This window comes from Phoenix dactylifera, unplaced genomic scaffold (assembly GCF_009389715.1).
Source record: "Phoenix dactylifera cultivar Barhee BC4 unplaced genomic scaffold, palm_55x_up_171113_PBpolish2nd_filt_p 000275F, whole genome shotgun sequence".
Classification (NCBI taxonomy): Eukaryota; Viridiplantae; Streptophyta; class Magnoliopsida; order Arecales; family Arecaceae; genus Phoenix; species Phoenix dactylifera.
This window is the reverse complement of record NW_024067760.1, coordinates 110865-383963: the sequence shown is the minus strand read 5'-3', so window position 1 is coordinate 383963 and position 273099 is coordinate 110865. Positions and strand designations below refer to the sequence as shown.

At 40.0% G+C, this 273099-nt stretch overlaps 16 protein-coding genes, 3 non-coding genes and 2 pseudogenes across 41 annotated transcripts; 14 read left to right on the top strand and 7 right to left on the bottom strand.

The window, feature by feature from the left end:
* The first annotated feature begins 5270 nt into the window (after positions 1 to 5270).
* Positions 5271 to 12178, top strand: LOC103706578 (germin-like protein 9-3). 3 transcript variants are annotated; one of them, XM_017842637.3, is made up of 3 exons: positions 5271 to 6004; positions 8059 to 8521; positions 11151 to 12178. In XM_017842637.3, exon 3 carries the CDS (start codon positions 11329 to 11331, stop codon positions 12004 to 12006), a length of 678 nt encoding a protein of 225 aa, XP_017698126.2. In that variant the 5' UTR covers positions 5271 to 6004; positions 8059 to 8521; positions 11151 to 11328; the 3' UTR covers positions 12007 to 12178. The 3 variants fall into 3 exon arrangements, with proteins under 3 accessions (XP_017698126.2, XP_038973721.1, XP_008788947.3); XM_039117793.1 differs by having other exon boundaries at positions 7574 to 8521; XM_008790725.4 differs by having other exon boundaries at positions 5271 to 8521; positions 11155 to 12178.
* Positions 12179 to 13731: 1553 nt separating this feature from the next.
* LOC103706576 (germin-like protein 9-3) lies at positions 13732 to 16879 on the top strand. The gene has a single exon (XM_008790724.4). The coding sequence runs from the start codon at positions 14308 to 14310 to the stop codon at positions 14935 to 14937; it is 630 nt and encodes a 209-aa protein (XP_008788946.2). The 5' UTR covers positions 13732 to 14307; the 3' UTR covers positions 14938 to 16879.
* Positions 16880 to 17091: 212 nt separating this feature from the next.
* LOC103706575 (ubiquitin-60S ribosomal protein L40) lies at positions 17092 to 23145 on the bottom strand. Its single transcript, XM_008790722.3, has 5 exons — positions 22889 to 23145; positions 22688 to 22774; positions 22463 to 22565; positions 19321 to 19387; positions 17092 to 17373 (listed from the first exon to the last, which is right to left on the bottom strand). The coding sequence occupies exons 1-5, from the start codon at positions 22989 to 22991 to the stop codon at positions 17347 to 17349; spliced, it is 387 nt and encodes a 128-aa protein (XP_008788944.1). The 5' UTR covers positions 22992 to 23145; the 3' UTR covers positions 17092 to 17346.
* Positions 20474 to 20562, bottom strand: LOC113462692. The gene has a single exon (XR_003385636.1). It is a non-coding gene; the product is annotated as a small nucleolar RNA Z266 (small nucleolar RNA).
* LOC113462693 lies at positions 20701 to 20788 on the bottom strand. The gene has a single exon (XR_003385637.1). It is a non-coding gene; the product is annotated as a small nucleolar RNA Z266 (small nucleolar RNA).
* On the bottom strand, positions 20943 to 21031 carry LOC113462698. Its single transcript, XR_003385642.2, has one exon. It is a non-coding gene; the product is annotated as a small nucleolar RNA Z266 (small nucleolar RNA).
* LOC103706574 (protein ABHD11) lies at positions 22918 to 34400 on the bottom strand. Its single transcript, XM_008790721.3, has 6 exons — positions 34053 to 34400; positions 33453 to 33691; positions 28210 to 28322; positions 26277 to 26417; positions 25538 to 26158; positions 22918 to 23169 (listed from the first exon to the last, which is right to left on the bottom strand). Exons 1-5 carry the CDS (start codon positions 34318 to 34320, stop codon positions 25906 to 25908), a joined length of 1014 nt encoding a protein of 337 aa, XP_008788943.1. The 5' UTR covers positions 34321 to 34400; the 3' UTR covers positions 22918 to 23169; positions 25538 to 25905.
* Positions 34401 to 60002: 25602 nt separating this feature from the next.
* LOC103720748 lies at positions 60003 to 82366 on the top strand. 19 transcript variants are annotated; one of them, XR_005507767.1, is made up of 7 exons: positions 60128 to 60304; positions 60388 to 60615; positions 74581 to 77971; positions 80568 to 80687; positions 81108 to 81170; positions 81833 to 81889; positions 81992 to 82366. XR_005507767.1 is itself a non-coding variant. In XM_039117792.1 (6 exons), exons 1-4 carry the CDS (start codon positions 60004 to 60006, stop codon positions 71889 to 71891), a joined length of 606 nt encoding a protein of 201 aa, XP_038973720.1. In that variant the 5' UTR covers position 60003; the 3' UTR covers positions 71892 to 71991; positions 74581 to 74709; positions 78755 to 79390. The 19 variants fall into 19 exon arrangements, 1 of the variants encoding a protein (XP_038973720.1); XM_039117792.1 differs by lacking the exons at positions 80568 to 80687; positions 81108 to 81170; positions 81833 to 81889; positions 81992 to 82366 and adding exons at positions 60003 to 60120; positions 71727 to 71991; positions 78755 to 79390 and having other exon boundaries at positions 60209 to 60304; positions 74581 to 74709; XR_005507765.1 differs by having other exon boundaries at positions 81108 to 81889.
* A 17725-nt stretch (positions 82367 to 100091) lies between these two features.
* On the top strand, positions 100092 to 101011 carry LOC103720752 (annotated as a pseudogene).
* Positions 101012 to 106741: 5730 nt separating this feature from the next.
* Positions 106742 to 108168, top strand: LOC103720751 (transcription factor DIVARICATA-like). The gene is made up of 2 exons (XM_008810617.3): positions 106742 to 107142; positions 107310 to 108168. The coding sequence occupies exons 1-2, from the start codon at positions 106757 to 106759 to the stop codon at positions 107494 to 107496; spliced, it is 573 nt and encodes a 190-aa protein (XP_008808839.1). The 5' UTR covers positions 106742 to 106756; the 3' UTR covers positions 107497 to 108168.
* An 8991-nt stretch (positions 108169 to 117159) lies between these two features.
* On the top strand, positions 117160 to 138780 carry LOC103720747 (probable UDP-N-acetylglucosamine--peptide N-acetylglucosaminyltransferase SPINDLY). The gene is made up of 18 exons (XM_008810600.4): positions 117160 to 117535; positions 118221 to 118659; positions 120195 to 120356; positions 120469 to 120644; positions 120762 to 120837; positions 125656 to 125784; positions 126281 to 126400; positions 126516 to 126584; positions 126665 to 126746; positions 128094 to 128188; positions 131193 to 131257; positions 133841 to 134039; positions 134291 to 134485; positions 135104 to 135198; positions 135301 to 135436; positions 135524 to 135741; positions 136909 to 137036; positions 137868 to 138780. The coding sequence occupies exons 2-18, from the start codon at positions 118246 to 118248 to the stop codon at positions 138260 to 138262; spliced, it is 2754 nt and encodes a 917-aa protein (XP_008808822.1). The 5' UTR covers positions 117160 to 117535; positions 118221 to 118245; the 3' UTR covers positions 138263 to 138780.
* A 1058-nt stretch (positions 138781 to 139838) lies between these two features.
* Positions 139839 to 157187, top strand: LOC103720746 (vesicle-associated membrane protein 714). Its single transcript, XM_039117790.1, is given in 5 exon segments — positions 139839 to 140270; positions 147433 to 147477; positions 147480 to 147625; positions 148914 to 149079; positions 156205 to 157187. Coding segments are annotated over 5 exon segments (639 nt in total). The 5' UTR covers positions 139839 to 140053; the 3' UTR covers positions 156270 to 157187.
* A 26-nt stretch (positions 157188 to 157213) lies between these two features.
* Positions 157214 to 160296, top strand: LOC103720750 (casparian strip membrane protein 1-like). Its single transcript, XM_039117782.1, has 3 exons — positions 157214 to 159081; positions 159216 to 159378; positions 159553 to 160296. The coding sequence occupies exons 1-3, from the start codon at positions 158980 to 158982 to the stop codon at positions 159735 to 159737; spliced, it is 450 nt and encodes a 149-aa protein (XP_038973710.1). The 5' UTR covers positions 157214 to 158979; the 3' UTR covers positions 159738 to 160296.
* A 3189-nt stretch (positions 160297 to 163485) lies between these two features.
* On the top strand, positions 163486 to 164761 carry LOC120105389. The gene is made up of 3 exons (XM_039117781.1): positions 163486 to 163908; positions 163980 to 164368; positions 164551 to 164761. The coding sequence occupies exons 1-3, from the start codon at positions 163486 to 163488 to the stop codon at positions 164759 to 164761; spliced, it is 1023 nt and encodes a 340-aa protein (XP_038973709.1).
* A 10309-nt stretch (positions 164762 to 175070) lies between these two features.
* Positions 175071 to 194680, top strand: LOC103720745 (SWR1 complex subunit 2). Its single transcript, XM_008810597.4, has 12 exons — positions 175071 to 175256; positions 177547 to 177616; positions 178141 to 178212; positions 178393 to 178436; positions 178516 to 178771; positions 180410 to 180485; positions 180592 to 180711; positions 180900 to 180968; positions 183140 to 183182; positions 191448 to 191513; positions 192270 to 192482; positions 194002 to 194680. Exons 1-11 carry the CDS (start codon positions 175192 to 175194, stop codon positions 192463 to 192465), a joined length of 1077 nt encoding a protein of 358 aa, XP_008808819.1. The 5' UTR covers positions 175071 to 175191; the 3' UTR covers positions 192466 to 192482; positions 194002 to 194680.
* A 4154-nt stretch (positions 194681 to 198834) lies between these two features.
* Positions 198835 to 209217, top strand: LOC103720744 (mRNA-decapping enzyme-like protein). 2 transcript variants are annotated; one of them, XM_008810595.3, is made up of 8 exons: positions 198835 to 199233; positions 199346 to 199386; positions 199626 to 199675; positions 201332 to 201476; positions 201899 to 201955; positions 205730 to 205856; positions 206081 to 206542; positions 208885 to 209217. In XM_008810595.3, the coding sequence occupies exons 1-8, from the start codon at positions 199075 to 199077 to the stop codon at positions 208939 to 208941; spliced, it is 1098 nt and encodes a 365-aa protein (XP_008808817.2). In that variant the 5' UTR covers positions 198835 to 199074; the 3' UTR covers positions 208942 to 209217. The 2 variants fall into 2 exon arrangements, with proteins under 2 accessions (XP_008808817.2, XP_008808816.2); XM_008810594.3 differs by having other exon boundaries at positions 205727 to 205856.
* Positions 209218 to 215433: 6216 nt separating this feature from the next.
* On the bottom strand, positions 215434 to 227140 carry LOC103720743 (annotated as a pseudogene).
* A 7072-nt stretch (positions 227141 to 234212) lies between these two features.
* Positions 234213 to 240701, bottom strand: LOC103720742. Of its 2 annotated transcripts, none has more exons than XM_008810592.4 (5): positions 240543 to 240701; positions 237442 to 238298; positions 236543 to 236701; positions 234602 to 234863; positions 234213 to 234484 (listed from the first exon to the last, which is right to left on the bottom strand). In XM_008810592.4, exons 1-5 carry the CDS (start codon positions 240664 to 240666, stop codon positions 234339 to 234341), a joined length of 1548 nt encoding a protein of 515 aa, XP_008808814.3. In that variant the 5' UTR covers positions 240667 to 240701; the 3' UTR covers positions 234213 to 234338. The 2 variants fall into 2 exon arrangements, with proteins under 2 accessions (XP_008808814.3, XP_008808813.2); XM_008810591.4 differs by lacking the exon at positions 240543 to 240701 and adding an exon at positions 240340 to 240502.
* Positions 240702 to 249608: 8907 nt separating this feature from the next.
* Positions 249609 to 251383, top strand: LOC120105391 (chalcone synthase 3). Its single transcript, XM_039117788.1, has 2 exons — positions 249609 to 249893; positions 250150 to 251383. The coding sequence occupies exons 1-2, from the start codon at positions 249713 to 249715 to the stop codon at positions 251148 to 251150; spliced, it is 1182 nt and encodes a 393-aa protein (XP_038973716.1). The 5' UTR covers positions 249609 to 249712; the 3' UTR covers positions 251151 to 251383.
* A 6748-nt stretch (positions 251384 to 258131) lies between these two features.
* On the top strand, positions 258132 to 259878 carry LOC103720741 (chalcone synthase 3). The gene is made up of 2 exons (XM_008810589.4): positions 258132 to 258399; positions 258656 to 259878. Exons 1-2 carry the CDS (start codon positions 258219 to 258221, stop codon positions 259654 to 259656), a joined length of 1182 nt encoding a protein of 393 aa, XP_008808811.3. The 5' UTR covers positions 258132 to 258218; the 3' UTR covers positions 259657 to 259878.
* A 6088-nt stretch (positions 259879 to 265966) lies between these two features.
* Positions 265967 to 267529, top strand: LOC103720740 (chalcone synthase 3). Its single transcript, XM_008810587.4, is given in 8 exon segments — positions 265967 to 266137; positions 266139 to 266217; positions 266476 to 266655; positions 266658 to 266785; positions 266787 to 267059; positions 267061 to 267250; positions 267253 to 267428; positions 267430 to 267529. Coding segments are annotated over 8 exon segments (1176 nt in total). The 5' UTR covers positions 265967 to 266035; the 3' UTR covers positions 267478 to 267529.
* The last annotated feature ends 5570 nt before the right edge of the window (positions 267530 to 273099 follow it).

The following is a 273099-nucleotide window of genomic DNA, read 5'->3' as shown; positions in this document are numbered from 1 at the left end:
GGTGTGCACCCATCTCCTGATCTATCCCTAAATCCAACCAATCACCGTAGTATAATCGCCCTCAAATAGGATGGAGTCAGCTCTTAGAGCTCATCGTACATAGCTGATGCCAGCTCAAGCAACCCTCAACTCCACTTCTGGAACCGAGGTGTCAAAAATCGGACTCCTGCTAGCTACTATGAGGCTAAAGTCTGGGCCTCTAATCATAAATCCAGCTCCGCCTGTCTTTGCTGCCACCGTCCAATACACAGCCATCGAAGTTAACCTTGAAGAAACTCAAGAATGGGAGCTCCCAAGAGTGGAACACCATTTGGGACGCTGCAAGAGCTAGTGAGGAGTTTTAGATACCCTGAGATGTTAAAGGTTCTCCAACGACATATGATGGGTGATCTCAACAGTCTATACTAGGGCCCTCTTCAATATGAATCTCGGTGGCTGACTACCAGCCACATAAGCAGTTGTAACGATAGAGCTTCTCCTTGGATGTAATGATAGAGCCACATAAGTGACATATCTAAATGATGTCTTGGTAGATCTTCTCTTTAGGTGCTCCAAAAAGGTAACAATCAGGATTATTGATTGAAGCACCTCTTGAGGGATGTCATCTATTCTCTACACTTGGACCGCTCTCTCATACTAAAATAGGACATGGTCAACATACTCTATCCACCTCGTAGCCGGGGTAGGTTGGTGGAATGCTCATCCTCCGTCTACATAGAACACCCCTAGTCAGAAGGCACCCCAGGTTAGCTTCCAGATAAATAGGGCAATCTTCGATGGACACCAAACCTCCAAATCCAAGCGCAGTCCTACTCCTATGCAGGCTCTCTCCTAAAGAGATAATAAAGATCCTTGGCCTTTGCTCTTGGGCTACAAGTAGATCTCCAAACCCTCATGTCGGAAATATTGTTCCCAGGGATCGTGAGGGACCGCACCATCTCAGCTATCTGCTCTCCAAATAGTTGGGAAACCAAACTAGTGTTCCACCTCTTCTCCCTAGTCAGAAATAGATCGCAAACTCGCATGATGTCTGCCATCTCGTTATGGACTATAGTCGGCCATTGCCTCAGAGGGAGATCATCCACCCAAGTATCCCTCATAATATCCAAACTCTGCCCATCCCTAATCATCCATCTTGTGTTGGCCATCCCCGTCCGGGCATGCATGCAAATCTCTCTCCAGATGAAGGAGCTACTCCGACTAGCCAGAATCTTAGCAACTGAAGTCTACGAGCCATGCTTAACACTCATCAGAGAACTTCAGAGACTATTGGGCTCAAGCAAATACCTTGCAGCACGCCTAGCGATCATGGCCTCTCTCTTGACCAGCAAGGACTAGATGCCAAGTCCACCATCTTGCATTGGCTGACAGATTAAGCCCTAAACAACCAGGTGCACCTCGCGCACACCACCATGCGAACCCTACAGGAAGTTTTGAAGCATCTGCTCAAGCTTTGTAAGAAAGGCTTTTTACATGACGGTGTTAGACATCAGGTAGACTGGCATAGAGCTAAGGACTGACTCATTAGAATCAGTATGTGCATAATGGATAAAAATGTAGCCTGCCAACCCTCAAGACGCTCCTGAATGCTTTGCTCCATACTAGCGTAGTCAGTCCTATGGTGCCTCTGCTCAGTGATAGGCACATCTTGGTATCACCATGGCCCCTCCTACTCTCTGATCCCAAGGCATTCTATGATAGATTGCTTCACCTGCAGCTTTGTCTTCAGATTGAAGCAGATGATATATTTGAGTAGGTTTGGCATGAGGCAGAGCGGTAATCCTCTAAGATTTTTGAAAGCCACCGCGTTCCTCATGGAGGCCTAGGTTAGCAAGATACTATCATCCGCAAAAGGCAAATGCGAAATCGGATGAGCTTTTGAGGTTGGCATATGGGCATCTATTGACTATTGTGAGCATGCCTCCTATAGAGCTTGAGATAAGGCATCAGCATAAATAATGAAGAAGTATGGGGATAGAGGGCAACCTTGGCAAAGACCAACTGAAGAGTGGAAAAAAGTCGTTAGTGTGCTGTTAATCAAGATAGAGAAGGATGGGCTCGTACACAACTCAGAAACCATGAGATCCACACCTTATGAAAGCCAAAGCTGTCTAGAAAGCCACAACTCTAGCAAACTCGGTCATAAGTTCTCTTTATGTCGAGCTTGATAGCCATGAGGCTCTGGCAGTAAGGGGATCTCTAGAGGTCATACATAAACTCCTAAGTTAAAAGAGTGTTACTCGTAATGCTCCGTTCACCTACAAAGGCCCCCTGCTTAGGGCCGATGAGGCTGGGGAGAATTGGCTTCAATCTATCCACCATAATCTTAGCAACAACCATGTACAGGGTGGTACAAAGACTAATCGACCTATGGTGGTACAAAGACTAATCGATCTGTGGTTGTTGGGCTCCGAGGCATCTTATCTCTTCAAGATCAGAGTAATGTAGGTCTCCTCCAAACCTCAAGTATTACGGTAGTGTTGAAGAACTATTGAATAACTAACTGCCACAACCTCATGGCAGACGATGACTAGAAAGCATCGTGTGCAAATAAGAATGCCCCCCCCCCCAACCAAGTCTTTCAACAATCTGACCAATGTCGTCCTTTATGGAACGGATCTGATTCCTCTGTCTCCGGATGCTAGTGGACTGGTGAAAGAATATGGTCTTTTTGTCCTTCTATTTGATCTACTAAATTCTTGACTTCTGCTGCTAGAGGACCTACTTTTGCCATAACAAGGAGTGATGCATGGAAAGCTTTGCTCTAAGGTCTGTCAACTCCTCCGCAAATAGTCCACTACCCTGGTCCTCTTTCACCTGGAGGTCAACAATAGAAGCTTCCACCTCTTCAAGGTGCCTGAAAATGTTGCCTACTACCTCACGGTTCCATCGCTGCAATCTCCGCTTCGTTAGCTCTAGCTTGCAGGTGACACCATACATGACATCCCCTTGCATCGGCACCCCCTAGGCACCTTGCACAATATCTCAAGATTGAGGGTAAGCAAGCCACATCTTTTTAAACTGAAAGAGATAGTAATAATTGACCCTCAGATTAGTACTGACTAAGATCGAGCAGTAGTCAGATGCAATCCGAGAGAAATAACGTACTTGATAATTGAGAAACTGTTGGATCCAGGTAGCACTGGCAAAGGCCCTGTTAATCCTCTCGCAAACTCTAGCACCGCCTAATCGGTTGTTTTGCCATGTAAATTTAGGCTCGGAGAAACTAAGATCAACCAACCCATTCGCCGAGATGAATCCTCGCAATTTTTTGATCTTGATCTTATCAGCATAAGACTTACCCTCTTTCTTTTCATGAGGCCCATAAATATAATTGAAATCCTCCGCAATTCTAAATGGTATAGCTTGCTCAATCAAATTAGAGTCCTTATCGAATTAGATTCGCCAGTATTTATAGTCGGTGTTCCCATACCCATCCGACAAAAACTAAAGAGATCCATTAGGCTCCGAAGCCACCTTTCCAACCTATTGGGTGCAGTTGTCGGAAATCTCTACAGTAGCCACACCAAGCTTCAATACAACCATGATACCCCCCGCAAGACGTCAGGATTCAATAGCGTAAAAATCCCAAGACACGAGGAACCGGCGCTGAATCTAGAGCAAACTCCTTTCCGACAGTGCGTTTCAAATAGTAAGCAAATTTCTGGATTACGTAGACGCACGAGTCTTCTGAAAGAAGAGAGAAAGGAGGCCCTGCCCCCTAGTTCCAAAATAGAATCGTCATTTAGGTTGTTCCTAAGTCCGCCCAGCAATGGACCCCAACCAACGGCCCCCCTCCTTGACCTGGGTTTTCCCCTCTCCCTGCTCGCTGGCGGGCCAGCCTGTGGAGCCGACAGCACCGGGAAATTGGTTTCGGCCGGATCACAGAGAAGGATCTAAGATGCAGGCGTGGGATCGGCACCGTCTGCGGGAGTTCTCAAAGCCCCTTGATCAGTAATCCGGAGCAGCTAGGTAACCTTCCATGGCCAGACTTCCCACCGGAGGAGGCGGCGGCCCCTCTGGCGGAGCCACCACCGCCAGCATCGGGGGCTCAACTAGGAAAGGGGTGCCGAACGAAGGTGGTGCCTGGTTTTCCGCCGCCCGTCCGCTTCAGAGAAGCAGTGGCCGGCCCTTTGAAAGGGTCCTTCGATGAGCCCTCTCCCAACGGCGGCCCAGGAGTCGCGCCGGGCCATCAATCCCGCCCGCGCTCGAGCCAAGGTGGATCGGGCTTTCGCGCTTCGAGGCCGCAGCTGGGCTTCTGAGCTGCTTGAAATTGGAAAGGCCGGGGCCCGCATCCACCATACAATCCTCCGGCCCACCCGACGGCTCTAATGGGCTGCCCCCATCTGCCTCCTAAGCTTGGCCCAGGTCTGGCCCCAAACATGCTTGTTCCCAGGACTCCATTGCCGACAGTTGGCCAGCTATCAGCCAAGGCGGGGGTGGCAATCGGATCGGGTCGAGACATAAACAGGTCGGGTCACATGCAGGTCAGATCAGAAAATCATAAATCTGAACCCGACCTGTTTATTAAACAGGTCAGAAATTACAATCTGAACCTGACCTGTTTATTAAAGAGGTGACCCGACCCGATCCGTTTAACCTGTTTAATAAACAGGTAACCTGTTTACCTAACCCGATCCGACCTGTTTAACCTGTTTGCCCAACCTGACCCGTTTAACCTGTTTAAATCTGTTTAACCTGTCCAGCCCAACCTGTTTAACCTGCCCAGCCCGACCTGTTTAGACCTGTTTAGACCCGTTTAATCTGTTTAGACCTGTTTAAACTGTTTAACCCGTTTAACCTGTTTAACCTGTTTAGACCAGTTTAACCTGCCCAACAGTTAAACGGGTTAAACGGTTTAAACGGGTCAGAAAATCATAAATCTAAACCCGACCTGTTTATTAAACAGGTCAGAAATTACAATCTAGGTGATCCGACCCGATCCGTTTAACCTGTTTAATAAACAGGTAACCTGTTTACTTAACCCGATCCGACCTGTTTAACCTGTTTGCCCATCCTGACCCGTTTAACCTGTTTAAATCTGTTTAACCTGTCCAGCCCAACCTGTTTAACCTGCCCAGCCCGACCTGTTTAGACCTGTTTAGACCCATTTAATCTATTTAGACCTGTTTAAACTGTTTAACCCGTTTAACCTGTTTAGACCAGTTTAACCTGCCCAACAGTTAAACGGTTTTAAACGGGTCAGACATCTAAAATCCGTATCCAACCCAATTAATAAACAGGTTAAACGGATCGACCTGTTTACGACCCGAATCTGTTTAGGCCAAACCCAAACCTGTTTATGGCGGGTCGAACACGGATCGGGTTGGCGAGTCGGATCATATTTTGTCACCCCTAGCCAAGGGCCGCCGGCTAGGGCTCCCTTGCGATCGTCCTCCGATTTGAAATGGAAGACGAGATGAACCTCGGCAAGGGGAGATGCCTCCACCTCGTATTGGAGCTTCCCCCTCACCTTCATTTCTCAAGCAATCTAGTTGGCCGGGACCCTCTGTCCCAGGCTTCGAGTGACGAATGCCAACTTCTCCTGCGCCTTCTCTTGAGGCTTCGATCCGTTCCTCCAGCCGCTCAAGAATATCCATAAAATACCTCCGGAGGTTCTCCAACTCCCCGTCGGAGATCATGTGGCTTGTCCACCACACCTGCCTCAGCCGGCTTTGCGCCGCCTTGAGTCCTGGGTTCCCATCGCTTGTTGTAGGCGGCGTACGGCTCCCGCTGCCGGAGGAGCAACCCGTTGTATCACCACCCCGATCCCCCATTCGTCAATTGCATAGAAGGTGTTCGATGGAGTGTCCAAAAAAAAAAAAAAGGAAGCACGAAGATCAAAGCAACTGTTCATACACGGCGCGTACACTACTCTTCGAACCCTGTGTTAGATTCTCCACTGCTTAAAAAGTAGCCGTTGTAGTCCCCGCGGTAACCCAAGCCAGCCTCACCACGGTGGCCCTTTACATAAGTTCCCATGGTGGGAGCCTCTCCTCCCCTGGTAATGGCTAGTAATCCCATGCTCAAATTTAGATTTTTACGCCTCTCCCTCCAGCCTCATGAAGCCAGAAATCTCTTCTTTTCCTCTTCCTTTGCTGTGGCGGCGACACCCATAGTTTTAGACTCCGTCTTAGAGCAACAAAGGTTCATCTCATATCCTGAAGCTGGAATCCCGGAAACCCACTTCTTCCCCCATTTCCCTTGATCCCAGGTCCTGTATGTCAGTCCTGGTGCAATAACGGAACTCGTCCCAACTCATCCCAGTTCAAACAAACTCGTATGCATCTATGCGCAGCATGCCGTTGGCCGATGCGCATGCTCTTTTGCCGGATGCAAGAGTGGGAAAATGTGTCATCCAGTGCGATGGTTAGTGGGTTTGTGAAGACTGGAAATTACGAGAATTGTTTGAGAATTTTTGAGGGAGGACATTCGTTCTGGCTCTCGGATTCGTAGCTACAAATTTACCTTTTGCTTTCAGTGTTATAGATGCAATACCAATCCAATTAGGTATGGAAATCCACTATCTTGTTTGGAAGTCTGGGTTGTTGGCGGCGCTAGTTGACTTGTATGCTTGATGCGGCATGTTGAAGATGCTTGCAAGGTGTTTGATAAGATGTCGAATAAGGATATGGTGACTTGGACTTTCATGATTTCTGGGTGTGCTTAGTAAGGGAACCCTGAGGAGTCTCTAACCTTTCTTGATAGAATAAAGGAAGAAGGCATTGCTCCTGATAAGGTCACCATGGTGACCATTGCTTTTGCTTTTGTACAAGCTTGGGAACATGATAAGGCTATAAGATGGACCATGATTACATATCGAGGAAGAAAATCTCATTTCATGTGATTTTGGGGATGGCGATAATTGATATGCAGCTCAACTCAACTAAGCCTTAACCATAAACTAGTTTAGGTTGGCTACATGAATCCTTTCCTCCATTCCTCTCCATTTAGGACTACACTTTTTGAAACATACGGAACATCCTACATAATTTTTGGTCTACCTCTACCTCTCTTTCCTTCTACTTATATGAAATCACTCCTTCGTACTGGTGCATCCCTCAGTCTACATCGTACATGTCCAAACCATCTAAGTTGACCTTATCAAAATTTATCCTTAATTGATGCTACCTCTATTTTTTATGAATGACTTAATTTCTTATTCTATCTTTTCATGTATTATCACACATTCATCTTAATATTCTCATTTCGGCCACATTCATTATGTGCATATATTGTTTTTTAACTACCCAATATTATGTACTATAAAGCATAGCTGGTCGTATATGTATCCTATAAAATTTTCTTTCCAACTTGGTAGGTATCCCACAATCACATGATATCCTAGTTGTACTTTTTCATTTATCCACCCTGCTTTAATCCTATGGATATCATTCTTTTCAATCTCTGATTCCTTATGAATAATCATTTTTAAATACCAAAAATTATCACAGAACTTCATGATCATCATTTTTCACTCCATCTTTATCTCTATTTCTTACTAAAACCATATTCCATATATTCCATCTTGGAGCATAGATGATTGATATGTATGCCAAATGTGACAGCACAGATGCTGCCAGGGAGATCTTTAATCAGATGAAGGAAAACAATGTCATTTCCTCAGCTTATAGAATTCCTGTGCATGGCAAAACAGCTCCGGAGTTGTTCTCTTCAGATGTTGCAGAGTGGAATGCAACCAAATGGAATTACCTTCTTTTCCATCTTGTCTGCTTGTAGTCATGCAAGTTTGGTTGATGAAGGTTGGTAGTTGTTCCATGCAATGGAGAGAGATGACTCGATTGAACTTGATGCAAAGCACTACACTTGCATGGTGGTTCTTCTTGGCTGAGCAGGAAGACTTGATGTTGCAATGGAATTGTCCAAGAGGATGACATTTTAGAAAGATGAGAGCTTTTGAGGGTCTTTGTTAGGTTCTTGTAGGATCCATGGGAGTATAAAGTTGGCAGAGAAGGCTGAAAAAAGCCTTCTTGAACTGGACCTAAGTACTTTTGAGAATTATGTTTTGCTTTCTAATATATGTGCCAATGCATGTAGGTGGGAAGATGTGGCCAAGGTGACACATTTGATGTCCAGCAGGAGATTGAAGAAGGCACCTGGTTGGACATGGATTGAGAGTAACAACTAGACACATCAGTTTAGGGTGGGTGACAAGAGCTATACATAATTAAAGGAGATCTATGAAATGTTGAAGGTCCTGAGTGAGAAGTTGGAGTTGGCTAGCTATGCTCCTGATACTAATTTTGTGCTGCATGATGTGGATGAGGAACTTAAACCAGGGTTCTTATACAATCACAGCAAGAAGCTGGCAATTGTGGTTGGTCTAATTGCAACAACTGTGAATCAGGATAACTAGGAATCTTAGAGTATGTGGGGACTGCCACACCTTTACTAAGATGGTATCGGCTATTGTACAGAGGGGATGCAAACAGATTTCACCACTTTAAAGAAGGGCCCTATTCTTGTGGGGGCTTTGGTGATAAACTGCATTTGCAATGAGGTGTTTCTGTTTTCCCACAATGTTGTATAATAATTGAGCAGCTTTTTATATTGTAAAACAGATATTATATATGCCAATGGGAAAAATTAATCTTTTTAATCATGATTATGGCCATATATTTGTTTTGCTAGTAATAGAAATCATTAGTATTGCCATGTTATGCTATGGGGATGTAAATCTTTGTTCATCTGGTGTAGCTTATATGATATGGATTCATTTTGTTTCTTTTGTTTATCTTTTTTCAAAGCAACAAAATTTTCAATCGTCAACATGAAAAAAGGCTTAGCTTATTGTAAAAAATCATGAGTTGGTGGCTGAAATTGACTGTTAGATGTAGTTTTGGGTCTTTTGCTAATTTGACTTCATGGGTACCAGTGGCTGTTGCTTGTATGACTTTTTTTCTTAGTAGTTTGATAAATTTTATCAGAAACTAAACATTACCTGGAAAGCATGTAATGGCCAAACCTTATGTTTAACCATGACATCAGTCAAAACCTTCAAAAATTATGCATCTGGCAACTTCATCAAAACATTTCCTAAATCAGACAAGAAATTAAGGACAGGCACTACATCATTTTGCAGTTATTTTCAGTTGGACCATCTGGCATATAATGGGTCTTGGAGACAAATGGATATCTGCTTCTCAACCTTACATTCTTTCGTTTCTTAATAGAATCTATTCATACCTTTGGACTCATTAAAGATTGCTGGTCACATGCACGGCCTTACTCTTAATTGGTCTTTCTAAAAATTTGAATTTTATTCATGAATTCCAATTCTTTCAACATATTCAGTTCATGTTGTCAGCAATGAGTTGTGACTATATTTTTTCTGCGGTAGGATCATGATACCGCACATTATTTTGTGACAAAGTCCTTCAAGACTGTGTATCTGCTTGCGGTATGCCGTGCATCTTCTTGCGGCATAACCTTCCGGGCTAATCAAGTGCTAATGTATTAGCCCCCCATTGGTGAGGTCCTTAACATAGGCAGATCGAAAGTTCAAAATAATTATAGTGTTTCATATTCCAATTCGATAAAAATATCAAAAATCATGCGGTATCAAAATTGATTAAGAATAATTCATAACATAATCATACATCATCATAATATTCCAAAATAAAATATATTCAATAATAAAATATTATTGATCAAATTCATGCGTCATGAACAATACTATTCAAAATGTTGATATAATAATTTTATGATTTATCGATAAATTTAGAAAAAGTGAAACATCACTTACCTTGTGGACGAAACCAATTATAGATCCAATCAATTCTGAAAATTCCTCTCGGAGCCTGATATTTAAAAATTATATTTTCATTAAATTTTTGCCATGATTATTTTAAGAATAAAGATTCTAAATTCCAACACCCTTACAGGGCTAACCAAGCGGGAGTGCCTGACATCCCGATTGGTTCGATCAAAGTGATTTCATCTAATCATGGTTGAATCAAGGTACAGATGGTTCGGTAGAAATAGCAGGTGATCCAAATTAACAGTGTTTGGCAAGGGTCAAAGTAGGGTCGGCACACTGCCTGACGTCTATAAATCAGGATACTTCACTAGGATTGATTCAAAATCACTGAGAAGAGTTCTTACTGAACTTAACAACCCTACAGAGAGAGTAAATAGAGAAAGTCTAGGTAGAGAGAAATAGGAGAGAAAGAATAGGGAAGAGAGAGAAGAACATAGAGAGAATGAAGCTTCTCTCTCTAACCAAGGAAGAGGATGAGAGAGGGTGGCTGCTGGTGGGGAAACTGAGGTTCACCAAACCGACGGCTGGCGGCTGTCCACGGCGGCTAGCGGCAAGAAATCAACCGCAACAACTGACCAAAATAGGGGTTTCAACCTTTTAAGCCAACAAATTCATAGCATCTTGATGACCGGAACTCTGGCCAAAGCTTCAAGCTACTGCGAGGGACCGAAGGAAGACCACAGCGACAAACATCGGTGATGAAGGACAACTGAAAAGGAAGAAGAAGGGCCAATCTCTTGAAAATAGAGGAAACAGGGTGTCACCCTTTTTCGCCAAAAATCCGATGATCACCGGCCGGAAATTGGGCTCTAAGGTCAACGGAAAAAAAGTTAGTTTTGGTTTTGATAACTATTAATCCAAAGACAGCATAATCATATACAGATACAGAGAAAAAGTTAGTTTAGGAATAAAATGATTAACAATTAACTGTGCAGTCCTCTCCTGCATTGAACAAAAGTTTCTTTATGAGAAATCGGATATCTTTTATCTAACTTCTCATTCATTTCATCAGCATGTAGATATAACCAGTTAGTTGGCAGAGGAACAACTGTACAATATTCTGCTTCTTGATTCTATCATTCTGCAATCAATCTGGATTTCAAGGTGTTAGTTTAAAGCTAAATATTCCTATTTCATCATAATAGTGCAGGCCATCAAATATAGTTTTTGAGGCTTCTTTTTAGAAGTATTTTGAGGTGAACTTAAACTACTATTTTCCCCTGTATTTTGGTTATCTATTTAGATGATCAACCTGTGATTGAGATATCCAGGATTTCAGCTTATGGTATTTCCAAAGATGAGATGCTATTCACATTCTCATATTCCATTTAATTTTCCCCCTTGTGGTCCATATTGGTGGTTTCATCAGGAAGGTCCCTTCTTTGGTCATAAGTTCACATGAAGCCATAGGAGGAATGACAAACTGGCATAGTTATTTCCTTCAGGCGGCCACAAGGTTAACAACATGGCCGTGCCATGGATGAGGCTTACAAATCTGTCCACCCAAGCATATATAAATACATGGGTTGCGCAAAGCTCTGGAGAACATGCCCAACGCAACACCACATCCAATAGCCCAGAAGAACTTTAAGTTGGGAACCATGGCCCTGAATGCTCTCAGCCATGTCTTGTTCCTCCTACTGCTCGCCTTTGCCATGTCTCATGTGGCCTCTGCAGGTGATCCTGACATCACCTCAGACTTTGTCCTACCACCAAACGCCACTGTTGTTGATGGCAGCTTCTTTACCTTCACCGGATTGCGCATGGCCGTCAATGCAGCGCCGCCAAAAGCCTTCACTGCCTTCAAAGCTACAATGGCAGAATTCCCAGCTCTCAATGGGCAGAGTGTCTCTTATGCTATACTGATGTTCCCTGCTGGTACTGTCAATCCCCCTCACACTCATCCCCGTGCTGCGGAGCTCCTATTCCTTGTCGATGGCTTTCTTGAAGTCGGGTTTGTGGACACTACAAACAAGCTATATACTCAGAGACTCCAACCAGGGGACATGTTTGTATTCCCCAAGGGACTTGTTCACTTCCAGTATTGCAGCAGTCAAGGCCCAGCGGTTGCAATTTCTGCATTTGGCAGTGCGAGCGCTGGGACTGTATCGGTTCCTGGAAGTGTCTTTACAACAGGAATTGATGATGACATCCTTGCAAAATCCTTCAAGACTGATGTCGCCACCATTCAGATGATCAAGTCTGGTCTTGCACCGAAGGCCTAAACTTGAAGCTCTTTTGTGATCTCAATCATCTTACATTGCAAGTTCCTTTAATCAGCTGTCCTACCACCTTTCCTAGGAAAATGTTGCCTTTGAATTGTTTTTGTGGAGAGCATTGACATCCATGTCTGTCACCGACTTATTCATTAATAAATTGTTTTCTACGATTAAATTATCTCTCTCTCTCTCTCTCTCTCTCTCTCTCCCTCCCTTTTTCAATGATTTGAGTTATGAGGAATGGCATCCTTTTTCTTAACACAGAGGAGACTCCAGGGGCAATCTTCTTACAACTATGGAAGTTCTATGTAATATTGTGCATGACACCAGACGTGGATTACATAGTATGTTAATTCGGAGCAATCAACAAAACGTTTATATTTGTCTACAACATATGGGCTAGAAAGCCTGAGATATAAGATAAGAAAATATATCTATTTGTCAACATGAAGATCAGTAACTAACATATCATTGGAAATTTAGAAACGATTTGGAAAGAATTTTACAATTCTTCAAAGCAGACAGGTTATGGAAACTAAGAGCAGGCTGTGATTGAATTGCTTTCTTGTCTTGATCTAATAAGGATCTAGTCTTATTTACATCAATTTCATCTGTAGGAAAAAACTAAAACACCTTTATTTCATTTATGGTCATGGAATTGAAAGAACGGCTCCAAATGCTGTTTTTGGCACCACCATCACTCTTATGAGGGTTGTAGGGAATGAAACAAGATCTTGGAAATGCATAGTTTGAGAACATTCATCAATTACAAAGAATGGAAGACAAGTGGTGTTAAAATATGATGAAAACAAGGTTTTGCTAATGAGGGTAAAATGAAAATTTTGTTATGTTGTGTTAAAATTTCCCAACGAAAATGCTTGTCCTTTACCCAAGCATAGCAGTGGACGAAATAATCATAATTATTTGAGTCTCATACTCAAAATGGAGCATAATGTTCCAAAAAGGTTAAGGAACTATTATTTTCATAATAAGGTTTACCTGGGGGAGAAAAATCCACCAAGGTAGCTTCAATTTAGTGAAACAATTAAAAAGTATGTAGATGAAATATTGTTGTATCATGCAAAAAATTCCAAAGGTCCTCAAGTAATCGGTCTCAATTGCGCAAAACAATTTAGTTCTTTCTTGAAGCAAGCGCGGCAGTGGTTACGGCTGACAATCGAACTGGTAGAAAGTTTCTTTCACAAAGAAATTTGAAAATTCATCCAGCTTTACAATCAATCGATCACAGATCCATGAACTTCTCTTATTGAGTTCTAATGAAATGACAGTAAACCTCCATTCCTTCATTTATGAAAGCAAACGAATGGTCTAATCATTTAGCTAGAGCTAATAATTAAATCATATAATGTCATGTTTGTATCATTTGAACCGTTTCTCAAGTTACAGTATATTCACACATTTCTTCAATAAATTTTTAGTAGGCATGCTTATACTTATTCCATTTATACATAGTTTCTAGAATATATGAATTAATACCATGTTTCATCTTATATGTTGCCAGAATTAGAATTTAAATCACCTAGTTCACTAAATTAGTTTCTGCAGAAAAGGATTCAATTCTTTTTAAAACAGTGCTTAGAAGCACCAATAGAATATATTCCTACTTCCCTAGACCATGAAGAAGCTGAATTGAAATTACCACATAATTGTGAGGGTATGAAGTTGGTAAACCTCTTGTGTTGATATAAGAAACCTAGGTTCTAATTTTTGGCCGGCTTCTCTACTTCTCGAAGAAGAAAAAGAGGAGGAGGAAGAATTTATTGCACATTTGCATATGTACATTCAAAAGTTGGCCTCAAGGAAAAGCCTAACCAATTTTTTTAAAAGCACTTTTAATTGGTTGGTAATTTGATTTCATTAGCACCAAACTCCACAATTGGCCAGGGGTTACTCTTAAATCAAAATGCAAGCTACTTGTTTAACAATTTGTACTCTTAGGTGTCAGTTCCTGACTCGACTTGGAAATTCAGTTCTTGCTATTCAAATTACATGAGATCTTCCCTCAGTTTAAAACAACACAGCATCAGCACAAAGTGGAGAAGATGCCTCGTGAAACCTAAAGCTTTAGCTGCTTCCACGGAGCCTCTTTCCTCCATTCATTACTTCCTAGGGAACCACTGGTACTATGTAAGAATAAAGAAACACAAGCCATCCTTGTGAACTCCGAACTACCCTCAGCCGGCCACACAACTCTCTATACAAATCCATGGCCTCCTCTTGGAGATCCGCACCACTTTGCTCACTACCTCTTCTAGCCATTAAAACCAGACCCAGCTGTTATCAACAATGGCCGCTACCACTCTCAGCCATGCCTTGCTCTTCCTACTAGTCTCCATTGCAATTCCACTCATCGCTCAGTGCAGCGACCCTGACATCCTCGCAGACTTCATCCTCCCACAGAACCTCACCTCGAACCTTATCGATGGGAGATTCTTCACCTTCAGCGGCATGCGGAATCCACTAAATGGCGAAGAGCCGAAGAACTTTACGGTGCTCAAAGCGTCCATGGCCGAGTTCCCGGCCCTCAATGGGCAGAGCGTATCCTACGCCGTCCTCCTCTATCCTCCGGGCGCGGTCAACCCCCCTCACACCCATCCTCGCGCTTCTGAGCTCTTGTTCCTCGCTGGGGGCTATCTCGACGTTGGCTTTGTCGACACCGCAAACAAGCTCTACGTTCAGACTCTTCAGCCTGGGGACATGTTTGTGTTCCCCAAGGGACTGGTGCACTACCAGTATAACGGTGGAGAAGGCCAGGCAATCGCCATCTCCGCCTTCGGCAGTGCCAGTGCTGGGACTGTATCAATCCCTGGGAGTGTGTTTGCCACCGGCATCGACGACGGGATCCTCGCAAACTCCTTCAAGACCGATGTAGCCACGGTTCAGAAGATCAAGGCTGGGTTTGCACCGAAGGCCTGAGCTTGAAGCGTCCAGTTATTTGACATAAAATGAATATTTGATGGCTTTACTCAGGAATTTGCTTCCTGTTTCTTTCTTCCATAATTCTTGCTTCGTGTTCTCTTTCTAATAATCCTGTTGGCTGCCCATTATTATTTATGTTCAATTACCCCCGTTATTTTTCTATATGGCAGAAAGCCATGCAAGCTTCTGATCTATTTTTCTTGAGTTCCAACGGTGGGAACTGAAGTTCTTGCGAAGGGAAACCATCAGTCAGAAATCAACCATCTGCATGAAGTTTAGATACAACCGAGCTGGCTAGCGCCATCATGCTGCTGCTCCAAGTTGCAATCACTTTCAGACTAGAATATTTCTCCTAAGTAGGTTGTAATTAATTAATAACGTTTTTAAAAGATTTTTCTGTGATGAGCAGAGCTCAGAAATGCCCAGTTTTCAGAGGAGGTCATTAATGTCCTTAAATTGGGATGGTCATTGTATATTTATTTCCAGCCTAGCAGACATCTATGCATAACTATGGGCAAAATAGATATGATAAACATCATGCATGCTGGTGATAAACATAAAATGCTAATTATGGGCTAAACATCAAATGGAAGTCAAGCAAAGCATTGGGTGTAAGTTTAATCGAAACCAAACAAAGATCGCAGTACCTAGCATTGCCAATGAAGTTGCATGTAACATATTCCACGGCCATTTAGGGGCAACTAGCTACATCAAAAGCATAAATATACCAAAACAACTGTTAAATTCACAAGATGATTGGTATGATAAGAAAAGGTAATTTAACTGGGGATCTGATGATATAGGTTTATTCAATTAGTTACGCACTATAAAATACCTTGTTGTAATCCTCTGGTAGGGGGAAAACCAATGTAAGCTGCACAAATATGTGGATTCTATAAATGCTCGAGCCCTTATGAATCGCATCGATCTCTTAATACCATGTTGAACAAGTGATTGAGCGGACACTATAGGAGCATTGCATTGCTTCAATTATTTAAGTAAGTCTCTAACTAGAACCTCTATTTGTTAGGAATGGAGATTGTTTCGTAGAACAATTGCCCTTATGAACAAAAAAAAAAAAATCCAAGCAGATCATTTTATATTAAAAAAATTCATAAAATAAATAAATTATTTACGTATTAAAAAAGAGAGATTAATTTCTTGCCGCTATTTTGACTACCCAAAAGTATTGTTTCTAAACCCCTTGTCAGATGTCATTCAACTAAAGGTGGATACATTGAGGAAAAGTCTCATAGAATAGTTGATGTGATGCGTTTTCATTAAATCATTTGAACCCACCTATAATATTTAAATATTTTTATGGCACATAAAAAAAAGTTGTTTAATCCCCATGTTCCTCAATTCTCCATTCTAATGTTCCTCAATTCTCCATTTTATGGCACAAATATTATTTTTTTGTTTTAATCCCCATGTACCATGTGGCATATAACAGTAGTTTTAAGTAGCCTGCTTAGCAAAGCTTCGTCCAACTTAGATGCCGAATAGCTAACCAGAGAAAGATAGATTTAACTATTGGTAACCACTACTGAATTAACTAGCTACTGGTTGAACTCATCCGTGAAATAAGGTAACCAGGTTAGCCTACCATATGGGGTGTTAACTAATTAAAATTATCCTGGCATCTTGGATTCTTACATGGCTGGCTAAAATGCTAACCATCCCTAACCAGCAGATAGCCAAAATTCAGATGGGGTATATTATTTAGAACGTTTGGCGTATGAAAAAGGATGAAGTAGAAATCAGATATTGAGAGACACCCTAGAGTTCCCACTCGTGCATCAATAATGTATAGTAGATTTTACATGATCTTAGAATTTTTTATAGAATATTTTACAAATTATTTGATTAATTTTATGGTAAAAAAATAAGATTTCATTCAAATTTTTAATTGGTTAATTTTGCCAGTTCCCCAATATAAAGATTGGGGATACAAGCAGAAATTGATTGGCTATGGCAAACTTAAGTACTTGAGATTGTTGTAGCTTATTTTGCAATACCGTACACTGATTAGTAGACCTAGGGGTACAGTTCGCCTTCATTTGCCAAGGGCTTCTGCAGTCTTCGAATATGTGATGGATGTCCCTATACGAGAGAGATCCATCCGCTAATAGAAAGCTTGCAAATATTATTTGCATCACCATATAAATATTCAGTAACTGAAGTAATAAGCAACCTGTACGAACAATCACAAAAGAGTATGGATGCAACAAAATGTTTAGATTCTTCATCTTCATCTTCATCGGTCAACAACTGCATGGTTCAAACAACAAGCTCAAGGTAGTCTGACATTCATATTACCAGGGAAAATTAAAGTCTAGATTCCAAGCTAATTCTGTTAAAAGTTCAGAGTTCCAAGGGCAAAATAAACTTCATCCATGCAAGCATTTACTTGATCTTCTTCTTAGGCCTCAGCTGCAAAGCAGTAAAATTCATTTGTGAGACAATGATTCCAGAGGCTGAGATGGTTGTCAGGTTTTACCAAAACAGGTTCTATAGAATATAACCCAACATAAATGAGAGCTCAACTCATATTGCTTTTGTTTTCTGTTTTTTGTTTTCAAAAACTTTTGTTTTCAAAAATTAAAAAAACAAAACGAGACTGAACAATGCATGACAAAATCCTTGGATGGTTTCAAAAAACACAAGCAAAACTGATGCTGAACTGTGCTTCATTTCTGAAATGCTTGGATGGTTTCAAAAAAAACTAGAATTTTTTTGCATGACCCAACATAAATGAGAGCACAACTCATATTGCTTTTGTTTTCTGTTTTTTGTTTTCAAAAACTTTTGTTTTCAAAGACTAAAAAAACAAAACGAGACTGAACAATGCATGACAAAATCCTTGGATGGTTTCAAAAAACACAAGTAAAACTGATGCTGAACTGTGCTTCATTTCTGAAATGCTTGGATGGTTTCAAAAAAAAACTAGAATTTTTTTGCATGAATACCCTTCTAAAAATTCAAATTTACGTGAAAATCCTCTTAGAATTTATATTTATTTCAGTACCCTCATAAAACAGTGTTTTTGCACAAATAACACTGATATAACGGTTCTTCTAACACCGCTAATAAAAACCATATTTATTTTAAGTAAAAAATATATAAAATTTTAAAATTACTTTTTCTCCCATCGTGATCGCTTTATTAATGTTTCTTTTTGTATATCTACCTGTTGCGGGGACGGCGCTTTGGCCGGAGCCTCGCGCAACAGCATAGCCCACATTAAGCTAGCAGAGAAAGAGGACCACGTTCCTCCCGAGATATTGTTCGCTTCGGGCGCTCCGGCCCGCGCGTCCAGCGCTGACGGGGGGAGACTGGTGCCCTCACGGGTTTGCCCTTCAAAAGGCGCCTCGAGAGGAAAGGATTTCCACCCCCCATTTAAGGCATGGAACCTTTCCGCTACTAGCTGATGTGGGACTAAATTCAAGGCCCCCTCCCCTCCCCACAACATAGCTCCCCCAGCGGGAAGGTTCCTTGCCGGTTTTTAACGCCGGGGGCCCCCACAGTCCTGAATGGTAGTCAATGGAGGGAGGAGGCGCCCCTACCTGGCGCGCCATCTGTTGCGGGGACGGCGCTTTGGCCGGAGCCTCGCGCAACAGCATAGCCCACATTAAGCTAGCAGAGAAAGAGGACCACGTTCCTCCCGAGGTATTGTCCGCTTTGGGCGCTCCGGCCCGCGCGTCCAGCGCTGACGGGGGGAGACTGGTGCCCTCACGGGTTTGCCCTTCAAAAGGCGCCTCGAGAGGAAAGGATTTCCACCCCCCATTTAAGGCATGGAACCTTTCCGCTACTAGCCGATGTGGGACTAAATTCAAGGCCCCCTCCCCTCCCCACAACACTACCCATTAAAGGTATTTTAGTCATTTTAATTTGAAACCATTCATTTTTTAATGGCGTTGGCTGGCGTAGCTACATATGCAAAAACAAGAATAAAAAAAAGAATAGAATAGCAAAACAAGTGTTTTATGAGGGTATATATGCAAATATCAATTTTGGGAGGATATTCATGCAAAATTTGATATTTAGAAGAGTATTCATGCAAAAACCCCAAAAAACTATATTGAAAAATTGGACAGGTTATGAAAATCCTCTATGAAAAAGCAGGTTCTCCCATGTTTTTCACAAAACCTATTTTACATGAGCAGGTTTTACAGTTATTTAATTACTAATAGACAAAAAAACAGGTGCCTAATGTAGAGATGAAATTGACAATAGAAATTAAATTGAGGGCCTAAGATTAAAATGAAATATTATCGACATTAGTACTCACTGATAACCAAAACAGTGATAAAGCCGTGCAACTCACACATGAAATCAACAACTACAGATTGCAAGGACAGAATGACAGAGGGCATTTACCTGGTTGCTGTGGCCACACTTCTTTTTGCGGCAGTTCACAGCCCTTGGATGCAACCTTGCATAGCACCTATACAATGAGAAAAAGTTTCAGTGAATTTTCTTTTCTATTTTTCAACATGACTCAAAATTAACAACATAAGCAAATTGTGTTCGAAAACTAATGTTCTCCTAGCCATAAATTTAGGTGAAATACAAGGGGCAGGTTAATGGGCAGCTCAGGTTGCAGCAGACCGTGAATGGGAGGAAGCCTGTTAAGTGTTCAAATAATATTTTAATTGGGTTATATTTCCTTGATCAAGTTATATATAAGTTAAGTGTTCAAATAATATTTTAATTGGGTTATATTTCCTTGATCAAGAACTCCGGCAACAATATTGGGGTGAGATTCATTTGTCATAGTGGAAAATGAAGGTAACCCTAAGAATTACACAAAAGATGTTCAAGAAACAAATTAGAGTAGGCTTAACAGAGATTCGAGTCTCACAGAAATGCATGCCAGTGTTGACTCTAATAAGCTAGGATAAGATATTTGTTTGTCATGGAAAAAACTTAATCTGTGCAATTAATCCAAAAATGTCTTTCAATAACAATGAAGGATTGAACTATAACCAAAATATATTGAGTACTATTTTGGAGAAAACCATTGACAAGTACAGTGTTGACAAAGTAACATTTGAAATCTACCATGTTCGATGAGTGTTTGTACAATATACATCCAAAAACTAACAAACCCTTTAGGGTTGGACTGAACAGTCTCAAGCTCTTGAAATAAATATTGAGATGTAACTAGAAAGACCAACATAACTAGGTCTGCAAATAGTGATAGGGATCAATCGTTTCACCTCATATATAATTCTACAAAGCAGTTTGTACAATATATAGTCTCAAGTTCCATGTATATTCCTACCCCACATCCCTAAAACATGCATCTGAAAACTATTCCTAGCCAAGGTATCCAGGACCTAACAGATCCTTTGTTTTAAATTTAAACCATTTTATCATGAATAACAAATTCACAGACCTTTTGCAGATAAGCCAACTAGACACTATACAATAAAAATAATTGCAAGAAAGGCCAAAAACGAACCAGTGAATCTACAACTATAACAACACAAAACTATCATTTAAATATCAAAGTTTACTTTTGGTGTACAAATGGCAGGTCAGAATATCAATAAGCCTCATAATTTGTGCTCACAAGAGAACTTCACACATCTAATTGATGCATCACTCCTGCCACGAATTATCTTACATATTTGGCTGCTAGAACATATTTGTTACCCATTGATGCATCAAAAAAATACAAAATCAAATGGATGATAAATAGGATAGTCATATGCGAACAATTTAAATTATTATATATTTAAAGTTTGATTGGATATATAATTGGCAGGATGTCAATAAGCATCAAAAGTTGAGTTCATCAGTGCACTTCACACATCTAATTGATACATCACTCCTGTCATACATTCTCTTACATGCTTGGCTGTTAAAAGATATGCTACTTGTCCTTTTGATGCATTAGAACATATACAATCAACTACTTAATAACTAGAATGTGAAGAGTACCTTGATCATAGATTAAAAATATCTATAACTCATTAAAATATATAGATCATGTAGAATTGCAGGCCAGAATATCAATAAGCCTCAAAAGTTCAGCTCATTAGAGAACTTCACACATCTAATTAATTCATCACTCCTGCCAGATATTTCCTCATATTTATGGTCGTTAAAAAGGTGCACTGGTTATCCATGAATGCATCAAAACATTTGAAATCAGTTATAATTGGTTACCAACCAGAATATCAAAAGAATAGAAACACGAAAAATTGAAAATATTTCCCAGTTTTTACCTAATGGGAGATCCCGTAAACACAGACAAAAGCGGGGCAGCACAAACCTACTTACTCATCCTAAGGATTTACATTTAAGGGTAAACCAAATGCCAAAATGAAACCTCCCAAACAAAATGAAAAAAGAAAGGTACCAAAAAGGTATACTTTGGAACCTATGCATCAATATTGCACAGCACTGACTAGAAATGCTTCCACATGGTACATAAAAAGATCTTAAGGGCCATGTTTAATTGCTTGAGAGCAGATTTTCATAATCCCTAGTATGACATGCCACTGTACCCCCAGATATAATGGCGTGCACCGACAAGACTTAAGCCAAAAACACCAGGGATCCCTTGAACTTCTCAGGTCGCTGCAGGAAGCCTAGTAGAGAAGACCAAAAATAACAGGCCCTTCATAATATGCACTTATCTAACGAAAAAGGGAAAAATTAAAGCAATCTTTCTTCTTTTTTTTTTGGGGGGGGGGGGGGGGGCAGATAGAAAATTTTATCTGAGCTTCAAAACTGCATTTCTGATGTATAAAAATAATGAACAAAAATAAAATCCATTGGCATATCTATATAAAAAGGAGCAAGCAGGCCATGTGACTAGTGAGAAGCATGGCAGCCAGATAAAGGCAAACAACCATAAAAGGAGGACATTTAAGTTTCAAACTAGATTTCACTACTTTACCATGCATTATCAAACCAAATATTATATTCATGGTTTCAAACAACTAATAATTTAACTGAGGACAACAAGAAGCAATGGCTCATTTGGATGACTAGAAACATGAATGATCATCAATATGTAACATAAAACAACTTGAAGCCACAAAGATATAGCATTTTTTATAAAACAAGTGTGAATGAATAACATTTGATGCTCCTCTGTTATGTAAGCATCAAAACTGCCACAAAACATTTCAATCACGTTTGGATACTCCTGGGTTTATCGCATAAACTGGCTGCATGTTCCGCCCGTGAAAATCAACTGCTGTTAGACCCAAAGCAGATGACAAAGTTTGGGCGATACATGATATTTGGACCCATGGTGACCTTCATAGCACATATAAAGCATGCAGGCAACAGCCCATAGTTCCAATAACAAGTTAGATTTTTTTCCAACAAAGAACATCACATACCAACTAACATGCCTACAAACCTAACTAGAAAACAAGAACAGTTCAATATAGACATATAAGATACGTAGATAATAGTCTTTATACACTTTAATTGGCCAAAACAAGTTCAAAGATGAAAAATTTGGTACATAAAGAGGTTGAGGGACAAAGAAGCATACTTTCGGCAGATCATTTTGTCCTGGTTGTACTTCCTAGCAAGAGCCATAAGAGAGGGCTCTATGATCCCTCCCCTCAGCCTCAGCACCAGATGAAGAGTCGACTCTGCATTACCACATCAGTCAAAATAGTCGTCAATAGAAAAACCCATAAAAGAAAACCCTATGAATCTGGAACCAGTACAAAGAAGAAACTAAAAGAAACAAACTGAGGTCGAAAAATGGAACCTTTCTGGATGTTATAGTCCGCGAGGGTTCGTCCATCCTCGAGCTGCTTCCCGGCAAAGATCAGACGTTGCTGGTCCGGCGGAATCCCTAAAGTTCGGAGAAAAATAGTCGCAGATCGTCAAAAAGAATAGACTAGAGATTCCTCACATCAAAGAAGATCGGATCGAAGCAAGGAGAAGTGAAGGAGCGGGAGAAAGAGACCTTCCTTGTCCTGGATCTTGGCCTTGACATTGTCGATGGTGTCGCTGCTCTCGACCTCGAGGGTTATGGTCTTCCCTGTTAGGGTTTTGACGAAGATCTGCATCGTTACCAGAATTCCCTTGCTCTCGCCCTCCCTTCCCGTCTCAGAAAAATCCGGCGTTCCCCTTATATAGGCGCGCCCGACTTCGCTCTCTAGGGTTTCATTTCGTGGTAATAGAATGACGAGATTGCCCCTCTGCGGTTCCCCATCCAGACCACCGTGATAGAATCTCGTGATAGGGCTGCAATCGTGTGCCGTGGCTGAAGGCTTTAGCTCAATTAAGTTCAAAAAATACTCCCTAAATTTGATCCGAAATCGATTGACATCGAAGCTCAAACTCAATTTAATTATTATTAAATAATAATATTTGAGATCAATTCGATTCGAACATAAATCAAGCCATATTCAAGCTCGAGTGCGCGCTCGAACTTTGGTCATAATTAAAAATATGATTAAAACAAAATATAACATAATAATTATATTTTAAATTAATCATATATATTATAAATAAAATATAATAAATTAAAAATAAAAATATTTGACTAGGCTTGCCGCCTTTGAGCCTACTATTTTATTACTCGAGCTAGAATCGAAAAACTGTTCGAGCCATTCGAGCTCAACTCAAGCTTAGTAATAGTTAAGTCAAGTCAAACTCAAGAAGCTTCGAAATTGCTCGGTTTATTTGCACCCTAATAATATCACAAATAATTTTCAATATTATTTATAAATTATATAATATATATTTATAATATATGAATATGGATACAAATATCAGGCCAAGCTAAAGTAGGCTATTGTCCCTCCAACCTATATATCGGTCCTATCCATTTAAAATCAAGCTAGGTTGAGAGCATCATATGCTAGCCTAGACCAGTTGCATCTCTAAGGTCCATGGATAGAATGGTCAGATCTAATAATTTCAAAGTTGATACAAACATCTACATCAAAATCTAGCTAGACATGAACTAGATGAAACTTATTCTACCCATTACAATGTATCATAACAACTTATAAGGCTTGCCTATATTTTGGTAGTTTTATCTTGCCTTTGTCTATAATTATAGGAGATTATGCATTCAAGACATATTATGCATGATTTGTTGGTAATTTAAATGTGAAGGTTTGTGTAAAGTGCAATGTGTGGATAAGATGCGCTTGAGACAAAAGAGAGCTTAAGCCATCATAATGGCTTTGCAAAGTCCGATGCTATGGTAGTGTTAAGCAGGACCAGAAGAGCCGAATGCACATGTGAATTTGAATGTAAATTTTATAATAGAACATATGAGTTGTATTTATATTTATTAATTATAATTAATTTATAGTGATGCAATAGTTAATTAACAAAACTACTAAATTGGTTTGAAGTATGAGAAAATTTACTAGGTTCTAAAATAATATGCAATTTATATGTAATTTAATATAGTTCTAAAGTTGCTAATCTATATGTTGATACTTCCCCTTAAAAAAAAAACATGGTTCTTGTAAAACTAAAGTTTTGCAACAACAATTAAACAAATCATCTAATCTAAGAATAACATATTCTCAAAGAAAAATCAATAAATTATTTTAGAAAGTAAAACAGCTAAAGAATTTCTTTATAAGAGATTGAGGGGGTGGGACAGCTAAGAGAATTTAGAGTTTTTTGCCTCTCCCTCTACTTTTCCAATCCATCCAAAAATATATTTACAATAAGGCCAATGTTGGTTTTTTAGAAGAATAATCTTCTTCTCTTTCACTTGGCAACTCTTCTCATATGGAAAATGGTCTAGATTGAACTTGAGACTTATTCAACCTTTATACTAGTCCACAATTTCGTATAAAATGACTGATTGTGATGAAGATATATATATATATATATATAGTATTTATTTCAATTTCTACTTCATTATTTGAATCTTATGGATCATGGAGTGCAATCATTTTTTTTTAATGCTCCCCTACATATACATTCATTGTAAAGGGAAAAAAACTGAGAACTAATAAATTTGTTAATTTAATTAATGCAAGAATTATTGTATTAGAAATTAATGCATTGTATTTTATATTTTTAAAAGATAATTGGTTAAACTGGCATAAGATGACTTGTGCTCTTTTTGGAAACAACACAAATAGTATATGATCCATTCAATCATATACCATGAATCAAACTATAAACATAAGGAAACCATCATTTATTTATAAGTTCAACATAGAAGATGTAAAATACTCAAAAGTATGAAATGCTAAGAATTGCCAATATATAACATGTTACTTTAAGTAAAAGCTTGTATATACTTTGATGCCGACTTAGAGTTATTCAGAATGCAGTAAGATATTTAAATCATTTGATTTTAAAAAAAAACATTTGGTACCTTATGTGACGAACAACAATGAGTATGATAAGTTATTTTAACATTCTTCCTTTAAATTTTGTTTGCTATCTTATTCAAATTTGCCATTTCATACTTTTTTTTGTAAATAAATGGCACCCATTATCAACATCAATATCCAAGTGATAGTATTGTCATCTTTTTTATTTTAGTTTCTTCGCGCTGCGTGAGGACTTCCTCACACAGATCACTGGCACAATTGGTAACTGAAAATAAATCTGATCTAAATGTAAAAATTACCCATATCAGTGAAAGAGTTAGCTGCGAAATTATCCTGAGATCACACTACAGGTCAGAAGGCAACCATACAGCTTATACTGCAAACCCAGCTGAATCTCTTCTCCCACAGGAACCATCTCCAGCAGCCACTGCCATGAATGCGTAACACTTGCTCCATAGTTGGTTCCAAATCCAAAGTGATAGGAACACCAAACACATCCCATAACTGCCAAAATATAAATTGCCAGATGCCACGGTTCCAAATCTTAAAAGAAACAGAAAATTATAAAAATTTACTGAGCACATCTCAGCAATCACTTTCACTACTTCATATATATGGAAATGGGAAAAGTAAAAAAAAAAAAATGGTGGTCCATGACACTGGAATTTCAAGCCTTTGATATGAAATTAGGTGCCATTATCTCAAGTAATCCCTTAGGGTTGTCAACATGGACCCAGTGACCAGACTTCGGAAGAACGTGAACTGAAATCTTCCCCTCTTCAGGTGTCTCTCCCTTTCTGCACAGCCCCTCAAGCTTCTGAAGCACATCTCCTTGCCATCTATCACTGTTTTCAGCTCGCACCATTGCAATCTCCAAGCCCTTTGGCGGGTGCTCCAGTAGAGACCAATAACTTGTTTCCCTGGAGTTATCAACATCTTTAGCTTCCAAACCAATGCAATAAACAGGAGGTGACTGGGACATATTTCCGACATTAAGGAAGTTAAAATGGAAGCTTGCAATGCTATGAATTCTTATACCTGTAGGAATTGAACATATCAATAGCAGCATGAAGATTAAAAGTCCACGTCACATGTTCACCTGCCTTCTTTAGATTGCTGCCAATCCATTCTGAAAGTGACTTGGAAAACCCAAGGCTGAGCATGTGGTCCACCACCCACCTGAACTCCAAAACAACAGACCAAATGAAACAATGAAATGGACTGTAACAGTAAGTGGCACAGATTTATTTCACATGCATCTCTGGGGAGTTGCACATTTAAATCAATATTAAGGGACATGATACCCCTAGACCAATTAATAAGTCCATAACAAGGAACGGGAATATGAAAGTTGGGCAGTATGGACCATTTATGTGTCAGTGATCCTTTACTTTCTCACTATGGATAGAAGTGCATGGAATGCCTATCAACTGGTTCTCTGATAACAAATTTGAGAAAGAAAATTGGAAGACCTTCAACAGTAAAGATACTTCTAAACCAAGTAAAAAAATATATGCACTTGATGGTAGCATCATGACTTATGACAACACAATTTTTTAAAATGTGGTCTTCCAAAAATGACAGAGGACCATAATTAAGTTCTCTACTTGGCCACACTGTCCGGAATTAAAATAGAAATATTCATATGATGAAATTCTGTTGATAGATAATAGTAAAGCTATTTTTCGGGTAGGAGTATATAATTATTAACAACACATGTAAAGGAATATGAAAGAATCTCACAAAAATTTTCTAATAACAGATAATAAATATAAAAATGATTGATATGAAGGTATATTCATGCCACCAGCAACTAAACTGCAATGATAAAGGATCTTGATAGTTGCATCCCTCTTTTGGTGCCTAAACAGCTTTAGTCCCCGTTATTCCACCAAATACATCACCCACAGGACCCATACCATTAAATGACTAGGACAAGGTACCCCATGTTGTCTCACTATTGCCCAGAAAGATTTTCATATCTGACAAAATAGACCCCAATCCTTTTGCATAATATCTAATTTAGTACTGTTCTCCTTTTTATTGTATGTCCTGTCACCTGACTGCCTTCTACTTGCCCAAAATAAACACTTAGTCCTCTCTGGTCCTCCACCTGCAACCCTGCACCAGAACTCTGTTCTTTTCATGCCATTTCAACCCAGCCAGTTCTCTGTTGTTGGATCGAGGCACCCAAAAAATATTCAGAATGGATTTGCAGAATGCAAATATATTTAAGTCTTTGAGTGGTTTTTAGTAGATGGAGATGTTTGTTCTCAGTTTAAGAAATTAGAAGAAGGAATTATTTAAACCACAACAAAGGCCTGTCTCCAAAGATTGCAATGATAAAAATAATGTTTTCATTGTATTAATATTATCATTGAACTATGTTCTAAGATCCATCTAAATAAAGTTCAGATTGTAAGCCAAAAATTACAATTCCATTAAATTTCCCTGAATCTATTGTTTGATTGCTGTCTCCCTGGAACCTCTGAGCAACAGATCAGCTTAACAGGCATAAATACAAGGAAGAGACTGGCAATGAGTTCATCGCACAGTTGATTTCAGGGTTGCCAGCACTAAAGCCATCAAAGGTCAAAGATATGTGGCTTCCCTAGAAGCTGGAAAGGAGAAGTACGGCTGGCTGTCAGGGTAGCTAGGAATGAAGCAGCATGTGATGGGCTCGAAAGACCCTCATGGGGTAGCAGAAAACAGGGATTGGATGGAAGATGAAGTGAACCTATAGGGGCATAACAATCAAATAATATAAAAATATGATACCAATTAGAAGAGAAGGGGATTACTTGTTTCATTGTTTAAAGAAGTCAGGACTAACTAATTTCTTTTTAAAGAATGGGAAAGGGAATAAAATGGATTTAAGCACTAACAAATAGGTTCACCAGCCATAACAATATGACTGACTCACGCATACAAGACAATGAAAGAGAGATAGAGAGAGAGAGAGAGAGCATACTGTCGTGATGGGAGAGATGAAGGCAGACTGTTTAGAGTATGCAAAACCTTTTCCACTTCACCATCACTGGCATCTGACTTTACTTCTCCAGGGACAGAATCCAACACCCAAAGCTGTTCTGCATGAAGAAAGAAGATCAAGCAACTCAGATGTAAATAAAGTGGAGAAAGTCAAATTACAGGACATTTTCAAGAAGAGGAATATTATTAAAGTCTAACATAAATATGAAAAATCTACTTATTGGAAATTAGCTTTATGTGAATAATAGGGCTCACTGAAAACTAAACTTATAGATAAGATACAAACATGGAGGCCACTCTGCCAAGAAAATCTAGTGAAGCCTGGATTCTACCCAAGGCTGATGAATATAAAATCTACTTTTAATTAAAATTGTAAAAAAAACAACCATAGTCTATTGAATTTTAGCTTCTATGAGGTATTATAACTATTATTCTGCTTTACATAAAGGACAGTAGTTCCATTAAATGGATCCTTTTTATCTTCCATTGCAAATTCCTTGATCTTTATAGAGCATATCTGGCCACAACAGCAAGAATAGATATACTGGCTAGACTTCTTTTGAAAGTTATAATGATTAATAGAACTTTTCTTACATAAAATTCTTATTTAAGCTGCTTCTTTTTGGTTTTGTATAATTTTGAATCTTTTTCTGGCTTTTATCCCTGTCTTTCTCCGCCTTCTAATCTTTCTCCTTTCAAATCAAAATCAATATAAACAAATTATAATCCTCTCACAGCGCAAGGCAAAAGCAATCCCATAGATTATGACTGCAGTGGAGAGAATCAAGGTGTACAAGGATACTGCTTCATAGATGCAGACAGTTAAAGAGAAGAATCAAGAACATTTCTTAAGGACAAGATTATAAGTGTACTTGTTCATATCTGATGGGTCCCACATCCTTGTGAAGATCTGTTGTTTCTGAAAAGCAGTCACCTTCGGATGGAGTGCAAATGGATTGGTAGCAATGGGATTTTCATATGTTATCTAGTATGTGTGGTAAACAAGCCAAACCCGAGCAAGATACGCGAGCTCAAGTTTGGCTTGAAATTCTCCATGACCAGCTTAAGCTTGGTAGAATCCAGGAAAGGTAAAATCAAGCTCGGCCTACTAATTACCAAGCTAGCTTGAGCTCGACATGGCTGGGATCCTTAGGAGCTGAGGAAAGAGAAAGTGTTTAGCAAAGCAAAGATCTACATGATGACACCAAAATCTTAAATTTTCATTCAATCTGTAATTTTTAAATTTAAAAATATATTTTTAGATAAAAAAATTAAAAAATAATAAAATTCAAAAAAATCACTGTAAAATCAAAAATATGTTTAGGGACATGAATACTACTCTTCATAAAAATTTTGTAACATTTTGTTCAAGTTGGACATGAACATGTGACTAGTGACATAGGTCCAAATTGAATACAATTGAAAAATAAGTGGCTTTCTGTGCATACCAACAGGCTAAGAAAAATATATGTAGCATCCGAGGTGAGATGCTACATAGATGTAAGCTCAAAATAATTTTTTGAATTATTTATATTTAATAATTATTTTTTAAAAAAAAGAATACAAAAAGTGAAAAATTAGTGCTATGTATAGGTAAATCAGAAATATTTTTTCGAAGTAGAAAACATCTTTTTTGCAGCATATTGAAATTTCACTATTTTCCAAAAAATAACAAAATAACTATAAGCTAAGATAATAATAATGCAGCATCCATGTTATGGTTCTCCATTTTTCTAAATTAATATACATATTTTTAGTTAAATATTGAATTAACTAAAAATTAATTAAAATTAGTTAATTAAGTGGAAAACTTAGTATTACATGGAGTTAATTACCTAAATATTAGTTAAAGTAAAAAATGTTTGACATGTGTTCTATTCACTTGCAGAAATGAATCTATCAAGGACAAAGCAGCCATAGCATGTCATTGGCTAGGATCATAGTATCATACTCTCTGGTCCCTCACCATTGGAGCTATAAGTGGTGCGACATTGAGTTCAGAGGGGGCAGGGTAACCTGATTGAAGCAGCATCTTGCTGGCAGTTATCCTGATGTGTCGATGTATCGAAAATGCTTTCAAGAGATCTGGTTGCTGACAAAAAAGCACTTTACTGATTTCAAAGCAGTAAAGGAAAGGGTTGCCCAAAAGAGGGTAGAGGTGGATCGTCGAGTAGCAGAGCCACCTTCCTACCATTCCAAGATGTTAGAGGAGGGCTCTATTTCAAATGATAAGGCATAGATCGAGGCTAACATCCAAGCAAGTTTGAATGTCCGGTGGTTGTAGGAGGAGGTGGACAGACATAGGGCTCAATTTGGGCCCTCACAGTATGAATCGGGCTCTGGTTTCGAGGCCAACAGGTCAAAGCCAGAGTTCAGGAGGGCCTATTCAGCCAAGAAGACCATCAACAAAGGTGGGAGGGGCATAGCATCTATGTTGGGAGTGTTCGGCAGCAGGTGCAAGAAGTCCTCCTCTAGAGAGATACCACTAGGGGTCACTATCTACGATTTTGATTCACATGCCTTCCCCAACAAGGATGCAAAGCAGTAGAGGATTGATACTACACAGGTGAAGGATAAGAAGAAAGATATATGGAGAGCTATCGCATCTTAGTTCCAATTTAGCCACATTCCAATGAACTCGGTAACACATAATATTGGTCTGCCATCACCTCGATACAAAGAGCAGGACGGGGTGTGGATCCTCCAAGGCCGAAGGATATTTATGGTGAGCTCCTTGACAACAACAAAGAGGAGTTCGAGAACTAAATAGCTTCATATCAGAGCAAGTGGGGTACCTATGGAAAGACAACTATGTGTAATGGGTGGACAAATCTCGGCAGGCGAAGCATCATAAACTTTCTAACTTATTGTGACATGAGGACCTTCTTCCACAAGTCAACTAATGCTTCAGATAAGGTACATGACGACAGTACATTCTTAAACTAATGGAAGAAGTGATAGATCATGTGGGAGAGCGAAACGTCATGTAGGTGGTCACTGATAATGGGCCACAGTATAAAGTTGCTATTGAGTTATTGATATAGAGGTGGCTCCACATTTTTGGACATCATGTGCTGCACACTACATTGACCTTGTATTGATGGACATCAAGAAGATTCACAGGATCGGGCAAGTCATAGAGATGGCGGCCTATCACCAGATTCATCTACAACCATACATGGGTCCTAACTTTGATGAAGTTCACTGGAGGACAAATATTGAGACCAGATGTTATACAATTTGCGAAAATTATATTGCACTTGATAACCTTCTTTAGAAAAAGGCAGGTCTGTGTCAGATGTTTGTCAGTGTTTAGTGACAGGATAGCAGATATGCAAGGGTTGATAATGAGGGGAACCACATTGAGGGCGGGGTGACGAGCCAGCAGTTCTAAACATGGAACGAGAGAGTTGTAAAGACTATCAATCTTTTATACGTCGTGCTTCGAGCCGTGGGTTATAAGAGGTACCCACAAATGGACTTCCTTTATCATATGAGGATGGTTGCTAAGAAGCATATCAAGCAGGTAGATCCAACGAATGCCTACCAGTACATAGGCATCTTGAACAAAGGTGAGACTACTAGAAGGGTAGGGAGCTGCATCTAGTAGGTAAGAATATGCATTAAAATAGTTGTTTATTGTCTAGTCTTCTAGTTGGTCATATCGTACTAAAACAATAGATAATTGTATTGGCAGCAAGGTCGGTGGAACCGCCCCGAACCATCCGGTTCGGAGCATCCCGAGCCGTACCGGCTGCGGACCGGGATGGTTTCAGCAACGAAAACGAGACCGCACCGGAGGGAGAGAAGACGAAGAAAAAGGAGGAAAAGAGAAAGTAGAGGAGGGAGGAAGAAAGAAAAAGGAAGGTCAAGGCCGGCCTCCGCGGTCGGCCGGCGGAGGCCGAAGAGCCGCTGCACAGAGGAGGGAGCTGCGGAAGAGAGGCTCGCTCTAATCTCCTATTTTGTTTGAAACAGGGGCCTATGGAGCCCCTTTTATTTTTAAAGTTTTAAAGTGGAAGTCGGCAATTGGCATTCATAAAGCATCAATAGTTATCATAATGTTAAAATCCATATCTCCATACTCCTGAGAATAAATTTAACACATGCAACCTCCATTATTTAGTCATCATTCCATAGACCATAGACCATGCTCCATATGATAATACAAAAATCAGACTCTAAGCTAATCATTCATCATATCCATCATTAAAAGTTCAACAATCATCAAAAGAATTAGAATAGCCCTCTCAACCTCATAGATCTCCAAGAAGTGTATAGAGCTTTTTTTAATTTAAAAAATAATACTTACAATAAGCATTTGGCATGTATCCTATCTCCATCCGACAAGCACTAGTATCTGTTACATATCAAATGTAGATACTACATGAAATTTGAAATTTTGAATAATTTGTGCATCTTAGAAATTGTGTTGTCTAGGAGCTTTTGGGGTAAGAGCTCGAAGGCTTCTTGCCAAAATGGTATGAATTTACTTAAAATAAAAGGCATATATATATATATATATATATATGAGGCAATCTAACATGACAACTAACGGGTTCGAGCACTAGAATAGAGTAACCTGTTTTTTTTGAAAAAAAAAAGAAGAAAATCTATAAAAATTGTTGGACCCCACTATCATTCAAAACTCCTGAGAACATAGAAAATAAAAATCTAATCTTCACAAAATGCTTCTATAAATTCAAAGATGCGAGTGACTTACAAGAATAAGCATAAATAGCTCACATATAGGTTTATGTGGCTCATGAGTCAATTATGGCCGACACTTCAAAAGTAATGTTGGTTTTGGATAAGTTTAGACTGAAACTGATAAATTCTGAGTTAAGCTTTGATGTGCCAGATGAAATTTAAAACCATGGAATCATGATCAGGAACATCTTACAACAATAAAAAGGTAATCTATGCAATAAAATTCAATAATCTTTATTTTTTACCAATTCTAGCATCTAGAAAACAATCAATAGGATTAGAAAACCATCATGGTATTCCGCATTTATTCCACGAGGTCTCATCCACAATGAGACATTGATAATAAAATAAAACAAGTACACCTTAGAATGCTTCAATATTTTACCTTTATATAGATGTTTCACATGGTTAATAACTTGAGTTTTGAATTATGAGCAACTATTTTCTATTGTTTCATATTAGCAACAAAAATAAAATGTTAGAAGTTATAGCAGCATAGACAATGATGTAAATTACCTGCTTGGGCAAGACAGCAGATTCACCATAGTCCCCACGAGCACAACTTGCCACAAATTCTAAGGCAACCTTTCCACCCATTGAGTGCCCTATGATGACTTCAGGCCATGCCAACTCATGAGATTTCACCAAATTAGCCAAATCTCTCGCTGCATTCCCCATGTCATGCGGAGGATCCAGCCCCTTTATTCCAGCTGATCTCCCATGATTCCTCAAATCCACAAGAACCATCCTCCATACTGCATATAAAAAAGCCGATATTGGTGAGGCAAAAAACCATTGTCTAGAATCAAAAAATTAAAAATTCAATCTTTTATTGAAAAAAGAAAACAAGATATTTTAAAAGAAATTGTAGACGAAAATACTGAACAAATTAAAGCAAAAGACCAATCATCCAAATGGGAAAAGGAAGAAAAACACAGATTTTTCCAACGACGCCGAAAATCTAACTACTATAACGCAGAAAAAAACACGAGATATCATTATAGAGTACAAAACTAAAATTAGAACAGAGGAAACAATCATATCCCTAAAAGATAGCACTTTGAACAAGTGTAGGAATTAGGCATAGCCAAAGAAATAAAACGCTAATCTTGGTACCGGAAGAACGCTTCTGGAGCTCCGAGGCGAGATTCCGGGAGAAAGTCTTCCAGTTCCGGCCGGATCCAAGGAGGCCGTGGAGAACGAAAACCGTGGAATTGGAGGGACCATCGGAGGCACGGACCTCCTCGTAAGCTAGGGTTTCGATCGACCTCGGGCCCTCATAAAGAGGCGATGGCGGAGACCTCGACAGGAGAAGCCATGGAGCCCAGCAATGAGTAGAGAAGAGGAGTCGAGATCGGAAAGAAGCCCTGAAAGTCCTCTCCATTCTATCTTTCGTGCGTCTTCTCGCGCAGAACGAAGAGAAGGCAATCGGATCAAATTTGAGACAGGCTGGCAAACGTTAATCCTGACCGAACCAAATTTTATGGGGCAACTGGATCAAGAAAATGTAAAACCCAAAGCTAATTTTTTTTATTAAAAAAAAAAGGTAAATTAAACGATCTTAACTCATAGCATCAGATCAACCAAAGTAAATTGCAATGGATAAAAATGTATTTACATAATTTTATTTACAAGATTAATTACCAAACAAAATCATTCGATATACCAATTTCACAAAATCAATTATTTTTATATAGTGTTATATTTTATCAATTTATCACCTAACCCACTAACCTGGCTGTAACGTTTCTATATTTGACATAAACAAGCCTAGGTTGTTAACGGACTGATCTAAGCTAATCTATTATTAAACGAGTTAAGTTGAGGTTTAGGGCTCCTGTGTTTAACCCATTTTAACATATTTAATAGTCGGCTCAGGAGATCACCAAATTCATTTAAGGCCCATTTAACTTGTTTATGCTCATTTGACATAGTTAACCTGATTCAATCCATTTCTTAAATGCATTATGTAAGCTGAGATCTAGTTATCTATTTAATAAAAATTTGGTTGAGATTTATATATTTGACTTATTTAATAAACAGATCGATTTAAATTAATGAATATTTTACCCAACTTGTATCGTCCCTAATTTTAGATGAGCATACCAAACTAAAAGTCCTTTTAGTCCTATAGGCCCATCAGAAACCACAAAATTAACACTACATCATTACTTTTATTTGATATTAAGTATATTTTTCCACTCTATATCTCATGTGGGTATAGTTCGATAAAATGAAAAGTGATTGCATAGTTTTTGAATAGCTAAATTAATATGAAATAATATATGGGATCAAAAATATGCTTCAAAGATGGGTTATATTATTTATAGAGAAACAATCGATTTATAATTAATAATTAATTTTATAAGTTAATAAATAGTCACATTTAGTTAGCCAAAACTCTGGTTGTATCTTCAATCGGCCTTCTTTATATTGGTGCCCACTCGATCATTCTTATGTATTTGGCCTCTAGTGTGATTCCTCAGCGAACTTCCATATAGTATCCATTCGATCTTAGCTCTTAGGATAATCCTTCTAAGATTCATTATATCAATTCTCACTCTATCATTCAGCTAATTAGGCACGTGTCTCCTACACGTCGGTTTGAGCCAGAATGTAGTGTAAACAATGCCTTCGAGTATCTAAATTAAAGTGTCGGCATTCGGCTTTTCAAATAATTACACCTATAATCGTGCAATGGTGCTTTTTCTTCCCTTATAGTAGCCACATGCTGGTATAGTATAACATTGATGCTCTTCCTATCCTATTCAGACATATTGCAGGGCTTGCTGGCAGAGTCCCATTCAGATGCAACGGAGAGGAGTGGTGACAAGCTAAATAGTGAGATTTGGTGTGAGCAAGCATACCACAAGCATCGGACTAATGAAAACATGATCAAAGAGAGGATAGCGAGTAGCATAGATTCATGAGCCTTGAGCTTCAAGGGCTTTTGCCACTAGCACACCACCATTCGAAGGAGATAGATAAGATATGTAGAGCTGGGCCATAGCAGAGAGGTGTAGCATTGGACTATGGTAAGGATGTAGCATTGGGCTATGGTAAAGAAAGCTAAGTTGGTCCTCTCATGAGGTAGAAACTACAGTAGACTAAGATAAAATAAAATTCATTGAAATGATTGTTGAAGGGTCAAAGATCCTCATAGAGTACAATTCCATTATTTATACTAAAACATAGTAACTGCCACTTTGACGATTGCCATCTATGCCCGCTCTCTACTCTTAGTGGTTTTAGTAACTAACACCGATTGATTTTCCACTACTATATGATAATCACAATGGCCACTTAGCATGCACCAACTATTAGACCGACATTCATACTCTATTGAACTTAGCCTATCATAAGACTTTCTTAGGCCTACCTCTTCATGATGTTGGGTTGTCTCTCCTTAACCATCTTGCAACATGATCTTATTTTTGAAGATCTCATTGAGACCGATTCATTTAACTTCATATAATACTCACCCATTTTGGCTATTCAGACAATCACATTGATGTTGGGTCTTGATCTCATGCCTGGGAGTCCTTTCTGATTCTACTTCAAGGTGACCACTTGTGCAGTGATCCTTGGATGTTTAGATATGATGTAAACAATGCCCCCACATCCTACTAGCTATCAATCAATTAGACAACAGAATATACCATACATCACATATGCTATCATGAGTATGGCATTCAAAAATTCAAAGTTCTCAGGCCTTTTCGAATTTTTGTGCTTCCATCATAAACCCCGTCAATATATATCTTTTTTTTTTAAGTATGGTCTACGTGTCTTAACAAGATAGCTTGCCCTTCGAAGCAAACCACTTCCTAATGCATTGTAATCAATTAGAATCCTTTCAGGACATAATCTTATATAGTGCTAGAACCTTTTTAAAGAACTCAAGAAGTCCATCTTCCATTGCCGTTTCTAGTGGTTCTTGCTCCCTTCAGCTTCTTTAAGCTTTTCAAATCTCGATGACAAGATGAGCTAAGATCCTTCCACCCTTCATGCTCTCGCTTGCAAAAGATGAGAAGAATTAAAACACTCTAGGATTCTGCAATTGATATATCCTCAAGTACTAATTTAAAAACCTTCTGGCTTTTGTTTCTTAGGTCCCATCTTCCAATTTTCGATCCCTTAGTTTATTTCTTCCATTTTCCTGCACCATCCTAAGGAAACTTTCTTTACAAGAGGTTGGGGTTTAGAACTTCAGTCTAGAAAAATCCCTATCACCATTGGCCATGGTCTCCCTGGCGTGACCTTTGGAACCAATGACTTGACCATGTCTCATAGCAGAAATTATCTATTTGGAAGAAGAATGGTCTCTCTGACATCTCGACTATTTTTTTTTATTTCCATCCTAGAGCCAACCGATCGTTACTTTTTTCCACTTTGTATTTTTCGTCTTGCTCAACCAACACTTTTCCTCAAAGCATGGGTGGTTCACCCAAGATTTAGTGTGGTTCTCTAGATGGTTCAATCAAATAACCAGATTATTGTGAAGAAAGACAAATACTTCACCAGTAACAATACAAGTAAATGCAAATGAAGGTAGTAATTATTATATGAGTCTTTAGAAACATCAAATTAATGCAACAATCATCATCCAATTAGAAAACTAACACCACATCAAAATCTGATCTAAAAATGATAAGAGAGACAAGCTGCAGCTATTGGACAAGGATCAATTGACCATGGTCAACAAGCACATGCCCCCTTCAATATGATATAATTTTTTGCAACATCTCCTAATTCATGATGATATCCAAAGAATAAATGCATACCCAGCCACGTGGCAACATCGGGATAAAAAAATGATGAAGGGGTTTAGAACCAAATGCCTGAAATTGATGAAATAAGATGATAATTCAGATGCTAGAGCCATGACACCCTCAAATTCTATCTAAAGGAGATAGGCCGAGTAAGTTGAGGCATGGCTTGACATAAGAAGCACATGAAGCCTTACAGGCCAAGTAGTGCATCTACAATATCTCTGCCTTTGCCCTAAGCTCTAATTCTAATTAATATAACCCCATCAAAAAAATAATAGAGAATGTAGCAGGCACAATACACCAAAATTTAGCGTGGTTTGCCCAAAAGCTGGCTATGTCCACTATATAAGCGAGTGATCCACCATACTGAATTATAGGGCAATTGACAAGGGAGTGCATTGCTTAACTAGCTTTAACACCCTTCTAGATAGACTCATACAAGAAAGACTATACTAGTAGAAAGCTAAGGGCTCGTTTGGTTCGCGGGAAGTATTTTTCCTCATAGGAATATGATTCCTGAAAAATAAATTTCTAGAAAGAGGATGTCTATGAAAATACTTTTGGCATGTTTGGTTGACTGTGGGAAAGTAATAAATTTTCAAAGTGTTTATGTTTGGTTGGCCATCCACTTTTCTAGAAAAGTTATGTATAATTCCTATTATGCCCTTAATAAAAATTAGGTCTTTAATGCCTCTTTAATGCTTTTTTAATGCTGAAGGGTCTTTTTGGGGAAAAATAAAAATAGAGTGATTTCCGTCTCATGGGAAAGACTTTTTTATGAAATGTGGAAATCATATTCCCATGGGAATACAACTTTTCCATCTCTCTCTTTTGAAAACTCCAACCAAACAAGTGGCATCTCATTACTTTTCCGTTGACCACACTTTCTCCCCTTCTTTTTCCGCAAACCAAACGAGCCCCAAGAGATATAACTAAAACCTGTATAATAACAAAGGGAGCACAAAAAATGAGACACCCTTCTAGCTGTGCTATCCATGGTTCAAGTGCTCATGGGTCACTCATCATTAGACTCAATTATTACACTTATTATCAATTGGAATGTTAAATGCACCAGAAACATGAATTTTGTTTCCGTTATTGAGATGTTTTTTATTAAAGGGCGACACATTGTTTGCAATTGCTCATCATCATCAGAAAATAATTGCCAAGCATGTGATTGAAACATATTTATGTTATCTAAGCTTCAATCAAAGTGATCATGCTATCAACTGATGTGTTGCTGGTGGTCCAAACCGAGAACGATTGGCACAGCGGTGTGAACGGGGTTCCGTTTGAGTTGCCTTGGTTGGTGTTGATTGCCCTCCACCTTCCACCGAAAAACCTGCAAGCAAGCCTCGCACCACCACTGGGGTAGTGGGGGCCCTCCGACGATCAAGTCAGAGGAGATTGGAGAGAGATAATAGTAGCAAGTAAGAGAATGCTCTGGAAGTTCTTGCTTACCCCCCCTCCTCCTCCCAGCCGCATATATACCAGGCTGGGGGGTCTTTCAGGGGGGTTCGTCATCGTGGGGCACGATGGAGCTGCCACTGACACGGCCGTTACAGGGCGTCGTGGGGCAGCGCTGGGTACGGCCATGACAGGGCGTAGTGGAGCTCCGCCTTGTACGGCTGTTACAGGGGATCGTGGAGCAACGCCAGATACAACCGTTGCAGGGAGTAGTGGAGCAGGAGGCTGCGGCGTGCCTCTGGGGAATAGCCTGTCGTTGTCGAGAGATGTCCGACTCGGGGTCGGGCTGCGGAGACGAAGATGTCCGACTCGGGGTCGGATTGCTGGATCAAGGGGCTGCCGACTCGGGGTCGGGCTGCGGAGCCGAAGATGTCCGACTCGGGGTCGGATTGCTGGATCAAGGGGCTGCCGACTCGGGGTCGGGCTGCGGAGCCGAAGATGTCCGACTCGGGGTCGGATTGCTGGATCAAGGGGCAGCCGACTCGGGGTCGGGCTGCGGAGCCGAAGATGTCCGACTCGGGGTCGGATTGCTGGATCAAGGGGCTGCCGTAGTCTTCCTGGGCGCGCGTGCCGGTCACGTGGGGCATGGTGGCTAAGTTCCCCCGTAACAGTAGCCCCCCACTTCCGAGCCTGGAACCAGAAGGAGAACGGGTGAAGGGAGTGATGCTTCGAGATTGCCGCCATCCCTCGGAGAGGCGCGCGCGCTTCGAGCTCCCCGCCTTCTTTATGGCGTATGGCGGTTGTTGCTGACCTGGCAGTCTGAGGATTTCGGCGGACATCCTTCCTTAATGGCGTCGATTCGCCTTTGGGGCGCGAGCGACCCTTCGGCAGCCAGGCGTCCTCTGGCGTCACCGAGGCGTCACCCACCTTTCCGCCTATTTAACCGGGGGCCCTCCTCCGTCCGCCTTTCTCTTTACAGACATCTTCGAGTTTCTCCTTTGCGCTGCCGTCATTGCCGTCGGACTGTTCGCTTGCTCCTTCTTTGACGCTCTCGGAGCCGTTCTTCCTTCTCTTCCGGTGAGTTGCCCCATTTTTCAATTTAAGGCTCTCCACACTTTCTCCTTTTGTATTAGTGTACTCCAGTCGTTCCGGTCCTTTCCCCCTTCTTGACCCCGTCCTGACCGTAGATTCACTGGCCATTAGGGATGGGCGAAGTGAGAGCAGACCGCATTAAGTCGAAGCTGGTCGCCGAAGACCTAGATAGGTTCGTGGCTCGATACCACCTTCCCGAGGCCTGCAATGTTACGCTCCCGGGGCCTGAGGAGAGGATGTCCCATCCTCCTCCAGGGAAGGTTGCCATCAATGAGGGCATTCTTCAGGCCGGGTTCCGCTTTCCCCCCTCGGACTTAGTCGTTCAGGTGCTTCGGGGTTTAAGAGTTGCGCCGACGCAACTGGTGCCGAACTCATGGCGCGCCCTGACGGCCTTTCAGGTTCTCTGCCGCATGCACGAGGTTCCCGCCACCCTAAATGTCTTTTGGGAATGCTACGGCCTGAGCGGCCACCCCCAGGACAAAGGGTGGTGGTGCTTTGCGGTGCGGCGAGGGTGCGGCCTCGTCAAGGAGGCTCCTACCTCCATTCACGGCTGGAAGGGGCGCTTCTTTTTCGTTGACGCAGATCCCTCTTGGGGAATCAGGACAACCTGGGAGACGCCGATGAAGTCCCCGATTGGCCTATCGAGGTTGTCGAGGGAGGAATCCGATGGCGTCGCCGTCTTGAAGGGGTTGGTTGCCGAGGGCCGGCTCCCCTCGGTGGCTCGCCTTATTTCCGAGGATACCTTGGTGAACGTCGGTCTGAGCTCGGTCCCCGCTGACCGTGAGCCCGCCACCATTTCTTTTTTAGCTCTTTTCTCCTCTTTTGTCTCGTTCTTTCCTTCAGTTTCTCAACCTCCGACCACCTCGTCCTTTTTGCAGAGATCGACGACGTCATGCGGTCGGACAAGGCAACGGCTGTTGGTAGGACGTCCCTACTGAAAGCAGTCCGGAGGAAGAAACGAGCTCCTCCGAGCGGAGCCCCACCGGCGAAGAAGTCCCGCCGACAGGCGACTCCGACGCCGACAGACGGGTCCGGACCCACCGATCAGGGGGACGCCGCGGGCGCGGACCGGTAGTTGACGCTGTATCAGCCCTCCGATGCCGAGACTACCGTTTCTCCGGAGGCATCTGATGAGAGCACAAAAGTGCGACCTACATGTTACTAAAATTAGTGTTATTGTTAACCGATAATGATAAATTTACTGGATTAATATTATATTTGGGTTTAACATAGATTAGTATAAATTAAGGATAAAATGCACATTGAGTACAAATTTGACTTCAAATCGGGCCCGAGTCGGGTTCGGATCCGAGTCGGGTTTGGGTCCGAATCAGGTCCATTTCTTTTGTGTTTTTAAAAAATAATTTTGGGCAAATCTAAATTGGCTATGTCGCAACTATAAGGTGCTGGGTGACCCATGACTTGAAAGAATTGCACTTGACCTCCAGCCAGGATAGATGACCCATCTACAAGCCAAATTTCATATCATACTATTTTTTTATCTATATGACTAATTGGACTCCCAGCTCCCATCTTACGAGGGAAAGGAAAATCCAAGCCGCATCACCGCCCTTCCCTTGCTCCCGATCCAAGCGCGCCTCTCATCCGTGATCCCGTGCGAAAGAAGGGGAGAAGGAATTCACCAGCCCGCGTCCCCGTCGATCCCGCTCCCAAGCCGACACCCAAAGAAGGAAAGAACACCACCGCATGCCAGCGATCCCGCCACTGCAGCCTTCACCGCGTCCTCACCGCGTCTCCCCCGTATCCATCTTCCACGGCATCCTCCAGGTCACCCAGTGCGAAGAAGAGGGGAGAAGAGGGAATCCCTCGCCCGTCCGCCTCTTGCGCGTCCCCACCTTCCATCCGCGTCGTGCCAGCCACCGTGCCAGCGAGCAGCCGCGTCCAAGCCACAGCATCCCGCGGCAGCCTCCAAATGATCCGCAGCGCCCCAGCCACGGATCACCATCCCGTGATCGGCTCCTCCGCAATTCCTCCCAGCTCCAGCCAGGATCCAAGCCGTGAATGCTTCCTCCCGTCTTCAACGCTGCTCTCAGCGGCTCACAGCCACTCATCCCGTTCGGCCTCCTCCACATCGAGAGCTCCCGAGCCAGCTCTTCCCTCCCGTGATGCTAGCAGTGGTCCCGCGGCGCTTTCCAAGTGAGCTCCAGCCCCTCTCCCGTGATCCAAGCCCTTCCGTCGATCCCGTGATGCATTGTCAAGGAACGGCAGGCCAGCTCTCTTCCGGTTTAGCACCTCGATTCAGCCCCAGCATCCCGGATGACACGCATTCCTCCCCTAATTTCAGCACCCCGCGATCTATAAGAAGGGGGAGAACGAGAGGAGGAGGGAGGAGGGCAGGGTGGTGGCCGGCGGGTCCAAAGGAGAAGAAGAAGCTCGGCTGGTTCAAGAAGGAACAGGGAGAGGGATTGTTTTGAAGGAAATGCTCTGTTTTCTCTTTCGAAAACAGAGCATGTTCTAATATTTTCTTTTTCTTTTTGTTTTTTTTAAGAGTTTTATTTTAAGAGCATGTGTTTTGGGGTTTTTAGTTTTATTTATGCTGAAGTTGTAATTTCTGTTGTTTTTAATTTCCGTTCTTCAAATTCTGTAATCTTTCTTCTTTTTTTTTAATGCAATATATGAAATTTTCTTTTATGCAATTTATGTTCCAGGTTTCAATCTTCTTAGCACTTGCTTTCATCCATTTCAATTCATGCCAAAATTTTCCTTTGAATAGTTAAACATTTCATAAATTTATAAATGCTCTTTGATTTCTAAATACTTGTCTTTTTATTATTTTTAAATAAAGAAAATTCTCCGGTAGACTAGAGAATCCATCAACATCCTCATAATAATGTTTTTCTTTAGTTATTCGAAGCTCGATTTTGAATCCGAGTGAACGTTTTAATTTTTATGCAACTCCAATCGCCTCCCTGTGGATCGACCTCTTACAACCACTATTCTTCGAGTAGAAAAGGTAAGAGTAAAATTAAATTTAAACTTTGTTCGTCGGTTCTAACAACGATCTGTCTAGCATATTTTTAGGTAGACAGAAAAGGACGAACAGAATTTTGGCGCCGTTGCCGGGGAGGCAAATCGAGAAGCAAGAACGATCACGAAGATCAAATTGGATTTTGGATGCCCGGAGTGAACGCACTCCGGTAGTAAGTTTTTATTTTTATTATTTTGATTATTTTCAGTTAATAATTTCGTAGTTATTAAATTCTGAAATTTGAAATTTGAAAAAAAAATTCAAAAAAAAATAAAAAAATAATAATAAAAAAATAAAAAAATAAAATATAAAAAAATATTTCAAAATTCAAAAATTCAAAAATTTAAATTCAAAATTTGAATTCTGAAATTCGAAATTTGAAATTTAAATTTAAATTTAAAAAATATATTAAAAAAATTCAAAAAAAAATTAAAAAAAATAAAAAAAATCTATATTATTTTTGCTAGTAATTGATAAGGCGCAATCCCCCCGAGGTGATCATACCTCTATTGGGACTCCTCACGGAGTAATCTCCAGAGCTTATTCAACGGGCATTCGGAGATTGACTGACGCATAAGAATTGTGTTTAGTTTATATTCAAGTTATTGCTATATATAAAAAATAATAATAAAAAAATAATAAATAAAAATAAAAAATTATATAAAAAAATGAAAAAAAAATTGCTTGCTCATTTAATCAGTACAACCTAATGACATTGCATAAACTTTAAAAAAATATTGATTATTTGCTGCATTTAGTATTAAGCATTTGCATAAAGTAATTAAGGGCAAAACCCATTAAAAAGATAAGGTCGGGAAGTCATTACCTGTCCTTAGCCCAAAAATCACCACCTTGCATGCTTATCCTAAGCCAAATTAAATTAAAATCCAATTAGACGTTGGCCTTAGGGTTTTCGAGCTCAATTAGGCTCTTGGAAAGAAGCGCCTGAAAGCCACTCCAGTGAGGATTTAGTAATTGGTGATGTCTAGGAAAGTTTTACAACAGTGAGAACTGTTACGGGTATTGTGGTATCGGTGTATCCCTTCTGGCACCACTGCACACCCCGGGACTTTCCTGGTCACTGGTTACTGGATCACTTAACTGGTAAGCTCAAGCTTAATCTGAAAGGGAGATTAGGAGCTGTCTAATCTAGAGAGAATTTCAGGAACTTTTTTAACCTGAGAAGTCTCTATGCAACTAGATATAAGAAGCTACTAAACCTCACTTAGCTCTAAAATTAATAAGGTCAAATTATTGTGTGGTGTTGATTGTGGTCATCTTGGTCTAGCCCTTCTTCTTATCTTTTAGGATTTCGTTTAAAAAAAAAAAAAAATTGAGTCTAATTAAGTTGTGGAAAATGTATGCATGGTAGAAGGTCATTAAGGGATAAGTTAACCCCATTTGATCCTGAGATTGACAGAACTTTTCATCATAACCTGCGAACTGTAAACCAACCGTCGATCTCTACAATGGGTGAACATATTAGAACCCTGAATGAATTATTCGCTCCTGCATCCGCTAGTCCACCTACATGCATAGTATTGCCAATAAATAATGCAGCCCAATTTGAAATTCGGGCTGCAACAATAAACATGTTACCCAAGTTTCATGGGTTCGAGAGTGAACAACCCTATATTCATCTAAACAAGTTTTTGACAATCTGTCAAACATTTAGAAATCAAAACTTAGATGAAGAGGGTATTAAATTAAGATTGTTTCCCATGACTTTAGAAGATCGTGCTGCTGCATGGCTGTATTCCCTTGCTTCAAATTCCATCACATCATGGGAACAGTTGTCTAGGAAGTTCATGGCTAAGTTCTATCCCATGGTAAAAACTGAAAAAATTAAGGATGCCATCAGAACTTTTAGAGGAAAATCTGAGGAGGAATTTTCCCAACTTTGGGAAAGATTCCATGATCTGTTAGTCAAGTGCCCGCACCATGGGCTTGACAAGGCTGATCTAGTACATTTCTTTTATAAAGGACTAACTCCGGCACATAGAAACATGATTGAGTCCATGCACAAGGGTAGGTTCATGAACCAAACCCCGGATCAAGCCTATGAATTTCTTGTTGACTTAGCCGAGAATGCCCAAAATTGGAGTAGCTATGGTGAGGAAGTAAATAGAGATGAGTTCGGGTCTAGAAAACCAGGTAATTATGAAATGAAAACAGACCCAGAACTCAAAAATGTTATGTCCAACCTAGTGAATGGGATGAACAATTTAAGTAAAAAGTTTGATGCTTTTACTGTTTCCACTAGTTCGAGTTCATACAAAGAGTCAAATCCCATCATGAAAGTGGAATACGAGTCATATAGTTTGTGTGTCTTGTGTAACAGTCCGGAGCATCTAGTGGAGTGCTGCCCTAATCTGCCCATCATAAAGGCCGAGCAAGCAAATGCTCTAAATTCATATAGTGCCTTTAAGAAGCCCACTCCCAACTCGTTCAGCCCAGTTTACCACCCTGATAATAGGTTCCACCCAAATTTCTCATACAAGCAAAATGAACCTATTCAGCATCAAAGTGGTCCACCAGGTTTTCAAAACAACTTCCCCAGGATAGGTCCACCACAAATGAACCAACCTTTGGTTCCATCTGTACCGCCTTATAATGCCCCTATCCCACAGCAACCTTCACAATTAGAAACCATGATGGCTAATATGATGAAACAACAACAAGATTTTATCAAACAACAACAACAGACCAATACAGCCCAAGCCCAGACTAACCAATTCCATGCGCAAGCAATTGCAAAACTTGAGGTTAGTCTGAGCCAAATAGCTAACTCTCTAGGGGATAGGAAGAAAGGTGAACTACCTAGTCAACCAGTGCCTAACCCTAGTAGACAACAAAATCAAGGTCAGATAGGTCAATATCAAATCAATTCTAATGGAAATCCGACCTATGAAGTCCAGGCAATTACCACTTTAAGGTCTGGCAAGCAAGTGGACAATAAAGTCCAACTTCCTGAAAATGAAAAAGAAAATAAATCTGAATCCGATAAGAACCCTATTCAGAAGAGGGGTCAAGAACAGGACAAACCGGAAAAAAGGGAAGAACCCATAGAAACATACAAACCCAAGGTTCCCTTTTCCAGTAGACTTCAGGACTCCAAGAAACAATCTAACTTTGATGAAATCATGGAAGTCTTTAAAACTGTTCAAATAAATATACCTTTTCTCGATGCCATAAGACAAATTCCCTCCTATACAAAATTCTTGAAAGACCTCACCACGGTCAAAAGAAAAACCAGCATTCCTAGGCAAGCTGTTATGGCTGCACAAGCCTCATCTCTCATTCAACAACAGATTGCCCCGAAATTCAAAGACCCTGGTTGCCCAACTATTGAAATAAAAATAGGAGAAACGATCATCCAGAGAGCTCTATTAGATTTAGGAGCCAGTGTAAACCTACTTCCCTACTATGTGTACCAAAAATTAGGTTGGGGGAATTAAAGCCTACAAATATTACACTTTCCTTAGCAGATAGGACAGTGAAGTACCCCAAGGGGATTGTAGAGGATGTAATAGTGAAAGTAAATGAGTTTTACTATCCTGTGGACTTCGTTATCCTTGAGACTGAACCTGCAATACATCCAGACAGTCACACACCTATAATTTTAGGTAGACCTTTCTTAGCTACAGCAAATGCTGTGATCAACTGTCGAAATGGGATGCTGAAGTTATCTTTTGGCAACATGAAAGTCGAGCTTAATGTCTTCAACCTAAGTAAACAACCACTAGACGACAAAGAAATTGAAGTTGACATGATTGAAAGTCTGGTTCAGGAGACTTTCTTACAAACTTATAATAAGGACCCTTTAGAAGCTTACTTTGCCCATTCCGAGGAAGGGGTCAAGCATGCGCCTCTTAGTTCTGTTCCCCTTATGAGCATAGATCGTCATCAGCCGACTGTTCTTCATCGGACTCTTCCAAAACCATTCTTAGATAATGGTTGAAAAAAAAGGAGATTTACATTTTTGTCTGGCTGAAGACATAAAACTTAGCGCTCTTGGGAGGCAACCCAACATATAAATATTCTCAAAAAAAAAAAAAATGCAGGTTTGGGGGTATTTTGCCCCAATTTATCCGCCCATATCAGGTACCTTCTCCTCTGTCCTCTTACTGCTTTAAATTTTCTTTAACATTGAGGACAATGTTAGATTTAGGTATGGGGGTTGAGAATATTTTTGATTTTTCTTCAAAAAAAAAAAGGAGAGAATATTTTTGATTAAAAAAAATTATTAAAAAAATTATTAAAATTTCAAAAAAAAAATAATAAAAAAAGGGGGATTTCAAATTTTTAACTCAAACTCTAATCTTTTTGGCTGTACAAACTAGGAATTGCTCTGACAATAGCTTTGAGTTAAGAAATATGATAGCAGTTCTAGCTTAAGTTTTCATCCCACATATCTTCTGCTAACATGGTACAAGATGAGTTAGCACCTACACGTAAGCACATGAATAGTGGGGTATGTAAACTTACGACTAATATGAATACTTTTAATTTTTGGGATAATTTAGAGTTATATGTGTGATGAACACCCTAGCCTAACCAAAAAAAAAAAAAGAAAAAAAAAAGAAAAAGAGATAAAATAAAATAAAATAATGAGTTTAATTTAAGTCTTCTCACTGAGTAACCGGGCCTCCTGCCTGGCAAGCAGCGAGTGTTCGCGTAAAAAGGTGAGGATGATTGAGATTAAACTCTGAGTGACTAATTTGGCCTTGAAGCCTAGTTAACCTGAGTTATTAAGCCTGTTAGGGTGTCTCTACACCTAGTGCCCTGAGCCATCTGGATCGGAAGTCATTGGTCTAACACTCGCTACATGGGTTAGCTAGAAAGCTTAATAAGGCTAGATATTGCACAAGTCATTCTTCTTAGCACTCAGTCTGGAAAAAAAAAATGAATAAATAAATCCGGGGTGTTCATTACCATTTAACTCTAGAAAGTCTTGAAAACTAAAGTAATCATGTTGGAAGTAAAGTAAAAGCCACTCATTTATATGATACTATCTTGCACCTCACTACATTCTTAACTTGTTAGCAGATAGATGGGGTATAATGAAATTTGAGTTAGAGTCTGTTTAAATATGATAACAACAAGTCTCTATTGTCCTTGCAATCCTAGTTTCATACAGTAATACTTGTTCAAATTTCGAGTTAAAATTTGGAAATCCCTAACTAATGAAGTTTGTGGGTAACTTCACTGCAAACCCTCACGAGACAACACTCGTCCACTAGGGTAACCTAGGGGTTTAACGGCTTATTGCACATGCTAAGTGCAATCGTAATGCTCTACGAAAGTGAGTATTTATCTTAGGATATTTATATAATAAATAACACTTTTGCTCTCTCATTTTATCATTTTCGCACTGAATTGCTAGAGACTAGCAATAAGCTAGTTGGGGGTTGTGATGAGAGCACAAAAGTGCGACCTACATGTTACTAAAATTAGTGTTATTGTTAACCGATAATGATAAATTTACTGGATTAATATTATATTTGGGTTTAACACAGATTAGTATAAATTAAGGATAAAATGCACATTGAGTACAAATTTGACTTCAAATCGGGCCCGAGTCGGGTTCGGATCCGAGTCGGGTTTGGGTCCGAATCAGGTCCATTTCTTTTGTGTTTTTAAAAAATAATTTTGGGCAAATCTAAATTGGCTATGTCGCAACTATAAGGTGCTGGGTGACCCATGACTTGAAAGAATTGCACTTGACCTCCAGCCAGGATAGATGACCCATCTACAAGCCAAATTTCATATCATACTATTTTTTTATCTATATGACTAATTGGACTCCCAGCTCCCATCTTACGAGGGAAAGGAAAATCCAAGCCGCATCACCGCCCTTCCCTTGCTCCCGATCCAAGCGCGCCTCTCATCCGTGATCCCGTGCGAAAGAAGGGGAGAAGGAATTCACCAGCCCGCGTCCCCGTCGATCCCGCTCCCAAGCCGACACCCAAAGAAGGAAAGAACACCACCGCATGCCAGCGATCCCGCCACTGCAGCCTTCACCGCGTCCTCACCGCGTCTCCCCCGTATCCATCTTCCACGGCATCCTCCAGGTCACCCAGTGCGAAGAAGAGGGGAGAAGAGGGAATCCCTCGCCCGTCCGCCTCTTGCGCGTCCCCACCTTCCATCCGCGTCGTGCCAGCCACCGTGCCAGCGAGCAGCCGCGTCCAAGCCACAGCATCCCGCGGCAGCCTCCAAATGATCCGCAGCGCCCCAGCCACGGATCACCATCCCGTGATCGGCTCCTCCGCAATTCCTCCCAGCTCCAGCCAGGATCCAAGCCGTGAATGCTTCCTCCCGTCTTCAACGCTGCTCTCAACGGCTCACAGCCACTCATCCCGTTCGGCCTCCTCCACATCGAGAGCTCCCGAGCCAGCTCTTCCCTCCCGTGATGCTAGCAGTGGTCCCGCGGCGCTTTCCAAGTGAGCTCCAGCCCCTCTCCCGTGATCCAAGCCCTTCCGTCGATCCCGTGATGCATTGTCAAGGAACGGCAGGCCAGCTCTCTTCCGGTTTAGCACCTCGATTCAGCCCCAGCATCCCGGATGACACGCATTCCTCCCCTAATTTCAGCACCCCGCGATCTATAAGAAGGGGGAGAACGAGAGGAGGAGGGAGGAGGGCAGGGTGGTGGCCGGCGGGTCCAAAGGAGAAGAAGAAGCTCGGCTGGTTCAAGAAGGAACAGGGAGAGGGATTGTTTTGAAGGAAATGCTCTGTTTTCTCTTTCGAAAACAGAGCATGTTCTAATATTTTCTTTTTCTTTTTGTTTTTTTTAAGAGTTTTATTTTAAGAGCATGTGTTTTGGGGTTTTTAGTTTTATTTATGCTGAAGTTGTAATTTCTGTTGTTTTTAATTTCCGTTCTTCAAATTCTGTAATCTTTCTTCTTTTTTTTTAATGCAATATATGAAATTTTCTTTTATGCAATTTATGTTGCAGGTTTCAATCTTCTTAGCACTTGCTTTCATCCATTTCAATTCATGCCAAAATTTTCCTTTGAATAGTTAAACATTTCATAAATTTATAAATGCTCTTTGATTTCTAAATACTTGTCTTTTTATTATTTTTAAATAAAGAAAATTTTCCGGTAGACTAGAGAATCCATCAACATCCTCATAATAATGTTTTTCTTTAGTTATTCGAAGCTCGATTTTGAATCCGAGTGAACGTTTTAATTTTTATGCAACTCCAATCGCCTCCCTGTGGATCGACCTCTTACAACCACTATTCTTCGAGTAGAAAAGGTAAGAGTAAAATTAAATTTAAACTTTGTTCGTCGGTTCTAACAACGATCTGTCTAGCATATTTTTAGGTAGACAGGAAAGGACGAACAGCATCACCCGGGCGCGCCCGAGATGGACGGGTCGGACGTGATCGGTCCCCAGCCCAGCCTTCGACTCGGTCGGCTCCGGATGATACGAGGAGGGACGTGCCGAGGCCCCGGCCGAGCGGGACCCTGTCAATTCCAGGGGCGGTCCCCGCCCCGAGCATGGTCAGCATGACTCTTCCCCAAGCGATGGGTAAGGGTAAGGCTGCAGAACCACCGTCCGACTCCGGGGAGAAGTCGGGGTCGGCCTTCACTTTCGCCGGCGCCCGAAACCTCATCGAGACGGTGCTGCTGGAGAAGGACCGCAGGCAGGTCCGGGAGATGAGGGTCCCTGACGTTGGGGCTGCCAGCTGCGTCTGTCTCATGTCGGTGAGTGTTCTTTTGGTCGCTTTCATCATTTATAGGCTCTGTTAATCCCCGCCTGACGCCCTCGTTTTTCCTATCTCTTAGCTCGCCCAGTACATGATCCGCCTGGAGGAGTGCTACGAGGAACAGGCGAGGCTTCTGGCGAGGGCCGAGAGCCAACTGAAGGCAGTAGAGGAGGGAGGTCAGGCTGCGGCGGGGAGGACGACCAGGGACCTCGAGATGAGGCTCCAGGTGGCCGAAGAGCGGGCACTCGGCTTCGTCACCCTCGAGAAGCAACTGTTGGAGGCTTAGAAGCAACTCAAGGTTGCCTCGGGTCTCGAGGGCGAGATCAAGAAGGCGGAGGAGCGGGCCGAGAAGCAGTCCCGGAAGGCTGCCGACTACCGGGAGAGGTGGGAGAAGGCCCAGCGGTCAGCCGACAACGCCCGCAACCGAACCCGGTCTCTTGAAGCCAAGCTGGGCGAATTGGAGTCGGCCTTGGAGAAGTCCCGCGCGAGCGACCAGGAGCTTCAGTCGCGCCTGGAGAAGGCTGAGGCTGCTCGCATTGCTGCCGAGGCGAAGCACAAGGAGGCTCAGGCTGATCTGCTGAGGATCTCCTCCGAGGCGGACGACCGGATTGTGGCGAAGGTCTTGGAGGCGAAAGCTCAGATTATGGAGCGGGCAGAGGCGGCGCTGGCCGAGAAGAGTGCGGAAATCGGGCGTCAGGCGGTACAGGCTTATCGTCAGTCCGCCGAGTTCACCCGTGATATGTCGGAGGCGGTACAGGCCTATCGTCAGTCTGACGAGTTCGTCCGTGACATGTCGGACGCGGGGTCCGACTCCTTTATCTTAGGCTTCGAGGAAGGCCTGACAAGGGTGTCGGCTAAGTACCCCGAAATTGACCTGAGTGGGATCTCTCTTCTAGACTCCTCTCCGGCGCCGTTGCCTGCTGATTCTCCAACCGCCTCCCTACCCCCTGCGGACGTGCCCGGCGTTCCCGACCTGGAGGTTCCTCCAAGCTGACCTTCTGTATTTTTGTTCTTTTCTTTGTGTGTTGGCGTTTTGCCAAGTTGTATGGGTCTCGGCCCTGAAACAATGAAAGTTAATGCAAATAGAGTTTCTTCATTTCACTTTCGTCCTTCTTCTTTTTAACTCTTGGTAGCGTCTCGCTGACTCCCGACTCTTGAAATTCTTCTGGCGCTAGGCCAGGTATCTGAGGGTTAGGCCTCAGGGAATTCTTCCGGCTCTAAGCCAGGCATCCGAGGGTTAGGCCTCAGGAACTTCTTCCGGCGCTAAGCCGGGCATCCGAGGGTTAGGCCTCAGAAAATTCTTCCGGCACTAAGCCAGGCATCCGAGGGTTAGGCCTCGGGAAATTCTTCCGGCGCTAAGCCAGGCATCCGAGGGTTGGGCCTCAGGAAATTCTTCCGGCACTAGGCCAGGCATCCGAGGGTTAGGCCTCAGGAAATTCTTCCGGCACTAGGCCAGGCATCCGAGGGTTAGGCCTCAGGAAATTCTTCCGGCACTAGGCCAGGCATCCGAGGGTTAGGCCTCAGGAACTTCTTCCGGCGCTAAGCCAGGCATCCGAGGGTTAGGCCTCAGGAAATTCTTCCGGCGCTAAGCCAGGCATCCGAGGGTTAGGCCTCAGGAACTTCTTCCGGCGCTAAGCCAGGCATCCGAGGGTTAGGCCTCAGGAACTTCTTCCGACGCTAAGCCAGGCATCCGAGGGTTAGGCCTCAGGAACTTCTTCCGGCGCTAAGCCAGGCATCCGAGGGTTAGGCCTCAGGAAATTCTTCCGGCACTAGGCCAGGCATCCGAGGGTTAGGCCTCAGGAAATTCTTCCGGCACTAAGCCAGGCATCCGAGGGTTAGGCCTCAGGAAATTCTTCCGGCGCTAGGCCAGGCATCCGAGGGTTAGGCCTCAGGAACTTCTTCCGGCGCTAAGCCAGGCATCCGAGGGTTAGGCCTCAGGAACTTCTTCCGGCGCTAAGCCAGGCATCCGAGGGTTAGGCCTCAGGAAATTCCGCTCGTTGGTCGGCCAAGGCTGGCGCAAGCCGAGGTGACCGGTCGGAGCTTCAGGCTAGTTTGCTCCCGGGATGATCATCGGGTTAGCCTGGCATCCGAGGGCCGAGCCTCGGGAGATTCCGCTCGTTGGTCGGCCAAGGCTGGCGCAAGCCGAGGCGACCGGTCGGGGCTTCAGGCTAGTCTGCTCCCGGGATGATCATCGGGTTAGCCTGGCATCTGAGGGCCGAGCCTCGGGAGATTCCGCTCGTTGGTCGGCCAAGGCTGGCGCAAGCCGAGGCGACCGGTCGGGGCTTCAGGCTAGTCTGCTCCCGGGATGATCATCGGGTTAGCCTGGCATCTGAGGGTTGTCAGGCCTCAGGAAATTCCGCTCGTTGGTCGGCCAAGGCTGGCGCAAGCCGAGGCGACCGGTCGGGGCTTCAGGCTAGTCTGCTCCCGGGATGATCATCGGGTTAGCCTGGCATCCGAGGGTTGTCAGGCCTCAGAAAATTCCGCTCGTTGGTCGGCCAAGGCTGGCGCAAGCTGAGGCGACCGGTCGGGGCTTCAGGCTAGTCTGCTCCCGGGATGATCATCGGGTTAGCCTGGCATCCGAGGGCCGAGCCTCGGAAAATTCCGCTCGTTGGTCGGCCAAGGCTGGCGCAAGCCGAGGCGACCGGTCGGGGCTTCAGGCTAGTCTGCTCCCGGGATGATCATCGGGTTAGCCTGGCATCCGAGGGTCGAGCCTCGGGAAATTCCGCTCGTTGGTCGGCCAAGGCTGGCGCAGGCCGAGGCGACCGGTCGAGGCTTCAGGCTAGTCTGCTCCCGGGATGATCATCGGGTTAGCCTGGCATCCGAGGGCCGAGCCTCGGAAAATTCCGCTCGTTGGTCGGCCAAGGCTGGCGCAAGCCGAGGCGACCGGTCGGGGCTTCAGGCTAGTCTGCTCCCGGGATGATCATCGGGTTAGCCTGGCATCCGAGGGCCGAGCCTCGGGAAATTCCGCTCGCTGGTCGTGCGCCTGTCGCTTGCCGCCCGACGGGATTTTTCCGTGGCCAGCTGCGATCGTGTTTCTCCTCCTCTCCAAGCGTCGCCTGGGGAACACCAGATGGGCATTAAATGCTAATTGAGGGGTTACCTGGGAAATCGGATCGCCAGTTGCTGCTTGCGAGGAGTGTCAGTTAAGTGGCCGCGATACGCGCGTTCTTCGAGGCGGATGCGGCCTGGGCGCGAGCGGAGATATGTGGACCTAGGGGTACAGGCCACCCGGAGTGTCCTGCACAAAGAATGCGATTAAGGAGAATAACGCTTAGGAAATCGCGGGAAGATACGCCTCGAGAGCCGGATCGGCTCCGGATTCAATGCGCCCGCATTTATTGGAGCCACTCGCATCGGAACGACCGGGGGGCCGCAGTTTGGCTATAAATATAGGTGCAGGTGCGATGGAGCCTGCCAAGCCGGAGCTGTTCAGGTTGCCATGGATCGTGGGCCTCCTCTCCGGCGCATGGTTGAGAGACCCCTACCGAAGGAACGGGAGGCGCGCCCTTCGCGACTTCCGCCAACTAGCCGTTTCATCTGGGATCAACAAGGAGGTTCTCCCCGGCGGAACTCCGCTCTAGGCGTTTCATCCGGGATCACGTCTCCCCTCCTTGAAGTTCAGCCTCCCGATTGAGCTCCGCACCAGACGCTTGATCCGGGACCGCGCCTCCATATGCTCTTCTCCCTTGTATCCCTTCTCTCCCCTAACACTGGGGAGGACCGGAATATCCCTTGGAGGTGGCGTTCCCCTGGAGGCAGCGGGAGCTTCTTCTGCGGCGGCTCCTCGTCTTTTTCGTGAGGCGTGGATGGCGCCTCTGGGTAGGAGCAGTGTGGACTTCTCCTTCGTCCACTTCTTCTTCATCCGCGCCGGCTCTTCGTCTTTTTCGTGAGACGTCGATGGCGCCTTCGGTTGGAAGCACCCACTTCCGGTGGGATTGCAGCCGCTTCGGATGGAGGTTTCGGGATCCCAGATCTTCAGCTCCTCGGAGTCTCCACCTCTTCTTTACTTTCTTTACACCCTAATTCCCCTCTGGGAATTCCTTGTAATCACACGAGCACGCCATTGTAACCAGAAATTATTGAAATGAAAAGTGTTATACATTTTTGAACTGTCTTTCTGGCATTGTTGTTCTACTGGTAATACATCCGCAGGTTAGCGGAATTCCAGCTCCTTGGAATTTCTCGATCATCTAGGGCCTCCAACTGGTAGGAGCCAGGTCGGTTTACCCAGCGAACCCTATACGAGCCTTCCCAATTTGGCGCTAGCTTCCCACCTTCCGCAGGTTGAGATGCTTTAGCTCGCCTTAGCACCAGATCTCCGATTCTGAAAAGCTTCAGTCGGACCTTGGAGTTGTAATATCGGGCCACCCTCCGCTGATACATCGTCATCCGAACCTGCGCCATTTTCCTCGCCTCTTCCAGGAGATCCAGGTTCCCTCGGAGTTGCTCCGAATTGGCCTCGGGTCGGTGCGCGGCCACCCGAGGTGAGGGGAGTCCGAGCTCCACGGGGACAACGGCTTCCGTGTCATAGGTTAGGCTGAAAGGCGTTTCCCCGGTAGGGGTCCGATGCGTGGTCCGATACGCCCAAAGGACATTCTCGAGTTCTTCGACCCAAGCTTGCCCCGTCCGACCGATTCGCGCTTTGATTCCTTGGAGGATTGTCCGATTTGTGACCTCGGCCTCGCCGTTGGTTTGGGGATGCGACACAGATGTGAACCGATGCTCGATCCCGAACTCCTCGCAGAAGTCACGGAAATGCTTGTTGTCGAACTGTCGACCATTATCCGAGATGAGGACCCGAGGTATCCCAAATCGGACAATGATGTTCTTCTTCACGAACTTCCGGACTTGCGCCTCCGTGATAGTGGCCAGCGGCTCTGCTTCCACCCACTTGGTGAAGTAATCGATTGCAACAATCAAAAATATCAGCTGAGCTTCCACTATCCACAAGAACACGCCTTACATCATAGTTTGCCATAGTGAGGGAGATCACCATGGCGTCATCGTGGGGGGTCTGAACCCCCTTTACATCTTCATCACAAAAAGTGATTACATTACCGACCCTCTGCCTCTTTGCGACGGCTGCCCCTGACGCTTCAGTCGAGCCCCCTGCGTTCCTCTCGGGCCGGGGGCAGCCCCCAGTGATAGTGTGGATCACGCCCGCGACGGGTCGATTCTGCTCCCGAGGCTCCTGAGGGGCCGGGTCGGCCGGACGCGGGTCTGCGGGGGGACGTCGGTCGTTCACATATCGACCGAGACGCCCTCGGCGGATGAGAGCCTCGATCTCGTCCCGAAGCTGGAAGCAGTCTTCGGTGTCGTGGCCGTGGTCCCGGTGGTACTCACAGTACGCCCGAGAGGGCCTCCTCCCAGGAATCTTCTTCATCTGTCTCGGGACCGGGAGGTCCTCCCGCCCCTTGATTTCCATGAGGATCTGGGCCCGGGGAGTCAGGAGAGGAGTGTACCGGTTGAAATGTTGGGGCGGAGAACGAGGGCGTAGGGCGCCGTGGTTCCTCGCCGGCGACAGGCTTCTGCGCCGACGTTGAGGCGTCGGGCTCCTCCTCTGGCGTGCCTCTTTTCGCCTTTTCTTCCCGAGCTTTGGAGGGATCTCGGCGGCCTCCTTGCTCCGGTGGGCGGCCGCCTCCTCGGCGTCCGCATACTGGTTCGCCCGGGACAACAGCTCCGGAAAGCTCCGCGGCAGGCGTTTGTCCAGGGAGAAGGTGAGTCTGCCCTTTCGGAAGCCACGCTTCAGGGCTGAAAGAGCCACCTCCTGGCTCAGGTTCCGGACTTCCAGCGTAGCCTTGTTGAAGCGGGTAAGATAATCCCGCAAGCTTTCTCCCTCGTTTTGTCGGACATCAAAGAGGGAGTCGGAGACCAGTCGCCGCCGGCTACTGACGGCGAAATGGGTGATGAAGAGGCGAGTAAACTGGTCGAAGGACTGGATTGAGTTAGCCTCTAAGCCGGCGAACCACGCCCTTGCCGGGCCACGGAGGGTCGCCGGGAAGGCCTTGCAGAGGAGAGGATCTGATGCTCCGTGGAGGAGCATAAGGGTCCTGAAACTCTCGACGTGATCCCACGGGTCCGCCGCCCCGTCATAGGGCTCGATCGCCGGCATTTTAAACCCCGGCGGATTCGGGGTCCGCAGGATCCTCGAGGCAAGCGCCGGCTGGGAGGAGATCTCCAAGTCGGCGAAGGGATCTTTGGAGTGGCCCTTCAGGACCTGGAGTTGCCGGTGGAGATCGTCCACCCGCCGGTCCAGGGAGCGCGACCGATGGGTGGGAGACAAGGAGCACCGAGAGGGGGACCGACTGGAGCGCGGGTTCCTTGAGAATTGGGGGATCTGGGAACGCGCCCGGGCCCGCCTCTCGTACCCCGCGCAGCTCCGATGGGAAGGTTCCGGCAGAATGGACCGTGCTCGAGAATCTTCCTCGCGCCGGCGCTCCTCCCCATGGGAGAGGAAGGAGCGCGGGTTGAGGTGGACAGGTGAGCGCTCAGGGAGCAGCGGCTCCTGGGCCCGCTGCGGCGCCCGAGACATCACACCCTGCAGGTTCTGCACTGCCTCCGCGAGGGTGCGAACCTGCTGGGCTAACTGGTCGAACTGAGCGGTTTCGACCATCTGAATGGGAGGTGGAGCGGTGGAGTGTTGCTGAGAATGTGTTGGAGACGCAACGGCCTCCCGGCCGGAGGCGCGAGAGGCCCCGCGACCGGAGGCATTGGAAGCTCCACGACCACCTCGCCGTGCCATTACGATCGCTCTGAGATTCGGTGCCCTTCCTCTAGCGCCAACTGTTGCTGGTGGTCCAAACCGAGAACGATTGGCACAGCGGTGTGAACGGGGTTCCGTTTGAGTTGCCTTGGTTGGTGTTGATTGCGCTCCACCTTCCACCGGAAAACCTGCAAGCAAGCCTCGCACCACCACTGGGGTAGTGGGGGCCCTCCGACGATCAAGTCAGAGGAGATTGGAGAGAGATAATAGTAGCAAGTAAGAGAATGCTCTGGAAGTTCTTGCTTACCCCCCCTCCTCCTCCCAGCCGCATATATACCAGGCTGGGGGGTCTTTCAGGGGGGTTCGTCATCGTGGGGCACGATGGAGCTGCCACTGACACGGCCGTTACAGGGCGTCGTGGGGCAGCGCTGGGTACGGCCATGACAGGGCGTAGTGGAGCTCCGCCTTGTACGGCTGTTACAGGGGATCGTGGAGCAGCGCCAGATACAACCGTTGCAGGGAGTAGTGGAGCAGGAGGCTGCGGCGTGCCTCTGGGGAATAGCCTGTCGTTGTCGAGAGATGTCCGACTCGGGGTCGGGCTGCGGAGACGAAGATGTCCGACTCGGGGTCGGATTGCTGGATCAAGGGGCTGCCGACTCGGGGTCGGGCTGCGGAGCCGAAGATGTCCGACTCGGGGTCGGATTGCTGGATCAAGGGGCTGCCGACTCGGGGTCGGGCTGCGGAGCCGAAGATGTCCGACTCGGGGTCGGATTGCTGGATCAAGGGGCTGCCGTAGTCTTCCTGGGCGCGCGTGCCGGTCACGTGGGGCATGGTGGCTAAGTTCCCCCGTAACATGATGCATTACAAACCATGATGATGGTTAGGTGTGTAATGCAAGCATTCGATCTCATGCTATATGAGATGAGAAACCTATGGCAAAGCTCACAAAGTTCAAGTGCTTCCTTTATAACAACAAGACATTGTTGGAATGGTTCAAGTGTTCATGGGTCACTCATCTTATTATAACCAATTATGACACTTGCTGTCAATTAGAACTGAATGCTCAAAGCAATAGAAGCATGAATTTTCTTTCCATCATTAAGATGCTTTTTAGTAAAAATTGTTTACAAGTGGTCATCATCATCCGAAAACAATTGCTAAGCATGAATTTTCTTTTCACCATTAAGATGCTTTTTTGGGTTCGACTCGAGTCTGGGTTGGATCTGGGTCGGGTTCGATTTGGGTCAACCCATTTATGGCTTCAGAACTTATATTTGCACCCTCACGGGCTGCTGCGCCCACCAAATAATTTTATAAATTTGAATTAGGTCATATGATTGAAAATCCAAAATCATCTAAATTTCAAATGAGTCAGGGTTGGGTTGGGTCGGGTTTGAATTTATTGAATTCAGATCCGACCCAGAAAATGGAACGAGTCCAATTTTAGAATCCGACCCGGCCCTACGGGTCCTCTAAAATAGGTTGGATCCGGTCACCAGTCAACCCGACCTATTTGCAGCCTTACATATATGTAAGATGCACATATATATATATATATATATATATATATATATATATATATATATATATATATATATAGTTATGTATTCTGAGAATTGGACTACTTATTCTATACTAACTCATTGAGAAAGGAGTTAACAATACAAAAGCAATGATGGATTCAAAATGGAACATGATTTGCGCTATAAAAATTTTTTATAAATCAAATTAAATGTTAAGTTGGACGGTTTCAATAACTTATACTATATTTTGCTATGATCTAATTACAAAGCCAAGTGAACTTAAATTCACCTCTATTTTAAGGCATGTAGATCACAACACATTAAATAGTTTTTTTAATTTATTGCCTTATTATACATTTTACCACATTAGTGGAATTAATACATTTATTTTTATATTGGTTTGATGCATAGATTATCATTTTTATCAACCACCAAAATATATAAATCCTAATTATTAGGCATTTTTTTATCAGTCATATTCAATAGTTCCGATCTTCAATTTGGTTGATTGAGTTAATTACATTTTCCCACATGAAACTTTTACCCCGGTGACTTGCAATTAAATTTTCCCACTATGCAATGACACTTTTACCCCCAAGAATTGCACTATAAAATCAAATTTATATGGGAATACTTTTTTCCTTCTGAAAAATAATAAAGTGCCATCTTGAACTTCAGTCATCAACCGCTACATTCACGTTGAAATGGCCGCGTCTCTCTCTTTTTTTTCCTGTTCTTCCTGTCAGTTTTGTTTTATTTTGTTGGCTGCGCTCACGTGTAAGTCATGTGAGGCGCCCGGGTAAAAAAAAAAAAAAAAATAAAAAAAAACGATTTCAGAAGAAATAAAAGCCCGGGCATGCAAGGTTGATGATAAGACAAAAAAAAAAAAAAAAAATCGTTGATTCCGAGCCCCTAGCCTCTTCATTCACCCAGACCTTGAAACCAGCGTTGATGCCTCCGATAAGAAGAGAACGATCGAAGAAGGCACCTCCAGCTCCACCGATGCCTCCAATACCTGTTTCTCTCTAAAGCCCTTTTCCTCTTCTCAAGTTTTTCTCAACTTTTGGTGCAGGTGGGATTGAGGCGGATCGATGCCGCCTACGATGCACTGGTCCCGCTAGGGTTCTCGAAGGACATCGTCCGTAGAACTATAAGTAAACTTTTGAAGGTGAACTCCTCTGTTTTTACTATTTTTTTTTTCGTGAAAGATTCTTGTGAGTTTGTAACGATACTTGGGGTTTGGGGTTTTAGGTATATGGTGGAGAGAATGGATGGGTTGTTGTCGAAGAAGCGTCGTATAAGATGGTCATTGAGACTATCCTGGACGAACAAGAGAGGGAGAGGACAGTTTGTGAAGAGGGCACGACCAATGGTCAAGGGAGAGAGGCGACTGATGACCAGGCGGACACCATAAATGGTCGAGGAATGGAATCTCCCATTGTCAATGATGGCGATGAGGAGGAGACGGAGACAAGAGAGGTGATCGCTTTAATCCCCTATAGTTTCCACCCTGCCTTATTTTCTGCTGGTTCTTGTAGTTTTTTCTTACTGCATTCTGTCTGTCTAAAGCTCTGATCCTCTTTGTTCACATGCTATAAAGTCGTGCAATTAAATGCTTTATTGCTACGCTATAATTGTTAGGAGCCCTTTGATGCCATATAATGTGGGTACTGATTTACCAGTTTTAAGTCTGTAATAGCAGAATTTGGAGACTTTTTATGCTTTGATTAGAACATACGTTGCATGTTCTAGTTTTAGTTTTTTTGATTGTTGTGTTCAATTTATGTCCTTGAAGCCTTGTATTTATGTAACTTGAGTGGGTCGTTTGCATCTCATGATACCTAATAAGACTAGATACAGGAAATTTGATGCTTAAGCCAGAGGTTCTTGAGACATTAAAGCAAATGGAGGTTTTTTGGTAGTTATTTAGGTATATTTGGACTGTGGTATATGCATGTTCTGCCATTGTATGTATTATGTGCTCTTTTAGGGTTTCTTTTCTTGTGTTCCACAATCATTTTATTCGCATATCCTAATAACTGGGATGCAACACCTTGAAAGTGATAAATATTGCTCGAAAAGATGTATGCCTTGGAATTCTCCAAGTTTGGGTTTTTGTAGTTCCATACACTTGGACAGTTGTTGTTATGAAACACAAGTTACATTAGAACCACTACTTCAAAAGGTCTAGTTAACTTGTTCTGTTCTGACGCAACTGGTCCAATTGATAATTATGTAAAAGACTTAACATATCATTACATGGACATACATGTAATAGATGAATGCCTGTGAAACATCCAATAATTGTTTTACCATCCAATAGTTTTTTTTTATAATTTCTTTGCAATATACTTCTCGGTAGTGCGAATAGTGTAAATACAAACTATGGCCGGTTCACATTGTGAAGGGCAATAGGACTGATGAAAACCCAGTAAAGCCTGAAGTTTTACTCATTTCGTAGTCCAATAGGCAAAATAGTAGAAACGAGAAATATCTGAAAATATCTTGAAAGCTTGAGCTAATATCTTCTAGAAGCTCTTGGAATGAGATTTCAAATGTCAAGATGCAATAAATATCGAAGATCAGAGAACAGAGTTAATGGCAGCTGTATCTAGCTATTTGGCTAGACATTGGATCTGGTTTACAACATAGCTTTTAGTTGTGTGTGTTCTGCTTGTGTGTGTCTATATATACATATTGTGTGTGTGTCTTTATATATATATATATATATATATATATATATATATATATATATATATATATATATTATATTTGGACTTATAATCTTTGGACTTGACCTGTGGGCGCTCCTGCTTGGGCACCCACCTACTGCCTAAGCGCTAGGCAGTTCCTTGGCCACCTGTTTGCTGCCGGTAGTCCGTTAGAACATCAAAAATTCCTATCTAGTCCCTCAAATATTTGCCTTAATTAAATCTGAATTTATATTTAAGTGAAAAAATAAGTACACCTAAAATTCCTGAATTTTTTCCTCATCAATTCTGACATCTAAGATTGAACATTATAGGCTGCGGGAAAGAAATAGAGGATAAGGGGTAAATTTCAGGGGAATCATATCAGTTTTTAGTATACATCGTTGTATCACCGATTGGTTACCCAAACCAATGATCCTATTATGTGCCTGCTCATGAATCAGTTGACTTTCGTCAACTATCTTCTTTATAGGAAAGGAGAAATCTATTCTTTTGTATAGTTCGGCATAAGTTTGCACAGCACATCAGAATAACCTCCCTTATATCCCATAAACCTGATCATAAAAACTTATGTCAAGTCAAACTAGATTTTGCAACTAGCAAAATGCTAAATAAGTTAAACTAAGAAATTCTTATTTCCACTCATACTTTTCCACAGTTCTTTTTCCAGCAGATATAAATAAAAAGAGATAAAAAAGGTCAATCAAAACTGAGCTGTGCAGTCTCCGGGAAGTGATGAGAGGAAAAGTCTGATAAAAGAGATCCACATTTTTTAGGGAACACTCTTTTTTAATTCCTCGCATACTTTCTCCAACAGAGACTGACCTTTGTTCCATTATACCTTGTAGAAATCTGATGTGCTACAAGACTAGCTTGTTCCTTTTTTTTAACCCTCAACTTGCTTTTCGATGCATTGGAAGGGGTCAGGTCATTGAGTACCTGTAGATTTAGTTTAATCAAAGTTCATCATCTAAGTTGCGGACCCCATACCCGTAGCATGTTGGTACAATGTCGATATGCCCAGTATAGGGGTCGATTTAGTGTACCGAGACTTAGTAAGCCCCCTATAATTGAGTCTTGATTCACTACCATATGGTACGGTACACCTAGTGTGTGGGGCAGTATGCATCGGTACGGTGAAATTTTGATCCTCATTTTGTTGTTTTCTTCTCCTTATTGATATGTGGGTGTTTTAAGTCATGGAAGGGTTTTGTTGGGTCAATGGCTGAAAGTAGAGGATATCTGACCTTATTTGATAGATTGAAGAGCCTTGGTTCTGTAATGCAGTGTCTGTGGAACTGTTCACACTCCAGAAATGGTCAAGGATGGCTCTTGCTTATAAGGGGTTACTTTTGAGTTAAAATTAGACTAAGTTTGTACCTATATAAAGGGACCTCTTAGTTTATCTCTTAGTTTTTGAGCAAGTAGAAATACTGAGTGCTTCTTCTCCAATGGCCATACGCACCAGTCATAGGAAGGTTTTATGGAGACGAGCTGAGATTAGAAGATATCAGATCTTATTTGATAGGCTGACGAGCCTTATTGCTGTAGTGCACTGTTCATGGAACTGTTCACACTATAGTAATACATGGTAAACCTTACTTATTAGGAGTTATTTTGGAGTAAAAAAATTAGATCATAGTTTTACCTGTATAAAGGAATCTCTAAATTTATGTAACTCAATCTTCTAAGAGTTGGAAATAAATAGTGCTTCATCGTCTCTGACAGCCATCCTTGGCTTCTTGCATTCGTTTCTCTTCTCTCTCCTCTTCCTCTCATTTATTTCTCTTCTTTTCTTTTCTTGATTGTTATTTTCATTGTTTATGTTGACCTTTAATCAAGTCTGTTGCTTTCCCAGTTTAATCTCATTACTGACATGCAGAGTTGATGTTCTTTGTGCTGTCATCATTTGGATTACTTTTTATCCACGAATGCCTCCATTGAAATTTGTGCATTTCATTGCTTGATTTCTGTGTGCTAAAATTTTTTGACAGCAGTAGTTACCCTTTCTCTTCATAGAATTGTGCAACAGAGCCTTAATAAACCTAAATTTATGGTTTTGGGTAGTGTGTGAGCACTTTACACTTTCTGCTGGAATTTCAGATAGTGCCTAGAAATCTATTTGGAGTGCCAATATCTTCATCCAATGGGCTTCCTAACCCTGTTTTGTGCAGACCCAACCTTAGGGCTGTGTCATCTCCTTTGTCAAGCATGTTTTGGAAGAAGAGGTTGTTTCTTCTTTGTCAAACATGTTTTCGAAGAAGAGGATGTTGGCTATTGCTTGACCTTCTTCTTAGTTGCAGCTACTAAAATATAGATGATTTTAAGATACAAATAAACTGTAAGTTTTTTGGCTTATTCGTTCATGCATATAGCCTCTTTTATATTAACGTTGTTGGTGCATCCAAATTTGTTTTATTTTCAAATTATTAGGAGGTGTTTTTAATGCCTTTTTTCTGGTCATTATTTTCTTTTTTAGTGAGTCAACGTATTGTTATGTACTGTTCTTGCTAACAGTAACCATGGTATATAAGGAAACATGGAAGGTATCTGACTAGTCTTTATATTAGGGGAATTTAATCTCTTTTTGTTCCTGATTCATTTCTAAATTTGAGTCCTAATTGACGTAGGAAAACTAGCTAACTAAAGCTCTCTATTAGGTGCTTTAGCTAGCTGCTTAGAGTCAGTTTATTTCAAGGGTCGCGTATCTGTTGGTGGGTGGTACGATAAGATGCTTGTAGTGTACCAACACATGTTACACTATGGCATACCGCTTCGGTACCTGCACACCTTTTTTTTTTTGTTTTTCAATTTTTGTTTTGAGGAATTATTTTATTGCTATTTTGTTTTTTTAAATGTTATTTTAACTCTATTTTGATGTTTTTAGGGATTATTTTAATGATCATGTGTGTTTGAATTATCAAATTGATTTAAAGTACAAAATGCGCACCAACATCTGGTTCCTTGTAAAGTGTTTATGTTGCTCTTATATGGGATCCTGATTATAATATGGGCCTGGGAACTAACTCCATCCCAGCTAATGTGCCCTCCCAACATCCCATAATCTGACCTTTATGTATAGCCACCCTGATATTGATCCAATGTCTAGCATTGGGCTGGCCCTCCCATTGGAGGAAAGAACTAGGTAGCGAAATCTAATATATAATCTAGCCGAGATTTTATTGAGAATAGTAGTCGCTTGAATATGATATCTCAGACAGCATATCTATGCAAGTCATACCTTGATAGTGCAAAATAGGACCCGGTTTACAATTCGGATCTAGATCTGTGCAGGAACACTACTCCGCATGCTAGATCATTTGTAGTAGCAACATTGTATCTTGAACCACCTCAAGGTGCTCGCCTCTTATATGAAATCGTATCCTCATGGGCTCTAGGTCATACACCAGTGAATCAACCAAGACCATAAGTCTGTGAGTCATTCACCCATGCCATATTCTTTGCTACCTCCTTGGCCACCATATGCATCATCATTCGAACTGTCATTATCATCATTGTTCGCATTGTGAGATGATTTGGGCAACCAGTCATTTGAGAGCTCATTGGTCTCAAAATCCGAGTGAACAGGCTCTTCATTCACTCTCTCCAAAAGATCATTAGTTCTCTTTCGTTTCCCTTTCTTGTTGACCTAAGAAATTGTTTTCTTTTCCTGGATGTCCCTACATATCTAGATTTGGTAGGTGGCTTGACTAGGCCTACCACCTTGACTAGCTCAACCTTCTGACTAGATTGGGTACCATGTGACCCCTTTTTAGTATTGCTATGTCAAATCTCTAGAAGGATGTCTTCGACATAGAGCCTTGCAATGGTGATTGGCCCCCCTGATTTCTATGATTGCTTGGCTGGTTGTGAGCATGACATGTATAGTTCTACATATTGTTCTGCATCCACTCAATCTCCCTTGCTATGAAACTGGTTGACCCAGAAGGTGAAAATCTGAAGTTTCCCTCCACTTCTCCTTGAAAACTTTAAAAAACAAGAGATAGAGAGGAGGCAGAGAAGGCATGGGAGGCCTTCTTTGCCCCCCCACTAATTATTGGCGCGGTATAGGCCCCGAAGCATCTTGAACCAATCAGAACTGGGCGGTTCTGCTCAGTTTGGATAGATTTAGACCTCTTCAAGGCTTGTACTTAACTGACCATCCATCCTGCTTTGGTAACGAGCTGGTATGTGGGTCGGTGCTTTTTGAACCGGGCGGTTCAGGATGGTTTGGTTATCCCTAGTTTATTTCCTATTTGAAAGGGTGGGGTGTGTTGTGGAGTGGTGTAAACTTTGTAAGAAAGTGATTATTAAGAAAATAAGAAGGCTGAAGGACCCATTTCCTTTTCCTATCTTTTTGTTATTCTTCTTCTACTTCTCTAATTCTTTCATATTTTTCCTTGTTTCTTCTACAACTGAGCGAGTTATGCCCCTAGTATAATAAAATCCATCAGATCTGCCACTGTTTCAAATCTGATTTTAGATCAAAATCAACATCTGCTATTGTCTTTTTCTTGACAGTAGATCAATGTTTTAGTTGGACACTTATTGCCGTATAGCTGATTGAAAGAGGTTGAAATTTCTATGTAATTGAGTTCAAATCAGATCTGAACCAATACTTGCAGCATATTTGCATCTTGTAGCCTTTAAATCTCAATGAGGCTCCATGAAATTTGGTAGCAGAACATCACTGATACTTCATCAAGCATGTGGAGTCAAATTCATTCATCATCATGACCAATCTGGACCGCAATGAGCTCCTCCGACATCATGAAGAACTGATGAAGCAATAGTCTAGTTGCAATGCAATATTGGTAATGTTGCACATAACTTTGGTGGTATGAAACAACACTTGGAGACCCATACAAAGCAATTTAGCGAGATTATCATGCCATTGAAGCAATTAGAGAAGTGCAAATCTTTTTTATTTAAATCTTCACCAAATATAGAAGTTAAGCATGCACAAAAACGTCTGGGAAGAAGTCAAGCATGCACAAAAATTTTTGAAAGAAGTGAACTTTCATGCAAGAGTGATGGAAACCATGTTTGGCCAGCCCATTTTGGAGAAGCCCATTTTGGAGTAGCCCATAATTTAGTCTAAGTCAAAAGTCTAGCCAAATAGTATTTATTAGCTATTAACAATAGTGATTGTTATGCCTTAATTATATGTTCATGAATGTAGAATATGCCTTTAGGGTTTCTAGGCTTATTAATTATACTTCATGCTTCTGTCTCCTAGAGTTTTTGACAGTAATTATTATCTTTCTTTGGAATGTTGTGATGCATTTATATGAGTTATACAAACGTCATGTGGAAATGTTTGGATGTCGGATTCTACCATCTGGCAATAACAATACCTTGTGGGAAAGAGTTAAGAAAGAACCAATTGGTTAGGAAGATTTTTAACATTCCCAAGAGTCCATCGAATCTCTTATTCCTAAAATATCCTTGTATGATAAAACACCTTTTTAGCTGAATAGATTATCGGAAAATAATGGAACCTGACTCCCATTGGCCACCTATGATCTCTATAATCTCCTCCATGTGGCCATCCTTCACTCCAGAATTTTTTATATATGGGAGGCCACAAGCGCATATTGTCGCTGGATAAAATAAAATCATGGAATAGAGAATGTATGGAAAATAAAGAATTGGTTATATAAATTTATTTCTCTTTGAACATAGTGGTGGATTCCACTTGATTTCTCCCTTCGTCTACCTCCTTTTTCATTATATCAATCTCTTGTTCCTTTTTTGCTTAACGCCTTATTTTTAGTTTTTGGCATTAGTGTATCAATTCAATCTTTTATCCTTTATCTTCTCCTGTTCAAGAACGCAGTTTATTTCTAGAATCATGATTCTAATGAAAGTGAGTTCGATGAACTTCAACGTTGAGTTACTTTCTATATGAAGAACGCTTGGCTAGAATAGGAGGAAAGATCAATGAAGGATTCTAAGAACAAGCAAAAGGTTTTCAAGATTTGTCTCGAGAAAATTTGAGGCAGGCTATCTCCATTCAGGACAACTGAAGTTTCTTCAAATAACATCATATGTGGTTCATTCCATGCAAAGTTAAGATCAACTTAAGGGCAAAGAACCGATTAAGGAGTGGCTGAAGTTAGAAATCCACCTCCAAGGCCTCTTATTACGTAACATCTTGTCCTTCAAATTCTCTTCCAAGGGCTTTTCCACCTCCCTCTTTAGTTCTTGAAGTTGAAAGAGCTAATAATGCTTACGAAAATCCTTTGAAGCCTCAATGTTTAGATGCTAACATACAGGATTGAAATTTGATATTCTAGATTTCGATGGAAAAATGGAACATGAAGTTTTTTAAGATTGGATTTCATGTCTTGAATATTTCTTTGATTGGCATCAATTGTTTGGGATGCAATGTTTAATTTGCTTCAGCTAAACTCATGGTTTCAACTCAAATTTGGTGGCAATGCCAAAGGGAGATAAATATACAATCTGGTAGAGGAAATACTACCAAGTGGTTGGAGATGAAACAACTAAACTCATGGTTTCAACTCAAATTTGGCGGCAATGCCAAAGGGAGCTAAATATACAATCTGGTAGAGGAAATACTACCAAGTGGTTGGAGATGAAACAATTACTTCAAATCCATTTCATATCTATAGGTTATGTTTAATCTCCAGACGTGTCTTTACGATCTTGCTAAATAAGAATATCAATTGGTCGATTGCAATTACTTGCAGCTCGATTTATTCCTACAGATTCTATTTAATCATGCGACGTTACTATCTTGTTCAATATAAGTATGACTTGGCTGGTTCCTACATTGGGAAGTTCGACTTAGTTTCCTATACCGAGACAATAGTTTTTGAAGAAATCTTTTGTGCTTGTTATTAGTATCAAGCTAGATGGTGATTGCTATATAGTTGGTGGCAAACCATGCCCTACCTTCTTGTTTCCAAGGCTCTTCAATTCTATACAGTTGGTGGCAAACCCTGTCATACCAGGCCATGGCAACTTACCCTGACCTCAGCTGTCTTAGCATGCATTGATGTTTGTCGATGTTTCTAGATATGGCATGCCCAATCTCATCCACCAATGGCAGTCGGGGCAAGTCACCAATATCCTTAAAGGATGAGGTATTTGCAATATGCTGGACAGAGGGTCTAGAATAGTTGTCTTCTCGTCTTCATCAACTCCTTGCAGGAAGTTAGATAGGATTTACGGAAGATTGAAGAAAATTTGAACTAGTATAAGAAATGTTTGGTGTTGTAGAAGAGAAGATGAAGTCATGTTAAATGGATATACATGGTACCCTGGTCTGAGTAAGCTTTACGTCAGGGGAGGGATTTTACTATTTGCATAAGGCTAGAAAGGATGCACAGAAGAAAACTTTGACAAAAATTATAAGCTTTTGAAGCCACTTCTAAATTGGGAGGTATAATCTTTGCTAGAAAGAAATGTTTAAGGATTATGTGGCTAACTTTAGAGTGGCTTCTTTATCATGCTTGTCTAATTTATACGTTAGACAAACACAGCAAAGAAGCCACTCCAGGGTTAGCCAAGTAATCAAACATTGGCTGGAATGCTTTCAGAGCATTTGGCTTGAAATTGGCAGTACGATATTGTGTTTTAGTTTGATCTATAGTCTGGAGGCATCCAAGTTAGCTGAAATTTCATCTATACACATTTTAAGATATTTAGTTTAATTTTAATGATTTGGATTTGCTAATTGCCTAGTGTATGATAAACTTTCCTCACTACTTATATTGCTCACATTCATTTTGTACTTGCTTGATGCATGGACAAGAGACCTCTAAAATAAATGAGTTTTAGTTCTTAGAAATTTTAAAATCAATAGTGTGGATTTTTAGTTTGGAGGTCCATCATTGAGTTTCATTGGGAAGTATTTAGGGCGAAATGCTCTCAAGTGCATTCTGGCCTAACTCTGCATGTACGCACGCACATTTTGAATAATACTATTCTTTGTTACTTGTATATATATATACTTACTATTTTTCATTAGTTTTCATGGGAAATTAAGTTTTGGAAAGCATTTAGGCTCTTATGTTTGATCTTGCTGAGATTCCTCTTAGTCCAAGCCACTAAATTCTTTAAAACCTTACATCATCTTTCTTAGTGTTTTTGGCCATCTCAAGAAGCAGCCATGAGTTAACCTTTTCTCTACCTTCATGCATTGAGCGATAAGGGTCTTGTTCTCGCTAAATGCGTTGTTATGTTTGAAACAAGGTTCGTCGTCGCAGTACCGGACCATGTATTGGTAACATCTTGGTACAATGTCAATATGTCTGGTATGGGGGGTTGTTTGGTGTATCGATACTCGGTACACCCCTTGTACCATGTACTAGTTTAGTATTGGTATGGTACGGTATGCACACTATGCATTGATATGGAGTGGTACGATGCTACCATGGTTTGGAAAGTAATGTTTTCATAGACAACAAAAGCATAGCCCAAATTGCGGCTATGATGGAACATGGCATCCCCTAAAGTGGCATAAGGATGGTTTTTTCAGCCCTACCAAATAGACACTTGAAGAACATCAATCATATAACTTGTTTGGAAGGTATGGGTGTCTTCGTGGAAATGAAAGATCCTCATTGTTTTGTATATTTCAATATAGTCACATTATTTTCAACGTCCAGATATGCTTATTCAATTTCACCAACCTAATGCATGTAGTGACACTCCAAATTTCAATACATATATTATTTGAACCTTATCTCTCACCCGTAATCCATCTGTCAGCATCATATAACCCCTTTCTTAAAGAAATTCTCTTTGAGAAACTTCTAATTAACATGCATACATTTTGGTGTCATGAAGTATGATGATTTGCTTTATGCTTTCATTCCTGCACATATATATCAGCAATAATGCATGTTAATATATGCATGCCTACTTCTATGGTTCATTTTCCTAGTGACTATAGCCTATTATTGGGTCCATTCGGAGCATTACAAGCGGGCATTAAGGAGGGAGACACCACGAAACTGCAGCTGACATCATGGATTTCCACCAGTAAATGAAGAGAATGGTACCGTTATAAAAGTTGGTGTTTCCAAATTGGTGAATTTTCTGGCATGGATGGCTTAATCTATTCACTTTGAATTTGCATAGTGAGGCTTAACATCTAGGTACTCATGGTCTCACATAACATGTAGAACTGCATGCTCTTAGATCAATTGCGGTTAATACAGTACCACTCAATTAAGAATTTCTTTTCAGCGGTGAATCCCCATCATAACCTTGCCTCTGCATCATACTATGTACTTCTCAGCTCTACTGAATGCTTATAAAAATTGGGTTTATGCATTTTGCCAAGATATGATACTGGATGAAATCATTGTACTTTCTGCTTCAATAAGCACATGGTGGTGAATGCATGGTATTAAATCGTAACAACCTTGTAGAAGCAGGGTCTTCAATGTCACTAGATGGCAAGGTACAAAAATGAGGTTGTGAAAAATGAATTAGCGAAATGGAAAACCAAGTGTACACGCTAATCTGAATAATAAACCAGCATATTTCTCCTTTTTGAGTATATTTTACAGCTTAAGATGATAGACTAGTCTAATGAGACATAAGTGCAGGATCCTTTTAACTCATCCTCTTTTAACAAGCTTATATTTATATGAGAGATGGTAGCATGATAGTTGTGCAATATTGCAATCTTTTGCATCCTTTGTCACTTGTGAGTCATAATCTTCTGGAGGTTTAGAATGTGTCCTAAATTTTTTACATGAATCTGCAAAATGAATTTTTTTATTTAAATTTTCTTTCAATTGTCAGTCTGCATAATGGTTCTGTCATTAATTACTTTTGTGATTTCAAGTGGAGATGCTTCTTTTTAATTGCAAAATATTTCATGATGAACTTTGTTAGGAGCAAGAAAAAGCTGAAAGAAGCATGAGGGATCAAAATGTTGGTGAACAATTTGTTGAGATTGGGCAGACAAGTTCACGTAACGATGCTGTGCCCCGTATGGAGGACAGGCCTAGGCCCAGAAGGCCTCCCTGTTATGGGTGGCTGAGTGAGGAGGAGGACTGAGTGGCTGAGCTCTCTCAACTAACAAGATACATATCCTGTGGAGGACTTGAGAATTGAGAGAAAGAAGGAGCAGGCATAATGAGCAATCATAGTAGAACATGTATACCTATCTAAATATCGAATCTGCTGACATCCTAGAATAGGGACATTGTGCTTTTATTTTTTTGTCATACATGAAGTAGAATTCAAAAGGCTTTGGAATTTAATGTGAAACTTCAGGATGTGCTGATACCAGGAACCAATTTGAAATGTCTAAGGCTAGAAATTTGTATGCTATAGCTAAGTCCAATACAGATCATATAGGTCCATTACTTGTTTATTAGATTTGAATAATCAACATGAAAAAGAAGTTACATCGAATGTTAAAGGAGTAACATCTGTTTTGGGGCACTCCTATTCTTTACAATATACTAGTTTAGGGGCACTTGCATTGCACATGGAGTCATTGTTTTATTTATTGATTGTCTATGTGAGTTGTTGTACAAAAGAAATCTGTACAAAGCATGGTATGCCGTACCGTACCGAACCGGATGGTATTGAGCGTACCATACCAGTTCGGTACTAGTGGCATACTGACAGTCGGTATGCCCAAAAAAATCGTGTACCGTACTATACTGATACTATGTTAGTGTAGCACCGGTACGGGATCCGGTACCGAGACGGGATCCTTGGTATAGAGGATTTCAATTTATATAGCAGTATAGTTTAATGCTATTAATCAAATTAGGTAATTGATCAATCATAATATTGTATAAGTTGTTCTTATTTACTGCAAACCTAGGGCATGAGCTTATTTTTCTAAGAGACTGAAATATCAAGTTAGTAACTTGATAATATACAATAAATCAAATTAAATACACTTCTTATATGGTATAATCTTTGGAGCAATGAAACATAATTACATTTTAATTTGGGCTGATTTGAGAGACATGTGAGATATAAACTAATGCTTCCAATAATTCGACTGATTAGGAAAGATTGGGTAAGATTGAGAAAGTGATCTATAGTTCTCTTTTCACATTAAGTGTGATGGGAGAGCTGTATACAGAATGGTGTGTTGTTTAGTAGATTGGTCTCGAATCAATTAATCTTAAGAGAGAGTAAGCTAAATAGGTAACTTATCACATATATAACTAAGATTAAGGGGATAAATGTAAGTAATTTTGAGCAAACTTCATCCAAGATTAGCATTAGGAGGTCGGGGCTTTTATGGGAAAAAAACTGCCGGAAATAAGGGTTTATTATGGTACTCCAGTGAATTCCATATGCCTGTTTTGCTTATTATCATTCAATATAAAATGGATGCACTTAGGATGACGGGCCATTGCCGGTATTTAGCGGAGGTTGATATGTCATCTTCCTCTCATGTCTCTGCCCTAGATTAGAGTACATCAAAGTCCTCTCTCGCATCTGCAGTTGTGATTGCTTCTCTGTTGCCACTGCCTCTTTGTTGAGCTAGTTGTTTTGGAGTGACACCACCCACTACTAAGCAAACTTAATGGAGCGGGTGACCTTGAAGTTGTACCCAAGGTTGACGCTATTTAATGCCATTGGCTAAATAGACTCCTTAGTGTATCAACACTTGGTCGCTCTCCATATTGAGTAGCTGTTCATTATTGTACAATATGTGCCCAGTATGGGGCATACGTACTGATACTGCACCTTGGGAAAGATCTTCCATAGCGAGAGAACATGATAGGACCAAGAGGAGAACTGATATCTGCCATTTTTTCAATATTCTTATCAAGGAATCTCCTCATCCAACGGTCCAAATGAAGGATCCCACTAATCCAACTAATAAAATTATTTCTTTCCTCTCTCTTCTTAGTTTGATGACTTTGATCATCATTTATAGTTTATGCATAAAAGATGCAAAGCAACTGTTTGGAATTCGGTTGCTTACTAATTTCCTTTTGATACCCGTTTTATAGGGATGAGTAGGATTTCTGTAACTTTTTTCTAAAGATAACATAAGAAAGGTACCATAGCATAACTTAGGTCTTGAAAATGCCTTGACAAAGCCAGTTGGTGGACCCTTACGTGGCCTAGACGGGCATCTAGGTGCCTAGGTGACTGCTTCAAAAGGAAAGTACTCCAATAATTAAACAGGCATACCTATTCCTATATATATTATAGGCATGTGTACACATCGTGTGGAGATGGCTGTACTGGACCTATTTTTAAGACTAAAATAATGTCCAGATGTTGTCAAATTTCACAAGATCCTACAAAATACATTGATCAGATCATGATAGTATGACATAGGCAAATGAATTTTTTTAACTAGAAATTGTCAACCAAACAACTAGTAAGATGATAATATTACCATTGGTCCAACACAAAATGAATACATATCATATTTATTGGCCTCCCAGTGTTGAAAATGTGTTGGTACATGATTGACTGTTGTAGAGTTTATGTGAGGCATCCATACTTGCTCTCAATTTCTATTCAACGGTCTACTTGTTAAATTTTTTTGGATTTGTTGCTTGTTCCCATCTTTCGTTTAATTGCTTTCTTATTCCCATCTTTGAATAATAAAAATTGTTTTCTGAATTTATTTTTCAGAACATGCTATTTTGGATTTTATGTAAAATGCTTATAAACTTTTAGCTGTCCTTTTTTGTTGCCTTATCCTCATAGCTTATTAAACTTTCTCTTTGTTTTTTGTTTTGTGTTATCATTATAGTTTTTAAGGATGATTCTACAGTTACCAAAAGGGAATAAACACAGAAGGCAGTTGTTCCATTTAGCTCGAAAAATGATTTTGTTCTCCCGCTGGAAAGAGAAGAAAAATTGAAGACAATTGATGTTTTTGGTGATGATCTTCCACTACCCCTAATGTAATTTTTTAAATTTCGTCAGACGTGAATATTTTATGGCATGAAGTGTATTACTATGTTTTAATTCAAGCTTGACTTCACGCAAGAAGACTATATTGTAAACTAAATACATCAAATGGCTTATGATTACTTAGCAAATGTACAATTTTTAGCAAATACTTCATGTCATTTATTTAATTTTGTTTTGTTTTATTTTTTAAAGAACTAGAGTGGTTGGAAGCTTGGTAAAAAAATTAGGATGGGGCTGCGACTGAACCTAGGTCTTTTAAATCCAACAAAAGATTTTACCAATTCAAGTAGTTGCCATCCTCCATCTTAGATGTATTGTTGGTTCTTACATTTTTTTTGTTATTCTTAATGCGATCGTAAGTGTGCATGCGTACTAGCCTGAATTGGGCAGTACGAGATGCACTGTACCGTATCAGTTCGGTACTCGGTATGGATAGCGTACCAACACTCGGTATGCCAAAAAAACTCCGTAACATACCGTACCGACCCTGTGCTAGTGTAGTACTGATACGGGGTTTAGTATCGAGACAGCGAACTTTGTGTGCATGAAATGTCTTGCTGATATTGCTAGTCTTAATTTGATGGTAAATGATCTATATTTGTTTGACTTCTTAACTTTTTCATTTTTGGACATCCTAATGGCAAGTATCACATGTTATAGATGCTGCTAAATGTTTTATGTAACTTATTTAGTTTGTCTGTTAAATAGAGGGGAGAAACTGAATCTTGCTTCACATTGCCTGATCTATTAATTTTCTATTTTTTATGAATATAGTATATTATCCAATTTCTTTGGTGCATTTATGGCAAGGTTGTGAAATATCGAGGATTAATACTATATCGACCAAGGTGGGTACGACATGCATTATATTGATAATTGTACTAACAAAGGGTATTGATTACGCATAGAAACACCTTAAACACCCTTGCTATGTTCTTTTTGGCCTCCAAACTCATATTTTTGTTTTTTTAACCATTTATTCTTGTCTAAATGCCATGTTTTTGCAATAAGTTAGATAGGAGTATTGAATTAAGTGCCCTAATTAAGGATTATTATGTATGTGCTAAAATCATTAACTTGTAGAAATACCACATTACATTGCATGTGTTAAAATCAGCAATTAAATGAAACTAAACAAAGAAAGAATCTATTCATAACATCATTTAATAATAGTGGCACCTGCAACAAAAATCGCTACTATATCAATGATCACGTACTAGGCACCAGCATACTTATCCATGCTTTTATCATTTTTTAAATTTTCAAACTTTTATGGCATGTCTTGAAGTGCAAGTTTGTCGCATTCGCTTGAAGTATTCACCTTGTTTCTTTTGGTGCATTAATATATCTTCTCTTCTCTTTGATGGTTTAGCAATATTCTTTAAATATGTATATATATATACACATATTTGCCAATTAAAAATGGATAATTAATGTGAAATTTATTATACTTTCAAGCGATGGCTTAGGTGGAATCTGAGCATTCCAACTCACACCTATTGTGGATCAAATTTTGGCAGGATGTGCATATCATTAGTACAAAATGGTCGTAGATTGAGCGTTCTGGTGTGAAAACCTTGTAGCAATTATCCTTCATCTCATTTCCACCTTCAAATGGTGAAAAAAAGAGAGAATCACCCTTTAACTCACTTCTCAAGTGGTACCTGGTCATATTGCTTAGATGAGAGCTGTTTGGGTCAATTCACTCTGAACCAACCACAATCTGCCCTCGAACCACTTGATCTGACCCCATACCACTCGATCTATCATTGGTTCAGGTGGTTCATACTACTTTCATTCAAACTGATCTTCACTGTATAGTAGCAGCTTTGGTACAGTATGTACCCATGTTTGCTGTACTGGCACCAGGCCCCGGATCGGTTGCTCGGCGGCACGGATCGGTACGGGCTTGCGCCGTGCCGGGCCGTACCAACACAAGAGAAGAGGTGGGGGAGGGAGAACGAAATAGAGGAAAAGAGAGAAGGGGGAGGCTAAGGGAGGCCGGCCAAGAGCCAGCGGAAGGCCGAGGAGCCGCTGTGCGGAGGGGGTGGAGGCCGGAGAGCTGCTACGCGGAGAAGGCCGGGGAGCTGCCGCGGAACATAGGCCCAGAGGGGGCCTTGTTTCGAACGAAACATAGGACCGGAGGAGGAGCCTCTTTTCCGCAGCTCCTCGGCCTTCGCCTCCTCCCCACAACGGCTCCCCGGCCTCCACTTTCCTCTCTCTTCCTTTCACTCCCTCTCCCTCCCCCTCCCTCCCCCGCTCTCTCTCTCTTTTCCTCTTTTTTCTTTCTCCTTCTCCGTCGTCGGTCTCGTTTTCGTTGCCGGAACCGTTTTGGTCCGCCATTGGTAGGGCTCAGGACGCCCCAAATCGGGCGGTTCAGGATGGCTCCAACCATGGTATGTACTAAAGGTATGCGCCGAACTATCCGATACCTTGATTTATTGACAAATGCACTATCCATGTAGTTACATGATGTTTGTTCTCTCATACTCATTATGATCGAAAAGTGGCAGCTGCGTAATAAAAATGTAAGAGCCTAACATTTTATATGTTAGTACCTGAAATCAATAGCTGCCATTAATTTAAAGTTGCTTATACATGCCCAGCTCTAGTGACCTTGACTGGGATGTGCCAGCAGGAAGAAAAAAGCACAAGACAGGTTGTTCAGATATTCAGACTACTTCAGAGATAAATAGTTCAGCTAAAAAGTGGTTTTTCAAAGCTATAATCACAAAACTCCTCAATATCACGGACACCAATAAACAGTACAACATTAAGATAGGGGTAACCAAAGATTGGTATGGGACACCTTAAGCAAATGGAGTGCTTGCATGCCAAACATTTGATGACATATAAATTGATTTGTTTTTCGCTTTTATTTGACCAGCAGTGTTACTTCTCTCAGCATGTCTAAAATCTGCAATAATAATGCTTTCAACATTATTGGGTATGGAACTTAAAATTTTTATTACCAGCACAATTTCTGAAAAGTGGAAATAGGATATTGAAGAGATCAAAGAATATGTTATAGCAAGCTTGAGCGTTGGCATTTCAATTAAGCAACAAAATCCTTCATAAATGACCAGCAGTTATTCTGATAAAGCAGCTATTCTTTAATTTTCATACTGAGAGCTGTAAAATGCATGGATGACACTTCTATTTTTTGGCAAAGTTACAGAATTTGCAGAAGCCATCAAGTAGAAAGCAGCGTATACAGCGAATAATAGGTCGGTCTTACTAACTGGAATTCTAAATATTAATTTTATGCTTCTTTTTTTGCACATGTTTATTTTTCAGTTTACAGTGCTTGGTTATTTGTTCTGTGGATTCCTTGATGGCATTTGATCTTTAGTGTTTGCACTTGCAACTGTTTGGTCGTGAACTTTAAAGTTTCCTTTTGTTTATCAGGCAGTTTTTTTGCGATACTTCTTTTATGCTATATGATGATAATTGCTTGCTGTTATGTAAATGTTTTGTGTTCTAAACAAGTGTCATAATATTTGTTTTCTTGGTGATTGTTACGTGTCAAACCTTGCATTTTGTCTCTCCTTCTGAGTTTTTTCCCATCATAATATCTACATTATCCTCTTTCTTAAAAAAAAGGGAAAAACCGGTCTGATGGTGATTGTTCTTGAGAAACGTTACATTCTTTTTTCCTTTGCTTGCTGTCAAAAGATTTTAGATTGTTCTAGCTACTTTGCGTCTTGGTTGTCTAGAAACTGTTGTCAAAACGAAAAATCTTCGTTGTCTGTTTAGAAACTATATCCTACTCTATAGGATTTTGAGAATCTTAATTTCTAACATGTTGCCAGAGAATATTATACTCCATTACCTAGTGCCACATTTATGAGGCAAAGAATAAATAAACAGTTTGGTTAGCTTTCTGCAAAATATAAAAACTGGGCTAAATTGTTAGTCTCTTGAACATGAACTTGCTTTCTCACTGATTTATAGCTTTGACCAGAAATTAAGAAATAAAGCTGTTTTTTTTTCTTCTTCCTTTTCACCAGGAAACTGGAGAGGCACATGCAGAAGTCATGGATGTTGGGTTTTCTCTTTCGAAATCCATATGTTTCAAGACCTTGAGAGGGCACTTTCTAGACCCTTGTCTCTTAGATTTCTCTTTGCAGTATATTTGATGTTTGATGGGTTGGAAAAGAAACAAATAGTGCACAAAATTTCTATTTGCAAAATTCTGTCTCTTTCTTAGTCGAAAAATGCGTTCTTAGGGGTTTTTTCTTTTTTAATTTGTTTTTCCAGGTTTGAGAGTACTTCATCAAGCATGGAAAAATGAAATAGTTGTGGCATGATTTTGATTGTTATCACGTCATTTGGTTAAGTACTCTTCAATTCATTGATTTGGATGAATGTGCTTTTTTTCTCAGTTACAGCGAGATGCAGCGCGGATCTCCAGTCTGGAAGCTGCACCTTTTGTTTTGAAGCTAGTATTTAATTGTCAAATAAAACTGGCATAACTAACCAACAGTGGTTTGAATCTTGCTGACACCTGTTTGTTCCTGAATCCTGACGTTGTGCTTTTAATAATTTGAAAAGGGCAAGAGGAAATCAAGATCTCCTACTAAACATAATGTATAGACTTTCAGATAAAGTGGTTTTTTTCATTAATGAAATTCTTGGCTGATCTTTGTCAAGCAACCCTCTAGGTTCTCTTTACCTATTGAGTTCTCTTGCTATGTTTCTCCTAATCGTCGTTGTGGGGTTCCACTCTTATTTCTGGTGCATGTTAAGGTAGGCCAAACTGTTAGGAGGATTGCTTAGAATTTCTGTGACTTGTGGAACATTGTAAACTTAGATATATGTCATTTTATATTAACATATTTTCTTGATTTTGTTTCTAGGAACACTGGACTTTGCAGTTTGCCTTTTCTTACAGTTAACGTTATTTATGTAGAGTTTTGTGCTTGACATATCAGCTCAAATATAAGCTTATTTTTGATTTTTGCTACTTCCTGTTTAAGGATACATCGCATCTGTTTGTTTCCTATTATCCTTTCTTGCCTTTTATTTGCTCCTGTCTTCCTATGACTCTTTTCTATGTTGCATTGTATCTTGTAAGAACTTTCCCCTCATCTGCTTTCAATTTTAATTCACCTTGTTATTCTTCTCTTCTTATCCTCACTAATACGATTCTGCGACTTATATTCAAATATATATGTATTGTATGTATGTTTGTTCTAACTGGCTTTTAAATTTGAAAATGACTATATGCATTGAAGGCAACAAAAAGCAACAACATTATGAAAACTGATATTTTTTTCTTTTCCATATTTGTTTTGTTTCCGATGTTGCTTAACTGCTCTAGTTTTTTCTTTGTTTTTCCGTATAAAATTACAGAACTTTCTTATTTGATTTAAAATTAAGTTTGTGTTCGTTAGGTGATGATTATGGCTAAAACACCAGTTGGATGCTTAAACTTGACAATATAACTATGTGCGTCATAATATTTGCTTACTTGATCTATTTATTTACTTGTGTAAACTGGACTGCCCTTTTCCATTCTCATCTAAATATTATCCAATTTTGGAAATGAAAATATGGATTCTGACATATGTTCACTCCAATGGTACTTCTACTATTTCTAAATATACAGTAATAAATGTTTACCAGTGATTGATAGCAAACATCAATTAATCCAAGGCTTTTACCTGCACGTTCCTCTACATCCTTTGACTTGTAAAATAGGTATTCCTAAATAATGGCTTAAGTTATAGTTCGTATTTTAATAAAATTTTCAGGTCTTGTCTCTAGTTCCTTCTACTGACTCTCACATCTTCCATTTTTCACCTTTACAATTCCTTTTAGTTACTTGAAGCAGGGCCAGATTCTGGTGTGGGTGCAACAAATCAGATCTCTCAAAAGATTTAGAATAGCAAAAATGCTTGGGGAGCGGGTGCAAGGACAGAACCTATCTCAACATCTAAAGTAAATGTTTTACAAGGTCGTAGGCAGCAAACTGGTGGCCAAGTACAGTCCTATGTAGGATCCCATAGGTCGAGGCAGTCCAAAGATCGTAAATTTAAGAAAATAATAAATGTACTGAAAAAGCTTAAGAAGTAACTATAATCCAACAAATGAAATATAATCAAATAAGATGTAGTTTGTAATGAAAAGCATAAACTTTCCAACACTCAACACCAACCTGGAGATCAACTTCACCTCTATATACATGCATACATATGTGTTGGCATGCGCGCACATGTTTGTATTGTGTGTGTACGTATAAATAGATGGCTGGATGGAACTCAGGCAACCCTAATGACTTTACCAACATGATGCGAAACATCCAGGGAGATGCCATCTTTTAAAATGATGCTTGGTGCACAACTCTGGTTTCTTCTATAGGTGTCAGAGGATCTTTGTTGAGGACGCTAAGGGTAGATTGTTTTTCAGGCAACATCAGACAAGGTAATGATTTACCTATATTTTTTTATGTATTGGAAAGTACTTTCAGAATTGGTTACCCATCTTTTTTTTGCATTACTACTTTTTTTTTTTGGATAAGTTGCTAAGATCTATCCATATTTCCTATAATTAATACTCTTTATCTATATATATTATAAATAATATAATATAATATAATATTATATTTATAAGTTACATAATATGCCATATATAATATGATATAATAATATATATATTATTATATGATATAATAATAGTATAATATTAGAGTTAGAGATATTGTAGAAATAAAATAAAAAATCTATTTTACCTACTAAGGGAAAATGACTTACCCACTTTTCTGGTGGGCAGGACTTCCACTCCCTCCCCCCACCCAATTCCATGGTAAATGTTATCCATGGAAATTAACTTACCTACCTAGAGAAGCATAAGAGTAAGTCAGTTAATAAAAAATTTAGTTTCCCACGATATTTACCCACCACCCTGAAGGTAGTTCATGGTGAGAGATGTATTGAAATAGCACATGCATGCTTGTTAAACAAACGCGGTCAAATATGGTTTTGGTTGCAAGTGGGTTGCGATTTACTATATCCAGAGGTAACAACACTTATCGCATGACATATAAATCACGGATATTTTTACTAACCTGTTACAATGTTATATAGGCAGGTTATCTAGCAAGCATAGCTCACAGCAGACTTAGCAGCCCTAACACCTTTAAGGTAGGATAAAATGTTACTGTACAAAAATAATGTCCAGACATACAAATGAATTTTTTAAATTTCAAATTATTTCCAGATAATAACATTATGCTTGTCATATAGAATGGAAGATGATTTTCCTTCAAAGTATAAAAGCAGTAGTTCAATCCATACAAGCTACAAGTTCGATGGCTGCTTGAATTGGTGGAAAAATTCAAGAATCAAGGAGCTCAGGAGTGGAACCCAGACTTGCCCTGAAATTCCTATTGGACGCCCTCTGCTTAGTTATATGGTTAATACTTTCTTTTTTTTATGGTAGGATTTGCACTGCTTAATTGATCCAACCAGCCTATAAATTTCAGTTGATGAACCATTATGATATAATTGTTGTTTGGTACAAGATGTAAGTGCAAAGAAATTTATTTGCTGCTCCTGCAAGGATTAAGAAAGCAATTCTGACAACTGACTAGTAAAGACTTATTATACTGATTTTGTCAACTGATATAGGTGCACACATTTACTTATATTTATATTGAATTTACAAAACATGGTTTCATCATTCATATTATTCTTTCTCGCAATTAACTATTCTGTTAGTATGATTTGTCAAAATGGAAATATTGTAGGGCAAGCATCATGATTCATGATCGCATGAATCCAATAAAGGTTACGGTACTTGATAAGCGACAACATGTTTTATGTGAACCAGTGGAAGTTAGAAATGACAGCAGAGCTTGATAGGTTTTTTTTTAGTAAAATGGTCGTTCACGTTAATCTGGTGTGATGTGAGTGCAACCAACTGAGTCAAGATATAATACGAAAGATAGGTGCAAGCACGGTGGATTGTGCAGTTCAACTAGGCTTTCCACTTCCTACAGCCTAGAGGATCCCAAAAGACCTCATCTGGAGTGTGATCAATTTGCTAGGAGAACTCGGGAGAGAGTATTTATTAGCCATGCATTCCAACCTAAGCTAAAGAGAATAGGCCTCGAAATTACTATATAGCTATTCGAAGGACTTATGCTTTAACCTTTGTCCAATTGATTGGCGAGACTAATTTTAAATCATAATAAGGAATTTGCATCTAGATTCTGTTTTGGTCTAAGAAACTGCAGTAATTTCCATGAAACATGGATTTGAGAGGGCCTGTTGGTCATAAGCACCATCATTAAGAAACTTTGCTAGCAGGTTGGATGATAAACCACATCCTTTATACTAGTGTTAAGCACATGCTATGCAGATGCTTGGGGACCGCAATGGACATCAAGGGAAGATGATGGGATGGACTTTTCTCGAAGTTAAAGATAGTTATAAATGTAGTCCAAGCATGGTGGGTCCCGTAATGGAGAGAACTCAAGGTAGAGATGCACCCCTTTAGTTTCTTATTGTTGAGTATTATAGTTTTAACAAACCTTTGCTAATTCACATATTATATAATTCAATCAACTACAGATATTCAAGACAGAGCCAACTTCATATTTCCAATAAATTGAGCTCGTAAAATATCATCGTTTACATTATGGTAGATAGCCCTCCCTAATAGCTAACAACATCAAGTAGATAGCAAGTTACTTCCGCTCCATTGACATGCAATTCTTTGCAGATGGCTTCTCACTGTCCGCATCCATTACATGGGTTTGGGTTGTATGTTTTGTGTGAAAAAATAATTGATCTTCTTATGCCACATCGACCATCGGATCGCACCATGCATAAATCTCGAAGCACTCTGAACTCCATCCATTCTCTTGTATTGATCTTGAAGTGAATGTTGTGTGATTCGCCGGTGGATTCGGACAAAGAAAGGTGAATCCTTCTTTCGCAAGAAAGATACACCTCCAACCCTTGTTACATTAGTAGCATGTTGAATAGGCCTTTGGGCCAACGGTTGCATCCTTGTTGTATCATTCGCTCTTGAGATGTCTTGGTTTTAATCCCTAATATTGTTGACACAATGTTACCTTATCACTCAAAAATGTAAAAAATATCTCAAACCCATCCAATAAATAAATAAGCTTTAAAATATTATGCACTAAGCAAAGCCAGTGGATTATTGAATTGATGCTTAACTTTAGTTTGACATTTGTTTTGCTTGATTTGTTTTTTAATATTATTTAATTTTATGAAAATACAAAAGGAAAGTTACTTGATGGATCAAAGGGGATAAGGAAAAAATATTATATTATGAATGCAAGCCAATGTAAGTGCTGATTGAGTGTTTTTCTCCTTAAATAATGTCAATATTTTGGAGCATCTCCCACCCCTCCAATCTCTCCAGTGATGGATGTTAACCCCTTGGCAATTGCTCAAGTTTGTAAATATTTTCATTAAATACAAGGCAGATTATTTGTTAAATTCTCACTCCTTTTAGCAAGAAAAATATAAAATTGCAATATCTAAAATAAGAATATATACATATCAAATTATATACATAATAGAAATATGTTGTAATTCATCCAAACGAAAGACTGTAGTCATCCATGCATCTATTATGTCTGCGGTATATGCCGAGCATCAGTGGCATAGTGAAATAGTTGCTAATATGGCTTATTTCTTAGTAATGCCTAAACATTATAAAGCGCTAATTTAAGAAAGCAAAGACGTCGTTCTAATTGTAGGAACGAGGGCAATGATAGGAAATACAAATGTATACCTGATTGAACAACCATCAAGGCATTCATCATGGTAGACTATTAACTTGATTTGGTATATATTAAATAATAAATTTTAAAATAAATGAAACAGGCATATAAAATATTAATAAAAAAGAAAAGTTGATTCATTTGATTGAAATAGGTCAATTGAATTTGAAAGAAAGAAGAAGCCATTCTGATTGCTAATTTGAGGGCAATAAGAGAAAAATATATGTAATTGGAGTATATCTAGAGTATTTATTAGGTGTATAGTAAATTACAAAATTATGAATTTGGTGTGCCTTTGCAGACATTGATTTTATATCTATTTTAAATATCATAACAAAATATTAATTAATATGATTTGTTATGTATTAATATTATATAAATAATATATTATAATATCACTTGATGTGCTCCTTAGCGTAGTACAAGATCTATTTGGTCTCTATTTTAAATATCATAATTAGAAAAATAAATTGATTTGGTATGTATTAAACAACCATCAAGGTATACTTGATTCGGTCCGTGTTAAATATTAAAGGACAAAAGTTGATTCCTTATATAGGAATAGGTCAACTAAATTCAACAAAAAGAAAAAGTCATTTTAACAGCACTGTTATTTTTTAATCTATTTTTTGTGCCATAGAAAATTATTTGCATGAACAGTTGAAGGCTATATTTGGTTTAGAAGGATCTAAGTGAAAGCATGGCTGACAAAATTTATAAAAAAGAGCATATTAAACCTTGTATTATTTTGAATTCCTTTCAAATAATTGAACTTTAAAAATCAAAGATAATCTGCTCTTAATATGTCTACTTTCCACTTAATATTATTATATACTAATTATTGTTTTTGTTGATTTGTTTTTGTCTATTTTCTTCCAAAAAAAGAGAAGGGTAACCCGGCACAGCTTTGATGGAAGTATACAAGAAAGGCCAAAAAGAGTAAGAAAGAATAGTGAAGGATAATTAGGAAAAAAAAGGAGGCAAGAAGATAGGGGAGTTCAATTATTGCAAATTTGTTTGGATAGGCATTGCTCTCAGGCCCCAGGGAGTAGCACATTAGTTTGAGAAAATTTTTATTATTTTTAAGTCAAAGCTTCCAATAAGTAGTGATGACAAGTTGGTCCGAAGTATACCTCAGACTTTCATTAATCCTTTATTTTATCAAATTGGTCTAGAGTGACCGCACAATTGGGATGGTTATTGATTTCTAAGCATTATAGCATGCAATTGGGTTGCTCCCGGATCTCTAAGTGTTATTTGAAGAGTTGCAAAATAGGTTTAGAGAAGAAATAGTTGAAAAATAGACAAAAATTGATTCCAAAGAGGAACATCAAGTGGAGAGAATTAGTTATGCCTTTTGAGATTCTCCTCTATGAGAATCTTGTTGTCAATGGCCAGCTGCATGATTAATTTGACCATAAGAGGCATACATATTTTCAAAGTAGAGTGACCGAGACAACTGTTAACCCACTTAGTGAAGAAAGTTATAGTTGGAGGTATTAATAAAAGAATGGGATGTTTCTCGGTGTTGAAGATATTTGTTAGGGTCCTTAAAAAGTTTGAATCGGGAGAAACACTTTATAAGCTGAGACTAATCTTCAAGGTTATTTTTGAAAAAGTGGTTGCATACATTAATCAACGTGTGTGAGAAAGTAATATCCATTATGTAGTTCTTATTTCTGCAAATAATATATAATAGCAAGGGAGCTTGAAGGGAGAGTTTTTTTAAGTTAGTCATCCTTCCAAAGAGTATTCCCCTCCATCCCATCCCTAAATAGATTTATGTGTGTGTACTTCAATTCATTCCAAACGGGTATTCTTTGATGGTAGTATGTGCTAAAGATCAATTTTTTTAAGGTTGGATTGCATCCATCATAGGCCTTTGAGAATGATAGTGTTATTTTGATGATTAACAAGCAATTATCTAGAGTATGTTATAAGTTAAATCGATACTTTATTTATAAGTCTATTACTCTCAGTATATTTGTATAAATTGATATAGATACATTTCATTATTTATATTAATGAATCTAACCTTGAGATGCAGCAAAGTGTGGATTGAGTCGACCCAAAGGATGATTGGGTCGATCCCGGCACATCAAGAAAGCATTTGGCACACTTCTGCAAAAATGGCACAGATGAACAGTGAGTTGGGTCGACCCAAGGAAAGCATGAGTCGACCCAAACATCAAGATACTCAAACAACTCAGAAAATGGTTCTCTGGATTTACTGAGAAGGTTGACCCAAGATAAAGTTGAGTCGACCCAAGCTTGAGTCGACCCAAACTCTGAGTGGGGCGACCCAAAGGCAAGACAGAACAGAAGACAGAAAAGGTTCTCTGGAAACCCTGTTAGGGTCGACCCAAGAAGAAGTTGAGTCGACCCAACTGAACCTTGAGTCGACCCAAAGAAAGGTTGGGTCGACCCAAGTGAAGGAAGGCTGAATTGCAAGTTTCTGTGTTTCTGAGAGGGTCGACCCAAGGAATGTTTGAGTCGACCCAAATGAAAGTTGGGTCGACCCAAGGACAGGTTGAGCCGACCCAAACACGGGCAGAAGCATAACGGCTAGTTCTGCAGAAGTACTTTTTGTCCTTCCAACAGTGAGTAACGGCTAGTTTTTGAATTCTAACCATTGGGGCTTGTCCAATGGATGTAGGAAACTATTTAAAGTGGCACTATTCATCAGATAGAACATCTTTTCCAAAGAATATCAAAGAGTACACAAGAAAGAGAAAGTGCCCTAATCTTCTTCATCCAAGTGCTTCATTCAAAAATCAAAGAAAAGTGGTTGAGCAGATTCAAAGAGTCATCAAAAGCTCCATCCACCCTTAAAGAGAGAAGCATCCTTGACAAAGAAGAGAGAAGTCACATCAAGCGATAAATACTTTCTAAACTCTTCTTTGTTGATTATATTGTTTCATTTGCTCATCTAGGAGTTTAAATCTTCTTCCTTTATTTGTTAAACTACTTGTAAGGGTTGGTTGGTTAGCCCGCAAAACCAACGGAATAGGTTGATTGGTGAACCCGGAAAATCAATTGTAAAGGTTCGTTGGTGAGCCCAAAAAACCAACATAGGTTCGTTGGTGAGCCCGTAAAACCAACATAGGTTTTTGGTGAACCCGGAAAACCAAAGTGTAAAGGTTTTTGGATTGTGAGCCCGGAAAACAATCCAACTGTAATCCACGGAATTATAGTGAATTCCCAAGGGGTCGCTTGGGGAGCGGACGTAGGTGCTAAGGAGAGCACCGAACCACTATACTTCTTGTTGTTTGTATTGTGATTTGTTTAAGTTTACTAACTCATCATTTAACACAAGTAAGATAGTTAAAGGTAAAAGAAACCAATTCACCCCCCCTCTTGGCTTGTCACCTTGGGCAACAACCTTCATTCCAATTTTCCAAGAAATGTGAGAATCATATTTTGTAATTTTTTTTGCCAATTAACATAGGTTGTGATGAACCTAAACAAAGACTAGAGCTAAAATTGTCAAATTTTGACTTGACAACAAGAATCTTGGTGTGGAAATCTTTCTACAGTATGAAAGACACCATCAGAAGAAGATATATCATCCGATGGCAAAAGCTCATTGTTAAATGGATTTGATAGCAAAAAACATCAGAAGCACTAGATACAAAAATGCCTATTTGGAGCCAACTATTCCAAGTCCAAATCTATCAAATCCAATAACAATTAAATATTTTGACAGCATGGGCATTCACCATCCACAAAATAAGCACTTAGCTTTGATCAAATCTAGGAAGCTAAGGAATTGGACTTTGCCCAAGTTACTATCAAGACCAAACTAATGGTAGACTAGTTGCTATTTGAACCAATCCAACAATAGATTCTATCTGTCCAAAGGATTTTTTTTTGAAAAATACCCTCAAGGCAAGAATTACTTGTTTTAATTGTTTTAGAACTTTGTTTTCGGATTTTATTTGAGCTTTAACGGCATCTGCTTGGCTCTATCAATATATCGGGCCTCTAGGGCATACAAATACCTCCCTATGTACCTAATTGTTCTATCAGTCAATCAATAAAAGTTTCTCTGAAGTATGCATTAACTCGTGGTTGCTCTTAGATTTTCTTCGCATGGTGATTTCTACATAATTATTGTGGATTCTGAGGATTGGTAGTGCCAAGTTGAGAGATTTCCATTGTACTATTTTTAACTCTATAGAGTAGATTTTCTATTATCAGGTTCTAGAACGACCGAAGTGCCAATGTAAAACCCTATCAGTAGAATTGGTTATGTAGTTTGGTAGCGAGTACAAAGAAAGTATACAAAATCCACTTGTTTTACCAATATCATTTTATTTCCAATCTACAGATATAGCTCCATAACTCATAAAATTCTCACTCATACACGAGTATCAAAGAATTTCAAGAATTTGGTATGCATGTATGATTTTCCAAAGAAGTATTTACCACTTTTAAAAATGTAAGTTTGAAGTTATGCAACAGTTTCATAGGATTCTAATATTTTTGGCAAATATAATGATAGTCTACAGATGCATAGATACATGAGTTTGAAAGATGTGTTAAAGTTTCAACAGTAGGATAATATCTTGCTTAATCCAATTTAAGCGTAAATTAAGAATATAAAGTAAATTATGAATTATAAGTATATATATTTATGGATATATAATTAAAAATTCTCCAGTTAGGTTGAGTAATTACCTTACAAACAACAAATTTAACTGTTTCGTAGAAATCCCTTTAGTACCTCAATCATAGTGCCTTGCAAAAGAAGGATTTTCTAGCTCAATCTCGCCGGTCCTTGTCTCGAGCATTAGCATTGCTATTAGAGAATTTGGAAGTTGGTCTCTCATGAAGGCCTCCTAGATTTGCCTCTTGCAAGGCAACCTTTTTAGAAGCCCGTTGATTAGTTTTTAGCACTATTACTTTGGAGAAGCATGAAAGGCTAAGGGTATTATCTTCTCAATGTATGAAATTTAAAGAGGGCCTTCTCTATTTTGCCTGGATGGTAATCCAACATGAATAATAACCCAAGAGCTTTACTGCACCACCAAGCCTGTACTTATGCTTAACCTAGATAACTAAGGATCTGAGCTCCTAGACAAACTCGTAGTGAAACAAAGTAAGCACCTAACTCCCTACTAGGGGAGTAGATCTCTCTCTTCCTTCCTCCTAATTTAATACACTTCTAAGGCATCAGGTTGCCCACCACAATTAGGCCTGTTTTTGTAACAACAATCTAGAGAGAGAAAGAGATAGAGATCATGAAAGTGTAAATGAGTGGAGAGAGAAGGGGAGAGAGATAGAGCAACTGAGTGAAAATGTGTGGCAAACATTGGCAAGGAGTCGGTACGTAAGGGCGGGACACATGAGGCTATGTGGAGAATGGTGTGAAGTGAAAGAAGGGCACAATGCAATTGGCAGCCAAGGCTTGCAAGGGGAAGGGATGACCGGCATGGTCAAAAAAGAGAAACTTAGAGAGATGGGAGGTCAAGAGGGGTGTGAGGCAATGGGCATCTTAGAGAGAAAATAGAGGCACAATCTTTGTTTTAACAAAGGTGCAACCTCTATTTTTTGAAGAAGAGGGCACACCTTATAAATGGACCCTAATAGAGGTTTGGGCCATAGGTAGATGTATTATATGCTCTCCCTCTTAATTAAATTTCAGCATCAAAATTATTATATATATTGAATTCTCAAATATTTAGAATTTAGGAAGTGCTTTGCCTCCTTTAATCCTTTAACTCCCATATGGTTTTCTTCTCAGAATGTTACTCCACAATATCTTGATCTAGAAAAGATACATAGTCTACCCTGAGTGCTTATGGTATATGACTACAAGATGCAAGTTTTTTACCCAACATAGCTAGGATCTAACCCATGCCTTCTTACCATTGATAGTGAAAGTCATTGTGAATAGGTGACAACTAACTTTATAGCTTCTTAACTAACCACTTTTCCAATAATTCAATTGAATCAACAATATAAGACTCAAGTTATCCCAAATCCTGGACTGCATAAATTCAGAAATACAAGATCACTCAAGACTCTGGTTCAGAAGCACATGATCTCCAATAATTCAATCAACTACTCATAGAACTATTAAATCTTTTCTACTATTTAATGCAAATTCGAGACCCCAAGAATTTTCTTTTACAATTATTAATTTAGTAGATAAGAAATTTAGAATTATTGTCATATAATGCCATATGAGGTGCACTCTGAAGGGTATTATGTGATCATTACTTTAGGCAAATTTCATGAAGATATATGCTAATTCCCTAAACATTTGCAATTATTCCTCCACTTAATGATGGATGGCAATACAATTATTTTGTTTAGCTCCAAAGACTTTATGCAGTGTTGCCCAAAATTTAAGAAATAACCTAATCATTAGGTACACAAAACCTTATCCCAAATATTAAGAGTCCATCCCTATGGTCATGAAAATCTATTTATGGACAAACTAGCCTTGATCACTCCTTAGATCTTTTGCAATTTGGGTGAAGCTTTAGATCACTTAGAATGATTATTGTATGACATCTTCACAAGATGTACAAGTTATTAAAAGCAATGGACCTTGTTCATAGTGTCATTCATAAAATTATGTAACTTAAATGCTAGAGTCATGTTTTAGATCTAAAAGGATCATCATAAAATTTAAGTACTACTTTCAAACTTTTTGTTAATTCTTAACTATGACAACCAAGAGGCCGGTTTAATATGTGACCCTTTTTAAGATGAGACAAGCCAGAAAAAATATATGGAAAGAAATATGTAAACTAGATCTCTCAACTTATTCAATTCACTACAGTAACAATTCAAGAAAAGATTTCTTTTGTATATGTATATATGAGTGTGTCTATATATATATATCGGTCATGTAAAAACATAATATCTCATCTTGAATTCCATATCTCCAAATTCTAACTTCTTCCTATAGTTATTACTTTTTTAACACCTAATATTCTTTTTGCTTAATACATTTTAGAAAGCATCATTCTAATGATGACACATTCAATTTCTTTTTTAAGAAAAACATAATTCAATCTTTATAGATTAGTACATATGTTAGGAAGCATCTTGTGACTAATGGTCCTCATGTTTCCAAATTCAAATAAAAGCGGGTAGATATAACTCTAATTTCAATTTCCTTTAATAGATATTACTCTTGTCTATGAATAAATAATACCTAATAAACTTCCAACTTAATTACTTGTCTGAACATTTGCTTTGTTCCTATATTAACAAACTTACTATCCTAGTCCATTAAAATCTGGCCATCTCATATGTCACATGTTGAGTTCCCATCAAGAAAAACTTTGATCATTTATATCCATGTGTACATTTTGCTCCTTATGCAAAGACTTATCAAAATTTTTAGAATTTAAATAAAATTTGATTGATCAATTCTAACTCAAGAATCTAATAAGAACTTTTAATTTTATCCAGTAATCCATGAAATATTCTTGCTGTTAACCTTAGTCTTCACAAATTCAATAAATAAGCCCTCTTTAAAAATTATGTGGACGAAATATAGCTTTCTTCAAAATTTCATATTGATATAAACTAGCTTGTATCTTATTCTTCCATCATCATTGAATATTAATTCTAAATTTTGTTTATACCTATCTTGGAATTGATCACCAAATCCTCAACCCCATTATAGAGATATAATCAACAAAAAAATCTCACTCTTCACATTAGACTCCATCAACCCCTACTTGAAAATTCTTACAATTATTCATTAATGCTTTTAAAGCTTGAACTTTGCTACTCCAACATCTAAACATGTTTAAATAAACTTTGCAGAAGTCTATATCAACTCGATTCCGCAACTCTTTTGATGTGCCACTTTGAGTCATTTAATCTACTAAAAAATAGATACTTCCTTCCTAAAAAGTTATCTGTGTATGAAATACACATAACCATTTGATCTCAAATTCTAAATTCGACTTATTCTCTCTCCTAAAAACTCCAAATCTTAACCTCACATTATCTATGCCCTCCATTTTCCTAATTGACTAAATTTTTACTATTAATCATTGTAACCTATCTTTTTTTTGCATCCTTAATCTTAATAATTTGTTTCATACATCCACTACTACTAAATCATAACTTTCTTTAATCCCAATGCAACATATTGCAGACATTCCAATTTACTTAAATAATAAAAGAATAACTAAATATAGTGTATATATAATGCACTCGTATGACACAAGAATTGCATTCTCACATATTAATTATTTAAGTCCACTTACACTTATTCTAAACCAAGTTTTAGAGATCCCACTGAAACTTTTAATTGTCTAAACCTTCTATACTCATCCTAAGATAATTATAGGAATTATAACCCTGAGCTCTAATATCCCTATAATTGTCACATCATTAACCTAAAAATACATATTGAAGGATGTGGCAACCTGTGGGATACACATGGGGCTAGACCTGACGAGCAAACAAGAAGACAGCTTGTTAATCATTGAATACAAATCAATCTAGCATTAATAAGATTAGATTTTGCATAACTTACTAAATTTTTTCAAAATATGAATTGATCACGAGCTAATCTCTAAGCAACCACAACTAACAATGCCACAACTACTCAGTAAGGCAATTTAGAAATAAATCTAGCTAATGTTTTAAATCTCTTAAGTTTTGACAATTTTACAAACCACAACATCAAAATGTTACACATGAAACTAAGATGGCAAGATTGGTCCAACTAAATTCAAAATCTTATTGTATGCTTATTTTTCAATCGCAACTCGTTACTTTCTAAACCTTGAGCTTTTAAAAAGAAAGAAAAAGAGTGAGTTGTAAGCAACTAGAAACAATAACTAGAAAGATTAGACAAGTACGATATTAAATGGATTTTAACAATCTATTGATGCAGAAAACAAATAATATTGTTAACAAAGTTAGAATTTTATAACTGATACTTCCCATAATTATTTGAAATAGCAATATACAAACTAGTTTTTGAAAATCATTATTCTACATAAAATTTCAATAGCAGTTTATAAATCAGTTTCCAAAATCGACATAACATTTATGCTACAAATATTATTAATGAATAATAGACTATGTTTTATAAAATTTCAATAAGAAATTTGTAAAATATTTTTCAAAGCTATTTAATAGCTCATCAATTTATAAAACTATGTCTATATTATCCTGGAGGTAGGATCCACTGTACCACAATTAACCCCTACAAAGTAGGTTCAATGTTCCACATTTAATTCTTGCAAAGTAGGATGACTATATATACAACATTTAACCACTATAGAGTAGGTCCACTGTATAGCGTTTAATCTTTGCAGAGTAGGTTCATTGTACCATAGTTAACCACTATAGAGTGGGTCCATTGTATTGCATTTAACCTCGGTAGAGTAGGTACACTATAATCAAGTCTTACAATGATCATAGTATGTTTGCACCATATCCCACGTACATACCACATAATTGGGTTGATGGAGTCCAGTCAGCAAAATTTTCTAAGCAATAGGTGAGTTGCTTAATGAGCCCAAAAAATTGATTTGATTCAGTGATATATCGACCCTAGTTTAAGCTAATGAATATATTTGTGATGAGGAGGAAAATCCAAGTATTATGAGTTCAAAAGCCTAGGCAGTTGGAATTGAGGCAAAATGGGTAGGTGAGGTGTAACCACCCACAATGTGTAATTGTTAGAATTAGAAGAGAAGAGTGTGGTGATATAAAAGAAAGCTTGTAGAAGAGAAGAAAAGCTTTTCCACAATAATGAAATTTGTCTTCATTTTTTATCCTTGTTGCTTTACTTTAGTTTTATAGTAGTTTTAGACAACATTTTATTCTCCTCAAAAGTCCTTGAAGCTACAAGGCACATGAACCTTATTCCATCTTCCTCGAGCTTCGGCCTCAAGATGGTGGCTAGCCGTGCATGCTCTTCATTTTGCCATCAACTTGGTATCCCATTTTTGGCCTAAAATCAAGTAAAACATGGTGCCAATATATCAATCGCATTAGGGGGTCCATTATATAGCTAAACAAAGAGTCCAAAGCAAGTAAGTACACAAAATCCAATTGTTTTACCAATATTCTTGCATTTCCAGTTCACCTTAACAATTTATAAAATTCTTAATCATACATGGGTATAAAAGAATTTCAAGTATTTAACATACATGAATGGTTTTCCAAAGAAGTATTCAAACACTTTCAAAAATCCAAATTTAATGTTATGCAAGGTTTCACAAGATTCAAATATTTTCTGCAAACATGAAAATAGTCCATAGATACATATGCACATGAGTTTCAAAGATGTCTAAGGGCTCGTTTGGTTCGCGGGAAAAGAAGGGAGGAAAGTGTGGTTCACAGGAAAGTAATGAGATGCCTCTTGTTTGGTTGGAGTTTTCAAAGGAGAGAGATGAAAAAATTGTATTCCCATGGGAATATGATTCCCACTTTCCCATGAGGCAGGAATCACTTTATTTTTATTTTTTTCCAAAAACACCGTTCAACATTAAAGAGGCATTAAAGACCTAATTTTTATTAAGGGCATAATAGAAATTATACATAATTTTTTCAGGAAAGTGGATGGCTAACTAAACATAAGCACTTTGGAAATTTGTCACTTTCCCATGGTCAACCAAACATGCTCTTCCTAGGAATTTGTTTCCCAGGAATCATATTTCTGCGAGGAAAAATGCTTCTTGCGAACCAAACGAGCCCTAAGAGTTTGAATAACAACATAATCTCTTGCTTGATCTGGTTTATGTTAAATAATGAGCACAAAGTAATACACAATTTTCAAAGCATTTGCAATAGTTATAACAAATATATATTATAATTAAAATACTCTAATTAAGTTGAGGTTACTTACCTAACAAACATTAATAATTGGATAGATTTAACTACTTCATAAAAATTACTCTGGAACCTCAATCATGGTGCCCTACAAAAGAAGGGTTTTGTAGCTCAATTATGCTAACCCATGTATCTAGTGATAGCTGACTGGATCCGTCTTTTAGAGGGTAAGCTTTTTAGAAGCCCATTAATTGGCTTTCAGTGTTGTTAGCTTGGAGAAACTTGAGCATTTCTAATAAATAATATCTAAAGTGGGCCTTCTCATTTTGCCTAGGTATTTATCCAACAATAGTAGGAGACCCAGAGGTTGCTGCAATTGGGCCTACTCTCATGCTTAGCCTCCACAAGAACCAAAATCTTGATATCCTAGACAACCCCTCAAAGTAACAAAGTAAGCACATGAACCCCAACCAAGAGTGTGGACCCGTCTCTTCCTCCCTTGGCCTAATTTGATGCACATCCAAGGCATCAAGTTCTTCACCAAAAGCAGGCCCATACTCTTAACAACAACCTAGAGAGAGAAAAAGAGAGATCGTGAAAGTGAGAGTGAGGGAGAGAGAAAGAAAAAGGGAGAGAGTGAGAGGGATAGTGTAGCAAATGTTAGGGGGGAGACAATACGTGCAAGATGGAGGACATCTGAAGTAGTGAGGTAAGCAAGGAGAAGAGAAATTGTGACGACTTGTTCAAGCATGTATTAATTTAGTTCCACATCAGCTATGTATTGAGCCGATATTGGGTACTTATATAGGGCCAAAGATTTCTTCCAACTAGCCTTTTGTTAAGGTCTTTGAGGACCTATGTGGACATATGTTTAGTCCCATATTAGCTATGCATTGGATAGATTTTGGGTACTTATAGAGTCAAAAAATCTAATTAGACTTTAAATTAGTCTTTTTGGGTGAGGTCACGAATCATTACAAATGACATTAAAGTGGACCTAGCCAATGGTTAATGTGGACTAAGGGACACTATAGCAGGGACTCCTGTGAGACACTATAGCCAATGATTATATTTGATTGATGAATTTAGCTTGGCGAGGACACCAAGGCTTAAATAGAAAAGTATGTGAGAAACAATGCGGGCTTATATATATTCCCATATCGATTACATGCTCGGAAAGATTTTTGATACGTATACAGCCAAGAAACCCAAAAATCTTCCATCTAACCTTTTTAGGCAAGATCTTGGGTTATTACAAATAGTTGTATTAGGGCAGATATAAATTCATAGCCTATATGGACTAAGGGACACCGTTAGATAGGCTCATTTAGATAAATGATGAGCTGATGTGGTATTTATAATTGGATTTGAATAAATTTGAACTCTCACCCGATGAGGTGTCTGGGCTAAAATAGGAAGAGTATGTGAGGAGTTGTCGGAGTCCAACATCGGCTATGCATTACATAAAACTTGGATATTTATACAAGGGGAAAAAAACCCAAATAATACCTTTCACTTAGCTTTTTTGCATAGGGTCTTGGGTTGTTATAGAAACATATGCATGTTTTAGTTGGTGGTGAAGACTGAAAAGGAAAGGGGATGACCAATGAGATCGAAAATGATGAAGTTAGAGAAACAAGATGCGAACATAAGGTTGTGGGCATGTCAGGAAGAAAATAAGGGTGCAGTTTCTGTTTACTATAGAAGAGGGTGTGGGCCTTGATAGAGGCTTGGGTCATGGGACGAGATATCACTCAGCTGAAAAAGGTGAACAACTCAGATGATAGTATCTGGACTGGTATGAGCAGTTCTATGGTGCATCTCTTTAGTAGTAGTTCACATCAGTTTTTGCATCTCTTTATCTCTATAGTTAGCGAGATGTAGAAGGCTAGAGTGAGATTCTAATAGTTTGTTGCTTTTCTATTATCAGAATGATAGTCAGTGCTCTCTCTCTATGGCATCCCTTTCTTACCAGCTCAGCACCATAAAAATGTAAGCTTTCTCACTTTGTCACCTTTTCTTTATTTTTGTTAGTTTTTTAGCTTTTGAATGTCTCTTTATTTTTCTATTTAGAATGTACATTTTCCTTAACAATGTTTTACTTGCTTGCGGACTTTGTAAGATTTATGATGCTAGATAGTTAAACCTTGATTCTCGCTTGAATTCTCTACCATTCCGTTCTTTAAGAGTTTGCTTGTTAGTATAATTCTTGTTTCTCGATATTTACTTGGTGTTCTTGCAAGATATGCATTGGGTTTGCATACAAGTTTTCCTATCGTGTGTATGTGATTTGAAGAATATATATGATTCTCATATTCCTAGAGAGATAGGTTTTTCAATAACAAAGTAATGGTTTCTTTAATCAATTAGGATCCTCTACGATACACTTTGCATACATAGAGTGCTATGTAGCCTTAGATGGCCGCTATCTAGAGATCAATGGCCATCAAATAAAATAGTCTACAAATTGCCTATGCTTTTAAGCTGCTATCTAGAGATCGATGGCCATCAAATAAAATAGTATACAAATTGCCGACGCTCATTAAAAGCGTCGGTAAAATTTGGCGCGGGAGCAAAACTTACCGATGCTTCTTCTTAGCGTCGGCATTTAAGCATTGGCTTTTTCCTCCTTTCCTGTAGTGAACATGTACTGTGTCATACATGGTGCATATTATTTGGTGGCTATCCATCTCCTAATAGTGGCGATCAAGGGCTGCACAACACTCTAAGGTGTAGTCAACACACCGTAGAGGATCAATTAATGCTCTTCTATAATTCCTCCTATGAGGATGAATAAATCAGATTATGCTTTGGAAGCGCCTAAACCCGTTGGATGAAATGCAGTTATTGTGCATTGTTAAAGGTTACAGAAACCTCAGAGAAATAGGAACTCCCTTAAGCATTCCAGAAATCATTCCACTATAGGAAAACTCACCTTTTTCGGTATTTTACAACCTTTAGCGACGCTTATAAGTGTCGGCTAAAGTTCCGCCGATGTTACTCAAAGCGTTGCCGAAGCGTCGGCGATACTAAAGTGGCAAAACTTTTTGCTGACGCTACACGAAAGCATTAGCAAAAACAAAAATTTGCCGACGCTTAAAAAGTGTCAGTGAATACCTAATAGATAAATTTCTTACAATTTTTCTCAGGGTTTTCGTCGACACTTTTGAGCGTCGGCAAATCTCGATGCTTTAAAGCATCGGTAAATCCCGTTTTTGCCAACGCTACGTGAAAGCATCGGTATAACCCTAAATTTCAGAGACGCTTTAAAGCGTCAGCATAGGCGTGCCAGGCCTGTGCCATGATGTTTTTTACCGACATTTAAAAACGTTGAAAATTATTTTTTTTTAAAAAAATAAAAATAATAATTTATATCATAAAACACACATTGTACTAAACCACAAGCCCTTTTTCCCCCTAAAACTAGGGTCTACGAAGGAGACCTTAAAAAATTAGGGTTGCAGAGTCCCTGATTAGGCAAGGAGCCCTTCGTCCTTAAACAGATCCTTTACATTTTTTTCTTAATTTTTTGTCAAAAATGCCTCTAAAACATGGCAAGCCTAATCTTCTTTGCCTGGCATTGGTTCTATGGACCAATCCACGAGCTACTAATATTTGGTTAATTCTAAAATTTGAAATTATAGGAGAGGGACGGAGTTGGGAAAAAAACTCACCTGCAATAAAATGCTGGAGAGGAGGGAGAAGGAGCGGAGCTTGCCATCGGACGTCGCTCGGCGCCGGAGAGGACAAGGGAAGGCCGCTCGTGATCGGAGAGGAGGAAGAATGAGAGGACCTTGCTGTTGGATGTCGCTCGGCGTTGAAGAGGACATAGGTGGGCCGTTCATCGCCAGAGAGGAGGGAGGAGGAGAGAAGCTAGGGCCTGAGATCGGGATGCAGAATGGGGAGGGGAACGGCCGCTTATTTTTTGTTGTGAATTTGACTTCTGACGACGCGTATTCGCATCGTCTTAGGCCACAATCTACCACGACGTGAATTAGCATCGTCTATGGCCGACGCTTTCTAAAAGCGTCAGCAAATGTTGGTGTTGGACTGAAAATCGCCGACGCTTGTAAAAAGTGTCGGCAAAAAAGAGTCGATAAAACCCGATTTTCTTGTAGTGTTCACATCTTGGTTCATTGCAGTCTACTCTTAGAGAAGTGTAGGGATTTTTAATTCCGGAAGCCAGAACACTATTCTTAATTAAGTGACTCCTTTGTGGAGACATGGGGAGACAAAGCTATGGAAACGAACTTGTTGCTCGTTGCAGTGAAGCTATATTGGGAGGCCCTAATTACAAGTAGTTCTAGTTTATACGCCTGACTTGATTGAAGTGCTATTGATGCCATACACTTTCACCTTTAAAATGTGACATGTCAAATCTAAAGTTGTTCCATGACCATCGCAAGGCTTAATCCATTAAGCTAGCGGCACCATGTTGCATCAGTTATTGAACGTAAAGAGGCTAATTGAAATTTTTCAATAACAAAAGGATAAAAAAATTTGGGTAACTTTGAGGGGTTAATAGATAATTTTTTTCGTTTAATTTAAATCAAAGGCTGAAGCATATCTCCGAGACCTTCGACCGTATCCATCCCTGAATCCGAATAAATCCCCCCTAGATACACTCCCAACCTTTCCGATGGAAAGAAACACTATCCTCTTATATTCTGTACACGTGTGCAGTCCAACATGTGAGGAAAGGTCTGGAATGCGGTACGAGAGGGGACATAGCTCAGCAATTACGCTGCAGCTTTAAATATCTCATTCTCCCAGCCGGACCCAGGCCTAAAAGGATAGGCTCTGGTTTTGGCTAAGGTGGGATGAAGTTCTTCTCTGTCGAGGGCTTGGACGAGCCGAGACGGGCTTGGATGCGGGTGGAGGATAAGGCGCTCGAGAGGGCGCTCGTGGTGATCCCGGAGGGAACCCCAAATCGGTGGTCGCTGATTGCGGCGCAGGTGCCTGGGAGGACCCTGAGAGAGCTGTGAAAACACTACCAGGAGCTGGTACAGGATCTTGCAGTGATCGAGCGCGGGATGGTGGACACGCCTGCCGAGTGGGACGACGACGACGACGAAGAGGTGGACGGTAGCTCCGATGGAAGTTCTAACCACCGCGGACCTGGCGGCCTCCAGATCTCCTTCGGCTGGGGCCGCAGAGGGGAGCGCCGATGGGGGATCCCGTGGACGGAAGAGGAGCACCGGTGAGGGTTTCCAGTCTTCATCTCTCTTCATCCTGAGTGCACTCGTACGCGGGACGGAAACTGTACGTTGGTGGCGTCGTACGGGAGTCCAACATGCATGCCTCGGTTGGGATCACGTCGCATGGGGGTTTTCTTGATTTATGAGTCGTCTTTTTTTTCTGTGTAGGTTGTTTCTAGATGGGCTGGCAAAGTATGGGAGGGGAGATTGGAGGAACATTTCGAAATGGGTGGTGAAAACAAGGACACCGACTTAGGTTGCCAGCCATGCTCAAAAGTACTTCATCCGTCAGAGCCAGAACGCTAGCAATAGAGAGCCCAAGAGAAAAAGTATCCATGATATCAGCAATCCTTGAACTTGTACGCACAAGTTTTGAAATGATGACAAGTGACTAGGTTATGCTCTTTAATAATTTGGCTTTGGTAGCTGCTTAGCTACACAAGCTTTCTTGTTCTCTTACTCGGTTTAAGCTTTTGTGACACTGTTCACCATCGTACTACATGTTTTCTTCTATTATGAAATGCTTACACATCTCACGTCCATGGAGAGATGTATGTGGCCTTATATGGGGGAGTTTGTCACTGGTGAAATGCTTGGGTGATGTGTTTTAACACCAACTCCACTTTTTGATTTGTCCTTTCCAGTATTATCCGACTAACAGTTAAAAACCACCCTTTATTTTGTTGACACCCTTCCAAAAGAGAGATCTCCTAATACAAACCATCCTTCTAATGACCTAACCTAAGCACCTAGAAACTAGAAAGGAGGTAAAACTGGGAGATTGGAGCGAACCGATGTGAAAAGAGTTAATCTACCACTAATTGGAAAGTGATTTAGGAAACCAAAACCTTCCAATCTTCTTTCAAAAATCTCAACCGGAGGTCTTCAATGACTTCCTTTTAATCCTATCAGGTCTCAAAGAAGGACCCAAATACTTAATTTTAAAATTATGAGTCCTCTTATATTCTTGATATATATAAGCAATTAATATATCCTCAACATTCAAAATTTTTCCAAAATGCACCATGCAGAATCAATTAATTCTCGAACTCAGAACAACAAAAATAGGTAGGGAAATACTCATCCTAAAGCAATATATTCAATAAAATGTAGAGAAAATTGTAGCATTCTTATATAAATCAAGACCCTTCACAAAACCATTAATAGTTACTATAAAAAGCATCCATGGCAATGATTTCCTACCAAAACAAATAATAAAATATATATAGGAAACAAATTCAATCTGGGTGAAAGGAAACAAATTAATTTCTTCAATTCGTTTAACTCAGATCCCTCACAAAAATAATATAGGAGGATAACCAAACCTGTCATGAACTAGGCTCCCTACTCTGGGCCGGACTTAATGCATAACACTCGAAGAGCATAAAAGAGGCATTTTAAAAAAAGGATAAATTTTCAAGATTTATGATGTGGCAATTTGTTAGTATGCTATCCATCACCGAACAACCCCATTTTAAGAATGTTTGGGCTTCCAAAACTTTTATATACTATTCTTAAAACTTTTTGTTCAGTTGCATCTTCCAATCATAGAGGTATTTGATACTCTTTGGAATCGACTGCAGTTGATATGGCAGGCCAACTAATAGAATCTCGTCATGTAGCTACATGCCGACCAATAAAAATCCGCTAGACGGCCGACCTCAGAGGCATGTGAAGAATCCTTCAAATTTCGAACTTTCTCTTTAGCTCGCAATAGCTCGGCCACGATCGTGAATAGTTTTCTTAACTGCACAACATGTGAGCGATCGCATAGGCGAGATACATGGGCGAAACGCATTAGGACGTGCGGTTTGTCACCAAAATAGTTGGCAAACGTGCCTGATTTGCTCGGTGATGGGTGCCAGTCCTTACCTATATAAACTACACTCGGAGGGCTCTCTAGATAAATTCTCTAAGTGTTCTTTCGACTCTATTACGTTGTCATTCTACCACTCTTAAAATACCTTTACTATTTTCTAAGAACTGATGACTTAGGCATCGGAGAGTTCTCTGCCGGACATTCTTCAGCAAGTGAACTTTCTTTACCTATATTGTTTCAGGTCGGATTCGGCATCAAAGCCACCATCCGAGCATGACCTTCTCCATTATTTTCATCAGTGACCATCAAGTCGACTTCTCGGATCGGAAGAGCAGGTAGGTCGACCTCTCCATTGACCTCATCAACTTAGTGCTTAGGTCGAACCAGATCTTAGTGGGAATAGATTGACTCTAGAGGAAGGATCGTAATCCCACTTTTGGAGATTCAATTGATCGATAGATGACTTGCAGCCATGTAGTTAAGTAGCTCACAACTGCCCAGTAGGATATACCCTTGGAGTCTGATGGCTCTCTGTAGAGTCATCTAAGAGCTCCATCTCCACAGGAATCATAAGCAGCACGATAGTTACCATAGAGTAATTTCATCTGCTCGTACAGCAAGTTTAGGTGCTGACCATAACTATCCAAAATTTGCAATAGATGTCTGTTAACTAGCAGCAACAATAGGCTTATGCACCGAGTGACCACGAGGACTTGATGCGGTCGAGCCACTATTCCCATCCTTAGAGCTCTGGCAGGCTTAGTCGAGCCATCCCTCTCATCCTGAGAGTCTAGGATGAAACCAATGTAGTCATCACTTTCGTCCATGGAGCCCAAAATAAGACAAGAGGCATTAATCGTCGAGCTCATAGTCTTGAGAAAGATCAACACCGGGCTATTAATTCCCCTATCGATCAAAGAGAATCTTCAGAAGGAAGGTTGAGTTTTATTGCAAGATTAAAAAGATGGACTGTCGCCTCAAATCTTTGAGGTATCGCAATACTGAGCTTAGGAACGATTATGGAGGAGCGTTGGTTCAAGTGCCACAATTGGAAACATACGATAGAACTTCAGATCCTCTAGTTTGGAGAGCTTCAATACACTCATGATGCTCCAAGGGGCCACCGATGCATTGTTGTACGGATCTTTTCTAGCCATCCTTTGAGAAGCAACTCAGTTGACACAATGGGCTCAAGCTAAACTACATCTACTCTTTCCAGCAATTCGGTTGGTTGTTTGTAGCCCACATCATTAGCAGTCGGAGGTAAAATAGAGGTTCGAAAAGTCTTTTTGTCATTAAGCAGTAGGGGGTGAGTCCCTCAGCGACTATATTAGCCACTTTAATGCGAAAATTTTGAAGATCTACGACCTAAACTGCTTGATCGTGTGGCCACTCCAAGGAGTGGATTAAAGTCAACTCGGTTCCTCTTCTTAGAGAAGAGGTTTTCAAAAGATCGTCGTGATGTATATCAATTAAAATTCTACAAGAGGTAGATCATGATTTCTATATCCACTTTACCTTCTGTTGCTTCATCTAATTCTTCTCAAATTAAGATATATGCTCGGTCAAAATTTTTTCCAAAAATAAAACTTACGATTTGACCAACCTATTTTAGAGCCTAAATGTGGCCTGTTTAACCCCTTAAGGGGTTAGCACTAAGTCGTAGATTGAAAAGTTATCTAATTTTTTTTTAAAAAAAATCATCTCAATCGGGTGTTGTATGACTAAATTATATTTTTTTTGAAAGTTTGACATATAATTCAACTTTCTGATACGGTAGATCTCGCTCCTGAACTCTATCCAACCCTATCCATAGTAGACACAACAGTCCGTATTAAATCTAGTAATCCTTCTAGATCAGAGCTCTCCTTATTTAGTAGATTTAACTCCTGCTGGACCGCATAGCTTTGCTCGAAGGTGGTTTCTAACTTGCCCCTTTGCCAAATCTCCAAGTACCACTTGCCCCTATTCTACATCCTGACTTCACGATCAGGACACTCCTAGCCATCTTTCCTCATTGTCGACAATGATGGTGACTCCTCCTCAATCCTGATCTTGGTTGATCGATCGGTGGAAACAAGGAACGAGTGCTTGACTTCTTGTGAGTGGTATTAGCTTCTTGTACCATCGACATAAACTTCTTGTAAGTATTAATAAGTCTCTTTGCCAAGGCTATAGTTGCGTTATCTATGTTACTTTGTATTTTGGAGGCATTGATCATAATTTTTTTTTTCATTCTTTATAAGATAATATTTTCTCTATCATCTATCGAAAACTATAGCTCGATCATAAGGGTATAAACTCCTAAAGATGATGCGGCAAAAATCCAAAAAAACTATTTCTCATGTTACCCAATGTGAGAAAAGAAGATCATCTCAATCCAGCAGCATATGACCAAGATATGGCATCAAAAAGTTTGGTGTGCGATTGGGCTTTCTGATGTGGCGGATGTCATTTCTGGATCCTATCTAGTCCTACTCGCAGAGGCTACGATAGTCTACATCAAGTCTGGTGATCTTTTCGAATCAATTTCAATTACAACCTCAATATCGGGGGCAGATGTTTGCTGCTTTGACATTCGGAGGAGCTCATGAGGGGATCTGGCATGAACTAGTTGATTAGTTTGTTGAGTTGGTACATAGAAAGGATTATCTAATTGCTTTGTACGCTTAGTAGGGTCCTGCAATGATTTGGCCCAAGGGGATGCAATTATTTTTTAACTTCTCACTGATTCCGACCACTATTATAGAGTTAGATGGTGCAGCCTCATTTTTACCCATCAGGTATTTCCTCTTGCTCCTTAGCCATAATTATGGAAGGGTGGCAGGCTTCAATTTGTGAGCTAGCACTTTTCTTCTCTTTGGAGCAAGAAGCTCTGCCTTTGTTGGAGCTGTCCAAACTAGGAAAGACTCTAGCAGCGCTATAACAAAAAGAAAATAGTGAGTGCAAAAATTGATCAAGTATCAAAGTAGTGCAATCTCACCCCTGTAATCAAGAGCTATAGAGAATTTCCTATTGTAGGCTCACCATTTCCAGTTTGAGCAGTACAACCCGGTAAAGGTGACTAGTCGTACTTCCTAATGTATTATAGAGTTCCTATAACAAACTATTATCCTCAGAGAAGACCAAAACTGCTCTACCCATAGATTACAATGGTGGAGTCTTATCTTTTGGTTGTAAGGCAATGGAAGAAAGATCTTTACCTGTTGAGTCGAAGGGTGAGTCGACATCAGTTCGGGCTAGGATGGCGATTGCTTTCTCTAAGTGGAACTTGATCATATGATAATCCTATCTAAGGGCTGCCGAACTAGTACCGGCACCCTTACCGGTTGGCGATGAGTTTGGTACGGTACCAGTTTAGTACCCTACCAACACACGGTATGGGTAGTGTGCCGGTTCCGAACCCATATATGCACCACACCTATCTAACCTTTTTCATGCTCCTCTCTCTTCCATCTGTCACCTTTCATTGATGAAATTACTTCTAGCCTCATGTGAAAAAATAAACCTTTATTTGGCTTTAATTTTTTGAATTATTTATAATCCTTCCTTCTAAGATAATAATGGCTTGAGCTCTATATTGACTCCAATGACAAAAGTATGGATGTAAGATTCTTTTTGTAACTTTAACTTGCATTTTCGGTTCTAGATAAACTGCTTTGTATATTGATATTTTGTTGTTTGATTTTGAGCAAAGCATTTATAGGAAATTTTGGGTGAGCAAACTAATACTTTTAGCTATTTCAACTATGGTAATAATTGATGGTTTTGGTTTATTTTACTTCTTTTTCCTGGTTATGAGGTCCTAGAGGTCTGTTGCTATAAAGGAGTAAAGGCTTAATTATAATCTTGCATTACCATTGAGACTTTATTTTTTGGATAGCAACAAAAAATCTTTAAAAAGCTTAAATGAGATTAAGCCTATAGATGTAATATCAAGAAGTTTACAGTCCTTTCAATGAAAAGAAAATTATGGTCCCTACGACAGATAAAAACTAAAAAAAAAATATTACTAGTAAAGTTAAATTAATTTTATCGACCCTCCATAAAATTGATGATGACTAAATTGCATCAAATTTTGCATGAATACATCAAGCCAAAATTTTGAGGAATAATATTACTCATGTTTTGCTCGTTTTGCTTGGGAATACTTGTTCGTTGTAGGGAGATTCTCTGTTTAAAAGAGATTAATTTAAACCAAAGGCCGAAGCATATCTCTGCGACCTTCGACCATATCCATCCCCGAATCCGAAAAAATCCCCCCTAGATACACTCCCAACCGTTTCGATGAAAAGATACGCTCTCCTTTTATGTTCTGTACACGTGTGCAGTCCAATGTATCCGGAAAGGTCTGGAATGTGGTACGAGAGGGGGCACAGCTCAGCAATTATGCTGCGGCTTTAAATATCTCATTCTCCTAGCCGGACCCAGGCCTAAAAGGATAGGCTCCGGTTTTGGCTTAGGTGGGATGGAGTTCTTCTCTGTCGGGGGCTTGGACGAGGTGAGACGGGCTTGGACGCGGGTGGAGGACAAGGCGTTCGAGAGGGCGCTCGTGGTGATCCCGGAGGGAACCCCGAATCGGTGGTCGCTGATCGCGGCGCAGGTGCCCGGGAGGACCCCGAGAGAGCTGTGGCAGCACTACCAGGAGCTGGTACAGGATCTTGCGGTGATCGAGCGCGGGATGGTGGACACGCCCGCCGAGTGGGACGACGATGACGACGACGACGAAGAGGTGGACGGTAGCTCCGATGGAAGTTCCAACCACCGCGGACCGGGTGGCCTCCAGATCTCCTTCGATCGGCGCCGCAGAGGGGAGCGCCGGCGGGGGATCCCGTGGACGGAAGAGGAGCACCGGTGAGGGTTTCTAGTCTTCATCTCTCTTCATCTTGAACGCACTCGTACGCGGGACGGGAACCGTACGTTGGTGGCGTCGTACGGGAGTCCAACATGCATGCCTCGGTTAGGATCACATCGCATGGGGTTTTTTTTGATTTATGAGTCGTCCCTTTTTTTCTGTGTAGGTTGTTCCTGGATGGGCTGGCAAAGTATGGGAGGGGAGATTGGAGGAACATTTCGAGGTGGGCGGTGAAAACAAGGACACCGACTCAGGTTGCCAGCCATGCTCAAAAGTACTTCATCCGTCAGAGCCAGAACGCTGGCAATAGAGAGCCCAAGAGAAAAAGTATCCATGATATCAGCAATCCTTGAACTTGTACGCACAAGTTCTGAAATGATGACAAGTGACTAGGTTATGCTCTTTAATAATTTGGCTTTGTAGCTGCTTAGCTACACAAACTTTCTTGTTCTCTTAATCGGTTGAAGCTTTTGTGACACTGTTCACCATCGTACTACATGTTTTTTTCTATTATGAAATGCTTACGCATCTCACGTCCATGGTGAGATGTATGTGGCCTTATATGGGGGAGTTTGTCGCTGGTGAAATGCTTAGGTATTATGTTTTAACACCGACTCCACTTTTTGATTTGTCCTTTCTAGTATTATCTGACTAACAGTTAAAAACCACCCTTTATTTTGTTGACACCCTTCCGAAAGAGAGATCTCCTAATACAAACCATCCTTCTAATGACCTAACCTAAGCACCTAGAAACTAGAAAGGAGGTAAAACTGGGAGATTGGAGCGAACCGATGTGAAAAGAGTTAATCTACCACTAATTGGAAAGTGATTTAGGAAACCAAAACCTTCCAATCTTCTTTCAAAAATCTCAACAGGAGGTCTTCAATGACTTCCTTTTAATCCTATCAGGTCTCAAAGAAGAACCCAAATACTTAATTTTAAAATTATGAGTCCTCTTATATTCTGGATATATATAAGCAATTAATATATCCTCAACATTCATAGTTTTTCCAAAATACACCATGCAGAATCAGTTAATTCTCGAACTTAGAACAACAAAAATAGGTAGGGAAATACTCATCCTAAAGCAATATATTCAATAAAATGTAGAGATAATTGTAGCATTATTATATAAATCAAGACCCTTCACAAAACCATTAATAGTTACTAAAAAAACCATCCATGGCAATGATTTCCTACCAAAACAAATAATAAAATAGAGATAGGAAACAAATTCAATCTGGGTGAAAGGAAACAAATTTCTTCAATTTGTTTAACTCAGATCCCTCACAAAAATAATGTAGGAGGATGACCAAACTTGTCATGAACTATATATGCTGGCTACTCTGGGCCGGACTTAGAGGATAACACTCGAAGAGCATAAAAGAGGCATTTTAAAAAAAGGTTAAATTTTCAAGATTTATGATGTGGCAATCTGTTAGTATGCTATCCATTACCGAGCAACCCCATTTTAAGAATGTTTAGGCTTCCAAAACTTTCATATACTATTTTTAAAATTTTTTGTTCAGTTGCATCTTCCAATCCTAGAGGTATTTGCTACTTTTTGGAATCGGCCATAGTTGATGGGGCATACCAACTAATAGAAGCTCGTCATGTAGCTACATGCCAACCAACAAAAACCTGCCGGGCGGCTGACCTCAAAGGCATGCGAAGAATCCTTCAAATTTCAAACTTTCTCTTTAGCTCGCAATAGCTCGGCCACGATCATGAAAAGTTTTCTTAACTGCACAATGTGTGAGGGATCGCTTAGGCGAGATGCATGGGCGAAATGCACCAGGACGTGCAATTTGTTGCCAAAATAGCCGACAAACGTGCCTGATTTGCTCGGTGATGGGTGCCAGTCCTTGCCTACATAAACTACACTCAGAGGGCTCTTTAGATAAGTTCTCTAAGTGCTCTTTTGACTCTATCATTCTACCACTCTCAAAATACCTCTCCTATTTTTTAAGAGTTGATGACTTAAGCATCTGAGGGTCCTTTGCTGGACATTATTCGACAAGTGAACTTTCTTTGTCTGTATTGTTTCAGGTCGAATCCGGCATCAAAGCCACCATCCGAGCATGACCTTCTCTATTATTTTCATTAGTGACCCTCAAGCCGACTTCTCCGATCGGAAGAGTAGGTAGGCCGACCTATCCATTAACCTCATCAACTTGGTGCTTAGGTTGGACCAGATCTTAGCGGGAATAGATTGGCTCTAGATGAAGGATCGTAATCCCACTTTTGGAGGTTCAATTGATCAATAGATAACTTGCAACCATGAAGTTGAGAAGAGCATAAGTAGCTCACAACTGCCCAGCAGGATATATCCTCTAAGTCCGATGGATTTCTGTAGAGCCATCTAAGAGCTCCATCTCCATAGGAATTATAAGCAGCATAATAGTTACCATAGAGTAATTTCATCTGCTCGTGCAACAAGTTCAGGTGCTGACCATAATCATCCAAAATTTGCAATAGATGGTTGTTAACTAGCAGCAACAATAGGCTCATGAACCGAGCGACCACAAGGACTTGATGAAGTCGAGCCACTATTCCCATCTTTAAAGCTCAGGCAGGCTTAAACGAGCCATCCCTCTCATCCTGAGAGTCTAGGATGAAACCAACGTAGTCATCACTCTCATCCATGGAGCCCAAGACAAGACAAGAAGCATTAGTCGCCGAGCTTACAGTCTTGAGAAAGATCGACGCCGGGCTATTTATTCCCCTATCGATCAAAGAGGATCTTCAGAAGAAAGGCCGAGTTTGATCGCAAGATCGAGAAGATGGACCACCACCTCGAATCTTTGAGGTATCGCAACACTGAGCTTAGGAACGATTATGGAGGAGCCTTAGTTCAAGTGCCACAGTTAGAAACATATGATAGAACTTCAGATCCTCTAGTTTGGAGAGCTTCAAAGCTCTCATGATGCTCTAAGGGGCCACCGATGCATTGTTGTACGGATCTTTTCTAGCCATCCTTTGAGAAGCAACTCGGTTGTGGCACAATGGGCTCCGATCAAACTACATCTACTCTTTCCAGCAATTCGGTTGGTTATTTGTAGCCCACTTCATCGGCAATCGGAGGTAAAAGAGAGGTTCGAAAAGCTTTTTTGTCATTAAGCAGTAGGGGGTGAGTCCCTCAGCGGCTATATTAGCCACTTTAATGCGGAAATTTTGGAGATCTACGACCTAAACTACTCGATCATGATGGCCACTCCAAGGAGTGGATTGAAGTCATCTCGGTTCCTCTTCTTAGAGAAGAGGTTTTCAAAAGATCTTGTCGTGATGTATATCAATTAAAATTCTACAAGAGATAGATCATGATTTTTATATCAACTTTATCTTCTATTGCTTCATCTAATTCTTCTCAAACTAAGATATATGCTCGGTCAAAATGTTTTCCAAAAATAAATCTTACAATTTGACCGATCTATTTTAGGACCTAAATGTGACATGTTTAACCACTTAAGGGGTTAACACTAAGTCGTAGATATTGAAAAGTTATCTAATTTTTTTAAAAAAAGAGATCATCTCAATCGAGTGTTTTATGACCAAGTTATATTTTTTTGAAAGTTTGATATATAATTCAACTTTCTGATATGGTAGATCTCGCTCTTGAACTCTATCTAGCCCTATCCATAGTAGACACAATAGTCCGTATTAAAACTAGTAATCCTTCTAGATCAGAGCTCTCTTTATTTAGTAGATTTAACTCCTGCTGGACCGCATAGCTTTGCTTGAAGGTGGTTTCTGACTTGCCCCTCCGCCAGATCTCTGTGTACCACTTGCCCCTATTCTACATCCTGACTTCACGATCAGGACACTCCTAGCCATCTTTCCTCATTGTCGACAATGATGGTGACTCCTCCTCAATCCTGATCTTGGTTGATCGATCGGTGGAACCAAGGAACGAGTGCTTGACTTCTTGTGAGTGGTATTAGCTTCTTGTACCATCGACATAAACTTCTTGTAGGTATTAATAAGTCTCTTTGCCAAGGCTATAGTTGCGTTATCTATGTTACTTTGTATTTTGGAGGCATTGATCATAATTTTTTTTTCATTCTTTATGAGATAATATTTTCTCTATCATCTATCGAAACTATAGCTCGATCATAAGGGTATAAACTCCTAAAGATGATGCGGCAAAAATCCAAAAAAACTATTTCTCATGTTACCCAATGTGAGAAAAGAAGATCATCTCAATCCAGCAGCATATGACCAAGATATGGCATCAAAAAGTTTGGTGTGCGATTGGGCTTTCTGATGTGGCGGATGTCATTTCTGGATCCTATCTAGTCCTACTCGCAGAGGCTACGATAGTCTACATCAAGTCTGGTGATCTTTTCGAATCAATTTCAATTACAACCTCAATATCGGGGGCAGATGTTTGCTGCTTTGACATTCGGAGGAGCTCATGAGGGGATCTGGCATGAACTAGTTGATTAGTTTGTTGAGTTGGTACATAGAAAGGATTATCTAATTGCTTTGTACGCTTAGTAGGGTCCTGCAGTGATTTGGCCCAAGGGGATGCAATTATTTTTTAACTCCTCACTGATTCCGACCACTATTATAGAGTTAGATGGTGCAGCCTCATTTTTACCCATCAGGTATTTCCTTTTGCTCCTTAGCCATAATTATGGAAGGGTGGCAGGCTTCAATTTGTGAGCTAGCACTTTTCTTCTCTTTGGAGCAAGAAGCTCTGCCTTTGTTGGAGCTGTCCAAACTAGGAAAGACTCTAGCAGCGCTATAACAAAAAGAAAATAGTGAGTGCAAAAATTGATCAAGTATCAAAGTAGTGCAATCTCACCTCTGTAATCAAGAGCTATAGAGAATTTCCTATTGTAGGCTCACCATTTCCAGTTTGAGCAGTACAACCCGGTAAAGGTGACTAGTCGTACTTCCTAATGTATTATAGAGTTCCTATAACAAACTATTATCCTCAGAGAAGACCAAAACTGCTCTACCCATAGATTACAATGGTGGAGTCTTATCTTTTGGTTGTAAGGCAATGGAAGAAAGATCTTTACCTGTTGAGTCGGAGGGTGAGTCGGCATCAGATCGGGCTAGGATGGCGATTGCTTTCTCTAAGTGGAACTTGATCATATGATAATCCCATCTAAGGGCTGTCGAACTAGTACCGACACCCTTACCGGTCGGCGATCAGTTTGGTACGGTACCAGTTCAGTACCCTACCAACACACGGTATGGGTGATGTGCCGGTTCCGAACCCATATATGTACCACACCTATCTAACCTTTCTCATGCTCCCCTCTCTTCCATCCGTCACCTTTCATTGATGAAATTACTTCTAGCCTCATGTGAAAAAATAAACCTTTATTTGGCTTTAATTTTTTGAATTATTTATAATGGCTTGAGCTCTATATTGACTCCAATGACAAAAGTATGGATATAAGATTCTTTTTGTAACTTTATCTTGCATTTCCGGTTCTAGATAAACTGCTTTGTATATTGATATTTTGTTGTTTGATTTTGAGCAAAGCATTTATAGGAAATTTTTGGTGAGCAAACTAATAATTTTAGCTATTTCAACTATGATAATAATTAGTGGTTTTGGTTTATTTGACTTCTTTTTCCTGGTTATGAGGTCCCAGGGGTCTGTTGCTATAAAGGAGTAAAGGCTTATATATAATCTTGCATTACCATTGAGACTTCATTTTTTGGATAGAAACAAAAAATCTTTAAAAATCTTAAATGAGATTAAGCCTATAGATGTAATATCAAGAAGTTTACAGTTCTTTCAACGAAAAGAAGATTACGGTCCCTACAACAGATAAAAACTAAAAAAAAATATTACTAGTAAAGTTAAATTAATTTTATCGACCTTCCATAAAATTGATGATGACTAAGTTGCATCAAATTTTGCAGGAATACATCAAGCCAAAATTTTGAGGAATAATACTACTCATGTTTTGCTCGTTCTGCTTGGGAATACTTGTTCGTTGTAGGAAGATTCTCTGTTTAAAAGAGATTAATAAACCATTCTCATACGTTACTAGTAATTTCTTGAGAAATGCTTGATCGACTATTTTAATTATAGAATCTTTTATCTAATAATAGTTTCACCCCCTTGCATGAATTTAAAATATTATTTTGTGAATCTTCATGATGACGGTAAAGAAAATTGTGCTATGAATGTATTAGAACGTTATTGAGCCTGGCCAAATTTTGCTCAATTTGAAATTTATGTAAATATAAAATTTTGGCTTGAGCATGTTTTGTTGGTTCAAATTTGATTTTTTTTTACTTTGAGTCAAGCTTGATTCGAGCTTTTGTCAAGCCGAGATCAAGCTAAACTCGAGCCATTCAGTTCATTTGATAGCCCTTGTGTATATAGTTTAATGCAAACTAATTTGCTAATTCCTTTTCAATTTTTTTCATTTTATAATTTCTTGAGTGAGAATGGCAGGTTTGATTGTGTAAGCATGACGTTTTCCTTTTCTTTTAGAACTAGGATGAGAGGAACTAAAGCCGAAATCAAATGAGGGCAGAATTCCATTCAAGGTCACCACTATTCCGCATAATTAATGTCATAGTTATATGTAAATATAATGTCTTAATCTTAGTAGAGTTCTGATCACAGTTAAATTCATGCTTATTTTAAGTGGTTATCTTTAGTGAGCCAAGCTTGATCTCTTTAATAGGTACTCAATAAAGCTTGAGAGGAGGAATTGAATAGAGTGTTAATTTATAGTTATTGCCTCATGTTACTTATAGTTCTAGTAAAAAATGAGTTCATCACTTGAATATTTCGGATCTTAGTTTATATTTGTCTGAGCTGTAAGAAGATTTTCAAAACGTCATATTTCTTTACATTACTATAAGAAAAAAGGTGACAAATTGGAACATGAACTACCAAACTGCATGAGTTTTTGGGTGTGGTGGAAATAGGTAAGACCTGAATGGAAACAATACTTGTTCAAGACCCTTGATCTTAAACAACAAACATAACCATGGTTTCTTAGCCTTCTTTTTCATGAAAAGAATAGCTTTATTTTTATTTAAAATAAAAAATTGGAAGCAAGCTTTATTGCTTTACATTTTGTTATTGTTTTGGAATGCGGCCATTTATGGGCACGCCATGCAAAAGATTAACTTTCAAAATGTATGAAATAAAAAAATAAGATATAAGATAAAGGAATTAGTTGTTGTAGAAGTACTAAGTGAAATAATGGTTAGGCAAGCACGGATTTTAATCACAATGTTATAGTTGTCTGAAAGAAACTAAATTTAGAAATCAAAAGACCTAGATTGTATCGGCACAACATAACCTAATTTTCGCAAAGATGAACTCTTTGAATTGGAATTGCAAGAAATATCTTTCTTTTTATTGATTGTGACACTATATAAAAATTTATGGTTGTTTATTTCTGAAATACTTTTTTAATTCATAAAAGAAAACTAAATGTAAGAAGACTTGCACTTTAAGAAATCCAATAGCTCAAGGCCTAGTTGGGCTTTCTAGTCATGTGCTGGAGACTACATTTCTGCACTCTCTTGCTCAACTCAGTTACCCATGCCATGTATGTGGCTTGGCATGCATGACACGAGTGTGTGCATGGCTAACACTTTTAGGCATGCTTCCCTTAAATTTAAATTTCAAAAATTTAATTGAGGCTTGGGTTGAGTCTCATTCATTGTATGTACCTTAATTGGAGATAATTTCACCACATACCTACATGCTGGGGCAAATTATGTCCTTGGCATAGTGTTCCTACATGCCATGTTCCAAGCATATCTTTCTTATTTCTTTTATATTTTATTTTTTAATTATTTTAATTATTTGCAAATATTAGCAAGTTATTAGCATATCATTTTCCAGTTATTTTCCAACATCATTATGAACACATTATTTAACACTAGGATATATATGAAAGCAAAATAGCTAGCAATTATATGAGTTCATTCTTTATGTCTTGGAATATGAGATGGTCATATTGCTACCCTTTCCTCCTTTATTTTTATAAACAGTAATTTAGAACATGTGTTACATGGTCTTTTATTAGAAAAAAAATAAAAGAAATGGTATTTTAGAACATGTATTACATGGTTATGCTGCTTTAGAATGTACATTATATTTTATATTTAATTCATTCTAATTTACCTTTTGGACTTCTCATAGATTATCAATTAACTTCAAGTTCTAAGTATGCGCCTTGGATACGTTAAATTATATCAATATGACTTTTCTTTAGTAATATGGTAGTAACATGCCATCACCAAGGTTTAAACCTTGGCCATCCTCCGAGGACCAATCCTTAGAAAGTGGGATCTTAACTAATTGAGCCAACAACTATTGGCAAAACATAACAATATGACATAAGAAACAATTTAATTCTTTCCAAAATAAGTTTAAATAAATATTGGTGATTGCCAATAAAAATGTGGAAGTGTTATGCAATTTGATGGATTGGACAATTCATATGGTTGGCCTATTTGCCAAATTTTCATGAATATGCTATATGCTTGTATTGTTTAAATATTTTAAGAAAAGTTGGAGAGATGGTGAAGTTTTCATTATATGCGATCTTCAATTTTTGTCATTCCATTCTATAATGCCTGAACTGATTTTCATTGATTTCTTTATACTTACTATTCTTAGCAAGTCTTATACCTTCCTAATTCCTAATTTGCATGTTAGATGTGAGATAATTAATTACTCATGAAATATATGGTATCAAAACCCTACTCAAAATGTTGGTTTCTAATTTATTATTTTTAGTAATTATACATTAATAATTCAAAAAATTTGAAAGAAAGTAAATACCAAGAAAAACAAAAACTATGTGTTCATTATAAACATTCCAAAAAGAGTACTTCCATACTTGTGTACATGACTATATAGTAATATGATAACATGCTGTTCGATACCTACGGGGCTAATGCTAGTTGTTCAACCTGAGCAATAGTCCTTTGCAGCTTGTCAATGCATGGCAATATCAAGGGCATATCTTTACCTTCCAATAACAAGTCCCCCTAGACCACTTGTTACTTAGTGTGATCATAAAAACATGATAAATATACCAAAAAGACCTACAAAATAATATATCAAAGAGTACTGTCTAACACAAATCACTATATTTCTAAACTTGAGTTTAATTTTAACTAACCTATATAAGAAGAATATGTTTAATTTTCTTAAACACTAAATGGATATATACCTGTGGAGGAGGGAGCACGGTGAGAAAGATTTACCTCTCTCTAGCCACAATTTTTGCTTGATTCAAGATATTAATTTGAACCAATTTTGGCCAATACAGTAGCATCATATCATCATATTAGGAGGGTTTGGTCGAGGGATGCAGAAATAGTGCGGCCAATATTTTCAACCGGTTATTATATCTCATTACATAATCTTTGTATAATATATAAAAAGATTGACATGCAAATATTTGACGATCTTATTTTTGCTCTCCCTACTGCCACAATGACAGCTGCTCCCCCGTTATCCCAACGGAGCATCCCAAGATACTAAGGAGCATTACGATCTTGGTTAGATTGGATGCGCATCCCATATGCATGAGGCTCGTGTGTTATTTATATTTCAATGTACCTCTTCGACATATTGGTCTAGGGTTACCTAAAGATGAAAAAAATATTTATCCTGCAGTCATTGCGTATCTTTGTACGACGTTATAATATCTTATCAAAATATCGGCATCCGCTGCGAATCTTTGTATAGTATTAGGATATCTTCACCAAATCAAAATTTTTAAATTTTATATTTGGCAAAATAAACCAATATATCTCTGTTCATATCCAGCTGAAAATATAAAATTTCACTTCAATTACGACTGCTATACATGATAGATTTTGAGATTCGGAAACGCCATCACATATCCAGCCGTGCATGGCATGTACACTTTCAGAATCTCAAAATCCACCGGACCAAAAGCGCCCTCGGCGAGAGTGGCAAAACCATAATTGCAGTGAACGAGAGGGCCATTTCACGAAGGAGTTGGTATTTATATATTGGCATCGGGGTTAACGGACGGGCGGAGAGGGGGGCCGGGGTCGGAGACAATTGAAGGCTGAAGAGTGGCGTCGACGGGCACAAGAGAGAGCGAGAGAAGAGAAGCGACTCGGACACGCCGCCCCCACACTCCCCGTTATTAGGAGCCAAAATATAGGAGAGCGGCCGCAGTAGAAAGGGAGGGAGAAAGAAATGGAGTAAGATAAGAAAATTAAAAAAAAAAAGAAAGGCAAAGAAAATAAGAAGAGCTCCTCTCTCTCTTTCTCTCCCCTATTTCCCCCAATCCCTCTACTCGCGCCCAAAACCCTCGGTTCCCGTCCTTGGAAAGCCCTCTACTTGAGCCTCTCGAAGCGCCGTCTCCATGGCTTCTCTACCCCAACTCGCTGCACTCCTCCTCCAATGTGAGCTTCGAATCCCTAGGCCCTCTTTTTTCCTCTTTCTCTTTCTCTCTCTATTTTGTTGTCTTTCCTCGTTGGTTTTGAGGAATTATTTTTGATTTTTGGATTTCTACACTGTCTCTAGCGCTCTGGGACCAATCTTTCGGCTCTTTTTGGAGTTTCCATCTGTTTTTCTGATATTTTTGTCCTTTTTGCTTGTTGGTTTTATTTAGCGTTGAATGGAAGCCGTTCGATGGTTTTCTTGTGGGGAAGCGCGGGTATTAGCGTTTTATTTTCTTACCTTTGTGATGGAGGTGTTAGAGATTGTATGTTGGTAGGATCGGATGCTACTAGGAGTGCTAAATTCTGCATTCGTGTTCTAACTCAATTGTTTGCTTTGTTTTTTTAAAACTCTGGTAGTATTACTAAAATCATTAGTGTTATGATTTGAATTCAAAGTTTAAGATTTGGGAAAGTACAATATGAAATTTTTGTTTTTTTTGTTAATCAACTATGGAAACGCTTAAGTTACTTGAGTACGATCGTTGAGTTATTCTTTTGATCATGATGCCACAGAATGTAGTTATTTATCTGCTTGGTTTCCAGATTTTGGATCCAGTTCCGACTACAAAGTCTTGATTTTGGTGCTATTTCCTGGTAGAGGAATTGCTTGTTGCTATCACCTTTTTTTGTTCCATGTTGTTTCCAGAAACGGAATAGGGAGTGCTTATCTAATGGCATGGACAGAGATGAGTGTTGGTAACGAGAGAGAAAGCGTTAGTGCGGCATCGGAGAATGAGTGCTTAAAAGGGCTAAGGTCTTCCTCGGATGCAGGTGTACCTCCAACCCAGGATACTCCCCCCAAGAAGAGGTTCGAAGGGAAAGATGCGCTTTCATATGCCAATATCCTTCGGTCACGAAACAAATTTCCGGATGCACTGGTGTTGTATGACAGTGTTCTTGAGAAGGACAGTACCAATGTGGAGGCCCTGATAGGCAAGGGGATATGCCTCCAGATGCAAAATATGACACGGCAAGCATTTGATAGCTTCATGGAAGCCATTAGGCTGGATCCACAGAATGCATGTGCCTTCACTCACTGTGGAGTTATATACAAGGATGAAGGTCACCTGATAGAGGCTGCTGAGGTAAAGCGCCTATCACATGCTGTTGTTCCCATGCTATGAATGACTGGTGTAGACATGATTCCTCATGACCCTGCAGATGAATTTTATGTTATTTCTTTGTTTATTCTTTAAGTTTTTAAGATGCACTCTAGATTTACTCTTTACAACTCGGGTGCTCGACAAAATCCGCATTACGGTTAGTTGAACCATTGCATCATTGTTCTTTATTTTGCCCCTCTAATTCAATATATGATGAGCTTAAAACACTAATCAAGAATTTACATGTTGAATTGTTAGAAAAAAAATTCTCGTGGCAATTTCAAAACATGTTTTCAGTAGAATTCATTTATCATTGCCAGATTCAAGGGTGATTTGTTTTTTTTTTTTAATAGATATGTGAATAGGATAACAATCTCAAAGCTCAATGTGCAAGCCAAGACCATTTGTCCAGAGTAGCATGTGCCTGTAAACTCTTGGTGTGGCTGAGACGTGGGTTTATGACTAATCTTTTTCTTATCTGCGAAGGGTAGGACTTGTTAGTGCTTTTACTGAGAATATGTGAATGCAGAATGTTGAATATTTGAAGTTTTGAGCACAAATGGACATATGTTCAAGTTCTTTAGTGGCATCGATTCCATGTCTTTTTAGATACCTTATACTTAACTTTAATGGGCATAGGTGTTCTCTCATGGTTGATCTGCTAGGCTTCTACTCAGAGTTTGAGGAATCCCTGCATTAAACTATAAACATTTCCATGCTGATTTGATGGACAAACACTGGCCCAAGCCTTTGTTGTGGTGTGTATCCTATTGCATGTCTGCTCTGTATCCTTGTTATAGAGATACATACATCAAGCATGCAAGTTAGTATCCAGTCTAAGCTTGTTGTCATGGAGATATCTTCTTACAAAAAATACTATCCTGTGAAAATATGGTAGTTGAAGTAGCATGGCTGGAATTCTTACTGTTGTTAGCTATTATAATCCTCAGCTTTTACTGCTTGAGTTGCCATTGTGCTGATCATGATTTTGATTCTAATCTGGTTCTACTTATGAGCTGATTTGCTATTGCGCAAGGATGCTTGATTTTGCTGAATAATACCTGATTCTTGTTTAAAGGTGCACGTTGCTTATTTAGCAAACGCTAGTCTTACCTGGCATGTGATTGAGTAGACTGCTTCTACACATCTCTTTATGTGCGTGCTTGTGTGCACACCTCTTTAGACTTATGTATTTATATTACCTTTATAAGAGGGAAGCTTCTAGCTTGGGTGACATACCTGCTTCAGAAAAGTCCCCAGAAACATAATCAGGCACCCACTTCTAGGCACTTTATTTGTCCACTTCCCCTACACCCACGCCTATACCTGCTCCTGCACTCATACCAATTCTGGCAACTAGGATATTGCCATACTTTTTTTTTCACCCTTGTTCTGTTCTTATGCTTTGGCGTGTTTACTTTCTGGAAATGTTCTCTATAAGTCTGTCATCTGTGTTTCATGAAGATGGTGTTATGTTTTCCTTTACTCATAAAGCTTACATAACAAATTCAATGCAGTCATATCAGAAGGCTCTAAAGGCTGATCCTTCATACAAACCTGCTGCAGAATGCCTTGCCATTGTGTTAACAGATATTGGTACCAGCTTAAAACTTGCTGGTAACACTGAGGAAGGCATTCAGAAATATTGCGAAGCTCTAAAAGTAGACAGCCACTATGCGGTAAATTCATGATCGCCACCTTTGTCCTTTTTCTTTTTTCCCTTTCTAAATTTACAATTGTAACCTCCAATGTATCATACTTATTGTTATCATATATGCCAATCATTTGTAGCCTGCATATTATAATCTCGGAGTGGTTTACTCTGAGATGATGCAATATGATATGGCTCTTAGTTGCTATGAGAAGGCTGCACTAGAGAGGCCCTTATATGCAGAAGCATACTGCAACATGGGAGTTATATATAAGAACCGTGGGGACTTGGAAGCAGCCATTGCTTGCTATGAAAGGTACTTTTGGCAGTTCCTGTCATGTGTTAGCATTTGTTCTTGTTATGACTACTTGGTGCAACTGGTAGTTGCTGCCTGTACTGATGCTCCAGTTTCCTGGATTTTGTGCTGCATCAGATGTTTGACTGTTTCTCCAAACTTTGAGATTGCTAAAAACAACATGGCAATAGCTTTGACGGATTTGGGAACAAAGGTGGGTACACATTGATGACTTTGCTAATATATTATCATGCTCATACTCAATTATTTATTACTTGGGAGGATACAAATCCTCTTCACAGTTTAAATGGTTTAATGATGCCATGAGTTTTTCCTGTGCCAGTTTAGTTGCTTAATTTTTAATAATTTGTGAACATATTTGTGATAATATCAATTTTCAGTAACAAACTGAAGCACACTTATACTGTTGTATACACATCCTATGTGTGGTGTGAAAAATATTAAAATATTTATTTCTTACAATTAAATAACATTAAATTTTGCTGGGAAATGTTCTCACTTCTAACAATCTTAGCAATCATCATAGTTGTTTGTCACATGCTTGAAGGACAGACTTCTTATCCAGCTAATTTGAGTTGTGAGCCTTTCTTTCGTGAAATAAAACCTAGAAATATTATGAGGAAGATTGATGGTCAGGTTCCTACTTCATGAATTTCTCTTCCAATATTTAAATTATGGGATTTTTTTTTTTAAAATTCTTGCTCAACTACTTCATAGAGTTGTGGATTCTTCAGTTTATTATTTGTGTCAAACTTATGATCTTAATTTCTATATTAAGAAACATTGTCTTATTCCCATTCATTTAAGATCTTTCCAAATCTAATGGAATTTTCAAGGTTTGTTTCCTTGTTGCTTAAGCTTAAATGTGCAACCAATGAGCAAGATCTCCCTACCACCAGCTGGTGTTATCGATCTCATGCCAGGCTCACTTTCATGAAACCTTCTCAACTTAAGATGTTGCTGCATGGCTAATCCCTATTTGATAAAAAATGACTGCATTAATACTATTAGACTTTGCTACACCTAGGTGATAGAGTCATATGCCAAGTACACACATCTTAATTAGTCAAACTTCAACCTCTTTAAAATATGGGATGCAAAGAAGATTTATGAACAATACAAATATTTAAAAGCGTATGCAGATGAAGATATTAAACTATATTGACTACTCAGTGATATTTCTTGTCAAAACTTGCACTTTCTCTATATTGCACTGAAGAAAATAAGAGGTTTGACACTTACTTGCCTTAGTCTTGCTAATATTGTTTAGCACTCTAAACATTAGTCTAGCTAATTATTGTTTTGCACTCTATTTCAGTGTCATGCATTTTCTCTGGTCAAAACACACCAAGAGATTTTGCTTAGTTTTGACCCTTTTAGCACATGCAAGCAAGACTTGTTATTGTTAGATGCCATGTGGTGTCATTCTGTGTCATGTCATGTCCATATATCTAGAGTGGCTACCGGTCACCATCTTACCACCCATTATTTGATGCTTGCTATATGCTGCCAACCATTTATTCCCCATGCCTCCACTTTAGCTTTATCATCTTCTCTCTTAGTTTGGGGTTGAGGGCTCAAAATTCAGAGCTTGACCTGCCTAGTTTGGGTTTATAAAAACACAAGCCCGTCTACTCCATGATAGTCTTGCTTGACCCATACAAACTTCCAGCTCTTGCTTGGTTCTTATATACAGGCCAAAGGGTCTTAGTAAGTGTTTGGGTGCCTGTTTTGTTACTAGTGCCATTTGTGGGAGAGCTAGGAACATATAGAGCTATCAAGAATGCCTTTTACAATATTGATATTTCTAACACCCAATCCCCTACTCCTTTATCTTATTGCGCCCCTCATTTCTCTCCCTCCTTCACTCCCATTGCTCCCCCTACCCCATCTCTTTCTCTCACTTCCTCTTCGTCATTCCAAACCACACTTGCTCTTCCTAGCGCACTCTTCCTCCTGTTTATCCATTTCTTTCTCCCTCCCTTATCTCTTTAGTCTCATTCTTAGCCTCTGACTCCTAGTTCTCATTGCCCCACTGATCCATCCCTCGTGCTTCATCTTCAAGGATTTTGCCACTTATTTGCTTCATGAATTAGGAGATAGCACACCAGCAATAACGAGGGTGGCAATTCTTGACCCAACTTGTTTACCCAACCCGACAAGTTCAGGACCCGACTCACCTAACGTAACCTATTGCCGCTCGCGGGTCGGAATGGGTTATCCAATGCCGACTTGTCAATGGGGTGGTCAGATTTGGCTCAGGGCCCTGCAACTCGTTAGGTCGGGGGATATATATATACACATATAAGCATTGGATTTGTGGGGTGAACGTGAGCCATTAGGTTAATGATTTATATTGTTATTTCATTTACTTTGTTATGTCATGATTTAATCCAAAAACTATGAAAAATAGCCCTTTCATAAATATGAAGCCTGAAATTAGTGGGCTTGTGCCAAGTAAAACGGGTTAGTGATTGGCTGAGTCAGTGGGTTGGCTGTTGGTCGGTTCGGGTCAGGCATACTTGACTCGTTGGGAGGCCGGGTCCAGTTGGGCTCAAGCCCTATAGGCGTCGGTATACAATCTCAACCCAATCCGACCCATAGATTGCCACCTTTGGGTGATAGTCATGAATGAGAAGGAAGGCCATGGTTCCTTCACTAACCCAACCAATGTAGGTCGTCAACCCTAACCCCTTCATACCATTGTAAGAATTAGGTTCATGTTGATTTGAATTTGAAGAGGGCGAGCCTTGGCGCAATGATAAGGTTGCTCCATTGTGACCTTCGTGTCATGGAGTTGAAATGTAGAAATAGCCTTTCTGCTTGCGGGGGTAAGGCTATGTATGTCTAACCCTCCACAAACCCTGAAATGGTGAGAGCTCCGTGCACTAGGATGCCTTTGTTTTATTTGAATTTGTTTGTGTTAGAAATTTGACTCAAAAGTGGTACTATGTAGTTGGGTTTGGGCAAGTTCATGAGGGGAATTTGGAGCTCTACATCTAACATTTTCCTTATCTTCTTTTAGCAACAAAATATGTTCTTGATAATATTCTTTAGTCAAAATCTATTGGTGAGCTTTTCTTTTCGCCTGGAGACGAGCATGCCAGGAAGTCTGTGACAAGTCTTGTGGCTAGATGTAGATGCTTGAGCGTGCTACTGGCGTTAGATTAGTTGAAAATAGGATCATGAAAGGATGGTGATGACAATAGCATGGGTCTAGGTGCTTTAAGCTCCAAGGACTTTTGCTACCGTTACACTGTCCGTTCAAAAGAAGATGGACGGAGTATGACAGGGTGTAGCCGAGTTTATGATTGAAGTAATCTATTGTTATTGCTACTCCTAAGGGTTGATTTAGACTCCTACTGGTAAACTACGATCGAGGAAAAGTAAAGATAAAGTAAAGAATAAAGATAATTAAAGATTAATTGGATTCTTTGATGAGTCAAAAAATCCTTCTAGGATTACAATCCACTTATTTATACTAAAAGACAAGCAGTAAGTAACTGCTCACTTTTTACTTCAAAAAATGAAAAGTAATTGCTCGCTTTGAAGATGGCAGTCCACATCTGGCCTCCACTTTCTTGACAGTTTTGATAATTAGTGCCAACTATCCTCCATTACTCATGTCTATCTTAATGGCTAGATCTGGTATCTTTTGTCAAACTGATAACCGTACTTGATTAGCCTCGATCCTGTTACTAGTTTTCCTTCAACTTGCTCCATTGTAGTTTATTTGGGCTATCTTTTCCGTTTAACCTATGCCATAACCTCTTATAGTCGACTCGGCCAGCTTTTCTATGATGCTTGTCACTCTGGTCTTAGTACTTATCGAGACCTTTAATGGAAGTCTTATTGCACTCATCATGTTCTAACCTCACCGCTGAATGTGAATGAGCATGTGTCTCTCAAGTGCCACCTTGAGTGAAGATGTGGTGTAAACACAATCCTTCCATGTGAAAGTTGAGCATTGATCAACTTTTTGTACCTTCATCAAGCTCTCATTTGGTATTCTATAATATGTATTACCCAATTAATTGCGTGATTTTCCTAAATGCATCCCAAGGCCTATGCATCTAATGTTATTGTGATTGGAGCACTCTTCACTTTGGCATGAGCACCTTGGTTATAAGATACTTTTGATGTTAATTGTTTATTTCAATGTTTGTTGCTTGTCCTTATAATAGTTAGTTTTTACATTCTTATTGTTTTTGGGAAGAAGATTATCTTTTGTCTACATAACTAAAAGTGAATTTTCGTGACTCTTGTAAGAGTGTCTTTGGCTTGTAATGTGTGACAATAGTTGGCATCATGGTATGCCATACCGGCCCGAACCGGGCAGTACAGAGCATACGGTACTGGTTCGGTACTGTTACTAGGTACGGATAGTGTATCGACATTCGGTATGTCAAAAAATTTCGTACTGTACTGACACTGGTACGAGGTCCGGTACCGAGACAGAGAACCTTGGTTGGCATATTTATTCATTTATCTATGTAAACTGTTATTATAATCTAGAAGTGTTATTCTTGATTGTTTTATTTCCAGAATTGGTATAAATATCTTATGCTACTCAGTGTACTGTTATACTTTCTTCAAAAGACATGTAGGTTCTAGTTTTCCTATTATCACCCCTCTTAGGTTAACTAATTCCACACCCCCCCCACCTTGTTAATATTAGTTTAGTGTGCTACTCAGTGTACTGTTATACTTTCTTCAAAAGACACGTAGGTTCTAGTTTTCCTATTATCACCCCTCTTAGGTTAACCAATTCCACACCCCCCCCACCTTGTTAATATTAGTTTAGTGTGGTCTTGCTATGCATGTATGATTAATTATCATATTGAATTTGTTCAAGCTGACACATTATAGTTGTATTAGATATTCACTGCTTTCTTATTCTCTTCAATTTCAAAGTGAATTTCTTTGTGAAGTTTTATAATAAAATAAAAAAGGTACAATCTTTTTTTTCTTCTGTAGCACATGTACCTACAATGTTGTAGCATGTCTTCAGGTAAAACTGGAGGGTGATATCAACCAAGGGGTGGCATACTACAAGAAAGCATTATATTACAATTGGCACTATGCTGATGCGATGTATAATCTTGGTGTTGCATATGGCGAAATGCTGAAATTTGACATGGTCAGTCAAAGAGAAACCTTATTAACTTGTCTTTCTCAATGCATATTTTTGTCATCTAATTATCTTAACCAAGGCATTCAATTAAGTGTGCACTTACTAGTTATATAGTTTTACTTTTATCCAAGGTTTGCCGTACTGATTGGTATTGTACTGTACCGAGCATACCATACCGTACCAATATTAAACCGGTATGCAATCTCATACTGAGCATACAATTGGCACTCACATGCTTCGCCGTTTCGTACCGTACCGACACTCATACGCCTCGCCGTTTCGTACCGTACCGCATACCAACACTGTAATAGGATGGTACTAGTACAAGATCTAGTACCGAGACGACGGATCTTATTTTACCTATTCTCCCAATCTGTAACTCCAGATTTAGTGTTCTCTTCTTGATTATATTTGCAGGATTGATATTTTTAATCTTGAGTTCTGTTGAATTCTTTAAATTATTTTCACCTGTAGCTAAAATGTTGAAAATTTATCTATGAAGGCAATCGTATTTTACGAACTGGCATTACATTTCAATCCACATTGTGCGGAGGCATGCAACAATTTAGGAGTAATTTACAAGGATAGAGATAATCTCGACAAAGCTGTGGATTGTTATCAGGTGAATTTAATCACATCTAATTTGCAAGTCAGTTACTCCGATGTATTCTCTGTGTGGTGCTGTTTGTAATCATTTTTATTGGATTTGACATTTTTACTTCTTGATATTTGTGTAGATGGCTTTATCAATTCGACCTAACTTCTCACAGTCGCTAAACAACCTTGGAGTTGTTTATACTGTTCAGGTGTTATTCCAAACTCACTTCCTATGCGCATAATTGAAACTATTGTTTTTTGGAGATATTTGATCTATCTATAATTATAGGGTAAAATGGATGCTGCAGCAAGTATGATTGAGAAAGCTATTGTAGCCAACCCCACATATGCAGAAGCATATAATAACTTAGGTAGTTGGTGAATTCCATTTCTTCTTTCTTTAGTTCTTGCTATGCCACTTCTTTTGTATATAATTGGTATAATGTCTATAAACAAGCTAATGTGTGTTTGATAGAGATTTGATCATTTGATGGTAATAATGATACTATAAGATTTTAATCGATACTGAATAGATAAAAAAAATAACTAGTTTAATTTTAAAAGGTAAGAGTAGAATTTGGAGCATATACTGTTTAAGAATCAAGACTTTACTTTCGGCAAGCATGTTTAGCTTTATGCTTGAGATAGAAAGACAAGGCTTGCTGGTCCTTACTTGGATTATGATTTCATTTATTTATTAATTAATTGATTTCTTATAAAGAAAAAAGTCAGCAATATGCTATTTAAAGATACATTGATAAATAAATTTTGGTATGAATGGATGGTATAATAACTTCTTCTGGTACTTTGCTAGATGGGTATCATTATTCACCAATTAATTTTTCATTACTTGCATATAGAAGTTATTGCTAGATTTGTAATCACCTTGAGTTCTCTTGCAGATTGCTTTCCAGATAAATAATTGTTCCATTCCTGGCTGTCATATCCAATAATTATTCGTCCTGAGCCTTTGACTTTCAAGTGTTTTTATTGATTGTTGATTTATGTATGATGACATGGTTGGCTAAAGGAAAGTGCTGTAGTCTATTTATTGCCATCTGATTCTAGCACACAATTACATCCTAGATGACGTGTACTAAAGTTTTGTAAGTTTTAAGAGAATTCAGTTGTTGACTGAAGTAAAAACTAATCAAGAAAAGACAAGGTACTATTTTCCAACATGTCAAATTTAAATTCAGAAAGTTGGAGCTAAATGTTTAATGTGGCGGAGGCTATCTCATCAGATTTCATGTAACGGAATGAAGCAGCTAAGGTCTTCTGTTAAAACTTTTTTCTTGGTTTTTAAGAAAACTGAGTGGGAATATTTCTCCATTTCTGTTTCAGAAGCTTTAGTTATTTGCTTGAAACAAATGTCCCATGAACATCTTAATCTTGTCATAATTGCCCGAAATGGATTTGAACCAACAAATTGTAACCAACTAAAGCCTATACTAGAATATTCTCCATTATGTTCATTCTGTAGAAAAATATACTTAAGTAAATGTTGTTTATTGAACAGTTCATCATTAGTGACTACTTCAATTTATCATCATCATCGTCATCATCGTTATCCTTGTTAATATCATCATTCCTTTGTCAGGAATCTGGTATATATTGTATAAATTGTGTTTTCTGTTGATAAATGAATTGTTTGTGAACTGGATTAAGAAATTAGTTTTCTTGTTCACATATTTATCATCATCATCTTGGGATGTTAGGGGTCCTTTATAGAGATGCAGGAAATATTGCTCTGGCTATAGAGGCATATGAGAGATGCCTTCAGATTGATCCTGATTCACGTAATGCAGGACAGGTATCATTTTCATTTTATTGTCCTTATTTTTTAAATCAGTGGGTTCTAATATTTACATAAAACTAACTAAAAATTTTGATGCCCAACTTTGTAGAATTAAACCCTCCTTTTTTCTCCTTGACACAGGAAGAATTCTTAAAATTCAGGCATTTAGGAAGCATAAATACCTAAAATCGCTTGTCATATTGGATATTGATACTGATTGGATACTTTCAAATACGTGTCTGATACTTGTGTTAATTATCCTGTTTTTTAAAAATAAAAAACAGTCCATATGCTTATTGAATACACCCAAGATACTTCCCTGATACTTCAAAAATAAGTGGGAGGATGTTTCCTTTCCTTTTTTAATGTTAACCTTCATTGTTTAATGATCAATTTTATAGTTTATGATGTTAATATTTGAAAATGAAGTATGAATTGAGGTGAGGATTTGATTGATGACTAAATAATGAGCATGTAAAAGTTGACTATGTTATTTTGATAGCCTACTATGGTTTATGAATATATTTTTTTATATATCCGTATAAAAAGGATAATGTAGCTGACCCCAACTAGTTTGGGATTAAGGCTTAGTTGAGTTGAGTTTATGAATATTTTATAATATATGTGCATATATTTGTATATCTATGCATGCATGTATGAATATATAAATACATATATTTATTAGTATTTCCTAGCTGTATCATACATTGCCTTTTTCAGGTTTGCCATAGGTGTATCAATATTGTGTTATATCTGTATCTTGTATCCATGTCCATGCTTCATAGATGCTGGCAGCTTGTTTTCCCATATGTTTTCCAGGTTGTTGGATAATGACCTCTATAAGCATCCCATGTGTACTACTTGCACAAAATGTAGAATTTATGTAATTATGACTTCACAGTTCACAGTAATTAGTTATCACACTTCATGCCTCTTTAACTTGCTAGACAAAGCTGTTGCTTAGGGTACTACACTAGCATTCCTATCTTGTTCCAATGTGTACACCTGCTTCTTATTGTTTTCTCCCACTTCGATCATGCATCTTTATAAATAAGAGCATAACATACCAAGACTACCTGTCTTGGTGAAGTCTTTTCAATTATTGTTCATTTCGAGTCAATAAATCTATTATACTAGAATGAAAATCTACAAGCCCAATACGTGTAATTGGGATCAACTTTATGCGGCCTTTGTTTGGTCTTTTGTTCTTATCAAAATTAATATCAGTCTTAAGCTTTTTTAATCATCGCACATTGCTTTTTTCTCCGTCCTTGGGGTCCTCTTTCCAACCCTTTGTTTAAGCCTAAGCGCTCTTCTTAGAACCTTCTCTAGTCTTCATCAAGAGTTGGCTCTCTTAATTGCAGGATGCTTTGATGCCTAAAACATTTTCAGCCATATTTTGATTGGATAAAACCTTATCTCATTAAAATATGCTCGGCAACACTACAAAATTAAACTTCATTAACTCCAATCGTTATATCTTTGAAATTATTGTAACAACAATGTTTGTGTTACTTCCTGACTATAGGTTAGATTGAGGCCTTCTCACAATTCCCAATAAAATTGTGAATCATATGGGATTTATGATATTATCATGGTATCTGAACCCAAATCTTATTGTTACAAGATAAGTGGTCACTCTTTAAAATGCAAATCTCCACTTTTAATCATTCATCTGCAGCATCTAAAGTACTTGAAAATTAAATGCAAAATTGGTGGTTTCTTGCCTAGGCATGCAGTGGTGCAAAGTGGAAATAATGCTGATTGAGCCAGGGTGCTGAATTGGTATATACACAGATGCATGCTTGTATTTTTGATTTTTTGCTCATGTCTTTCAAAACTGTACTTGCATAATTCTTATTTAGCGATTGGCATCTAGATTGTTGTTGTTTCATCAATTCACACATAATCGTATGCTAGTAGCATACATCATGAACCTCATCATATGCACTGAATTAGTGCTTAAGATTAATGCTTGATGTTAGCATGCTGCAACTATAAACTTTCTAATCTTTTGATGGCTAGGTAGATTCCCACTGCTCTTTTATAAATTTATATACTGGTCATTCCTAGTACTTGACCTCAAGGTTTTAAATCTTGTGGGACAGGGGTGTTCCGGTTCCTCCATGAAACGGGACGCCCCACTGTCCAGCCTTGTCTTGATGACAGTGCGGTCAAGAGTCCTGTAGGTATCCTCCATCTTGCTCCCCTTCTTTCCATTCCTTTCCTTTCTTTTTATTTCTTTCTTTCTATCTTTTTCTTTTTTTTTTCTTTCTTTTTTCTTTCCTCGCTTTTTCCTTACCTTCCTTTCTTTCCTTTTTCTTCTTCTTTCTTTTTCTTATCCCTTCCTTTGCCTCTTTCTTTTTTTTTTTCCTTTTTCTTCTTCTTTCTCTTTCCTTTCTTCCTTCTTTCCTTCCTTTCATTCATTTTCTTCTCCCTTTTCTTTCTTTCTTTCTTTCTTTTTTCTTCTTTTCTTTCACTTTTCCTTTTCTTTATCTTTCCTTCCTTTCTTTCCTTTTTTTGTTCTTCTTTTCCCACATGAATGAGTTTCGGGGTCTCGACCCATTCTGGTCCTGTTTTCTCACAAGAATGAGACAGAACTTAACAATTCTGTTAAATTGTGATTGCAATTCATAGTCATTGCTTAATGTCCTTTTACCATTAGTTCATATCATGGTTGGATTGTTTGGTTCATCGACAGTTAATGTGATTTTGACCATTTTTATTTATAAAATTCTACTGTAGCATTGTAACTATTGCTATGGCTTAAGTCATTCTGGCAAAGCTTGTGGTGTTGCTAGTTTTTTTAATATCTGTACAGTACAACTTTTTTTCATGTAACTTTATGTATTACTTCCTTATTTTTCTTTAATATTTGACATTTGGTTAGTGTGACTTGATTATCAAGGGGACAGATGCTGAAATACTGTTCTGCTTCATTCTTATAAGGATCTCCTTTCAGCTTTGTTTTAGTACTTTCTGTACCAATTCTGGAATATGACCCTTTTTTTTTGGTCAGAATCGATTGCTTGCTATGAATTATATACATGAGGGATCAGATGATAAGCTTTTTGAGGCTCACGGGTACGGAAGTTTACCTAGCATTAAAATATTTTTTCACTATGCTTTCTGTTTAAAAAAGGTTTGGCTTTGTTTCATTTTGAATATTCACACTTTAATTGGAAGATGTGAAGAAAGTCTTTTTGGAAATTGTCACTTGCCTTTCAATCCTAGTATTAGAGTTTGAAAGTTAGGAGACATCAATCTATAAATATGATGATTATTTGTTTTTGTTTGCTTACACATTTGTTATACTAGAAGTTGCTGCTTTTGACTCTTATTTTTGCATTTTGGAGTTTTGCTTGTTGATCTGGAGATGCACTTCCCTTGTGAGGGAGGAAACTTTCTGTTTCTAGCCACTTCTGTCTGTAGTCTATGTGCTTTTGCCATGTAGTCATGTAAACCTGTTGTATTTTTTATCTGCCAGAGTCTTTTTGATTTTTTTTTTTAATTGAGTCTTTGGTTCAGATGGCTTGTACTTTCAATCTTATAAACCTTCAATTTCTTGCTGGAAAATCCACTTTGACAGAACACTGGTGTTCTATCTAGATTCTAAAGAGGCCAATTACCCACTCTTTGAAACCATTTTAATTCATGATATATGCTAGTCCTGTAGATCTAACATTATTTATGTTCCTGGCACCCATACAATATATGCCAAATCATGCATCCATTGCTGGATGGAATAATTTTAAATATCTGGTATTGTCAACTGTCAGTATACCCTTGTCAAGGATGTCTGGTCCTGTGAACCTTGAGTGAATTTTATGAGTAGTTAGACTATCAAGCTTAGCCAACTATTGAATTGATTGGCTTGACCTATGTAACAAGTACACATCTCAAGGAAAAATCTGGAATAGTTTGGCATATGGGTATCGTGATCTTATCAATGGGTGTCACATTAGTTTTTTTTTCTTGTGATCATTTATAGGTCATTTCTATTCTATTTAAAGGTCTCATCACGTCACCAAAACCAATTATGAATGATTCACCGGGTCATTGATATGGACAATATCCAAATACCAAATGCATTCTCTATGTGATCCATATAAAGAAATAGAGGTTGTTTTTGGGAAGATCAAAGAAACAACTCGTTCTTCTTCCATAAACTATTCTTCTAATAATCCCACACTAATCTTTGCAAAGAAGCGTGTACCGTACTTTTATGTTTACAAGTCAAAGTTCTAGCACACGAAAGTCAAATGTATACTTTATTTGATACAAACTGTTTTTTTGAGGATCCACTCTGATAAATGAGAAGATTTCTATATACCCAACCAAATCAATCAATATAATAAATGGGTGCAGGTCTGCTTTCTAATAGGATACCCGGATGCAGTGCAAAATTTAACTTTAGACAATGAGCCAATAAGAGGAATAACTAGGACTCCGGTATCAAATTTTTTAGTGATAGTATCTATTAGAAATCGATTCCCTTCCTTACCTCGGAAGGATTTATTAATACAACTGAAGGATAACCTAGAAAATAGGAGGAGCAAATTAATAATTAGAAACGAATCTAAAACAACTAAGCGGTTTATATTAGATTTGCTTAGTTCTTTTAGAATGCCTACAATTTATGTACTTGTATGATGATCATTATACATATCAAACAGTAACATGATAGACATGACCTCTTTAAAGGATAGAATTGAGGTCTTTTTTTTCTTCTTAATTTATGATGTATATTAGTCATTGTAGATACACAATTTTTGGGCTATTATTTGTTAGTCGTGAACAGCTGCTGAAAATTGAGTGGTAGGGCAGGAGAGCTGGAAGGAGCATGACTTTCTTCTTTTGCAGATGAATAAATTTACTAAAGTGCTTCAGAGATTAGACATACTGAATGGCAGGCCTGTGCCATTAGAAAATGACATATTCATATTAGTCCTCATCCTCTGCATCCCCCACTCGTCCCAAAAAAAGACCAAAAATTTCACCAAAATTGTGTATATCAGTTTTTGTATTTAGTGGAGAATTATGCACTGTTGTCAATGACCTGGTTGGTTTTGTTGAATTTTTCAGAATTTCACACTACTTTTATATAAATACATGAAAATGTATATTTGTATAGCTTCTCACTTGCTCCTGTACTCCCCAACAGTCTGAAATAGTTAATATTCTTCTAGGAAGCTGGAAGTTACTCCTGCACTGTCCAATCAGTTAGGAGACTTTCTATCATCTTCATTGGTCAAATAGCAATAAGAATCGGAAACTATGTTAGAATCATCACTCTTCGCTTAAACTATTGTATAAGCTAGTTTTCCCTGCTGGCAATATGCACCAAGTACATTAGTATCAGGAAACTTCTGCCTATAGCGTTGCACCTGCTCTGTAGCCTTGTTCCTGCATCCATTTCTTAGGCATTTCCTTATTCTAAATTTTGTTGAGAGATCCGCATCCCTGTAGCAGCACCTGCTCTCACTTCAGCAAAATTGAGCCAACTACTACCTAATTACTACTTTCTTTCCTCTTCTTGTTAATGTCTCTAATTGCTTTAACAGATACTGGTGATATACAGCTGCTCTTGTATCTGCTTTTTTACCTCATTATATATGCTTCCCCTTTGCATCTTCCTGCTACTTAAATAGTAATGTTGTTTTACAGGGAATGGGGAAGGCGCTTTATGAAGCTATACGCACCGCACACCAGCTGGGATAATCCCAAAGATATGGAACGACCGCTAATAATTGGATATGTGTCCCCTGATTATTTTACTCATTCTGTATCATATTTCATAGAGGCTCCACTTTCACACCATGACTACACAAATTACAAGATTGTTGTGTATTCTGCAGTAGTGAAGGTAGTGTTTGTCCCAACTTTTTCCCTTATTAGTTTCAAATTATGCTTCTGTAGAAGATGAACTGTCTTGGACATCTAATTTATACTTTGTTGGTGAAAAACCAAATAATTGGTTGTAGAATGCAGGTGCATCATTTTTCTCTCTGATGATTGACATAGTTTATCTTATCATGAAATATAAGGAAATACTGTTCTTATACTGCAGATAATGTTTCTTGTTGTTCTTATTCGCTTCTTAATATGATCTTTTAGGCAGATGCCAAGACCCTTAAATTTAAGGACAGGGTCTTGAAAAAGGGTGGATTATGGAGAGATATTTACGGGATTGATGAGAAGAAGGTTGCTGGCATGGTTAGAGATGATAAAGTTGACATATTGGTAGAACTTACAGGTCATACTGCAAACAATAAGTTAGGGACAATGGCCTGCCGGCCAGCCCCTGTTCAGGTATTATATTTGTCATGGTCATTTTACAGCTTTCCCTTTGGTTTGTCCTGATAATGGAAGGCATATGTTAATTTTTCTGACATGAAGTATTAGAAAACAAAGTTCCACTTTGCTAAGTTTTTATCATTCTTCCTGAAATGCTGTCCATCCACTAAACCACCCTCCATTGCACTACCACTCAGTTAATGGCTGCCACCACCTTACCTCATGGCACCATAACCCTCCTTTATCATGATAACTACCGTTCATTCTCTGCCACCCTACTTGCTGCCTTAATGTCCTATTATAAGCATCCTTATTCCATCTTTACGATCCACCAGTGTTGCGATCCTCAACTGCTGCTGCCACTGCCACCATATGCCATCTGCTATCACCATCATCTTTCCAGGGGCAAGCTCATCCTGCAACTGATTGTTACTTTTCCAAAATTTTTTAATCAAACGACTATAAATAACATCCCTTCCCATCAAAAGTTTTATTTTTGAATGGCCTCCTTGCAACATATTTCATAATAAAAAATGAATGAAGTCGTGTATCTTTGGTGTTATGATTTGTAATTGTCTGCATTCCTGTGACATTTCTGTCTCTCTCATATCATCTCTTTTGTTCTACTTGTAGGTAACTTGGATTGGATACCCAAATACAACTGGTTTGCCTACAATTGATTACAGAATTACAGACTCATTGGTTGATCCACTTACTACTAAGCAGAAGTAAGCTTATAACGTGTGTTCGATTTGACAGCCATCCTCTAGATTTTGTTGCTATTTGTTTTTTATAGATAATCTGTATATGACGATTATTTTACTTGACAGGCATGTTGAAGAGTTGGTTCGTTTGCCTGAATGTTTTCTATGCTACACACCTTCTCCAGAAGCTGGCCCTGTTTCTCCAACACCAGCTCTTTCCAATGGTTTTGTTACCTTTGGGAGCTTCAATAATTTGGCAAAGGTAGTGCTTTGCACATTTACCACTATTAATCAGTCAAATCTAAATCAAAGCTGGGATGCTAGTTCTAATTCATCTATTTCTTTACAGATAACACCCAAAGTGTTGCAAGTTTGGGCAAGGATATTATGTGCAGTTCCAAATTCCCGGCTTGTGGTCAAGTGTAAACCCTTCTGTTGTGATAGTATAAGGCAGAGGTTTCTTTCAACATTGGAGCAACTGGGACTGGAACCTTTACGTGTCGATCTTTTACCTCTAATTCTTCTGAACCATGACCATATGCAAGCATATTCCCTAATGGATATCAGGTGAAAGATTACATTGAATTTTCCTTCGTACGTGATGTGTGAAAAATGGTCTTTTTCTGCATATATGAATACTGCATCAGCATACTTGTGTTCCCTTTCTTCTTGATTTATGCTTATCATGCCATTTATTGTTTTGTTCATCCTCCATCATGCTGAAATCTGTAGGTGCAAATCTCAAGTTTCTTTTGATCTGCTCATATATTCTGTCCTTTTTAGAGTTACCACTTATTCCAGTACCACAACATTTTCTTATATTTTTTTCCTTATAATTTAGCTGGCCAATTGCAATTACATAAGATCCCATAACTGTATGTCCATTCAACCACCACACTTCAGTCTTGTTGGATATGCATTTGCTAGCCTTCATTTCTATATATCCATATCTCTACATATGTATGTATCTCTTGTATAAATGAATAAATGAAGGCATTTGATTAGGAAAAAAAATGTAAATCTAGTGGCCTTGTACTCATTTTAAATAAATTCTGTATCCAACCCAAGCTGAAGCAGCAATGCTACCTGGACTGGGAACTCTTTGTGGCACTTGGTGTCTTCAAGCTTTGAGTGTACCTTCTTTCCATGGCAAACCGAGTTGAGCTGTGGTACCTAAGACTGGTTGAATGTTCTTATTAACTAAATTAAATGATTGGTCAGCTGGTCAACTGATGATAATTGTATGTCTGCATCCATTGATTATGGATTGACCCCTGTGAGTATATTAAAATAATTACATGATAAAAAACAAACTGGTAACACTGTTAAGATCATCAATGGCATTTTCTTTGTTTAAAATTGAACTTTCTTCCTGAGCTTGTTAAGGTTGAGATATGGCTTGACCCTGATGAGTAATTTGAAAATTGAAATACTGTAAAGTAAAAGTTTTGTGAACCAAGCACCGTTTTATTTCATTAATATGCATTTTGTTGTAAATTATAACTCTTTTCTGGACATTCTGGCCTAACCCTGGTGAGTAACTTGTAATATTGTAAAGTAAAAATTGTAGACCAAGCACCATTAAATATCATTAATTTACATTTGGCTGTAAATTGGAACTCTTTCCTGGACATTCTTTATTCCTGGTTTCTTATATCTAGAATTCCTAGAAGTCATATCATCCAACACTTTGGGCTACTGCAAATGATTTCCGACTTTTTCCGCCCTGTGCAGCTTGGATACATTTCCATATGCAGGAACAACAACTACATGCGAGTCTTTATACATGGGGGTTCCATGCATTACTATGGCAGGTTCAGTGCATGCTCATAATGTTGGTGTCAGCCTTCTCACTAAAGTTGGTGAGTGACTTTCTAATGTTCGCTCTGCATCCTTAGACTACCATTGCTAACAGCATCTTGACTCCAGTATTTTATTACCATACTAGGAACATCTGCAGCATGCAGCTCTGCCTAAGTAGTGATATTTTCAGTGGCCAGGGAATTGTGTTGCTTTTAAACTGTCCTTTTCGTCTGGTATTGAATTGGAATTGCACCCCTGGAATTTCTTCTGAATAGTACTCATATGATGATAAGTCGGAACCAGATGCCTTATTGCTCCAAGTATTTTTTTTTTTTTTTTTTGTATTTCTATGTTGGTTATTACTTCTTAGGTTCTAATTTGTACTGCGAAAAGTTAAATATAAAAATGCCCAACCATCAGTTGCAGAATGTCAACGATATATGGATGCTTGATCTTACCGTTCTAAATTTGTCATCGTTCTTTTGGCACTTATGCTGGTAAAATGTTCTGTTTTTTGACCCCTGATCTGCCTTTTGCTCTAAAATGCCAATTTTATTTTGTGAAATTAAGATCTTGATCCACTAAAGGCAGTTCCACATTAAACAAGACTGCATCTGTCTTGCATTATAGTTTGGGTCCATATTCAGTTTGTTAGACTATTTAAATACAGCCCACTTCAGATGTCCCAAGCTCTCTTATGTCCTCTTATCTACCCTTTATTTTTAATGCATTTAAGCAAGCTTTAAAGTTAATGAGCAGTTTAACATTAGATTCCCTTACCATAATTTTCTTTGTTTTGCTATCTTGTAGTTTTTAATTTTCATTAAAAATCACAATCATAATGATTATCTTAATGCTAAGTGGAAATATATGATTGACTGTAAATGCAGGGCTGGGGCATTTGATTGCCAGAACAGAAAACGAATATGTCCAGCTGGCCTTGCAACTGGCCTCTGATGTCGCCGCTTTAGCAGATCTGAGAATGACTCTCCGAGAACTTATGATAAAGTCACCTGTCTGTGATGGAGCAAAATTCACAAGGGGGCTAGAGTCTACATACAGAAATATGTGGCACAGGTATTGTCATGGTGACGTGCCAGCCCTCAGGCACATGGAGTTGATGCCTCAGCAGCAGCCACTTTCAGAACAGGTTTCAGTGAAATTTTCTGAACCCAAAACAATCACTGTTCGAGAAAATCATATTGGGTCACCAAAGATGAATGGCGTGAGTTCAGTTCCGTTCTCCACCGCAAACCCATCCAGCTGTGAGGAAAATGGAAACTGATACAGATCAAGAAATGACGAGTTCTTTGCCTGCAGAGATAGCTAATTATGCTGGAAGAACATACTGCCAACGAGGCCAGAACCATGGAGCATTGCTTGCTTAAGTTGCTAGGTTTTTGGTCCATGAAGTTAATTCACTGAAAATTCTTTGAAATAGTGCTGTTTATTTAGGAGATGGCAATGGCGTGGCTCAGTCAATGTGCAAGTGGATCATCATGATGATGGAGGCTGGCAGGAGCTGTTATGAAATTTTTTCTATGTAGTAGAAAAAGAACCTCAGGGTTGGGGATAGTGCTGAGGCTGAAGGCATGATTGTTATAGGCATTTTCAAATTGAAAAGAAAATCATATACTAGGTTTGTAAATTTAGATGCAGATGGATAATCTTAGAAAAAATGAATCAATTGTGACTTCCTTTCAGGTTACAGATATGTTCCTTTGAAGCAGTGGTATCATATATTTCCCAATATAATAATTAAGTTGCCAGCAGATATGCTAAATGCTGAGCGTGCTTCTCTCATTATTACCTATGAAGTATCTTCGCCGAAATTGTATTACTTCCCTATTTGGACGGAAGCCTGTTTGACAGGGGCAAGATAATTGGCCTAAGAAATCCAGAAGACCATGAACAGGTACTCGTGCTTTCTCTGATGGTATGACCTCTTGCCCCTGGGGTTTCGGTTCCATGTTACGTTGGTTGTTGCTTCGATTGCTGTGGATCATTCTTGCAGCTGATTTAATACACAGTTACTCCTGCCACCAGTGGGACTTGCTTTAAAGGGTCCCTTCATCCATGTTTTTTGGGAAATAGTAGGATAAATATGTATAGCATATTCTCTATGCTTCAAAATCAGAACATCATCATGCAATTCACAATGTTCTGAAGTCTCTTTCTGCTGAACGCCGGTGTCATACTAGCACTGATTTTTTAATTTATTGTGCATCATTCTTTACCCTGAATTGTAGGAGGCAGAAGAACTTCAGGTTATAAGCAGTCCAAATATATTCACAATTTAGAAGGAATAATTTAATTCACAATTTAAGAAGATATCCAAATATATTCATAATTTAGAAGAAAACATTCAAATATATTCTCAAATGAGAAGGAGATATCGTGCTTGCATTGACCATCTAAGCCACGATCCAACAAAAGTATAACATCTTGTGTAACTATTGCATGCATACAGTCTAGGACTTTATTGATCTTTTGTGGTTATCATGTTGCTCTTCATCAGAGAAATCCTTACTAATGTAATTGTCGAAATAATCAACCGGCATAATGTACAATGATGCAGAAAGATAAATAAATTATCATGAATGTACAACAATAAGAATTTTAGAGTATGTAGTTTTGGTTTGAGAGAATTGGTTTCCTTCCGACGAGAGAGATGGAGGGTTAGGGTTTCTTCGGAGGGAAGGACGAGAGGGTGTGTGTAGCCTCTCATCTTGTCTCATTAAATATTTATTTTTTAAATTTTCTTTCCAAAACGCTAACTTAATGTTAATAAGGAAAAAAATAGCTGCTCTTTGATTTTAGCTGATAGGACGGTTTAATTTGGCCCCAAATCAAAGGAGTCCGGTGGATCTTTCTCTCTCTACATATAAGAGCGATCATGGTAAATAATGAGAACCGAGATAGTTTCGGTTTTGCAAGTTCTTTTTCCTTTGAGCGTTGACTGCCTAGTGAAAGAGGAAGGGCGGGTGTCACACTGCCTTCTCCGGCGGCCCATCCTTGCTCCTAAATCCCTAACAACCCATATAGAGAGGGAGGAGAAAGGGAGACTCCTCCTCTCATGGCGATTATCTACGCCGTGGTGGCGAGAGGAACGGTGATCCTTGCCGAATTTGCCGCTGCGACGGGCAACACGGGTGCTGTGGCCCGGCGGATCCTCGAGAAGCTCCCCCCGGCCTCCGACTCCAGGCTCTGCCTCTCCCAGGACCGCTACATCTTCCACATTCTCCGATCCGATGGCCTCACCTTCCTCTGCATGGCCAACGATACCTTCGGAAGTGAGTTCAATGCCGTTGCCGCTTGTTTCTTTTCCAGTCCTAAATCTTATCGCTCCAGTTTATCCTTCAAATGATTTTTAGTTCCATTGGGTGTAATCTGATGGCCTACTTTGTGTGAAGTCGAGGGTTTTGAGTGGTTATTGAGTAAAAGTTGGGATTTTTTAGGGTTTTAAGTCGGTTGTTTCTGTAGCTGGTTTGATGTGTGCGTGTGTAGTAGCAATTTATTTGGTTAATTTTTATTTGAAGACGCGATGCGAGCCTGATAGGGCATCAACAGGATTCTTCTAGTTCAATAAGTTGATCCTAGATATTTCAAGTATCATTGACTGCTTCAGATTAAGAAAATAGTGTACTTTTATTGGTTTCTAAAAAAAAATTGTAAACGAGTAGCCTGTGGGAACGGGTGCTTTTTCTCTCCCCCCCCTCCCCCCCGGGGCTTCATGCTTAATGTTGGAGGCGAATTGTTAATGGAGCGTGGGTGTCATCTGGAGAGTAGGTTTAGTTCTCTTTCTGCAGATGAAAGAGTTTTCATGCCGAGTTCCTGTTGGTTGGGCTGAGTTCGGGTACATCATGTGGGAATGGCTGACTTGGATTTCTGAAAGACAACTAGATATTTTAGGGGCCTAAATTGCCGGGCTCAAAATGTTGCATAAATTTGCAAGCAACCAATTTATAAGCTCCCACTTCTTGATACATGTATACTTCCAATTCAATTTTACATAGGCTATCAAAATATATGTGCTTACACTAGAGGCAAAAAGAGACTTCTGAGGTTTCGTTGATTCTTTAAACACATATAAGCTGAAACTGCAAACTATCATTTGATAAAAATCCATATTAGCTTAAATACATATATTTGGGAAGGATCATTATGTTTTAAAACAAGTATCCAATTCTTTGGAATCATAATTTGGAACTAGTGTGGAATGATTCCTCTAAAATACATATGATCCTTCAAGAGAGATTTCCTGGTAACTATAAGACAATCATTAATGTAACTCCATGGTGGATCCTGATAGTTGGATTTAATCTACATTTTGAAAGAAATTTAATATGAATTTTGATGAGACCCTTAAAATTCATGGAGGAATGCTACCAGAAGGGAGCATACTCCATACAACAAATAATAATTTTGTGTTGTTCATTGTCTAAAGTGTCATAAGGAATGGGAGCCTGAGCAACAATAGGAACATGATATGGGAACAGGGTTTTAGTCCAGAATTTGTTTATCTCTATATTACAAATTAAATCTAAATAGAAAGATGGATGGAGGATTTAATCAGAGTCTACAATTGGCAAAAGAAAAGAGAATTCATAAAGCCCAAATTCTGTTTTGTTAAGAAAGCATGAATTTGCCATAAGTTTTTATCCATACCCCTAATTGTGCAAAAGGACATAGACATTTATAAATCTATGGTGGACCAAATTATTTTTATGCTAGAGAAATTATTTTTTTAAAAAAATTATTGAATTGTTGTATACATGATCCTCATTTAGTGTTTGTTTGGCTGTAAATAAACTTGTGGATAAGAGAAAGAAAAGGAAGAAAAGATCCAGTTTTCTGAGTATTGGCTCACTGGAAATGAAAATTGAAATTTCTTTCTATTGACTGAAATGAAGGAAAATTGGGGTGTTTCTATCTCCTTAGAAAATTGTGAAATTACCACTTCATTTGATTTAGTACATATTGAGGATGTGTTATAGCGTGATGGCAGTCATGATGGATGTAAGGAGGGGAGTTTGGTGTGGTTCTTGGAAAGGGGGATGGAGGAACAATGGGAAGATGAAGGGGAGGCCGGGTGGTGGAGGATAGCAAGTCTCTGCCATCATTAGTTCAGTTGTTATTGGAAGGGTCACTCAGAGAGTATGTCATATCTTTTTTTTTTTGCTGCATATAGTAGTTCTTTCTATTTTTTTTTAAAAAATTTACATAAAAGGAGAGGGAGGTTTTGCTACCCAGTTTTGCATAGGATAGAGCTTTCATGCTAGGTTACCATAGGGTGGGCCAAGCATTGGTGCATCATGTAGCAAAGATTAACTTGGATTGGAGCTTAGGCCTTCTAGGGGTCCAAACTGCTTGGACTCCAAATGTTGGAGAAAACTGTAACCATCAAACTCATGAAGGTCTCAGTGTTTTTGCACATTTGATTCATAATAGATGCATAAAGTGATAACTTATATGCTTCCATTGAAAGCAAGAAGAAAAATTCTTTGACTTCTGTGATTCTTTAAACAAATATTAAGTAAGACTTACAGACTGTCCTTTGATAAAAATTGATTTTAGCTTAGACATTTATTTGGGAGGATTATTATTTTTAAATGAATATCAATTGTTTTTGGAATCATAACATGGAATTGCCAAATGATTCCTTCAAAACACATACTGGTCTTTAAGAGAGTTTTTCTAGTAACTCTAAGGCTAGCATTAAGGTCATTCCATGTTGACAATTTCCTAAACATATCAAATTTGGCCCTTGGGAGGTATTGTTATATGTGGACTTTGGTTGTAAAATTATGATTCTATAATTAGAATAAATCTATAATGGTATCTCAAGAGGTTTTAATACAACTTTTAATTAGACCCATAGAACATGTAGGGAAATTCTATTAGGAGGTACCATAATCCATGTAGGGAATGAAAGATTTCATGTTAGTTAGTTTTTCAAGTGGTACAAGGTATAGGAGCTAGGTTTGCCGGTGTCAGAGGATGTTTCGGCTGATGCTCCGGTTTAGTATTGCTACCTTGTGCATATCGTACGGAGTGGAGGTGTACCGAAAATGGAGGAAGGAGAGGAAGAGGGTGGAGAATGAGAAAAAGAGGGAGAGAGAGATAGGAGGAGAGAGGCGTACCTCGTTGTTGTCGAGCCCTACCCTAGCCGGCACCGTTGTTGTAGTCATCAAATATAGTGGAGCATTAAGAGAGGGGTGGAGGGGAGAGGACGCTCTCAAGTAAGTTGAGAGAGAGGGAAGAGGGAGAGGTGTACTTGGAGCCATCATTATCATGGAGTTGTTGGTTGCGACGTAGCATCGAAGAGAGGGAGGGGCAAGGGGAGAGGAAGCTTTCGAGAGTAGAATCAAGAGAGAGGGAGAGAAGGAGAGAGGAATTGAGAGATTGGGAGAGAGAGCAAGAGGGAGAGAAGAGTCGAGAGAGAGGGAGAGGATCGGGAGGGAGGGGAGGCTTTTATAAAGAAAAGGGGAACTGGATCGACCATTCGAACCATATCGGAGAGGGGGAGAGAAGGGTCGAGAGGGATAGAGAGAAAAGACAAGTTCAGGAGGGCGAAGGGGTTTTTATAGAAAGAGAGAGAACTGGATCGATCGGCCAAACTATCCAAACGATTGTTCAGTCTGGTTTGGTACGTCCCAAACCACCTAGTTCAGGAACGATTTAGTGGTCCTTGCATGGGAGTATGTGGAGTAATAGGTATGTGACGTAGGAATAGGTTTCAAACCCCAAATATTATTGATCCTTATATCTTAGATTGAATTTAACGGAAGGTGGAAGGAGGATTTAATCAAAGTCTACACTTGGTAAAACATGGTATAAATTCGGTTATAATTGAGAAAGCATGAATCCACCATGCAATGTAGTGGCGGAATAGAGACAATGGAAATAGAGACACAATGTAAGATTTTATTCATACTACTATGCTGGAGACTGAGGTTAGAAGACAGCATGGCTTGGGATCTCTCTTGCATTTTAGTTTTTACTTTTCGTGCTATAATAACTATCAACAGTAAATGGATGCATTATAAGGGGTATTTTAGGGGGTCAAAGGTATGTTCTTAGGGTTTTCTGTTTCTTTAAATATGTGAATCAAGTTAAAAGTACTTTTATGCAGATTCTGGATGAAAGAATGGGATCTTTGTTTTCTTTTACTCTTGTGGTGTGATTCCACAATGGAGTTGTGAGACTTTTGAATCCTATGTTGTGACTCCTAGGTCCTAGAGTGAGTCCAAGTACTATTATTTCCCTCCCCTTTATCCTTTTCTCTCGTTTCATTTTTTTTGTCATCTAGTTATAACCAATGCCTTCTTCTAATCATTTTATTGAAAGCATACTTTATTTCCCATAGACCTTTTATGCTAATACGAATCAGACTTTTGCCAAAAAAATTCCAGCACGCTCTTGATTTTAATTTTTCAATGGAAAAAAACTGTAAATTCCCAATTTAAACCCTAGAATCCTCAGCCCTAGGTTAGTAGTAGTTGTTCATTACCTATTGTCCTTCACAGAAAAAAAAAAGAATGAATAGGGGAGAGAAGCACACCTTATTTAGGCTTGGATTTTGCTTCAATCATGCTGAATCGGTGTGATTTTGCAAAGTTGGGAGAAAGGAGAATCGTTTAGCTGTCTTATGGCTAAACAAACTTCATAAAAAAACTGCTTGGGAAGGCCTTCAGACACTTCTTTTTAACAAAACGAAGTAGAGGGGGAGGTGGCCTGGTTTTAAACCGGGTCGACTCGGTGCGAATTGGACAGTTTGCACCGAGTTTGAGCGAAATTGGCCGGTTTCCGAATGGTTCCGGCTGGTTCGAGGCCGGAACCAATTCCAATAAGTAAAATAACTCGGTTTCCAACCGGCATGGGCCGAACTGGGTGGTTCGGTTCGGTTCGGCCTACATTGCCCCTTACCTTTGCACCAAGCAATGACCCCTATGCACTATAGAGTGACGAAAGAAAAAAAATTTATAAAAAGCGGCACTCTCTAAGGTAGTTGACACTTAAGTTGGCAATCTCCAGGGTAGTTGACATTTAAGTGGATCTTAAAAAGGGTGGACCAAATCTGTACCATTGTATTTGTCAGCCCAAGCATTTACCATTGAACTAAGTAATGACCCCTAAAAGTATAAATAAATAAAAAAATATTATAAAAGTGGCAGCCTCTAAGGTAATTGACACTTTAGGTGGATATAAAATGGATAGAGGACTGAAACCAGTGCCATGCACTTGTCGGCCTAAGCCTTTATCATTGCACCAAGCAATGGCCCGTACGCACTATAAATAAATAAAAAAATGAATTATAAAGGTGGCGGTCTTTAAGGTAGTTGACATTTTTGGTGGTTAAAAAGGATGAACTGCTTCTGTCTTTTTTTTCTCCTTCCTTTTTCTTTGGATAAACACTCTTCTACTCCCAATTTTTGTGCCCCCACACTTAAAGAAACAAGATCATAGCAAGCGCTTCTTGCCCTGGTTTCTTTCTTTCTTTAAATGGCATATACCTACATATTAGGTGAGTTTTTTTTATCCCATACAAGATAATTGGCTACCCATTTTTCAAAAAAAAATTGTACTTTCATTGTATTAGAGACACTTAAACCTAAGGCCATCTATGATAAAAATTTACGTTACTAAATATCTCGATAATAAGTAAGACACCGTGTTTGATACCTTCCCTACCTTTGCTCTCCCCTCGACACCCCTACCAATGCCAATTGATCTGCTGCTTTATATTTGTTGAATGTGGATTTTTCCACTTATTTTTTTGGGCCAAATGTTAGGGCATGAATTTTAGGTAAACGATCTATTGGGGTTTCCCAAACATTGGGCATGTAATTAATTGTTTTGTTTCTAATTTAAAGCAAAGCTATTATTATGTTTAATCCAATTTGATTTATATTGCCGTTATAGCAACGATTGTGCTGGTATCAAGGCTCGGACCGGTTGCCCGACGGCAATGATTCGGCATGCCCTTGTGCTGTTCCATGCCAGGCCCGTATCGATGCAGTAGAGAGGCTGGGGGAGAGGGAGAACGGAGAGAGGAAGAGAGAGAGGGGAAGGAAGGGAGATCGACTTCATTTAGTTTTTTTTGAAATGAAAAAGGGGCCCTCCTCTCAGACTCCTGTTTCGAATGAAATAGGAGAACCAAAGATAGAGCTCCTGCTCTACCCCTCCGCACGGCTCCTCAGCCCTCTGCGGTCCTCCACTGCCCGTCCGCCACCCTCCCTCTCTCTTCCTCCCTCTCGCTCTCGCTCCTCCCTTGTCTCTCTCTTTTTCTCTCTTTCTTTCTCCCTCTCCCCCCTCCGTCGCTCGTTTCTCATTTTGCTTGCTGGAACCGTCCGGTTTGCCACCGATTTTGCTGTGAGCTATATTCGCAGGAGAACTGATGATCAATTCCATGAGTGGTTGTAAACTGAGAGAAAGCTGATGAGACATATTCTCCCCCTGAATCTGAGCACAAAACTGGAATCGCCCCAGCTTGGTGAATCACATCCCCGCGCCGCCCTGACCATTCCTCGCGAAATCTTTGCAACGGTTGGGAAACCAGTCTACGAAGCGAAGCCTATTGCCACGCTGACCATCAAAAATACGAGATTGGTATGGCTCAGTATGTTCAGAGATGGGCGGTTCAGGATGGTTCCGCCATCCTTAGCAAAGATCACTCATAGAAAGTGCATGAGTTTGGATCCTTCGAGGATAAAGTTTTGTTGCAAGTTGTTGCTTATTTGGCAAGAATTGGTTTTCGATTTATGTTAATGTCTGTAATGTAGGAATTGCTATGGCCTCTACTTGAGTGGTATATATACATGAGACTCATGGAAGAGTTTTTTAGCCTTTCTCATGATGCATCTTGTGTCCCAACTCCATCTGGGAAAGGATATTAAGCAGAGAAAGTTGAAGAATCGTCTTTTTGCTCTTTTCAATTATCCAAGCATTAAATCGTCATGTGTTGATAAATATACATTCATAGGTCTCTGAATCTTGTAAAATTCTCTTTGATGACCTACTTGTCGATTCTTTGGAAATAGAGGTGAGGAAAGATGCCTTTCTGTGGAAATTATGTTGACTTTATGTTGTTTACTATGCTAAATATTTTGATGCCTGATTACTGGCTTGATGTTATTTATTCTCTCTTACTCAAGCCCAAAGGGAAATTAGTATGACCCTCTTCTCTTTTCTCATTTACCTTTTTCCTGCATCCTACCACAACTATCACTGGAAAAGAAAAGGAATGCAAAGAAGGGCAAGCAATAACATATCTTCTGCCTTTCAAAATCAATATGCAATTTATTAATGAGTTATTCCATAAAAATAGTCTTAATGACTTGGAAAATACACTTTCCTTATATACCTGGTTGGATGTTCAGGTTTATTTTGGAAAAATTCTGTTTCACTTTCTTTACCTTGGTTTTCATTTTCATGTTCTTTTTTTTTCTGTAGGGAGGGTTCCTTTTTTATACTTGGAGGATATTCCACATGAGATTTATGAAAAACTTATGGCAGAGTTGCTCATTCTGCATTAGCTTATGCGATGAATGATGAGTTCTCTAGAGTGCTACACCAGCAGATGGAATTCTTTTCCAGTAATCCAAGTGTTGATACGCTTAACCGTATGCGAGGTGAAGTCAGTGAGGCAAGTTTATGCTTATTAGCTCAAAAAGGAAAGTACTTCATTTTTTTTTTCGGTACAGGAAGGAAGCACTTCTTTCAGGTAGCAAATGCAAATAACATTTGACATGTTGTTCTTCAAGCCTGTATGGCAGTCCTGTTATTTCCCCCTAAAATATTTTTGTTTTTTAATATTATTGAGGCGTATGCCGTTGCCACTGAAACCATTTATTGCCTTTTCCATTCTTGTTGATCTCAGATCAATTTGGATGTTGCTTAGAATTATTAAATACATTAAGCAGATGCTTTATTCTTGCCGAGAAGCACTACACTGCATATAAACATCAAAAAATAGTTGTTTGTCAATCTAAAATATTGGGGGACAGTACTTGACACTTGTTTGGTACCTTTCTTTTTTAATTTTCTGTGGTACTATATCATAATACCTATTTTAATTTCCAGACATAAGTATGTTGTTGCTAAGAAGGGATTGCATTTGACTATTCTTCCTCTAATGGGGTTTTGAGATAGTTTTGTCGAGATTTGGCTTGACAAATTTCAACCAAAAGGTTATGAAAGTCTTTTGATGAAGCAGAATTTCCTGCTTGACTTTCTCATGCTTACTAAGGTTTTGTAGACTTGTAGATTTAGAATCTAGTAACACTTCAGGCAGATTTCTATGAAGGCTTTCATTATGGTGGACTTCCCTGATTAGATTTCTTGGATACTCCTTTAGGTTCTGCATGCATTAACTTAAGTACAGTATTTTTTTCTCCTCCTTGGTTTTACTTGATGCTTGAACCATAAGAAAGGGAAGAAAGGGATGTTCTTTTAATAGATTTTTGTTTTATATATAACTTATGAATTTTAAAAAATCTAAGTTATAAACTGTATCCCAAAAAAAAAATCTTAGATATAAAATTTCATTCTTCAATTGTGATATTCCTTTATTGAAATTAGATCTTTACTGTTAAAGAGAAGGGGGGGGGTGCAGGATGCAACAGTAAAAAGCATAATCTTGAGATCAAACCACCTTCCTCCACATGTCAAGGCTTTTTGCTGCCACTATCTCATGATCCTTACAGTTTTATATGAACGCAATAACTTGCTTAATTAGCAGTACTTTTTGTGTATCATGCTTAAGATGCATCCCTGAGTAGATCTCATTTTAAGAGATTAAAAAATATTGTAGCATTTTTTATTCTTTTAACTTGTCAAATAGTCATTGATTTTCTGCTGACTGGCATTTAATGCAATTGGCCCTGCAGCATGGTTATATTTGTCAAACTTATATAATCGTTAAATTTTTGCAGATACACACTATCATGGTTGAAAATATAGAGAAGATATTGGACAGAGGAGATAGAATTGCACTTCTTGTTGACAAAACTGCTACAATGCAAGATAGCGCCTTCCCATTTCAAGAAGCAGTCCAGACGCCTTCGCCGAGCACTTTGGATGAAAAATGGCCAAGCTTTTGTAAGTGCCTACTCTGACATCAAATTATTCTCTCCTTATTTCTACAAGATAGAATTTTTCATGATACTTCTTGGCTAGACAGTTGGATGGGTAAAGTAATTATTTAATTGCGAAGTCCTAGATCATAAGTCATAAGGTAATTTCCTTTCTATTTTACCTGTCTTGTAAGAAGGATGAGTGGAGGGAGTTAATTAAGATATTGTGAAAGAGGGTAGGGGATCCGTTGACTGGGTTTGCCCAGACCCTATTCTGGGTGAGGAAGGAGGTGTACTTTCTTAGCACATAGCATTAGAGATTTAACCAATCAATGGATGTGCTTAAGGGGGGAAGGGAGACAGTTATAAATGTTGAGCAGGTGAATGATTTTATGTTCATCTTGATAGAAAATTTAGGACATGAAGTTGGCAGTGATAGATGATAGGAGACTTGATGTTAGACAGCATGGAGTTATGGTTGTTTACGTGAGATGGTGGATGTAGAAGCCAAAGGATTGGGGTCTTGGAAAAAGGATTTAGAGTTTTATGAGCAGGGATAAGGCCTTTGAAGTGTTCCTTTTTTAAGGGTTAGTAATGGATGGCAAGATTTCTGGAGGTCTTAAGGGACCAAAGTAGTGCAAAATGAATTGATTATAGGTCCAACTGTCCAAGTATAATCAGATGTAGATCAGTTGTCAACCACAGAGAATAAACAGTAAGAACATGGAATAATAAGGGAAATAGAAGAACAGTAGAGTAAAGATAGAAGAATCAGACAAAGAAGAAGAAGAAGAAATAAAGAAAGAGAATAAGAGAAGGAGAGGCAAGATAGTCAAACCTTGGCTTCTTTTCTTTCTTTTAATCAGATGATCTTAAATCATTGCTGAAAGAGAGGATTACAACCTTTATATACACTCTCATCTCTGACAACATAAAATCTTAACCTTTGAATTAAAAAGAAACCTGAGCCATCAATTAAAACATAAGAAGAGAAGTAGTAAAAGATAGAAAGGACTCCAATAAGTTGCTGTTATCGTACTATGAACAGTCCCTGCTACGGTGCCATGAATCGTACCCAGTACAGTAATGCTACAGCAACTTGACATAGAAGGATCTTTAAACTTCACTAAAACTTTTTAAGTAAAACATGGACCCTTAGAATCTTTTAATTAGTACACTTCCATATCATTTGCTTTGGTTGCATGGTTATCATCCTCAAGATCTAGCTGTCATGCAGAAGCTTGATCCACCATTGAGTCTTCAAAATTTGATGTCATAGGTATATGCAGGATTGTCATGCTATCACATCACTAGTCTGTTGCCATGCTACAGATCCTGGATCTGGCAAGTCCTGAGCATGACTCCAGTTATGGAAACTGATGACTTCAATTAGATTTGATTAATTGCTCTGAAAACACTAATTCTCAACTTAAGCATCGAGTCATGTAATAGTAAAGTAATGGCCATTTGATCGTTAGAGCAAAGGTAAATCTCATCCAAATTTAAATTTTGTTAGCTCACTGTCTTGAAGTCATAACAATGTTCAATTCATTCCATTGTCGTATAATATACAAATAGTTCATTATATAGATGAATATTACATCTTAGTGTAAGTACGTTACAGAACGCTCTCCTCACACTATTAATACTATCACCTCTGCAGCTATAAAATCACTTTAATATACACAAATGGAACTTTCTTTCATTAGCTTCACTAGTGTAAACCAAATGCACTTTAGGCTTTTAAGTAGCACAATGTTAATCAGTCTCTCACTATGAAATGTCATAATTCAATGATGGGCTACATAGCTCAGCAGGCACGCGAACATAGTGAACAACTTAAGATTAATCATAGCAAAAGGGTGGGAGCATGGAATGCCGTACCGGTCCGGCCGTGGACCGGTACCGGAACGGGATAAAAACCGGTATTTTCCGGTTTTTTATCCGAACCGGCCGGTACGGGCCCGTACCGGCCGGTTCGGGCCCGTACCGGCCGGGTACCGGCCTCGTACCGGTGCGAACCGGCCGGTTCGCACCGGTACGATTTTTTTTTTTTTAGACCACAGCGCCGCGCGCTGTAGTTTTTGAAACCACCGCGTACCGGCCGGTACGGACCAGTACCAGCCGGTACGTACCGGACCGGTACGGGAACCGTACCAGCCGGTACGTACCGGACCGCGGTACCGTACCGGTCCGGCCGGCCACCGGTACGCGACCGGTTACCGGTACGGCGGGCCTTGGGTGGGAGTATCATAAATTGGTTATAATTGAAACTCACAAATTATTAATAATATTTATCAAAATAAACATAATTTCTGGTATAGTTATGTGAGAAACACTAGAATATTCTTGGGCAAGCTTTGCCATACTGGTTGGTATCGTATGTACACATACCAAACCGGTATGTGGTGCCATGTCGTTCCGACACTCGCGTACACCAAACCTTATCATACTGTACTATGTACCAACACTGTAATAGGATGGTACCGGTAATGACACGGCAAATCTTGTCTCGGAAATACTTAAATGCTTGTAGTACTCTTGAAACACTTGAATTCATTGAAAACTTGAAAACACTTGGTACAATTAATTTCACACCAATGGTCAGTAACTACATACCCTTTGGTTAGGCTTTCAATGATTAATAAGCCGTTAGCTAAGAGTTGATTTGGATCAACTATTGTACTTGCTGGTCAAAGTTTCATTTATATGCCAGCTATTATTACCTGTTGGCCAATTTTCATTCATAATCAAACTATTGCACTCGTTGGTTAGTGGTTCACTGTAGCTCACAATTATACCCAAGGTCTGCATTTTTGTATCAGGTACCAAATCGATACCTGACCGATATGGTACGGTACCAACATATTATACTGAACTCGGTATGCAAATGCATACCGAGTTCAGGTACAATATTTTTTTATCTTCTATTTTTTGAGGATTGTTTTAAGTTTTATAATGTTTGAAAGGAATAATAAGAGAAAGGAAAGAAATAAAGGAAGGAAGGAAAGAAGAAGAAAAGGTAAGAAAGGAAAAGAAGGGAAGAAGAAGAAAAAGGAAAGAAAGAAAGGAAGGAAAGAAGAAGAAAAAAGAAAGCAAGAAATGAAGGAAAGGAGATCTTATGATCCTAAAAGATCCTGATCCCAGGATGTGAACCGAAATATATAAGGCTATTTTCATCCAAATCATAAGATCCGGATAATGGATTAAAATATTTTAGTAATAAAAATTCCAATGTCTTTTTGATATATTATCATGTTTAGTTTTTTGAATTTAATTTATGCAATCTTGAAAGGTGATCTTGGTGCTATACTTCTCAGATTTAGTATTATAGTTCCAGAATAATTTGGTGTTTATACTGATTTAACATCTAGTTTCTTCTTTGGAAAATATCTCATGCATCTATTGATGATTTTCGGAAATAGAGAAAAAATTGTGGTCTTGGTATTTTTTTATTTATTTTGGGTTTTAGTTATTTCATGGCATGTAGCTTTTCTCTATGCTTTTTTTAGTTTTTTTGCTTCTTCTATGAATAGTGGTAGCTTTCTTGTGAACTGTAAAAGCTACTCATCACCAATCTCATATGCAGAGCATCTTTTCTCATATATGTTTTCCAATATTGATTATTTTGGATACTGCTTACCGCCAACTTTAGGCTGCCAAAAAAGAAAAAGAAAAGAAAGGAAGGAAAGGAGAAGAAAAGAAATAAAGAAAGGAAAGATAGAAGAAGAAATGGAAAGAAAGAAAGGAAGAAGAAGGAATGAGTGGACGGAGGGGAACAAGAAAAAGAAAAGAGGGAAGAAAGGAAAGAAAGAAGTAAAAGGAAACAAAGAAAGGAGGAGGAGAAAAGGAAAGGAAAAAAGGAAGGAAAAAAGTAAAAAGGAAAGAAAGGAGGAAAAAACGAAAGGGGTAAAAGGTAAGGGGCCTGAACTGCCCCAAACTGCCCAAACCGAGTGAAACTAGGTAGTTTTGCTTGGTCAACCTAGTTTAGACCTTTTACCGAGCCGAACCACCGAACCATCCTAGTAATTGATCGGGTTGGTGCGTCCCACAATGGGTGCTTTGGGATGGTTATGCCGACGTTGATTACACCCATAGTCAAGGGTTTACTAAATCACTAACTAGGGGTTTCATCTTTTAAAACGATATAACAATTGCAAATTTTGTAGTGATATGTAGTACAATTACAAGCAATTTAGTGTTACTTTTTATAGTTTTCATGGGACTAATAAGTTTATATTCCAAAAAAACTACTCCAAGCATGGAAACAAAATTTTCACGTTGATTTATCTCGAAATATTAATAAGAAGCATAGTCTACAGTTTCGGTATTGGGTACTGTACTGGTACCTGATCGGTACGTATAATGCTGAACCGTTCCATACCAACATTTGGTATGCAATGTATGCCAGTTCGGTATTGGCACAACATTCTTTGATTTTTTTTTTATTTTTGACACTTGTTTTAAAGTTTATGGATGTTTAATACTAATGTAATGTACTTTCAAAGTATCTAATTAAGCCTTACTTGATATTCAAAGTACCCAATTAAGGTTTATGGATGTTTACAGTACTCCTTATCCACAGAAGGAAAGAAGAAGGAAAAGGAAAGGAAGGAAAGAAGAAGAAAAGGAAGATGAAAAGGGAGGGAAGAAGAAGAAAAATGAAAGAAATAGGGGAAGGAAAGAAGAAGAAAGTAAAGAAAGAGGGAAAGGAAAGAAAGAAAGGAAGGGAAAGAAAAAAAGGAAAGGAGTATGAAGAAAAAGGAAAGAAAGAAAAGGAAGGGAGAAGAAAAAGAAAAGGAAGGGAGAAGAAAAGGAGAGGAAGGAAGGAGGCAAAGTAGGAAATGGGCAAGAAAGAAGGAAAAGGGAAAGAAAAAAGGGTATGGGGCTCAAACTACCCTGATTCGCTCCGAACCGAGCGCAATTGGGTGGTTCTGCTCAGTTCAGACCCGAACAACTGAACTGGCCTGATGCCACGGTGGCATGTCAGGCATGAGGTGGCAATGCTTAAAGAGGTGGTAACAAGTATGAGGTGGCAAGTATTAGAGATAGCATTAATTAGAGATAGCATGAGGTGTCCCAGCCTATGGCCTTTTAGATTTAGTCCTTGCATTTGTCTAGTTTTACACTTAGGGTCTCCGTAGCAATTTTTTTTTGATCCTCAATATCTCCACGTATTCCTAAGATAACTCCTCAAAGTTTTAACTGGATCATATACACACTAATAGCTATATGGTAAACTGTATTTAGCTCAACCATACAAGCAGCCATAAATAGAATATTGTAGAGTTGGGGTGTTACATTGGTCATTATGGTGTCCTTTGGTTGTTGACCAGCAACCTGTAATCATCCACTGGATGGAATTGCTTGATGAATCCAGCAAATCAACAAGGAATGGATCTTCATATTGCTTGATCTTGATAGTGGACTCTGGAGTGATAACATGATCTTGCCATGAGAGCTCCATGTGTTGGTCTTCAATCTTTTGATCTTCTTCCTTTAAGATGCTAGATGCATCATCAACTACAAATTTCTTGATTGACAAATTTTCCATTACAAGTCCTTGATATGGAGGATCATGGCTTCTAGGGCCTTTGATGGACAGGTCCTCAGTTTAGTTGCAACATTCTCATTGCCATAAGATGGACCTTCATCCACATTAATGCTTTGTCAAAACCTTACACTATAGCATATATTTGCAACACAGCTCTAAGTGATGCAGGATCATTATTGAAAACCTTCTTGTATTTGACATGTTGATGAATAACATGAAAGTAAGTCCCTCATGGTAAAAGGGGAAGGACAAAGAGAATCAAAGGGATCAAGGAAAAGAGAGGAAGAGCAGAGCAGGACCTTTAGCTCTGATGTCAAATTGATGTACGACAGCATGCAATTAGGGCTGTTTACATTTAATGGTGACCTAGAAGTGAAGGATTAGGGTTTTGAAAAAAGGATTTAGGGTTTTATGAATGGAGATAAGTACTTTGAACTTTAAAGTGTTTCTTTTGTAATATAATATATTATATATATGTGTAAGGGTTAATAATGGATGGCAAGACTTCTAGTGGTCTTAAGGGATCAAAGTAGTGCAAAATAAATTGATTATAGCTCCAAGTATAATCAGATCCAAGAGCAGTTATCGACTGCAGAAAATGAACAGTATGAACATGGAAGGGGAAAATAGATCATCGATAGAGTAAAGATAGAAGAATAAGAGGAAAGAAGAATAAGAAATGAAGAGAGAGAGTAATAGGAGAGGGAGGATAGCTGAACCTTGGCTTCTTTTCTTTCTTTTCATCAGATCATCTCAACATTGTCTCCCAAAAGAAATGACTACAACATTTATGTACGCTCTAATCCTTAAGAACATAAAATATTAACCCTTGAATTAAAAGGAAATCCTAGCCATCAACTAAAACATAAGAAGAAGATAACTGAAAGACACAAAAGCACCTAACTAGTTGCTGCTACAGTACTATTACAGTCTCTGCTACAGTACAATGGATAATGCCTGCTACAGTAATTCTGCAGAGCTTGACATAAAAAACTTTAAACATCACTAAGACTTCTAAGTAAAAAATGGACTATTGGAATCCTTTAAGTTGGTACACTCCCGTACCAGGACTTGGGAGATAACAGATAGATTGATTGGCCTTGATTGAATAACCTAATTTCAGGAGATTGGGAACTTGTTATCTATTTTCTATCAGATATGGAAACAAATTTCTTTACTTGAGAAATTAAGGAAAAGGGTGGCCTTGAGGGATTAAAAATCTGTAACAAGATTTGGAAGGGGGAGGAAAAGATGAAAATCTTTCGATGAAGCTGGAACTAGAAAAGATGATGAAAATAGATGGTTATTTGGATTCTTTCCTAATGGTTTCACTTTTGGCTTTTATGCTGTGCCTTCAAAGTATAATGTTGGAAGTAGCAGACATTTTACCTCGTGCATGGTGGGGAAAGTGTGGAGAGAATTGGAACAAAAGGGTCTGTTGTCAATCTAATTTTGATTTTGATCACAGGCAAACTGTGGGGTTTTTACTACTTTTAAGCTCATTTTTAGTAAGCAGTCAGTCAACCTGATTAGCAAGCAGTTTGGATCAATGATTTGGCGATGCTTATGGACTCCAATCGGTCTTCTTTTGTGTAGGTGGCTGGAGCTCTCTCGATCATTTCCTTGTGGCTGGAGTGCCTTTTACTACCTTTGTTATATAAAAAGCACTATATCTTTTGAACTTTTCTAGTCGCAGCTATCCTTGTGCTATGCTTCTTGCTTAACAAATTATCAATCAATTCCTTATGGCAAAGAAAACTTTCTCAATGTTTGATCATACTGCTATATTGGCTCCACTGAGGACTATGAGCCTCATTGTCACAACCTCCTATACCAGACTTGTATTTGGCTAAGCATATCTTAAGAGCAAAGACTAGGGTTTAAGCCTCTTTTTCTAATGATGTGGTATTTAGGTTTCCCAAATTTGTCACTTTCAGATTTATGCTAGTATTGGTGAAAGATCATTTACGTACAGGCCTTTAGCTTGCTGGTCTGCCTTCTTGGTGTTGAAGTAGCCCAGTCGCTATGTGCTTTTAGTAGTTTGGTTCTGTCTGTATCTGTGAGGGGTATCGGGGTGTCTTTAGTTAATAATTCATGTTATGTTTATTTATTGCATACGTTTGGATCCTACAAGCCGAAGTGGGCCAAGTTGCAATGCCCTAACAATTCAAATGCTCTATTATCTGTTTCAACCCCAGGCATTGATTTGCCATGTCAACATGCCATCTGACTAATGAGTCGTAGCGCGTTTATTGGCTACTAACTGGATATAGTACAAGAATGACTGTCAATAGTACTCCACTCTACACTCTAGCTAATGTTAGCTATAGGGTCTGCTTGTCACTTATTTTGCTTCATTTATGTGCGTTGTTTAAATTGCAAATATGGCCTGTCAAATTGATATTTTATTGACTGGATGATCCATATGAATGTACTTGCATATTGAATGATGTATTTGAGGCAGGGTAAGAGCATGCCTTTATTTATTTTTACAAACTTACGTTTGGTTCTATTAATCTTCCTCCAGATAGTTTACTTGTAGCCTTGTATTTGCAAGTTATTGTGTATGCTGATTTTGGTCAACCATACTTTTCTCACTGCAGAGCCTGGCTGACATTTGCAATAGTCCTCTTGCTGTATATTATAATTGCTGCTTGCTGTGGAGGCCTCACTCTTCCATCATGCAGATCATGATTTACTCATGGATATTTGAATTTCAGAAGGCGCATATTAATCCCTTCATAAATTTTCTTTCCTGTGCGATGAGGCCCTCTTCGGCACCTATCTTTCTTGGTACATTGGCATCGTTTTAAATGGAGGATTTCTAGATGCTGAAAATTCCTTCCATTTTTTTTTCTATAGCCTGCTACAGTATTATTATTATTATTATTATTTTGCTTTTCAATTAGTTCTGTTGATGCTGGGGTTTTTTGTATAGTGGTTGTCATCTTTTTATTATAAAATCTCGCTTCTTGGTGATTTCTCCTACTGTAGAATAACTGCTTCTGGTTTTTACCGTCACAATTGTCATCATTTTTACATATTTTCTGTCCCTGTTTGTCCAAGATGAGTATGAAGTTCTTTATATTGAAAATTTCTACTTGTTCTTTAGTTTCCTTTGTAGCTATTTTCAGACATCCCTCTGCTGATGCTGAAAGACTCGGATCTGGTGATATGTGGTTGTCAGTATAGTTGCTCTTTTGGTTAGATAGTCTTACACTGAAAGATAAAATTACATCTGGGTGGTTCCTGTTACTAGGCCTTTTGAACTCTGTGGACATTTGTGGACTGGTGTGCAACAGTGTCAGTCTTGACTGTGAGTCTGTGACCTCTAATGAATCAGTTCAACCAGGGTCATAGGTTTTCCTCGCAAAAGGTTCAAAATGGCTGCAGTGCCTCAGTTCAACCATTTTATCAGCATATGACCTTTTGATTTGCAAGTTCCTTCCCAAGCTCCGTGCGTCTCCAACCAAGACGCCAAAACAGATTAAAAGATGAGTGCATGCTTAAACGAAATCCATATAAGATAAAGTTTATAATATGAGAAAGCAAAGAGATTTCATTCTCTGATTAAAGTTCTACTTCCAGTTATCTCTCAAGGCGCAACCATGAACTGGAAAAGATATAATTTTACCGTACCTTCTACTCTTCAAGTTAAAATAACTTTCTTTGTCGAACTCTAAAATACATTATATTTATCAATGTCTTAGCCATGTTCCAAGTTAAATGGTTTCCGGTGCACCATTCTATCTCACTCTGTTGGAGGCTCAAATTAACAATAGATTTATGAAGTCACCCATTCTTTTGTCCATGTATCATCTACTATAAACTAATAAATCCATTGCATTAGACAGCAATATACCATGCGATGTAGCTAGATGTGTAAAAAGGTTCAGTATACTCCAGGGTGCAGAAAAACATTGAGAAACATCTGTAAGTGGTCAAACGCAAATAATTGGAACTTTACTGGTGGATGGAGATTACTTAACAACTGCTACTCAATTCCAGCTCCTTTTAACTGCACCACCACCTCCAACTTCCTCACAGAACTCTAAAGAAAGATATACCTTTAGCTGAAACTTATTAATTGTTGGCTCTCTTTCTATAAACGAGTTCTCATCCATTGCAACCTAAGCCACTTCTCAACATGAACACTGGTGAAGCTGCCCCTTCTACTGCAATCACCATCGGGAACTCGAGTACAGATGCTATTGTCAGAGCTCCTGCCGCACCTTCTGCGCCCCCTGCAACTGCCCAGAAAGCTTGCTTTGCCATTTCAGAAGGACTAGGGATGGAGGAGGATGGAAGGAGAGGCGTTGCTTTCTTCGGCTTCATTCTGAGTATCTTTGCCATTGGTGCTGCTCTTACTGCATGGGAACTACTGATGAGACCCTCCCTTTCTTTGCTCACTACTATCAGTTCCATGCGGAGTTCTCCGATCTCCCTGCTTTATTGTTAGGATCAATTTCATTGAATTGACGTACTTGAATCAAATGTTTATGTTTGAGTTTGAAGCAGTACGTTATCAAGAAGACGTTAACAATTCTCAGAATTTTGATCATATCATAGACAAAAAGCTCACATTAATAAATAAACCAATAATTTAGACGTGGCTCAGCTGGTTGACAAGGGTGTGTTTCAGGTTCTCTGTGGTTGGGAATGCGATAGCAGCAGGCTACCTTGTCCTCCCCCTTCCCTTCTCCATCATCAGCATTTGCCGGCCACAACCAATCGGTCCATGGCTTTTGCTCCTCATCTTTGACACTGTAAGTCTCGAACTGTCTGTCATCAACTCCTAACGTCTCATTTTAGAAGGTAGTGAAGAACTTTGCTCATAGACGTATCAGCCTCTCTAGTAATGGATAAATCAAATGATTAATCTTTACATAGATGGAGTAAGGCTTGTTGATTACGGTTATGTTGCTTTTTTCCTAACACATGCAGGTAATGGTAGCCCTGACCATGGCTACTGCCTCCGCAGCTGCGATAAAGCGAATTGGGTTGCCATCTGCCTGCACTTTGATGAGTTTTGCCAACAGATTAGCGCTGCAGTTGTGGTCTCATTTGTTGCAGTAGTCCTCTTCATGGTCTTGGTTGTGATGTCTGCTCTCGCCATGAGAAAGCCTTAGAGATGTCTGCAGTCAACCTCGTGTGCATGTCTCATGGCTTCAAGTCTTTTAGTCCTTTAGCATTCGTTATATGGCGTAAAACCGAATGGCAGCTCTCTACAGTGGAGACACTTCCACAATTGGATGTTCTCTTGACCGTTGCATCATGAAGGTGGAAAACTGTAATCTGCTATCGTGTCTTTGAACTGCAATTGAGAGCTATATGTATGTGCTAGTTTATGAACATATCTTTTAGATGCTCTCATGAAAACATTCTTGTAGGGGAAAACAAAAAGCCGAGCTCAAACGATCCCCCTTCATCCAAATACATACCAATCCTTTCTCCTCAACCTTGGTAAAATAAATTTGAATCCGGCATCCTATTAGTTGCTGAAATTGAAGGACGGGCAGACAAGCAAATACGCATGCAGCTTCTTCCTCGCACGACCTTGGGAAGAAGAATGCAGGCTACAACAAATGTAAACCTGGGGCTCTCAAGTTTCACTTGCACCAGATCGCCCATATCACCACCACCATCATTAAATCCCAGTCAAGTTATGCTTGCTTACCGACCTGCAAATTTTCCACCAAAATTTTTGAACCAGTTTTGGAACCTTCACATCCTAGACTTGCGCCTGATAGAAAGCCAAATATACTTAATGAACATATCAAAAAGATATGCTCCACTATTTTAAAAGATCATTCTAAGAGAGTCCCACATGTTGGATAATTTTCTATGATCAAACTGTAACAACCCAAGATCTATCTAGCGAATAATCAACGTGAGACTAAATACACGCTCGCATGGGTCCTCGCATACTCTCTCCATTTAAGCCTTGATCTCTTCATCTGACTAAGGGTTCAAATCTAATCATAAACACTACAATCGGCTCGTGGTCAGCCCCAATAGATCCGGTGTTGCAGTGTTTCTAGTCCACATAGGTTATGGGTTGTGTTGCTGGAAATTGGACCCGGGGGCCACCGTGAAGCCGGGGAAGGAGGAGCTCCGCTGCTGCAGGGGGCGGACGGTGGTGCGCCGGCTGGCTGCGTCCTCCGCCGGGGGGCGTGGGAGCGTCCAAAGAGGGGTGGTGCGTCCAGTCCTGTCCTGTCCTGCAAAAAAGCCGGTGGCCGGGCTCCCGGCGCCGGCCCTCCGATGCCTAAGTCAGAGGGGGCAAGTATGTGAAGAGAGTAGGGGAGAGAGTATGTGGAGAAGACAGAATCTTGTGTTCAATTGTGTCTGTGCTGTTTTCTTCCTTTTTCCCCCGGTCTAGGAGGGTTCTCTCCAGCTCCGGGTTTTTTTTTTCTTGCTTTTGGTCCCCCTTTCCTCTTCCCCCCAGGTTCCCTTTTATAGGAGGATTCGGTTACCTGGGAGGTGACATGAGGTTTGTCCTGTTATGTGATAATTGGGCACGATTTGGCCCATTAATGGCGTGGTGGAAAATAAGGCCGAATCAGACCGGAACCAGGGAGTTGTCACGGTCGATCGGACCTGTTGGAGTGGTTGAACCGCCGGCCGTAGTGGGCCTGGGGTCTGTGGATGGTAAGTGCATTTATTACCGAATGAACCGGCGGTCAGGTAGAGCCATGCGCTCTGATGGTTCAGTGATCCGGAGATCGTCTTGGGCCGTGTTCATTAAATGACTGAGTGCATCGGAGACTTGAGAGAGTCTCGTGCATTAATGGCAGGTCGTGCCGAGTACCTGCGAAGATCTTATGCCTTGATGGCTTGGAGATAGTGGCAGGTCGCAAGCCGTAGGAGTTGTCAGTCCCTTGGACTTTAGGCGGAGGTTAAACATTTGGTTAAGGCATCGGCTCGGCAAGAGTGCCGAGCCGAGCTGGTCGCCCAATGGGGCGCCCTGTGGCGGGGTTGCTTCAAGTACTCCTGGTCGGCGCCCTTTAGGCGAGCACCTTCTAGCAGAGCGCCTTGGCGCTGTCTTTGGTCGGCACTTTCTAACCGAACAGCTTTGGGTGGGGCACCTCTTGGCGCGCACTCTGGTCGACGCCCTCTAGTCGAGTGCCTTTCTGGTCGGCATCCTTTGGCCGAGCAGATTTCCGGTCGGCGTTCTTCGGCCGAGTGGCTTTCCAGTCGGCACTTCTTGGCCGAGCAGCTTTTCGGTCGGCGCTCTTCTTGGCCGAGCAGCTTTTCGGTCGGCGCTCTTCGGCCGAGTGGCTTTCCAGTCGGCACTTCTTGGCCGAGCAGCTTTTCGGTCGGCGCTCTTCTTGGCCGAGCAGCTTTTCGGTCGGCGCTCTTCGGCCGAGCGCCTCTGTCGATATATGACTTAGGGTTTTTCCCCTAACACTACCCCCGACTTCCGAGCTCCCAGTTGGCTATCAGCTGGGGCGCGGGAAGTAGCTTTAATTGGGTCATCACGAATTCCGAAAATTTTGATTTACTGTGCGTTTTGAATTATCGAACGCTTCGAGGAGCCTTTAATAGGCGGCGTCTCTTCTTTCCCGAAGAGCCTCATTATTGGGACACCTTTTACGAAGCGTCCTCGCGTCGTGGGCTCATGATGGGGCCGCACGATCTTCGATTGCGGATGCCTTTCCGCACGATCCGATGGGGCGCTTCGACATTCGAAGCGCCAGCCCTAATTAAATGCGTCGTTCTGTCTTTTAGGCCGACACGTGTTATCATCTAACCAGGACGCAGTGCTTTCTTCGCTGATCCGGGCCGTTGGGGAGGTCTATATAAACTCTCCCCCGGCCCCCTGTCCTCTTTCTATTGCCTTCTGCTTCCAGCTTCCTATTCTCCCAGCCTTCCTCAGACCGAAGTCCCTTTTCTCCGGCGTCTTTCCCAGGTCCCCCTTCTTTTTGATTTCCCTCTCTTGTAATGGGTTCTTTGCCTAGCGAAGTAGTATCCACCATGAGTGTCCTGGAGGTCGAGATGACCGAAGAGTGGTTTTTCCCTCTTCACGGGTTCCATTTGGAACCCGCCAGGCGAAGGGATCGGGTAACCGATCCTCCGGTAGGCCGGATCGGAGTGCACTCGGAGTCACTCTGGGCCGGCCTCCGATTTCCTCTTCACAGCTTTGTGAATGAGTTGCTGGCGGTATGCCAGTTGGTCCCGGCGCAACTCACTCCAAACGCTTGGAGGGCAGTGATGGGTTTCCTATCACTGTGTTTACTACAGGGGATTCCTACCTCTGTCAACGTCTTCCGGCGACTTTTTATTTTTAAGTCGAACCCGGGAGACGGGGAGTGGCTCTATATCGCCCTCCGGGTGGGTCGTCCACTTTTTCATGGTGCCCCCTCATCCATTCATGGTTGGAAGGAGAAATTCTTCTTCCTGGGTTCCGAACGGTCCTGGGGGTTTGACCCCAGGTGGAGGCCGGCCCAACTTAAATCCATCAACAGGCTCCCCCAGCTTTCTCCGCGTGAGCAGGAGATCTTCGATACCATCCGCAGCCTTGGGGACGGGATTTTGCTGAACGGCCTCATTAGCGAGGACGCCCTGGTGAACGTGGGCTTGAGCTCGGCACGTCCTCAGGGTAAGGATAGTTACAGCAACTTCTTATTTCCTTATTGTTCTAATGTTCTAATTTTGCTCATCTTTGCAGACATCGCAAAAATGGTGACCAAGAGCGAAGTCCTTTACGCCCGCTTCCAAAAGAGGGCGGCTGAACTCTCAGGAGAACCGACCGAGCCGAGGAAGAAAGCAAAGACCTCGGCGAAGACCTCGACGACCACAACCGTTGAGGCGCGCACTTCTCGCCCCGTGCGTCCTGAGGCTGGTCGGGGAGAGGGCGTGGGCTCTGGCGGAGCCACGATGGCACCTCCGTGTCCGGTGCCGATTTCGCAAGTCCCTGATCGGCGGGAAGCTCCAAATTCCGACCAGGGAGGGAGGACCTCAGCAGATCTGGCGCTCGCACGCCCCACCTCTACCACGCAGCGGTCCGGTCAGCCGTCTACTCGACCCCAATTCCCCAGCTCTGAGCCGGGGAATAGCCAAGAAGCAACGGGGTCGGCCGCACCCAGGCCAGCTGAGGCCGGTCTGGCGGGTCCTTCGGGTCTTCAGGAGCGGGTGCCTTACGCTCCTGGATGGGCTGTTTTCGAGGGCGACTCGGCCCTCGATAATGTACAAGTGGCGCGCGAAGTTCTTCGGGTCGCGCTGCTCCCGGCCGACCAGGCCAAAATTCGGTCCATGAACTACGGCGAGTTCATGGACTCCGCTATTTGCTCTTCCATCCGAGTAAGTCAGCTTTTATCTCTATGCAAATTTGTGTTTTGGCTTGACTGTTTCTTACATGTCCCCTCTTGCAGCGCCTCCACGAGACCGAGACGATGATTCACATCATCCAGGACTATCGGGACCGGGCCCGAAGGCATCAAAGGGGGCGCGAGGAGGCCGAAACAAAGTTCCTCGCGTCTGAGGCCGAGCAGAAAGTGCTTCAAGCGAAGCTAGGGGCGGCCGAGGACGAGGTTCGGACTCTGGTCGCCGAACTTGAAGAGGAGAAGGGCGCGCACTCTTTGACTAGGTCCGAAGTGCGCGCCGCGGAGGCCCGCCGGACGGAGGCCGAATCGTCGCTCGCTATACGCGAGCAGGAGGTGGGGGAGGCTCGAATAAAGGTCCGAGATCTCGAGATCCGTCTACTTGACGTGCAATCTCTGCTCGCGGATCGCGAAAGAGAAATAAAGATTTTGGAGCGAAGGCCGCCTACCATGAGGCTCGGGAGAAGGAGGCCCGGGAGCAGGCCCAGGACGCCGTCAAGCTCTTCCGTGAATCGGAAGAGTTTCGCAACTTGATGGAAGAGGAAGGCGTCAATGGTCTCATCCAGGGCTTCAAGGACTTCCGCAATCAGTTGCGGCGGCTTCTCCCAGATTTCGACCTTAGCCTGCTTCAACCAGGCGCTGGGGTCGAAATCCCAGAAGCGGAGGCGGGGGTAGAGGTTCCAACCTCTGGCGGGACCGACCAGGAGGGTCAAGCTGAAGAAGGCGAGATCGTTCTCGAGGTCACCGAGGCAGCTCCTAAAGCCACCGTGGGGGCCTCGGCCGCAGAAGAGCCAGCTGTTCCTGAAGTCGCCGGGCCTGAGCCCTTTGTGTAGTTTCCCCTTTTTCCTATCTTCTTTTTCCTTTTTGTAAGCCGGAGCGGCCTCTATACTTTGTTAAGGCCGGGTCCGAGCTCTTGTACTAGGCCTCCGGGCTTTTTGAAATGAATATTCATGTGTGGAAACTTGTCTATTGTAGCATAAGTTTCTCTGCTCGGATCTATTTTAGGTTCCGAGGATATGGGCTCTAGGGCCTGAGCTTAAGTTTTGGCTTGCCGAGCTCCATTGCTCGGTTCTTCGACCAATAGTATAGCAACGCATAGATAATGTAAAAAAAATATTAAATAAATGGGTACCTTGTACCGTATGCGTCCATGCGCCGAGGCGACTGAGGACGCTTCTCTGCTCGGACTCCGTTCTTCGAGGACGTCGGCAGAGAAATCCAGAAGCAGAATAGATAATGTAAAAAACATTAAATAAAGGGGTACCTTGTACCGTATGCGTCCATGAGCCGAGGCGACTGAGGACGCTTCTCTGCTCGGACTCCGTTCTTCGAGGACGTCGGCAGAGAAATCCAGAAGCAGAATAGATAATGTAAAAAACATTAAATAAATGGGTACCTTGTACCGTATGCGTCCATACGCCGAGGCGACTGAGGACGCTTCTCTGCTCGGACTCCGTTCTTGTACCGTATGCGTCCATGAGCCGAGGCGACTGAGGACGCTTCTCTGCTCGGACTCCGTTCTTCGAGGACGTCGGCAGAGAAATCCAGAAGCAGAATAGATAATGTAAAAAACATTAAATAAATGGGTACCTTGTACCGTATGCGTCCATGCGCCGAGGCGACTGAGGACGCTTCTCTGCTCGGACTCCGTTCTTCGAGGACGTCGGCAGAGAAATCCAGAAATGAAATAGATAGTGTAAAAAACATTAAATAAATGGGTACCTTGTACCGTATGCGTCCATGCGCCGAGGCGACTGAGGACGCTTCTCTGCTCGGACTCCGTTCTTCGAGGACGTCGGCAGAGAAATCCAGAAGCAGAATAGATAATGTAAAAAACATTAAATAAAGGGGTACCTTGTACCGTATGCGTCCATGAGCCGAGGCGACTGAGGACGCTTCTCTGCTCGGACTCCGTTCTTCGAGGACGTCGGCAGAGAAATCCAGAAGCAGAATAGATAATGTAAAAAACATTAAATAAAGGGGTACCTTGTACCGTATGCGTCCATGAGCCGAGGCGACTGAGGACGCTTCTCTGCTCGGACTCCGTTCTTCGAGGACGTCGGCAGAGATCCAAAAATGGAATAGCGGGCCGAGCTCGTTGGCTGAAGCCGGTAAAGAATGAGCCGAGCTTGCTTGGCCAATAAAGACATCCCAACGTATCGGGGCATCCCGGCCGAGGTCGGGGTAGGAGCACGAGCCGAGCTCGTCCGGTCAGAGGACCGCTACTCAATAGTCGATGGAGCACGAGCCGAGCTCGTCCGGTCAGAGAGGACCGCTACTCAATAATCGATGGAGCACGAGCCGAGCTCGTCCGGTCAGAGAGGACCGCTACTCAATAGTCGATGGAGCACGAGCCGAGCTCGTCCGGTCAGAGAGGACCGCTACTCAATAGTCGATGGAGCACGAGCCGAGCTCGTCCGGTCAGAGAGGACCGCTACTCAATAATCGATGGAGCACGAGCCGAGCTCGTCCGGTCAGAGAGGACCGCTACTCAATAGTCGATGGAGCACGAGCCGAGCTCGTCCGGCCAGAGAGGACCGCTACTCAATAATCGATGGAGCACGAGCCGAGCTCGTCCGGTCAGAGAGGACCGCTACTCAATAGTCGATGGAGCACGAGCCGAGCTCGTCCGGTCAGAGAGGACCGCTACTCAATAATCGATGGAGCACGAGCCGAGCTCGTCCGGTCAGAGGACCGCTACTCAATAGTCGATGGAGCACGAGCCGAGCTCGTCCGGTCAGAGAGGACCGCTACTCAATAGTCGATGGAGCACGAGCCGAGCTCGTCCGGTCAGAGAGGACCGCTACTCAATAGTCGATGGAGCACGAGCCGAGCTCGTCTGGTCAGAGAGGACCGCTACTCATAGCCGATGGAGCACGAGCCGAGCTCGTCCGGTCAGAGAGGACCGCTAACTCATATCCCGATGTCTCGGGCCATCCCGACGGATCGGGGCATCCCGTTGCGGCAGGGCATCCCAATATATTGGGGCATCCTGACGTCTCAGGGTAGGAGAACGAGCCAAGCTCGCTGATGGAGAGCGCACCATAAACTCATGGACATCTTCAGGGAGTCCACGCAGGTACTCCATCCCGAGGTATCAGGGCATCCCAACCGTGGTTAGGGAAGAAGAATAAACCTGATGCCATGGGATAATCAAGAAAATTGGTGAGCTCGGAATAAGTCCGCAAACCATCAGTTTATCGTGAAATGAAATTCATAGGGTGAAATTCATAAGATGAAATTTAATGGTTGAATGATGAGGGACCCCTTAGGGTTCTACTGGTGGTACACGCGGAGATTTTCAGAGCTCCAGCTCCGCGGAATGGGAGTCCCATCTAGAGACTCCAATTGATAAGCTCCGGGCCGGCGAATGCGCGTGACTCGGTAGGGTCCTTCCCAATTCGGGGCCAACTTCCCTCGCTCAGTTGGTCGGGAGGTTTCAGCTCTTCTTAGGACAAGGTCCCCTGGTCTGAAAGATTTGACTTTGACCCTGGCGTTGTAGTACTGAGCTGTCTTCTGTTGGTACCTCGCCATACGCACTCGGGCGACCTCCCTTGTTTCCTCGATCAAGTCGAGGTTGCCTCTGAGCTGCGAAGAGTTGGAGCTAGCATCGTGGTGCTCGACTCTTGGAGAGGGGAGCCCAATCTCCAGTGGAATGACGGCCTCCGTCCCATATGTCAGGTTGAAGGGAGTCTCGCCGGTGGGGACGCGGAACGTAGTCCGGTAAGCCCACAGGACATTGTATAGGTCTTCGACCCATTGTCCTTTGGATTTGTCGAGCCTGGTTTTGAGACCCTGCAAAATAGTACGATTTGTTACCTCGGTTTCTCCGTTTGTCTGAGGATGCGCGACCGAGGTGAAGCGGTGGTCAATGCCAAGCTCGGAGCAGAACTCTCTGAAATGGATGTTGTCGAACTGGCGACCATTGTCAGAGATAAGGATGCGGGGAAGCCCGAATCTGCAAATGATGGACTTCCAAATGAAATCCCGCATCTTCTGCTCGGTTATCCGGGCGAGGGGCTCAGCTTCCACCCACTTAGTGAAGTAGTCGATGGAGATGACCAGGAACTTCCTTTGCCCGGTGGCCAGAGGAAATGGCCCGAGGATGTCAATTCCCCACTGGGCAAAAGGCCAAGGGGAGCTGATAGAAGTCAAAGGAGCCGAGGGCCGGCGCTGAACATTGGCGTTCCTTTGGCACCGGTCGCATCTTTGGACGAAATCCATAGCATCCTTCTGGAGTGTCGGCCAATAATATCCTTGGCGCAGAATTTTATGGGCCAAGGCTCGTCCTCCCAGATGGTTTCCACAGATTCCTTCGTGGACTTCGCGCAGGGCATAATTAGCTTCCGTTGGGCGAAGGCATCTAAGAAGGGGAGAGGTGAAAGATTTCCGATAGAGCTTTCCCTCGTATAGTATATATCGGGTGGCGAGGCGCTTGATTCGGTGAGCCTCCCGTACATCATCAGGGAGGGTTTCGTCTTGCAGATAGCTGATGAGTTCATCCATCCAGCTTGGCTCGAGCTCGGTGCAGAGGGTCTGCTCGGTCTCGTCCGTGCTGGGCTTTTGGAGATATTCCAGGACTGCCCCTTTGGGAAGCTCGCTCATGCGAGAGGACGCCAGCTTTGATAGCTGGTCGGCCCTGAGATTCTCCGACCTGGCGATATGTTGGATGTGGAAAGAGTCCAAGGTCGAGGCGAGATCCCGTACCTTCTGGAGATACTTCTGCATGGTCGGGTCTCTAGCTTCGAAGTCGCCCACAATTTGGTTGACGACGAGCTGGGAATCACTAAAGGCCTTCAAGTCCTTCACTCCTAGCTCTTTGGCTAGCTTAAGCCCGGCGACTAGCGCTTCATACTCCGCCATATTATTGGAAGCAGGAAACTCGAGGCGCAGGGCCTGCTCGGCGACCACCCCCTCCGGGCTGGTGAGAATAAATTCTGCTCCACTACCCCCCGAGTTTGAAGAGCCATCGACATGTAGAGCCCATGTAAAGCTCGGGGTCTGCTCCAACGGTGGCTCAGGTTCAGGCTCGACCTCATCTGGTATGGTGCACTCGGCTATAAAGTCTGCGAGTGCTTGTGCTTTGATCGCCGGTCTGGACCGGTACTCAATGTCGAACTCCCCAAGCTCAATGGCCCATTTAGTGATCCGACCCGCACGATCTGATCTCTGCAGGATCTGCTTGATCGGCTGGTCAGTCAGCACAGCCACTGTGTGAGCTTGGAAGTAGGGTCGGAGCCTCCGAGCTGAGATGACCAAAGCGTAGGCGGTCTTCTCAAGCTTGGAGTATCGGGTCTCAGCATCCCTTAAGACCCGGCTGGTGTAGTACACCGGTTTCTGAAGTTTTCCCTCCTCTCGGACCAGGACCGAGCTTACTGCTACAGGGGAGACAGCTAAATACAAGTAGAGGAGCTCACCCTGTTGAGGCTTCGTGAGTAGGGGAGGGGAAGCCAGCAAGTGCTTGAGCTCTTCAAAAGATTGCTGGCACTCGTCCGACCACAAAAAGTTCTTCGGCTTCTTGAGGGCTGCAAAGAATGGAAGGCAGCGCTCGGCCGAGCGGGAGATAAACCTCCCGAGGGCTGCCACTCGGCCCGTGAGCCGCTGTACCTCCTTGACCGTCCTGGGAGGCGTCATCCTTTGGAGGGCTCGGATCTTCTCTGGATTGGCCTCGATTCCTCGTTGTGTAATGATGAAGCCGAGGAATTTGCCGGAGGTGACCCCAAATGCACATTTAGCTGGGTTGAGCTTCATCTGGTACTTTCGGAGTGTGGAGAATGCTTCATTGAGGTCGGCTATGTGGTCTTGCGCCGCTTTACTTTTCACCAGCATGTCATCCACGTAGACCTCCATGTTTCGGCCTATTTGGTCTTTGAAGATCCGGCTGACCAGCCTTTGATAAGTCGCCCCGGCATTTTTTAGACCGAATGGCATCACTTTGTAGCAGTAGGTTCCCCCGTCGGTGATGAAGGCTGTTTTTTCCTCGTCTTCTGGCGCCATGCGGATCTGATTATATCCGAAAAAGGCGTCCATGAATGCCAGCAGCTCGTGACCCGAGGTGGAGTCCACGAGCTGGTCAATGCTGGGAAGTGGGAAGCTGTCCTTCGGGCAGGCTTTATTCAGGTCGGTGTAGTCCACGCACATACGCCACTTTCCGCTAGCTTTTTTGACGAGGACCACATTGGCGAGCCATTCCGGGTAGGATATCTCCCGGACGAAACCAGCTTCAAGGAGCTTGCCGACCTCCTCGGCTGCTGCTCGTTGTCGCTCAGGGGCGGCGCCTCGCTTCTTTTGCCGCACGGGCTTGCAGGTCGGCTTCACCTGAAGCCGGTGGACCATGACCTCCGGGTCTATCCTCGGCATATCTACAGGCGACCAGGCGAAGACATCCATATTGTCCCGTAGGAAGTCGACGAGGCGACTCCTCTCGTTTTCGCCAAGGCCAGAGCCGATCTGCACGGTTAGCTCGAGAAAGTTCTCTCGTAAGGGAACTTGAATTAACAACTCACCAGGCTCCACCCGCTCTTTCTGGGGGTTGACCCGTGCCTCCATAACTTCAGTTGAGGGCTGGTCAATCGTTGGGGCGGGCACCTCGGCTGGTCGTCTTGCCTCGTGGGTCGCTAGGTAGCATCGCCTTGCCACCATTTGGTCCCCTCGGACTTCACCGACTCCCTGGCTGGTGGGGAATCGCATCAGCAGGTGGTGAGTTGAGACCGCTGCTCGGAGGGCGTTGAGTCCTGGCCTTCCAAGGATGGCGTTGTAAACCGAGGGCAGGCGTATCACAAGGAAGCTCATACCCATGGTACTTTCACGAGGGGCGAGCCCGGCTGTGACCAGAAGGTCGATCTCGCCCTCTACTGGGACTGAATCCCCAGTGAATCCAACTAGCGGAGCATTCATCCTCCGTAGCTGTTCTTTTGTCATCCCCTTTTTACAATAAGCATCAAAATACAAAACATTCGCCGAACTTCCATTATCAACCAGGATGCGTTTTACATCAAATTTATTTATGATCATGGAGATGACCATGGCATCATCATGGGGAGTTTCGACTCCCTCTAGATCGTCATCTGAGAAGGAGATGGCTTCAGAGGTGCGCGGGCGCTTCGAGGAGGCTCCTTCCCCTGAGGCTTCCCCAGCCGAGGTCCTTCCTCGGATAGTGTTGATGACGCCGGCGATGGGCCTGTTGGCATTAGAACCTTCAGGCTGTGCTGCTCCTTCGGCTGGCTTCTTCCCTTCGCGCCGGCCTTGCACAAACCGATCGAGCACCCCTCGGCGAATGAGTGCTTCGATCTCATTTCGGAGCTGATAACAATCCTCGGTATCATGGCCGTGATCCCGGTGAAAACGGCAATACTTCCGGAGATCACGCCGGATTCTGGTGTCTGGCTTTGGAGGGGGGAGCCGGATGCAATCCCGACTCTCAATCTCCATGAGGATTTCAGCCCGAGGAGCATTGAGGGGAGTATACTCTTCATACCTCCCTTCGGGTGCACGGGCCTGCAGTGGGAACCTCGGGCGGAGTGACCTCTGCTGCGGCGGTCCTCTCAACCGGGGTGGACTTTTCGGGCGGGGCGGATTCTTAGCTCGTCGTGGAGACGGGCTTCTGGGTCGGCTGCGTTCCTCACGGCGCCTCTTCTTGGGGTTCTGCTCGGTCCCGCCCCGCCTGACGGCCACGGCTTCCTCAGCCTTGGCATACTTCCGGGCTCGAGCGAACATTTCTGTAAGGTCCGCTGGGAAATTCTTCTCAATCGAGAAGAGGAATCTGTAGGACCGGGCTCCAGTCTTCAGCGCCGACATGGCGATTGACTGGTCAAGCTCCCGGACTTCCCATGTTGCGGCGGTGAACCGGTCCAAGTATTCCTTGAAGGATTCTCCCTCCTTTTGTTTGATATCAAGGAGGGAGTCAGATGTCCGCCGCTGGGGCTGGCTGGCGGCAAAGTTGCCAGCAAATTGTCTGCCGAGCTGCTCAAAGGAAGAGACAGTACTCGGCTTCAGCCCGGTAAACCAAAGCCGGGCTGGTCCTCGGAGTGTCGCCGGGAAAGCCTTGCACATCATGGCTTTCGAGGCTCCTTGTAGGGCCATTAAGACCCGGTAACTCTCCAGGTGGTCAAAGGGATCTGCCTTGCCGTTGTAAGGCTCCACCTGGGGCATCTTGAACCGGAGGGGAACCGGTTCATCTTCAATCTCCTGGGAGAAGGGCGACTTCGTATTGAACTCGAAGTCGCCGTTACGTCCCGATTTTCTCCCGTGGAGTGCCTGGATTTGGCGCTCCAGCTTTTCGACCTTCTTGTCGAGTTCATCATTCTGGAGGATCACTACAGCGGTTCCTCTGGGTGCAGGTTGCCCTGGAACTGACTCGGCTTCTGAAGGCTGTGGCCAGCCTCCGTGATCTCTGACTGGGCGCTCTCTCCAGACGGAGGCCTGGACTTGAGAGTCCTGACCTCGAAGAGGAAGCCCGCTTGTAGGGGGCTCCGGTTGAACTGGAGCCGGGGGAGGCGGTGCTGCTGGGATGCCCCTGGGTTGCAAATTTTGGACGGCGGTAGCCAACGCCTGCACTTGCTGCACCAGGGCATCAAATTGTTCCGGTTGAACTTGAGGTGCTGGCTCAACCGGGGGTGGTGAGTTCCGAACGGAACATTCTGGGCTTGGTGGAGGACGTCGAGAGGCGTTGGAAGCCCCTTTGCTTCTTAGCTTCATGGTAGCGAACTCGGTCCCTTCCTCTAGCGCCAACTGTTGCTGGAAATTGGACCCGGGGGCCACCGTGAAGCCGGGGAAGGAGGAGCTCCGCTGCTGCAGGGGGCGGACGGTGGTGCGCCGGCTGGCTGCGTCCTCCATCGGGGGGCGTGGGAGCGTCCAAAGAGGGGTGGTGCGTCCAGTCCTGTCCTGTCCTGCAAAAAAGCCGGTGGCCGGGCTCCCCGGCGCCGGCCCTCCGATGCCTAAGTCAGAGGGGGCAAGTATGTGGAGAGAGTAGGGGAGAGAGTATGTGGAGAAGACAGAATCTTGTGTTCAATTGTGTCTGTGCTGTTTTCTTCCTTTTTCCCCCGGTCTAGGAGGGTTCTCTCCAGCTCCGGATTTTTTTTTCTTGCTTTTGGTCCCCCTTTCCTCTTCCCCCCAGGTTCCCTTTTATAGGAGGATTCGGTTACCTGGGAGGTGACATGAGGTTTGTCCTGTTATGTGATAATTGGGCACGATTTGGCCCATTAATGGCGTGGTGGAAAATAAGGCCGAATCAGACCGGAACCAGGGAGTTGTCACGGTCGATCGGACCTGTTGGAGTGGTTGAACCGCCGGCCGTAGCGGGCCTGGGGTCTGTGGATGGTAAGTGCATTTATTACCGAATGAACCGGCGGTCAGGTAGAGCCATGCGCTCTGATGGTTCAGTGATCCGAAGATCGTCTTGGGCCGTGTTCATTAAATGACTGAGTGCATCGGAGACTTGAGAGAGTCTCGTGCATTAATGGCAGGTCGTGCCGAGTACCTGCGAAGATCTTATGCCTTGATGGCTTGGAGATAGTGGCAGGTCGCAAGCCGTAGGAGTTGTCAGTCCCTTGGACTTTAGGCGGAGGTTAAACATTTGGTTAAGGCATCGGCTCGGCAAGAGTGCCGAGCCGAGCTGGTCGCCCAATGGGGCGCCCTGTGGCGGGGTTGCTTCAAGTACTCCTGGTCGGCGCCCTTTAGGCGAGCACCTTCTAGCAGAGCGCCTTGGCGCTGTCTTTGGTCGGCACTTTCTAACCGAACAGCTTTGGGTGGGGCACCTCTTGGCGCGCACTCTGGTCGACGCCCTCTAGTCGAGTGCCTTTCTGGTCGGCATCCTTTGGCCGAGTAGCTTTCCGGTCGGCGTTCTTCGGCCGAGTGGCTTTCCAGTCGGCACTTCTTGGCCGAGCAGCTTTTCGGTCGGCGCTCTTCTTGGCCGAGCAGCTTTTCGGTCGGCGCTCTTCGGCCGAGTGGCTTTCCAGTCGGCACTTCTTGGCCGAGCAGCTTTTCGGTCGGCGCTCTTCTTGGCCGAGCAGCTTTTCGGTCGGCGCTCTTCGGCCGAGCGCCTCTGTCGATATATGACTTAGGGTTTTTCCCCTAACAGGTTGGGTCCGCTTTGATATCATTTATAACAACTTACCCAGCGAACAACTGATGCGAGACTAAATACATGCCCACATGGATCCTCACATAAACCCTACTAGGTTTTCTATGCATTTACAACTTTGCATATTAGAAGTCTTAAATGCATATTTTATTTTTCTAAGATGTATATTTGTTCATGCGATTGATCCACATATTCTAAGTTGCTAATACATGTTTTTCATTTTTTTCCGGAGTAATTTGTTTAAACTAGTGATGCACACATCCCAAGTAGCTAATACATATTTTTTGTTTTGTCCAATTCATGACTTCACTTAGCGATACCCGTATTTGTTGTACAAATTAATATAAGTGATACACATCTTTATATATATGTATGGACATGGACTTATTGTGTGTTGATACACATTCCAAGATCCGGTGTCGCACAAGCACCTCCTCTAACCCTAACGCTGCATGGAACAAAAAGAGCAATCTACATGGTTTCATCAAAAGCTTTGTTCGACCATGACGCATCGAGTACGATGGCCGTTGACGCCTCACGAATGAGGTGGAGTCCAAGGAGGACGGAGAGAGTATCGTTACCCATGAAAAGGATTTTGTTTCGATTCATTGATGGAGGAGGACGGAGGACAAAATTGTGCATAATTCTAGTAAATGTAATATCCCTCTCAAGTTGGCGTGTATCGATCCATAACATTCAACTTGTATAGCAGATAAAAAAACTGATCACAACCCAAAGCCTTGGTAAAAATATCAACATGCTGGTTGCCACTTCAAACGAACTTGGTTTGGATTGTGCCTGCTGGTTTTTTAATCTGTGTATTAATTTTTATTTTTTAGATAATTTTAATTAAGAGATATGGATATCCAGAAATATAAAATTAAATTTTAAATATTTAGACTATAAAGAGAGGTCCCGGTTCAAATAGGAACCTCACCAGATCTGAAAGAAAATTAGATCGATTCTGGGTCAGATGTGCCCCGGTCCGGACCCGGCCGGGTTGCAGTCTAGACCGAACGGCGCAGCGGATCGGCCCGCTTCCAAAGCACACGGCCGCTCGTGCCCATTTGGCGGTGGAACAATCGAAGAGAGCTCTGAACTTTCTCGATCCGTCTTCTTCCGTCGTCGATCGCGCGACCACGCAGAAGAAGCGAGGAGTGGAGAGGAGAGAAGGCGTCGGCCATGGCGGACACCGAAGAGGACCCCGTCGTCCTCGATCGTTCTGCTCGATTGACCAGAGGAAAGAGGTAGCCTTTCCCCTTTCCCCTTCCCTCGCTCCCTCCCTCCCTCCCTCCCTCCCTCTCTTTAGGTTTCTTTCTCATGAGAATCTATGAAACCCTAAGATATCAAGATTTTTCATCCGATGAATCCTGTTCTGTGGAACTCTGGTTTTCTCAACTATCGTTCATTCTCTGTGAGAATTGCAGAACATTGTAATTCTAGATTTTGGCGATTAGATGTGAAGGCGAGCGGTATAGAAAGCAGGTGCATTTGCTGTTGGTGTGTGGACTGATGATAGACCAACAGCACGACTTGTAATTCACTGTGGTAAAGAAATTTGGCGAAGTTTGAGCTGTGGTGCCTTCGCGAAATGCCATGCGGCCAAGAACTAGACTGAGTTTGGAGTTTAGACACACACACACACACAACAAAGAGTTTTGGTGCCTTTAGAATAGTATATTATGGTCGAATGCGGAGGCTACGTTTCAGCTGTTTAATTTTGAGTCTGAACTGTCTTTGGGAAAATTGCTACTTGCACACTTTGGTTAATTTGAAGCAATTATCTGATTTGAGCACTCACAAGCATAGTTATACTCAATGCAGAGTGGACTATAAATTAATTTATCATTATTTTAACCTCTAAATTCAATAGGCTGTCATTTTGTTGATAAAAGAAAGGTTCTGACATTGATTTTCATGGAAAGTTTGGAAAGTTTTGCTAGAAATGTTCTGACATGGATCTTTGTTGGCAAGTTTCTTATAGTTTGTGTTGGTTAATATTCAGTATAGATGATATTTGCTGTTTATCTGGTTCTTTTATATTCCTTTTTTTGCTGTATTAGGTATTGCTCCATATCAGAAAAAGCACATTAATTTGATAGAATTTTGCATGCAAAATGTCGCCTATCCATTTGGTTCAGTTCTAGGAAAAACTCATTAGTTGTTCCATTGTGCTTGTCAGTTTAATGTAATATTTTCAAAGCTTATAATTTCTAAAATTTAGACATCATAGCTTGCAATTGTGCATGAAGAAGTTGGAAAGAGCTTGAGTGCCTTTCCACTGCATTGTTTGCTACCTTTGGTAGGTCCTCAATTATATAAATAACAATTCAACTCTTAGCACGTGTAGAAATTGCATACAATATATTTTACTTATTTGAAGTCTAAACGATGCTTTCTATAGGCCTTTAACATTTACAAGCTAAATGTTCCATTTTTAAAATATAATGCAAATGTCAAGTTATTGTATTTCTTCTGGATCTGCTAGAGCATTTTTTTTGACCATCCATGGAGGGATGATGAAGTACCATAAATTGAGTTTGAACATATTGATTAGTCCATGTTGAATCTGTGCCAAAGACTTAAAATTCAATCAGGGTGTGTTAATGTAGTCATTCATTATCCATGTACCTGGTTTTTGGGGGATGTTGAGGAGTTCATATGAAAAGCAGTCATACCTTGAATGATGGAAGCCATTAGAGGCAGGCTATGCTGCAGAGCCTGTGGTATTGTTGATTTCAAATATGAATGTCAAGTAAGAATTCCACGAGTTCATAATTAGACTTGTTAAATAGTTGATATGACTGTTACCATTGATTTGCTTGACATTGATATACATACATATATATGTAATGGGTAAGATATGCACTTCTAATGATAGTGCCTGTGTTAATTTGTGCTCATTGTTTCAAAAAAGGACATGATGGCTGCCATGTCATTTTTGAGGCACCAGCTGTATTTTGATCCAAGATCCAATCCACGACTGAATCCCCAAGTCCCTGGATGATTTATGATATCATCCTGATCTCAACAATATTGGACCAAACTGCTGAGCAACTGCCTTGGCTTGTTGTAGATGATCACCTCCTACGCGTATTCTTGTTTATCTTTGTATGCAAATAAAAGAAAGGTAGAAGTACCCATCTGTACTCTCTCTTTGTGTTTGCTTAGAAATTTTCTTTTATCGATACGGAAAAATGATAGCATTCTCTGATGTCATCTTGATGGAATATGTTTTCTATTTATGGAGCATGCTTGTATGTTGTTGGTAAGTGCTATACTTGCTTTCCTTTTCGTAGATGATCTCCCAAAATTTCTGCTTATCTGATCTTATATTAATGAAAATAAAAAAGATTGTAGAGGATCCTTGCTGTATGCATGGAAGGTCTGGTTCAGTATTTTCTTTTATGCACTTTTTGTCATCTGACCTGCTTTCAAGTATTTGTTGCTTTTATATATTAAGCGATCTGTCATCAACAATTTAAATTACCTTGTATCCTCTTGGCAGTAAAAATCTGACTTGTGCATCTTCTTTAGAATGACTAGGTTGGTGGATGAAGAAATTGAACAGGATGAGGTGTTTTGGAATCAAGATGCTCTTAAAGAGGTACAGTGCATCTGATGTTATAAACAATTGTATATTCTTTGTTATTTGTCCTCCTAGAAGCTTAGCGGATATTAGTTTATTCCCTGAGAAAATCAGAAATTTGCTGCTTTCATTGATGGTATGCTTAATATTTCTGACAAATTATTGCTTTCTTAAAATTTTATTTCAGTTTAATTTATTCTGTAATTAAATCCTTTGGCTTATGATTGCCGTAACCTCTTTCAAAAGATAGTGATATTTAAAAAGTTTGATTATTTAGCATGAATTATCTAAAAGAACAAAACTGGTTGTGTCATCTTGATTAGAACCCATATTTTTACTCTTCAAATTGGTTTTACACATGATATTGCAAAAAATTTATGTTGACCACCTCCATAATTTCATATACCTGGAATGATGACTACTTGTTTGCCAAACAAGATTCTAGATATGCCAAATTGCATGATTTACCTCTCCTTCAGTTACTGTAACTTGTTATTGAATAATAAGTAAATTGACATATCATAACGTTCATTCTTCTTCAGGAAGAGGATGATGTTAACTATGAAGAAGAGCCAGAGGCTGCTGACGAGTTTGATAGCGATTTTGATGAGGATGTGAGGATCCTATCATTTTCCTTTCCACTGATTCATTTGCTTTATGGCAAATAATCAATATGTGTCCATTTCTTTTCTTTCACTTCCTTTTAAGGATCTTAAAATGCACGTCTACACCCATACAGTTGACTTGTTTTTTCTTTTCTGTCCCTTGACCTCTTTATTCATTCTTATGATCAGGAACCTGATCCTGATGATGAAGCTGAAAACGAAGCTGAAATCAGGTGTGGCTAAGCCAGCTGATATGTGTCAATGAGAATATATAATTTTATAATGGATATTGATATCATACTTTTCTTGCAGGGTACCAATTAAAAAGAGGTTAATATTTCCTGGAAAGCCAGTGACAAAAAAGAAAAACAAAAAGAAGGTTCTCTCAAAACTAGACAAAGTCCCAAAAAGTGAAAAATCATCAGAGAAGGCTACCCCATCTGAACATCAGGATGCTCCTGATGAGTTGGAGGGTGAGAGAGTTGTGAGGAAGTCAACTAGGACTTCAGTTATTGTGAGGCAAGCAGAAAGAGACGCCATACGTGCAGCATTGCAAGCGTCCATGAAGGTTAGTTTTTGCAATGGTGATTCTGTTCTTGGGACACCTGCTAATCATGCTTTGCATACTTCTGTTTTCTTTGAATTGGAAGCAGATAATAATCAGTTATGCATATAGTGCTTAAACCCTTGTTTGTTTTTGTCATTTCTATATATAAGCAGATCTTTCAATTGTTCTTTTACCTTTTTATGTTAATGGTATCTGATATTAATGTCTCTCGCTGCAGTATGTCTTTTTATATCAATAACATATCCTCCATGGATTAGGTACTGATTAAAACTGGAAAACTCTATCAGCAGGTGATTGTCTTGCATTTATAGGATAATCATTTTTTGAACAAGCAGAGTTTCCCTTTTTTTCCTTCCCATCATCATTTAAGATACGCTTACCTGTGGTTCTTTCTCACTGTGAAGGCGCAAACATGCCATATGAGTGCTAAAGTAGTTAAGTTCATAGTACTCAAGTGAGTTAAGATCCGATGTTTTTGACATTAGTTCACAGGATATAATTATTTTGATCATGTAATTTTTAGTTGGTTTTAGAAGATTGGATGGTTCATGTACAATTTAGTGTTTTTTTTATACTGATAGGCAGTGGAATGACTACGTGGATTTGAATTGCATTCTAATGGGTTATACTCATATTTTCATGTGAATTTTAGAATTGTACACTCCTTATGAAAAAGTATGTGCCATTAATCTGTTCTCGAGAAACATGCTATGTGACCATAAGAAAAATCGCTAGTGTTTTTGTTCTCCATTTCTTCTACATGCATCGTATGCAGATATCTATTAAATGAATCAAGCATCTGGTATGGTTTATGTAATGCACTTCTATCAATAAAGCTGAACCCTCAACTATGCTATATTGTCATTTTGATTGTGTAAACTAGCAAATACATTGTTTTGGTGGGAAGATGTTTGTTCGTAATAATACTGCAGACTTGATACACTTGAAAAATGAAAAACAAGTAAATTTCATTGGAATTTCTACTTGTTAGACGCTAATTATTAATTAGCCACTGTGCACCTTCTCGCTCTATTTTATCACACAGACTTGTTGGCTTCCTAACTAGGAAGGTATCTCAGCAAGCCGATACATGAACATCTGCTTTGGTTAAGGTAGGCTGCTCTTCCTAGGGCGGAAGCATCTTCTTTTTCTGTTTTACCAAACATACTTGTTGACTTCCATACTTTGAATGCCTCGCAGCAAACTGACATATGGATATCTGCTTTGCTTAAGGGTATTCTTCTCTTCCTAGGGCTCTCTTTCTCATTGCTTGCAGTAATATATGGCAGAGGCTTACATGGTAAGCCATATCGGTCAGTACCGTGCATACCGCACCATACTGGTACCAAATAGATATGCGGTATGGGGGGGCGTACTGAGTGTCGACATGCCAAACCGACCCCCGTATCATGTGTATCAACACTATACCAGGATGGTACTTGTACGGGGTTTGGTACTGAGATGGCAAACTTTGGCTTATAGTATGTACAATCTAATAAGCTATTGAGTTTCTTGTGTCAATATTGACTATGTTGAGGGAAAGGCTCAACTTAAGAGTTGCTGATTTGAAAGTTGTAATCTCAACCTTTTTTCTGTGTGTGTGCATGTATATGTACATGACTCCAATAAAATCTGCAGCCGATAAAAAGGAAAAAGGAGGGAGAAGAAAAACGGATGACACAAGAAGAAATGCTTTTAGAAGCGGCTCAAACAGGTTTGTATTACAATATTCAAGTGCCAGTGATAAATTGGTGGGGGCTTAGTTTGGCAGTGGGAGGCTTTGGGATAAAATGTCATTGACAACTTACAGAAAATTTCAGAAATTATGAACTTGAGAAATTTGGAGCGTGTGTTAGCAAGAGAAGAAGAAGTCAAGAAAAGAGCCATTGTGCATAAAGCAGTTTATAATGGTCCTCAGATACGATTTACTTCTAGAGATGGCAAGTCCTCTTTCCAAAAAATTTCTTCTTTTGTGATAAGCCAGCAGTATAAGTGGCATTTCTGTTGTTTAATTCCGATTGTTGTTCTTTCAGATAGAGTATGAGGTTCAGCTTGACATATTTTTCTTTGAGCACAAGAGATAATTATAAAAAATCTAAATGTTTTGTATAATATCTACGCTTTTTAGGTAACTCGTATCTAGAATTTAGCAAAGGATTGCAATTCCAATCAGAGATTTGTACAGCATCAGTGCCATGTAAGTATACTGGAAAATTCTCTTTATTGCCACTTTCATGGCCACAGACAGTCAGCCTTTCATTTTTTCTGTTTTGACTGTTTATACTTCACATATGGTGTATCTAATACTACTTATATTAAACAAAGCTTTAGAGTGCAAAATTATCAAATATTGTTGTGTTTCTTCCCTGTTCGATCTTTTCCTTCTTTCTTGGGATTATTTTTGGCTTAATTTATCTTTTGCTATTCCAAGAATGCTGCATTTCATATAGGTTTGCTTTATCTTCCTAGTGCTTAATCATGGGAAGGTGAGTGTACTTTGGGTTGGGGATGAATTGCAGGGAGAAGGTCGTTTTGAACTGAAGCATGCAAAATGATGCAGTGAAGACCTAGCAACTGGATGCTAATGGGAAGAAGAAATTGAGCTACTGCTTACATGATGGAATTGGTGCTAGATAGTCATGATAACACGACTATATCATTGATTATGCTTATAATTTTGCGAACCACTCCATTTCAAGTAATGCCCTATATTTCCACGTTTCCATGCTTCATATGGATATCCTTAATAAACAACTTTTTTTCAGCGACTCTACGGCATTCTTGATGTTGACAAAGATTAAAATACTTAGATTCTCCAACAATGCCAAGTGCTCTTTCTTCAAGAATGTGGTTGTCATTTTGGTCGGGCTTTTAGAGGTGAAATATTGGATCGCCATGACTATTCATTGAGGTCTAATCCCTTCTTGTGCTTCATTTTTGACCAAACGTAATGTAGTTTGTCATGGTGAATTGCACTCAAATGATCATGGCCACAACCAACAAGCATTATGCTTTTGTTTTGCATAAACTGTAGAAATACATTTTTTGCTAGCTATGACTATTTATTATATATTCACTGTATCTTGAGAATTCTTGATTTTTGCTCTATTCACACTCTCTTTCTCTCTCCTGTTTGAGTACCTATTACAAAATCTATGCTGTTTAATCGGCCTCTTCATAAATCTCTTTGTCTACTAGAAACAAAATCCTAGATAGACTAAAAAGTTACAAAATTCCCATTTCATATTCTCGAAGGTGGAAGGCTAGACATGATGGGTGTCTTGGCTACAGTTGGGAAGAGCAAATAAAGGTGGTACTTAAATCAAGATGAAGCTCGGAGTCAAAATGTTAGCACCTCCAAGAAGTTTAAGTGGATATAAAATTTTCTTGAGCATGTTCTATGAGCAGCTGTGAAATTTAGATTCTGTAACTATAATTCTTAAGATTACTGTTGCCTTTGATATGAGAGGATGAAAAAGCCTGCAAGTTGCTCTTTAAAATGGAGATATAGTCAGCACTATATGGTAACTTGACATGATGTAAGAAGCTGTCTTAATTTGGTCCATGCAGGAAAGGAGGAGGACAACTTATGATCACAGACAACCAATTATCTTCCTTCCCAATCTGTTCATATCTTAGAAATTTTAAGGATTTATATTATGAGCTTATCTTTGTTGTGCCTATAAATATTACATTGTCTGAGCTTCAGGTCTTCGCTGCAGCAAGGGATGAGTCTTTTTGGTCCTGGTATTTATCCCGTACAGTGCAGAACTTTGGATATACTGTGCCCAGGACCTACCATTAACTGTTACCAGTGCCAAATTCCATTTTTCTTTACTTTAACACTTCTTTCCTACTACTTTAGTCATATACTCATATCTTGACTCCGTTCTATTTCTAAATTGACATCTCGCTTCAGATCTAAAGTACACGAACGAGATTCATAAACAATTAGTACTATCAAACTCCCATTCGACTCATCTGTTTAAAACCTCGTTGCTCTTTTTAAATGTTGTTCCCCTGTCTTACTTTTTGCTGTAAATAGTTCATAGGAATTTAATTTGAGGCTTTTCTCTACACATTTGCATTTGCTGTCAGTAGTTGTGTTTCTGAGATTGTTCCTCAGATTTTAAAGGAGATATAGCCATCATTCATGATTTACATCAAATGCATTCTATGCAAGATACAAATGGATATATAAAATCTTCACACACACCCTATGCATATTTGTGAGAGAAAAATCATCACCCTAAGTTTATATAATTTACAAAAAGTTAATCTGCTAATACCTTGCCAACATACTTATGCTAACAGTGTTTCTCTTTTGTGTGGTTCTTAATTCTGGCTTTACTTTGGCCATTTTTTCAGATCCTGAGAAGTCCTTCTGCGTGGTTACTGGATTGCCTGCCAAGTAAGCCTCTTTAACACCATACATAAAATGTTGCCAGCAAGCATGTCTAGCTATTCTTATTCCACTTGCATGCTAACTCATTGTTATTTACTTGCTTCAGTAAACTTGTAGCCTTGTGATCGTAATTGTTTCCAAATACTAGTTGGATGGCATGTGCTTTGGATGTACCAACTAAAAACATATCAAATTATTAAAATATTTTATATTTTAAATTTGATAGTCTCCTCATCTATTATTATATTTAGTTTGATGTATATATAAAAAAAATTGTCCAACTTATTATTTTACCAACAGATAATTGAGTTTTGATGGTACGATATAAATATAAGATTAAAAAAATGTAAGATTCTCAAGCTCTTAATACCACTTTTTGTTATTGATTCATATAATGTTATTATTGACTCAACTGTAGCATGATGGGTAGGCAAATGCCAGTTTATGCTGCTCATGAGTTGAAATAGCGAATCCTGTTTCTCCAAGCCATAGAAAAGAAACCAATCTCTTCAAACTAAATTGTCTTGTAAATTTAAGATGACAAAACCACATGAAAGAATCAAGATTTGGCATTCTAGTTCTAAAAATGAAGAGGCATGCATAAATAAATTTATTGTGATTATCTAATTTTTTCTTTATAATGGCTAATGAAGGCCATCACAGTCCATCTAAGGGTTAGATTATTAGATATGGTAGGCAATTATTTACGTTGAAATATTCAATAACATTTATCTTAGAGGGCAGAAATTATAGTACAATAGTGCCATTGGAAACTGAATAATTTTTCGTATATTGAATAAATATATACAATTGCTTAGTTAGCCATTGATCAATGGCTTTTATATTAGGACACAAGTCTAATGACCATTAAAATGTAATAATGGCTGTTATAATAATTTTGAGCTCCATTAGTTATGTTATATAATAGTCAGGAGAAAGATAACAACCATTATTACGCGTTATTTGGCATTATTCATTATAATACAAATGATGATTGCTATTTTCATTTATACTATTTTTTCAAATAAAATATATTTCTTTTCAAAATTCAGATTTGTTGTATCAATTTTGCCTTCAAAAAGATTGCATGGTTCAAAAAAATATTCAAGTGAATAGTGATTAGAAACATAATGTCATTATTTTTTTTATTGCCCTTATTTTCCATTATAACACTATTAGAATAATCATTATAATAGTGATTATTTTAGTATTTGAAATTTAAAATTATTTTTTGAGGAAAATAATGGTTGTTATAACCGTTATCACGCTCAATGATGATTTCATTGGGGATTTATTTTAACGGAAACATAATTATTAAAAATCTTGATATTGATCAATATTTTTTCGGAAAAATTACTTAGACACCCTTTCAACTTAAGGCCAATTTCACTTAGTACGTGTCGAATTTAAATTTTTTTAAAGTTGTCCTTCAAGTTAGTTAAGTGGTTCATTGTGGTCCCATTGTCCATCTTCAATAACCTGGGCTTATGCAATTCCATCATGTTATGGTCATGTTAGACTTTTAGAACTAAAATACCTTTGTGAGGGCTGGTTTAGATGGAGAGAAGGGATGAGGACAGTGGCGGGGTTTAGAGAGGAAGAAGAGTTGTCGGAAGAGGAGTTGGTGAGAATGGGTGAGGCTCAGGACCAAGTTAGATGGAGAGAGGGATGAGGATGGCAACAGGATTTAGAGAGGAGGACATGTTAGAAGAGGAGGTGGTAGAAGTGGGTGGGGCTCGGGTGGGACTATGGACTAGGTTAGATGGATAGGAAGGATGAGGACAACAACAGGGTTTAGAGAGAACGAGGACGGCGTGTTGGAAGAAGAAGAGGTGGTGAGAGTGGGTGGGGTTTGGGACTAGGTTAGATTGCGAAGAGGGATGAGGACGATAGGATTTAGAGTGGAGGATGTGTTGGAAGAGGAAGAGGTGGTGAGAGTGGATGGGGATGGGTAGGGCTTAGGAGTCGATTAGATTGGGAGGAGGGATGAGGATGGCGGCGGGGTCTAGAGAGGAGGAGGATGTGTTGAAAGAGGAGTGGTAGGAGTGGATAGGGCTCGTGAGGGACCAGGTTAGAGAGAAGGGATGAGAACGGTGGCAGGGTTTAGAGAAGAGGAGTAGTAGGTGTTGAAAGAGGAAGTGGTAGGAGTAAGGAGGGATGAGAAGAAGATAAGAGAGAACATTTTTTGATAAATAAATCGTTCTAATGAGAGCAAAATTGTCTTTTGTGACGGCATTTTAACGGCATTGGATGCCGGATGGAGCTTGGGACCATATTGAACTGCTTAACTAACTTCGGGGACCACTTTGAAACTTTTTAACTCAAGCGGTACTAAGTAAAATTGGCCCTAAGTTGATGGGGTGTTTAAGTAATTTTTTATATTTTTATTTGTATATTAATGATTATTGTAGTTAACCCACCAAAACATCCCAATAATCAAGAAGTAGTTGAAGATTGGAAAGAACGAAGTCACAAATTCAAAATTGAATGAGACCCTTACCAAAGCCTTGCCTTTTATTCCAAGCAACTGGACTAAAACAAGGTTTAAAATAATGGTTGATATAACATGTTGATGTAGGACGGTAAGGGTTTTAGGGTTGCCTCCATATAATGGTGGATCTTGAGGCAAAGGATTAGTGTTATGAAGGCACTTATTGGCTGTTGTTCGGGTTCTGAGATGAGGATGCACAAAAAGAAAAGCTTGAAATATGGGGGAATGGTTGTTTGGAAGAATGCCTATTTAGGATGTCCAATATCTAGGAAAATGAACTAAATGATATTCTAGAGCTCTCTTAGACAATCAAATATGTGTTCTCTTTGATATCGGATGTGAAAAACAACGAAAAGAGCCTGTTTCGGATATTTTAGGTACTCTAGGTATTGATATTTCTTTGGAGGACTTTTTGAAGTACTTGTTGGAAAGAATATATGAGCTCCAAAAGGAGAGCAAGGGTTCATCCAACAAATGGATGAGCTCCAAGGAGGGAGGAGAGAGGGAGGCAAGAACCATGCTTTCAGAGAAGCGGCTGTCCGACTCTACTCTGAAATATAAATTTAACCGACCAAGCTGTGTTGTAAGGGGACATTCTCTACATGGTATAGGGCCAAGCCCAAATAGTCGATTGAGCCTTATGAATAAAGAAAAGTTCAGGCTGCTTTTAATGACACATAAGTTCCCTTGAGGGTGCTTTCAATCCGTCTCTTTTCCCATTGAGTCGAATTTCCATTCTCGCTGCCCTCTACCTGTGGTCAATCAAATCCAAGCTACTCTGATTACTCCGATTGCAGAAGCACCTACCTGACATGAGACCAAATTTTGAACAATTAGCAGTCTTGTTCGTTGCCTACTCCTGAAGGTTAAGTGGGATAATACTTCTGTAATCAGATTATATCAAATATGGCACAAAAAAATTTGTAGACAGCAATATGATCCATTCAAAGCCCAAAAGAAGCAGGGATATACATTAGATTTATGAAATAAAGAAGAAGAAGATTAGGAGAGAGAAGAGAAGAATAAGTGGCAGAAAATAGAGAGAGGAGGAGAAGAGGAGAAGAGGGAGGAAACAAGAGGGCCAAATGTGGCCTTAAATCTTCAATTCCATCCACAATAAAAAAAAGCCCGCATACATTGCTTTTACTCAATCTACTTTATAGAAACTCTCAAACTTGACCAACAAGTTAACAAATTTTAGTCCTCTTAGGAATCTATACAAAGACAGAAACAAATTCCTCAAAAAGTTTCCAAAACAAACTACCTCTCAACAACCCACAGGTACTGTAGCATCATTATTCATGCTGCAGTAATGGGAACTGTAACCAACCATTTAAGTTACCTAAATTGACTCCTTTTGTAGCTCCTACAGTTATGGATTTAAAGATCTTATGTTACAACCTTGATTGGCTATTATTGTATGAAAAAACCCCCTAATGATTTCAATCTAAAACCCACAGTTAAAGAACTTTAAATCAGCAAAATTCAGGCTATTGAACGTGATGCAATTCAGTCCTGCATCATCTGCTTCCTCAATGTGGATCTCATCCCCGAGATCTTTTTCTAGAACCTTGTTCCTCCATTGAATCTTTATGATTGGATGATGAAAGTCCACATAAAGTTCTCTTGCAATCAAATCATTTGTTGGTTGTTTTGGTGCTTGTTGTTTTACAAGAAACAAGGCTTGGATCATCCATTTGACGGCGATTTTCGTAGAACCCAACAAATCAATCAAGAATGGTTTTACTTGATCTCTATCATCGCCTTTAGGGTTGCGACTTGATCTCGCCATGAGTGCTCATTATATAAATCTTCATCATTATGATCTTCTACTTCAAAATACCTAATAGATCATCATTTATAGCATTCTCAATCAACGGGCCTTCTATTGCAGTATCTTTGTATGATGGAACTTTGTTCATATACTCTTCATATAAAGAAGCTTTGATTGTAAGCCCTTCATGAAGTGTTTCTTTAGCTTCTTCTTTCTTCTGACTTTTGATTTGTAATTCATCCTTAAAGAGCTGTTCAACACCTAAAGCCGCTGCAAATTTTTGTAGTGTTGCAGTCATTGACGTCACAGCATTATTGATAGATGCCAACCTATCATCCATGTGGCACAAGATCTTTTCTCATATTTTGCATGTGAAGATCATCAAATCTGAAACTCGACTCCTCATTTAGTAACATAATGAAAGGGGAAAGAACGAAGAACATAGAAAGGAATCAAGAAAAGACTAGAAGAATGGAGCAGGGCCCTTTAGCTCTAATACGAAGTTGATGTAGGATAGCAAGGGGTTAGGGCTGCCTCCATATGATGGTGGACCTTAAGGCAAAGGATTAGTATTATGAAGGACCTTATTGCTTGCTATCCAGGTTCTGAGATGAGGGATACTCAATAAGAAAACTTGAAAGCTCAAACAATGGTTGTTCAGAGAATGTCTGTTTAGGGTGTCCTGTATATGCAAAGATGAACCAAATCACCATCTAGATCTCTCTAAGACAATCAAATATAAATCTGTAATCAGATTAGATCAAATAATGCACACAAAAATCTGTAGATAGCAACATGGTCTATTCAAAGCCTTAAAGAAAGCAGGGATAAACAGCAGATTTATGAAATAAAGGAGAAGATTAAGAGACAGGAGAAGAATAAGTGGCAGAAAATAGAGGAGGAGAAGAGAAGAGAGAGTCAGGAAACAAGAGGGCCAAACCTGGCCTCAAATCTTTAATTCCATTCACTATAAGGAAACCAGCTAAGTCTTTTACTCGGCCCACTTTATAAAGACTCTCAAGCTTGACCACAAGTCAACAAATTTTAGTCCTTCTGGTACAAGGATAGAAACAAATCCCTCAAAAAGTTTGCAAAATAAACTTATTATTGACTCTCAACAACCCACAGGTTAGCATCCCTATTCATACGATAGTAACATGAATAGTGATCGATCCTTTAATTTACCAAAATTTACTTTTTTTGGATCTCTTAAATAATGGACTTAAAGGTCTTATAATATGACCTGGCTATTATTGAACTTTTAAACACTCTAATGATTTCACTCTAAAGCCGGCAATTAAAGAACATTAAATATGCAAAATTCAAGCTACTTAATATGATGCAAGCAGTTCAGTCCCGCATCGCATGTTATATGGCATTATCACATTCCATTATAACATAAATAATGGCTATTACTTTTACTTGTACCTATTTAAATAAAATATTATTTCTTTTCAAAATTTAAATTTGGCTCATCAAATTTTCCTTTAGAAGATACTGGGCTAATAAAAAATATTTTTATCCACCAAGCAACATTTTTTTGGCACCATTGGCAATTATTTTCCATCGTGATATCATTAAATAGCAATCATTTAATATAAAAAATGATATATTATGTCTTGAGACAAATAATAACTACTATAAACATTCTATAGTCAATAACAATTTTGATGGGGATTTGTTATAACAATTTAGCACCATAACTGAAAGCTTGGACCAAACTTGCTGCTTTGAAAAAATGCACCATCCTAGCCAGACCAAAGGCCCAGCTCGGATGAGTTATTAAATAACAGTTTTGGTGAAGTTCCAGTACTACAAAATAACACCATTTTTGTTGCTTTAGAAAAGAAAAAGAAAAATTTTCCCATTCCTACTATATTGAAAGCCTAGCTAGGATGAGTTATCAACTAACATTTCCATTGAAGGTCCGCTACAACAAAATAACACCATTTTTTACTGTTTTAGAAAAGTAGAAAAAATTGTGCCACCCTAGCCAGATGAAAGCCTGGCTAGGAAGAGGAAATTTGAGATATCTAAGCTTTAAAAATAGGAAAGATGGAAAAAGGAACACAAGATAAATTATAGAGGGGACCAAACAATTCTCAACTACTACAAATATTTTTTGAATAGGACACAGGAGAGGGAAAAATAGACAATTTGATTTGTGTAATTTATACCACTTCTCTTTTTCTGAGTGTAAATCTTCGTTTTACTATTATTAGTAGACATATTCTTTTATTTTTCCTTATTAGCTATTAGGGAAATTATTATTTTGTTATTTCCAAATTATATAAGTACTAGGTTTAATTACAGCATGTAATATGGTTAGGAGTTGGTTAATTATTTATTTGGCCATAACAGTTTTGAAATGTTGATGTGGGAAAAACTCCAGGATAGGGACTCTTTGGCCCAATTATTTTTTTTTTCTTTTCCTTTTCCAGAATAGGATACCTGCTGATGATTTGATCTGTTTTTTCCGATGACAAGTAACAAATTGTTTCTCTAATTTCCTAAGGTTGTTAGACACATAAAGGAGTAAGAGATAAAAGGACTCATCCAAGTCTCCCCTTTGATGGTTTCAAATTGGCCAAGACTGGCAGGTCACATTAGAAACTCTTAAGCCATGGGCTCAAAATGTGGGCCGCTGGTCAACTGATGAGATATTATAGTATACAAAAATGCTTTAGTAACTTAGCGTAACTGAAAATGTCACTCAGCTGGCGTGTTGTATTTCCATTTCTCCCTTTGAATTAGCACCATGAATTATGCTACATAGTTAAGTGAAGTGAATGGTACAAGACAGGTGAGTGATTTTTCTGAGACTGTAGCATTGCTCTAGCGGACTGAATAAGATGAGAGTGGACCGAGTAGGATGGACCAAGTAGGATGACAGTACCAATTTTATATGCAAAGGTTATAGATAAAATGCTTTTCTTGCTTACAATGTATGCTTGGGTAGGTAGAATATAAGTGCAGATTTTGTTATGTGGGAATTGTGGTGGTTTAGTTGCATGCAAGATCTATAGATTTGCTATCCTGCTTGCATTTTGTGGCTTCTTTATTTAAATTTTTACTATTGTAGTACCTTTTTTACTATATCAAGCTTGTTGCTTTTGCCATTGTCTTTTCCCGTTCTCAATGTTTTTTTTCCTTTTTTTGTTATTTACATCATGGTTTTAGTGACATTTCAAAAGATGCATTACCTCAATTATGGAATTGTCTGCTTATTCAATGACTAGAAATTGCGATTTTTTTGTTAAGTTCTATAGTACTGTGAGCAGATAAATTCAGGAGATATAATACCATCAGTGAGGAACATAAGCATTGAAGACCACTTGCTGCTGGTCTGCCAGCCTGGCAAGGGAATTGGAAGTACCATGCTATTTTGTGATAATGCTTGGCATGCTTTGCACAGCAGCAAGCCAGATACTTGCACAAAGCCATTATCATGCCATTGTCATGTGTTGGTAAAGCACTGTCCTGGTACATATTTTGTGCGCCTTCTCGTGCTGATCAGCACTTTTGGGATAATACCTTTTGAGTGCATTCCTGACTTGTGGTTGGAGGCTGCCTCATCTATTAAGGCTATACAGGGTTCAACTCATAAGAGAGGATATAATATTCCTTATGAGCAACACTATTGGAATCAAATATTTGGTACGAGGCTTGTTGGTTATGGTATGAATGATGTCTACCGGTTTCATCCTCATGTGAAACTTGGATATTTAAAATGCATAGTAGTTTTCAGGTCTGTGAGAATAAGTAAATATAAAAAACATCCATCCAGTAACTCTCTTGCACACCGGATTAAAATTGAGATCTTTGATAGGCAATTTTGTAAGTAAGATGGTCCTGTCCTGATGGTTTGTGACATAGAATTTAGCTCTTGTGGTTGGATCCTTTTTGCTTAAATTATTTGCAAAAAATGAAACAGAACTGAGGATGTTATATGCAGCTTCTTAGCTGTTACTTTCCATACAGTTTGAGTTGTTATCTGGTATTGCAGGTACCGTGATCCAAAGACAGGATTACCTTATGCGACAAAAGAAGCCTTCAAAATAATTCGGGAACGGTAAACCTTTTGTACTTGGCACTTACAACTGCATACATTTCTGATATTTGTGACAACTTGCTGCCATTATATGAGTCTTCGAACTTGAATGCGGAGGTCAATGATTTTAGAATCTTATGACCTTAATTAATTTATTGTTGGTTTATATTCTTTAATATCTTATTATATAAAACCTCGTTGATGCACAAATGTTTTGAGTTTTTCATAGCAAATGGCTGAACAAAAAAATCATCAAGAGGCATAGCCAAGTGGAGTTATATCCTCTTACTATTAGTGGTAAGATTGTAGGCTCCCAGGTACAACATATACTCCTTTTTAATATTTCATGGACTTGGACGTGAGAGATTTATACACATATCCAAGTGTGATTTCACAAGAGGAAAAGAATGAGACAGTACACACGAGGAAAAAAAGTTTGAGTTATTACTGAAAGATAATATCAGTAAGGTGTTTCATCCTCTATACAAAATGAAGAAATGTGCTGTTGCATGTATAAGTGTTAACTTATTAGTGATTGGATCATCCATTATGCGCTCTTTATTTCAAGCATTCAGCGATTATGACTTACTTGATGTCTATATTAATGTTGATTTTTTTTTGGATATTTAAAAGTGGTCACAAGTAATCTATTGATCAACTCCTCAATCTATAAATATTACTGCAATTCTCCATTTTATCCGGTATTTAGTTTTTATTTCTAGTAGGCAATTATGGTTACTGTGGGAACGTAATTATTTTGTGCTGACATTTGGACAGTTTCTTGCAAGAGGTATCTGATAAGAAGAAACAGGCAAAAATGAATATGGGAAGTTTATTTGATTCAGTATCTGGTCAAGGGTTTTCATGTAAGCGGCAAAGATCAGGAGCTGGAACAATAAACAAACCATCTGATCTGCGATTAGGAGCTCGGTTTCGAAGCATACCTGCACTGGAAATTCTTGATCAAGACTAAATAGATTGAACCTAATGGTACATCTACACCCCTTTTAATATAGTTTAATATTTTCTTCATGAGATTTCTCCACCCCCCAACCCTGGCAGACCTGTCCCTTTTTGTCTGCTGTTATGGTGTAATATGCTTACATTTCTCTTATTGATATTAATGGTTAAGAGAAATCAGAACTTGTCTCTGTATCTGTGCTCGCCACTTTATTTATAACTTCAAGGGCATCTTTGGAAGCACAAACAGATTATTCATGCATAACTTCCCAGCATGAGAGGAAGTTAACAAGCAGTTGATACATGGGTGGGGAATTTGAGAAGATTGGGAGATATGGCAGAGGGGTTGCAGAACATAGTGAACGTAAATTATAGGAATAAGTTAAAACATTTTTTTATTCAAATCTCTTATCCTTTTTTGTGTTTTTAGATTGAGAGTTTCTACAACCTTCCCTCAACCCTTCAATTCCTCCTCAATGTATTCCTACTCATGGACTCCCTCCACAAATAATCCATTCATTCATCTAAGGAGGCCCTAAAGCTTGATTCTTGCGAATAATTAAAGATAGATCAAGATCACTCAAGTACATAAGACCATATCAATTCGCCGAGAAATTAGTAAGGCTACCATGTTAAATCACTCTGAAATAGCTCTTTGCAATTAGTCTGACAATCCAAGTTTTCTTAATTGTTATCATGACAAATTTACACAATTATACAGATTGTTACATCAGATTGTCATCAAGGTTTGAAGTACTGGGCATACTAATCATGTACCAGCATGGTATGTGCTATGGCATACCCTTTGTCTACTCATGGTTTGTCGATATGCGGTCGTACAGCACATAGTATGTTCTATGGTATAGGTAGCTATGTGCAGCAGTTCGATTTTTCAAACTCTGTTAGTGTTGATTGCACTGCATACTCTAAATGCAGCTACCATATAAGATCAGGCCATATATGGGATGGACAAGTTGGTTCATTTAATATTTTTTGAACATATATGCAACAGGATTAGCATTGTGTGGCTGCATATGCAGCATAACTATCATTTATGTGACCATATGTGTGGGCGTTGTAGCATTATCGGACCGCATATTTGGCCACTCCTATGCAAGCTCAAATAGTTGAGTTGAATATGAGTTTCAAAAGGGATTGATATGTGTATATTAAGTACATTAACTATGCTATGATAAAACTACTAAAAATTAAGTCCTAAGTAGTAAACACTAATTCCTAGATATTATTACTATTAATAATGCTATTATTTATAAAAATGTTACTATTATTATATTTACTATATAATAATATGTCTCTGCATAACATATGTGCACTATGCGGTTTCTTAACCGCCTGAATACTGCAGCCACCTTTAAAAACTTATTTTTTATTTATTAAGTAATACTTTTGACATCTTTACAGTAGAAGTACAAATGCCAATGTATGTGGTATAGTATTGTTAGAAATCAAGATGATGTTGTACTCTTGCAATTTTTGCTTTGTAATCTTTTGTTGTTATTGCTTAAAGCTTCATTTTCCTCTTAAGCAGTTGAACCTTCGGAGAAAGCATAGAGCATTGGGTGCAATTGGAAGGGGATGTGGAATTGCAGAGATCCATCTCAGGAATGAGGAGGACAATGGTTCAGGTTTAAGACCTTCTTGCAGTTCAATATAACTGCATCTTGTTCTCTTGATTTGCATCTTTCATGCCAAAATTGTCTCATCAAAGTGCATCGCTATCCATAATACATGGGCCTGCCGTTAAAATGGTAGAAATATTACGATCTTGAGCTGTGGCAGTATATGTGCAGCAAGGCCTTGTGTAAAACAAACATGGAGCTACCTGAGTTTGTATTCATGTTTTAATGCGCCAGAATTTAGACAAGATGTGTGGTGTAATCCTAACATAATATATGATTTCTTCAAAGTATGATGGGCCTAACAAACTAATTTCAGTGAAGAGTACGTAATGCAGAGCATGAAGACAGAAGGCCATAGAAGAGGGAAACAAAAGAAATCTAACCAACAGTATCACTTCTCTGTCAACGTTTATAATGCAAGAGCAAGTCATGGAAGGTTGATTATAAGTTATGAATTTTTTTGTCAAATGGAAAGTCGGTGTAAAATTCAGTTAATTGAATCATTACACTGATAAAATACTAGAAATATCAGGAATGGTTGTCTATTTTCCAAGTTCATCTTTTCTGGATCACAGAAAGTTTTCACCCCTCCCTCTCTCTCACGCACACGCTCACACATTTTCTGGTAGCCCTTAATTTCCTGACCTCGTGAAACAATTATTTCTTAACAATAAAACCATTGTAATGTGCAGAGTTACACTAAGCTCTCAATTTGAGGAAGATGGACTGATCTTGCAGACAAAATTGATAATATTATCACATCATTTTATTTTTTCGTCAATTCCTTTGTATACTTTCCATTAATAAGTAATTGTGGGGCATTTTTGTTTTATCTCTCTTGCATTGTATTTTGCTTGCTGACTCTTTGGGCTGTACTCGTACATGTTGTGTCTTGTGTGTTAGCTGCTGATTTACCAAAAAAAAAAAAAAAAAATTGTGGGGACATTGTTGACATCGATGGTGGAAATAAATAAAACCACAGAAAGCTGGGATGAGAGAAGCTGTAAAGGTGTAAGTTGCTTCAATGTTGTAGGTGGCCACAAAAGAGCCCCTAAAGATGGTTCCTTACTAGTACCAAAAGGAAAATAATTTACTTAACACGGCAGACGAGAAAATTCCTTGTATTAAGCTACACTTCCCACGAACACCATCTTCAAGTTGGCAAACTACGTAGCATGTGGTTCATGAAAAGAGTTTCAATTGACCCTAAGGTTTCAATTCTCTATGACTGTCGGCTGCTGTCTACCTCGTGTCTGTTTTTCCGGATTCCCCTCCTTCGTATTGGGTTAAGATAAATTTTGCGGGTTTCTTGAAAAAAGATGGTACGTACCAGTGTGTATCGATCTTACTATATAGTATTCAATCTTACTATATCGTATTGGTATCGATAGTGAATTGGTACATATTACAGAAGATGTATCAACATTCGGTATGCTATGCTGATCCGATTCTTATACCGGATATATCGATATTGTAATAGAATTGTACCGGTATGGGATTTGATACAGAGATGACAAACTTTGGTGATACGGCTTTTTATGGTTTGTGACCATGAAAAATTTGAGGAAATGCTTTACTCTAGACTCTAGAGAATCAAACAATTTTTGCTGCTAAATTAAGAGAAGCTTAGGTAGGACTAAAGCTCGGTTTGGCAAGGCTTTTGGTGGGCTAGAAAGCGCTTTTTAGCTTTCTAAAAGTACTTTAGGATGATGTAGTAATGTTAGGTAAAAAATCGAGAAGCTGCTTTGGCTTTGTCATAAAGCTGAAAATGTCTATTTGGAAAAAGCTATATTTTGAAGCTTCTCCTCAAAAGTGCTTTCTGATCAATGTCGAAAAGTTGTTTTGGTTTTAATGAAATTTTTCTAATGATCAAAATGCTCACCAAAAAATATCATGATTACACATTATATTATATCATATCATAATATATTATTATACTATAAATATAATATAATATACTATATTTTTATAATATATTATAAGCATAATATAATATATTATTACAATCATAATATTTTGTTATTATAATAATAACAAAATATTATGATAATATAATATATTATTACTATAATATTATAAATATGCTATTAATAATATAACAAGATAATATATTATATTATATTATAATAATATAATATTGTCATAATATAGTATAATATAATATATTATTTATAATCTATTATTAGATTAGATTCTAATCTGTTATATTTAATTATATTGTTATATTATATTACAATATTAATATATAATATTATATTACATTATATTATATTGTAGTAATATTATACTGTTAATAATATATTATTATATCATATCGTATCGTATCATATTATGTTGTATTGTTATGCTATAGTATTCAATATGATATTATACTATATTATAATAATAAACAAAATTAATAATATATTATTATATCACATCATATCTTATTGTATTATGTTATATTGTTATGCTATAGTATTCAATATTATATTATATTATACTCCACTATGTAATACTATAAAATATCTTTTATTGTCATTTTATTATGGCAAAAGTACTTCCTCACGTTGGTTACCAAACATATGTTAAAATTTTACATCACTTTAGAAATATAATTACCAAATAACAAATAACATTTTATAGAAATTCTACTTTCAAAATATCTAATTCTAAAAGCTCTACAAATTTTATTACTTACAACAATCCCAAAGAAGGCCTAAGGGCTGCTCAACAATTCATTCCTGCTAACCGAGTTTGGTAGAAGGAGATACCTCTTCTATCATCCAATGGATTGATGGTTTCTCGAGTCCAGCTTGAGAGAGATTCAAGTTATCAGTAGGTTTAAATATAGTTTCAACTTTTAACCCAGCCATACTTCTAGGACAGCGGGACAACTATTACAGAAGGGATAGGGTATGATATATTAAGCCAGTTTTGTTGCAATCTTGCCTCCCTCTCTTGCCAAAACGACAAAAGAATGGGACCATCATTTTACTATCACTCATCATGTATGTTGTACTAATAATAAATTAATAGTAGTCATTATGGTAACTATGATATTAGTCAGTATATAATGAGTAAATGTCTGGATTTGGCAATTCATGGCCCTATCTTAGTTTTAATCAAAGCAGGGGTAATCTTGGAGGATTGTTATTTTTATTAAATAATGGGTGTTGTACTTACACAAGCTTTTATCTACAAATTATCTAAATATAAGGGCTATCGTAATTAAAACAAAAATTAAAGGTTCCAATATTTATATCAGTTCAACAACAATATTTTATCCTGCAGATAATCTTATGATTGAAAAAATATATAACTTACCATTATTGTTTTGAATGACATCTTATCAATATTACTGGATAAAATATATTTTATCCTTACCCTATTATAAGGATGTAATAATCACCATTTTAACAGCTAGTACTTCTCTTAGACAAAAAACTATTATTTCATTCCCAAAAAAACTAAATCTAAAACTAATTAAGCAAGGAAAAATCCTCATTCTCAAAACAACCGAATAAATAATTGTTTTGGAGGCAGTTCATTGTTTAGAGATATATTGTCTTTGCTAACTAAGCTATGCCAAGGTTTACAATGACAAGCTGATATATTATCACAGCATACATTACAATGTTTTGTGACAGAGTCTATTATATTATATAATGTATAATGAGAATTTAAACTATTTACACTATTTTTTAATAAAAATAAAATACATTTGTTTAGGCAAAATAATGATTTTACACAACTAATGCCTTTTTTTTTGGGGGGGGGGGGGGGGGGGGGGTATTATGGGGGGGGGTATTATTAACCTTCTTGTTATAATGGCAAAAATGGCCGCTTGATAGTCTTTACTCTATTTTCATATGATATATTTGGATCATATGAAGAGGAAGACAATATGCCACCAAGGTGGTAGCCTAGTGGTACTGGGCAGCAATTCTAACCATTAGGTTTCAAGTTCGAATTGCTGCGGCGACGATTAAATTGTGGACCGGAGCTCACTACTTTGGCCATTACTTGGACTTGTGGTGTAGGACCGCTCTTGAACCACTAGTAGCCGGGGTGGTGCCGGGTGTGACGTACTCACACGTGGGACTCGAGCCAGAGCTCAGAGGAGTAGCTGAGCCGGGCCTACGGGTGGGGAGGGTATGAGTAAAACCGGTCGGGGTGCCCAACACACGGCCATTTCTGCCCGCATCGAACATTCTCCTGGCGGGGCGGGGGCCCAGTGGGGGCTGCTACGCGGGGGTGGGCTTGTCCCTTCCTCCCCCCTACCCCTTTTTCTTTAGCAAAAAAAAAAAAAAAAAAAAAAAGAGGAAGACAATATACGGTCTACAGAAAATAAGAAATGCTTTATATTTGATAGAAGTTTTCAAAAAAATTAAAAAATATTTTTTTCTGAAAATAAAATTCTTATATTCTATCGAAAAGAAAAATTGCGGGACATAAAAATATCTAATTCACAATAGTTAGAATTTAGGATAATGTTTTCTCAAAAATATTCTTAAATTTTTAGATAAAATACAGTAAGATTTTTTTTATTAAAAATAATATATATTTTATTTATTTATTTAAAAAATAAATGTACAACTACATGTAAGTTATTCTGACATGATTTTATGAACAACCAAAGAAGTCAATGTTATTTTTTTAAATATTATATATTTAGATATTATTTTTGTAAAAACTACTACAGTGATAAAAAAAATTCTCCACATGCCTCATAAACAGGTCTTTGACAGAGTGGCCTCTCTGAATCCCCCCATCCCATCAATAAAAACTCTCCATATTTTCTTCTCCAATTTTGGTTTCGTTCTCATACTTTTTCCTTCCCCTTCTCTCTCACCACCTCTATACCTTTATATGTTCGACCGATTCGAAACCCTTTCAGGTCTTTCTCGCGGGAGATGAGCCCCTTTCGATCCTCTCAGAATTAAAGGTTAGGGTTAGGGATTAGGGGTTAAGGGTTAGGGTTTGGGATTGGGTCTGCAAGGATGTCGCAGAACGGGAAGCTGATGCCCAACCTCGATCAACACAGCACCAAGGTGCTCAACCTCACCGTCCTCCAGCGGATGGATCCCTCCGTGGAGGAGATCCTGATGACCGCCGCCCACGTCACTCTTTACGAATTTAACATCGATCTCAACCAATGGGTGCGCTCCGATCTTCCTTTTTGATTCCTTCTTGTTCGACTTTTGTTTTCTTTTTTCTTTTTTCTTTTTGCCCTTGTCCATCTGATTGGGGTTTTCTTTCTGTTTGTGGCAGAGCCGCAAGGACGTGGAAGGATCGCTCTTCGTCGTTAAGAGGTGATTAGATGATCTCATTGCGTTTGCGTTCTGATTTTGTTTTGAGTCGCTGCTGAAACTTTAATTTCTTGTTTGGTCCTTTCTTTTATCTAATATATGGATAGAATAAAAGGATTTTTTGGAAGATTTTCTTCTACATTTATATTGTTTGTTGTGTTCTGCCATTCTTCTTAGTTGTGATTGTCTGACTTTTGTTAAATTTTTTCCAACTGCTATAAAGAAAAATCCATTTTTTGCAGGAATGCACAGCCTAGATTTCAGTTCATTGTCATGAACCGACGCAACACAGGTATAGACCTGCATGTTTGATGTCATCATCGTTATCTACTCGTGCAGATAGCTCTTCTTGCCTGTAGCCTGTTGGTATACGGGGGCTTAATTGTGCTAATTAATGTACTAGAGGGAAATAAAAATTAAATACATATGTATTTCCTAAGGCTTAGGTTAGATATGTAAATATATCCTCATATTGCTGGTATACACTGATGATTCTTGTCACTTTGTGCAAATTATAGATGACTGTTAAAGTAGCATGAGTTGAATTGAGTTTAAAATGATCAGACAGTTCAAAGTCTTGCTTAGTTACAATAATGTGAGACAAAATAATTGGGGCTACTAACTCTCCAATTACTCTGCTGTGACTGCTTGATCATGAGGAAATTGTGGCGACCATCCCCATTAGTCTCAACCTTGTCAACTTTGACTTATAGTTCTTTGTGATACTTATAGTTTGTTCCAATAAGAGTTATGGTCAGTTTCGTGCTTGCATTATGTATTCTCTTATGCATAGGAATAAGAGTTATAGTCTGTCTTATGCACTATGAAGCTCCTATGTCAGCCCCCATAGGATGCTCTGACAACTACTACTGAAGTGCAACTTAGATTTTAGTTTTCTTGAGATGTTCATACTAGTTGTCGGAAACTACCATATACATTCTTGTAGATTCTGCTACTATTCTGTTCAGAGTGTTATATGATGAATCTAACCAACTTTGTTAATTTGGTTGCCCTTGTGATGGAAGATATGTTACATTGCAAATAAAAGGGCTGATTCATTAGTCTTGCAGTTGGTCAAGCCAAAGACTGAGTCGACTAAGCAACTGTGTAAGGAGTGGATGATCAATAATTCACAGCAAAAGTGGATACAAGAACCGAGTTCAGTAGTCGATGTTGAAGTCGTGCAAGTACTGATCTCTGAACCAGAAGCAGCATACTTATCGACTGCTGTGATAATTTGATTGATATGCATATATATATGAAACATATGATCTTTACTAGTGTCCTAGTTTTTGACAGGTGATTTATTTTGATGAATTTACATGGATTCAAGTGTCAATTGGCATGGGCACAACAAGGCATCATAAATACCGTGCCTGTGCCTTGCCAGCACTTGGTAAAGCTATGGAACCAGTTGCATGCCAGCACTTGGCAGGCTGTTGTGCAAAGCACTGACATGGCTTGGTTTGGCACAGTACCACTATGTATGAGGCTAGTGCCAGGCTGGCATGCCACCAGAACACATTACTTCAACCCCTAATCATTATAAGGTAATTAACTTATTAAAACTTTAGTCACCATGATCTGCGGAACAACGTGTGGTTCTTGCACATTTATGGCAAAACATTCTGCTGATTTTGAGTTGGAACAATTCCAGAACACTTTCAGACAAGACACATTCTCTTACTGATAGCTTTGATGGTCCAAGCTATTCTGGTCTTGGGTTGTTTGACAAGAGGAGCAAATTGGAAAACTCCCATCTGTAGCCTGCTAGTCAGTGGCATTTGGTTTCTTTGCAGTTTGATTGAAGAAGTGTCTATTTTAACAATTAGATGGCAATGAGATTTCAAAACCCAGTTGGATGCCATATTCCCATTTTAGCCATCTAATTTGGTCAGCATATAGAAGCAGGTTTCACATGTAAATCATAACTTTCTCTTATGAACAGATAACCTGGTGGAGGATCTCTTGGGAGATTTTGAGTATGAAGTCCAGGCTCCATATCTGTTATACCGAAATGCAGCTCAGGAAGTTAATGGAATATGGTTTTACAACTCAGATGACTGTGAAGCAATCGCAAATCTTTTTAGCAGGTAATTAGTTTTGGTGCCTCCAGTTTCTGATTAGTTAACTTGCCTTTTGAATATTTTGGATTTATCATATATACATTTGCTTCATGAATCATGAAATGGTAACTGATGTCAAGGAGAGTTATTGTTTATTGTTCAGATGGTTTTGATGTATTTAGAATTTTGTATAATGAAAGGTTAGCGAAGGAAATCATCATCTTGTTTTGTATTTAGATATTAATCTGATTATAAAAGTTATGACTATATTTGTCAAGCAGACTATAGTATTCTGTTCCATTCAGGGTACTTAATGAATATTTGATTTAGATGTTTATTTGTTTCCTTATGTTCTAGAAACCTAACATTGTGTATGAGACATGAGCTGCAGTTATTGCTGGATGAGGAATTTACATTTTTGTCATACTAAAATATTCTCTTTCATTCAGGATACTTAGTGCATATTTCAAAGTCCCTCCGATGCCTAAAGTATCTTCAACGAAAAGGTACTATGCAACAATTCTTAAATTCATTATGCTGTCCTAATACTGCTGTGTCACCCATCCTGTGCTTTTGCTCTCCCAATTCGTTCATAAATTTCATGTCGATCTGATAGTTTGGACCATGCCTCTGACTTTCTGAGCAAAATTTTGCTGAATTATCGTCAGGGTGATATGTTGTAACCTTTGTATCTATTTATTGACTAGTTGTATTGCTATTTGGTTTGACAATGCTGTACGGTATCTTTTAGCACATCTAATTATTTTTGAAGAAAAATTGTAACAGCTAATACTATTAATTTTAAGTAAATTGATGGATTATATTTCTTCAAAAGCTATATTTTGTCTTCTACAAGCACTTTAATTTTCGGACTAATCCCTAGTACGTTTCTTTCTATTTGCTTGCTTGTAGTTACAAAATTCATTGCTAAATGACATGTCTTCATACCAGTCTTGTTGCACCCTCTTCCCTTTTTATGGGGTGTAAGACATGGTACTTGTAAGGTGGGCTACTGGTAATATGGACCATGTCTTACACTGCATACTTGTAGTCATGCTATATATTGCACACTTATGTATGCCCATCTTTGCTCTTCTATACTGTGAAATTTAGGTATTGTTGCTGATCATTATTTAAATTAACTATAGTCAACATCAACATTAGGTAGGCTTTGGAGCATTCACTTAGGTTGAATATAGTTTTCTATATTCCAATTACCTATTTTTAATTATTACCTATTGACCTGTTAGCATGAAATCTGCCGAATTTTTAATAGAATGACAGAGTAATGTGACTGTTATGATCCTGTATTACATTTGGTTAAGTGAAACTCAGTGACATGATTTGAGAAAGCTAAGACTTATTTGACATGAACCTTTGCAAGTGCATTTTTTGTGTAGAGATCTTATGTTGCATGTATAATGCAAATCTACAGCTAGAGGGTCTTCGCATGGCAGTGAAGAAGTGGGTTTGGTGGTAATTATTCTGGTTTACTTGTCTAAACAGGGAACTTAAACGAAAAAAAATGATATGTCAGGTGCAAGACTAGGTTCAGAAGGTGGTACAGGGGTTCAGACTTCGTGAAGACGGGTAGATAGTACAGAAGTGGCTTTCCTGTATGTAATTTAAAAGAGGATATCTCAAAATTTGAGAAAAGTTAGTAGTTTGGTTGATGTTAATTTCATCATGTTTAATCTACTGAATACAAGTAAAAAACTGCTTCAGACAAAATTATATATTCAAATGAGGTGAAAGGGAAAAGTCAACATTCTAAATGGCATTCTGATGACATTAAGCTGAACTGCTGAATATTTGCAAATTGCAGCTACTAGATTGGCTTGATGCATGGCAAAAGTAACTAATGATGTTAAAAAAGATGTGGGTCGAGGAAACGAGATTGTTTTCTTCCACAAGGGTCTCTTTGGGCCCGCTTTTGTTGTCTCATATCTAAGTTGTGGATGATATTTTTTTCCTCAAGGATCATGAGGAATCATATTGATATAGGGGGCTGTACGCGTATTATCATAAGCAAGGTGCTGAGATCAACTTAGATAAATAAAGCTGAATTCTAGTACCTATAAAATTTGATGAATTGTTCATTGGAGATGTTTTACTCTCTTTAGGTGTTCCTCACTGAGATGTCATTGTTACATGATTGGATGAAGGCTCAAATGTGGAAGAAGTTGATATCTCATCCTTTTTATGTACACTAAGCAATAACGGCCAAAACTTCAGATTATGGTGAGAAATTATTTTAGATTGCAGTTGAGATGTTGGCCTTGTAAGGGACAAAATTAATATCCAATTTTGGCTCTTCTCCCCCGTCTCTTCTTTTTACGTTCTCTCCTTCTGTTTCAACTGTTGAAGCTTATACTGTAAAACCAATTGGATTGTGGGGATAACACTAGATTGTTATGCCTATGGCAGCATGGACATTTTGATAGCTAAATGAATACCATAGTTGGAATGAGAGAAAAGCCTTTCTTAATTAGAGGTTTTGTTGATGATTGGGGGAAAATTTGCTGCTTGGAGATAACATTTTGGGTAGAGGTCTGCTCGCTTCTCTCGCATCTTTTCTTCTAACAAACATTTCTCTCTAAATTATGGAAGGCACAAGATAAAAAAATATTTCTTTGATGGGGATTATATGATGGAATATTTCGAGGATAAGATCAAGCATGTTTGGTGAATTATTGAGAAGATGAGAGGAATGGGTTCTTGCAAGTTAGGGTAAGCCTACACCTGGTGCTTTGAACCATGAACTATAATACTTTGAACACTTGGAACATGCTTCTTGACTGTGTAAGTTCCTACAAAACATCTTAAGCTATAGTTGAGCTGGATCTAATGCATGGTAAGGGAATAAAAAAAGCCTTTCAATCTGTTGTTTTGTAGTCTCTATTTGAAGCCTATGCTATTGCAGAATGTGGCATACACCTCTGACTAATTTAAACCAGAAAAGCGCCATGTCACTCATTAAGTTCTTGTTAAAATTTAAACAAAATTGTTAGCTAAATTTTTGTCTTTTAAGATATCAACTTAATTGGTTTGTTTCTTCCTCTCTTTTATTTAACACCCTTCCTTAAAGGCCTACAAGTCCCTAGTAAACCAGTGGAGATAGCTGATAGTGACAACTAGTCTGATGTTTTATGCTTAGAACTTGCAACAATATCTACAACTATTTGAATAAATATCTAAGTCTTGCTCTAGCCATCTAGAGGCTTGAAAATTCATGTTTTCTTTTTCTTTTTGACTGAACAGCATAGAATCCTCCTTAAAAACTTTGAAACATTAATGTGATGAAAACAGGTTTATTAAATTAGTAGTAACAGCTCATTGCTTTATTGGTATTTGCCTATTGTATTGGTATGAGAAAATTTCCATTGAAGGCTTACAATTCTCTACAAGGATTTCAAATCACATGTACAACAATGTGAAGCCCTATCCTGTTAAGATGGGACTATTTATGCACAGTTGTACAAGAAGGTTCCACATGGATAAAATTTTACCTGTTGTCAGTTTAATACCAACCCTTTGTCAACCCAACACGAATCTTCATGTGTGATTATGTTTAATGGCTTGGTCGAATGGCGACTATAATAATGTTGTTGCGTAAGCAGGGGTTTAAAGAATTCCTTGAAATGTAGGTTCCCAAAACAACTCAAAATGCAAGATCCATGTCCTTATGTGCTTAGAGATGCTGCTAAAATTGTTGATAATGATAAATGCAGTCTTTAGTAAATGGAATTTCCTACTTGGTGAAAGAAAATGTTAATTAAAGGGCTAATTCCCTTGCTAGCATGAGCATGGGAAGGACAGGATAGCACATGCACCCTACTTTGCCTTGATTTCGTTTTGCTGATCTTTTTGGCCCTTCATGTAATACTAGATTCTCTTTAACAGATTAATCACATCGGGCTCTGAATACTACATAAAAAGAAGAGCTGGTGCCAGATGATTTAACAGTTTTATTAGTTTAATACTTAGTTAAGTATTTATGTTTGTGATCAAGCCTATTACCTTTCTTGGAAGTGAACACTTCATTTGTTGGCCCTATGTATCAAGTAGAACATTTTATACTGGTCACATCCTCTCTGATGCATACACATACAAGACATGGATGTGCACAGGCATGGGTGCATATACACTATATGCGCACATGCAGATTCACGAATAAAGACACGTATAATTCTGATTTATATCTCTTGTAAATCTGAGAATTTGTATTCTGTGAGTAAGGTGTCTTGTGGTTTGATTTTATTCCTCTGTATTTGCAGCAGTGAGTTTGAGGAACTGGAAGCTGTTCCTAGTTTATCTGTCATTGAAGGTCCGTTAGGGCCACCAATGTCATCTGCTGCCCCATCAGTTCCAGATGTTCCTGATGATTCATTTGTGAATGTCTTCAGTGTATGTACCTTTGTAAATAATTGCTTTTCTGGTTATGTGCTGCTATTGCATATTCTTTGTCTTCTTTTTTGTCAATCCCCTTTTTTGTCTTTATGCGAGGGCAATTTTACTCATTTACCATAGATTATTCTATTGCTTGCAGCAGTTATTAATTTCAGAATGAGTACACACTGAGTTATAATTTGATAATCCTACCCTTGACATGGAATTCCTATGTTTTGCAGGCAGCTGTGAGTATTGGACATGCATCAAATGCAGTTATTGCAGCACAACCACAACAACCTTCTGCACCTATCCCTGTATCTTCGCGCACACTAAGTGCCACTCCATCCCCATTGCCAACAATACAATCCACCTCTACTCTGCCAACCTCATCCACTCCTGTGATGCCGCTCCATGATGCTCATGAATCCAGCAGTGGCAGTGAGAGTCATGCTACAAATCTTGTTAAACCTTCACTTTTTTCAGCTACACCATCTTCTGCATTGATGATGCCACCAATTTCATCTTCCATGCCAACTGCCCCACCACTTCATCCTCCTGTGACCATGCAGCACCCATATGGTCCTCTATTACTTCAATCCTTTCCACTGCCTACTCCACCTTCTTCACTCACTCCAGCTCCAAACTATGGCCCAGTTGTTACAAGAGACAAAGTCCATGATGCATTGTTGAGGCTTGTTCAGGTAATATTCTTTGGTTTTATGTTGTCACCATTTTATCCAATTCTGATAATGTTAGTCTAGTTGCATGAATATTGCTGCTATGGACATCATTATATGATCATGCTACTTTATTTTGCCTGTGATGATATATTTTTGGGAGATGGAGGTGAGCGTGACTTAATAAGTAGAGTTGACCTGTCCTCGGGAAATGACTAGGACATGACCCAGTTAGGAATTTGAGTTCTATAATCGGAAAAGTTTGTGAACTTAAGGAAAAGCACTTTCTGCATTGCCACCATGTAAGGTTGTTAAAATAGGCATTTGAATGCTTGGATGCATTTTGATATGCCTCGGTATGAGAAATCTAATTATGTACCCATATTAATTGGGCTTCTCTCAGCCCTTGTTTGCTAGTGGAATGATATACCCTAAACAATGGGGTAGCTCAGAATAAACTCATCTATAACATGTTAACCTCAAAAGGTTATTTTGCCTTTTTGGTGGTGTATATCTACTTTGGGTTATACAGGTTGGGTGGGGAAAAATGTGGTGGTTGACCTTTTAAATGCATAATCTACTGGAAAAAAGTGGGCTACAAGAGGTTGTCTTGAAGAATAACCTGGGATAAGTTTGGTTATTTCCTATTATTCTACTTTAACCAAACTGAATAGGCCTTGAAATCCTGTTACTCCACTAGTAAACCTAGTATTTCCATTAAGATGAGATTCTCATACCATATTTATGCAAATGAAGGAATTAGTTAATGAAATTATGGGATTAAGATACTGGAGATTTGTAAATCCCTTGTATAAAGTTGCTAATATATATAAAGAGAAATTAAAATGGAGGAAAGAGAGATATCTTGATCTAGAGGTCAGCCATTCCAAGGGTAATGTAAATACTAGAAGTCAGAGGAAGAAGAGGATAGGTAAGAAGGAAACACACGTCCCTCACCACATCTAACATTTATGTCTTTAATTCCTGTAAAGTGTTGTGTCTTTAGGTGAAAATATTTTCTTAAATTTCAATTTATTATTATTTTTAATTGTGATCCTTGTATTATTAGAGGTTTCACTTGACCGGATCCGACTTCGATCTGGTGGACTGGATTTAGTCTATCTTATATATAGGCGAACAAGGTTCTGGTTGACCTAATTTAAAGTTGGAACTGGTCAGGTGAAATAGGAAGACAAGATCAACACACGTACAGAAAATAAGGAGTGAATGTACTTAAGAAAACATTGCATAGAAACACTGAGTGAACGCACTAGGAAATAAGGAGTGCATTCATGAAATTCTCCTATATATTGAATGATTGGCACTTCCACTGTTATAGAAGTTTTATGCTTATTTAATCATAATGATTTTTTTAGACATACAAAAAATAAGTTATTTTTCATTCTAGTTTTTCAATCTTGGAAGTTTTCAAACTCTTTAAGCAGTCCATTTAACCATTTAAACCTGCTTTAGCACTTAAGAGAGCTAGATGTTTACAAATTGCCTAGCTGCCTTGGCATCGGTGGCATGCCATTAAATGTAGCTGACTTTGTATTTGACCATCATAAACTCTGGCCTACCAACATCAACTCCCTTCGTCCACTACTTTGACTCCAGTTTTCTTTCTCCCTTCTTATATCTAAACCCTAAGGTTCCAGTTGCCTCCCTCTTTCATCCACTCATATGGCCTCTAAACCCAAGAGTCCTACTGTTTTTTCCCTGTTCCATTCCTTCACTTCTCTTTAGTTAGTTTTCTTTTATTAACTTCCCTGCTTTTTCTCACTGTCACTAACCGCATGTTTTCTTTCCATTCTCCTTATGTGCTTCTTTCTTCTCTCTCCTTATTTGGTTACTCCTTTTCTTCCTTTCTGCATCTTTATCTTTTTCTGCTGATGGCTTCATACTTTTCTCCTTTTAATCCTCGCCTCCTCCATCTTCTAATTTACTAACATGTTTCCTTTTCTGCATCTTACTTCTCATCAAAACTAGTCCTCATTTATGATATTTAGGGAATTATCATAATACAACCAGCTCGCCATTTCCAATTTACATAAAGCCTGGGTTTATGAGCTTCACCTACTTGCCATTTTCTGCTCTGAAATTTGCTTGGGCTGCAGTTTTTTTGGGCCTCCCTCAACCTTTACTAATACTTGTTGGCTGAATGAGTCTCTTGTTGCACCCTCTGGCGATTCATGAACCAAGTGTATTCTGCCTGTGATTTTTCTATTTTAAGGCGGTCCTTTCGATTTAGATATTTCTTTCTTGGTAGTTTTTTGTTGATTTTTACATCTTTTTTTTTTTTTTTGAATGTGCACAATGCAGTGGCAAAGATACTTAATCTGGATTTCTGCATGTCTTTTGTACAGAATAACCAATTCATTGATATGGTATATCGGGAGATGCTGAATGCACATTATTCATGATCGACGGTCAAGTTCACACGGATGCTCATTTGTTCATTAAGCCTCCTTATCTTGTGCTTTAAAGATAGGCCGTTGTAAATCATTGAGTGGTAGCTAGCTAGTCGTGGGAACCTTTTTCACATAGCTTTTTCTTATTTGCCAACAGAAGACTGAATGTGTAATTGGCTTAAGAAATTTGCTAAATGTGTAAATATAGTACGTGTGTTTGCCACATGCGAACTTCAAAAATCGCGTCCAGAACTGACCATCTTTAAGTTCTCGCTCGAGGGCAGCCAATCTCATGCTGACCAAGGATGCTTAATAATTCTTGCAGGTCATAGAAGGATTTAGAAGCTGTAAATTTATGCCCTATAACAAGTCCATCTCTGCAAGTTCTCTCTTACACTGATGAGGATTTACAATGATTGACTGTTCTAAATATGAACCCTCTCTAAATTTTTGAGAGAGAACTCCTCTGCCTGGGGTTTTTGGAATTTTCACTGCATACAATCCATAAAGCAGCTGCTGAGATACATAGGTAGAAGGAATTCGGTATCACTCCTTCCAATTAAAACCAATAATTGCTGCTTCTGGCATCCACGGATGTGAGATGATATGAGTGGCAAAAAAGATGCATGCTTAATGCAACTGCCTCCTGTTGTTGAACCTGAAGCTGAACCTTGCTTCAGCTCTGCTAATTGTTGGCGGGCAACCTGCACTACCAATAAATGATCTGAGCAGAACTTGTTTGGCGAGAAATTTGAGACTTGAAATAAGAATCCTTTCAACCTGCATCATCTGTTACATTATTGGGCTCCTGCCGTCGACTTTTCTGGTGTCTAGCTGTTGAAACGTATAAGTAGCTAAGCCTTCTAAGATTCTCAGAAGGGAGATGTGTTCATGTCTTTGAAAGGAGGAAGAATGGTCAGAGTTTCAGGACCTAAGCCTAATGCATTGGCATAAGACCAGACCAAGGCATCAATTTGTTTCCCCACAAAGGAAAAGCCATGCTTTACAGCTCGAGTAATACATGCAAGACCACTTTTCAGCCTTGGTTATCCAAAAGGCATGAAATGAAATTTAATCAAAGGTCTCCTTTAATAGCTTTGTGCACTAGAGTTTGAAGTCAAGCTGTATACCAAAGCTAAGAAATTCAAGCTCTTGTTAGGATTTAATGATATCTTGGTACCTGTGCTTTATGCAGGAAAATGAATGATATGCATGCATTAAATTTTGAAAAGATTTTGTGTGATCTAAAGGGGATGCAATATCTTTTTACATTTTGCTTTTAAGAACGAAAAGAAGAGAAGATTTCCTAGGAGGGTGAATTATGTGATGCATGAAAACAAATTCTGCCAAGATACTCTGGGAATTTCTGGGGTGGCCAATCTCAAGTTGAACCAGGCAAAACTTGTGTTTCAAATGACCAAAGGTGAGAGAGCAAACCCTTGATAGCGGCAGCTGAATCTCATGACAAGCTCTCAAATATGATTACAAGGATATGATGTGGCCCAAATCCGACTTCCAATCATAGGCTAATCTGTGGCACTAAAAGAAAAGAAGATTTTTTTTAGTTGGACAAGTCTTCATGAGCTGAGCTAGATAAAGATGATCAAGCGGTTATTTTTCACTTGACTAGGAGTTCTAAAGTCCAACATTAGTGGGATAAGGACTCTGTACATATAAAAAGGAGTTTGACATATCCGGTATGCAAGATCGATTCATTACTCTGATCTTATTCTGCTTTATTCTCCAAGACCTCTTTCGCTAACTTAACATCAGAGAGTCCCGCTTTGTTCTTTGTTCCTTGTGTAGGCAAATTCGTGCTCTTCGAGATTTTGGATTGGATTTTGGGATCAATAGATTGGTTATCCGTACGAATCAAAAAAAAAAGGACTTGGAAACCTGAAGTCAAAAAGAAACAATAATGCAAAGAGCAACAAACAAGCTCAATAGGATAATTGGCCTAAGTCGCATGATTCTCACGGCACGGATCCCCAGCTTCCTCAGCCTACAGTGATGGTTATATCATCCGAGTAGTTAAATTTGCTCTCGTCCAACATACCTCAACAACATTGGTGCAGAATTTGCTCCCACGGGGTGCCAATCCCCAACATAATATGTAGAACCAGTTCAGCCATCCAGTGTAGAACAACAACAGATCATGCTCGACAAATTCTGAAGAAACTCGCCGGGATCGTCGAGATCATGTCCGGCAAACTCTGAAGAAACTTGCCGGGATAGTCGAGCTTTGATCTGTTTAGAGATGAGCTCAAATCCTACGTTGTCTTCATTAAACCAACATAAGAAGATCTCTACGAAGGAGGTTGACCTCGACAAGAAAATTAATGAGACGAACAAGAAGATAGGGGCCATGAGGAAAGACCTGAAGGGGAAGGGGATAGAAACTTTGGAAGAGCTAGAGCTCACCAATGAACCCCCCTTCACCAAGAAGAACATAATGGAACCATTACCTCCGAGATTCAAGATGTCATAATTCAAGCAAAATGCTGGCACTAGAGACCCTATAGATTATCTCGAGAGCTTCAAAGCTTTTATGTTGCTGCAGGATGCATTAGACACAATCATGTGCTGAGCTTTTCCTGCCACTCTTAAAAAGGTGACCTGGTCATGGTATTCAAGCCTCTAATCTAGCTCAATTAGTTCATTTGATCAACTCAGCCAATATTTTATTAGTCCCTTGATCAGCAGCAAGAGGTGCAAGAAGATCTCTGTGAGTTTGATGGCGATCAAGTAGAAGCAAGATGAGTCGCTCAGGAATACATCAACTGTTTCAATGTTGGTACTTGACTTGGATCATGTTGTAGACGTAGCTGCGATAATGAACGGGTTGAAGAACTCATGCTTTAGTTTCTTCATTTCAAAGAAGCCCTCAAAAGATCTATTTGAGCTTTTGGTAAGTGCTAAGAAGTACATCAACATAGAGAAGGCAATGTCAGCTCGGAAGGAAGTAACTGAAGACCGAGCTAACAAGAAGCGCAGGCGTCGCAGTGAGGAGGGGCCCAAGAGGAGCATGAAGAAGAGATAGAGGTGCAAAGAATGGACTTCCAGGAGAGCTAGGAACCATCTTGGGGATTTGAGAGGTATACTTCTCTCAATACCTCAAGGAGTCAAATCTTGATATAGATCAAAGATCAAGAGAATGTGCATTGGCTTGAAAGAATGAAAAGCAACCCAACAAGTAGAACCAGAACAAGTATTATTAATTCCATCGTGATCACGACCTCAACATCGACGAATGTAGACAACTTAAAGACTAGATCGATAACCTCATTTAAAGGAGGCATCTTCGCCGATACATCGACAACTAGTATGGGTCTGGAGACGCTAATCAGATAAGCGAACTCTTGAGAGGAGAGACAATAACCAACATATTATTGGAGTAATTGCTTTTTTTTGAAAGACTTGCTGCTGGATGAAAAAGCTATTCAGTTCAAAGAGCCTATACTCGAAGAGCAAGAGCTGTAGCAATCGCCCCAAAGAAGCCTAAGAAGGAAGAGCTAATCTCATTCTTGGATGTAGCTTTAGAAAGGATCCTAACCCACATGATGATGCTGAGGTCATATCGCTTACTATGGAAAATTATCGAGTGTGATGAATCCTAGTTGATAATGGAAGCTCAGCTGATATACTACTCGATGAAGCTTTTGAGAAGATAAAAATTGGAGTAGATTGGCTGAGGAAGACTAAATCCTCTCTGATCAGATTCTTTTGGAAGCCGGTGCATGTTGAAGGCATCATCACGCTTCCTATGATAGCAGGATAACAATAATGATCAACTTCTTAGTTGTGAAGATTCCTTCTGCTTACAATGCTATATTAGGCCGAAATGGCTTGAAAACTATGAAGGTCATTGTGTCTACTTACCATCTCTTGATGTATTTTCCAATTGAGCACAACATCAAAGAAGTTATATGGCTACCCTTAGAGGGAAGATAAAGCCCATAGAAACATTGCCAATTAAGGACCTAGATAAGAGGGACGAGTTGAAAAAACAAAGTAGAGAATCAATACCTATTTCGGTTGCTTAGTGAGGATGATGACCGAACTGTGCAGGTCAGATCCCTCCTAGATGAGGAGGGAAAACCCAAGTCACTAGCTTTCTCCAAGCCAATGCCAATATGTTTACTTAGTTAGCTTCTAATATGTTAGGTATAAATTTATCCATTATAGTTTACAGGTTAAATGTGGATCCAATTTGAAGACCCATCCAATAAAAGAAGAGGAATTTTGCCTCTGAATGGCAATGAGCAATCAATAAGGAGTTGGATAAGCTCCTTGAAGTCAACTTCATCAAGGAGTTGGACTATCCAACTTAGCTTGTCAAGTCATCTTCGTGAACTAATGGGAAGTGGAAAATGTTCTTCGGTTTTATGACCTAAATAAGGCATGTCTCAAAGATAGCTTTCTTCTATTAAGAATAGATCAGCTCGTTGATACTACCTTAGGATGGAAGCTATTGAGCTTCATGGATGCCTTCTTAGGCCTATAATTAGATTAAGATGCATCCAACAGATGAGAAGAAGACAACCTTCATCACTGAAAGAGGTCTGTACTGCTACAAGGTTATATCCTTTGTATTGAATATGCAGAGGTGACCTATCAGAGCTTGGTGGACAAGATCTTCAAGAATTAGATTCGCTGCAACATGGAAGCTTACATAGATGATATGCTTGTGAAGAGCTTAAGAGCAGATTGGCATGTATTGGATCTAAAGGAGGCTTTTCAAACCTTAGGCACTGTCAGATAAAGCTCTATCCAAACAAATACATGTTTGGAGTCACATTGGATAAGTTTCTAAGGTTTATGGTAACCAAGAGAGGCATAGAATCTAGGGGTAATTAATCACCGGTACATAAGATTTTAAGACTGGTCAACCGGGACTTTTTGTTACAGCGGGGTCTTTTGGAGGGTGGGGAATTAATTACCCCTAGAATCTAACCTAGAGAAGACATGAGCTATTCTAGAGATGTCACCATCAAGAATCATTAAGGAGGTATAGTGTCTCATGGGACGGATTTCATTACTCAGTCATTTTATGTTGAGGTCCACCTAGAAGTGTCTTCCTGTTCAGAGCCTTGAAGAACATTAGGAATCTTTAGTGGACCGAAAAGTGTCAAAGAGCTTTGGAACAACTTAAAGAATACTTCAGCTCGCTACTGCTGCCCATAAAACTAGAAGCAGGGGATGAGCTATATTTGTACTTGACTGTCTCAACTATAACACTAAGTTTGGTCCTTGTTCGGAAAGAGGAAAAAGAAGCAAAAGCCAATCTACTATGTCAGTAGGATACTTCAAGATGCAGGGACAAGATATCAACACCTTGAAGTTGCGACCTCAGCTTGATAGTTGAGGCCATATTTTCAAGTTAATGCCATTATGGTACTGACCAACCAACCTCTCAGGCAAGTTTTACAAAACCCTAAAATATCATGTTGGCTCGTTAATTGGGCGGTGGAGTTGGGTGAATTTGACATCTGCTAGCAACCTTAGCTAGTGATAAAATCACAGATTTTTGGCTTGACTTCCTTGTGGAATGCATTGTACTTGAGAAGGTAGGAGCATAATATAAGCAAAAGAAGAATGAGACATATCCTCCTAGATTCTACATGTTGATGGATCATCCAACACAGGTGAAAGCAAAGTAGGGCTTATCCTCACAAGACCAAATCATGTCATCATGGAATATACGCCAAGCTTCAATCTATTAGTTCTCTCAGTGAGAGGACGTTAATTCTCCTGACTGGAGTGTTTTTCAAAGAAGGAACCAAGTATTTGGCTCAAAAACACTTGTTTGCACTCGAACAGCTCGAATGATCAGAACTGTGCCGTTCGGCATAAATATTAAATGCAACGATGCACTTCAAGTGAAGTTAATCCATGATAGAAAATGAATCCAAAAATTGTAGGCTGCTTGACACCAGCCTCGAACAAAAGCAAGGTGTTGTCTAAAAGTTGACATTTCAGAGTCTCACCTCTCCTCAACCTGTGATAAGATTCTGTTCACTCTTTTGCTCAAGTAGACAGCTAGGAACTGAGGTTGCTAAAATTAAACATCAAGAGAGTAACGGGATATTCCTGCCTATAGTTTCCCCTCGTAATGGAACAATTTGCTTAGGCAAAAATTGATCCCAGGGAAGACTTAGCAGCACATAACAAAGCTTGGATCCTACAAATACTCCTTATCAAAGCTTCTAGCATTAAGCATTTGCATCAAAAGATCCCACTGAACCATGTCGTAAGTCTTGGCTAACCCAGCTTTAACATAATCACCCAATGTTCCCCCCCAGGCTTTTACCGTAGCAAACTTTTTTGAGCAGACGGAAACCCATCCAAAATACTTGTCTGAGACAATATAATGTCCATCAAATGTGATAATCACAATCATCACTCAGCCTGCCAGCAATTCGGGAGCAACTTTACAAACAAGTTCAACAGGCTGATAGGGAGGCTGATAGGGCGAAGTCACCAACTTCAGAAGAATCTTCCAACTTTTGGAACCCACACCATTCAAGTGCAATTAAATCTCTTAATATATTCAGGTGCAGCCAAAAAAACAAAACAAAATACATGCAATTACACTTTCAGCAAATCCCAAACCTCTGATGAAACAGCATCGGAATGCCATCTTGCCTGAGCGCATTCTTCCGAAGAGAAATAACAGTTTGCTTAGCCTGCCACATCAGAAAAACTAAATTCTTGATAAGCACGAGAACTACTAAACGACTGTTGAACGATGGTCCAAGTAAGCCATAGCAACAGCAGCATGCAGAGCAGCTCCTATGGGAAGTGCCTGCTCATCAAGAAAGAAGTATGGAGAATGCAATGGATGGGCTGGCCCCAGAGTTTCATTTCTGATTCCAAGCAAGAAGAAAGCACTTGGCATCCTTTCTGAATACAAGCTGAAGTCCTCTGCAGCCATGTCTGGTGAGCACTGGTGGAAGTTGGCTTCCCCAACAAGGTCCTCCGCAACCCTCTTTGCATGGGTGTACATCCCTTAATCATTGACAGTAGCAGGATATGGTATGTTGGTGGAAAAATGGACCACCCCACAAATGCAATTATAGCACCCAAATCCTTCCGCTCTCGAGCTCATCTAGTGCTCGGGCTCTTCCGCCCTCGAGCTCATCGAGAGCTCGGGCTCTTCCGCCCTCGAGCTCATCTAGTGCTCGGGCTCTTCCGCCCTCGAGCTCATCGAGTGCTCGGGCTCTTCCGCCCTCGAGCTCATCAAGTGCTCGGGCTCTTCCGCCCTCGAGCTCATCCAAGAGCTCGGGCTCTTCCGCCCTCGAGCTCATCAAGTGATCGGGCTCTTCCGCCCTCGAGCTCATCAAGTGATCGGGCTCTTCCGCCCTCGAGCTCATCCAAGTGCTCGGGCTCTTCCGCCCTCGAGCTCATCAAGTGCTCGTGCTCGGGCTCTTCCGCTCTCGAGCCCAGAAGGCCGAGACCAGCGAGCCGAGCACAGCAGGCCGAGCACAGAAGGCCGAGACCAGAAGGCCTTAGCCAAATATCCAATCTCCGCCTAACCCTCTAAAGGATCTGACAACTAAATACATGACTCCACTTCAATCTGCGCCCATCCCCAAGTCATTAAGGCACAAGATCTCCGCAGGCATTCGGCACACCCTATCATTAATGCATGAGACCCCCTCAGGCCTCCGATGCACTCAGTCATTAAATGAACACGGCTCAAGATGATCTCCGGATCACTGAACCATCAAAGCGTATGGCTCTTTCTGACCACCGGTTCACTCAGCAATCAATGCACTTGTCATCTACGAACCCTAGGCCCACCACGGCCGGCGGTTCAACCACCCCAACGGGTCCGATCAATCGTGACAGCTCCCTGACAGTGACGGTAACCCATTAATTCGCCCAGTCACATCACAGGTAACCCTGCCACTCTCCCTATAAAAGGGGAGCTTCTCCCTAAAAGGGGAGGACGGAGGCTTCTTCCTCCCGAAAAAAGAGGAGGGAGAAAAAGAGAAAAAAACAGAGACACCTACACACAAAAAAACAAGTAACAAAAGGGCAGGCCTTCTCCTTCCTTAACGCCCTCCACATACTAAGCCCCCTCTGACTTAAGCTTCGGAGGGCCGGCGCCGGGAAGCCCGGCCACCGGCTTTTTTGCAAGACTACCCAGGAGGACACCGCCAGTCGGCGCACCGCCGCCCACCGTCCCGGCAGCGGAGCTCCTCCCCCTCCTTGGTCCGCGGCAGCCCCCGGGTCCAATTTCCAGCAACAGTTGGCGCTAGAGGAAGGGTCCGAGTTGCTGCCATGAAACTAAGAAGTAAAGGGGCTTCCAATGCCTCTCGACGTCTTCCACCTAGTCCTGGACACTCTGTCCAGAACTCACCACCTCCGGCCGAGTCAACTCCTCAAGTTCGGCCGGAACAGTTTGATGCCCTGATGCAACAGGTGCAAGCTTTGGCTACCGCTGTCCAAGGCTTACACCCCTGATGGGACCCCCATTCCACGAAGCTGGAGTTCTGAAAATCTTCGCGTGTATCACCAGTAGGACCCCAAGGGGTCCTCTGTTATTCAACCATATATTTCATTTTATGATGATTTGTGATGGTTTGCGTACTTATTTGAACTCACCAATTCTCCTAATGGTCGTATGGTACCAGGTTCGTTCTCCTACCCCGATCATGGTCAGGATGCCCCGATACAACGGGATGCGATCTTCATCGACTAAACGAGCTCGGCTCGTTCTCCTACCCCGACCATGGTCAGGATGCCCCGATACAACGGGATGCGATCTTCATCGACTAAACGAGCTCGGCTCGTTCTCCTACCCTGACCATGGTCGAGATGCCCCGATACAGCGGGATGCGGTCTCCACCGACTAACGAGCTCGGCTCGTTCTCCATCGGCCAACGAGCTCGGCTCGTTCTCCTACCCTGACCATGGTCGGGATGCCCCGATACAGCGGGATGCGGTCTCCATCGACCAGCGAGTTCGGCTCGTTCTCCTGTTCCTGATTAGCGAAAAGTCCGTGATTAACAAGCTGGATTTTTCTCTGCCGGAGTCCTCAAAGAACGGACTCCGAGCAGAGAAGCGTTTTTAGTTGCCAGGTGAAGTTCACAGCCTCGGCATAAGAACGCTCACGGTACCAGGTACCCGTTCAATTAAATGTCCTTACATTTACCTCATTTATTTTTACTTGGATTCACCTCTGCCGGAGTCCTCAAAGAACGGACTCCGAGCAGAGAAGCGTTTTCAGTTGCCAGGTGAAGTTTACGGCCTCGGCATAAGAACGCTCACGGTACCAGGTACCCGTTCAATTAAATGTCTTTACATTTACCTCATTTATTTTTACTTGGATTCACCTCTGCCGGAGTCCTCAAAGAACGGACTCCGAGCAGAGAAGCGTTTTCAGTTGCCAGGTGAAGTTTACGGCCTCGGCATAAGAACGCTCACGGTACCAGGTATCCGTTCAATTAATGTTTTTACATTATCTCATTTATTTTTGCTTGGATTCTTCTCTGCCGGCGTCCCCAAAGAACGGACTCCGAGCAGAAAAACGTTTTTAGTTGCCAGGTGAAATTTAAGGCCTCGGCATAAGAATGCTCACGGTACCAGGACGATCGACGACTGGACTACTTCCTTCGTCCGAGCCAAAAGGCAGCTCGAACTCGGAAGTCGGGGGGTAGTGTTGGTGGAAAAATGGACCACCCCACAAATGCAATTATAGTACCCAAATCCTTCCGCTCTCGAGCTCATCTAGTGCTCGGGCTCTTCCGCCCTCGAGCTCATCGAGAGCTCGGGCTCTTCCGCCCTCGAGCTCATCGAGTGCTCGGGCTCTTCCGCCCTCGAGCTCATCGAGAGCTCGGGCTCTTCCGCCCTCGAGCTCATCGAGTGCTCGGGCTCTTCCGCCCTCGAGCTCATCCAGTGCTCGGGCTCTTCCGCCCTCGAGCTCATCAAGAGCTCGGGCTCTTCCGCCCTCGAGCTCATCCAAGTGATCGGGCTCTTCCGCCCTCGAGCTCATCAAGAGCTCGGGCTCTTCCGCCCTCGAGCTCATCGAGTGCTCGGGCTCTTCCGCCCTCGAGCTCATCGAGTGCTCGGGCTCTTCCGCCCTCGAGCTCATCGAGTGCTCGGGCTCTTCCGCCCTCGAGCTCATCCAAGTGCTCGGGCTCTTCCGCCCTCGAGCTCAACCAAGAGCTCGGGCTCTTCCGCCCTCGAGCTCATCCAAGATCGAGCTCATCAAGTGCTCGGGCTCTTCCGCCCTCGAGCTCATCAAGAGCTCGGGCTCTTCCGCCCTCGAGCTCATCCAAGTGCTCGGGCTCTTCCGCCCTCGAGCTCATCCCTAAGAGCTCGGGCTCTCCCGCCCTCGAGCTCATCCAAGAGCTCGGGCTCTCCCGCCCTCGAGCTCATCCAAGTGCTCGGGCTCTTCCGCCCTCGAGCTCATCAAGAGCTCGGGCTCTTCTGCCCTCGAGCTCATCAAGTGCTCGGGCTCTTCCGCCCTCGAGCTCATCCAAGTGCTCGGGCTCTTCCGTCCTCGAGCTCATCCAAGTGCTCGGGCTCTTCCGCCCTCGAGCTCATCCAAGAGCTCGGGCTCTTCCGCCCTCGGGCTCTTCCGCCCTCGAGCTCATCCAAGATCGAGCTCATCAAGCTCGGGCTCAGGCTCTTCCGCTCTCGAGCTCATCGAGTGCTCGGCCTCTTCCGCCCTCGAGCTCATCAAGTGCTCGTGCTCGGGCTCTTCCGCTCTCGAGCCCAGAAGGCCGAGACCAGCGAGCCGAGCACAGCAGGCCGAGCACAGAAGGTCGAGCACAGAAGGCCGAGACCAGAAGGCCTTAGCCAAATATCCAATCTCCGCCTAACCCTCTAAAGGATCTGACAACTAAATACATGACTCCACTTCAATCTGCGCCCATCCCCAAGTCATTAAGGCACAAGATCTCCGCAGGCATTCGGCACACCCTATCATTAATGCATGAGACCCCCTCAGGCCTCCGATGCACTCCGTCATTAAATGAACACGGCTCAAGATGATCTCCGGATCACTGAACCATCAAAGCGTATGGCTCTTTCTGACCACCGGTTCACTCAGCAATCAATGCACTTGTCATCTACGAACCCTAGGCCCACCACGGCCGGCGGTTCAACCACCCCAACGGGTCCGATCAATCGTGACAGCTCCCTGACAGTGACGGTAACCCATTAATTCGCCCAGTCACATCACAGGTAACCCTGCCACTCTTCCTATAAAAGGGGAGCTTCTCCCTAAAAGGGGAGGACGGAGGCTTCTTTCTCCCGAAAAAAGAGGAGGGAGAAAAAGAGAAAAAAACAGAGACACCTACACACAAAAAAACAAGTAACAAAAGGGCAGGCCTTCTCCTTCCTTAACGCCCTCCACATACTAAGCCCCCTCTGACTTAAGCTTCGGAGGGCCGGCGCCGGGAAGCCCGGCCACCGGCTTTCTTGCAGGACTCTCCAGGAGGACGCCAGCCGTCGGCGCACCGCCATCCACAGCCACCGTCCCGGCATCGGAGGCTCCTCCCCCCTTCTCGGTTCGCGGCGGCCCCCGGGTCCAGAATTTCCAGCAACATGGTATAAGCTTCTCCTCCATGAAATCTACAGTGGCAGTGCAACGGTGAACTGCAGCTTGTGTCTCTATAACCTGTTAGAGGCGTAAGCAGGTCAACAACTTGGTTCTAGGACTGAACTGCTGGGGAGTTCAACATGCAACTGACTAATAAAGTTTAGATGGTTGAAAAGAATGCAATCCCGGTGTACTAAAATTTGCAGTGAACTGAGTACCTGACAGTAGTTTGGCACGTAGATATTGGGGTGACAAAAACTTTGTTTTTTTTCCCTTCTTTTTCTTGGGTAACTGAGAAAATCTTTGGTAAGAGCATGTAATACCTCTTTAATTCTTCTTGAGAGATAGTTGAGACCTTCTGTTGTAATGCTCCTAAAAGTGCCACCAAATGTCACATCCTCTGGGATAACATTGTGTGCTTCTCCTCCCTTGATAAACCCAACTGATAAAACGTGCAATGTAAAGAAAATGCGAGGATATTTTGCTAATGAGCAATAGAGCTGAATGGACTTAATGTGGTGGCATGGTAACAACAAATAGTCTGTTAAAAGAGCAGGATTCCCCTAATCCAAATGCTAAAGGTACGCAATGAACAAATTCAATAACCATGACCACCATACTGCTCTACAAGAAAATTATGACACTTCCTTGATATTTCAAAGGCTTCCCACATCGCAATCTGAAATTTTAAACCAGTTATGCAGGTGAACACAAGCTTCTTATGACTTCCATTATAGATTTTAAAGATAAAGTAAAGATAAATCAAGGTTAAGCATAACTGTTTATTCAATACAAATTTGGCATATATGATCTGCCTACATACTGACATCACATCAACAAAAAGAGAAAAAAGAAAGTCAAAAATGGCTTCCTTTGATTATCTTGAATGCACCACATAAAAACTTGTTTGAAATGCTTAATTATCATGAATCTAGTCTAAACAAGAAAATTTTATTGCAGTCACTACATCTTGTAAGGAGAGAAGAAAATGAGATCCAAAATCTCAGTGCCTATGCATTCACCATTATATGTATAATTTTATCCTTCCAGCTTTTCAGATTTCTGTTCTCCACCCATGTATAATACCTGCAAGCTTCACATCGAACTTCAAGTACAACAATAGAAAATCCATAAGAACTGTGTGGATTCCTTCTTAAGCCATTTTTGATCCTTTTCCAGCAAAAATGAAGAATAAATTGTGCTACAGAACAATTGTTTGCAGGTATTCTAAATTAAATTAAACTCAACTATGCTAAGGGTATGTGCTCAATTTTTTCTTGTGGGACAATTGCTCTTGATTAATTAACATACTGAAAAAAGTTTGAAGTGTAATCTAGTTTGAGACACCTAATGGATGATGGTCCCTTTAAAATAATATTCTGGTATATTCCGACAGTACAAGTATTTTGCAGGTATTCTAAATTAAATAAACTCAATTGTGCTAAGGGGTATGTGCTTGATTTTTTCTTTATTTTTGCAACAATTGCTTTTGATTAATTAATAAACTGAAAAAAGTTTAAAGGTTATAAGTTTCATCTAGTTTGAGGCACCCAATGGATGATGCTCCCTTTAATCTTTTTTTTTTTGTTCTGGTATATGTAGTTCACTGTAGCTTACATCCAAAATACAGCTACGTCCTTCATTGCTTCCTAACATAAACTCTTGCAAAGAAGGCTCAAGTTCAATATAAATGCAGCCAAGCTTGATATATGCTACTTAAGTAAGCACAAGGCAACAAAATAACAAAATAACTCCATCAAAAAGCCAAAAAATTCTCCCTTAGCACTTGTAATTTTGGACGGAACCCACTCTCTAAGTGATTAAATGATACATTTGAATTCACTTAATGGTCCAAAACATGAAGAACTCATGTAAACACCAAAAGACTTCAATCAATTATGAAAGATTGGATGCTAAGCAATGGGTTTCTAGGAGTGAGAGAATGGGTGTAATGCATCTGTTGCTACAGATGTGTTTCTTAAAGTGGAGAAAGAATAACATTGCGCGTAATTTCATACAAGCATGGCTGGCCAGCCCTGCTCATACCCACTCTTGTGATTCATAGACTAGGACCACTCATCAATTCAGAGGCTTTCACTGTATAAGTGAATCCTATGTGGGACTATCACCTTATCGATTTCGGAATCAAAACCAAGCCATAAAAGCATTAAACACAGATTGTTATAACCTTAGAAATTAGCAATATAAGCAACACAGAAAGTGGTTGTCGGTAGTTCGATAAACAAGTAATTTAGTGCACCATAAAAAGCCATGACTATGTCCTTATGGGGTCACTTGCTACTCATCAAAGAAATGCAGCATATCGATATGAACAATTATTTACACGATCAAAGGACCTCAAATTAGAGCATATGGAGTATGTATAGAAGATGTCACCTTAGAAACCAACAAAAGGAGCAAGCTGAATTATTTTAAAAATGGAAGAACTTTCTCTTTTCACACAGAAAAAGGAGTGGGGGAAAACTCCCAGATAATTTATTATATGGAAGATCTTTTCTTCTCATTCACATAATATCGGAAAAAAAAGCTCAACAAGAAATTAGCTCACTCTGCTATCAAGAGGATCTGATTCCCGAGATACAATCTGTTGGAGGCTGAGGATTGCAAATGACACAGGAAGAATTGGATCTATGGTTTTGTGAGGGGATGCTGCATGCCCACCTTCTCCTTTCATAGTTGCTACAAAACGACCAGAGGCTGCAAGAAGAGCTCCAGGTCTGGAAGTGATAACACCAGTTGCAACTGCAGGATCAACATGTATGCCAAAGATGGCTTGGACTTCCTTAAGGGCACCCTCTTGCAATATATGATAAGCACCGGCATGACCCTTTTCTCCTGGTTGGAAAACAAGCTTCACAGTGCCCTTTAAGAAGACACAAAGTAATCCAAATCACTAACCAGTTGATCAAACTATAAGAATTGAATTGAGCAAATACGCAGCTTCACTGGCTTAAGCTTCTACAAAGTCCTTTCACGAGAGTTGTAGATATTAAGCTCTCCCTTCTCGTTGCCTACCAAGAAAAAAAAGGACTTTGAAGGTTCTATGCCGATCATATTCTCTCGTCTTTCAGATGGTGAATCACCAAAGCCAAATCCATCTTGCGCAGACGGGAGACGATTATTGAAGTCAGACTTGAGTATGTGACGACTGTTCAATTGGCCCCTCCTAAATTGAACAGCCGATATAGTTTGCTACATTAAATATTTTGGTAGAAATTACTCCCTTATGTTAAATTGAGTACTTTGGTGAAAGTTGTCTCTTAAATCCTATAAAGTAGCCTAGTCTTATGGCTTGATTCAATAACAATAAAGTGTCTCCCACTAACAATAGGGATTTCCATTATTCACATTCAAATAAATGTCCAAATATACTATCAATTTCAAGTCTTTAGGAATCTGTTTTCCAACTGATGCCTATCTAAACCAAAGTTCTTGGTATGTAATCCCCTAAAAGCTTATAATTGAAGGATCATTTATCCAAGAGGATCACCATACTTGCCATGGGCCACTCTAGCCACTTTGGGTAGATTTGGACAAGGTCTAGGATCAAGATACGCAACATCGAAAGCCGAATTGCATATCAAAACTTCTAGAAGCTATAACTTTCCCGTGCAATGTCTGATTGAGGTACCCTTTTTTGAAATTAGGTAACCTTTCGAGATCTAAGATATTATATCCATCCCTAAAGGGTTTGACACACACACACACATAGATTGGAGGGATACGATAATGTTTGGCCCTTAAATGGGCTGCTCAAAGTAAAAGTTTCCTTTCACGAAATATTTTAACTGGGCATAAATCACAATCTGGGAAGAATTAGGCAAAGTGATTGAAAACAAAGTTGATGTAAACTTGAAGAGCTAGCTTTAGGAGAATTGTAGCTTTTCATGATTATTTTCACCAATCACGACTATTTTACAAAAGCTATGACCTCTTCTAACTAGAAAGAAACCCGACCCAGAATTTGTGAGGATAGACCTTGCTAGTATAATTCTAATAGGTTTTATTGTCCAATTAATGAAAGAAAGGTAACCTAAAACCCTGCTTTCACAATTCTCTTACTTTTCTCTATTCTTTTAAGAGGTCTGAGTTGAGCGGGTTGAAAGAAATCCTTTTCTTCCCAATCGGATCAGTCATTCCTATGATTTTGCTCAAAAATATCCCACCGAAATATTGCCCTATTTTCTTACCAAAATAATCATGGCTTTATTTTATACTCTGCATCTTATCTCAAGGGTTTCATCAAGCATGTACAAAGAAGATGAGGCAGTAGGGACAAAAGGAAGGATATGCCAATGGCTGTATTAAATCATGGATCTTTTCTTAATTTTTTCTCCTCCATGTTGTGCATCTTTGTTTCTCTATGTTTTGATTGCTTATACCTTATTTTTCTTCTTCCTATATGATTTCTGCTTGTCAAATGTTTCTCGAAATTAGGGTCATTTCAGGTTCTTGGGATTTTATAATACTTGGCTTTAATGCAAGGCTAGTGTAGGAGAATCTAATTTTTTTAATAGGAGATTATGCCAACATGATATATATCAAATTAATAAAAGAATTCCATGTTCCTGTTCCTTTTTAATATTATCTGGATTGGGTTTTGTCCAATCCTTTCCTTCAAAATAATAAAAAGAAAAAAATCCACTATCTAGGTGATTTAGATAACCATAATTTGTTACTTAAATTTCTTATATTTGATTTTGAAATATTCACATAAAAATTATTAGTTGTTAGAGTTATTTCCCTTTGAAGAAATTCCTAGCTCCGTCATTCTATGCAAACTCAGCAACATATTTAACTTTACAAGCTTCAATAATCAAATATCAACAAGAGAATAAATGCAGCTCATAGCAAGCATTCTGCAAAAATATTTCAATAACCAAGAACTGCATTGGCTTTGACAGAACCAACTTACAAATTCTACTTACAAGGAGTGACACTTATAAGCATACCATGAATTCATGCTTATGATGTTGAGGCAACTTAGCTGCCCCCAGGAGCATCGTTACATGAGCATCATGACCACAAGCATGCATTTTTCCACTATGCTTGCTCTTGTACTCCCAATCTACCAACTCCTTCCAAAGGATCAAGAAAAGGTAATTAGCACCTTGTTGCCAAAATACTCTTCATGAATGGTAATAAGAACCAACTAAACAAAATAAAATCAATAAATTTACGCAAACCTATGGTACAATGAAAACTATCAATAAGCAGGGAATGTTCCTCAGAAGGGAAAATATTCATGAAACAAGATCTCATGATGGCCTTCTTAGTTAAAATGTCAGAATTTAAGACAAGAAAAATTCAGCAGGCCTACAATTTATATTTCAAACAATAGAGAAACTTAGGGGATGCACACACCACAACTAATGAATTCTGTCGCATGATGCAAATGTAGAAGAGGATACAGATAGCTGACAAGGCATTGAGGATATAGAGCAATTGTTGGCCACCTAAAAGACACCATTTAGATCTAATTTTGGTAATTGCAACTGGACCATCGACAAACTTCACTTGGTAGATGATCATGCCATCTCTTTCAGCTTTGGAGCAGGGTTCTTCAAAACATGGATGATCATGCCAGCAATTTAAATTAATTGCCAGTTATTCAATTAATTTTCTCACTGTCATCGCATAGGTTTGCTAGAGGTCACAAGTTCAATCCACCAATATGCCAGTTATTTATTTAACTTTCCCAGCTGCCATTAAACCCCCAATCCAGTTTCCACCTGCATGATCTGGACCACACATGAGGGGGCAGGGAGTGTCAAGCCTAATATATATTGTTGACCCTTGATCAATTAAGCTTTTGCAGTAAATTGGCTGGTTAACATCCTTTTCTTTATATTCTGCAGCATATATCCAAACCAACTTCGTTATAGCCCATGAAGTCTATCAGCTGCTGTTTTATCACAAGAATGGCATCAAAAACTCATATTTATTTTTATAACTAACGTTCTTTTCCATCGCCATGCCATCATGACAGGACACAACATTACATTAATTACCCTTTTAAATAATTTTTTTTCATTAAAATTTCACCAAAGACCAATTTGATTCCGTTCAGTTCTATAGCACCTGTTAACTGTTACTTTATCATAAGAATTGCATCATATTTCATCTAATTCATCCATATGAGAGTTAGAATCCAACAAAACAACCATATCCCTACATGAAAGAAAAAAAAAACCAAATTCTCGGACATAAACAGATGGATCGACAGAAAAACACCTGCAACGGAAGGGCATCCATGTCTGCTCTGAGAGCGAAGACGGGACCCTCACCGGACCCAACAGACGCCACGACTCCGGTCTTGGCGACCGGCCAGGAGTACTCAATCCCGAGGGCTTCGAGCTCCGACCGGATCAGCTCGCTGGTCTGGTGCTCCTCGAACGCGAGCTCCGGGTGCTGGTGGATTCTTCTCTGAATTCTTTCACATCCAGTCGAAGAACTCCGGCTCCCGAGCTGCTTCCAGGAGCTCCCGAGCGGAGATTCCCGTCCGGGTCGAAGGATTCTGTGACGCCCATGAAGGGAGGAGGGCGGAAAGCAGAAGGAAATGGAGAAGGTGGAGGGTATGCGGGAGCCGAGAAGAAGCGGCCATGGACACAAAACAGTCAGTTAAACGACGGGGACTCGCATTTCTCCTCAGGTACGTTTGAACCTTGCGAGAGTAACAAAAAGTAATTTCAAAACTTTATTTTATTTTTAATTACAATAAATATAATTTTCATTGAAGACGTTAAAAGAACCGTTATGTTATATTAAGAATATTTATAAAAAAATAATATTTTATAAGGATAAAAAATAAATATAAATTTTAAGAGGACATGCAAATTTAAATTTTTAAAAAGCTATTCATGTAAAAAATTATTTTTTTCTCCATCATTTTACCATATGTTGAGGTCGAAGTTCCTCCGATCTCAGATCTTAACCTCCACCGAACTGGAACAGGAAAAGAAGACTGCGTCCCTACAGAAGGTATTGTCTGCTTTGGGGATTGGTGGCTCCGGGCCTAGTGGGCTTGCTGGAGGGCGCCATCCCTCACGGTTTTGTCATTTAAAAGGCGCCTCCTGAGGGAAGGATAATCGAGCCCTCCATTTAAGGCACATACCTTTTCAATATTCAGTCGATGTGGGACTAAGTCTGAGACCCTTTATTCCCACAACATCAGCCCCCCCAGCGGGAAGGTCTGTGCCAAGGTCAAGGGCCCTTACCTGGCGTGCCATTGTTGAGGTCGAAGTTCCTCTGACCTCAAATATTAGCCCCCACCGAACTGGAATAGGAAAAGAAGACTGCGTTCGCACAGAAGGTATCGTCCGCTTTGGGGATCAGTAGCTCCGGGCCTAGTGGGCTCGCTGGAGGGCGCCACCCCTCACGGTTTAGTCCTTTAAAAGGCGCCTCCTGAGGAAAGGGTAATCGAGCCCTCCATTTAAGGCACAGACCTTTTCGCTATTCAGTCGATGTGGGACTAAGTCCAAGATCCTTTATTCCCACAATACCATCAAATGAAAGAGCTATCTAGGGATAATGGATGGAAGGCTTTGTTGCCGGTCTTCAAGTTAACAATGTGAAAAACTTCCATCAATCTCAAGACAACAATAGGTTAGAAAACCCGTCGGATTGGCCTCGGCCAGATCCTCCAATATGTAATCAGAGGAGAAAAATCTGGAAGAAGAGACAATTGAGAGTTTTAGTACCATTATGGTTGTACCTTTCATTAAGAAATTTAGGGTCTACGTAGCCACAGGATCTAGAATCTTCTGGACATCATGCTGTAACGTACTAGAATTGTGTTGTAACTATACAAGATCACATCATAACTGCCTTAAGATATGGGGCTTGGAGCCATTAGGGTAATCTTTAATTGTTGGTGTGATGAAAACAGTACACTTCCGCATAGAATGTGGAGTCATCGCTCAAGATGTAAGGGCTCAGATTGGGCTGGAATGGATGTTGAGTGGAGCATCTATTAGTCCGAGCTATAGGACTTTACATCTGTCAATGCATGACCATGGAGGTCAGTTGCTTTTGATTAGCTCATCTCTAATCTTGGATAGATGGTGATAAACCTAGCTTGATCTTGCATGGTGCCATGTTAGCCTTGAGTCAAACAAATTTGGTCATGTTATCAAACTCATTTTCTGCCACATCATTTGCCCCTCCACTTTTGAATCCGAGGCATTTCTCTCAATCCAGGTGAAGGATGTAATTGCACTCCCCATTTTTTGCATCGTTTTGAAGCGGACATTAAATTTTGAGTGGGAATTCTCCAAAAGATGAGTGATGTGGACCATTTAGTGAAGAACATTTATGACATGTGCTTATTTACTAGGTCGAAAAGTTGATCAGTTGGACTGATCTAGGCTATTTAGGGCTCTATATAAAAGGAGCAAGCCCTAGTAGTTTTTCCATAACTGGGGAGCTTTTGGAGATCCTCTTAGGTTTATTCCACTAAGTGCTTTGATATACTTTGATGGGGTCAAGTCGCCAAGTTCTCCGAGTAGGTCCCTACGTAAGCCAATCATCTCCTTTCTTCTCCTTTCTTTTTAAAGAGTTGGACTTTTTCGTCAACTCTAATTTTTTCTATAGACATTGACTAAATGGCTTCGGCATACAAAAGTCATCTTAGGCCTCAAGTGGAGGAGCTTGAGTCATCCTTGCACGCAGCACGAGGCTTGGGAGAACATGACCAATGCGAAGCTAGATTGAGGTTTGCTAAGGGCAATCTGGGGTCTTTAGAGGACTGAGCTGAGGTGGCTGAGCTTCGGGCTACCAAGGCTGAGAAGAAGTTGAAGATCGCCGAGCTTCAATTTGCCAAGGCCAAAAAAAAGCCCTTCAAGCCATAGAGGAGTATAAGGCTTCGGGGACTATTATATGGAGCTCGCCCTCACCGTGGTTCAAACATTCATGGAGGGCTTCAACATGTGCAGGGACCAGGAGCTGAAGCTCTTCCCTGAGTCTGATGTCAACTACCTCAGCCCTTCTAAGTGTAGCGATGGCGATGCTGAGGAGCCTTCATGCCCCAAGAAGTAGGCCTCTATGTACGTCTTCTTTTTGTGCTTCTTCATGGTGTTGCTAAGCCTCGGGACCTTGCCGAAGTCGTTGACCTTGTAGAACTAAAGTGTGGCTACTTTTGACCTTCTTCTTTTATAATGAAGTCTGCTCGGATTCTAGGCTAACCTATTTTATAATCAAGTATTGTAAATGAAATGGAATGAAATTTGTGCATACCTACTTTTTTAATTCTTGGCTTTTTATTTCTAGCATTTGAGGTTGTCTCATGGATGCTGAGGTTAGATGAATCACATCGAAGTGCATTCAAAAATAGGATGAGATAAACCCAGAATGTCATTAAAAGTATGCTAAGATGATGATAGAATTCTCAAAGAGACAAGTCGAGATAAAACCAAAATGCCACTAATATAGGCTGAGATAAAGCTAGTATTTCTATAAAGATAAGTCGAGATAAAACCAGAATGCCATAAAGATTGGCTGACGCAAGGCCGAGAGTCCTCTAGAGATAGGTTGAAATAAATGTAGAGTGCCAATATGTTGAGATCGGCCGAATAAAGCCAGAATGCCTTTAGAACATGCATAAAGTATTTGAGGTCTTCCTAACATATGCCGAGGTCAATTGAATGAAGCCAAAGCAATGGACTACATTCCTCTATTGTTCTTCGGGCCTCTACTTTCCCTTTTGGTATTTTGGCTTAAATAGTGGATTTTAGTCCTTAGGGGTTGGACTATAGTTCTTTGTGGCCTCTACTCCCCCCTTCTTCTTGGTTTTGTCCAACCGAGGTAGTGGACTACGGTTCTTAGTGGCCAATGGGACTTTACCCTCAGTTCTTCATGTTGTTCGGTTGAGGTGGGTTATAATTCTTCCAAGGTTGGACAATGGTGCTCTTTTGGTAGCCAATGGGCCTTTTTGGGTGGTCTACAGGCCTTTTTGAGTGGTCACGGGCAATTTTGGTTGGCCAATAGGCCTTTTTGAGTGGCCAATGGGCATTTTTGAATGGCCAACTGACCTTGCCCCTCCATTCTTAGCATTATTCAGCCAAGATAGTGGACTAGGGTCCTAGGGGTTTGGCTATGGTCCCCGGTGGCTAACATGCCTTTACCTTTGCTTCTCAACATTATCCAACTATAGTTCTTTTGAGGTTGGACAAAAGTTCTCTTTTGGTAGCCGATGGGCCTTTTTGAGTAGCCATTGGGCGTTTTTGGGTGGCCAATAGGCCTTTTTAGGCGGCTGATGGACTTTTTTGGATGACAATTGGGCCTTTGCCTACCCATTCTCGATGTTGTCCGGCCGAGGTAATGGACTACGATTCTAGAGGGCTGGACTCTATAGCTTATCTGAAACATTGTTATCAAAAATTTGTTTTGACATGGATTAGAGTTTCCCCTAAGAAAAAGTTGAATTTAGTAAAACCGATACATTTTGTATTAGGGAGCTCACTTCGAAAACTTAAATAAAAAAAGGTCTAAGATTTAAGAATTAAATAATCTCTACCTTCTCAACTAACACAACCTTTTCCTCTCTCGCCTCTTTATTTTTTTTCTCCATCACTTTGCCATTGGATGAAAGAGTTATCTAGGAACAAGGGATGCAGAGTGTTGCTGCCATCTTCCAGTTGACGATATGGAATGCCTTCGCCAGCCTCCGTCGATCTACAAGATGACAACATGTTAGAGGACTCGCCAGATTGGCTCCTATCTAGCCCTCTGATGCTTAAGTCAAGGGAAAATATGCGGGGGAAGAGACGATTGAGAGTTTTTGTGCCGTAGTGGTCATATCTTTCATAGGGGATTCATGGTCTATATGTTGCCATAGGTTCAAAATTTTTTGAAGGTCATGCTATAACAGATGGAATTGTGTTGTAATTATCCAAGATCGCATCATAACCATCTTAAGATACAGTGTAGCAGCTTGGGGCCATTATATATTCTTTGATTGTTGGTGTGATGAAAGGAGTGCACTTCTACATAGAACGTAGAGTCGTCGCCTGAGGCAAAAGGGCTCAAGTTGGTTTGTGATGGATGCTGAGTGAAGCATCTATCAGTCTGAGCTACGAGACTGTACGTTGGTTGGCACGTGATTTCGGTGGTCGGTTTCTACTGGTCAGTTTGTCTCTGCTCTTGGATTGATTGTGGTAGACTTGGCTTATAAATAAGTAGATTATAATATGAAGGAGAGTGCCATGCCAGTCTAGACTTGGACAAATCTGGTCATGCCATGTTATCAGGCTTATTTTCTGCCACATCACAAAGCATCCAAACATGCCCTTGAGAGCCCAGACTCCTCTAAAAGAATATAAGGGAGATAGTAAGGGATATAAATGAAGGAAAAGCAATCTCTTGTAAAGTGGTGCTCCATTGTTGAGGGAAAAGTGAAATAGTGATGGTTGATCTGAGCATAGTAGAGAAGCTTGGTAAACACAATTATGTTCATTGGCATACTAGGATTTTTTTGAGGGGGTTAGAGGGGTGGATCATATATGCCTAGTACGCATATATTTAGAAGAATCAGAAAGTAAAATATCATGAGGTTGAGTGGGAACTATTCAGATGCTCTCCTAGCTAATCTCTTCGATGTCATTTGCCACATGATGCCACTCAGTCTATAGCATTGTTCACCTCTTGGTACACATGGGTAACCTCGAAGGATGCGAAGTAGGAGAAAAATCTCCAAATGTCAAGAAGAATGGGTACTCAAGATGCCAAATGCCACTTCCCCTACTCCTCTTAAATCAACTACTAATAGGGTGGTGTCATACAAATGGCAACCCTTAGTAGCCATAAAACCAGAATTCGGTCCTTTGATCACAAAACATGCTCTACCTTTCTATCGTCATCTAAGACACTGCAATTAAAGTTAATCTTGAGGAAGCTAGTGGATGGGAGCTCTCATAAGATGTAGATTATTTGAGAGTGCACAACATCTGCTCCAATGGAATCCCAAGTGTCCCTAGCTACCAAGGAATCCTTGGTGATCATAGTATGCATTCTTTTAGAAGCTTGTATTACCCTTTCATAAGAGTATCTAGGCAATTATATCCTATTTTCAAACACACAACCATTCCTGGCTAACCAAATGCGGCAAGCTATAAGATGCATAAATCTCCTACCTTCTATAGAATCTCCAAGAATTTTCGAATTAATAATGCCCCTAGGCATATGGCTTCAATGCACACATCATCTAAGTGGGAACAAAGTGATTTCCTTTGATATGGTTGGCTCCTAGTCCTCGGGGAAAAAAGTATTTGGTACCATAGTTGGGGCTGCGACTTTGCTCCCATCCATTAAGGGGTGGTTGGCTTCATTGATTGAAGTACGCATTCCTTGCTCCGTCTGACATAATCTCTTATAAATAGGCACAATTTTTTTACCTTAGTTTGAGAACTCAAAGGGCTCCATCAAATAACCTTCGACCTTATTTTCTTGACTCACCAACATTAGATAATCAAGTTTCTTGAGGATCTTGGCATTCTGAAAATTGATAGGTCGATCCAATGGTTTGAATGGTAATATTTACTATAGTTTGCATCACAGCATGTTGTAGCTGGCAGCTCTGATCTTCGATAACAAAATCAAGCCTCTCATCTTGTTTTGTCATCAGCTCTAGAGCTATCCTATTTCACTCTACAAGTGGCTTTAAGACAACAACCATTTGGCATGAGAACATCTCCAACAGGCTATGCCGACTCTCTTCCAGGTATAATTGGAGTTGCATGGCCACTTTATGCAGAAGATCAACTGGCATATGGGTTGCCATCATCTAGAAAACATCCATCTTCCTCTCCAGTAATATAGTGATAGCTATGCAGCAATGTGCCGCTGGGTGTGCCAAAAACTTATTTTCCCTCTTCGCTATTAAGATGGGAGCACAAGCTAGTAGCTAAGTTGTGGTAAATATGATGCATGCCATCAGCCTTGGGTTAGTTGGAAATAGGGTGATTAAAGGACGATGATAAAAGTAGTATGGGTCAAGGTGCCTTGACCTTTAAGGAGTTTTTTTATCATTACACCATCTATTTGAAAAAAGAAGGATGCAGTAGGACAAGGTGTAGCCATAGCTACGATCAAAATATTCTACCACTACTCATACAGATAAATTAGAGTCCCATTGATAAGTTAAGAAAAGAAATTTAAAGATAAAGTACAGATAATTTAAAGATAACTAATTTCAGCGTTAGGTTGAAAAGTTCTCCTTCATATTATAATCTATTTATTTATACTAGAAGACAAACAAAATGGTATGGTAACTACCCACTCTTTAATAACAATTATACTAGAAATTGTTCTCCTTCATACCAGATGGTCGAAAAGTTCTCCTTCATATTACAATCTACTTATTTATACTAGAAGACAAACCAGATGCTACGATCATTGGATGGGTCCAACGAATGGTTGGCGGTGCGGATGTATGCCACCCTCTGATTCGGAACATTCGAGCTTTGATCTGTGATGGGATGGCTTTTCAGGCCATACATGTCTACAAAAATGCTAACGGAGCTGCGGACTGGGCGGCCACATACATGGCCAACCATTCTAGAGACACTATTTGGGTTGGAGAGAGTGAGCTGCCTAGTGCGCTCCGAAATATACTGTATTTTGACTTTTTTAGATATATCCATACTAGATCTATATGAATAATACGTTTTAGCAGGGAAAAAAAAAAAGCCATTTTCTCTTAGCAACCACACCACACCACCAAATTCAAAAGCCACTGGACATTCAGATGAAGGAGAGAAGACTGCTACAAGGCTGAGATAGGTACAATACGGTATAGTCCTGTTTTTCTTCTCTTTTTTATTGGGTAATGGATGCAGTCCTAATTGTTCACCAAGGTTTGATAACCTTCATCTCCATCGTGTTTTCGACAATAACTGACCCAACAATAACTGACCCCGATGATGACAGCTAAAATCGCACCAGCAAGAACGCATGCCCAAGTATACTTCAACAACTCAAAACCCCCTGCATCCAAACAAAGGTATAGTTTGTTGTAATTGTTAGTACAATTGCAATTGTTGTCTAAACTACTGAAACTCCACAGATTAAGTGCATCAGCAAAAACAATAAGAGAGGTCTTACGTGAGATTGGAAAGCTATGGTCATGCAAGGTCTTTGGCTGTGGTTGTGGTTCAGCTACTAATATATAGAAGAGCCCCATAACTCCAGTATGCATTTGGGTTCTGCTGTAATTGGATTCCAGAGTTAGAACCTCGCCATCTGCAACCCTGACAGAGCCTGCCTCAGGATAGCAGGTGGACATCCCAATAATGTAACCAGCCTCATTCCCGGCTTCTCTCCCATCTCCATAAACTGGAATGGAAGTGCACAAGACCCGTCCATCCTAATCCATTCATGTTGCACCAGAAAGAAAGGTAATCAACTAGTTAGCAGGTGAAGCTAATCTATGATGTCAAACAGAATTTAACATCGCACCTCAACATAAGAAGAACAGAGGATAAGAAAATGATATATTTTTAATCCTTTCTAACTTGTTCATCCTTTCAATTTGTTTCAGTCTTCACAGCTCAACAGAAGCTCCTCTAGAGAAATCTAGTATGACTAGCTATTCATTTGAATGAATTTTTTATGGTTACATATTAGGATTTGTGATTTAACATAAGTTTATATGTCAGAATTGATTTTCAACTACTGAAAACGCTGGAATCATTACTGTATTCTTATAATAACATCAATATTATGTTTATCTTAAATAATGTAAGATTCAGCTGAAATATTTAATTACTATTTAATTTCTTCAGGAATCATAATCTATAACTACCATCTCCATATACCGATGAAATAAAATTAATCTATAACTAATGTACTAAACAAGAACGATAAATATCATTTTGTGATGGAATTCTATTTGTTCCTTATCAGTTAAAGGTTCGTCACATTACACTCTTGGAATGGACACTATAGCCATGCATGATAAATTAGATCAATAATTTCATGATGGATCTTTCTATTCTCTATTTTAGCTGGTTTACAGCATTTCTTTGCCAGACATACTCCACTTTGTCCTCTTTCATTTCAGACATAATTTCCTTCCACAATTAATTAATGAGCCTGCGAGTGCTGATTAGAAAATATGGGCTAAGAAGATACATCTTTTTGAAAAGTAAAAGGGAGGTTTGGCGATCCAAAGTAAGATGATGCATCAAATAAGATTTATCACAAGAAGCAAATATATAATTATTTTAAACTAATCAAACAGCAGTTTAATCATAAAATGGTAGAAATCAGGTTGATCTCACTTGTTGCTATTTGAAGCTCATTGTTGTCTACCTATATGTTAAACAAAGAGTGGAGAAGCGGCACAAATGCTATTTAACTGAAATGACACGAGGGCAATCCTCCAAAACCCATTATTCTCATCGTCATTCTTTCGAGATGAAGGGGCAGGCAAGAAGACATTCCGCTCAGATGTGTTCCATAGAAAAGAAATGGAATGACAAAGCTAGAATTCCATGTAAACAGAGTATAGAAAATTTGAATGAACTGCTAAGTAAAACTCACCGGTTAATAATAAACAATTTATTGCTCTATAACCATTAACACAGTTGAATTCCTTGTAATGTTGGAAAGATGCTGTCAGAATATTAATATTTTTAGAACATGTTGATGATTTTTGGAATAATTCACCCCACTGGGTACCACATAACAGTTATAACTGCAGAAAGATAGTTGAAGGATTCAGCACATCTGATGGAAGAAAAAACTCCTCTCAGACACAGAGGTTAAGCACCAATTTTCAGATGACTACAAAATATTATACGCTGGTTCAATTTTATTACAAGTATCTTAAACTAATTATGATCATTCATTTATACCCATTTTTTGAAATATGTATCCTTGTAGTTTTTCAATGAATTGTGCAGTGAATATGGACATGATATAACATGATAATCCAAATGTCATCATAATGCAAGAAAACTATTTTTTCCCCTCAACTTTTGTCATCAGATGAAGTGCCTATCGAAAAAATCAATCATCAGCTATCAATCAGATATACATTACCTGACCATATAGAGAAGATCCTACTCCTCCTGAGTGCTGATGGGCAACACCATAGATAATGTCACCTCCATTAGGAATGACCAATCTCGCCTTCTTAGTATCAAGACACTTACCATTAGCCTTTCCTTCCAGACCACATGCCTTGACTTCATATTCTACCTACACAAGTCCAAAACACAAGAAAAAAATTGCCCAGAAAAGCAGCGATTTCTCTCCATAAGTTCCTAAAGTGAAACTAGGATTTTCGAAACATGACTACTCCGAAAAGAAGAATCTTATACAATATGGAGAATAGAACCATAAAAAGTTGTCTGTTAGTTGTGTATTAGTGCCAAGTGTAACACCTGAGTTGCTTTATCTAGTCAGCCCTTGTTGGCTTCTAAAAAACATAATTAATACAAAATGGTTCCATCTTGCAAAAGACATGCTGAACACATGTATGACAATTACTAGCTAATGCACAAAGGGTGGATCTGGTAGCAGCCAGAGTTATATGTGGTGTTTGGAAGAAGAGGAATGTGAGGGTCTTCAGGGGGACAAAGCAAACAAGATTGACCATAATTCAAAGAGCTGAAAGGTGGCTAAAGAATTGGTTCTATTTTGCCAAGTGTAAGGCAAAGAAACAAATTGTGGAGTTATTTAGCAAGTTAAAACTGTAGACTAAACCTAGCCTTCTTGTTTTCTGGTTGTTGAGGGGCTGTTGTATTGTCACTATCGTTTTCATATACCTAACTCTTTCCCTCAAAAAAGACAATTACCAGCTAATGTCCAAAGTGACTATAAATAACAGAAACAAAATATTAAAAGTTGTTCTCCAATGAGTTTGCCTGACTGACATCATTCTTTTCAACTGTTATAATCAAATAATTGATGTATGATGGAGTTGCATGCATGCATACCTTGCAACTCAAATTGGCAGCAATTCCTTCATAGGGACCATCCATAACCTCCCCTGTATCAGTGACATCGAAAATATAGATCTTGACAGGTATAATGCTATCATGCCAGTCAACCCATGTCACTGTGTACTTTAGATAGAGCTTCCTAATTATACCTCCAAAGCCTTCCCGAACTCGACATTGTGTCTCATCGTAGCAACAATACAAACCTCCAGTATAATCTTTTCTCAGAGGCCGACCGTGTTCATCCTTAGTCACATTGTATAGATTGCACCTGCATTCTGTGCACCCCACCCGGTCCTCCACACCTCTTGTGTCGATGGCATGGACATTCAGCAGCCACATCTCCTTGTATCCTTTGGGAATGTCTTTAAGGTTTCCCACTTCTATACCGTAAGGGTCAGGAACCCATGTGGAGGTTCTACGTGTCTCTGAGCCGAGGCCAAAGTATTGTCCTAGCGTTCGTTTGCAAATTCCAGCATTTCTAGCCAAAATAAACTTTTTAAGATTAACATCCACAGAACTGAGCTCACCAGGAATTTTGTGTTCCTTGTCACTGTAAAATCTTTCCACAACCCAATGATGAAGGTAAGTCTCATGAAGGGGGACTGAGATGCCATTCTCATCAACCACTTCAGCATCAAAACTCTTCAGAGCAATGTGACCTTTTGGGAATGGGATATTGAAATAGATCTTGTTTGCCACAGAGCCTGGTCTTAAAATAATTGGAGGGGAGTGGAAGATGGCAGTTTTTAATGAGCGATCACCTATCTTTAAAGTTTGTGAGGCATGCAGAGCTACAGCCGGCAAGAGGGTAATTAATGACAGCAGCCACAACTGACTATGAAACATTCTGTCTGAGAGTGAGAAAAAGTATATCAGCAAATGCTAGTAGAAAATTTAGCTACTAACTAATCTAGATAATATGAGTTTCACTAATATTAGAGATACCATGAAAGCAAATGCACTGGCTTGGAAACTACATCTTTTAAAAAATGGCATCTAGATTCAACAGAACGTTTACTTAACCATAACACTAAATATATGAACTGCTGCTTTTCTTATTTATGGAGCAACTTGCTAGTCAAGAGCACTTTTTTCTTAACTCTTATTACTAAGTAACTGTTTTGCTTAGGCCACTTCAGAATTCACAAAGCTATCCCAGCTAGTTGAAATTAAAAGCCATGCTGCTAGTACGCATTAAAGGAGAACAGATAATTTAATCTTTATATAACTTTTTCAGTAAAAAAAGCGGTTAATCTCCAAAGTTAAACACAAATGCATTTAGGTAGAAAATCACTGTAAAATTATTACTACAAAATTTAATTAAAGGTACAAAAAATAGATACTATTAATCACATCTTGGAGGCAGTATTTTAATTCCTTAGACATGTAAAGCCATTAAAACAAAATGATGATTTTTCCCTTTTTTTCGTGTGTTAGATAAAGAACGAGATAAAGGAAGCTAACCGAAGGGACTAGATGCATCCAGTCAAATAGAATTTACAACACAGATGAGTCCTCAACAGGTATACTTATTTACCTAAATATGTTTGAAGGTATCTGTATTAAACATTAAGATGGTGGAAACTATATACTTCTAGATTGGTCCCCATAAGTTTGATAGAAGATGTTATTTAGTAACTAAAATTTGTTTTTATACAATTCTTTTATCGTGTAAGAAAGTCAAGAAAACTTTTTATCGGTTTCCCACTCTTTAAAATAACAAGCAGACCTACTAAAACTAATCAAATGTTATTCATCATGGAATTTCACCATAAAAAGTGAAGGCACTAAGCATCAATTTGATAATTGTAACTGAGTGGTGTGTTAAAGAAATAAGGAAAATATATACTACTCCTTTTTTCCTCAGGAGCCATCAACTTCATCAAATTGATTGAAACACTATAGTAAGACCAACTTGATATGAAAAAAATATGCTCTGGCAAGTGATTCAAGGAAAAGATGTCAATTTGTATCCTAAATTTTTGTTCTGATTCATGTACAAAATCAAGGTCTAACAAATTTTCTAAGATGAATTAAGCTTACCACTTCACTCAGAGAAAATCTCATTTAATTAAAAGTTCTTGTATTCAAAGACATGATTTGCATTGAAAGTTGCAATCATATGCTCTCTCTCTCTCTCTCTCTCTCTCTCTCTCTCTCTCCCTCCAATCAAAAAAGGGAAGTAGAAGAAGTTCATATGGTTTTAACAAAGAGCTCGCTGGACTCTTCGAAAAGAACCAAATAACTCAGTAGACTTCAGAAAAACACAACTAAGTAGGCACAAACAAGAAAATGGTTTCTAAAACAGGTTCTATATATCATCGACAACGAGGTTACATAAATTAATGTATGCCTTCATTTTTCCTAGAACGAATTAACTATAAAGTTGTAATTTTTCTTCTATTCACCATCTTAGCTGAAGGAGGGGAAAACCTTTGATTGGGGAATCAGAAGATTGCTTTGGTTTGTTAATCATCATGCGCCCACAAATATATTGGAATACTTAACAGACATGCCAACCTCTTATTAAAAACATAAAATCAACAGGCAAATGATCCGATAACATGAGTAGCATGGACTAAATCCATTGCTTCATTTATCTCTTCGTGGGGAAAAACTATTCAAGCCCATCAAATCTCATTGGACAAAACAAGATTCAAAAACTCAACATTAAACATAGAATAATAGATATTCTGAGAAAAATTAAGCTCTTTCTCTCACATACCAAAGAAAAAAAAAACAAACAAAGAAAGAATAGAGCCCTTGCATGCATGCCATCAAAATTTTTAAACTTCACTCCCTATTTCTCTAGAAAAAAAAAAAGCCCTCTGCCCCCTAGAAGTTACATACGTTTAGATCAACTTTGTTTCCTTTAAAAAGTATACAACTTACCTTTCGATTTTTTCAGTGACTGAAACACCACCAAAGTCATTCATCAAAGAACAAATACGCACGGATTAACAAAAACAGACGTAGAAATGAAGGATTTTTAGACTGAAGATAGGCAACATGATTAGAATTAAGCAAGAAATCACCCAGAAAAGAACCTCCAGGGAACGAGGGAAGAGGACGGACACAGGCAGGAGGGTTCTTACCTTCGACGCTCGAAGATGGTAGGAAATCAGGAGTGCGAACGTGATATGATTCGCAGGGTGCAATAATGTTACATGGAAGTACTCGTCTTGGGAGACGGCACAAGTGCTTGCAAGCTAGTGCCATGTGGCACCGATGATGCCACTCCTTCCGTCAGGAGCTTTGACCTTTACGAAGTAAAATGTGGGAGAGGGGAATCAGGTGCAAGCCGTGTAGATAAGGAACAAAAAAGAGGTAACTTGAAATTGACACCAACATTACTTTATGCTCCGATCACCATATTTATATTTGGCCCCTTTATTTATATATATATATATATATATAGAGAGAGAGAGAGAGAGAGAGAGAGAGAGAGAGAGAGTTTTTATGAATATCCTCTTATATATCAAATTTTACATAAATACACTTTCAATATTAATATTTACATATATATATCTTCTTAAAATATTTATTTTTGCTATTCTATCTTTTTTTATCCTTATTTTTGCATATATACCCACACCACATCTAACTCCGTTAAAACATCAACAATTTCAAATTGAAATAACTAAAATATTCTTAATGAGTAGATATGCAAAATCGCGATGAAGGACAAAAAAGTAATTGCAAAATTTTATTTTATTATAATTAAAATAAATATGGTTTTTATTAACGGTGTTAGAAGAACCGTTATATAAGAGACATTTATGCAAAAACAGTGTTTTATGAGAGTATAGAAATAAATATAAATTTTAGAAGGATATTCATACAAATTTGAATTTTTAGAAGGATATTTATGAAAAAACTGTTTTTTATATTATCTTCTACTAGGTTTGTGGGTGGACTAGGTCCAAGAATATTAAAATTTAAACAAGGGTCCCCTTAGAGGGAAGATTAAGCAAAAATTAATACTTTATCACAACGATGGCTACATGCATTTGATCTCGTGTGGGCCATCATGTCTTATGTAGATTACAATTAATTAAGATGGTGATCAATAACTAAGCATACTCTTCTTCTTTTTTTTATCTAAAGAGGAGTGGTATCAAGTTGTTGCATGTCAATATTCATGACAAACCAATTGATCAATTGGAGATGCCAGCATTTACTTTATTATCTTAGGCCCATATCCAGGGTCTTAAAATTTTAAAATCGTTGATGACATCTAGAATGTGAAAATTCGTTTCCTCTAATTCTTCTATTTGGATAGAATTATTTGCACCATAGAAGTATCCTTTGATTTGTAAATTAAAAACTTGAGAAGCTAATTAATAAATTTTGGGTCCCATGAATCACCTTGATGCTGGGCTCCAACTAATGAGACTTCACTAAGTTGGTAGCTTCAGGATGGTCTTGCTTGCTCTGAATTTTAAATTTGATATACCATTAGAAGAAAAAGAATTGCAGAAATATCAATTTAAACATCATGAACTAGTTTAGAAATATTTGAATGCTAATAGTCCAAGTATTTAGATACCTAGTTATACATCCAAGAATGAATATTAGAGATCATATTTTGTTAATATTTCAATAAATGCGTTCACTGAAGTTGAGGGTGATACATGAGAAAAGAATAGCGATAATATCACCTATTACATTTTCCTCCCCTTGTAAACATCCATGCGTGCACGTCCCATCACAAACTCCTAGGCAGAGATCATGCATCTTGTCTCTATATGTACCCCAGAATTTTAGAAACAAAACGTCCCCATCCCCACAATCCAATCAAGTGGGCCACCATGATCACCTCCTTTGGAGCCTTCCTTTTGTTTGGTAACCCCGTTTCCGGCCGTCCCATTTTGGGTTTCTTAATAAACAATCTCAGCCGTCCATATAAGATTCCCATCTCATTGTTAATTCAGAAAAATAATTGTTAATATACAGTCTAGGATATATGAAATATATGTCACCTGTTGAAAGTATTTCATCACAAAATAAAAATAATATACCGAGAAAGATTTGACTTGGGGAAAGGCAACAATAAGAAAAAAAGAGATCTTCTATAAATATATTTTTTAATAAGTAATTTATTATATATATATATATAATTTTTCAGCCAATATATATATATATATATATCAAAATTATACACAAAGATCATCTAATAAAATATCTATAAGTTCAGTTGCATTCCCACTACGGTCTTAGTTGTTAACCTCGCAATTATAAATAGAATTGGAAGGAGAAATTTTTGAATATAAAATTTTTGAATATAATTATTTTGGTGCATGGAAACTTTGTTCAACTTATAAGTCTTGCATGATCTTTAGGGCATCGCTCTAAGATTTATGCGGTGTGTCATGTGGGTGAGCTAAATAATAAATTCGGAGAATTATAAAAGTTGTATCAGTGCTTAAATTTATGATTGCTAGGAACATGATAGAAGCAGTATTAAAACCTAAGGTTAAGGTCGCTAGAGTTTGTAGCTGAAGTAATCCATAAGGTTTACTTTTGATCGACAATTTATGTCCCAAGCGATAATATGTGGGGTTTGACAAATTTTTGTGGATTTAGGTCAAAATTGCATAGCACAAGTATAGTGAGTTAAGTCACTATGAAGCTGATTAGGACAAATCAATTTTGATTCATAGCATGTTGTAATGGAGAGGATTTAATTCAAATCATGGATAGAAGGGAGTTTACTTAAGAGCTCGAGGATTGAGATAAGGATTGAGTATCTTCAAACTTTCAAACCTTAGCTATGTTAATCTCAAGAACAATAATTTTAAAGGGGAGAGAATACGATGACCTGGCATGAAGTAGGTGAACCCACATGTGCCTTGAATGCAAGGTGGAAGAGATAGAAAAAAAAATCCTCATGCAGTTCACTAAGGGAAGCAGACTCTTGGTAGGAGTCCATCTTCTTCCCCAATCTCGTCGGATGGATGACTCAAGAGCTATGCTTTCCTTCTCTAAACCCTCTCTTTAATTTGTCTATAAAAGCAACCCTATACTTCCTCTTTAGCATCCATCTTCGAAGATCCCTTAATTCGAGTAGTGAACCAAGCTCTTTTGGGGAGGATTTCTTGGAGATTTTCGGTTGATCCAGCCATGAGATCTCTCTAAAGTCAAGATATTGTCTAGATCTTGTTTTTTTCTTCTTTTTTTGGTTCTTCGACTATTGCCATCACTCGTATTTAGGATGGCAAGTCACTGTATTTGTTATGAACAGGGTCTCCCCTATTTTTGTTTCTTTTATCTCACCGGACGAACCACCATTGCTAAGAGTGGCTGATATTTGGCCGTTGTCACGGTTGCCACCACACCTAAAAGTCTCTTTTTCCCTTCCTGACACGGGTTTGCCGTAATACTGGAACTATGGCAAATGCATCTATCGTCATTGAGATCCCCACCTCTTGTTGTGGGCTCCTTTGGCTGCCACCATCCCTAGAAGTCCCCTTTCTCTTCCTCTCTTTTGAGAAAGAGAGTGCCCCTCGTTTCCTCTCTCTTCTCTCTCTTTCTATCTCCTCTCTTCCTTCCCTCTCTAGTTGATTCAAGGGGTTGAGTGAAGAGATTTAGGAGAATTAGTAGCAGACCCTACTAACTTAATAAAGGATACTAGGCTGTCGATTACCCCTTTTATGGCTTTGATGTTCTGAGTTGATTCTGTAGAAGAGCAGCCATCTTGGCAAGAAGGTGTTGTGTGTACTCCGCACCCTACTTTGTAGGTCGATGTGTGGGTTGGTATATTTTATGTTTGTATTTATCTTCGATAGAGGTAAAAATTCCTATACACAATTACTTATATGGGTAATATGTATTCTGTAACATGTGTTAATGATTTTGGGTTTTGCATCGTACGCCCCATGATTGCTGATTGATTTCTTAATGAATATAAAAATATAATTTTTTTGTTGTAATGATGTATCAAATATCGGTGATTACGATTGCTTGAAATATGTTGTTGGTTGTTTGGAATATGATACCGATTCTTTTAGAATTTGGCAAGAAATATAATATAAAATTAGTATGGATGAAATTTTTTAATTTGATTAATGAATGAAGGAATTTGGATTAGACTCGTTATGGGTTGCCAATCACAGGCCAAATCATGGCACATTATTTTACCATTGTGGGCTGAAGCGCAGGTATCTTGGTTTGCCACTATGGACTGAAGCATGAATATTAGAGCTTACCACCATAGGCCAAAGTACGGATATTATGGTTTGCCACAACAGCCCAGAGTATGAAATTATGGTTTGTCAATCATGGACCGAAATGCGACTATGGATAGTCCAAATCAAAAAAATAATTGTTGATTGGAAATCCAGTTCATAACGGAAGATTACATATATGAAACAACTATTGAACAAAAGTTTTAGAATGTTGAATCTGACATATTTCTTGAATGAGTTGTATGATTGATGATGTACATCTATGTGTGTATATTTATATGGATTTATTTGAGCTATGTTGATTAATTGGTATGAAGTATTATGATTTTACCTACACTTTGATATGGTTTTATAGCTAATCTCTATTTTAAATTTACCTTACCATATTGGTGAGTGTATGGATTCTTTCTAGACCGTAAATGTCACACCATCTATTTCTTTTTCCCTTTGGAGTTGCAGGATGCTTAGTCTCAGATGGGTTAGATATGGAGTTCGAGTGTCGGAGTTATTAGTTAGTTGATTTTCTGATACTGGATAAATATTTGAATCTTGTAATTGAGCAAACTCTTCTAATGATGGATTTATTTAGTTAGACCATTATGGTTAAATTCTATGATTAATTTAGTTATTTTGATGCTTTTGGAATTTTTGTTAAACTTATAGGCTTTACATGATCTTTAGGGCGTCGCCCAGGCCGCGTAGTCAACCTAGGTGGGGGTTCAGGGCTTGACTGGAGCAGCCTTAGTCCTTGTTTAAGCACGAACATCTTAGCTAAGTCTCAAGTTCGGCGATTATTCTCTATCCCTTTCTCCCCTATTGGATTCAATTAATCTCATATTCTGACTTTTAATTTCAAGAAAAAAAATTGTAGAGCCAAAAATTGGTAGAACAATTAAAATCTATCAATTATTCTTTTTTCTTCCTCTTTTTTATGCTATATTTATTTAATTTTTTCCTTATAAATTTATATGCAATTTATGTAGCCAGTTGCACTGCTCAAATGCTGGTATACGAAGAACATATAATACAGCTCTGGTTACTTCGGATGCGTCTAGCGTTAGTAAAAAAAAAACATCATGACAAAGGGTAGCGTGGCATCTCTTATCTTTGCAATATTAATTGTAGTTTAGTGCTAAATTCTAAAAAGGTCATTCAACATTCATTGTTCAAGGATCTGCCAGAGTCGTTTTGGCCGGGCCTATTGGGCTAATTCAAATCGAGCCAAGAAATTTAGGTAAATCAGCCTAATTTGGGTGTTGGACTCAGGCTTTCACCCTATATAGGCTGTATAGATAAGTCATATGGGCTGGGCTCGAGCTCAGGTTAACTCTGGGCTGACATTTTGAAAAGATTTTTGGGCCAAAAAAATTCTAGCAAAGAGCACGGCGGGTCTCCTTGTAATGCTACCCATGAAGACCTAGCACTCTCAGCAGCCTAAGGGTCCAAATGTCCAATAACAAATACCATGAGCCAAAATTATGGTATTTTTGATTAGACCCTTTCCATAGAGGGGCATGCCTGGATTTGACGGGAGAGGGTGTGAAGAGCAGCCCAATTTGACCAAAAAAAAAAATAGAAGAGCAGCCCATGCATTTATTTATTCTCACATCAAGTATATATTAAGGAGGTCTTGGATGTAGGATCAAGGACTGCAATTAATAATTTTTAACTCGACTTTCTAGACCTGGGGTTGTTGCAGATATAAAGTATTAATTCTCATTTGTTATCTATTTGATGCATGGTTAGCCTTACCAAATTTTCATAATATATGATGCTATGTCGTGGCTTTTTAGTTACATATGATAAGGTCACATTTTTTAACTATATTTGATGATTTCTGAAGTTACAAAAAGTTCATGAAGGCAAAGACACACATTAATGTTAGATCTAGGCACACATTAACCACCTAGTTATTTTCATTGCTGATCTATTTACTTTGGCATCAAATAGTTGTTTAATATGGCCTTAGATGGTTGTGGGAGGTCATGGGGAGTGTTTCTTGTCTTGGCTCGTCTCTCTCTCTCCAGCTACGTGGTCCAAGCTGCATCCGAGGGTCTTCTGAGAAACAGCCAAACACTTAAAAATATGTAATAGATAGACTATGAAGATTAAAGACTTCAGAGTTGAACGAATATTTTGGAACCTGCGCCTTTGTGATTTTATACGAGAAGATGATCATAACTAGATAATTTGTAAAACTATTTGTTACGTGTGATCCAGCAAGTCATATGCTTCTGCCGTCCATGCATATCTCATGTCTCGTCCTTGCTTTTGTTCTCTTCCCAACTTTGTAGTCTCATGATCAATCACTAAACATGCTAAAAAAATCTTGAGCTATCTGTACTGCCCATCTTATCCAAAGGCACACCTCCACAACTTGATGGATGTACGAAATAATTAATGGAGTACACATCCATGCTTGCCATTAGGCATAGCCTTCTAGTGATGCTCCTAATGTATTTTGTGGAACAAGCGACGAGTTAGCCAACACTTACTGCATTGTGAATGGAGAAACATCGAGTGCATATCGGATTGTATGAAAAGTCCTGCAAACCATGATGCATGCTTATCCCCTCCTTATAGCAATGCATGCATGTACTCCTCTGCCTAAGCTTTATGTATTATTTGATGATTGTGATTTAGAAGATAACAAAAAACTCCTTGAAACATTGAAAGGCTGCACTTTGAAGTGTTTCTTCAGAATGTAGCGGTACATCATTTACCTCCGATCGCAAAATATATCATGTATATTGCAGGTCCAAACTAGATCGTCAATAAAACATGCATGAATGAAAATTTAGAATACTGTAGCTTTATATCATCTAATCATAACTATAATTTTGGGGAGCGTTGTATGTTATGGACAGTGAGAAAAAAATTTCCTTGGCTCTCCTATTTGTGCAGCCCTCCACCCTAATTAGTGTGTTCGAGAGATTGTGATGACAATACAATGCAAGAATCCTTGTACTAGTGAGAGGGTGAACCACTCAATTTTCTCATTAATTCTGGGTTGTTAAAACTTTGTGGAATTTGGATAGTCATCAGAGAATGAAACCATGTGATGAATGACCAACCTTTCTATGGTGGCCCAATTGATAAGGTCTCCAACATGTTCATGCTTGAATTCTAGCTACCTGAGCTTCCAAGCACCAACGCTTGCAAGCGTTCAAAGACGAGGAATTCATTAATTCACAAATGGGAGGAACTTTGAAAGCTACAGTCGAGGCGTCCTATGACCCATCGGAATTCATTATTTTGCTCTCTTTTGACCCTTGGAGGCTAAGTGGCTCGAGCAGGATGCCATCGGAGAACGTCCAGTAGACTCTTACCAACCAATGCGCGGCGAAGACTTCTCCCGTGGCGTTGAAAGCAAATCCAAGGGCGTGCCAACCCCTACAAGATTAATTTTAGGTTTCGTGATCAACTATTGATCTTGAAAAATTCTATGTTTAAGCGTGCGCGCGCGTGTTTTGATGGAAAAATGATATTCTACACTGCACGCACCAGTATGGCCATGCATGCGACAAATTACGTGCCTAGGCCTATTCCTCTAGGCCAATCATTGAGACGAATGCTTGATGAATGCAACCCGTCTCGATAATTGGTGGCATGCACGGCCATGCTCGGGCATGCAGTTCATAATATAATTTATTATTTTGATGTGTCTATGCTTGATAAATATCGATACAAGCTAGGAGAATCTCGTCGATTCTTACAGGCTTCAAATTTAATCATCCAATGCAGGTGTGATTCCTTAGATTAGAAAAGAACTGGCAAAAATATTTGACCTTTATTAAATTCAATAAACTAAATTGTATATTTTAAAAAAAAAAATCATGCCAGTATCCTAGTAACCTTGGGGTGAGTTTAATCATACAATCATCTAAGAATTTGCATGCATTTTGAGGTTGACAGGGACCCAACAACACCAGAAAATTAAATAATTAGAAGAGGATTGGGCACTGCATTTCGTCATGACAATTTTTTGTTTTGGAAATTACGCATTCAGTGGGCCTTATATCAGCTAAATAACAACCTTTGAACGAAAAAGCGTAGTTAAGAAATAGTTATATTGTCAGACCTATTTGTACTAAGTATAACTCTTATGAAAAAAATTGTTATAGCTATTTCTAGCATACATGTCTGGTTTATGCTTGTCTCCTTCTTCTTCATGAATAAAAAGACTCGATCGGTCAGAGGATTTCAAAAATTACAACCGGACAAAACATAGAAATAACTTGCGAAAATATAGTTTCAATACCTCCAGATCTAGCTCGGAAGTGGGATAGCACCCTAAGGGTGCTATATATCCCATGTTATCTCTGGGATGACCCCCAATACAGGGTGGAACCAGCCATCATTAATTAACAACTGGGGATAAGTGGGGATAGGTGGTTGCTTAGATACCAAGGAAATGGCTTTAACCCCATTGTTAGTGAAAGATTGAATTATCCATTTATTAGGAAAAAGTAATTAAAATCCTGAGCTCATACTTGTCTTTCTAAAATTCATCATATTTTAGCTGTAGTTCGTTAGCAGGTAATGATTATCATAGAATAAACACTTATTCCAAATATTAGGTTCGTATTATCCCTATCTATCTCTTCCTATCCCGATATTTGCTGTACTTATTGAAGATAGTACGTAATAATTTATTTCTGAAATGCATATTTTGCTTCCAAACTAGGCCATGTTTATTTTTCTTTCACTTGTTCTATCTCTAGAGTGATGCTTCTTTATGTGCATGTGGTGGCAAGCGTACGTTAAGTGGGGTATTAAGAACTCTATCGTCATGATGGAATTTGTCCGTCGTTGGCTTTCCACAACTCTCAAGTCACGCTCCAACTACCCACTTTTAGCGTGTAAACCACGTAGTCCACCGATCCTTTGGCTGCCGATCACGACGTGCTGACCCACCAACTTTTCCCTCCCGAGTCCCAACCTCCCCGCTCCGATAAAGCCTCACCATCTCGCCCCTTGCTTTCACCCACTGCTCTCCTTCCCCACACCATTAATTCCAAGCTCCTCCTCTTATATCATTACTCTCCTCTTTGAGCTAATTTTTGATTCAGGAAGCCATGTCGACGACCGTGGAGGAGATCCGTAAGGCTCAGAGGGCCGAGGGACCGGCGACGGTGCTCGCCATCGGCACCGCCACCCCTGCTAATGTCGTGTACCAGGCTGACTACCCTGATTATTATTTTCGAATCACCAACAGCGAGCATCTCGCCGACCTCAAGGAGAAATTTAAGAGAATGTGTAAGTTTATGGCTATATGTCTAGCTATTTGTGTTCAATACGCACGCTTGCATGGGGTGGAGGAGAAGCGATCGATAAAGAGTGCAAAGTTCGATTGGAGTATTGAGTAGAGTCATAGATAAAGACTAAACTAAGAAGCAGCATGTAGGGCCAAAGAAAAAAAAAACTTTCTGCGTGTCTTAATTAACTAAGAATAAAATCCATGAAGTGCCATAGATTATTACGTACTGAAATTGCAACATTTGATCTGAGGCAGGTGACAAGTCAATGATCCGCAAGCGCTACATGCACGTAACCGAGGAGATCCTCAAAGAGAACCCCAACATGTGTGCATACATGGCTCCATCACTGGATGCCCGGCAGGACCTGGTGGTCGTCGAGGTCCCGAAGCTCGGCAAGGAGGCGGCCGCCAAGGCCATCAAGGAGTGGGGCCAGCCCAAGTCCCGGATCACCCACCTCATCTTTTGCACCACCAGCGGCGTCGACATGCCCGGGGCCGACTACCAGCTCACCAAGCTGCTCGGCCTTCGCCCCTCCGTCAACCGCTTCATGATGTACCAGCAGGGCTGCTTTGCCGGTGGCACCGTGCTCCGCCTCGCTAAGGATCTTGCTGAGAACAACCGCGGCGCTCGTGTTCTCGTTGTCTGCTCCGAGATCACTGCTGTCACCTTCCGAGGCCCCTCCGAGTCCCACCTTGACAGCCTTGTCGGTCAGGCGCTCTTCGGTGATGGTGCCGCAGCCCTGATCGTCGGTGCCGACCCCGACCTAGCCATCGAGCGACCGCTCTTCCAACTCATCTCGGCTAGCCAGACCATCCTCCCCGATTCTGAAGGCGCCATCGATGGCCACTTGAGAGAAGTGGGGCTTACCTTCCACCTACTGAAGGATGTGCCCGGGCTGATATCGAAGAACATCGAGAAGAGTTTGGTTCAGGCTCTGGGGCCCATTGGGATCGATGACTGGAACTCTGTGTTCTGGGTGGCGCACCCAGGAGGGCCGGCAATACTGGACCAGGTGGAGGAGAAGGTGGGACTAAAGAAAGAGAAGATGAGGGCAACAAGGGAGGTGCTGAAGGAATATGGGAACATGTCGAGCGCTTGTGTGCTCTTTATACTCGACGAGATGAGGAGGAGGTCGGCGGAGGAAGGGTTGGCGACCACCGGCGAGGGGTTGGACTGGGGAGTGCTCTTTGGGTTCGGGCCGGGGCTGACGGTCGAGACTGTGGTGCTCCATAGTATGCCCGTTGCTTCCCGCTGAGCTCTCTAAGCTCTACCTCCTTCTCAATGAATGGCCCTAACTGTGACCCTCTGCTAGGGTAGTCTGTGGTGCACTTTTGCATGGTGCACTGGATGATTTCTGTGTTCCATTTTAAACTTGGTATTTTGCTGTTATGTGTTTTAGTATGTGACACAGAGAGTGTTAAGCTCCATTTGTCTAATTTATGAAGTATGAAATTTGATAAGATTTGTTCAAGCCCGAGTTGTATTCCATTTGTGTTCCTCGTGTTTGGTTTTGTCTGTATTTTATTATTTTGAAGGATGCGCCCTCCCTATAGTTTCAAGCGAAGCTAAAAATAATGAAGTATCTGAGATGATTTGTACTAGCTTCATGGTCTTTGCTCATGCGTAATGGTTGTTTTTTCGGCTTTCCTCTTCAACACTTCTAATTGGGAAATGATCCAAACAAATGGGACATGATATAGAATCAAAACCTTGTAAAAATATAAAACTTTGTCATTTCTCCTAGAATATATATTTCCCTGCAAATTTGCAATATATTCTTACAATGCAGGACATGAACGAATCGGCCGGTCTCAAAGTTCAGCTGGATAGAGGCTAGATAGGAACCATTGTCTGCTAATTTGTACAATCCTGAAATGCGTCAAAATTAACAGTTACCGTTACTAGCTAAGAAAACTTAACAGATCCTGTTTAGTTTGACTGGTCAAAACAAGAGACGGTTTTGGCCATGCTTCTTCTGCCTTTTGACTTTGGTTGACCAGTCGGATCCGATTCTTCAACACATCATCCGGTCCAATTTTTGGATATTTTATTTTCTAATTCTTATGGATGTAAACATGCTAGTCTTAATTAATTAATTCATCCATTCTATATAAAAAAAAGTATATTTATTTTTCAGAGGGACAACCTCAGTCTTTTCTAAATTTAGAGATTAGTTCCCATCTTCTCCCTTTTAGTACGACGGTCATTATGCTTTTAAAGAAACATCCATATAAACCCCTGTTGCGAGCTTCCATCAGCTGTCTTAACCTAATCATGGTAAAATATAAATAAAAAATTTTCAAATTCCTAAAATATGTTTTAAACCCATAGAATCTTTTTAGGTCACGTAAACAACACGAGTGGCGCTTTAGGGCTTGACAGGCCCCTTAGTCTTTGTTTAAGCACCAACACCTTCACTAAGTCCCAAGTTTGGCGATTATTCAGCATCCTTTTCCCCTCTAATATTGGATTCAATTAATCTCATATTTTTAGTTTTAGTTTCAGGACAAAAAAATGTAGAGCCAGAAATTAATAGAACAATCAAAGTCTATTGATTATTCCTTTTCTTCCTCCTTTCTATATATGCTATATTTAATTATTTTTTTGCTCATAAATTTTATTCAATTTATATAGCCAGTTGTACTGCTCAAATGCTTGTATACGAAGTACATATAATACAACTCTTGTCACTTTAGATGCCTCTAGTGGTGTAAAGAAAAATCATCGTGATAGAAGGGTAGCATGGCATCTACTATCTCTATAATTTTGCAATGTTAGTTGTATTTTAGTTCTGAACTTCTAAAAAGGTCATTCAACATTCATTATTCAAGGACCTGCCAGAGTCTTTGTGGTCGGGCTATTGGGCCTTTACCATAGTTTCATAATGTATGACGTTATGTCGAGGCATTTTAGTTACGTATGATAAGGCCACATTTTTTGACTATATTTGACCATTCCTGAAGTTACAAAGAAGTTCATGAAGGCAATGACGTGTTTCTTCAGAATGCAGCATACATCGTTTACCTCCGATCGCAAAATATATCAGGCATATTGCAGGTCCAAACTAGATTGTCAATAAAACATGCATGAATGAAAATTTAGATTTACTGGAGCTTTATATCATCGAATCATAACTACAATTTTGGGGAGCATTAATTGTATGTTATGGACAGTGAGAGAGAACTTTCCTGACATCTCCTATTTGTGCAGCCCTCCACCCTATTCAGTGTGTTCGAGAGCTTGTGGCCAACCATATAGCTGATGACAATGCAATGCAAGAATCCTTGTACTAGTGAGAGGGTGAAGCACTCAATTTTCTCATTAATTTCTGGGTTGTTAAAAGCTTTGTGGAATTTGGATAGTCATCAGAGAATGAAACCATGTGACGAATGACCAACCTTTCTATATATGATGAACAAATTGATAAGGTCTCCAACATGTTCATGATTGAATTCTAGCTGCCTGAGCTTCCAAGAACCAACCCTTGCACGCATTCAAAGGCAAGGAGTTCATAAATTCACAAATGGGTGGAACGTTGAACACTTAAGTGGAGGCATCCTATGACCCATCGGAATTCGTTATTTTGTTCTCTTTTGACCTTTGGAGGCTAAGTGGCTCGAGCATGTGGTAACCGATGAAATGATATGATTTGGACATGCATCTTCTTCCACAAATGACAACCAATGTTGAAGAATTACAATGAAATCTAAGCGACTAGAAATATGGCATTGCATGCATGAAGCAATGTAGTTGTCAATGATAGACTTTTTATAATAGAATTCTATTCCAAGGATAGTGCCTCGAAGCCAGCTCGTGCCAAACCGTATATTTATGCCATCACTGGTCCTTTAGAAGTCGGGTGGTGAAAGCTCGTGGTATCATTTTCTAATTCGGTCACCTCAGTCTTCGATGCCCATCAAAGATGCTTTGCATTGTGCCTTAGTTGACCAAGTTTAGATGGTAAAAGGAGATTGTTGGCTTTCTTTTATTAATATATGGCCAAACAATGATTCCTTCCACACACATCTTTAACGTCAAGTTTTTCCTTTGGGATGAGCTAAGGTGATCTTAAATAGTAGTCAATATACTTGAGGGAAGCCACAACAACTTTGCTAATGGTGTCATTAGTTAGTATAAGGATATTTGAAATTGTACTACAGAAGCCTAATAGTGCTAGCGTTCAGGTTTAGCATGTAAATAATTTCAAGCCTAAAAGCCAGGATCGAATTTGGCTTATATGCATTGGGTTCAACTTGTTTTAACCTAGAATTTAGTTGAAGGCAATCCACTTGTGAGTTGCATGAATCATTTGCACCATATGTATATATAGGACCACCCAAATTAGTTAGAGAACTCTGACATATATAGACCCCACAAATGAAGAAGATACAATTTCTATTTCTTTTCTGTACCTTTTCTTTTCCTTTTTTTTTTTTGATATGTCATTTGACAGTTCCTTATTGTTAGTTGCTGGTATTTCTTGGACCATGTTGCCTCTATATATCCATGATCCTCTAGGAAACTACCAAAGCACCCATCCCCTTAGTGATTACTTTACTAAGAGGAAGGAATACTCTTTTAAGTTATTAGTGCAGTGCCCAAAAAATCCCGAATGAACAATTGAGGCATGGATAACCATCCTTCCTATGAATCAATAGCCAGTCTGATTTATAGTTGAACTTTGAATGTTAAGGTAATTGCAAGAAAGATGATTCTAGTGAGACTAAGTTATCATGCTTAAGGCTGCAAATAGGTCGGTTTGACTGGTGACCCGACTCGACTTATTTTGAAGCATCTGTGGAGCCGGGTCGGATTCTAAAATTGGACATATTCTATTTTTCAAGTCGGATCTGGGTTTACTGAATTCAGACCCGACCTGACCCGACCCAACCCATTTGAATTTTGGTTGTTAATAACTTGTTACTGCTTGTTAACAATCTTAATGTGATATCACTCTATCGCAACTTACACCAAAGAGTCTTGAGGTATGAGCAATGAATGGATGTGCACAACTATATCATTCTACTTTTGTCCCTGTCCAAATTTTATCAAGAACCGAACCCATTAAAATGTTGCAGATTAATGGTTTAAGGCCTTTAAAAGATCAACAAAAGAAAAAGGTACAACAAATAGGTTCGAAGGTAGCCAGTTTTGGAATAGTTGTGTACAATAATTTGATACGGCAGGAATGGGTCTATCCTTGAGGAAAATCTTAGCTTTCTTAGATGTCATTGGCTTTCCAAAGAGAAACAAGGAGAAGTGATCTAACTCTGTCGTCATTAAGGAATTTGTATATGTCGTTGGTGAGAAGCTTCAAAATGGATTTGGATCCCTTCGAGACTACATCTGTTGTGGTCCGCAACCTGACATTTGAGAGGAGGGCAACTAGTTGAGTTTCTTCTAATTCAGCTTGGAACGTCGCTGGTCCCCAGAGTTTGAACTGCCAACTTTGTATAGTCGATGCCTGGACAACAGGACATACAGAACATCTTAGCTATGAGTTCTAAAAAGAAAAACACGGTTTCCACTATGATGATATTTTTATTCTATTGTATATAGTTTATTTTTCTACTTTGTAATTTCTACAATAGCTTCCAATGTTCTGGCACGAACCAGACCCAAACCAGACCCGACTCGTACTCGAATTTTTTGGGTTGGGACTGGATTATATATAGACCCAACCCAATCCGATTGATCCGTTGGGTTAGAAATTTTAGCAATGGATCCGACCCAATCTGACTCGATCTTTTATTAGATTAGGTCTGGGTCCAACATTAGGTTCCGAACAAAAAACCGGGTTGAGTCGGGGTCACTCTTGACTCAATTCGACCCGACCCATTTGCATCCCCTAATCATGTTGTAATAAGCTCCGGTGATATGTTGCTCACATCGAAGATGCATGCTTAACCACATGATGGGGTAAGAACATGACAAGTGAAATAGGGTTTCAGGTGAAATATTCTGCTAGTGCTAAGGCCAAAGTAATGAGCATCATATGGAAACTGACTGAAGGGTATCATAATAGAAACCAATATATAGAAACGACTGAGTGTAAACTAATATAAGATATGTCGAATTGAGATGCAGCAACGAGATTAGGACCGATTAAGCATGATTGTCGGTCCAATGGGAGGTGTAAGATCATGCTATTCTAATGAATGTTAGGTAGAGGGAGGATAGCTAGCATCAATTGCCAAAATCATCACAAGTGGATTAGGATTAGTGTGCTGGATATCTTGGAGATGAGGATGATAAGGAATGCTACTCATAAAGTTGACATCAGATCTTCATCAAGGGATAACTGTTGCAGAGACCCCTCCTATCCAAATCTCAAAGCAATTAAATAGCCCACAATATGTACAAGGTCCTCTCATGGCTCTCTAAACTCACTACAAGAAAATGGACATTTACCAATAGACAAATTTTATTGGTACAAGCTAAAACAAGCTAAAAAACTATTGGCATAAGTTAAAAAGCGTTATACGTACTGACGGTCGATATTTCTATAGACAACAACAACATCGCTAAAGGGTTCTAGCTATGGATTTTTGTCTGTCAGTATAAGATCAAGTGATTTATCTATGGTTTGTTCTTCCATATGTAAAAGAATTGCCTATATTTAGTTTTTCATAGCTAAAAACTTTTACCTAGAAGTATTTGGGAAGGATGCATAGCTTCAATTGGTGAAGGGGCGCGGGAGAAAAAGGAAATTGGGAAGTTCAACTAGAGTGTTGAAGGGGTGGAAACATTTAGGGATGTGAGACTTTGGAGTTTTGCCCATAGTAAACCCAACTCTATTAATATAAAAATAAGCTTTTACCACCATTCCAAAATAACTATTGGTACATTTCAATATCGGCAAATACCTAGGGTTTTGCTAATGAGTTATAATTATCCGAAGTCTATTTATGCTTTTAACTGATGGATAGTGGACTCCATAGCTAATAATTTAGAATTGTTAGTATATTGATGGATCTGCCATTGTAAGCATGAGTTTGTCGATGAATATCCATTTTCTTATAGTGGCTCAACCTATATCGATCAAGCTAAGCCTCTCTGAGCCCAACCACCATACATGATGCAAGGAAGAAATATGCAGCACATAGCACATGACAGATGAAATCTCGATACTAACAAAAGCAACAGCAACTTGATACTATCTTAGTCCACCATGAAAATTATTCTTAAAGGAATCTTGCTGCTGCAGGCACCAAGAAACAAAGAAGGATCCAATTTTTACAAAAATGCTATGCCTAACCAAGAATCCCATTAAGAAGGTAGTGAAGGACTAAATGATGAGAGGCAAATCTATTCTTCAAGTGCCATCGAATCCCACAAATAAGCACCATATTAGCTAGCATGCATAAAATATCTCATTGAGAAGCTTGCATAGACTATTTCAGACTTAACATTAAAAGTATATATGCATAATTTTGTTTTCTTGAGCAATATCAAAGATTTGGATCTTGGACCTTCAACACGGAGAGGTGCTAACCAATTGAATTAACTGTTATTGGAAAGAACAGCTGAGTGTTATGTATAATGTTCTCTGTAAAACATCTATTGTAGATTTTGAATCATGGTAGGAGGATTCACAGAGCACAAATTGTTCACTAGTCTCAAATCAATTTGCCTATCCCACTCAATCAATTCCTAAGTGCAGCACATACCTTGTTTCAATTTTCAACATGCATGCAATCCTTTAAAATCAATTATGTATGAGCCCATAACCCGTTCACAACATCCATGGAAGGTTGATGTCGTACTCCTTCATTACTAAAACCCCTAAGAAAATAAAGTGTACGCCAATACACTCTTCTCTCCTTCTTTTATTTTTTTTTTGATAGGCGAATGAACTTATTTTCTTGATACAATCATAAACCTAACAACAAATTAAATGGCCATTAGTGAAGCATGGTTATATCACATCTATTGCCTCATACGCCTAAATACCGTAACTCTGTCATCGTACCGTATTTGTACATGTCGTTGGCTTTCCACGCCTCTCAAGTCAGCCTGCTGCTTTTATATTAATACGTCCCTGGGGTATTGTAATGGGGATAGAGCTCTCACGCTCCAACTACCCACTTTTAGCGTGTAAACCACGGGGGGAAGGGCCATCCACCGAACCTTTGGCAGCCAAGCACGACGTGCTGACCCATCTACTTTTCTCTCCCAAGTCCCAACCTCCCCGCTCCTATAAAGCCTCACCATCTCGCCCCATGCTTTCACCCACTGCTCTCCTCCCCCACACCATTAATTCCAAGCTCTTCCTCTTATATCATTACTCTCCTCTTTGAGCTAATTTTTGATTCAGGAAGCCATGTCGACGACCGTGGAGGAGATCCGTAAGGCTCAGAGGGCCGAGGGACCGGCGACGGTGCTCGCCATCGGCACCGCCACCCCTGCTAATGTCGTGTACCAGGCTGACTACCCTGATTATTATTTTCGAATCACCAACAGCGAGCATCTCGCCGACCTCAAGGAGAAATTTAAGAGAATGTGTAAGTTTATGGCTATATGTCTAGCTATTTGTGTTCAATACGCACGCTTGCATGGGGTGGAGGAGAAGCGATCGATAAAGAGTGCAAAGTTCGATTGGAGTATTGAGTAGAGTCATAGATAAAGACTAAACTAAGAAGCAGCATGTAGGGCCAAAGAAAAAAAAAACTTTCTGCGTGTCTTAATTAACTAAGAATAAAATCCATGAAGTGCCATAGATTATTACGTACTGAAATTGCAACATTTGATCTGAGGCAGGTGACAAGTCAATGATCCGCAAGCGCTACATGCACGTAACCGAGGAGATCCTCAAAGAGAACCCCAACATGTGTGCATACATGGCTCCATCACTGGATGCCCGGCAGGACCTGGTGGTCGTCGAGGTCCCGAAGCTCGGCAAGGAGGCGGCCGCCAAGGCCATCAAGGAGTGGGGCCAGCCCAAGTCCCGGATCACCCACCTCATCTTTTGCACCACCAGCGGCGTCGACATGCCCGGGGCCGACTACCAGCTCACCAAGCTGCTCGGCCTTCGCCCCTCCGTCAACCGCTTCATGATGTACCAGCAGGGCTGCTTTGCCGGTGGCACCGTGCTCCGCCTCGCTAAGGATCTTGCTGAGAACAACCGCGGCGCTCGTGTTCTCGTTGTCTGCTCCGAGATCACTGCTGTCACCTTCCGAGGCCCCTCCGAGTCCCACCTTGACAGCCTTGTCGGTCAGGCGCTCTTCGGTGATGGTGCCGCAGCCCTGATCGTCGGTGCCGACCCCGACCTAGCCATCGAGCGACCGCTCTTCCAACTCATCTCGGCTAGCCAGACCATCCTCCCCGATTCTGAAGGCGCCATCGATGGCCACTTGAGAGAAGTGGGGCTTACCTTCCACCTACTGAAGGATGTGCCCGGGCTGATATCGAAGAACATCGAGAAGAGTTTGGTTCAGGCTCTGGGGCCCATTGGGATCGATGACTGGAACTCTGTGTTCTGGGTGGCGCACCCAGGAGGGCCGGCAATACTGGACCAGGTGGAGGAGAAGGTGGGACTAAAGAAAGAGAAGATGAGGGCAACAAGGGAGGTGCTGAAGGAATATGGGAACATGTCGAGCGCTTGTGTGCTCTTTATACTCGACGAGATGAGGAGGAGGTCGGCGGAGGAAGGGTTGGCGACCACCGGCGAGGGGTTGGACTGGGGAGTGCTCTTTGGGTTCGGGCCGGGGCTGACGGTCGAGACTGTGGTGCTCCATAGTATGCCCGTTGCTTCCCGCTGAGCTCTCTAAGCTCTACCTCCTTCTCAATGAATGGCCCTAACTGTGACCCTCTGCTAGGGTAGTCTGTGGTGCACTTTTGCATGGTGCACTGGATGATTTCTGTGTTCCATTTTAAACTTGGTATTTTGCTGTTATGTGTTTTAGTATGTGACACAGAGAGTGTTAAGCTCCATTTGTCTAATTTATGAAGTATGAAATTTGATAAGATTTGTTCAAGCCCGAGTTGTATTCCATTTGTGTTCCTCGTGTTTGGTTTTGTCTGTATTTTATTATTTTGAAGGATGCGCCCTCCCTATAGTTTCAAGCGAAGCTAAAAATAATGAAGTATCTGAGATGATTTGTACTAGCTTCATGGTCTTTGCTCATGCGTAATGGTTGTTTTTTCGGCTTTCCTCTTCAACACTTCTAATTGGGAAATGATCCAAACAAATGGGACATGATATAGAATCAAAACCTTGTAAAAATATAAAAACTTTGTCATTTCTCCTAGAATATATATTTCCCTGCAAATTTGCAATATATTCTTACAATGCAGGACATGAACGAATCGGCCGGTCTCAAAGTTCAGCTGGATAGAGGCTAGATAGGAACCATTGTCTGCTAATTTGTACAATCCTGAAATGCGTCAAAATTAACAGTTACCGTTACTAGCTAAGAAAACTTAACAGATCCTGTTTAGTTTGACTGGTCAAAACAAGAGACGGTTTTGGCCATGCTTCTTCTGCCTTTTGACTTTGGTTGACCAGTCGGATCCGATTCTTCAACACATCATCCGGTCCAATTTTTGGATATTTTATTTTCTAATTCTTATGGATGTAAACATGCTAGTCTTAATTAATTAATTCATCCATTCTATATAAAAAAAAAGTATATTTATTTTTCAGAGGGACAACCTCAGTCTTTTCTAAATTTAGAGATTAGTTCCCATCTTCTCCCTTTTAGTACGACGGTCATTATGCTTTTAAAGAAACATCCATATAAACCCCTGTTGCGAGCTTCCATCAGCTGTCTTAACCTAATCATGGTAAAATATAAATAAAAAATTTTCAAATTCCTAAAATATGTTTTAAACCCATAGAATCTTTTTAGGTCACGTAAACAACACGAGTGGCGCTTTAGGGCTTGACAGGCCCCTTAGTCTTTGTTTAAGCACCAACACCTTCACTAAGTCCCAAGTTTGGCGATTATTCAGCATCCTTTTCCCCTCTAATATTGGATTCAATTAATCTCATATTTTTAGTTTTAGTTTCAGGACAAAAAAATGTAGAGCCAGAAATTAATAGAACAATCAAAGTCTATTGATTATTCCTTTTCTTCCTCCTTTCTATATATGCTATATTTAATTATTTTTTTGCTCATAAATTTTATTCAATTTATATAGCCAGTTGTACTGCTCAAATGCTTGTATAAGAAGTACATATAATACAACTCTTGTCACTTTAGATGCCTCTAGTGGTGTAAAGAAAAATCATCGTGATAGAAGGGTAGCGTGGCATCTCCTATCTCTATAATTTTGCAATGTTAGTTGAATTTTAGTTCTGAACTTCTAAAAAGGTCATTCAACATTCATTATTCAAGGACCTGCCAGTGTCTTTGTGATCGGGCTATTGGGCCTTTGCCATAGTTTCATAATGTATGACGTTATGTCGAGGCGTTTTAGTTACGTATGATAAGGCCACATTTTTTGACCATATTTGACGATTCCTGAAGTCACAAAAAAGTTCATGAAGGCAATGACGTGTTTCTTCAGAATGCAGCGGCACATCGTTTACCTCCGATCGCAAAATATACCAGGTATATTGCAGGTCCAAACTAGATCGTCAATAAAACATGCATGAATGAAAATTTAGATTTACTGGAGCTAATTTTATATCATCGAATCACAACTACAATTTTGGGGAGCATTAATCGTATGTTATGGACAGTGAGAGAGAACTTTCCTGACCTCTCCTATTTGTGCAGCCCTCCACCCTATTCAGTGTGTTCGAGAGCTTGTGGCCAACCATATATATAGCTGATGACAATGCAATGCAAGAATCCTTGTACTAGTGACAGGGTGAAGCACTCAATTTGCTCATTAATTTCTGGGTTGTTAAAACTTTGTGGAATTTGGATAGTCATCAGAGAAATAAAACCATGTGATGAATGACCAACCTTTCTATGATGGCCAAATTGATAAGGTCTCCAACATGTTCATGATTGAATTCTAGCTACCTGAGCTTCCAAGACCAACCCTTGCACGCATTCAAAGACAAGGGGTTCATCAATTCACAAATGGGTGGAACTTTGAACGCTAAAGTGGAGGCGTCCTATGACCCATCGGAATTCGTTATTTTGTTCTCTTGTGACCTTTGGAGGCTAAGTGGCTCGCGCAGGATGCCATCGGAGAACGTCCGGTAGACTCTCACCAACCAATGCGCTAAGAAGACTTCTCCCGTGACGTACGGTTAAAGCAAAACCAGGGGCGTGCCAACCCCAACCAGATTTATTTTAGGTTTCGTGATCAACTATTGATCTTGAAAAATTCTATGTTTAAGCGCGCGCTTGTTTAAGTGCATGTGCTTTGATGGCAAAATGATATCCTACACTACATGCACCAGTATGGCCATGCATACGATGAATCACGCGCCTAGATCTATTCCTATAGGCCAATCATCGAAACGAACTTTTGATGAATGTAACCCACAATAATATATCTCGGTGATTGGTGGCATGCACGGCCATGCTCGTGCATGCGTTTCATAATATAATTCATCATTTTGATGTGTCTATGCTTGATAAGTATTGATACAAGCAGGGAGAATCTCGCCGGTTCTCGCATGCTTGAAATTTAATCATCCAATGTAGGTTGGATTCCTTAGATCAGAAAAGAACTGAGAATCTGATGAAAATATTTGACCTTTGTTAAATTCAATAAACTAAATTGTATATTTTTAACAAAAAAAAATCATAGTAGCTAGTATCCTAGTAACCATGGGTGAGTTTAATCATACAATCATCTAAGAATTTGCATGCATTTCGAGGTTGACAGGGACCCAACAATACCAGAAAATTAAATAATTGGAAGAGGATTGGGCACTGTATTTCGTCATGACAAGTTTTTTGGTTTGGAATTACGCATTGAGTAGGCCTTATATCAGCTAATCAACCTTGAACGAATAGCGTAATTAAGAAATAGTTATCCTGTCAGACCTATTTGTACTAAGTATAACTATTCTGAAACAAAATTGTTATGCTATTCTTCTTCATGAATAAAAAGACTCGGTCAGAGAGGATTTCAAAAATTACAACCGGACAAAACATAGAAATAACTTGCGAAAGTACAGTTTCAATACCTATAGATCTAGTTTGGAAGTGGGATAGCACCCTGCATCATAAGCCTGCTATCCCATGCATGTTATCTCTGGGATGACTCCCCATACAGGGTGGAACCAGCCATCATTAACAATTGGAAATAAGTGGGGGTTAGGTGGTTGCTTAGATACCAAGGAAATGGCTTTTAACCCCATTATTAGTGAAAGATGGAATTATCTATCTACTACCAAAAAGTAATTAAAATCTTGAGGTCATACTTGTCTTTCTAAAAATCATCATATTTTAGCTGTAGCTCGTTAGCAGGTACTAATTATCATAGATTAAACACTTATTCCAAATATTAGTTTTGTATTATCCCTATCTATCTCTTCCTATCCTGATATTTACTGTAATCATTGAAGATAGTAATAATTTATTTCCGAATAGCATATTTTGCTTCCAAACTAGGCCATGGTTATTTTCTCTCACTTCTTCTATTTCTATAATAGATGCAACCATTGGCTAGCTGAACTCCAAGACATGGGGCTCGACGACTCATCTCTGGTGTGATGCTTCTTTATGTTGCAAGCAGTGGCAAGCATACGTCATATGGTGTTATAGGTATGGCGGTATATCTAATATCTCCTAGTCATCTTACCTATTTTCAAAAGCAAAGATTATTCAACTCTACATAACCAATGAAATGATATGATTTGGACATGCACCTTTTTCCACAAATAACAACCAATGTTGAAGAATTACAATGAACTCTAGCCCTGACACGTGGAATGAAAGGACACATATTAAGCGACTACAAATATGGCATTGCATGAAGCAACGTAGTTGTCAATGATAGACGTTTTATTATAGAATTCTATTCCAAGGATGGTGCCTCGAAGCCAGCTCGTGCCAAACCGTATATTTCTGCCTTCACTGGTCCTTTAGAAGTTGGGCGGTGAAAGCTCGTGGTATCAGACATATTCGGTCACCTCAGTTTTTTTTTTTTTTTTTTTTTGATAAAAACGGCATTTTATATAGCTCTAACTTAGTACTTCCAATCATATCAAAAGAAAGTAAAGAATACAGAGTAGGAGAAATATCTCAGTCGTCTTCGATGCCCATCAAAGATGCTTTGCATTGTGTCTTAGTTGACCAAATTTAGATGGTAAAAGAAGATTGTTGACTTTCTTTTATTAATATATGGCCAAACAATGATTCCCTTTGCCACCAAGGTGATAGCACGGATAGAACGGAGCTAAAATTCCACCGGAGTGGCCCAAGTTCGAAACGTGCGGACATTGATTAAAAGTGGGGACTCATGAAATGCTTCGCTTGGTCTGCCCCGGTGGAGTTGTCATCTGGTCCGCCGGTACTGAGGTAGCACTAAGATGACGTACTTACACGTGGGACAACCCACGGGTCGGGAAGGGTATGAGTAAAGGATGGCCATCCTATCTACCCGCATCGAACATTTTCTGGTGGAAGGGAGGGCCCAGTGGGACTGCTATGCGGGCGGGGTTTCACCTCTACCCCCTTCCACAAAGTTTTTCCATTGTGATGAGCTAATTATGTGATCTTTAAATAGTAGTCAATATACTTGAGGGAAACCACAACAACTTTGCTAATGGTGTCATTAGTTAGTATAAGGATATTTGAAATTGTACTACAGAAGCCTAATAGTCCTAGGGTTCAGGTTTAGCATGTAAATAATTTCAACCAAAAATCCAGGATCGAAAAGCATTGGGTTCAACTTGGTTTAACCTAGAATTTAGTTGAAGGCAATCCACTTGTGAGTTGCATGAGTCATTTGCACCCTATATATATAGACCACCCAAATTAGTTTAGGGAACTCCGGCATATATAGACCCCCCAAATGCAGAAGATACCATTTCTATTATTTTCTGTACCTTCCATTTTCCTTTTTTTTTGATGTGTCGTTTGACAGTTCTTTATTGTTTGTTGCTGGTATTTCTGGTACCATATTGGCCTCTATATATCCATAATCCTCTAGGAAACACCAAAGCAACCCATCCCCTTTGTGATTACTTTACTAAGAGGAAGGAATACTCTTTAAGTTATTAGTGCAGTGCCCAAAAAATCCCCAGTGAACAATTGAGGCATCAACAACCATCCTTGCTATGAATCAATAGCCAGTCCAATTTATAGTTGAACTTTGAATGTTAAGGTAATTGCAAGAAAAATGATTCGAGTGAGACTAAGTTATCATGCTTAAGGCTGCAAATGGGTCGATTTGACTGGTAACCAGATCCGCTTAAACTCGATCCGACTTGTTTTAGAAAATCCGTAGGCTGGGTCGGATTTTAAAATTGGACATTTTTCATTTTCCAAGTCGAGTCTGAATTTACTGAATTCAGACCCGATCTAACCCGACCCAATCCGTTTGAATTTTAGTTGTTAATAACTTGTTACTGCTTGTTAACAATCTCAACGTAATATCATTCTGTCGCAACTTGCACCAAAAAGTCTTGAGGAATGAGCAATAAATGAATGTGCACAACTGTATCATTTTGTTTTTGTTCTTGCTCTAATTTTATTGAGAATAGTACCCATTAAAATATTGCAGATTAATGGTTTAAGACTTTTATAAGATAAAAAAAAAAAAAGTATAATAGATAGATTTGAAAGTAGCACGTTTTGTAATAATTACGTACAATAATTTGATACGGCAGGAATGAATCTGTTTTCGAGCTTTTGTGGATGTCATTGGTTTTCCCATCGTCATTATGGAATTTGTACATGTCGTTGGCTTAATTTCCATGCCTCTCAAGCCAAACTGCTGCTTTTATTCTGCAAGTCCCCGGGGTATGGTGATGGGGATAGATCTCTCACGCTCCAACTACCCACTTTTTGCGTGTAAACCACGTGGTCCACTTGGCAGTTTGGCTGCCGATCACGACGTGCTGACCCACCTACTTTTCTCTCCCCAGTCCCAACCTCCCCGCTCCTATAAAGCCTCACCATCTCGCCCCTTCCTTTCACCCACTGCTCTCCTCCCCCACCATTCCAAGCTCCTCCTCTTGAATCATTACTCTACTCTTTGAGCTAATTTTTGATTCAGGAAGCCATGTCGACGACCGTGGAGGAGATCCGTAAGGCTCAGAGGGCTGAGGGACCGGCGACGGTGCTCGCCATCGGCACCGCCAACCCTGCTAATGTCGTGTACCAGGTCTGACTACCCTGATTATTATTTTCGAATCACCAACAGCGAGCATCTCGCCGACCTCAAGGAGAAATTTAAGAGAATGTGTAAGTTTATGGCTATATGTCTAGCTATTTGTGTTCAATACGTACGCTTGCATGGGTGGGGGAGAAGCGATAAAGAGAGTGCAAAGTTCGATTGAGTATTGAGTAGAGTCATAGATAAAGACTAAACTAAGAAGCAGCATGTAGGGCCAAAGAAAAAAAAAACTTTCTGCGTGTCTTAATTAACTAAGAATAAAAATCCATGAAGTGCCATATATAGATTATTACGTACTTGAAATTGTAACATTTGATCTGAGGCAGGTGACAAGTCAATGATCCGCAAGCGCTACATGCACGTAACCGAGGAGATCCTCAAAGAGAACCCCAACATGTGTGCATACATGGCTCCATCACTGGATGCCCGGCAGGACCTGGTGGTCGTCGAGGTCCCGAAGCTCGGCAAGGAGGCGGCCGCCAAGGCCATCAAGGAGTGGGGCCAGCCAAGTCCCGGATCACCCACCTCATCTTTTGCACCACCAGCGGCGTCGACATGCCCGGGGCCGACTACCAGCTCACCAAGCTGCTCGGCCTTCGCCCCTCCGTCAACCGCTTCATGATGTACCAGCAGGGCTTGCTTTGCCGGTGGCACCGTGCTCCGCCTCGCTAAGGATCTTGCTGAGAACAACCGCGGCGCTCGTGTTCTCGTTGTCTGCTCCGAGATCACTGCTGTCACCTTCCGAGGCCCCTCCGAGTCCCACCTTGACAGCCTTGTCGGTCAGGCGCTCTTCGGTGATGGTGCCGCAGCCCTGATCGTCGGTGCCGACCCCGACCTAGCCATCGAGCGACCGCTCTTCCAACTCATCTCGGCTAGCCAGACCATCCTCCCCGATTCTGAAGGCGCCATTCGATGGCCACTTGAGAGAAGTGGGGCTTACCTTCCACCTACTGAAGGATGTGCCCGGGCTGATATCGAAGAACATCGAGAAGAGTTTGGTTCAGGCTCTGGGGCCCATTGGGATCGATGACTGGAACTCTGTGTTCTGGGTGGCGCACCCAGGAGGGCCGGCAATACTGGACCAGGTGGAGGAGAAGGTGGGACTAAAGAAGAGAAGATGAGGGCAACAAGGGAGGTGCTGAAGGAATATGGGAACATGTCGAGCGCTTGTGTGCTCTTTATACTCGACGAGATGAGGAGGAGGTCGGCGGAGGAAGGGTTGGCGACCACCGGTGAGGGGTTGGACTGGGGAGTGCTCTTTGGGTTCGGGCCGGGGCTGAACGGTCGAGACTGTGGTGCTCCATAGTATGCCCATTGCTTCCCGCTGAGCTCTCTAAGCTCTACCTGCTTCTCAATGAATGGCCCTAACTGTGACCCTCTGCTAGGGTCCTGTGGTGCACTTCTGCATGGTGCACTGGATGATTCTTGTGTTCCATTTTTAAACTTGGTATTTTGCTGTTATGTGTTTTAGTATGTGACACAGAGAGTGTTAAGCTCCATTTGTCTAATTTATGAAAGTATGAAATTTGATAAGATTTGTTTCCAAGCCCGAGTTGTATTCCATTTGTGTTCCTCGTGTTTGGTTTTGTCTGTATTTTATTATTTTTGAAGGATGCGCCCCTCCTATAGTTTCAAGCGAAGCTAAAAATAATGAAGTATCCTGAGATGATTTGTACTAGCTTCATGGTCTTTGCTCATGCGTAATGGTTGTTTTTTCGGCTTTCCTCTTCAACACTTCTAATTGGGAACGATCCAAACAAATGGGACATGATATAGAATCAAAACCTTGTAAAATATAAAACTTTGTCCATTTCTCCTAGAATATATATTTCCCTGCAAATTTGCAATATATTCTTACAATGCAGGACATGAACGAATCGGCCGGTCTCAAAGTTCAGCTGGATAGAGGGCTAGCTAGTAACCATTGTCTGCTTAATTTATACAATCCTGGCTAAGAAAACTTAAACAGATCCTGTTTAGTTTGACTGGTCAAAACAAGAGAAGGTTTTGGCCATGCTTCTTCTGCCTTTGACTTTGGTTGACCAGTCAACGTCGGATTCTTCACAACCATCATCCGGTCCAATTTTTGGATATTTTATTTTTTAATTTTTATGGACAAAAACATGCTTAGTCTTAATTAATTAATTCATCTATTCTATATATATAAAAAAAGTATATTTATTTTTCCAGAGGGACAATCTCATCCTTTTCTGAGATTATTCCATCTCTTCTCCCTTTTAGTATGACGATCATTAATGCTTTTAAAGAAACATCCATATAAACCCTTGTTTGCGAGCTTCCATCAGCTGTCCTAACCTAATCATGGTTAAATATAAAATTAAAAAATTTTCAAATTTCCTAAAATACGTTTTAAAACCCATAGAATGTTTCTAGGTTCCTTCCCAAGCTCCTCTCAAGCAGAAAACCGTGGGTCTCCTTCTCCCTATCCCACAATTGATTTCATTTTGTGTCTAATTAGTCCTCTTACCCGAAGAATTAGCCTTCTTCTTTGCTAATAAACGAAGAAAATTATAAGAAATATAACCGATCTCAATTTCCTTTCCATCTACGCTATAGTGAAAATGTCATGCCATGTCCCACTAGTACAAGCGGATATTGACAGACAGCTGCACACCTATAAGGTGTGATTCTTAGAACAATAATTATTCATAATTCAGGTAACAACATTTTTTTTCAAACACGTTCTATGTGGATTTTATAGACATTTATTACAAAAAAAGAGGTTGCTTCTAGTCATAGTTCTCTCACTCACGACCCATAATCCCATTTGCACTAAATATTAGCCATCTAGAAAAAGGCAAAAGAAATAAAAGTGAGCTAAAAAGCCCAATAAGCCATCTTTATCTCCAGTTCAATCAAATCAATTTCATAAGATAAGAGTTTTCAATTATAATTAAAACACGTTAAAGAATTAATGCAAACTATATATTTCAAAATATATAATACATCAAGTCAATATATATATATTATATATAATATATATAATATATATTATATATATATATGATTGTATATTTGTGTACTAACAATGCAACTCGCTGCTTTATGGGAATTTCAAAACGTTTTGCATGTGTTTGCATTTTTCATTACCATTTTCCATGCTTTCCCTGTCGAGTCTATCGCATAAAATTTTTTATGAAGATTCTAATCTTGAAAGGTAAATAATCTTATTATTCTTCATGTTTTACATACTCTAACATGGCCCGAATGAGGAAGATGGATTTGTGACCATGGATCCGAGCGCAGTGGCTATGTATATATCCTTCTAGAATCCGACTAAGAAGCTTTGTAGCAAGGTATACGTCCATTAACTAAAGTTTATTGGGCTGGTTAGGTAGTTGTGATGTTGACCGAGACTATAAGTCTATAACGCATGACTAAAAGGGTTTTGACAGTAGTGGAGGGCTTTGGACATTTCATGCATGTATTCTTGGACTCTTTTTCCTAAGATAAAGATTACATGCTTTTCGCATACTTCGATTTATCTATAGGCTTAACGCAACTTCCGGGTGCTCATTTCTCAAACTGGTTCTCGGATCCGATGCTTTCTAATGATCGTTTTGTTGAAGATAACTGGAGAAAAATTCATCAACTTCGGTCAAGCCCAAGCTCATCGGAACCGGTGTGAAGAAAGGTTACTGTCTTTATTTTAACCTATTCTAAACGCTGTTTTACACTGACGTTTTCTTTAAGCATCAACGAGGACGTCTTTAGAATTATATTGTCGTCTTTTCATTTATTAAAGGAGCGTTCAGCCCTTGGCTGTTAAAAAAACATTGACTGGGAGAGAGAACAGGATGCCAGCAATATTAATCACAATGCCCTGTTGCTTGTTTTTTAGCATCAAGTTTGATGCTAGCTTCATTAAGACACTTGAAATAGATTGAACCCTGTTCTTGGGTGAAGGTATATATATTCCGTGGTTCACATAAATGGAGCATAATATCCTATTATAACTTATAGTTATGAGTCACAAATGTATCAAGGAGCCGCTCTCAAAGCATCCATGCGGTCCATCGTAGACCCGGCCTCGTATGGACCTAAAAGAATGTGCGTGTCAATTAGATTCCTGCAAGCACAGGCTTACCGTGGGAAGGTCAACTGTATAGAACATGAGGTAGGTATTCATTGCGACGCCTTAAATTATGACTGAAACAGCCTTAGAGATAGACCTTGCCGGTGGATGAGGATGATGGTCTCGGACACCACCTTAGAGCTACTAGCTAAAGTTGCCATTAGATACTTCTATTGCGTAGCAACGTCGATCTCATTCCAAAAAGGTCACAACCTAGGACTTCATTCCAAAAGGGCTGGCATGAAGATGTTATTTGTGTTCTTTGAACTCAAAATCATCCAGTCCATAGCTGCTGTGGGACTAAATGCACATCTGTACGAATCTTCGCATACTCTCTCCATTTAAGTTTTGACATTCTCACTAGGTTAAGAATCCAAAGCCATTCAAATCTAGTTTCAAGTACCATAATCCAAATCCAAACCCATGCTCATTCTTCATGAACCTGTGTCGCAGTATCCTGTAGTCTACATAGGTCATGGCCGGATTCGCTCTGATACGATTTTATCACAACTCAGGATCTTATTCCAAAAATAGCTAGTTCGAAGGTATTATTTAGATTTTTTAGCCCTGTATAATTATCTAAGATCTATCCGGTGTATAGTTAATATGAAATTAAATACTCGCCCGCATGAATCCTCAAACATAATGTTATAATAGTTATAAGTTACCTAAGAACCCATCGCAATTAATGTTGCCACCTGCACCCTGCTTCCTTGTCACTTCTTTGCTATAAGTTTCATGCTTCAAGACAGCTGTTTGGCGTGAACCATGTACAGGTTAATTCAAGAAAGCATTTAATGGATTGTTATAATACGACCTATCAAGATTATCTGGAGCCATGGATGGAAACAGGTCGAGCCGATCAAGCTTTTCCCCTCTGCTCGAGCCTCGCACAAAAAAATTTCAGGCTTCAAGCCAAAACCTAAGACAAACCGATTCAGCCTCATCTTTTGCCACCATCCCCCATGGCTTCCCTTTTAACCGAGACTCCCCTGGTTTTCACTGTTCGTGGTTGCACCAGTAGCAATGACCATGGGGTCCCAAGAGGGAAGCCATGGAGGAGGATCTAGGACAGTGATGGGTGATGGATGTGGATGGGGTGGAGTGGTGAGGTGGTTGTCATCATGGATGAGACGGGGATGGAGACCAAGTAGGTGACATGGTCAAAGAAGATGTAGGTAGAGAGAGACCAGCGAAGAGAAGGAAAAACGAGCCTCACCATCTCCATGTAATTTGGTGAAGGTGGGAATGGGAGAACCCCAACCCCAAAACTTCGTATATGTCTTGAGCTTGGAAAAGATTGGGCTTCGGGTTGAGCTTCCGAACGGGTCACAATTTTTTAAGGCCCAAACCTAAGCCGAACTCAACCAAGCAAGCACAAATACCAATCTAAATTCGGGTCGGTCTCACGAGTCTCAAGTTAGCTCAGGTCCATTTCCAGTTATGATTGGAAACGGGCGGGCTGGGCCGGGCCATACCTCTATCTGAGCCCATCTTTCTTTTGGCTTTGAGCTGGGCTGCGGCCCGATATTGGAAAACTTCGGCCCGAGCCCGACCCAAACTCTATGGGCTAGCCCAAATTACCTATTTGAGCCAAAAATTGGGCTGGCCCGAACCCAAATTTTTTTTTTTGAATGACACCCAAAACAATTAATTATAATTCAACATCCAGATATCAAATCAAGGTCAATATAAAACAAATGAAACCATCCAATCAATTAAACGTACTTTGAAGCCCATTAGCCCACTAGCCCAACGAACCCATTGGAGACTTCGAGTATCGAACAAGCCCATTTTGAAATGACCTAAATGACTGAACTGAGCTAGGTTCGGGCCTGAATTATAACTCGGGTCCAAGCTGAGCCAATGATATACCCGAACCCGGCCGAAAAATAAATGGGCTCTGTAATTATACCTAAACCGAGCCCGAAATTTTTAGGCCTAGCCCCTTGGCCAACCTAAAGTCAGCCCAGCCCGTTGAGCTTGGGCCGGCTCAAGCCCGTTTCCAACCATATTTCTAGTCCTATTTAGAATGGATAAGATAAATACTCTTTTGTGTTTAATTTTATACTTCTCTACTTTCACATTATCAGCCAATTTTTGAGTAAATGTAAAGATATATTTATTCCGAAAAAGCATGTAAAAGGAAAATCAAGTACGTGACTAAGAAGTCTATTTGAGAGATAGCATTCTGGGAGTTAGCATTATAGCGAGACTATAATAGAGATATTGAGTTTATAATACCATAAAAATACAAATTGAGTTGAAATATTTTATGCTTTTTTCCAGTGAAAAATTCTTGAACATTTATTAAAAGGTGACAAATCTTACAATATGTTCTTCCTCTATTAGGAAATTCCTTTTATGAAGGATTTGTGTTATAAATTAATTGACCTAACTTTATACAAGGGCTAACTTGTCAAGTTGGTATTGTATCTAATGACATGGGTTAGAATCCAACTTACACTGGGTTGTGGGGGGCAATAATCCTAGCCCTTAATTTTATATAGTTTTCTCTTACATAATGAATCCTTAGAAAACTTCCATAATTATTGAGGTAATCATGATCATTACATACTCTCTTCTCATCCTTTGTGGCTATCTACCACTATGATTCACCATCCTCTCATCCTTTATTGCTATTTTCCACTATGATTCACTAATGAAGCATAAAATGTGGCGATATTCATATAATATATATGAAGGATTGCAGTGTAGGTCCAACCATCATGATGCAACCAAAGATTAAGATGGATAGCTCTTTTTTTGATAAATTACCACAAAAACATAGATTATATGTAAATCGAGATACATTAATACTTGTAGAGAAGATGTGAGAGAACAAAAAGATGCA

Coding starts and splice junctions, on each gene's coding strand:
- LOC103706578 (XM_017842637.3), top strand. CDS start 11,329: ATGCCCAACGCAACACCACATCCAATAGCCCAGAAGAACTTTAAGTTG.
- LOC120105391 (XM_039117788.1), top strand. CDS start 249,713: ATGTCGACGACCGTGGAGGAGATCCGTAAGGCTCAGAGGGCCGAGGGA. Junction 249,894..250,149: donor GGAGAAATTTAAGAGAATGT/GTAAGTTTATGG, acceptor GATCTGAGGCAG/GTGACAAGTCAATGATCCGC.
- LOC103720748 (XM_039117792.1), top strand. CDS start 60,004: ATGATAAGACAAAAAAAAAAAAAAAAAATCGTTGATTCCGAGCCCCTA. Junction 60,121..60,208: donor GAAGAGAACGATCGAAGAAG/GCACCTCCAGCT, acceptor CTTTTGGTGCAG/GTGGGATTGAGGCGGATCGA. Junction 60,305..60,387: donor CTATAAGTAAACTTTTGAAG/GTGAACTCCTCT, acceptor TTGGGGTTTTAG/GTATATGGTGGAGAGAATGG.
- LOC103720751 (XM_008810617.3), top strand. CDS start 106,757: ATGGAGTTCTTCTCTGTCGGGGGCTTGGACGAGGTGAGACGGGCTTGG. Junction 107,143..107,309: donor TGGACGGAAGAGGAGCACCG/GTGAGGGTTTCT, acceptor TTTTCTGTGTAG/GTTGTTCCTGGATGGGCTGG.
- LOC103720745 (XM_008810597.4), top strand. CDS start 175,192: ATGGCGGACACCGAAGAGGACCCCGTCGTCCTCGATCGTTCTGCTCGA. Junction 175,257..177,546: donor CGATTGACCAGAGGAAAGAG/GTAGCCTTTCCC, acceptor CATCTTCTTTAG/AATGACTAGGTTGGTGGATG. Junction 180,969..183,139: donor TTGTACAGCATCAGTGCCAT/GTAAGTATACTG, acceptor CCATTTTTTCAG/ATCCTGAGAAGTCCTTCTGC.
- LOC103706575 (XM_008790722.3), bottom strand. CDS start 22,991: ATGCAGATCTTCGTCAAAACCCTAACAGGGAAGACCATAACCCTCGAG. Junction 22,775..22,888: donor CAAGATCCAGGACAAGGAAG/GTCTCTTTCTCC, acceptor TCCGAACTTTAG/GGATTCCGCCGGACCAGCAA. Junction 17,374..19,320: donor AGTGTGGCCACAGCAACCAG/GTAAATGCCCTC, acceptor ACTGCTTTGCAG/CTGAGGCCTAAGAAGAAGAT.
- LOC103720744 (XM_008810594.3), top strand. CDS start 199,075: ATGTCGCAGAACGGGAAGCTGATGCCCAACCTCGATCAACACAGCACC. Junction 199,234..199,345: donor ACATCGATCTCAACCAATGG/GTGCGCTCCGAT, acceptor TGTTTGTGGCAG/AGCCGCAAGGACGTGGAAGG. Junction 201,477..201,898: donor ATCGCAAATCTTTTTAGCAG/GTAATTAGTTTT, acceptor TCTTTCATTCAG/GATACTTAGTGCATATTTCA.
- LOC103706574 (XM_008790721.3), bottom strand. CDS start 34,320: ATGGAGAGGACTTTCAGGGCTTCTTTCCGATCTCGACTCCTCTTCTCT. Junction 26,418..28,209: donor TCATCTCTCCCATCACGACA/GTATGCTCTCTC, acceptor TTTGGAGTTCAG/GTGGGTGGTGGACCACATGC. Junction 26,159..26,276: donor GATATGTTCAATTCCTACAG/GTATAAGAATTC, acceptor TGATAACTCCAG/GGAAACAAGTTATTGGTCTC.
- LOC103706576 (XM_008790724.4), top strand. CDS start 14,308: ATGGCCGCTACCACTCTCAGCCATGCCTTGCTCTTCCTACTAGTCTCC.
- LOC103720750 (XM_039117782.1), top strand. CDS start 158,980: ATGGGAACTACTGATGAGACCCTCCCTTTCTTTGCTCACTACTATCAG. Junction 159,082..159,215: donor TGTTAGGATCAATTTCATTG/AATTGACGTACT, acceptor CCAATAATTTAG/ACGTGGCTCAGCTGGTTGAC. Junction 159,379..159,552: donor CCTCATCTTTGACACTGTAA/GTCTCGAACTGT, acceptor TAACACATGCAG/GTAATGGTAGCCCTGACCAT.
- LOC103720742 (XM_008810592.4), bottom strand. CDS start 240,666: ATGGCACTAGCTTGCAAGCACTTGTGCCGTCTCCCAAGACGAGTACTT. Junction 238,299..240,542: donor ACCATCTTCGAGCGTCGAAG/GTAAGAACCCTC, acceptor TCTCACTCTCAG/ACAGAATGTTTCATAGTCAG. Junction 234,864..236,542: donor GATCTTCTCTATATGGTCAG/GTAATGTATATC, acceptor TGAATGGATTAG/GATGGACGGGTCTTGTGCAC.
- LOC103720741 (XM_008810589.4), top strand. CDS start 258,219: ATGTCGACGACCGTGGAGGAGATCCGTAAGGCTCAGAGGGCCGAGGGA. Junction 258,400..258,655: donor GGAGAAATTTAAGAGAATGT/GTAAGTTTATGG, acceptor GATCTGAGGCAG/GTGACAAGTCAATGATCCGC.
- LOC103720747 (XM_008810600.4), top strand. CDS start 118,246: ATGGCATGGACAGAGATGAGTGTTGGTAACGAGAGAGAAAGCGTTAGT. Junction 126,747..128,093: donor AGAAGCATATAATAACTTAG/GTAGTTGGTGAA, acceptor TTGGGATGTTAG/GGGTCCTTTATAGAGATGCA. Junction 137,037..137,867: donor CAGCCTTCTCACTAAAGTTG/GTGAGTGACTTT, acceptor CTGTAAATGCAG/GGCTGGGGCATTTGATTGCC.
- LOC120105389 (XM_039117781.1), top strand. CDS start 163,486: ATGGCACCTCCGTGTCCGGTGCCGATTTCGCAAGTCCCTGATCGGCGG. Junction 163,909..163,979: donor CTATTTGCTCTTCCATCCGA/GTAAGTCAGCTT, acceptor CCCCTCTTGCAG/CGCCTCCACGAGACCGAGAC. Junction 164,369..164,550: donor ATAAAGATTTTGGAGCGAAG/GCCGCCTACCAT, acceptor TTTCGACCTTAG/CCTGCTTCAACCAGGCGCTG.